Raw genomic sequence first — 248,829 nt, 5'->3', positions numbered from 1 at the left:
CATCCGAGCCCACTTTAGACAGCCATTGTTGGGGAAAATATCAACACAGCTGGTTCTCTTCCAGCACAGGGGAGGAGTTTTTATGGTGTGTACCCCTCCACTGATTCCTTCTCTTGTGGTCATTAAATAAAGTTTCCTTGTTTACCCTTTCAGGGCTCTTCACTGATCACCTCTCAATCAGTACTGACATGTTAGCTCTGGTAGCCAGTAGACCAATACTACAAGACTCCACCTCCCATGGGTTGTTCTTTTGAATAAGCATCATTTTTACCTTCTCTCGTGTTACTTTTCACACTCCTGATAAACATTGTCAAGCATTAATCGTTAAAAGACTCTGCTGCAAAACTAATCTTTTATAGGTGAGATCCTTGAACCTTAAGAGCTTGCAAGTATAATTTAACTTGTTCTCCTCATCTGACTATATTGAATTTATATTTTATTATTAATTTCTCTAGGACAGGGACTATCTTTCTGTTATTTGTCCAGGCCATGCTTAATGCCCAGCCTGGTCTCAGTTTATCATACAGCCCTCCTAGCACTAACATAATAAAAGTGACATTTACGATTCACTGAAACCCATCTCAAGGAATAATACAGCCTGGACTAACATTTGTAATATCAAAACATTTTGACAAGCCATTTCAATATTAAAAACTCTAACTGTAAATATAGGCAGTTCTCATATCAGACAACCTTCACCTTTAACAACAACAACAAAAAAAATGCTACCAAACCCAGCTGATCAATTTCTAAACTGAAAATAGAAGAAAATACATTGATCACTAAAAATGAAGACATAACCTTTTTCAGAGATCTATAGCCACATGGACTTCCAGCATGCCAGGAGTCATCTTCCTGGGAAAAGAGCTGTTTGTCATCCCTGTCAAATCGTACCACATCAAGTAAAACTGTTGAGTCTTGGACGGAAAAAAGCAATTTGCTCACAGGTCAGATGGACTGCAGCTTTCAGCAGCCAGCTCCTCACAGAGGTGCTTAAACCTCTGCACTAGCCTGTGACAGAGTTTCACAGGAGACCTGGTCACAGAGCAACAGGACCCACTTCACTACCCATGGGTCAAGGGCAGAGGGTGTCAAAGAAACTGCTCATCCATTGTCCCAGTGAGGTCTTGGTGCACTCCCAGCAGCAGGACAGGAACAAGTGACAAAAGCTGCACCAAGGTGGCAGGACCAGAATCATACTGGGGAAATGGGTGGAGTTAAATGGAGAACAGAGAAACATCTGATTGGAGACTAGGAGTTAAGAATCAGAAGAAAAGGTTGAGGGTAGAGAAGAAATATCCCTCCAGTGCCTCTGTCAGAATCTCCCTAATGCCAGAATGTGGGGACAAGCAGTAAGGTCACAGTGACCAAAGGAAAACATTGAGAGAGGAGGAGACAGGGACTGGCTGGACCTGGATGACCAGGGGACAACAATATGCATGTGAAATGGAAATTACTTTGACAATGAACTGGAACAGAGTTGGGACCTGATGGCAAGGAGGTCAGACCAAAGTGTAAAAAATGGGAAGAAATAGCAGATATCTCAGGATGGGACTTGGAATATCGTATTCCCTTAAAAAAAAACCCTGTCAAGACTGAAAACACTAAAAGTTATAGAAATTTGAGTTTACGAAATCCAAGGAAATATTTGACCTAAGACTGTCCCAGGAATTTCAGTGTGGTCTCCTTCAGGGTATGAGTTATAATATGGTCTTATGGTCTTATGACTAAGCTTTGAATTTCCAACATTGCAATTTATCCACTTCTGATTTAGCCTTTTGTCACCCTGCCTTATGTGGGAGAGGAACACACTTACATAAACCAAACAATACACTCAAGAAACTAAATCATCTATACTACATATTAAATAAAAACAATTGTATTGATAACACACATCCTGCCTTGAATTTTACGCAAAGAAATCTTTGAGACAACATGTAATTAAACTGAAAATTTATTTCAGTAAGGTTATATAGGGGGAAATGAATCAAATAATCATGTTTGATCATAACTGAAAAGATTAGAAGACATGGTAAAATAAGAGAAAATAGGAAGAATATTGTCATCGGCACAAATGTAGGAAGAAACATCCCCCATTCCTTGTAGCACAGTAGGACTCCTGACAAACAGGAGACACCACTTTTGGTCACTGGAAAGGAGCTGGCAAACCACTTTCATCACAGAAGAGCAGGGCAGGGCTTTGGGTCTGTTGGGAGGGCAGATGAAGAGAAAAACTGGAGTTTCAAAAGAAATCCATCTCTGTCAGCTCAAAGAACAGATGGAAACACACATCCCGGGACTGGACCATGCAAGAGCAGTTTGGCTTGGGTTTGTGCTTTCTTTTTTGTAAGGGCATTTTAAACTCTCATGCAAAACAAGCCCAACTGAATAAGACAGTTTATTTTAGTATTTTAGCTGGTTTTTCCTTTGAGTTTTTAGTAGTTGCTGTTCATTGCCAAGATTTTACTTCGAACATGACTCAGAGTAAAATCCTGGGTATCTTTCCCAGCCTGCTGGGCTCAATGAGGAACCTGTCCCCACTTTCCTCAGCCTCAAACCACAGAGAGCCCTTGCAACCAGTGTGTTTATCCTTGATGGAGAATGGCCATGGACCCATTTGGTCACAATTGCCATGTCCCATTTGAAATCTCCAGAGGACACTGCACCCCAAATACCCATCACAGTGACCAAGAGAAAATGTTAGCAAAGCTCATCCTTGAGTTTCAGCTTGGTCAGTAAGCACGGCTTGAACAGATCCCTCTGCCTCTCAAGCTCAATACATGGGCAGAAATGCATCTGTCCTGATTTTGTCTGGGATAGAGTCAGTTTTCTTCTCAGCAGCTGGCACAGCGCTGTGTTTAGCATTAAGAATAGTATTGATTTCAAATTGATTGCAGCCAGGGGACAGGCTGGGCATTGGTCAATGAGTTGTGAGCAACTTATTGTGCATCATTTGTTTCACTTGGGGTTTATTTCTCTCTCTCCCCCCTTCCCATTACTGTTATTATTATTCATATTGTTATATTTTACTTTGCTTCAATTATCAAACTGTTTTTGTCTCAACCCATGAGTTTTATCTTTTCTTTCCCGATTGTCCTCCCCCTCACACTGTCAGTAGAGTGTCAAGTTGCCTGCTGGGATTAAACTGCAACATCATCATACTATCTTGTGTGAATAGTAAGAGGGAAGAAGCCTGCTTTAGCAGTGCTCCTCAGCTTCTGACAGGAGAACTTTGTCCACGCAACCTACTTTGGCCATGCAATTTGCCACAAATTCAGTAAGCCTCTTGTGCTATGAAGCACTAGTCATGGGGAGTTATTAAATGACATGACACAGTATGAATTCAAATCTTCCTAGTTTTATGCATATATGTGGCTAGTTGCAGTGCATTCTACAGGAAAGCACATTAGGAAGAAAACATGAAGCAACTGCTGTAGAAAACCCTCTGCTGCCATCTTAGCCTTGTGCACTTCAGGTTTGTTCCAGCAAAATCTTCACTGTCTGCTAGTGATATTTTCTTTCAGGAGCCAAGGCTTATTTTCCATTATCACTCTAATGTACAGCTACAGCTGGAAGAGATGTTCTCCCCTGGGAAGTAATTCACACATAGAAAAGTTCACATTTGGTTTTCAGCTCCTGCACAACAAATCTCCAGGCACACATTAGGAATTAAACCAGCCGCCACCTTTTCCCACAGGAAGAGCTGGAATAAGTCTCACATCCATCACACAAGACTAACTCAATAGATAAACTTCAAGGTCTAAATGCTGAAAAAACTTTTCAAAGTGTCCCATTTTTGGTGTATGGATAAATCTATGTGCCACGTAGCTCTGGAATATCATGGAGTGAGAAATGCTTCTCAGCACTGGAAGAAGGATAAGTAGTGTCTTTGCACTAGAAAAAGGGCTAGTCCTGAACTGAGATAGTGACCCTCAGGCCTATCATTATACCATAATAAAGTTATTATAATTTTTTCAGAATCAAAGAAATTACATCTTACATTTATAACATAATAAGCAATAGTCTGTGTCTATTTTTTTTTCTGCTATGCTTTTTAGCTATTAAGCTTCTGATAAGAATATTTTTCATGTGACAAAAGTGCTCATGCACACTGTGGAAGTTGTTGGGGGTGATGAGGATTTACCCTGGACAAATCATGGCAAGAAAGATCAGCCTCCAATGATAATGTGAGAAGACATTCTGTAAGCTCAGATTTGAAAAAGATAAGCAAATTAAAAAAAAAAAGTCAAGACACTATATTTAACAAATTAAAAAGCAGCTAAGACATTTTCAAAACATGAGAAACCCAAGAAAAGTTAAAGATCAGGCTGCCTATTCTGCAAAGCTTTAGTCAGTCTCTTATGAATCACAAGAAGCACTGAGCCCCTGAGCGAGGCCTCTTGCCGGCATTGCTCCACTCTTATCTGCTGGTTGCATGCCAGCTCTCCAGCATGGATGCCAGTAATTCATAAGGCAAATCACCCACAGCCAGAACACTGAATGTCTCTGACATGGCAAGTGGTTGTCAGAGAATGGATGATGGTACATCTGATGGGGCTTAAGACCCTGCAAATATCCTTCTGTCTAAGGCATTATTGCAGATAAATAGTAATTTACTGAAATAACCAAAATTATTTGTGAGAAGGTGTTATGATGTCAGTTTTGTCTCCTTCCTTGCCTCAGACATTTGGGTGTGAAGGGCTGCAAAGCACCACTGGGTCAGCCAAATACAGTTTGCAGCTGTCAGAAAACTGTCAGCAAACTTTCTTCTTCCCATGGAGTGGGAGAAAAATGTTCTGCTTCATTTGGTAACAACTGCAGAGCTGTTAAATAAACCATCACTGTCAGGTTATCATGGAAATGGTTATCATTGCCCAGTTTAGAGAACAGAGAACTAATGATGGCAGAAGATTAATGCAGCAAACTGACTTGCAGGTGTGTGGAACATGGGGAACATACCGTTTCTCAACGGTATTAAAACCCCTACAGCCAGCCCTGGTATGCTCTTCATGACCGGATCATAAAGGAGGAAGAGAAACAAATTCAAGATAATGGGAAAATACTTAACAGAAGCAAATTCCAGAAAAGAAAAAGTATTACTTTTCTAAAAGGACTCCTAGGTGTGCAGACTACTGAGACTTCACACATCCTGAAGTTCAAGGCAATTCTCTGCTAAATTGTCACTGAAGATCAAGAGTAACATTCAAGTGCTCGGTGATGCATTAAAGACACTTTCCTTCACACATGGCCCTGTTCAAACCAAGACTTGTTTTCTTTCAAAGGCCAATTCACACACTTGGTAGTCCAAATTAGTGGTCTAACTAGCAATTGTACATCCAGTATCTCAGTTCCCTAAAACTGCAGTGCACCAGCTCTGGTGCCACCTTTACCTACTCAGCCCTTTGGTTTTCTGCAGCAGCTGTATTAGCAGTTCTCAGCTGCCCTTGAGGGCTGGCCTTCAGCAGCAAGATTGTGGTCAAAAGTATTCCAATTACAAGGGCACAAGGGTTTTTTCTGAGAGACAGTTTCAGTTCTCCCCCCTTCCATAGCCTTTTTTTTAAATCAGCAGATGGGACAGTTGGGGCTATAACTGCAGCCTTGTAGGCTGCTCCAAGCTCTGTGTGCAGACCTGGGTTTGCTCCTAAATGTGCCAGTAGCCAACCCAGAGGTGAACCCTACACCAAACAGTGTAGCCAAAAAAGTACTTTTGTTTAGAGGCTGCTGTGATCCACCCTGTACATAGCAGGATCACTGCCACCAATATGTGTCAGGTAACCACCAACATAGTGAGGCTTCCAAATTTCACAGGTGTCTTGATCTCTTGTGAAATCTCAAAATAAAATAGGTATATGATCACAGAATCATAGAATGTGATGAGTAGGAAGGGACCCATCAGGATCGTCAGGTCCAAATCTGACCTTGACCAGGATACCCCAAGAATCACAGCATGTGTGTGAGGGCATTGTCTGATATCAGATACTATAACAACAGGGATTAACAAGTGCTTCATCTAGACAATAAAAGGTAAATTACACCTGTTGTCTGTGGGTATATGGCACTTACTTTAAATGTGGAACACTTGCCCAAAATTTTCCCACGATACCTCCCTCGCTGGTTGTTGCATCCTCAGAGGTGGCTGCATCATTGTTGTTTTCCTCCCCATGTTCGAGATAAAGGTGTAGTTTTGTATTTGCTAGTAAAATATTATCTATAGAAGAATCATCCTATGTTTCACTGCGAGAGTAACCACTACTTGGAACAGCAGGACAAAAACCAGCTTTCTTAGACTTATTCATATTTCATCTTTCATGCTCTGGCAAAAGTCAAATATCCTACAAGTACACTGCACATTGTCCAAAGCATAAGAAGTCCTCTAAACAGCACTTGATGTCCCTGGGAAACTGCACAAAAGTACCACTGACTGATCACATTAAAAGGAGTAGTCCATGGAGAAAACATGTAAAGCAAGGGCACAGTTTCAGCAGAATAAAATTAGACGTGTGATGTTAGACATGCATTGTTCTTCCTGCCCCTGCTCTGCTTCACTTCCAGGCATTCTACACAACCCATCCTGTTTATTCGGATGAGGTGTGAAGGGTCTGGAAGAGTTATTTTGGGATACTGTCCCAGACTTCTGGCATACTGATGTGAAATACAACTCCCTTCATGCATTGGATTCTTTGTCTGCTTTTTAGTCAAATTCTAGCTACTCCGACTAATACTAGTGGAGTTATCCTGTGTCCTGATTTTAGTGAAACATTTCCGTTTTCAGTTCAATATGTCATTTTCTGATGCACTGGGCAATACTGTATCCACTCATGTTGTGGGAGGCTTATCTGAAGTCCCTGGTCACCAGTGGTAATCAGTAGATAATGGCATATGGTGTCCTCCAGAGGGGCCCCACTGCCTCTCTCCATGCACAGCCAGTATCCAGAGCAGGCTGGCCCGGAGCAGGAAAGCCCCTGCAGCTCTGTAGTAAGGGACTACTCTGAGGGCAGAGATCTGGGAGACAGGAGCCAACAGTACGAGACACATGTGATGGATCAGACAAGCCATCTTCCTGTTAGGAATCACCAGCAGTATCTTCCTAGACATCCAAAATAACTTTTCTTTTTCACGTGGACCAATAGGGAAGTCCCTTTATTTGTCCAAGGCTATTGCTATATGAAGTGATGCCTTCTGTACATCTTTCAGGAACAAACAAGACAGCAAGGCACACTCGGTTCTCTGAACTGAGACACACATTGTTCTGTGAACATTCTTCTGAGGTATGAGGAGAAAGACTGAACAGCTCTGATGCTATTAGTCCAAATTAGAGTAAGGGTAATAACACTTAATGAATATTAGTGCTAAACTCATTGCAAGGACAGCAAGACAGTTCAATGTTTGGGAAAAAATGTCATGGAAGGGCAAGTTAAATGTTTCATAACTTGACTGTGACAGGGGTGTTGGTAGCGGGCAAATGAGCTACTGCATCTGACATTGGGTTTACAACTGCATTTCCTTGTTGATAGAAGCTAAAGAATAAACAGCAAGAGTCAGAAAACCAGAGGATTTGCCCCCTCTTGTCAGTCTAGGCCCTGAGAGTGACAGCAGGAAATAGACTGTGGCAATAATTATTTACAGTCATGTGAACAGAGATCATCTCACAGCACAAGCCCATTAAGGAAGGTAAATGAAGGTAGGGCAGACAGTGGAGGCTGTTGCATTTGGTTGCATTCTGCCATTTGTCTTGTCATTTTTGTTTGCATTATTTTGCTATAAATAGTTTCTGTATATTTGTATACATATGGAACCAGGACTAAAATACCTTTTAGTGTTTAATAATCCATTTCTACTTCTACAGAAAAATGGGGAGAAGCTACCGTGCTCTGCAAGGCAAATATTTTCTAATTCATGAAAATATATCAGTTTACCATTTGCAATATTCTGGGGCATTAATTCTTCCTCTACATACACATTACAATAAATACCCTAAATTTCACTTTTCAGAAAATTTGTTTGTAGCGTCTGCTAACATAACTGACTGTAATTACTGTCTGACACTGAGTTATAAGAAGATAGATGGGTTTGATTAGAGTTGGTGAACTGTTTCTAGACAAACTTTTTATTTGAAAAATACGGCCACATTTTTTCCTTACCAAATATCTAGAGAATGAGCATGTGTTCATTTATGTGTTTTAAATGCTAATTGTTTGGAATTTTGCAGTAAATGGTATATATTGCAGCATACTGAAGAATGATTAACTCTTTAATCTTGCTGCTGGATGTTTCAGATGCTGATTTTCAGTGTGGACAGCCATCCAAGGCACCTACTTTGTTTTCTTTTCCATCAGTCAGGATACTTTCAGACCCATGAAGCAGAGTCTCCTTTGACAGGAGCATCCTCCCACAGGAGTACTCAAGTCACTTTGTTCAGACTGGCATGTGACAGAAGTGTTGGGGAGTGGGGAAGGAATATGGGAATACGGGAAAGAAGAAAAGATGGCTCTTTTGCTTTGCTGGATTAGTAGCAGCCCATAAAACTGCTCTGCCTCTGTGGTTCAGCTGGACAGTCCTGCTGGAACCTGTCCGGGTTTCTTCCACCAGACCTCTTTGAAGCAACTTCTGTATCTCCACTCAGTCTACATACATGGAAGTGAATTCAGAGTTTAAGCCTGTTTTTGCAGCAGCACTTACCAAGCTGGAAGAGAACAACAGACCAGCAAAAACAGTGGCAAGCTGCACACACAGTGCTGTGTTGTGTCCCAGAGGACATTTAGCATAGTTTTACCAGCAGCTGTTAACCTGAGCTATTGAAATATTGACAGATATTAGGGGCTTTTGTTGAGATGCATCTCTCCAGTCTCAAGGACAGGCCATGTTGCACGTTCTGCTTGCTGCTCTATGCAGCTTACAGTGCTGCCTGCCAAGTGTCTCTGAAAGACTAATGATATTTACAGTGCTTCATTCACGTTTGAACACAATATTTTCATGATAATCTCATCTAGAATTCAGACCACCCCATGAGATGGTCTTCTCTGAGTAAAAAAAAAAAAGAATATCTCCTAGTGAATATGATTGGTAAAGCAATATAGAGTTTCATGAATGCCTAATTTCCCTAAAGCTTTTAATATTGCAGTTGTAACTTACACAAGTTTACAATTGCAATTTATAACACATAGACAATTTTAAAAGCTATCACAGCATGTCTCTTGTGTTGCAGCCTAGACCATTGCTGCAGAACTCTGTGCAAGGAGCATTGACCCATAGCCACTTTTGACCTATGTGAATTGACAAGTTAGACATCCACTGTGTGCACTGCCACTGTGTGCATGCTCTTACTGGAAGTCTCTGTGAGCTGTATCGTGCCTCTCACTCCTGCCCAGTCCTCCCAAACACCAGCTCTGCCCACCCAGCATACCTTGTGTCACTGAATTAAAGGGTGCAGCAATGCTGACATGGCCTCCTTGTCTGATCCCAATCCTTCTGCACATCTTCACATCAATCACAGAACACACAGGCTGTCACTACAGCAACTCGGACAGCTTAGATTAGATGCTACCAGTAGGAGACATGACAATGACACAGGGCGAGCCAGGTCCCCAGCTATGCCCACACTGATAGAACCATGACCAGAACTGCCTATTTCAGCAGTGAAACCACCAAGAGATTATATAAATAGAGAATTTCATTAGAGAAAGAAAGAAAAATGAAGGGAAATTGCACTTAAAAAGCAAAGTAGGGGGAGCAGAAATGTGATTCAGGAGCAGCCAGATGAAGCTGGATCTCCCTGATTCATTCCAACCTTAAAATGCTTTGCTCACCTTGATGACCTGTATTAGAGGAAAACACTGGAACATCAGGCAGCTCCCAGTGTCACCTGCTTTGTTAGATGGTCCTTGTCTTAGAGGTCCTCTGGCCTGCTTGCTCACCCATCTCTCACTTGCATTGAAGGAGGATTGAAGGACAAGATAAAAAAGCTTTCCTGAAAGGTGAGTTAAAGCGCAGAGGCAGTTGCTGGCAATGGGTATAGCCATGTTGGGGAAGCACAACATCCATATTTTTCTTTAAGATTAGATGAAAACTCCTACTCCTCCTCTTCTCAGCTGTTGCAAATCCCTTTCTGATTACAATCTGTTTTGGGCTGATGTGATTGTCCTGAAGGACTTGACCTAGTAGTCAGGCAGTAGCAAGGCAGTAAACACCTGCATTCCATCTCTGTCCTCTGAAGAATATCCCTATTCCCCCTTTATCTCTCTCTCTGCTCCTTGAGAAACTTCTGGTATTATTACTTAGGCCCACAAATGGAGAACAGGTCTCTGTTAAAAGACAAAAATCAAAATTGAAAGCAGAAGCTTGTGATTCAAAGCAAGGTGCTATCTCACAACTACTCCCTGAACAACCCCTGCTCTTTTCAAAGGCATGATAGAGACCTACTTATCACATATGGTCAGTAAACAATCTCCTAAGACTTGTGAATTTTAGGAGATCCTCAGTACACCCATTTCTTTCCACCAATGCAGCGGTCAATGACATTGCTCTGTGCCAGTAAATTCTTGTGCCACATGGCGCTGAAATTCAAACAACTGGTGCAAGATGACTTGAATGGATGCCAGGTAACTGAGGATATTATTGCCTTCCCAGGGGTAAAGTGACAATGTTGTCACCTCCTCAGAAAAGAGGAACATGTGTCATTCATCAGCCACATTTGAGCTGCTTCAGGGACAACATCAGCATACCACAGTGGAAATCTTGTTTTTTACAGGAGATGTGCATCTAAGTCCTCAAGAAATGGGAGAGAGGGAAGCAGAAAGACTGGGTGCATGAGTGTACATGAGAGAGGAGCTGGGGAATTGAAAACTTCTGAAGATATATGCTTAGCTCACATGGTAACAGGTAACAGTTAATGTCCTTCCTGCAGAAACACAGTCAGAAATGCTGTTGCCAAGAAAGAGATGGGAAGGCCTCCAAAAAACTGAAGAAGTCTGAAGAAGCTCCTAAGGATGCTTATACAGAATTTTGTGGTAACCTAAATTGTTTTACATTACTTTTGCTGAGTGCATATTTTGTATGAAGCAAATCCTTTAAATTGTTTAGTTTAAATATCTTTAAGTATTTTCTCTCTGTTCACAGATAAAAGATGAAGAAAGAACACTGCCAAATGTAATGTTAGTAATCTCCTGAGATTTTAGCATCCTGCCTTATAAATATTCTGTAACCATAGGCAGATCGCTTCCAAGGAATGTGTACCTAGGGCTAAACCTCACATTATGAAATCACAGAATCGTTTATGTTGGAAGGGACCTCCTGAGATCACCTAGTTTAGGTTTCCAATCTGTCTTAGCTGAAGAAGACATGAATATGTGCCGCACCTAACCCAAGAGCTAGCAGGAAGAAGAGCCCTTTCCTTGGGCACTGAACACATGCCACTCTGAGTGGGCTCCTGACCTCCTGCACAGGTAGGAAACTCCTATCCTGTGGCTCCCAGCAGAATTTAGGTTCAAGTTAGCCACCAAAAAGTTAGGCTCTGCCAAGGGTTGTGTGACTCTGTGAGTTTGCTGACAAGAGTCACCAATTCCCATGGGAATTTTAGGAGCAGAAGTTTAAAGACTGGTATGATTAGCCAGCAAAGCAACATGAGTGACAGTGGTGAATATACATTGATACAATGAACCTAAAGGCCAAATTATCCCTGTGGATGGTCTGTTCTCTAGCCAATATCATTGCTTTAACCTCAGCTGTAAATACTGCATAGCCCATTCAAAGAAAACTGGTACAGACCTAAGGTGATGGTGAGCAGCTTGCTTAAGTCACTTAGCTGGAATGTGGTTTGCATCCTTGCTCAGCTCTGAAAGACCCTGGGGCAGAATGCCATGGCATTTTTAAAGTTCTCTTGGCAGAAACACAGGTTCCCCAGGCAACAGTGAGGTACCACAAAAACACTTCTAAAGCACTGCTGCCCATTAACTGCCTTCTCAAAGGGATGATCTCTTACAGACTCATTTCTAACTAAAGTCAGCGTCAGGTGTGAGCATGGAAAACTTGAAGGCTACAGAGGGAGTCTCCAACAGCACAGATCCTTTGTCTGCAAAAAGGCCAGTCTGGTTTATATCTCTGTGAGGACACAGAGAATTAATCATGTAACTTAGATGTTAGTGGAAGGATTCTTTCTGCCTTGTCCTTTTGTGTACTACATTTTTAATGCATATTACCTGTGTTGTTGCTTAGTTACTCTCAAAAAATCCAATCCAGTTTTTGGAAATACATTTATTGCCCTGACATCCGCTCTTTCCTCAAAAAGAGGCACTCAAGGAAGCAGTGCTTGGCAACACAGATCTGGATGCTGATAGTTTCTAACACTGTGCAGAACTCCCTGACCTGCTTCCCAAGCCTTTAGCTGCCATATTTCCTATGTAAGAACAGCAGAAGAGACTACTCTGTCCTGTCTGAACAGCCCCAGAATTATTCCAAAGCATGTCTGATGAGAAAAGACCTATTATGCTCTCAGAATTGCCAGTGTCTACACGGATGGAAAAATAAACTATGAAGCAGGAACTCTGGAATAAAACACCATGAAACATTATCAGAACACTAATGACTGCATTTCCCTTCCATTTTCACTGTTGCCAACAAGTCCTCCAAATGTAAATGGATATGCAAATACATGCAAAGGATTCTAAAATAATCAGTGCAGAACTGAGTGTGGTAGTCTATTTACCCAGTGGTTTTCTTATTCCACATTGTTCCCCGCTGCTTTCCCCTGCCCCTAGCCCTGGCCACTCTCTCGGGCTCTCCCTATCGGCTCCTGTACCCCAACTCTGCCCGTGTGCCGCCCCTGAGCAAACCCCCCTGCTCCCTGACCACGAGGTCTCTCTGCCTCTGGGGGTTGCTGGTACAAGATGTAACCATTAAAGTCCTCTGAAACTCTCATGGGGAGACCCTTCTTGCCTCCTTTGCCGTCACTGGGCTGTAGAGCTGAGAGCTACCGGAGCAAGAGTGCGGAGCCGTCCAAAATCGACTACGGGAGGGTGAAAATGGTCGCACTGCCCTAAGCAGCTCTGCTGAGCTCCCAGGGAAAGCTGCAGCTTGCTAAACTAAACCTAGCACTACAACACTCAGAACTGCAAGATCAACACTAAACATGAGTTTACATGGTGTGAAACAGCCTGTGGAAAGCACATCTCTGTAAGGAGGAGGATGGTGGTAGCTATTTGTCTGATTTTCATGTGAATCAAGTGTGCTCAGATGTTTCTGGACCAGCATCCAGACTGATTTTCACATCCACACAACACTGTATGGATTGCAAACCCTGAACTGAACACTGACCCAGTCTCTTTGATGGTTGGTAACTGAGGACTAGACACCCATTTAAAGAAATCTGGAAGCTTTTGCAGGTGGCTTGGAGGTTAAGGCACCATTTGGAGTTGGAAAAAAAGCTGTCGTGTACACACAGCCTTCACCTCTGTAGCTGAAGGGGAGTAAGAGAGATCTTGGACTGGTGAAGATGCTCATCTTTAACGCACTTACAAAGTGTGAGCTCAAAACCAAAGCACTGATTTTCTGTGAGAAACGTCTGAGAATAAAAAATTGAAGCTTAGACTTCTGTATCTTGTGCTTAGTCTTGTCTCAAGTGGGAGTGATCATGGAGGGCAGTAAACAGAAGTCTTACAGACAAAGAGCCAGGTGTCCTGGAAAGAAAAGATCCCTGAGGTCAAAAAAACCCCAACACAACAAAACCCAAATATAAAAGGGGCTGTAGCTAAAAAGGGGAATACAAAAGGATGAAAGCTACATCATTTTTCTATGCAGCCAGAGAATAATGTACATTTTTTGCTCAGAAGTTTTGAAGCCAGCCAGGCCCAGATCCCTGGTGACACAGAGAATTTTTTTCACTAGTGTGTTCTAGTTTGCATTCATTAAAGACAGTGACTGGATGAACAGAATTGCCTCATTTATAACTCATGGCATGTGGACACCCAAGACTCCTCTACCTTATATGCTTTGACAGTGTAAATCAAAATCATCTCCCCTCAAGAGCATAAGTTTAACACCTTGGCCAGTCAAATTCCTTCCTGCTGTGTGTGGACAAATAGCAACCACTAAACCTGCACATAAGCAGAGCTCTGGGGTGTTACAACTACCCTTTTTTCTAATGCTTTGCACCTCTGACTCTGTCAAGAAGGAACCAATTCCCTGCTCAGTCACAAATCTTGTCTACAGCTTTGGCAAGAGGGTAATCCTCAAAGCCAGCTGTCATCACTGCCTCCAGACCAGGCTGCTCACAGAGGGTTGCCTCCTGTCCTGCGCTCGAGAGTCTGGGCACAGACACTCTCCATGGACTCCTGTCACTGACACTTCGTGAAGGGTCTCCCTCATAGTGAACCTATGGCCCCAGGACAGGTCTGCAGACCTGAGAGTCCTCCAAGAATGTAGTAGAGGCAAGTGTGACTGAGAAGTGGTTTGTGTTGGGTACAGCTGCAGCAGGGTAGGACAAAGTGGAGAGAGCTACTGCTCTCCTCTGTGCCACAAGGGAGAACACAGGGCACCAGGTGACACAGGCTGTGTTCAGCAGGGACCAAAAGTTGCCATTGACCTACATCCCCTTCTGCCTAGCTCTCCCACAAAACCTCACCATCTCTCTCTTCCATTTGCCCAGTCCTTGATTGGAGACCAGACAGCCATGGCCTGCAGAGGCACAGCTCTCCCAGTCTCCATTAGCCTTCAGAAGCTGAGTGTCTTGCTCCAACTGACCAGACACATCACAGGGAGGGAGTCACAGTGGCTGCTCAGGGCCATACAACAAAGAATACCTAGAAGACACCATCCAAGATAATTGTGCAAGAATAAAAAATTTATTCTGTCTTGAAGAGCACAGCTAGAAATCCTTTACCAAAGAAGTTCCCGGACAGAGATGATGCCTAACTCCACCCATATGTGAGAGCATCTGTTCCTGGGTGCTGAGGAGCTGTGTTGCCAGGAGCTGGCTGCAGCCATGATCAACAGCTTTGAAGAGCAAGTGGCCATGCAGGGGCCTTGGCTGGCCCAGCATGGCAGATGAGGAGGCTCAGGTTGCTTTGGAGCGCAATCAAAAATATCAGAGCAGACTCTGTGAACAAACCTAAGAAAGCCAAGAAGTCTGACAACATTTCAAAGACCACTGTTATGGATATACAAGCTTTGGCTTCAGTGTTTCAAGAGTAAGGCAAACTCTGGTACACAAATAGGACAGTGTGAAGCAAAAACGGCATGAAGTATTTTGAAGTATTGCAATGCCTTGAATTTTCACTTCCTCTTCTTGCCAAAACTATAAATCACTCAGTGTAATAAGAAGAGCCATAATGGTATGAAAAGTGGGTTTCTTTAAAACATTATTTTATTTATTATAATAATAATAATACTTCAAAAGATTCATTTATTATTGAGCTTTATTATTATTTAGATTAATGAAAGCTGAGGCACAGAGGCATGAAGACCCAAATCAGACCCATTGCTATTATTGAGTGAAAGACTCTACCCTATGACTGATGTTTCAGAGCATCTTAAGAGGCTTGATGAGGGTGTGCACATGCACACACACACACAGGGAGGGAACCTGTCCAACAAGCTGTCTGAAATTTGGGAGGCACATGTGAACATCTGACATGTGCAGATCTGCAGCCCAGCTAGGCTTTTTTTCTTGGACTGGTTTTGTGACCAAGGAACAGTTGCTGAGCAGCCCCTCCTGGTAGAAATGAATTACTGCTTTTCCAGAGGAATTTGAATTCAAAGCATTTAATTCCAGCTACAGTCATTGCAACTAAGTTATTCTCTAACATGCTGTCAGTGAAAGTCTGAAGGGATTGAAAAATACACTCTAGAAAATCATCTGTTAAGCTGAATTCTGGTTAGGATCCAAAAGTGCCACTTAATAAAACAGGTATCTGAGAAGATGAATCATCCATTGCTTTAAACAGTTCACGACCTTCAATGTGTCACACACCACACACCGCTGTGAATTTCAGTAATTTGTACAGAAATTGAAACCCATTTTCAAGCAAACACTTAAGGACATTTTCCCTTATTACGAAAACCACTTATGTGCTTACATGTATTGCTAACTTCCATTGACTTCTGTTTAACTGTTCTGCTAACTCTAAACATCAGATAAGATTACTCACAGTCAAGCTTAATAGTTTAGGAGTTTAACCATGTAGAAATAATAATAGCACATAAAATGCACTTTCTAAGTCACCTGTGGTGTAGGTAAAGCAAGTTACATATTCTAATGTTATTGAGTGTTTACCAGTCTCCACACTACCCCTTGAGCTACTGGCAGAATCTGACATTTAGACCAATTAGACCACTATCACAATTGGCATAAAAACTGCATTGGTGTCATCTCACCGAGACAGCACAGCATTATTTATCCCAGCACAAATGGAGATGCAGGCAGAATAAAAAGCATTGTTGTGAGATGCTGAGTATCAAGACTTTTTCTACTAAACTATTGTAGCAGAAGAAATACAAAGAAAAGAGATCATATCATGCAAGATTTTTGTCAAGGCCAATTCATGTACTTTAACACGAATAAACACACGCATATCAGTGTTGACTTGTAAACACCACAATTAGAGAACAGCAAGATAATGAGAGGTCTTACATTTCATAAAAAGAGAAGAAAGGGAGGAAAAGAGATTTTGTAATTGTGCTTTGGTGAACAGAGAATTCACATCTGAGAATGAGTTTGATAAACAAATGTCAGACTGTACTATCAAAAGCAGTAGTAAGTCATATCCTTGTAACAACAGATCCAAGTGTCCATAGGCAGTCTGCTTACAAGTTGGTAAATTCTCTTTAATTTCTCCTAGAGAGCAAATTAATAGATAAAGGTAACTGATCTCTGCTGAAGCCACAGTTTCCCATATATTTTTTTCAAGGACTCTGTTGGTTTATCCTTCCCCAGATGAACTTTTTCTCCACTCATTTGTTCTTTCTCCTTTAGCTGAGTCAGGACAGAGGGATCTGTAGATGTGTGATGAACTGAATCAGGAAAGTGATCCAGATTAAAACCCATTAATTATCCAGTTCTAATGCACCATGTAAGCACAAAACCAGGTATCCTGGCACAGCTTAGGAGGCAAAGTAGGACATGGATGGAGTAGCTACTGGAAAGAGGGATGAAGGAGAGCTTAAGCCACGCTGTGTCCTAAATATAATGCATAAAAAAATACAGTACAATTTCACAGGAATTTCATAGGTATAACTTGCTCTTCTTCTCTGGTAAAATCATGGCTCCTGCCTCTTTCTTAGAGATGGTATTTTTCTGGAAATAACTGTTTTATCATCAATTCAAAGTATTTGTATACATCATTAAGATTATTAACATGTTTTTGCCAATTATAGATGTGGACAATAACATTTGTTTCTAGTAGAACAGCATCCCAACAAAAACATAATATTTATAAAACAACCCCCCATTTCTTCACTTGCTGGGTAAAAATGAACTGCAACATCTCTTCAAATTAAGAACTGAAAAGTATCCAGAGAAAGCACAAACTTGCTGTAATATTATCTTTTTGGGGTAGGAACTTCAGTGCAGGACTCAACTCTGACATAAAGGCCATAAAACAAGGTGGTTCTTTGACTAGACCAAAAGCTGGTGAGCAGGAGAAATATTTTTCTCATATTTCCTCATATTTCCCATTTTCACCATCTTCCTCTTTGACTCAGTGTCCTCTGATGAAAAATGAATTCACTAAGGGCAACCATCTCCTGAACTGTCCAAATCGCACACAAGCTTTTTAGCAGCATCACACCACATGAGTGGGACTCAGGCCACTAAACTGCATCATGATAATGTGTTCCATTATTGGACAGAGTAACATCTCCCAAAGTTTATGTGGCACTGCACCATCATGATTCAAGTTATTTGACTGTAATAGAATTTTCAGTTCTCAAATATTCTTAGTGCAGTTTTCAGTCTCTTCATCCTAAACAATGCATATAGCTATTTTTAACATTGCAATACAAAGCAATTATCACTGTTCTTTGAGAGGCCATTAAGATACATACATATTTTCTAAATAAGCATTTAGTCATTTTCTGTGTTGTAAGAGGAGCTAATTTACTGTCAGTAATTAATGCAGCGTTGGTTAAGATACATCACTTAGTTGTGAATGGTTTGGGAGACAGCACTACTTAATTTGCTGCGACTTTCCCTGGCTTCTGTGTATGACTATGACTAAGGCACTTAATTTTCTTCTGTAGCAGCCATTTCCTTGTTAGTATTTTTTGTCACTACGATCAGTTTCTTCTGAAGTCATAACCTCAGCATTTCAATATGAACAACTAAAAACTTCCCCTCTGAAAATGAGAAAATTTGGGGAAATTATTGATAAGCCTTATAAAACATTTCCTTTATCATTGCATGAAGAGCAATGTCTGTTGCTCTTTCACACATATCTTGACTTCCTAGAATATTATTGTCATAATCACAATTATAATCCAGGTAAGCATGTAAATTTTCTCAGCTAAAGGTACATATAATACTCCTAAAATTGACCTTAGCATCAACCATAGATCTCAGCAGTAATTATCCAGCACATTATGTCCTGAGTGACTAGAGCTCCTGCGTTGTCCTCTACACAAGTAGTTTCTGTCCCACAATAGATACATGGGATAAAGTTCGATTTATAAAAGACAACATTAATTGAAGATTTTTATGTAAACAAGAACTATTCTGAAAATACATTTCAAACAGGTTTTTTGCCCCATAGTGACAGCTGTTATTGATGGAAACACTCTGTAGACAAATTCAAGATTTTGAAATGTCTGAGGAATGTAAATTGGAACCTAACACAGTGGACTTGGTCTTAAACAGAAAAGTGATGTGAAGAAGGAAACAGCTTTCAGCAAAGCAGACTCAGTCATGTGGAAGTTCCCCTGGAGACTAACCAAACTCTGTCAAAAAGCTCCCAGTTCTTTGCCTTACTCTAAGCAGGTCCTTCAATTTTCAAACAGTAAAGAATTTGAAGCAGTCTTCTCTTTCAGTTCTCTTCAAGTTCTCACTTTAGCCTTGCTATAAATAGGCAGGGACACAGTTACAGTTTTTCAGTTCTGCTATGGGTATCTAAAAGATTTTTCAGCAACTGAGAACACAGGAGAAGGGAAGAGCAGCCTGACACCTGCCTCCATGGACAATGGTGAAATCAGAGTCCCAGCATCACCACATTTATTTACTTGTGCAATGCAAGATTGAAACAGATTTATATATATATATTTTAAACAAGAATGGGACAAAACCAATTTGGATTTTGCAGTAAAACCAAGGTGTACTGAGAAGCTGGTTTTGCTTAGCTTTCTCTGACAGTTTAGACTTTCCCTTACACACACCTCAAAGGGGCTGAAACAGAATCTCCTCGGAAAAGGGGGTGATAAGAAAGGAAGGAGGAATCCGCGTGCCTGTGACTCCCTGCACCTGATGGCCCTGCCCCAGGACCCGCTGCAGAGTCCTCAGGGTTGGTTCCCTAAAACACAGGTGAAGCTCAGAAAGGCTCTGTTTTCTCACCAACAGAGAAAGACACTGACGGCTTTTGAAACAAACATCTCTGACCTTCCTCAGGTTGGCTGGATGCTTACACCCAGCTTTCTCCTCAGCTTGCAGGCTCTGTTCAGGCAGGTGAACTCACTTCACTGTCCTTTCTCTACATTAATTTCACTGCAGAGATGAGTTTTGCAAAATCAACAAGTATCAAGAGCTGTAACTCAGCAACGCAAAGACGACACCAGTGAACCTATTTGTATAGCTACCCCTAAAATGTATAGTGAGAAAAAAACCAAACTCCAAACATTTTTTGGATATTCAATGTTACTCCGAAAAATCTATTGTCTCTTTATCCTGTCTGCATGGCAAGCTTAAATTCAAGTGATTGCCCCTGAAGTAGCCGGATTGATCAAGAAATTCCGACACAAGAGCATTTACCAGCAAATCTCAGGGGTGGCAGAAATAACAACACTGCTCAACTTTATTCATCAACCTTCCTAGCTTTTTCTGCATCTTTACAAATATCTCCTAAAACTATTCTTAGGGCTTCACGCTTAATAGGAAGCAGCATCAGTAAAAATTCAGGTCGAGGACAACAAGGCAAGATGGTTATGATGAAAATTGCATCTGAAAACCTTCTCTCTTAACGTCAGTGTGGGTCTTCGCATTAAATTATACGAGAGGCTTAGGGCAACAATGCAGAGACATTAATGGTTAATGTAGTGGGACACGCTCCCTTGTAATTACCTCCTGTCATTGCTGCAGTGCCTGTGAGATATTGTGAAGAGACAGAGCTCAGTTTACAATCCCACGTCAATGGATCTTCTCAAACTCAGAGGTAATTTTTCTTTTTGAATGAATTGTCAAACTCCATTGTATTAACAAATTTACCTGGAGGGGCATCACCTCTGGTTGGGAAAAGGAAAAAGGGCCTTCTTGCCAATAAGTTGCAGCTCTTAGAAAAGAACAGTAGCAAAACCAGAAAGCTGTGACCTGGGACAATACTTTTGGCTGCTGTAAACAGAATTCAGCTATCAAGTAAGAGGGCTTTCCTCTAATGGAATCAGTATAATTGCTCCCACTCATTTATATTTGTTGTGTTTGGTCTATCAGCTATTCTGAGGGAAATAAGCACTCAGAGACAGAAGGAACATGGAAAAGAAGAAACAGAGCAAACACTATTAAAAGAAAGTAATTGAAAGGCCAAGAGAAAATGGAACCTGAGCCAACAATGGAAACCTCATGTCTAAAAGAAATACTTTTAGCACTCTAAAAGACAGTTCTGGCACTGAGTACACAGAAACAGGCCCTAACGAAGGTGAAGCATTTTATTTTATTCAGTAATTCCAGGCAACGTTTCAGATCTGTTAAATATTACTGAAGAGATAAATGATACCGGGAATTGTATCTTAAAAACTTGTATTGGTATGAATAACCTGCTTATAAAACTGAGCACTACTTTTTCCATCCTCTCATGGCATACTTTGCTATTCTATCACTTTTCCATCCACAGTACCAAGGGTTGTGCACATGCCTCTATTGATCATTCCCAGGTCTCTGTGCTATCTGGCTTTCCATCGGCTGCAATGAATCCAGATCTGTACAATACTCAGCATAGCATAGCATATACCCATGCTGTGGTCTTATCAGCACTCTCAGAGTACCATTTAATTTTCTGTGGTTCAGCTCACTCTGCCTGCACCTCCCATTCAGCCAAGGACTGCCAGTGTTGTGATGACAGTGCAGAACTGTCAAACATCCTCAAACTCACAACCCTAAGTCTCCCTCAGACTGTGTTGTACACACAGTAGGAAGCATTTTCAAACTCATCCGGGAGAAGAAGGGAAAGAGAGAAAGTCATCCTGGGAGATTCATGAAGTTGTTGGGGCCACCAACGAATCCTCAGTACCTAACAACAACCAAGTGTTGAAGTCTAAAGGTGCAAGTTAAAGGTTTCTAATGGAAACAGCTCATATTTATTTTATCTTTGTGCTCATGAGCTACAGTGGACCAAGCTCCATCTTGTTGAGGTCTGTGCCATATCTCCAAAACTGAAGTAAGCTTCCTCCTGCTCTAATGGTTTCACATCTTTTTTCCTCCTTGGAGGCTTCCTTCCAGTCTTCAACCTACAAGAGCCAAATTTAACACCCATGCTCTTAATAAAGACAGAAATCAACAACAGAGCAAATAATTACACACACAAATAAAAGCCTGAAAACAGAATTGCACTACAGCTATCTCACAGATCCTCATGACAAACACCTAAGAAGCTCGAACTGCTTCCTTGCCTGTGGGGCCATGAATACTTCACTGTTGCCCTTCAGTAAGTTCTGCTTTCATATAATCACTCTGTTTCAGAACGAAACAGCTCTGAAACCTCAGTTATCTGTCACAAAAAGGCAGCTTTATTACTTTTATAATCTCTGATAATAGAGATGGTTTAAGATACTATTTCATAGAAATATGAATTGGCAGAAAATACCCCTCTATTTAATATCACATTTCAAAGGATGCTAATAAAAATTACTAACAGGGGGAAAAAAAAGGAACACTTGTGCCTGGGTCATCCTCAATTAGGGATAGACATTAACGATACCAGCTCATGTTGCTCTGGGTCGGTATGACTTACTGGTGACTTTCCATAAATTCTCAGTTAGCTGGAGTGTCATCAGTGGAGTGTTAGTCTCCTCTGCTCATCTGGGGACTAAACTGGACACATGAAGATTATCCCTGGTATGCCCTAGTATTGCAAAGAGATAAAGAACTTGGATACTTTCCTTTAATCCACTATGAGGTCTTGCAAAAAAAAAAAGAGGTTGGGGGAAGAGGAGCTACACAGGCTGGGAGTCAGCTTCCTTCTTAAATGAAGGGTTGCTGTTTGACAGAATATTTATCCAGCCTTACACAGTGACCACCCCTCATCCCCCAAATTATAACATCATTACAAAACACAGGAGAAAATTGTTTACACCTGTCACATTCTTCTGGGATCTGGCACTGGCACCAGCACTTAATATTGACCAGTACTCAGAATTCTAAGATCTCTTTTCAGATGCTTGTAACTAAACACATATGGGCATCAGAGAAGCATCCTGAAGGTAATTATTTTGCATTCTTCACAGGGTTGGGAAGCTAATAAAGCTTTAAAAGTCTCCGCTAAATGCAGAGATAAGAAATACATTCTTAGTAACTAAATGCAGCAACAGGCCTCTGGGGGACACAACATCTGATCATTCAGGTAGAGAGCTTTGCTGATGCACAACAGAAGTGGTTTCAGGTTATATCAGCCAGCTTAATTAATTTCCTACCTCTTGACCTCCATGCAATTTTAAAACTTTCTCTTTTTTAGTCAGTGTAATTTTTTTTGAGGTACAACTCTTAGCTTTAACAGTTAATTCTGATACTTTGGGAGACTGTTTTCTGTGTCGGTTATATTCACAGGTAGAGAAAACCAACTCAAGGAACAAATTAAGATATTTATTTTTGTATTGTTACAAATTTGTGGGGGGATTTTCCATTAAATGTATTTAACAGACAACCTATTTGCACTCAGGCCTTTCAGCATTTTAATACGGTAAAATATATACTTTTGGTGCCATACAAATTATCGTTAAAAATAATTCTCAAGGACATACTGAGGGGACAAGAACTTTAAGCAAAATAACTCAAGTTGAAATAGTCAATTCCCTTCAACAGTGGTTTCTATTTCATGACATTATATTCTTTACACTAGCAAACTATATACAAACAATACCACAAAACTACCGTAAGTGCAAAAATGTAAAAAATATACATAAACATATACACAAATTGCTGTGTGTCTGTCTGAGCTACCTTACAATTAAGAAATCCAGTACAAATGCATGGTTTGTATTTATGTATTTGACTTGTAAGTATCTAATATTTAATTGTAAACAAGATTCAGCATGTAGAGCAACTTAAAACAGTTGTCAGAAGCTTAAATCATGAGGCCTGGAGACTGAAGAACTGTACACACTAGGATCCAAACTGACATACATACCCACACATTTTCTGACTTATATTGCAGGGGCATTTCAGGTATTTAAAAGATTTAGAAGTATTTATCTACTCTAAACAAATTCTCGGATTTCATTGTTTTACAAAATGCATACATTTCAATATTTAAAGGAAAATCAGTATCACATTTGCAGGTGTATGGATCATGTTTGGTAAGTGTCTTGCTCATAACCATTGAACAGCTTTTTGGTTTATTAAGAAACCTTTCTTGGCAACTCAATTAAGGAACAGTAAATGAAAGCAAGCAATGGATGTTCACAATCAACCACTTAGTGAGCAAACAGAAGCAGTCACGTCCCTTAAGCACAGATGAACTCACGGGAGATTATCCAGTGAGTCACTGACAATGCTGACCATTAGGCAAGTACACACAGGGTACACTGCACTGCTAAAAAACTGCAGGATTTAGAAGAGACAGTGGGAAGAAAATGGAAGCTGCCTTTGCATGGATGTGTTGATTTGCTGCTCTCAGTCACTGCTAAGATTCTTAGCAAGAATGGTTTGTTTGTTTTACAAAAGATGGCTGACTTTTTTTCAGGTATTTCCGAGGCACTCATCAATGTATTATTTGAAACGCCTGGATATTTAAGAAAACCCAGGATGACAGTTCTATTAGGATGGTGTTGGGCTAAGTAACAGGAATAGCACTAGTACTGTTAGAGTATTTGGAGAGAATTAAACATAGTCGATGCCAGTTTACAGCCTCTACAAATATGAAAACTGCCCATATCTATAGCAACTAATTTCAGTGGAAAATTCAAGTACAACAGTATTTTTGCCAATCTCCTTGTGCTAATGGAGAATACAGTAATGTTATCCATAAGCTTACCTTTCCAGGAAATATGTCCAGAGTCAAATGTCATCTTGTGTATTTTTTTAAGTGCTTGAAAACCCTTACAGTATTGAGCAGAGCATTTGATGAATCCCTTCTCATACATGACACTTTTTGATTTAAAACACAAGCCATGCCCTACAAGACACATTCTGCAAACTGGTCTTAATGTAAACACTAGTTTGCTAAGTTTTGTGATTTTTTTTTGTTTTTTTTAAAACATTTCAAACACTGCAACAATGCAGAATATACACCCAAAAATTAAAAAACTATTTCCAAAATAAAATGTTGAAAAAAATTTAGAATCAGTTTCACTGAAAAGGCTCAATAAAGTGCAAGCAGTAAATGAGAGGGTTTACATAGTGAAAAGTGAAGTTTAATAAATTTGTACAATCTGTATTGCTGACAATGAGAGACACGCTATAAAAATGTTTTACCTTGACATCATGCCCTCATATAAAAATATATTCTAATTGCCTTGCTGTACAATCAGATCTTGACAGAATTGAAAAAGAAAAGAACACTGAAATGCCACCACTCCTTTTAAACAGTGTCTGAAAGGAAGAAAATATGTAGATTTATGCTACTGCAGTGTACTCTTAATTAAGTGGATGAACTGGATTAGCTATTTACTAGTACTAGCTAATTACTAGTATAGTAATTGCCAATGAAAAAGATGCATTGCTACTTACTTGCATTGATTCACCACCACTTCTTGAGAAGGCATTCAGGAGGTGCCACACTGCAAACATGAAACTCATTCCTGTGCAAAATGCTCATGCTTTGAGCTCTCACTAAAGCAGAGCTCTCTAATTACTGAACAGAAGTATGCACTACAGCAAGTACTTTTACATCAAAAAATATTTTATGTTATTAAATCTGCAGGTATTTTTGCTCTAAAAAGCATCTCCTCCTGCTTGCAGCAAGTCATTTAACTGAAATAACCAGGTCTTCAGAGTGTACCACGACTTCAACGATTCCAATGAATTGAAACAAAACTTTATAATATCACCTGTCACCCTATACAGCAATTTGTTTTCACCTGGAGCTTTGTTTTCTGAAAAATAATAAAGCAGACTGCAGAAGTCTTCCCAACAGAGAGGACATTTTCAAATCATTTACTGCTGAGCCAGATTCTTTGGTGTTCAGGAATAGCTATTGTAGTATCATGAACAAGCATGCAGTAGCATAACAAGCAGCGATTATTTTCCTTCATACACTCCTGTTTGTCCTGTAAGGCCCATCAGCAAAGTTTCTGCTAGTGGCAGGTACTAAACAAAGGGAGGGAAAATACTTCCTCATGACCCTTTGAGACTGGTATCTGATCAATAGTATCTGATGTCCCCCTTTCAGTGGGGATTTTCCACATGGCATATGGGCAGGATTTCCACTTATGACTAGCACAGAACTATGACAAACTTACTTACTGGCTAGTCATTCAAAGTTTAATCTACTGAAATTCAAAAGGAGTATTTTTCTATTCAAAAGAATCTTTACTTTTTATTCTCCAGTTTTTGCTAATACAAGACAAAAGAAGTTCATTATTGCACATCTATCGCCAAGACTTTTAACTGCCCCAAAATGGTGCAACGTCAGGTGCTTAATAAAGCTCTGTGGAGACCCTGGTCACCTACTAAACAGTAAATAATGTCAGTACCAACTTTGATTTTTGAAGTTTTGCTGTCCTTTTTTTAAAACCTCTCACCCATTCCCAGCTGCAACTAAAGGACCCCAAATACTCACTGTCAAATTATGATGACACACAACCTAAATTAAGAATACCTTGTGAGAGCAGCAACTTTGCAACAATATGAACTTTAAATAAAAGCAGATTACTGAAATAAAGTCTGTATAGCCTTTTAACTATGAAATTATGAAATAACGTTTTTACTTATGATTTTTCATTCTTACAAAGAACTGTTGGCAACAATTATAATTAATTGTTTTCCTGAAGAGTAGGCATTTTTAGCATTGTAATTAGTGTAACAGTAGACAAAAATGTTTTTACATATAATGAGTTTAAATAAATTTAAGACACTTTTCTGTAGGATCATCATCAAATGATGCTCTTTTCAATAATTTGTGTAAGATTTTAAACCACATAAAGGATAATGCACATTACATTTTATTCACACTATAAAAAAAGCACAATATACAGGCCATATCCTTTAAAGTGCAACACAACAGAACATTTCTGTAACATTCAGGTTCTTCAAAAACCCACAAAAGTAGGTATTTAATATTTAGGAACAAATTCTCTCTGTAGGTGTATTGACACTGAATCTAACCCCTGAATGGTTATCAAGCTTGTCCTTGCTGTAAGTGCCACGCTAAAAGCGATGCTTATGACCACTAAACAATATTACCTTATCTGCTTCCATATTAGACAGCCTCATGTCTCATGTCCACAATGAAAGCTTTTATCCTCTAGTCAGTGAAGAACATCTGCAGAGCCCTTTACTGAAGACAGTTCTTTGACTATGGTCAGAAAACCTCTTTTAAGTCCACTTAGCTTCACCGTACAGGCTACTGCTTCAGATGTCAAATCTAACCAAGAAAAATATGGTAAATGGAACAGAGCAAGCATGTCTCTGAGTTGGCAGCGCATGCTTCACTATGTTTGGCACTATCTACCAAATGTATTGGTAACACACAGTATAAGCACGTACCAATTTGCTTTTCACTTCATAAATCTTTTTTGGTTGGATGTTTTGCTAATAACAGTTGGAAAACCTCATTTGTTCCTGAGATGAACATGACAAAACAAAGTGAGCTCCATCTAAAGCTGCCAACAGGACATTCTTCTTCATTTCCAGCCTTGCTACCTGCCTGCTGAGCCAGATTTACAACCTCAATCCTCCCCAAGGCGCCATTTCTGAGACTCTTCTTGACGCACATCTGGCCTAATCTGGTTTCTCATTCCACCCAGAACGTTTGAGGTTGCCTCTGTTGCAACGATGAAAGGTTTCACCACAGTTGGTGGAATTTGGCGGAGGACTCCTCCTACTGCTCCAGTGACTCCTCTGTTCTCATGCTCACGAGCAGCAGTCTCATAGATGGTTTGGGCTGTGTCCGTAATCCCCTTTCAGAAAATAAAGGAAATCAGTTACACCGAAAAAGAAAAAGCATCCTCTTCTAGTTTTAGGGGAAATTTTAAACTGCACAGCATTTTTCTCCTTGGAGATTTGTATTATAACTGTACTAAATCAATACTGATATAAATATGATTTAGTTCTTCTAATGAGGCTTAAAATAACACTCCTATGAACTTACAGATGCAAATATTTCAGGCAACTTCTGGTGGCACATCTTGCACATAAGGGAAGAAGCTGCGGGGTACTGTGAACTATTGAAAAACTCAGTTGACACCTTACTTCATAGACACTACATAAGGTGCAACCAACAAAGTAAAACACAAAATACAATAAAATCAGGTCAGCATTCTAATTTAAAATACACTGTCATAGTAGAGGAAGGTTTCACTTCTCTTAAATCCTGCACTATGCTTAAAACACTACCTCCCTCAGAATTAACAGTAACTGCAAAGGTGGTCAAGCAGAAAGGGAAGGGAAGGATGGATGACAGAGCACAGGAAATCAAGTGGCTCAGAATAATTGCAAACCATCCCAATGGAAGAGCACTCAAGTCCTGTTCACACTCATCTGCGTGACATCTTAGCTTTTTTCTGCTTTATCCATTCCAGATTTCTGTTAGTTTATGATTATTGATGAAGTCTTGTTCAAAGCTGAAATCTCCTCCTCCGTTTGGCCAGCCTAAACTAACATCTGTTATTTTATTCGCTGTTTTAGGAAATAATTCTTAATTTTGGTTCCCAACAATTGCTTCTGCACTCACCTCTTTCACAACACTGTACGCTTTGGCTACACCCTCCCGCAGGTCGACCGGCTGATGAGCCAAGCGATGGCGAGGGAACCGTTTGATCTTTTTCGCTTCAGTAAAGGTAGGCCCTGGTGATACCATGTCATAAGCAGTTTCTGCAGCTGCCTGCACATGAGGAGCAAATGCAAAACACCTGTTATAGCACCCAACCACAAATTTAAGCTACTAATAGGGTGATGTCATTGAAATAAAGAATTCTTGTTCCACAAATAATATTCATTTGCATCAGATTAAGGTTTTGTCCAAGAACTTCTGGAATGTGCAGCTCTAACTATACATTAATTCCATAATGAAAGAATGAATGTTGTAGGTTTGGTTTTGTTGTCTCTTCAAAGGCATCCTCTAAACTGAATAAAATGCTCAAGAGAGAAACTGAACATTTGATCAATGGTATTTCTTACAAACACACAAGCACACATATAATCCCACCTGTGATTAATATCACTGTTTTTTTGACTATATATGTTCAAGCTTAGGCGCATATACTATTTTTGCAAGATTAGGTGGTAAAAGTGTATTTTCATTATATTTCCATATATTTTATATTAAGAAACATAAATTATTAACACTTTAATCCAAGATTACCTTAGGGTTAAATCCAGGAAGCTCTATAGACTTTGTGTAGATCTACAGAAAAAATACTTGCTTGGGTGTTTTAAAAAAAGGTAAGAATCTACTACTGGGTAATACACATGCACAAAGAACTCATCTTTCTCAATATCAGTGATTTTTTAGTGAGGCTGAACATTTTTGTATTAAATTGTACATTATAATATATTAAATATATTAAGAAACAAGCAGCACCTTGGGTCTTCAGAAGTATTTTAACACAATTTTCTAACCATTGTATTTGATGCCATAGTTCTCACCTCACAGACTGGTGCAAGCTCTACCCAGTCTCTGCTCTCCGATTTATACAGCTGTCCTTATTTTTTTTTTTTTTTATTACATGCTTCCAAACTTAAATCTACAGCATTAAGATACTAGCTTAACCTAGAGCACTTACTGGTCACACCTCTGATTTTACATCTAACTTCAGGAGTAATATGCTTTACCTGTATAGTCTGAACCATTCTGTTTGTTAGCTCCAGTGCTGCCATCGCAGTGGAAGTACCAAAGGAAGCTGCTCCTCTTTGAAAGCCTCTGACAATACGACCATCCTTGCGGTACTGCTCTATTGGCAACCACACCAGGTCTTTCAGACCTTGCACTGAAAATGAAGGCATAACACCAGAGTCAGAATGTTCTCTTAGATAAGCAGAATGCCTTGAAATGAAGTGAAAACAAGAGTCAACACGGTTTGTGGTGGTTTTTTGAGGGGGAGAGGTGTTGTTTGGTTTTTAAAGAAACACATTCATATGTAGCTGAATAGAAGCAAGAATTAACTTACCTAACTGCACAAGTGAATGCATAGGCCCTACTCCTCCCAAAATTCCCGGTAGCTGGTTTTTCTTTATATCGTTAAGCCATTCACTGATGGCATAGGAGAACAATTTATCCACACCTAATAAACTAAAGTAAATAGAATTATTAATTTTTTTAAAACAGACAATTCCTAATAAAATATATACATTTATTATTCATCAAAGTAAAAGATGCCATTTAAACAAAAGGAAAGCTTTTTCAAGTGTCATCTTTTGCTGCTGTTGGCTAAGCCAAACATTTCAAATGCATATGCTTCATAAAACAAACTCAAAACTGTATAATCACATCCAGTTCCATAGGAAGTGAATATAAAACTAAAATTAAGAGTTGATCACCAAGACTAGCACATACATTAAATTCTGTTCTGAATTAGAAGTTCTTCTTCAATTATATATGTATTTCAAAAAACCCTAGAATCAAGAAATATTTGTATGGTCAAAAAGCATTTTGGATTTTAGACGGGCATCTTAACAGAAAATTTGCTTTGCATTTGCAATGCTCAGTTATTCCCCATAAACTTGTTCAATTTGCAATAGCAATGTTGATCTACATTCTGATAAACTTACCCGTGTCTGTAACAAAGCCTCTTCAGCTTTAATTCTGAGCAGTTCAACTGAGCAAGCCCAATAAGAATCCCAGCTAGTGTTCCCTGTAAGTGAAATATTTTGTTATCACATAAATTTACTCAACCCATACAACCTGTGAGAAATAATTTCATCATCTCAACTCTTACTCACAGGTATTCTGTCTAAACATTCTCCCCCAGTCTCCCCAAATGCTATTTGTTACAATGCTATGAATCATGTCATACGGAAACTTGCAAAAAAGGAAACTTGGCTTAACCTGCCACTGCAAGAAAAACATCTGGATACGAGAGGGCTTCTTCAGAAATAATAAGCTGTAATAAATTATGTAAACATAGCTCTGGCTTTAGTGTGTTCCAGTCATTCTAAAGCTACCATATTTCATGTTTTGACTTCTGATAGCCAGGCAAATTCAAGAAGTTGCTGCTTTCACTTTCCCATATTTTCTTACTGATTTCCCATGACAAAGTACAACTCTTGTTGTGCAAACAGGATTTGTTGATGTCTGCTTCTAAACTCAGTGTGATAAAGAATGCATATCTTAACAAGAACCATGAACATTTTTTTCATCTGTAATAGATTCTGCCATTGCCACAGACGCCCATATGTTACTAGACTGCAAGGAAAGCAAACAAGGACAACAAACAACAATATTTTATTCTGGCATTAATGAAGAAAAAGTAAAATAAAATGCACGATTCTGGCATCAGACAGTGGTGTCATACTTTGAGGGGCACTGCAGCTCTATGCTATGATTTCAAGCCAACCACTGAGCTCATAAATGTGACAATCAAGTTCCAGCCTGAGTTAATCATATGTGGGGGATCCATGCCCAAATTTTCCAATTAAAAGTGAAGCAAAGCTTTACTGAAACTAAAGGGGAAAAAAAGTGTTCTAGATTTTATCATTATCACATCCTTAATGAGTAGTGACCATAAAAATATACCCCAAATAATGGGGAGCAGGGAGGGGAAAGCAAAACAAGCAACATCAAATTTTTGTTCTAGAGCACCAGCATTATACACACACCTGATCCATTGACACATGCTTGCCATGGTAATCGAGACGTATTGGAACTTCTGAGGTAAAGCGAAATTCTCTGGGACATACAAAGAAAATATTATAGTGAGAAACATGAAAAGGAAATAAAATTATTCTTCCAAAAAGAAACTCATGGCTCCCCATCCTCCTGGAATAAGATGTCACACCTTTTTTTGTAAACCATAAATTCTTTAGTTACTGTGTTAGTACTTCAGAATAAATTTACAAAATACAGTGGCAAATTCAGCTTTTCTTGGTTTATTCACATCTAGTTCAGATTAGCATTTCTAATAAATTTAACAGTCCTGCAAATGTGCTACTAATCCTGCAAGTGAGCATCTCTATGTTCAAACAAACACACACCCACAAAATGATGGTTCTGTGGGCAAAATTTAGTCCTGCAAGTGGAACTTGATAAAAAATTCTCTTGGTAATGTATGCGGTGAAATAGAACCACAGCCATGCTAATGCAATTTAGCTCTGCACTGCGTACCACAGCACACATCTATTGTTAGAGGCACTTATGATCTGAATGCACATGAAAAAACTTCTGTATAACAAGCTACAATTTTCATAGTCACTTCTCAGTCAGGGTCAGAGGAAGTCATTAGACTTCCTCTTGTGATATTTTAATTCCATACCTCTCTTCCATGACATCCTTATATGCTCTTCCTTTATATACTCGCATCTCTGATTATATTAGATCTAATTTATAGTTAGACATAAGAGTACAAACACTGCTCTTTTTATGCATTTGTAAAATATATCATTACTGGTTCTGTATGTGGTGAAGATTTAATTTTTATTTCCTTGTGCACAGTAGTGTGCAAAAGTTAATAAAAATCACTGGTGAACTTCCAGTGATAGAAACAAATATATATGCTGTCACAACCAGCCAATAAACAACAACAAAAAAATGCACCTTGCCCTAAGGTCTGATAGTTTATCACCACACTTTCTTAAAACATTCAGCAGAATAGCTATGTGTCACTTGAAATTTTGAAACAAAAGTTTACCTGAAAAATACTGGCTGATCATTGTATGACGTCGTTTCTTGTGAGAAATGATCATCATCTCCATTAACCACATCCATAGAATCAATGCTGCCATTTTCATTTGCTTGCTTGTGTGATGAAAAAGAAATGACTGGACTTGGTTCCTTAAGGCTGCTGACATGCCTAGGCAAACTACACGTAACTTCAGCACCAGGAGACTTTTTAACTAAGAAAAGAAGTTATACACAGCTAAGTGACTCATATTTTTCACAGTGATTTCAAAAAGATTGTATTTATACAATTACTGTGTCCTTAGTAAGTTCTAATGCTCATTAGTAGGAATTACTAGCAGGGCAATATTTAAATTCTCTTAGTTATTAATAAAAGCTATTACATGCAGCTTATGTTGAGGTTTGTGCATCAGCATAAATAATGCATCTGGATCTAATGGCAGTATTGCACAGGGCTTCATCACCTATGCATTTCAGCATGACATCTCAACAGAAATAGGCAAAGTATAGCTTCTAACAAATGCCCAAATATAGTTAATAGCGGAAATGTGCTTTCCAATATATACTGCTTTTGCATCAGATAGTATAATTGATTAGAAGTACTGCTTCAACTGCATACATACATCATTTAATACCTCTGGCATAAAACAGTATGTTTGTCTAACAGCTTGAAGTTGTCTAACAGAGTTCAAGTTTATAAACAAGCAGCACAATGTATTTGTTTTATCTATTAATAACTCCCAATAGCATATACACAGTCCTCAACTTTTTTAAAAGCTCTTATTAAATATGCTCCAATTTTGGTTAAACCTTCTATAGAATTAAGATTCCAGGTGTTGAAGACCTTTGTTCACATTTATAAAATAAAAAGCTTAAATACCTAAAGCTTCTGTGTTCTAAAGAACCAGTCATTAATGTTAGTGCTCAAACCCCCAAACAAGTTTTTATACACACAAGATTCACATGTGAATTTATAGACACATACAAAAATTAAAGGAGAAGGAAGTGGCACTATTATGTTAGGTTTTTTTTCAGAAATATACCTTCAGGATCTGGAGTAACTAAGAGTTCTACTTCTGTAGAAAGGCTAGTGAAAAAGTCCTTCAGGAAAAACAAGGCATCCTAATGGCAAAAATGAAAATACAATCAGGTTAAAATAAATACAAAGACACAACTCTCTAAAAACATTACCTACTATTCCAGCTCTATTTCTATGCAGATATGAAACAAAAATTTTTTTTTGTTTTTGAACCTTTAACATATGCACAAACCACACAGAAATGTAGGACAGAAACCAGGAAGACCCTCTTGGCCAATGCACCTTGCTCCATATAATAGGATTTCATGATCTGTCTAGCTCTGTCTTAAAAATTCAGGGTTATTTTTGTCATTTCTACTCTCATTTTGGAGACTGGTTCAGAACACAGGTGTTTTAATGGCTATAAACCTTTCTCTGATTTGCCGTAGAAGGTATTTAAGTATAGTTTATATTCTACTCTAATACCGTCAAGTCAATCAAATAATTACAAATCAAGTCTCATCACTGCTTCATTAAAAGTCATTAATATCTACGGTATTAATGTCTTAATGATGTCTTAAAGGTATTACATCCCAGTTTCTTTTTTGGACAGATGCATCGCACTGGTGCCTTATTCATCCTATCATTGATGATACCTGGACTTTTCTTTCCATTTTTACTTCCAGCTGGTAAGAATGACAGCTTAAGTAGTAATAACAAATATTTCTAATATGACTGCATGCAGCCCTGTGCTTCCAAAGAGCTGTGGTTAATTTCATAGAAGTTGTAAAGGTGAATTTTGTTTATGGTTTAAAGGATGAAAGACTTGAAAAAGTAACCAAGAGGGAACACATTTCCTTCCTAGATGGCAGTATTTCCAGGCTATTTTTTCCTAGATGAAATTATTGCAAACTAGATAGAGTTCAATTTTGCTAATAGCAAAAGGTAAACCTGGTCTCCAATGTGTGTTGAAAGAAAGAAAAAGTAGGTAATGGAAATCCTAATTATGTTCTTAAAAAACCTAAACCCCACGTATCTCTCTGCAGATGACAAATTAAGGAAGAAATGCCTCAACAGAGTAATAACTGCACTTTACATTTGCCTGCACAAACATATATAGCTCTTACTGGTTTAGAAAAAACCCAAATATTTCTTGAATATATCAAAAATACCTTGCACAAAGGCCTGCTAAAGAAAGTAAAACAATTTCTGTTCTTCCTGCCACTGCAGTTGATAGCAAGACAAAGCCTTCAAGTTATTAGAAGCATTTCCTGAGTGCCAAGCGCCCTTGACTAACATGTTGTGAACCACTTCTAGATTAATTATTAACCTTTTTCAATTAAAAACAATGAAGTCGCTTCATGAACAAGCAAAACCAGACCACTCAAGAATAAGTAGTTCTTTTTAAAAGCTGTGATTTCAAAACCTTGGAGATTATCAGAAGTTTCAGGAGGAAAACTTACTGAGAAAACAGCTTTGCCTAAAGATATTCTTAGTTTTTAAATAAAAAATCTAGTCTTTGTATTAGCTGGAGCAGAAAGGAAAGGAAAGGAAGTTCTAGCACGGATATAAATGGAACAACAGAGATTCAAAGATTAAATAAAAAAGGTATCACACCAAGAAAATGTAAAACATAAAATATGTATGATGGCTAGAAGTATCTGGGTTAAAAGAAACCCCAAGTATAATTAAATAAAGAAAAAAATTTGCTTTTTTTTGCACTGGCACAACCCACCTGGTCAATATTGAGGCGAAGTGGCATTAGTGAAACACGTAAACAACATTCCTGTGGGGATCTGCCAGACTCTGGACGGACATGCAATGCTTTAACTGTCAACTGAAAAAAACCCAACACAATTATTAAATCTCAGAACACCAGTCAAGAAAAGCTTTTACTGCAAAACCTCAGTACTAGTATGATTCCACTTAGCAATTACAGTATTGAATAAAAACTTACTCTGAATGTTATAAAAAAATAAAGTTAAAAGAAACTCCCCAAAAAATTAATAAATCCTTTTTAGAACCAGTAAGACTACTCTATACCATAAAAATACAAATCTGCATGTGTAGTGAAAAGTGAATGTCTGCTTGTATCATTACTGATACAAGCAGACATTTGCTCAAAACCAAATTGTGAAAGCTACCAAAATAGTCCTGACAGTCTCAAACCCATTAATACCTGACGTGCTAACATTCAAACTGACTTTTGAATTAGTTTTAATATCCACAAAGAGTCAAGCAAATAACTATCAACAAATTATATTGCTTCAGTGTTCCACGAACTCACGTTTCTGCTTCTGCAAGATTAAGTGTACATGGCCCCCAAAATGATAGTTCAACCACTGTAATTGTAATGAATTAACATATTTCATAGCTATACCATGTTTGAATGTGCTTTTCTGGGCATCTCCTTACTGCAGTAGAGATAGAGAAATTTATTCATCTGTGATGTCGCTAAGCGATCTCTGATCTCCAGGTCCTGAACAATAAAAACTTGTCGTGACACTGGCTGCTCCAACAGACAGGATTCACCTTCTGCACCACCTGGAGGATACACCTCATGCTGGAATTTCACCTTTTAAAATGGAAAGCCAGCATAATCAGTTTCATTGAAAAACAACATTTAACAGCAGAATACTTCTTTAAAAAATAAACAAAAAACCAGGAAAGCACACCACACATAAGAACTTTTAAAGCTGTCTACTGTTTTAAATTTACAGAAATGATATTAAGATTTCTGAAACTATTCAGGTTTTTACATATCTAGCACTAGAAATCTTCCAATTTCTAGTTGTGCAGATGTTCGTATTTTAGCGTGCAAATTCAAGCAAAACCAAAAAGTCTGTATAAGATAAGGAACTAATTTCACTTTTTTTTAACATTCACTCAGCTTTTTCTTCTCAATCCTGGTATCTTTCTCACCTCAAGGTGAAGCCTGTACCAGGCAATCTTGCAAGTCTTGAATCCTGCACCCTCTAACACTTAAGAAAAAAATGTTGCTTCCCTACCAACTGACTTCTCAAGTGGCTTCTTGTGGTCGTTTCCTTCTTTTTACTCACTTTACTCCATTAATATTCTAATTCAGTATTTTTCTTAAATTCTAAGTTATCTTCATCGGGTGACCCCTTGATGTAGCTCGCATTTCCAGCCGTGGTGACCTACAAACCATCCTCTGTCCCCCCCGCGCACGCCGCATCCCGGCCGGCAGTGGAACGCTGCTGAGCGCACACAGCGAGCGCGGCAGCGGCCTCTGCCGGCACGGCGCCGAGATCCACGGCAACACCGTTTGTGACCCCTTCTGTTCTCCTTCATTTCTTTAAACATTACTATTAAGCCTTGTACCAAGTATGAGGAAGTAGAGAAAAAAACCTTTATACCACTTCATGCTAACACCAACCCTCATTAAATATCTGCAAACTAAGAGATGGCTATAATTCTACACAGGAAGTTTTCCAGGTGGAATATTAAATGCTTCCCTTTTTCTTCTTTTTTACTGCAATGTCACGTTTTTTTCTAGAAAAGGCTACCTTAAGTATCACATTTCTGGCAAGCTTAAAGTGCTAATGGGATGAATTTTAAGTTTTGGAAATGCACATAGACTACAAAAGGCCTTTATTTTTATGTAGAGCCTTTCATTCTTATGAAAACATTTGAAAAAAATCTTATTTTAAAAAGATTCTGTTATCGGTCCATTTGACATGAAATATGTTTAACTCCTCACCAATACTATTCACAGCACCAGTAAAAGAGCATCTAGTTCCTATGTTAGAGCTAAGCACAGCTTTAAAAAAACCAGTAAGATACTTATGCCTGAAGGGTGATAAATATGTTAGGGGAAACAAAGGAACAATACTCTGATACAACTAGATGTTATTTCAAATCCAGTTACCAAACTGATACACTGAGTATTCTCAACAGATCTACATCTTGCTTATTTGGTGAGAATACGTAATTCCATAACAGGTTTATCTATTCAGAATGGAACTGAAGAGAGAAAAACAAAACAGCAGTTGTAAAACTTGTTTATAATGAACAAAAACTTTTAAGAATATTGCAATGGATATCCTTCATCTTTAGAAACAAGCTTATTCAGCAAGTAAGTATTATGCTAATGCTAACAGTTTTGTTAAACAAATTCTACCTTCATCACCATCAAAGTGATTGCTTAGATGTAGATACTGTTGAAAGATATAATACTGAATTCTAAGGAGTATAACACATAAAGACATCCACACACAGAGAGTCATGGCTGTTTCTGTCATTCACCTTGCTTAACTGTATTTCCATTAGGAAGTCTGGGTTTCTTCCTCTTCCTCCACATGCTGTATTCCGTCCATGCCTTGTTGGTGTATGAGAAGGAGAACTGTGGGGACTTCTGGGGAAATAAAAAGGAAAAATAGGCTTTTGCAGATCAAAGTTATCCCACTGTTAATATAAAATGAAATGCACTGGATGTAACTTATTACTATTTTAATGATATTCAAAAAAACATGGAAATTGTGTTACTGTTAACCAAATTTCTTTTTGTTCAAGTAATATATACCTAAGCAGAATGCTAGGTGTATGTATCCCACCAAATTAACATTCATAAAACATTTCCTTAATTTTGGCTGTGATAATTTTACTCTTTAGTTTACATGACATTCTGTAAATCTGACTCTTATGCTCCTTAAGCCCTGACCTCTTTAGGAAAATCTGACTTCTAATACTACCCTAAAACAAAATGCATCCTTCCATTCCCCCCAGAAAAATCAGCAAAATCAAACCCAGTTTGTCCAGGTTAAGACACGGGAGAAATACACCCTGATTTGTGAAGTTAAACTGAATAAGATTCTAGATGATCTTTAAAATCCCTTCCAACCCAAACCATTCTATGATTGATTCCTTGTGAGAAGGGAGCCAAGAAGCAAGCAAGGGAGACTTGAGACTGAACAATAAGATTACTCCAAATCAAAAGAAAATTAAGTATTTCTAAATCTTCAAATCCACATAATTAGATCAAACACTTACATGAAACTTTTAGCTGGAGAAGTTGGTGGTGCAGTTCCAAAATCCCTTCCACCATAAAGATGCCAAATAAGAGATATTTCCTTTACAACATAGCGTACAAGAGGAACAGGAAAATGAAGGGGAGCTTTGCTTGTATCCGTTTTTTTTATAGGTTGGCTGAAATGATTTTCCTTTATAACAATTGCATCATCAACCATTATTTTTATAACTGGCTCTTCCTCTTTTTCCTAATTTAAAAAAAAAAGCATATAGCACTGAGAAGGTGATAGCATTGAGAAGGTGGAATCTTTCTTTATTGAGATGTCTAAATCTTTCCTATGAAAAGGAAAACTTTACTGTCTTCTAAAGCTTATACAACACATGATTGGTTTAGAAGTGTTTTTTATAAAGACAAAAGCATATGAAAGAAAAGTAGAAGCTCCAAAGTAGTTAAAAACAACAATAAAAAAACCCAAACCAAAACAAAAAACTTCCCCACCCAAACTATAAACAAAACAAAGTTCTAGCTGAAAGCAAACAGAAAACCACAGAAGAGCCCAGGCTACCCTATTAGCACTTTTGGAAACAAACAAGCTCAACTATAACTGGCAAAGTACAGCCTCTAATCAGAGACCCAGGAACTGCTTCTGTCTATTAAGAAGAATACCACCAGAAAACATGAACCCAGTGCAGAGGACAGACAGTGGTGTAAAGTGACACACAAGCTTTTCTCTGAGGTTTGGCAAGGACCTTGGGTCCTTAGAAACATTGAGAGCTTGGATTAAGAGAGAAATGAACAAAAGACAAGAAGACGTGCAAAGCTGCTGTTTTGATAAATGCTGGTTTTTGCCTAACACACTTTTTTCCTAACTATTCCATTATTGTAAGTCAAAAATGACAATGACTAAACATGACTAAAACGTAGGAAAACTGCCAATACAGCTTAATGTAACATTCAGATCAGAGAACAATTACATAGTGCTGAGATACAGAAAAATCTTATCTATTTGAAAGTACTTGCACTCATTCCTAACAGTAACAACGCGTAAATTCCTTTCAATCAGAAAAACTTCACTAAGCAACCACGGAAATCTATAAAATCTAATTTGTCCAAGTTTTACATAGGCTTTTCTCTAATTCAGTTTATATATGGATTTTTTTTTTTAGTAATTTTCAAAGGAACTTACAGCAACAGCAACTTTAGGTGCGAAAAGAATGCAGAAATCATCACTTTCTGCTGGAACATCTCCCATGGCCTCACTTAACAGGTGATGAGTAAATGAAGCATAAGTGGGACTTGGCTCTTGTGAGACATTTCCACTTTCATCTGGAAACAGGAAGAGATCTGAGCAAGATGGTTCCTGAGTTTGAGATTTGTCATCCAAAACCCCTGGGAGTTGAAGGAGGGTTGAGAAAAAACATGTTTCAGTGGAAAAACCCTTACAAAATATGAAAATTAAGTAAGAGTTAATTAATGTTTGTTACTTCAATTATATCAAGGAAATTTGCTTATTATATCTTGAATCAATTCCTACTATGAATAAAATACAATTCTCAAGTTTCTCATTCTAGTAGTAAGACCACAGCATCAAAAACTTTCAGTACTACAGTGACTGCTCACCTTCCACCACAGAAAACACCACCAGACATTATGGAAATAGTAATGGAATAGAAATCTATTTGCAGTACAAGATCTTATTAAATTTAAACCTGAATTACACTCCAGCCATGATACAGAAGCCATAATCCTATGATAAAATCAACTCTCTTCTTCTATCTGCTAATTCAAAAAAATGTTCATAGCTTGAAGTTCTTCCTGTGACTCGGAACTGCACCATCTTTCTGGACTACCTTCATACACAGAAGAGAGGTCTTTGATTCGGTCACACTAACTTATACTCCTACAGAATTTGGGGTCTTGACAGAGTCCCAGAGTCAGATTTCTTCCTTGCCACTTTCAGTACCTCAGTAAAGTGTATTTGACTAGAATCTCAAAGTACTTCTGCATTATTATTATTATTAGAAGCAAGAATCCCTTCCAAAGTTTTGTGCTAGTTTGAAGACTTCAGACATCCTAAGTACATGCTCCCATTCTTATTGCAGCATCTCAACATACACAAAACTTTCAATCCCACTTTCTTTCCAGAGAAGCTGTACTTTAAATGTAGGTAGGCCTTCAGAGGATTCCTACCATTAGACTCTTGCTTCATGGCAGAAGCAGTCTGTTGAGTCTCAATTTCTTCCATTGCATCACTCATCAAATCCCGTAAAATCTGCTGCTCTGATTCAGCGAGGCCTGGTCCGTGGGAAGATGGCTGGCTAAAGGTCTCTACCTGTAGGAGAGGAACTATACATAGTTACATCTCAAAGACAACAAATGCCAAAAAAGATTTTGATAGAACAGCTTGATTCACAGCCCTTCAACTGTGAGAAAAAACACTAACTTGTTAAATAGTCAAGTGATCTGAAACACCAAGCTGGATGATTCATAAAGTAGGTTAGAACATTATGGTTCAGGCTACTTAGATCATCACAGTACATGGACACCTCGTATTTGTCCTGGAATTTTCTTCTTTAGATAAGAATAAAGTACAAGAGGTAAACAGCACAAAATATTTTACAATATTTAGTGACCAAAGTAGAAAAAAACTCCAAAACTTTATTTTAACTCTGAAATGTATTTTAAATTAGATACAATCTGTTCATTTCTTTGCAGGAAACCTCACATTATTTGTAAATAGAACGAGGATTAAAATTAAAATATATCACCAAGAAGCAGAAAGTTAAGTTGCTATCATTTTGCCATTCTATACCTTCATTTTTGGCTTGCTAACTCCACGTTTAACTTCTGTCTTAGTGGGTGGATGTAAATCACCATAACTTGCAATATATTGTATGAGATTCATTAGTGCAGCACACGAATCAGAGCAGGTACGAATATGGATTACATCACTGGAACAGTGCAGCTCAAAACGTGGCTTAGTCTAGACAGCAACAATGAAAAGACAAGAATACACTTCAAATTACCCTAAAGTTCCATAAAAATAGCACATACAGAGATGTTTTTAAATTATTTTACTTAACTAGTCAGAAAAGGAGTTTAAAAAAAAATACAAGTAAACTGAAAAACCTTCCTTGATTTTAAGTATAATAAAGTAATTTTCAAATCACAATCACTCATGAAGATTTTACATTTTATTTTGTTTGTGATTAAATACTTACTCTTTCTCCATCAGAATCAGATTTCACTGCTGTAATGGTTAGTTCCAGCAGTCCCATATCCATAACACGAACATAATCTGAAATATGATGATTTAAAAAATACTAAGACAATAACAAACACCATATACCTATCACTATAAAACCATTAAAAGCAGCATGAGCTGTAAAGGAATCTTTTTTATCAAAACCTTTTGTATCTCTGCATTTCCTTCTTTTATGAGAATTACTTTCAGATTTCAAGTTTCAGCTACTCAAATCAAGAACTTGAATCTTTTCAATCCAAAATATCACTCCCACTACCACCATCTGTGTGCAGTGTAATCTCTTAAGATATTTATCCTCATTCCATCTGTGGGAGTTAAGAGAAACCAAGGCACACAGAAGCTGAATGACTAAACATTCAATCAATTTTTTAGTTGAAGTGAGAGAGAACACATGTTCATATTGTACTAATCTTTCAGTGCCATGAATAACTTATTTGCCCTCTTTTGTTGTTTAAATAGAACAGGCATACCTTTACTCTGCCCCCTACTAGAGATCTTTTACCCTAAGCTAAATACATATGTTTGTGGGCACAAGGTTTTATTATTTCTCCAATTCATTTGTTAAATATTGATTCAAGTTCCTCAGTCCTTAAAGGCTCTTACTATTTGAATGAGAGCAACCCAGTTGGTATGATTCTTTTGAGAACCTAGAACTTTGTGCCATATAGCACCTTTCAAGTTCAACTATTTAGAACATATATCTCATGAGATCTCGTACCTACGAAAATTTCTTTCTGCAAAACTCCGGATTTTTAAAAATATGCTTTTTCAAATACCTGTTATTAAACTGTAACAAGATACTAGAGGAATTGCAAGATGCTTTTCTCTGACATACTTCTGGATCCACAAATCCAAATTCAAGCACTCAGATTTTTATCAACATTTCACTATTCTCTCATAGTCAACTTGCTGCTCCTTATCTCCTCAAACCTCTTCTTCAATAACCTTTATATATGCAGAATACACCTGTAATTTTGTCTCTTTAGGCTCTGCAATTGATTAGTCATATCTAAAGCCTCCTTACCTCTATGGAGGTTCACCATAACAGTGTTGCACTTGTCAGACAAATGCAAAGCAGCTTCATCTAAAATTATCCTAAGAGACAAAAACAAGATGAAATAAAAATGCTAGAGAAATGCTGTGTAATTAGTAAGTCAAAAGAAATTAGTATATAAAAAATATTTAAAAACACAAATATGCCTAACATATCTTAAATCCAAACTCTTCACTTTAACCTTTCATAATTTTCAAATCCACTGGCAATTAACCACTGTAAGATATTTTCCCCATTGTTAATTATATATTTCTTACATTTCAATTTCTATATTTGATCCTTCCTAGAATAAGAAATAATGGCTTAACCCTTAACACTTATTTCTATTTTTGTCTTTTTCTCTTCTTTGAAACATTTATTTCAAGGGTCACTTAAAAGGTTTTATTAATAAAAACAATCAACTTGGTAGATATTTCACTACAGAACAGGTATAACAGAATGAGTATTCAATGGAAGTTGCAAGGAAAATTATTAGAAGTTACAGATATCTTCATTAGTCACTAAACATTCAATTAATTAATATACTGTCTCTAAGTAACAAATTATAAGAAATCTTAAGGTTTTACTAATTCATAAAATAGACATAACTTCATTTCAGAACATTCCACTCTTATCAAAAATGCAGAATTGCTTGTTGTTAAAGGAAGCAATCCAACAAAAAAGTATAAATAAACAAAATTATTTAACCTAATAAAACAGAAGGACTACACATGAGCAAAGTCTCTTTCAAAAGATAGAAACCAGTGTGATCATTTACACAACATCAGTGCTTCTGAGGTGAAAAAAGCAGACAGGCACTACAAGTTTTACAGGAGCTTACATGATTCACAATCATTTAAATCATACCTGAGAGTAGAAGAGGATTTATCTACTGCAACACTGCTGGAAATGCTGAAAGTTTCAACAGTAAGTAGAGATCTGACTGGCAAAAACAAGGGCCTAATAACAAATAGGAAAAACAAATCAGTACTCTGTACCTATCTGGAAGTTCACTCAAAGCCTTATAGATTACCTAACTCCATCTTCCCAGACCTAGGCAAGTCATATCCTACTATAAATAGCTTCCAGTTCGAGGGATTTCTGTTAAGTACTTTTTCCAAGAGAGCCTAAATAAGTATTATTCACAGTATGTAAACTCAAACATTCCTGAAGAATAAGTATATAGCTGCAGTGCCAAGCAACACACTTGCAATTTTACTTACCTATAATCAAGAGCACAACTCCACAGATGTACATGAAAAGTTGTAATTGTAGCTGGAGGATTATATCCCAGAACAGGCTCATCAGAAATATTCAAAAAATATAAAATCTAAAAATCACAAACATATTAATACTTCAATATCTGTTAAATTAACAAACAACTACACATCACAAAAGAGAAAATCTGTAACAGGTATGACAATAAAATGCTAGATTAGTAGAAGGAAAAGGTGTGAACAGTCTCAGATATTTAAAGATGCTTACTCAGTATCTTTATAGAGAGAAGCATGGAATGTAAACAAGACAAAAAAACCCCATAAAAACTGCAGCTTCAAAGGTATGAAAAAGACCAGTCCACAGACACTCAAGTGGCTCCTTATACAAAGCCTCACAATGCATTTTTAAAACACTGCCCAAATACAGTCTTATTCATCCCTCTTTGTACCTGTTATTACAGTGTTTGCATTTTCTTTGCTCTCTCTCTGAAAAGTTAACTTTTCTTGTAACGCTCAAGTTATCTTCAAGTTATTGTTCAAGTTATCTTCAAGTCTTTCTTGGGGGGTGGGCATGGGAAATATGCTCAGAACCATGTGCACATTCATTGTATAAACAGCTTTTTGTTGTACTACCACATAAAACTAACTCCTATCCTCCTCTATAAGATCTGTCATAGCTCCCTCTCAAATATGTTACACTATAAAATTCTTCTTAAAATATTCCAAACTTGGGGCATACCATCACTGCTAGTCTTTAATTTTTTTCTTCTCTCTACCTCTTTGGACAATTTTTTATTTGATCCCTTCCCCTCCAAAAAAGATTGCCTGTGATGCACTTGGTAAAGCTACTTCAGAAAAACTTCATAGAGCAAAGAAGCAACATGGTGTAAAGCAGGCTGCACAAACCCACAGGAATATAATGCTGAGGAGAAAATAACTCCACAGCAGAGTCCAAAGCCCCCAGTTCAGCTCCACACAGTTATACAGTAACAATGCATGTGAAAATAAGCATATCATACAGACTGGAGGATAAACAGGAGAAGCTTGAGTGCCAAGAGTTACTATCTGTAATCCAGTATGGGGCAGGTACATGCAACTACACTGCTCCTGCGCTAATGGCATGTCTTGCCTCATGGCTTCACACACAGATCAAGGGGCTCCAGCCCTGCCTGCTATACTGTACCTCTGCATCCACACCTATGAGTACAACCCTTCTCATTCACAAGTGTTTCTGTAAACTGCTGCTCACTACCTCCCCGAAGTCCTCCAGTACTGCTATTTCAGCAATACCAAACAGGAAATGTACAAGTGAGAAATGAGACTTGAGGGATAAAGTGAGCAGAAGGGAAAAATATAGAAATGCTTTCAGTACCGCAAATAACACATTTGCTTGTTTTGAGGGTATTTTTAACTTAAGGATTATTTATGTATTTGAATAGTACTGCACTACTGACATTTTTCATCTGAATTTTAAACAAAACCCAACAGAACAGAGTAAACCTACCCCGAGCCTCCCTGACATGTTATGGGCAGAAAGTTAGGATGATGAGAGGAACAGTACTAAATTAATAGCCATGAAATAATTTAAAAGTAAGATTGTCATCTGTCAATGGTCTCAAAGAGAAACAAGAAAGAAAGAATAACACTTTCAATAGCAGAGTATGATAATAAGGAACAGCCTAACATCAAGATTTTCGATCAAGATTTAGTTTGACAGTTAAAGCAATGAGACAAATTGAAGATGTCACCAAGAACACTGTAGCAACCTGACCTGTTCATGCCAGCTTAAACCTGAAGGCAGCACTCGGTGCTGAAGGGTGGCTCCTCGTAGTCCAACAGCAACCAGAAATTCCTGCACAACAATGTTGGATGACTTGGCTTACATGAAACACATGTAACTATGTCACATCTAGATTATGAAACAGTGTCATCCTTCTGCTCCCAAAAATCTCCTGGTGTCTAGAAAAACCCTGCTTCCCAATACAGAAACCCTGGATAATACAGTATCATCCTTTTTGCAACAGGATAGTTTAGAAATGGCAGCTTTGTGGTGGCAGTAGGAAGGAAGGCTGCCTCTACATTCACTCTGGGATTCAGCATAAATTACCAGGAGTAGCAACCCAATGTAGTTCACATGTGAGACAGTTGAACCCCCATAACATTTTGCTGGTCTACAGAACCCTTCTTTAGACAACTCAACCAACCTGTTTGACACCACTATGCCAGCTAAGAGGTCATCCTTCAGCCACACTAATGAATGCTACTGTCATTTACCAGTGCCATTCCAAATAGGTAAGCAAGGGCTGCCTATTAGATGACACTGCTAGTTAACTGCAGTGTAACTCTATATTTGTTCTTGCCCATTTTGACACCAGAGAAAATCAACAAAAATAAAAAAGGTCAACTGTCCAAAAAATGCATTCAATAAAGAAACAGTGTGATTGGCAAAGTGAAGCATTGGAAGAATTAGTAAATTAAGCTGCTGCTTAATTTTTGTAATCCACCCAAAAGTTTCTAACAGAAAATTATAGTTTGAAAATGAATGTCTCAGAACTATATGGTTTCTTCATCTATAACCCTTCTAACTCCATGTCTAGATGCTTTCATACAAACTGAGATAACTATAATTTATAAAAGTACAAATAACACAAACCTTTGTATTGCTCTCTATTTTATCTGATTGGATTTTGACTGCAACAGTCAGCATACTTGGACTATCCACTCCTACACCATCTGAAGTAGTCCTACTAAGACCATCTTCTTCAGAAAAACAAATAGTAGGCTCTAACCAATGGGGACGTATTGTGCTGGGCAGTCGTACTTCAGAGGAAGGGACGACTCCATCTACTAAACCTGCAGAGAGATTTTGGAATGAATTACCAAAGCTGTTACTGATGAAGTGTTACAGAAAATAGTTTTTGTGCTTAATGCCTAAAAAGTTATTTTAATTACCAAAGTTAGTCACGCACGCTGACAACCAAAAACTGTGAAGGGAAGGTTATGGGTGATCCAATATTTAAAACCAGGGTTCTAGCTATAATCTTCAATGTCACTATTAGAGATTGCGGTTTTTTATGTGCACAAAAAAATGGCAAAGTTGAAATAACAGACAGAAATCTCCTACAGATTACATGGAGAGATAGGAACATGTATCTCCTCTTTGTTTTATGAGATAGTGCCAGGCTAACTTCTAAACACACAATAACTAAGCCTTGCACTGAAACATGACTACCACTGATCCAGAGGTATCTGAGGGGGAAACCTTAAAAGGTTTAACTACATGGGGGTTTCCAGACATACACAAACTACACAGTCACCTGTGGACTACAACTAACTACTCAGGAAAACACAGCAGCCACTGATAACCCACAGCTTTTTTAATTAAACAACCAATAACATGTAGGAAGTGTGTATTGTCATGGTAAAGAATAGACTGCACAGCTAATTTGCCAGAGGATCACAATATCTCTAAAGACCAGCAGTTGTCAAGCAAAGTTAGAGCTAAACTGTAACTAAATACAGTTATCATGAAGTTGCATTACTGTAGCATTTAGAAACATTAGCCATAAATTATATCTATCGTGCCAAATGATACACTATGAGAGAAAAGAGAAAAAAATACAGCCTTTTTCCTAAAAGGCTTCAAGCTTATTTCATTTCAAATTTAGTCCCAAAGACACCTAAATCTCACCCCTACCTTGATGATATAAGTTGAGGCTGCTAGAATGGAGACAGACATAGTGTCTGTCCTCAAAGCCTTCATATTTAGTCACACTGAAGAGGGAGCCACTGTTGAACTCAACCCAAAATTCGCCGTACTTTCCTTCAAGTGTATTTCCATCATCCTGCTGAAGGAAGAATAGAAATGATGAAATTATTGTTTGCTCACAGTTTGCAGCACTTAGACAGTCTAAACTAACACAACACTTGCTACCAATACATGTTTTCCTGCTTGCATTTCATTATTCTCATGTGAAGCAAAGCAAACAGAATTTGCAAAATACTGTGTTGCATTACTGCCTAGTTACAGTAGTATAAAGATTACAGAATTACTGTTAACAACACTAGCTCCTTCCAGATAAGTACATACAGCATGAAAGGGATCCATGGTCAAAACAAGAAAAAACTTGTTCCAGCCCCAGTGCCTCACCTTCACATCTGTGAATACTGACACTAATCCATGTGTCACATTTAGCAGAACAGACAGAAAGCTTTGTGAGTTCTTATTCTGTGAGTCAAGCTTTTTCCTTCTGCGTGAACGATAGTTTGGATCAACAGTGGAATAATATTGCAGTGTTTCTTCCTCAGATCCACTTTCATCATCTAATAGATAAAACGGAGAACAACTCATTCTCTAGCTAGTACACATATCATGCCAATAACTCACTGTTTCTCCATTGGTAATGCAATTCAATTTCACACTTATTTTACTCAATTAAACAGTAATCAACTTTTTTTTTGTCTTGGTTTAAGTTCTCATAAGTTTACAAAATCTTTCCACTAACAGCTTAATTACTTCAGCCAATTATGCCTCTAAAACACTATAGTTCTAGATGTTTTATTAAGTGTATTACCATAATGAACTGCAGATTTAAATTGACTAAAGCTGTCTTTACTGAAAGTGTTGATGAGCTGGCTGGCCACAGAGAGTCCAACACCATAAGAAAGGTTTTCAAATGTTTCTACAGGAGATGGAGCTGTGGGTTCCCACAACAATAAATCATTGCTGATCCTAGGAAGAAATACATTATCATTACACAAAATACGTGTCTGTATTCCCACTCTGTATTAAGTCACTCAAGCATAATTCCTTTGCAGACTTTATGTAACAGATTCCAGATTCCATAAACAAGATAGAGAAAATAAAGTTCAAGAGGACAAGAAACAATAATATATTCATGAGCAAAAGCAAAAAATAATGGAAGTAACTTTTATTCTGTAATTATGGTAGGCACATATCCAAGTCTAACACATGATAGTGGCACAAAATCCTCTATAACTAGGTATCTATTAGCTCAGTAGGTTGGAGGGGGAGTTGAGAAACCCCTATTTTGATCACATCAATTCTCAACTAAGTTGCAGGAAACATTCATTCTTTTGGTTTCAAGTGAGTGTGTCTGTCAGGGTAAAGACAGATGTGACATTCAGTACAGAAGTATTACAACAAAATATTCAGTGGAAGGTTCTGCCTTGCCACTTTGGAAGTGAAAATACTCTGGAAGTAAAGTAATACCTATCACAGACTAAAATAGATCAGCATCTCTCTTGCATATTGCATAGCATAGTACCAATCTAGTAGTATTTTGTTGGTTTTTGGACAGCAAACTAACAGAAATAAACAGTGAACACCCATCTGTAAGCTGGGTTCGCTTTCTCTACATTTTTATAAGCTTTTGCGAGGCTTACAAAACTGGGTTAGGGTTTTTTCTCTGACTGCCTTGCAAATTCTAGATTTTTAGATAGAAAGAATAAAATTGAGCACAACTGTTTTTGAAGTATAATAATCTGTTTAAAGAAGAGATCAGAAAGATTAGAGCAAAATGAAACATTGCACAGGGATCTGAACAAAGTATTCACCGAGAGCTAAAGACTACTTAGCTTCACCCTTTCTTCACAAAATCTGCCAAACACTTTTTAGCAGACAGCTGCCATGGCACGAATCAGATGCATGACACAATGGTGTCATATGAGCTTGGAAAAATATTTATATAGCACTTTATGGTTTTATATAAACTATACAAATGAGTTCCTGCTATACCTGCTTAGACAATTGTTTTTGTCAACAGTGAACACAGAACTGAATGTACAGGTCATGATAACCAAGCAAAACAATTATACTTGCCTGTTGTAAAGTTTTTCGTAAAAGCTTTTGTTTGGTAATGTTAAGTGAATGTTTGGTAACATGAGTTCCAGTACATAATGAGAATTGCTAATTGTTTTATCCTGAAACTCAGTCATTTCAACTACATCTCCTGGCATCACCATCTGAAAGAAAAAAGAAAAAAATTCTTAAGTGTAAAAAAAAAAAAAAAAAGAAAAAACCTCAAACCAAAACAAAACCAAAAGTGGAAACCAGAAGTTGCATGTAAAGTAGCGAGAATGTACTCTCACTATATTTTGTCTATCATAAGCACAAAGAAGTAACAAAACTTTATAGTACCTCTTCATTTTCAAACATGACCCTACGAGAAGAAAAAGGAGAAGGCTCTGGTCTTCTAATATCACAGACATCCTTCAAAGAATGAGACCCTCCTTCTTCTTCCTCTTGAAAGTTATTATCACCTTCTTCCTCCTCAGCTGCTATCCTTTCCAGAATAGAGTGCACAGCCAGAGGGTTTATTTTCAATACAATCCTGACATTGGAGAAGTTATGCAGAACAAGCCATTAGAGATTCTTATAATGTTTATATTTATGCTTTGTCACATGTCCCCTAGTTCTACTGGCTTGCCATTAAATACACCCAGACTAAATAGCTCAAAAGTCCAGGGACTTTTTTATCAGATAATAACATATTTTATTACCCAAAGCAATATTACTAAGAAAAAAAACTAACTTATACACACAAATGCACATGGAAAAGGTACCATCAGGTGAAAGAAAATGTTAAGCATCTGCTTTTTTCAACTCCATCATGTGACCATATAGGTAAGCTAAGAAAAACCCAGCACTCTCCCAAAATAATGCTTGTTTCACTAGACCATTAACAGCCATTACGAAATGCTGTACTGCATGGTGTAGCTTATTACAAATAAATACTGTTAGAGAAAAATTTATTTGTGCCATTATAAAAGAAAAAATGTCCATATAAACTTGCAGTCAGAAAGCCACTAAATTTTGTGGCAAAAAATGTACACAGCAAATTCTGTAGCAAATCTAAAATTGCCTCTTTAAACATATTATTACACAATTCAGCTGCCTGATCCTTCACTTCAGTAAGTCTACAGTACTGTATTGCCTTGCATATGATATAAGCTGCAATAATTCAGTCATAATACAATTATTCTTACTATTCTTATGGCTTATATTATTTTGAGGCAAAATTCAATTAGGATGGGTTGTTTGGTATTCAGCCATGAACGCAGGAGAAAAGGTAAAGTAAAACAAAAAAAAGAGAAAAAGTCTCAAGTCTCTAATCATTTACCAAACTTTCACTGAAATTTACTCAAGTCCATGCAGAAGCCATTATACATTAAAAACCATATTGCATTATTATAAGCATAGAATTTTCAGGGGGGTTTTTTTATAAATTCTTGGGGTCTTTTCAATAGTTACATGCTCTTTCTTTGCAAATTATTTTCAAGCATTTACCACACAGGCATTCTGGATTAAAATTAGAAAAACAGTGCTTCATAAAAATCTAATCAATCCACATTAAAAACTTGAAACTTTATTTTACCGAGGCCAGTCAAAATTGTCTGATGATGATGTTATATCTCCATCTGTGCCACCAGACACTTGAAAAAATTTTACTGGTGTTTCTGCATTATCTTCTTCAAACGAACCTGAATAGAACAGAGATTTTTTAGAAATTAACAGAGGAATGACAACTGCTAACTTCAGGTTAGCGTCTAACAAGACTAACTAGTCAATGCTACTTACTAAGCTACTTAGGCAAATTTTGTCGTCTTTTCTCCCAAAAAATTAATGTTAACTTTTAGAAACAAAAATTATTTCACATTATTTTCTAGTTAGAAAATCAGATGCTTCTAATGCATAGATATCTGCATTTACATTTATAGCATCACTATATTTTGCCACAGCCCTGAATAAGTACACAAAATGAGACAGCAGAGAAGATTGCAAATATAAACCAGTCTCATAGATTTATTACTTTGAAAGATACTAGAGGCACGAAATTATTAAAGATTTTCAACGATAGTTATTTAGGGAATCAATCTCGGCATCATGGCACTATTAGGGTTGGAAAGGACCTCTGGATATGATCCAGCCCAACCCTCTGCCAAGGCAGGATCACCTAGGGCAGGTTACACATCCAAGGTGGGTTCTGAATGTCTCCAGACAGGGAGACTCCATGACCTCCCTGGGCACCTGTTCCAGTCTCAGCCACCCTCAATGTATAGAAGTTCATCCTCATGTTAATGTGAAACGTCTTGTGTTTCAGTTTATGGCCACTGCTCCTCATGCTGTCACTGGGCACCACTGAAAAGAGCCTATCACCATCCTTTTGGTACATGTCTCTGAGATATATATACATTTATGAGATCCCCTCTCAGTCTTCTCATTTCCAGACTGAACAGGCCCAGCTCCCGCAGCCTCTCAACGTATGAGAGATGCTCCAGACTGCTCATTATCTTTGTGGACTCTGCTGGACCCACTCCAGTAGCTCCTTGTCTTTCTTGTACTGAGGAGCCCAGAACTGGACACAGCACTGTAGATGTGGCTTCACTAGCCCCAAGTAGAAGGGAAGGATCACCTCCCTTGATATCTATTCCAAAATTCAGGTGGAAAGATACTCCCTGAGTTACTTCATATGAGACGAGCTTTCTCTCAACTACGTAGTACATAGGAAAATAAAAAAGGACTTTTGAATATAATATTAACATTCTTACCCGTTAGCTCTTTAAAGGTAAGCTCTAATTTAACTTGTTCTGGAGTTGACCCTCCTATAAATTCAGTTTTAAATTCCAGATCTGTATATTCAAGATGAAGAATCTCCTTCTGAAGTGATTTCTTAAACCATGGTCCTCTTTCCTGATCTGACCGTAGATCAGGTATTGGGAAACGAACAGAGAGATTTAATGCTGGGGCAGTGACTTGAACTGAAATTCTACAGTTTGCAGGAGCATGTGAATCATCCAGAAAAACTTCAGTAAATGCTTTATGCTGAAAAAACACAAACAACAAAAGACAAAACACAAACCAGAGTGAATAAAAAAAATCTAAATTAGAGAAAATAGCATTGGAAGTGACTACGGAGAAAGCTTTTGATGATGTTAATATCTAAACATGAAAAAGATTATTTATATAATGCAGGAAAAACACATTAAGACCAACTGCTGTTGCTCTCAGGATATTTTTCTATTATTGGTGTTGTAGAGATTCTACTTAGAAGTCAAGTATTTCCAGAGATTAGCAATCTTGCAAAAAATCTGTTACTTTTACAATTTTTTTTCCTCTTAAATTGGAGAGTGAGAGTACTGAACAATACTCAGCTGCAATTAGGAAATACCGTGTCTCAGACACTTCTTTAAAAATTGCTGCTCTTGAAAAAGTAGGAATTACTATCGTGTATTTGTCCCTTTCAGGAAGCCATAGTGTCCAGCTCCTATCACTTTCATGTCCTTCAAATCCTCCCCTTTTTGTTGATCATTGAAAAGAATCAAATTCACAAGACAATTATAGAAATGATTGATGTCTTACAATTTTTTTAAATAAGGATTCTCCTAAATAATTTTGAAGGCTGATTTTTCTGTAATCAGTCAATGCAGCAATAAAATTACATGAAAGTTTCTGTTGCTGTGCAGAAAATCAATTAATTGCATTAATTATTCCTCAAGTATTTTAAGAAAAGTCATCATGCTTAATGCTATGGTAACAACCCAAACTAAGAAAAATAAGCTTCAACTTCTTCTTTCTGTTGGTCCCAAATCACTAGAATGCAATGCGTATGCTCCCCATTCTCTCTGTCACCTACCCCAAAAGCAGGTTATGCACAGCAGAGGCAACTGGGCTCATTTTGACAACTGAAGATTTCAACATAGAAGTGGAATTGTTAGCAACACTTTATATCAGCTGCTGGAGAGCATGATGGGACAGATTAGGGATGAGAAGTCAGTCAAGATTCCTGTTTTTTGCCCAGTTCTCCCCGCTTCAAGAAGCTGAGAACTTATGGAGTTTGTGAAGCATCTACCACTATCTTTAGGTCTGTTATCAAGTACACAATCACTGAATGTAAAATGAGACTGTGTCAGATGGCTACAGTTCTGTGTCAGAAGTTGGAAAAAAACCAAAAAAACCCCAGTCAACCAACCAACCAAAAAAACCTTTCACACTTAAAGAAACACCTCAGCCACCACAAATCAATCCGAAGTAGCAATCTCAGGCTTACTGCCGCCCTGCCTTCCTCCTGTAAAAAACCCCAGCAAGTTTATTAATCAATTTCATTTTGAACTTACCAGACTTACGTGCTTATTGTAAGAAGCATACATGTGAGATGCCATCATCTCCACTGTAGTCAGTTTCTGGGGTTGAAGTAAGGAATTTAATCTGTCTACAATACTAATATCCAGCTCACAAAACACTGGACTTAACTTTATTTGTAATTCTGCTTTCTGTGGAACAGAACTGAGTCTCCCTTGACTACCCTGAAAAGAAAGAGAAAAAGCACTAAAATCTTCAACACAACACAGTGAAACAAATTATAATAAGTTAGAGTTAAGAACTCTCTGTTGTACAGTTAGATTCCTATTCAAATAAACCAAATTAGACAAAGGTTATTATACAGAAACTTGGTCTTTTTAATCTCCCACCTTACCTGAGGTCCTCTATTATCTAAATGCTTATAATGCAGCTGAAGGCATGGCATAGAATGAGAATCATTTCTTTCTTCAGAATGAAATGTCAGCAGCTTCAGAAAAAAAAATTAAAAATACTCAGTAAATAAGAAGGAAAGAGTTGCCACAGGAAAATATACTTATGACATTTTTACCTAGGACAGACAGGTAACCCCACACTGAAGTCAGCAAACAGAGCCCCAGCTCAACCATTTACTCAATCCACATATTCAGCTCCCTTACTGGATGCTTCTGACCATTAAAACAGCTGGAAGAATAATCACCACCCCAAGAAACCTTTGCATTGCTCAACTCCATTGCTTAGTTCTGGAAAACATTTACTCTAATATCCAAACCCTGTTAAGCAAGGAAGACAAGTAATTAACAAAGTTTGGCTACTTGGTGCTGTTCCTGTCAGGTATGACAGAAGCTGGGTTCACTATTTGAGCTCAGAACTAAAATGTAAATTTTATCTTAAAACTGTAACATACTTAAAAACCAAAAAACTATTAAGAAACATTTAAATTACAACCATTTTAAAATCTGGCATTCTCAGTTATACAATTAACATTTCTTTTTTATGGACCTCCCTTTATTTTTTACATACCTCTGTATAGTGAGGCTGCATGGAATGAGAGTCAGTAGAAAAAAGGCATTCCAGGAACTCCATATTTCCAATGGATAAGTCAGTACTAAAACTTCGAGAGGCAGTCCTTTGTCTTTGTTCATAAGACACTTTGATGCCAGTACCTATAAACCTGAATTATTAAAATTATGAATTATTAGAAGTAGCATAAACAGTAACAATTATGAAAAGTCATGACTTAAGTATGTAAAAAAAGGATCACTACAATCCTTTTAAAATCATTTAAAGCTCTGTAATTTCTCCAAAACTATGAAAATATCTAATTATTACAGATTTATAGCAATAAAGACAATGGAGCTCATGTTACACATCAACAATGGTCAGCATAGAGAAATTTGTAAAGCACATTTTAGACATCTAACCTGAGGTGCAATTCACATAAAACTAGCATCCTTAGATTGACAAAGTCAAATGTCTCACAAAGTCTAAATTACATACATAGGGTAAAAAGAGGGATATACACCCTTAAATATTTTACTTCATACACTGTACTGGGATGGTAAAAACTTCTGCAAAGGAAAGACTGTTGCCTGACTTTATTATCTTGTTCACACTTAGCCTTTATCCCTACTGATACAATATTTTGCACTAAGTAAAACCCTAAGCTCCTTCAAGCAGTAATCACTATATTGGGATAAAAATAGTCCAGTAAATCACAGCTATTTCTAAAGAAATAATTTACTTAATGATTCTTGACTCTTTAGACTTCTGTCATAGAAACTGTACCTAATTTATCTATTAAAAAGCTAGGTGATTTTAATGTTTATTCTCTTTTCTTCTTCTGTTTTAATTTAAAAAAAAGAAAAGTCTTGGACAACGGATGTCAAAATTCAAGACTATTTTGAAATTAATAAAGAAGTCTAATGCAATTCAAATATTAAGTTACACAATTCCTACGGAAATAAACTTACTTTATTCAACTTTACTTAAAATATATTTCTGTTAATTATATTTATTAATAAGCAAAGTTATACCTAAGGTGATCATGAGAACAAGCTTCTGCAAATACTTCTCGGAAGGACAGAAAATCTTCTGTTGAAAACTTAACTGGCTCAATCTTTTCTATTCGGGCAAAGAAATCCCGAGCCATTGGTGTCAATGGGTTAAGGTTCAGTGAACTTTCAGGAGGGGGTAAAGGGTCAATATGAAGTACAGACACTGAGAAAGTTCCAACTGCCAGTCTAAAAAGTAGCTCAGGTCTGGATTCATCCACAGAAACAGATCTGGATGGAATAGCTGAAATACAAAATTAAGTTCATGTAATTTTTCAGCAATAATACATTTATAAAATCATCTTACTTTTGATTTTCATTTCTTTTTACCAAGTTGCTGCATAACAATTCATTTTCGTAATTACCTAGGGAGAACTACCTATCTGTTGTTACTTACATGTCCTTCTTAAGGAAGTCTGGTGAACCATATTGGCTGTTAGTGAAGAACCTCTTGGAGGCTGTAATTCTTGTTTGTTACGATCAAGAAAATCACCCCAAGTCGGTTGCAGCTGAAACAAAAATATATATGACCTTAAATTTGCAAAGAGTTGTTAGACATTAGATCAAACATGAATAATAAGGTAAATGAACAAAAAACTCCAACATGCATAAACCAACAATAAACAATCAACAATCAATTCATGGAGAATTAATGCTCAACTTATCAATGTAGACATGCTTTACTTTGGGGTACACTTTTTAATTCCATGAGCATCTATACCCACATATTTTTAAAGCTGAAATTGCACTCCCCATGAGCATATATTGTGTAGTTCCACAACTATTCTCCACGGTTTTCATTAAGGAAAACATTAGGTACACAACAGATTTGGGAAAGATGATCATTAACAACAGCGCAGTTTTTATGTTGTTTGAGGAAAAATTGAATACAACGATTTCATACAACATTGCCTGTGTAATCCATATTAAAAGAAAACCAGGTGGCAAACATGCAGTAATTAAAAAGAAAATAAATCATAATGCATCCTATATAAGCTTCAAGACATTTGAAAACACATTTCCTAGCTTAGTAGGCAAATAAATGAGAATAATTACAATACCATTTCCATAGCAGAAAAGGAATACTATCAGCTGTAAACATTTCAACTGTTCTAGAATTTTGCAACAGTTCCTGATGTTGTAAAGAATGCAGCAATTATGCAACAGTTCCTGACAGAAGTGTTAATTTCTAAAAGATTCCAAATGCCGTTAATACTATACCACTGTAGTGCTCAGTGGAGATCCTGCTGGCGTAGTTGTGTATGTACTAGTTAAAGACAAGTCTAGATCCATCGTTGGAGGGTCTCCAAGAGGTGGAAGAGAAGAAAGGCTGTGAGACATGTCCATTTCAGCCATTGAGAAGAAAACTTCTTCCTCTAATAAAAATCACAGATAGAAAAGAGTTATTTTCTAATTAAAAAAATAACTTTACTTCTAACAGAAATGAATTCCTAAGTCCAGAAATCTAACTGCTAGACAGAATAACCAGCTAAATACATCATTTACAGAAGTTCCAAGTTTTCTTGACATGAGACTAGTACTGTCTATGAAGAGATTTAAATAAAAATCAAAAGGCAAAAAACTCACTAATATTATATCAGTTAAATATCTCATTTTCATATTCAAGTTGGTATCATTTCTATAAATTCACACATTCTCATTTGATTTTGACAAATCAAAGTATTTCACATTAAAAATAGCTAGCAAAAAAGTATTCACATAAAATCAGACAAACACAAGTATTATTCTAAATGTAATTTCCTCAACCACGCATTTGAAAAGATGTTACACTGTGGTTTTTTTAGCATGTTGCACATTATCATTAACTGAACAGTTTTAATGAAATACTGAATCAAGTCTACCCTGATACCTAAACTAGTTGCTAATTTTTTACTGAACTTTACAATTAATGGCATATTGTTACATTATGTCAAAGTTATTTTAATACATAAATTGGTAAGATTAAAAGATGAACAATCAATTTAAACAATCTTAACAACAGGTTATTTGCTATTTTGCATCATCTTTTATACTTGCCACGACTAGAAGGCGTTCTGGCACTCTCTGTCTCATAGAAGCTTTGTTCAGATGATGCTCCTGCAGATAAAGACTCTTTTCTTAAATAACGTTTCAACTCCATCTGAATCCGATACTCATCCTCCTGTTGCATTGGCCGGTTCTTCCTATCTTTATTTGACAATTCTATCCTGCTTAGACTCTCTAGATTCAAAAAAAGGACAGAAATCCTACTGTAATTTCCTTAACAGTATCCCTAAAAAAATTCAAAAATTAATCTGAAAATGAATCCTTTTTGTATATATATCATCCGTATTTATATATACATCTGTTATATATCAGATGTGTATATTTGTGCATTTTGTTGGTTTGAAGGTTTTACTTGTTCAGAACAGATTATTTTCTCCCTAACTTCATTAACTTCACATCTAATGAAAATATTTCAAGGTTATATATGCAGTGTGTTGGCTTATATTATGCATACATTTCTCAGTCAGGATTAGGGACTAAGGCCTCTTAAAGGTTCTACTATTAAGGAATTATTAAAATTTCAGGTTTGAAGATGACACACATGGGAAACTGTATGTAATGCTCCTCCAATTGTCCAAAAACAATTAACATGTCCAATAAAACAAGTATATCAGTACTACAAGAATATTAAGCACCTACCCAGGATATGACAAATCTTTCAAAAAGATTAGCTACCCTAGCAAGTGTCGTTACATAAAATAGATGAGGGGAACAAACCAAAATACTCTCATACTTCTACTGCAGTAGTTGAAACACTGCTCTTAAATCTTCACAAATACAGACCAACAAACTCATCTACTGTCTGTTCTATATTTTCTGTGCCTGTCACTAAAACATAGGACAGAGAACCTAAGTTCCTCTTGTGAAACAGAAGCTACAAGAACCAGAATTGGTTTGGTCTCCTAATTTTCTTCACCTAGTGTGGATGCTAAAAAGCAGGAGCAGAGGAATTTTCCAGCTGCTGAAGCATTTGTGAAGTTTTTCCTTTCTCATGCTTTAGCTGAGAAACAGTGAAAGACCGTTCTGTAAACTAACTCTTTATCTTGCACCTGGCAAGGTCTTGTTTTATCTTAGAAAATATTTTGAAATAGGTGTTGTAGCTTTCAGCCAATCACTCTGGGAGGTGTAGGGTCAAGCACCCAATAATGTAATTTCTCTTTTGAGATCCATGCTATAAAAAGATGGGTTTTGGCATTAAAGGGTCGGCTTTGACCATATTTCTCTGACCTGGAGTCATGTCGTTTTTTGCCGTCCCTGTGCGCAACAGTGACAACCTACAATTTCCTCATTTCTTGTACTATTATACAGTCATGTGTCAAGCCTTATTTGTTGGGGTTTTTATTGCTAGATGTACAATTTGCCACTGAAGACAATAAATTGATCACAGTCCTAACTCACAGCAGCTACAGAACATTTTATTGATATCAGATAAAAACTCATAGTAATGTACCACCACAATTTTTTTTCAACTGAGGAAACTTGTTTATCTTGCAAAGATTATTTTTTTGTTTCTTTTAATACATATTTAACTTCTACAGAATGCTCACTTGCCTGGTCCAGCAATAGCTGCTACCATGTCCAATAGAAGATGAACCTGCCTTGGCGACAGAAACAGATGTATAGAATCTACTTGTCCATCTATATCCAACTAAAAAGAAAAGGAAAGAACACTGTCAAGAACACTCAAGGAACTTTTCTTTACATGACTTGAATCAATTATTTGGATGAATCAATTATTTGGATAATAGATTTTTATGCTGGAAAGAATACAGTCATTCCATCAGTATCTTCATCTTCTATAAAACAGCTAGAAACTTAATTTTCTGTTTCTTCCAACTGGTAGTTTGGCAGGATAGATGCAGATGTGTCATTGACTATTAGCTTAAAATAAATACACGATCTCATAATAGAAAAAATCAAGAATTCTATTAATCTGCTAATTGTTTTTTTTTTCCTTTAATAATTACCAAAGCAATAAAAAACATAGTTTTACTTACTAATTATGAGATATTCAAGTAAGCACCTTCTGAAATAGACCTTAAAACTATAAAGGTCTTCTGTTTAGTATATTTATACTTTTGAAATTGGCAGCATTTCTCTATTTCACACGAAGAAAAATATTATTTTACTTTTCAAGGACTCAACTGAATAAACAAGAACAGTTAAAGATTGACTAGAAATTGCTGGATGTAAAAAAAACCTCTTCTCTACTGCAGTAAAAACTTTATGCTTTCCATAAAATATGGTACACTATACAAGACAGGTCAACAGCCAATTTAAAAAGTGGAGAGAAAGGGAATATATTACACAACTTTACCTATATACTCACTTCTTTAGAAAAAATAGGGCTTTATTTTCAACTGCTTTGCTTCCTGTATCTTTATGTAAAAGTCAAATAAAATATTAATTTTACTAGTAGCATTTAAATATGGCATTTTTATTTGATTTACTATAGATTTCAACATAAAAATTTAGAAGTGGAAATGTTTGTGTTTTATAATGCTGCAGTCTAATCAATAATTTACAATTTACTTGTATTGTTGTAGAAAGTTATACCCTTTTAAAACCAAAGTGATTTTAAGCAACCACCAGTTAAACATTCCATACTTATGTGGGCAAATCAGTCATAGTTCTACAAGAAAAAAAAAAAAAAAAAAAAGAATAGTAGCAAGAGATTCATGAAAATAGAGTAACTTTCTCAGAAGTAATACCAATACATAAATTCACAGAACAGAATCAGAGAGTCATTAAGGTTGGAAAAGACTTCTAAGACCATCAAGACCAACCTTCAACTGAAAACCACCATGTCTACTAAACCATATCAAAGTGTCACATCTACTTGTTTTTTGAACACTTAAATTCAGTCTCTCTCTAACATACAGAAATTCTCATTTAACAGATTTCAGTGTGCCCTGACTCACCTGGCTACCGTGAAGATGTCTTTTTAGACATTCTTATTTGTTTAGAATGTAAAGAATCTACGTAATGACTAAAGTGATTCTGCTCCCTTGAGAATCCTACACCTTTTTCATATGTAATAGAAGAAAAAAATCCTACAGAACTACTCATTTAGTTAAAGACCAGGAAAGCATGACTAACCTTAGCTCCAGGAAGGACTTCATTTTGCTTTAATGTTAGGCTTAACTCCATTCTACCAATCAGCTTACAGATCTGTACAGGGTCAGAAGGAGTAATTTCTGGCAAGCTTCTTGTTAGTTGTGGATGGGGTTCATAAATGATTTTTGGATTCCAGCTAGGTGAAAGCTTTGGTTCAGTTGCCTTAAAAAGTTACAGATAAAGGAATAAGAATGAATCCCATTTCTTAAGAAAAAAAAGCAAAACACAAGCATTTCAAATAAGCCTATTACACAAATAATCATTTTACAAACTAAAAATTTGACAATGACATTAAAAACATGTATTGATAATTGTGAAGAAACAAAGCACATAGAACGAGAAGCATTAGGCTTTTGGAAAAAGAAGAGCAAGTTTCCACAGAACAGTGAATTGCAGGGTTCTTAAATTTCTAGTTCCTAAAGTTGCAACCAGTACAATACATCCTAACTCCTACTCAGTCCTAAAGTCCACTTCCTTGCCTCTCCTCAAAATCAACAGGAACTGATTATAAAACTTACCAAACACAGATTCAAGTACAAGTTCAACTCCTGTACCCTTCAGAATTAATCTTATATATTAGTGTAACAATATATTCTTTCATCAATTTACATCCTTATATAATGTATTTATTTTTACCAGCTGTGTAGCTGAACACACTGGGGAGGACTTTGCTGATGCAGGAAACTCATCCCAAAAGAAAGAGACACCTGAGAGCTGCAGTAATTTGTGAGCAAAAGCTGTGGGCTGATGTACATTAATTCCGGAGCACTCATCTGCAGTTTCATCACAGTACATAGTTCTGGGAGACAAAAGAAAGGAAATAAACACAGTGGGTGCATGCAAATTGTTACTTCTCTTGTGCCTTTTAGCCTTTAAGTTTGTACATGGTCTCTCTCTTCGTACTAGTTACAGTGCTGCTCACTGTCATGAAAGGAGAACCCACCACTCTGTGGGAATTGGTGGAAATCTTAACTTTTCTATGGGACACCACAGGAAAACATGCTACCTGTGTGAACATACTTCAGAGAATACAACAACCTGAAGCTCATAAATGTTTAAAACCAAATATATTTCATTAGCAATTCTCAGTAAGCATCAATTTTATTCTATACTGATCTCAATACTTTCCAAGAAAGTATGATTACAGTCTCCCACAGGTTGAGAATAATCTACATTAAGAACATGTACAGTATTCATGTTCAAAGTAATTACAGAATTCACACGGGCTCTTTTAAAAGTCCACTTAAGACCTAAAATCTTTCAGAGTTTTGTTGGGTTTTTTTTTTCCAGGACTGTACCTTTTTTTCTGAAAACATTTAAAGTGTATTACTCGAAAGGGTCAGGTCCCTTTTCTAAATTGAAGAGATGGCCTGATTGGCCAACAATATACACTGGGTGTTGAACATCTGAGAAATGCTATTCATTAACTGTAGAAGTTGATGAAAACATTTTTGTGGGAAAAACCACAACTCTTCCAATTTAATGCTTAAATATCTTTAGTATAAACATGTTAAGTGGAATCTGAGTGAGGAAGATGCTCACTGGCATTATAAAAGAGATGCTCAAGAGCTAGTGTCTAACTGTATACTAAGAACATGTGTGCATGAGTATAATGTACTTTACAGGAAGTGGCAAAAAGTGCCTTAGGAAAAAAAACCATCCACAGATTTTAAAAAAAATGTTTACCTTTCAACTCTGATTTCAAGCGCTGTTCCACTTTTAGAGTTTTCCGGCACATGTTCTATTCGCAACACAGTATCTAAAAAGGTAACTTTCACTCTTCTTAGAACTTCAAAGAGAAAACAAAAAAATACAGTGTAGGCAATTAAGTCAAGTTACTAAACAATTACTTTTGTAACCATATTAAAGAGTCTTTGATTTTGTTTAAGTTCTCAATATTTATTTCAGTGAAAAGAATCAATTGAGTTTAATAAGGTAACAAGGCTTCAAAAGACAATACAAACACCTGTTAAATGACCAGTATGTACATCCATAGCATACAACTGCTCTTTAAGGCTCAGATATTTGAGCAAGTGACAGCTCAAACCATGTTTTTCTGTAGCTCAGTGTGGATGATCCTCAAAGAAAGTAACACCTTCATTGTGCACCATGTCTGAACTATTAAACATTGCTGCAGCAGAACACTGCCTGGACTGAGTGATTCCATCTCGAGATGGGATTTTAAGTATTTCCCTCAGCTCAGACATTTCTGCACTAGGTTTTCCACCGCATAATGTGGTCATAAGCCCTTAGTTTCTTTCACTTAGAAAAACCACCTCCTACAAAAACCAGTTTTTGAAGTACTTCTATCAACATGGTGTGATTATGGAGATGCATAAAACATAACAGGTCAGCTTTGGATAAAAACAGCTGAAAAAACATTCTCCATTTCTCCTTCAACAGCATCACTATTAGCAATTGATTAATTACACTGCCATCTCCAAAACTAAGATATGTCATCAATCCTTCAGGCACAGATTTAGCTGGATTTATTTTGGTGGAAACAAACACCAACTTGCCCTGAAACAGAGTTCAATCTGTCCACTGAGGGAAGTATACAAATATTTCAGTAGGTAAATGGGGCTTTTTTCCCCACTTCAAAAGCAAAATCAACTGTCCTGCCTTCCTCTTTAGATTTTACAAGCAATGCTAACAAGTGAAAATTTGTCAGGTAAGCTATGGAAATTGAGATGTCATTTTGTAAAACTGAGACACAACATAAACCAATTAAATCTCAGACATTAATTCAGATCTCAATAATTGATTCATACCTGTTTCAATAGTTTCTGCAAACTTCTCAAGTCCTTCAAAAGGCTGGGACCCTTCTCCTTGTTCATCTGTCAATTTTTGGTTAAGACACTCTTTTGCAAGCTGCATACTACTGGTCATAAAACTTGACCAATACATGGGCTCAGAACCAGATGCTGTGGAGTAAAATAAGTCTTAATAAACTAAACTATGAACATTATGAAACTATAAAGACAAAACAGAGCAATACATTTGGCACACCCAGAAAAGAGTTTCAACAGCTTAGTAAGAAGTCATACTTAAAAACAAATTTAGTTACAATCTCTCATTATAGACTTTACTAATTTAAATTAATGTAATCTATTTAGACGGCATTGGTAAGATTTTGGTATTTGAAAACTCAGTATAAACAAGATGAAATCAGGTAATCAACAGTGTAATCAATTTTCAGCAGTGGTTTAAGTAATTTAAGCAATTAAATAATTTCTGGAGTTCTTTTACTATATTGGTATGTTTTTGAAGGCATAATTGGCAAAATGAAGTAAGTCCTATTTTTAAGAATTATTTCAAGGTTTCGTATTCCTCTTGAAACATATCCTACATGGAGAAACACTAAGCAAGGTTAAAGATGTTGTCTTAGCATATTAAAATGTGTTTTAAAAGCCTAACACAGACCTGACATAGTAAGTAAAATATAATAAAATCCAAGACCACAGCAGGTGCTAAGCTGAACAAGTTTTTCATCAGCCAGATTAACTTAATTGACAGTGCATTCCTATCAGTTAATGCCAAGGCCATTCTGAGCAAATACTATTAAACTATGGATTAGAAAAGTTAATCAAATGCAACTAGCATACTCTAGTATAGGCAGACAAAAATAAAACTACAAATACAAACGTGTTAAATAGGCAAAACATTTCAGTTAAGCATTCAGGTCTGGAAACATCCATGTGGCTATAGATGTGTGATAAAACCAGCACCGTGGGGTTTTTTCTACACTGTTTGCTCTATTATAAAGCACTGTGCGTCAAAGAGAACTAATTGGATGCAAGTGAAGCAATAATAGTTTCTTCCTAATACTACCATTCCTTCAAAAGCAATAATCTTACATCAGAAAGTAACATAGCTCAAAACTTAATTCCAGTTAAACAACTAAGGATGAAGTGTAGAGTACATGTAAGCAAATAAGTCATTTAAGGTAACTTGCAAAAGACAAGAAATAGGTTTTATGCATTTTTTTCTTCCTTATTTGTTTAAAAAAACATTTTCTTCTATTTTCTCTATGCTACAAGAAGGAAACCAAACTAAAATCCTTCAGACATTCAAACAATTTTCACAACTAAAAATGCACTATGTGTTAAACAGAATTTATGGAAGTTTGATGACCAGTAAAAGTTTATCACAAGAGCAATCTAAACTAGATCAGTAACAAACATCTGGATACAGACAAGCTAGAACAACTCAGACAATCCTCTCAGCATTACAATAGAAGGTAGTATTTCAGTCATTATTTCAGACTGTGATAGCAATTAAACTGCATTTGTTGTTCTCTAAATATACAAGAAGAGGTATCTTTTAGCCTAAAGTAGTCAAAGAAAGCCAGAAGCTCCATAACCCCCCTCCCAGTCCTACACTATGGTGTTGTCCTGCTGCCACCCAACAGCCAACTACCAACGCTGCCTCACAGCACTGCGCAAACAACACCCAAAAACACCAGCTGCAAAAACTCCTTCCCACACTTCCATATCTATAGTTCTTAAACAGCTTGGAAGACACACAACAGTAGGAACATTATAAGCATTTTAAGTTATTTAACAGAGCAACAACTAATTGAGTTGACAACCAACTGACGCACACCTGAGAGTTTCTTTATTAATTCTCAATCATTAAGGTATGGAAACTAAATGACATTTTAAATAAGGCTAAGAATGGACTAAAGCGAGGGTAGACTTTTGACTCTGAAAAACTGTAAAGAATCTTCTTTTTTAAAAAAAAAAAAATAAGCCTACCAAGCCTTGGCCTTGGCCTGAAGACCATCTCTAATCCTTTTACTTCTAATGCACAGTTATCCTGCAGCAATGACCCCCACGGGACAGATAAAGAAATTGATTGGATAAATCCATCTGTGACTTCCAGAGGTGCATCAGCAGACTCCAGGATCTCATTAAGACACTAGAAGACAATAAAATTAAAATTAAAAATCACAATGTTTTTTAAAATCACATTCATAATTTTGCATCTAACAAATAAAACTCTTTGAGGCTACTAGAAAATTAATTACACTCCAACAAAAAAAAAAATAAGACACTTTCAAGTATTTCAATTCCATTGCAGTGTAATGCCATCCAAAGCAAAAATAGCTTTCAGAATAACACAGATTGCTCTGTGGTAGCTGCATAATCTGTATTTCTGCATTATACAAAAAAAAAAGTCTGCTAACTTACTCTGATAAATACTACAGTACTAACAAAAGTTAATCTGTTCTTTCTTTGGCAGTACTTGAAGAAAACTGTAAGCAGGCTGACAGTAAAAGCACAAAAAGTACTTGGTTTCTGTGATAGGAGTATTTCATAGCATGTAATTTCAGTGTAATGATTTCTCTGTGACAGTGGAACAATGGACCCAAACAATCCTCTCTTGCTGTGTAATATATTTGCCTTTTCTAAATCATGTCTTTTATAGTGGCACTATTAACACTGCTACCATCAAGTTGCCCAAAGTATCAGACCAGTTCTAATGTAGTAACTTAGAATTTTCAAGTTTTCCACAATCCTTAGAAGACTCCCTTGTTTCTCTATATAGGTTTCATTACAACCATATGGATGAAACATATTCTTCACATTTATGCTAAAAAATGGGAGTTCCTGCCTGTGCTTTGATTTAAAAATGCAGTTAAAACTGAAGTTCTTAGACAAGAAGTACCCAGGCTTTAATAAAACAAATCCCAATCCTATTCACATACCGAATTCATTAAGTGCGACTTTCCAATATAAACAGGACCTTACTAAAGACTGGGGTTGTAATAATAGGACATAGGACAGAATCTTCAACTGGCAAGAAAAAGTGTGGTTTTGACCTTCCTGAGTTGAACAAGGCCATTGACTTTACCTGAGAAAATGCGTAAGTTCGACATCACAACTTTTGAAAAAAATAAGGATTTAAAAGTTGTTTTCCATTTTAATTGTATTTAAAATGTTGTTCCAATTATACAGAAAAAATTAAAGAAAATAAGTTTTCAGAAAATTACATTTTTAATTCTTATGTGTCCAGGACCAACTTTCCCATCGTATTAACTTGTTGCTCTCCTTATGCTCTTAATAACTTTGCTTTTAGCATTTTGTTTGCCTTGCACGTTCAGCTTTTCTAGTTTCTGTTCCAAAGTCCACTCAAGCAGCAGGAAAAGACATCAACTTTAAAGAAACAGAAACTGAACAGCCCTATTGGGAAATTAAAATTTTATAAAATAAATAATATAAAAGCTCAAACATATTTGAATTTATATTTAAGAATTATACATGTGGCAATAGCATAAGATAGGGCAAAAATAATTATTAGAGATGAAAACTGTATTTTAAAATACCACAGGTTCATTTAAATTACTTGAACAAATTTACAAAGTAATTTGCTATAGCAGAAAGTAAGCTAGCTACCATATTTTGAATAAATCTGACTCGGATGTCTTTTTGCTACCCATGTGCATGGTGATAAAAATAAGTGTATTTTAGTACACTGCTTATTATTTTGAAATAGAAATTTACTATCTAAAAGTAAAAAAATTGAAGTACTCTTGAGCTAAATTGCTTCATATGCCCATGCCAGCTGTTCCTAGAAGGAAGTAATTAGAGCACTCCAAGTGAAATTTTAAAACTGGAGCATAGCCTTCACATCAGGACTTATTTCCACATTATTGACCAACAGTCCATAAAAGTAGTATTTAATGTATACTAAAATTCAACTACAAACACCATGCATTACATTTTGATTCTTCTAAACAGCCCAGGCCCCAAAAGGCAAAGGCATTACATTAACAGCCCCAGGAATTCCTACATATCTCTACAATCTAGAAACACACAACGTTAGCTAAAATATCTACAGTGCTGAGATGAAGAGAAGTATCCACAAAAATGGATACCATGTACAAAATCCAGTCATCCTGGTGATTCACTGAGAACAAGGTTACAATGACTAGGGGGAAAAAAGAGCTGTAGTACTTCCTCGAAATCTGCTTTTGCAATCTGTCATACATGCGAGTCACGTGCAGAGAACCTCAAACGTGACATTGTTTACAAGAGGAACAGAAAAATGCTGATCCACAAACGGGGAGGATCACCGAAGCATTACTGCATATTCACTTAATCACTGTGCACACGTGATGAACACTTCATTTAGTACCGCCCCGTAAATGCTTTGTTACAAAGTATTTTACACTTTAAATAGCATCACTTCGACTCGCAGAGCGCTCGATACCCACTAGAGGGCATAGCAACTCCACTAAAGCGAGGCAGCCTCACTGCAAGCCTGCCACAGAAAACAAGCTGCAGACACAGCCAGAAAAGAAGGAAACAAACCAGCGAACAACAATCAAAGTCCACACTCAAACACTGATAACACTGATCATTTCCGCAAGCGTCCGTCCCCTACCACTTTCAAACATATTTTCACACAAACAACTGGAAAAGCATTACTTGAAAACATCACATATTGCCAAGTATTTTAAAATGTACCCTCTGTGGCCTAATACCAACCAGTACATACTCTAATAAAAATGTGTTTTGGAAAACAACAAAGCAAAGGACCTAGCTCATTATCTATGCTACGCTGGAAGTCAGTGACATATACTGCAGTGCTAAAGGCTCCTCATGACACACACTCGATTGACAGGTAGAATTCAGTGACATTGGCAATTAAACCAAGAACCTTTACAAAATATTACAAACACGGTAATCCAAAGGTCTGCCTTTACAGTAGGCTGGAAAGATACATATCTGCGTATAGACGCATACATGTAAAAAAACATACATGTGAGGACTGGAGCGTGACAGGCCACCTGCTAAGCAAACTCCAGCTAAAATCAGCTTTCTTTTTGTCAACAAGTACTTTCACCACTACAAGACTAGAGAACAGTCTTTAGAGATCTACACAGACTAAGGTCAGCATAATACTATCATTAAGAACCAAGATGTCTCCAAGACAAAGACAAAGCATAGGTACCACAGGGATTACTTTGTTTTCACCATCTCTAGTAGTCAGTAAAAATACTCCTCAGTAACTACAGGGATTTCTGGTAGTTTGGGCTACATTAGCTCATTTTCTCTGAAATATCAGCAGCTATTGCCTTCTTTCAGTTTTTGTTTCCTTTCTCATAATTAAAAATTATGCAATCGAAGCGTAGCTAGAAAAACGTATCTGTAACAAATGTCCAGATTTATTTTTTTTTTCCTTAAGTGCTGGCATATCAAACAACAGTTCCCTGGAATAAATGCTAATTATGGTTATAACTTTTTGCATAAAGGAGGCTGGGTATTGAAAATACAGTGGGTGGCAGCCGGAGGCAGAGAATCAGCTGGTCCCTTAGACGCAGCAGGAGCCGAGGGGGTGAAGCGCCAGCATCTCTTACCCACTTATCCAGAGGGACCTGCGTCAAGGAGCCAGTGCCCTGGTAGAGATCCAGGCTGAGTTGTTCCAGGCTGAGCTTCTCCTGCAAGAAGTGGCCCAGGTACCTCTGCAGCAGGTACCTGCAGGCTCTCTTCTTGATAGACTCCGAGAAAGGCCACGGCATGGCGGCTGCACGCCGGGGGCCGCGAGGCCGGGCGGCAGGATGGGGCTGGGGCCGGGCGGCGGGCGGAGAGCGGAGGCGCGAGGGAGCTGAGCGGGGGCCACCAGGCCAAGCCTCGCCCCTTGGCGCGGGCTACGGCGGGGGCTCCCCGCTGCCAGGCGACACCACCGCCGCCCCTCACGCCCCGGCGGGCGGCACTGCCCGCCCTAGGGCGAAGAGGCGCTGACAAGCAGCTCCATCCTCACTCGGACACCGCCGCCATCTTCCCGGCGGCCGCGGGCGCGGAGGGGCCGCCGCAGCCGCGCTGCGCGGGGAAGGGGCCGGGGTCCAGCGGGCGGGCAGCCCCTCCCCGTCAGCTCTGCGCCGCCGGCGAGGGCGGCCGGGCCGATCGCGACTGTTCGTCTCCTTCCTCCCGGCGCCCCCTCGCCGACCACCGGCACCGTGACGTGCGGGAAGTGGCGTCGCCAAGCGGAGGAGGCGGGGGCGGAAGCGGCCGCGGGAAGGGGCGGCGGGGCCGGAAGGCGTCGCGCGGCTGGTGGCGGCGGGGCCGCCTCTCCGGGGAGCGGCCCGGGAAGCAGCGGGGCGGGCGCTGTCCGCCGAGCGGTGCGGTGCGGTGCGGTGCGGTGCGGTGCGGTGCGGTGCGGTGCGGTGCGTGCGTCCGGAGCCGGGCGGGGTCGGGCGGCAGGGCCTCGGCCGCCTGCTGGCGCTGGTGGGTGCGCTCCGGGGCGCGGCGGGGGTGTGGTCCCTGGGAGCGGGAGGCTGCGCAGCGTGGTATCCAGCTCCGCTGTTGCCTTCAGCTTCTTCGAAATTTGTTTGTAGGTCCAAGGTGGGATTTGGCAGTAAGCCGTGGATCTCGTGGAGTGAATGTCCCGCATGTTGCGATCGGTGATTGGCAGCCCCCATTTCCTCCTGGCAGCAGTGCTCAGCTACCAGAGCTCTCGGGGCAGCGTCCCAAGGGGCATTCCCTGCTGTCTCAGCCTGGTTCCACGGGTGTCAGCTGAAGCCTCCTGGCGACGCTGGCATCCGCGGTGCCACTGCAGGAGCCGTGGCGGTAACCCCGCTGGGGCTGTCCCGTTTTGGTACCGGTTGCTCGCAAAGACCAGCAGACTGTGTCTCTGAAATGTATCGGCAGTTGTGCCTAAAAGATGAACAGGAGCTTTATTCTTTGGTGACTGTAACAAATAGCTGCTGTTAATGCTTAAAGTCTCTGATAATCCATTTAATCCACAGACTTTTCTAAGTCTTCCTTATATTCACCAACAGTAGGTTTTTGTTTTCTGCAGCTATTGATTTCAGTTTTTCCAGGCATGACTTGTCTTCCTCCTGCATGTGGATCAGCAAAGGGCAGAATTAATGACTGCTGAATCATAACAGAGTCTTATACAATAGAATGCGAGTTAATTTGCCTAAGAAAAACTAGCTTCGGTGATACTGGTACCACTTTTAAATGTTCGGGTAGTCTTCTTCAGGACTTGTTCTGAATATCTCGGGTTTGAGTTCTCTAGATTGTCATTTCATGACTTACGGAAGTCATTGGGTCTCATAGTTTCCTTTTCTTTTGGACAATATTAAATATGTCTGCTTAAAATATAACTTGTGTTTTATGGTGTTAATATCTATTGAGTGCAGTGTTATAATGAATCTAAAATAAATGTTTCTATGTGCAGAATGGAGACTGATTGCAATCCTATGGAGTTGCCCAATAATACAGGGTTTGAAGAGGATTCTGATTATAGAGACTTTGAAGGAACAGATGTGAAAGATATGAGACTAGAAGCTGAAGCTGTTGTAAATGATGTTTTGTTTGCCGTCAGCAACATGTTTGTGTCAAAAACCCTTCCCTGTGCAGAGGATGTGGCATATATCAATGTGGAAACCAGGGAAAGGAACAGATACTGTCTGGAGCTCACTGAAGCAGGACTCAGGGTAAACTAATTTGTTTATAATTTTTTAAACTTCTTTGTTTTGAACGATGAGCATATTCAAAAGGTGCCTAGTAAAATACTTCACTGACAACCACACCTACTCCTCTTGTACTTTCATGAAAGCCTGATCTACATGTTTTCTTCTAGAAAAGGGAACTTTAACTAGTTACTTCCAACAAAGCAAGAAGGGAAGTTAATAAAAAAATCAGGAATTTATATAAGGTACAAAATGACGAAGATAGAATCAGCAATTTGTTACAGGCATCAGTATTTGGGTTTCTCAGGTACGCAAAGAAGTCCGTAATACAGCATCTATACATTTGCACCATTTGTAATTTTTGTACAGACACATAGATGTGAGTCTTCTTTTCAAAGATGATAATGAGGTATTTTACTAATATTCTGAGTTTTCGACAAAAGGTATATGAAATTGTCTTAAATACTGTATGACCAGTTAGCTCCATTGTAGAAAGCAGAGACTGTGATTTAAATCCAGTATTTTTGGTTCTCACGTTCCGGTACTACCCTGATTGGCAAAGTTAAATGTTGTGCTACGTGTGCCAAGGTGATCCATCACCACAGAAATTTAACCACCCAATTCTTTGTTGCAGGTAGTAGCTTATGATTTTGATCAGACTGATGACAGACTGCAAACTCCATACCATGAAACTGTCTACTCCTTGTTGGACTCTCTCAGCCCTGCATATCGAGAGGTGTTTGGAAATGCACTACTACAAAGACTAGAAGCTTTGAAGAAAGAAAGTCAGTAACGATTTACCCAGATAATGAGGAAGATTTAGTGCCAGAAGGAATTCTTAGTGTGAAGCACTGAGCTCTTCCTTACAAACATCTTGAGCTTCATTTCTTGCATTAAAGTCTACTTCCTATTAGTACATTATTATATAATGTTTATATGTTATAACAAATATATTATACAACATTTTGCTACCATGGATTTGCATATATCACAATGTTATTAAAAGCCACTTTGATAAATAATGGAAAAAATTCTTGATTTTACTTTTTGTTGTAAATGAGCATGTAAGTTGCTCCATACAATGTTCAAAAACCTTGGTCTCCTTTCCAAGTCTTAGTATTCAAAACTAAAAGAGTAGAGACTGAATGTTATAGATATAAGTAGTAATTCTTTGTGCTTACTGATAATTTTCATGCCTTCTTTTTAAAATAGAAGGTAACTACTTGCTCTACCCAGTTACTGAAAAAATAACTGGAAAGCTTCTGCAGAGAATTTCTGCTTGAATTGCTATACATAAATCTGAAAGTTCTCAGCTTTGTAGCAGGAAAGATTGTTCTTCAGCAATTGAGCATTGCTTATATAGTGGCAGTATCTGAGTAAAAACAAGGCTCAGCGTTAATTGATCTGTTCTTGTCTATGGCAACCAACAAGCTCCAAATAATAAATGAGATGAACTGCTTATATATGAATGTATTGTCTGAACCACAAATGATTAAGCACAGAATTGATGGACTACACATTTCCTAAAAATTGTTATATATGTTGTATATATGTATGCTATACTGCAACTGTTTGAGAGGCTTGGGAGGCCTGTTTACTATTTTGAATGTGTGTTTACAGGATGTACAGGATATACGCAAGAGTATTTTTGCTTCAGCCTTTACTTTCTATAATACAGGACTTTGGTACTCCCAATTTTCACATTTTCTCCCTCAATTGTACAATGTCCTCTCCTAATCAATACTAAAGTAAGCACTGTAATGTTAATTGCATTGTATTGGTTTGAAACCAAAGGCTGTATGAAATTTGCTAAGACTAATACAAGCTGGAAGATATAACTTGTATTTTCTACTTAAAAATTGGTACAACTCTCTTTATAAATCTATTGTTCTGCTGTATCTTTTCAAGTATGTACTGAATGGTAGACTTTTTAAAAATTAGAGTTGGGTAGAAATGCTTGTACAGTTGAACTGACGTTCTGGGACATTCATACTTTTTGTATTCTTCTATTATTCTGTATTTGTGTATCTTTATTTAAACAATCCTGCCATTATTCTTCTATGCTTTTGTGACAAGTACATGTAGTAGCTCTTTTGGAGCCACATTTAGAGATTTATTGGTTCTCACGAATTCCAGTGACTTCAGTAGAGCTATGTTGACTTCTACCTGCTATGGCTTAGTCATATTGATCAGACAAGCCTAGTGAAGCTTTTGTAATGGCTTTGGGTTAGCAGTGTGCAACTATGACAAGACAACTGTCATTAGAGCTTCTGTTTTCGAGAGCTTAATTTCTTGGTTATTATCTTTTTGGGTTGAAACTTCTGAAACTACTCCTCTGCCCTAGGGTAGGCTTCCATGCTCCAAAAATTGTTCATAGGCTCTCTTTTGCACACAGGTCTGTGGCATGTGGTTAGTCCTCTGTGAGGAGAATGTACTTTAGCAAATTTATATTCGAATATTTTTCCTTACAACTGATTTACTTGTTCAATTTCAATGACTAAAGAACTAAATAAATGGACCGGTGCGTTGCAGTTTTCTTGTGGGGGGTGGAGCTACTGGTAAGTGGGGAGTGAACAACTGAAGTCATGCCCTTAGAAAAAATTTAAATAGCTGTCAAGTATTTGGAAAACTGACTGCAAACTTGTATCTGCTGAAACATTGTTTTTTCATGACAAAGTGACTGTAAAGAACTTGGGCTGTTAGAAATCGAAGTGGAAAAATGCCAAAGTAATGTTTCATTGCTAAATTGGGGGGGTTGTTTTTGGTTTTGTTGGGTTGGTTTTTTTGGTTTTTTGTTTGTTTGTTTGTTTTTGTCTTAGAGGTCTTTAAACCGTCATTTTGTGTGCTTATTATAAGCATACTTTTCAAAACACGTAATTTGTAGGTTAACAGAAGAAACTTGTGCTATTTCTTACAACTATATTGCAGCGTTAACCCAAAAGTGGGACAACAATGTCATTCCACCACTTCTGGGTCACTGAGGATGACCAAAATGCTCTCCCATGCCTGCACTGGGGCATTGCTGCCCCTATGGACGGGGCGTCTCTGCAGCACTGACGAGGGAGAATTTCAAGAGGTTCCTTCAGCTGCCAGTAGTTTCCACTGTCCGGAGCCCTGAGTAAGTGGTGCTGATGCAGCTGTAAATCTGTGAATCGCCTAAGCAGCTCCAGAGCCTGCCTGCTCTCGGAAAGGACGGCTGATAACCTAATTAAAGTCTATTTTTGTCTCGGCAGCGCCACACAAGTGTCCCGGACTGAGAGTGTCCCCGGCCGGGCCGGCTGCGCACAGCCCGTGCCGGGGCGGCGCTCCGCGCGGCGCGCCCCCAGCGGCGGCCGGGGGAAGTGCGCCCGCCGCCGGTCGCGCGGCAACGGGCCGCGTCCCGGGCTGCGGCCATGGCGGCCACGGAGGCGCCGCCGGGCCGCCGCGTCTTCCTCAACCACCTCGACTCTTACTGCGGCCGCAGCATCGGCCAGGTGACCGCGGGGCGGCCCGCAGCTGCTCCGGCCGTCGCTTCTTTCTGCCTCAGGCACCGCCCCCCGCTGGGGAGCCGCGGCTGGTCCCCGGGGAGCACGACCCGGCGGGCAGCAGCGTCAGCTGAAATAGCTGCTGAGGAGAGGGACCGGAGCAACTAAAGCGTTAAGACAATGGGCAGGGAAAATAAAGAGCTGGGAGCAGGAGGTGTGGATAAAGCGGGTCGGGCGAGTTCAGGCAGCAGCTGATCGCTGTGGAGGGCGATAACCAACATCCCTGTGAGGTAACCCCTGCCCGAGAGGAGCCAGGTGCGGAGCGGAGATCCAGGGACTCGCCAGCACCTTCGGCTCTGAGGCACAGGGCACAAGACAAAACATTCCAGCTGCGGCTGAGCAGTCCCTAAGGTTTTCCCTTCAATGGGAAGCTGTTTCTGAGTCGCATTACCAACAACAGGAGCAGGGCTGGTCATACGGTGCTGGTGTCTTCTCGGGATCACGAGAAGCTGTGTAGGGCTCAATAGGTATTTGCATACAAATTGCGTGTCTTGTATATTGCAGTATATATCCAGCTGTGTTGTTGGTGCGACCCTTGGAAGCCCAGAAGAAGAGGAAGAAGATGAAAATGGTTCAGATGTTGAGGTTCCCACTACCTCAAATGAGGAAATCTATGAAATAGTGGGTACTCTTTCTAAACCAGGGAGTACTAATCCACGTTTTGCAAAGGAAACTTATGTAGTAAGTATGAGTCTTATTTCAGATTGCCATTAAGCAACATTAGGGATATCGCAAATCATGTAAAATGACCTGCACTAATAAAATGGTGTTTTGTTCCTGCTGGAAGCTGTATATATCTGTTTTATTCCTTCTGCTTCCTGTGTACGCTCTGGCTTCTTCTCTTCTAGGTCTGACACAGCAAATAGTACAAGGAAGGAACTCAGACAGAAAACAGATTATGTCCTCTTCATAACTTTTTAAAAAAATCTATCTTGATGATCCACAGGTCTGCTTTCTTTTTCTCTCAAAGCTTACACCTCAAGTATTTCTCATCTTCTTTTTGTCTTTTATCACAATTTTGAAGGTAGTGGTGCTGGAATCAAAGTTAGTGTCCCCTCTGACTGTTCACTGAAATCACAGCTTTCACTAGCAGCTAATTGTTCTGAATACCTACATCTTTGTATAAAGATGTGTATGTCCAGAGTTGAATTAACTAAAGGAGGCTTGCTCTTATGAATGTGATTGCTTATTGCTTGTTTTAGTTTTCTGAAACTAGAATTGCCTCTGTCTCAAAGTGCTTATTATAAACTGATTATTATTCTTCTTACTGAAGAAACTTGTCAAATATTTGAAAATTTTTATTCAGGTGTCTATACAGCTGAACTGTTCAATCAGGAAATTATGGATGGCAGTATTTAGTTTTAACCACTGCTTTTGCCCAAAGTGTTTCCTGGATTTGCTCAAATTGATGTCTGATTGATACAGACAATCTGCAGACTTAATAAAAATTACAGGATGCTATCTTGCAAGGAAATGGACATTTTTTTAATGTCTTCTCCATTCTGCCAACTGATAGTTGTTTAAAATACCTGGACAAGTAACAGATACTTTTGAGACTCAAAAATGCACCAAAAATATGGATCCTAAAATACCATTAAGAGTCCATATTTTTGATCTCTGTTAATGGGTACTCTAAATTAGAATCTTCAGCATTTAATTTACATTTCATCAGCTTCCTTGTATCTGACAGATAAAAGTTTGATAACTATTTTATGAATAATTCCAACATCCTAGTGTTAGAAGACCACATTCTATCCAGAAGTTAAACTTGAAAAGGATCTTTTTTTTTTTTTTTTTTTCTAATGACAGAATCTAACTGTTTTTCCCTTAGGTCTCTTCTCGAGAAGCACTCTTAAGTCACTTGCTTGAGTGTGAAATTGTTGTATATAATATCACCGAGGATGTACACCAAATTGAGGAAGCAATGTGGGCTGCTTCTGGTTAGTATAGCTATACCTGAACAGAAATTTGGTTTCTATTCAGCCATCAAAATTTGACATAAATGTATAATGAAATGATCAGGGATTCATAGTTCACTTTAATATGGGTTCCTTGATGGAGAAATGCTGTACAAATTGTTTGGTTAAATAGCAAGGAACTGTGGAATGCACTGTCACATTCGGAAGGGAGAGAAGCTGACATGGAATGGTGCAACTCTTTAAATGACACATCTGTGTAGGCAGTAATTTCCCTAAATAACTGTCATGCATCTATTGCATCAGGAGGTGGGTAGAAAATTTGCTCCTGTGATATTCAAAGAATGTTTCAATATTTTATATAATTATTTTAAGATTATTTTTCTTAAAAGTCCAATAAAAAAATATTTGGAAACTTTCTCCTTATTGTTACTTCCAAATTCTAATAGGCAGCTGGAATCCTCTTATGGTGAGAGTGCAATATCATTCTTTATATGATAGCTAAACTAAATTATGCTTTCCTCTTTATAGTATGAACACTCAGACAAGAGAATAATTTGCATAACAAAAAATTCATTATTTTGCTTGATATTAAAATAAAATTTGTTTACATTCAGTAGCTTTTTTTTCCCTATCATGAAAAACCGACACTTTTTCACTTTCTTTCAGTATTTCAGCAGTCAATAAAGATTAATCATTTCCTAGTATAGATTGTTTTGTTGGGCATTTTTTTCCCCATGATATATAGCCCTGTGGAGATTATGTAAATTCCCAATAATTTGATTCTTTATTACCATTATTTCTCTATTTGTTATCTTTCCTGATTTATTATCTTTATTTGATATTAACTCAAAGAGTATTTGCTTAAAAAGATATATCACATAGAATATTGATATAAATGTCTATACAGGACCTTTATATAAAAGCAAAAATACAGTTTGAATAATACAGTTTAAAACAAAATTCTTGCTTTCATTTAACAGCCCTACATAAGAAAATAGAGACTTTTGCAAAACAAAAGTTATTCATCCTCGTTTCAACAATAATGACCTGGGGAAATACCAAACCCCCTGACCCTGTAAGTAGTATCAAAACTTTTTTTTTTAACAAATGTTGCCATTTAATGGAAAATATTCATTACATTCAAATACACAATGTATTTCAGGTGTGTGCTTCAATGATAGCTAATAAAGTGAGGCGCTTTTTAGGATTCTTTCACCCTTATTCACTACTTAGTGCCAAAATTGCTAAGTATAATTCACTGACAGAAAAGTTTAGGCATTGGGCTGTAATGATACAGAAAGACATAAGGAGATGCTTGGTCAAGAGGCAAGACAAATGCTAACCACAGGATGCACTGTCTTTCAGTCATTAAAAAAATCCCACATTAACTGCGTATCTAATGAAATATGTGATTAAAATAGATGCATCTTTATCTTGATATATGTAAAGTGTTTTCAGGAGCCATGTTGGGCACTTTGTAGTACACTATTGCAATTCTCAAATTCAGTGTTACAGAAATGGGGTTTTTCAACCTTGTGTAATGATATAGATAATAAAAACTAATGTTTTTTAAAATATAAAAAGTAGTTTAAAATCTTTTACTGTGAAATTTGAAATTGAACTAATGACATTTTTGAAAATGTTGAACCTCAAGTATCAAATTCAGAACCTTGAAGAGTTTCAATTGAACACAAAAGAGATTTTAAAGCACTTTTAAAGAACTTACTTTAACCATCTAGACCTTTAAAGATTGTTCTGTTTTAAGAAATATATAACAGTCACAGTTTTTTCTTTGTAGGAAAATCCTGAGACTCCTTTAAATGATGAAGATTTTCGCAAAAGAAAATCTCATCCTAGCTTTATGGATTACATAAATGCTGAAAAACACATTGCGAAACTTGGGAAAACTGTATGTAGAGAACTTTTTTATAAAAATAAGTTGTTTTGTTTTCTTATTTAGAGCTTTATCTTTGTAATGGAAATTATTGACCATGCGAATAAGTTTTAAGGGTATGTTCTTGTCTTTTTAAATATCAATGATATAAATTATTAATAAAGTGTAGTAGTACAGAGAATACTATAATGTCTTTTGAAACCCAAGTGTATGCATAATATAAATCCCAAATTCTGTCCTTTTTTTGTCTTAGGTAGGTAGCAAGTCATGCTTATCTTAAAAAAATACAGTTTCTTTGGTTTTACCAGGGGGAATCAAAGCTGAGGTCTGTGTGTGGAAAGATTTGAGGAAGAAAGCTTGTAGAGGAATGGGATATTAGTACAGGTCTAAAGAAAACCAGCATCTTTAAGTATTACCAAGCTGTGTTTGTATTATGTCTCATTTAAGTACTAAGATGTTCTGGCCACACCTAGCATGTCCCTGGATAGTTTGTGCTCTTGGAGCAGAGGCCTTCTTGACTTTTATTCCACCCTATAATTCACTTTAAAATCACAGCCATAGAGCTGACACAGAATAGCTAAAATATGTTATCACTTTTTATGTGTTTTAAAATCCCCTCCTTCAGCTTTGCTTGCTTTGATCTGATTAGACTATTAATCTTACTAGAGAACAGACTATGCCTCTATTGGTATTTAAGAACTATTATTAAATAAATACCAACAGTGGCCCAGCTTGCAATTCAGGAAAATGTGAGCTGTTGTCATTAGTGGTGGAGTAGTGAGGAGGTTAGGAAGACAACAAAATACATCGGATGATGAAGGTGTCATTTGGTCATTCTTTTTCTGTGTTAGGAGTCTCCCATAATCAATATAATTCAATGTCCATTGCAGAAATTTATCCGGCTAATAACAGGATGAAAAGAAACTTTTCTCTGACTCGAGCATGCATGTGCCATCTTATGCCCTGCTGAGAAAATAGCACTAGAAATTATATTCTGTTCTACCATAGGTCTAACAGTACAGAATACAAGTAAAAATTTGGTTTACAGCTTGAAAAATTGGTGGTAAATTGGTTTTTCTAACCAATTTCTGTGCTAACATGGATTTATAAGACCATGGGATTAGTTTCACACTTGCGATGTTAAAAACATGAAAATTTTAAACAGCATCCATCAAAGCCTGTGTTAACTTCTGCCACCGCCTAATATCCAGATGAACTACTGACTATTTTTCTGACTAGTCCAAAGCACTGAGTCACTGCATACCAAAAGTATTTATATAATTAGCTTCTAAGTGTTTGTCAGGCTGAACGTCTGTTGAGAAGACAGAGAAGCAGTACATGATAAAGCGACTTGAGTGTTTTCAATACCTACCTGCTGTAACCGTTTCAAATGGAGCCCTTTTCCTCCAGATCTCCAGTGACAGCATCAATGGGTATCACTGCCCCTGGGTAGTTTCTGTCAGCACTTTGGAATAGGAAGGCTCCAAAGCATCTGTTCTTCCCATGAAATCAGCTTTGGCTTCCTGTGACTGCTGGAGACTTCTGGATTACAGTCCTTACTTATTTCTAAATTCAGTGATATCTAGGGAACGTGCCATCAGTGGAAGAAATTACAGTGTTATCATTCCCTGCAAAGAACTCACACTAGGATTCATCAGTCTTGTCAGCCAGGTAGAGAAGCTCTTGCACCAAGAATAGAAGGTTTTGTAAGCCTTGTCTGTTCAGAGTGCAATTTAATAGAAGTTGTTTCTTATAACAAGATTTCACCTCTCTGTATTAGTGTACCTCTCACCTATTTTTTGATTTAAATTTATTGAGAGTTGAGTTCAAGAGTCTTTGCTTTTTATCCCTAGCAATTTTTTGCTTTTACCTTTGTGGCATTCAGGGCACTCAGGCTGCGTTGCTTTTCTCAGAAGTTGGAATCTCCAGAGTTCTGCCAAATTCAGAATCCTTGAAGAAGTATCTGCCTACCAGAGGCAGATAAACGCTTAATCCCCCAGCTCTGTTCTCAGTGACATCACAGTTCCAGAATCCTTTTAGACCTCTTTCTCGCTTCAAGCAATGTATTAGAACAAAGCAAGCAAACAAGCGTAAAACAACCACAGCTGGAACTGATGATCCCAGCTAGAAAGTGACACCTAGTGGCTTTAATGAACTATACACGGGAACGTGACATTCCTTATCCGGGACTAAACATGCCAAGTGGAACAGCAACATGCCTAAGAACTGCCTTATTTTTTAAATTACCTATAGCCAAGTAACTTCAAGTAGTACCTTCTCATATGGGTAGCTTGCGACACTAAGTAAGTATTGTTAGAGGAATTGAACCTGTTTTAGAGGTTTGTATTTCAGTGAAATACAGCGCTCTGTGCCAAACTAGGGTTTGTCTTCACACAAGGCAGGAGTCAGCACAAGGTACATGGAAGAAAATCCTGTGTTACATTCTTTTTAAGGGAAATGAGAAATAGCACCTCCTGTGCATCAGAAGAGGCAGGTTTTTCCTGCTAGGAGGTGGAAATTACTACGTGTCTTCTGGGACATGTTTGCAGTCTGTCCAGAGCAACCCTGGAAGCTGCTGCTCTTAGGTACAAATAGTATCTGTCATGGTATTACCCAAGCAAACTCTGTGTGTTAAGACCAGAGTAGTGAGAGATGCCTCTGCCCAAATTAAGATGCAAATGAGACCATATGCTGAAGTCAATGATACAGATTTTATTTAACAATGAATGTGAGGTAGAGAGATAGAAAGAAAGAGAAAACAGAGGAGAGAGATCAAGCAGAAGACAGTCAACACCCAGGGATCCAGTGGCATCGTGTTCGTCCTTCTTCATACTGGGCTTCTCAGTGATGGGGGTCCCAAGGTAGTTCAAAACTTTTCATATTTATACATTTTAGTAAACAAAGGAATTAATGTTCATTGGCTATATAGTTCTCCTAATCTGTTGGTTAAATTATTCCCACACTTCTAATGCTAATTAGTCCCATGCTCAGTCTTTTTCTTCTTTTGAGTTGATGGGTTTCTTGGGTCAGTGGGCCATGAGTTGATGGTCACAATCTGCCACAATTACCTTTTACCCAGTGAGAGCTGATCTCAGCACACTTGCTGAGCTGGCTTTCCTTGTGGCCTGTATATTCTGCATTCTTTGTGGTCACTATCAGCAAAACATTCTTCTCCCCAAGCTTTGATAAAGTCCCCCTGGGATAACAGCCAGACAGTAGTACCACCTTTATCTTATCTCAACTTGCCGCCCATGGTGGCTTATTTTACAGTCCAAGTTCCAGGTATCCATGGAGGCATATTCAGGGGGGCTGCAGTGATTCAGTGGTGGTTACCATCTGACCCATAACTAGGGGTAATCTTTGAGCACTGATATGCCTATGAGCAGCTGCTTCATTACACTGTTTGCCACAGCAGGAATTTTTGTCCTGGTGCATTAACCAGGATGTACCAACCAGATCTCGCCCCTGCCATGCCTGGAGTTAGTGTTATCCTGTAGCTCCCTTCTGTGTTTAGCTCATGGCAAAGTCCTTCTGTGGCCTTAACAGTGTTTGTAACAGGCAGCTGTCTTTACTGTATGAAAGCTCTTCTGCTATCTGTAATGTCTTCTAATCTTAGTGTTTCTCGTAATTAATAACAAGCTGTTGAATTCAAGTGAGTTGAAGTAGTTTTTATAACAAAGTTTCACTTTGTAAGTCTATAGATAAAAATGCATAGATACAACACACTGACTTTGCAACTTGTCATAGTGTTATATGAAGCTTTGCTTATATTATCAAAAATTGGCTAAGACCTGCCTTATTTTTCTGTTTTTGAAATATGATATAGATGATAACAAAAGGTTCATTTCCCCCCTGTTCCCCTCCCCCCCCCCCCCCCCCAAGAGAAGTAGATCCCAAATCTGCACATGTATTCCTGCTGCTGATAAAAGCAGGTTCTTTTACATTGTATGATGGACATATATAATGCCTAGGATCTTTACAGCATGAGAATTATTTAATAATTTTGTGTCATCTTAAAAATTTCAAAGTGACTAATTCAAAAGACTTCCTTGAAAGTTTATTTCCTTTCAGATGATTTAAAAATCTTTTTTTTTTTTTTTTCTGTATAGACATCCTCACTATTGATACAAACAGTAATATCTATGTCCAAGCAGACAGGCAAATTTATGACATTACACAATAATGATCAGAGAAAAATATGTGGGTTAATCACGATGTGTGGTTAGGGAAACATTTAAATAATCCAAAGATTTTTTTTTTTTTCTTTTTTAAATTGTGCATTAAAATGAAAGTTAAGAAATTGTGAAATCATTAATCTAGTATTTTCTACTCCTTTAGGCAGCCAAATGCAAATATAATACAATTGAAAAAATAGCTGCAATGAATTTCAGAGTTATTTTTTCTTGAAAATAGAAAGTAGAAGCATGAGTTATCCTGTTCACTTAATTGATTTACTTAGCTTCCTACTTTTTTAACTCTTAATTTTATTTAAATTTTATAATTTTTGTTCAAATGTAGACAGATCTCTTTTTTGAAGACAGCTGTAGACAGACAGCTTTTTTTGAAGGAAGTAATAACAATATGACTCAGGAAGCTACAGGATATGCAACAATTGATCTAGTTACAATTTGGAAATGATACACATTTGTATATTTTGTATATTTAGTGCATATGTATTCAAGAGTCAATGTAAGCCTGTATCCCAATTGCAGTACCAGATTTCAATAAAAACTTTCTTGCTGATTTCACTTTATAGAACAAAGAAAAGTTTTCAACTTATGTTGTTGCCTCAGGACATCAATATGGAGCTGAGGAAGGACTCTTTCACTACTTTTTTAAGGTAGACATCCAACTATGTTTGAAGGATCATTTAATTTCTAGGGCCAAACTGCACTGGAATTGAATCCATTTTTAGCAGCCTTGGTATCATAAGCTTAACGCTTTCATGAGCAGAACTGTTTATTTGATCCTTTTGAAATATTTTAGCCACAGTGGAAGTGTTTTTCTCTTTTTTGACACTATTTTTTCTTAGATATTTCTGTGGTTTTTGAACAGTATCTCCATATGTACTTTGCAGTGAAAACATGTCTGTCATATCAATGGAATCCAGGGAAATGTCTTTCTTCTCAAAATTACAGTCTCTTTTTTTTTTTTTTCCCCCAAGCATTTGTTTTTTGGGTGGTTCAAAGCAATATTTGTCAAGACTAAAGAATAGTCTTTAAAAAAAAATCTTGTTTTTTAGGCTGCCTATCAATATTTCTCAAGAGTGGTCTCCTTTACTGCAGTTCCAGTAATTATTCAATAAACTGAACTTTAAATCTTGAATATACAGATTTGCATGGTAATCAAATGTTCCTTTTTTAGCTATAGTTGAAAGTAACCTTTTTTCTCACTTTATTCTCTGTATTTTCAGATGTGTTGGCTTGGTGAGACTCCTGCAATACCTGTGTTTGGAGATGGAAACAATATTATTCCAACCATTCATATTTGTGATTTAGCAGCGTAAGTGGAAAAAAAAATTCTCTGAGCAATAATTGATGCCTAGCTAGATAACAAATCCAAATTCACTAGAGAGTACTGAGACTTTTAAATGGGGTGGGTTGGTTTCAGGTCACTCTTGGGCCCTTTTAAGTGAGTCAAAGAGAGCCTTCAGTTTCTTTAGAGGTATATATGCCTTCTGGAAACCTTATCTAACTGTTGCACTGGTGTTTTGCTTTTAATAAACAACATGCCATGCTCAGTCTAGAGTGTGATACCAGTTAACTGGCAGAAAACTGGAAATGGATTTTGGACTCTGCAGCAGAGTAAGATAGTATCTTCTGCAGACATAGCTTTTTATTCTTCTTTCCAAATAAAATGTGTATCTGTGCTTCTTTAGTAAGTAAAATATTTATGAAAATGTCATGCTCTGAAATGTTCTGCAAGAATTTGCAGACTCTTGGTGCTGTTTCTGGAATGCATTTAACAAGGAAAGCCCGGGATGCTTCTCCACGTACCAGCCCGGGCTGTACTTGCTATGTTTCAGAGTGTTGCAAAATGTAGCAGACCACAGGCCAGAGTTTCAGTATATACTTGCAGTAGATACATCAATGCACACGCTTGAAGAATTAGTAAAGGTAAGAGAGTTGATAAGAGATTTGAGTTTCTTTTTTGTTTTTTAAGATATCTATATGTAAAGTTTTAAAACTATACATTTTACTGAAGTAGAAGTTCTTAGGTCTTCCTGAATTATCTTGAGTTGTAAATTACATGGAAGATTATTTTGAAATCCTCTAAGACTTCTGTCCTTTGAAAAAAATACATTATTTGATCTTGCAAAATTAATTTTTGCAGTATTATCATTAACTTAAATAGAATTTTTACCCAAGAAAGTTATGGAGAATTATTATGGGATTCACAGTACTGTGATTAGATACTCAGTCTTTATCATGTGTTTCCCTTCATTTTGTGGTAGGTATCTTGTTTTTCCAAGAGTTTTGAAATTAAGTCTAGAAGTAGTTTGGATGACACTGGTGAGCTATACACTGTGACAGTGAGAGTCAACTCATAGGGCACTTGCTCATGTAGATTGAGCAAATGTTACATAAGGACCAAATATGAGAGCCCATTCTTTTTGGTTGTATCAAAGAGAGTTTAATGAAACAGTGTGTTAGGGAGCTCACTAGAAGATGAAACCTGTGCTTTGGTTCAGGTAGGCACCCCAAGGAGAGTGGTTGGTGTCCTTTCAGGAGTATGTGGCTGTTTAGAAATGGGAAATAGAGGACAGGAATAAGTGGACAGTTTTCGTGGACAGGAAATTGCCACTGGAAAGGGTGCTACAGAGAGCTGTCTTGGCAGGGAGCTGTACCAGCCCAGGGGAAGACTGGAAAGGTGCGTGGGAGAGAAACACCTTGAGAGTTACAGTTGAAAATAGTTGAAGATGAGTGTTTGGAAGGAGTGTCACATAGGCCTTTTCCATGCTTCAATCCATCGTCAAAGCCAGAATGCTGGATTATTTGATCTGATGGTCTAGATAAATGTTTATGATTTTATGGATATAGCGGGGTTTAAATCTATTTTAAAAGGCAGTAGATAGAAGCTAACAGTTTCTATCTAATGATGAAATGCAAATGATATATGGAGAGTTTTCAGTGGCATTGATCTGAAAACCCTTCCCAATTGTTAATGGAATTAAATACCTCAGGAACCTGAAGTGAAAGCGCTGGGAAATAATAAAAGTCTCCAAACAGATCTTAAGCACTAGGAATTTGTACATATATTTAAGAGCTTTATAAAACTTTTCTGTGGTTTTGGGTTGTTTCTTTGGTTTTTTTGGTTTTTTTTTTATTGCAGGTACTAGGCAAGAAGTGTTACTTAGCAACCAAAAGCTATTTAATACTAACATTAAAGTTAATATGTTGTTCTTAGATCTATTTCAAATCAGTATCCTGATTTTCCAGGTACAGTGTCACATAAAATTTAAAGCACATATTTTATCCACAGAAATCCTGTTCAATTTTTTTCCAAGAATCTGATTTGTGAAGTGGTTTTGGTGTGGGTTTTTTGTTTATTTGTTTGTTTGTTTTTCTGATAGTGTATCAGTAAAAATGTTGGACCAGGAAAAATTGAGAAGGTTCCTAAAGAAAATGCATTCCTGAGCAAAGAGCTAACAGTCAGTACTTTTCTTTCTTTTATTACTTCAAGAAAGTATTATACTTAAAAGTATAATATTATACTTAAAAGTATAACATAATTAAATATATAATTTCTTTTTTCTTTATTTCACCAGAAAAATTTAACCCTGAAATATGCCTAAAAATATTTAAAGTGAGTTTAAATTTGGAAAATAAACAAAGTCAAATCTAGCCACCACAGCATAGAGAATTTTGAAGAGTTACAGCCTGATTTAAAAAAAATAAAACACTGAAGCTCTGATGTCACTGTTCCCCTTAGCATACTGGTGCACTCTAACAAAACCTACACAAAATGATAAAAATAGCAAAAAAAGCCTTAATAATGCAGTGCTGCATAAATTATGTTGTATTCATCTATTTGTCTGGAATAAATTATTCGTTGGAAAAATAAAAAAAAATACAGCCCAGGTAGTTTTAAGATGGTACTTGATAAATTTATGAAAGAGGTGATTGCTTGCAATAACATGAAAACTTTGCATTGTACAGAATAAGTTCAGTGTTGCATATTCTAATAGATCCTGAGAACACTCAAATACAAATATGCATTGAAAATTAGTATTTTTAAAAATCTTAAAATATCTGTTTTCTTTGTATGCAAACCTTCTTTCCCAATGCTTTAATTCTTTCTATTCTCCCCATCCATTCCAGTCTCTTGTTCCAGCTGTTCTTTTAACACACATAGCTCAAGTCTGTAAATAAACGTAGCTTTGTTCCCTCAGCAAATGCAATTGGATATGTTGTTTGTGAACCTGCGAATGGAACCTACTTATCTGAAAGAGAATTTCAACATTATGTGGGTTGCTGAGGCAGGACTAGTAGAGAACATTGCGCAAGTTGTCATGGAATACAAGCAAACTCGAGGATTACTGGTAATGCTTTGGTATATATTACTTTAAATTGCCTTTCTCTCTTTTCCCTCAATAGAAATGGTTACATAAACTCTAGTCTTAAATTAATTAAGTAAAAATACATAGAAGATGGATATAGATGCAAAATAAGTGAATATAAAAGCTTAAATTGAAGAAGTTAAATAAGAGACAATGTAAATTTAAAAAATAATGACTGTGTTTTATTTCCTTTATGCCTAAAACTGATATTCTATAAATGCCAATTAGCTTCGTGATGGAAAGCTGCTGTTTTGAAGCTAGTTTCTTTCTGCAGTATATGGCGCTCTTGTTATATTTTGCCTCAGAAATACAATAAGTGTATCTTTTATTTAAGCTTTTTTTGTAATAGTCAATACTTAGGTGAGTGTTTTGCGTCCTTTATATATTTAGTGAGTGTGGATATTCAAGTGCAATATAGCCTTCATTTTACCCTGCTCTGTTATGTAATTTACTGGGCAACTAACTTCACTATTTCCTATGTTAGCTTGATATTTATAACCTCTGAATTCAAATGTATAGGTTACTGAAAGGTGCAGAAAAATGCTTGTTTACATTCAAGTATTGATGGGTACAATAAAGGTGTTTAGCATGTCTATATCTGGTTCAAACCTTGAATAAGATTTCAGGACATATAAAACCAGATGAAGCTACTATTGTTAAAAGTTATTTATTGAAAGTCCCTTCATAGCTCTCAAAGGATTATCAGGTCTGTATTTGAGTTAAACTTAGATGCAACTAAGTACATATGCATCTAACTAAAAAAATCTGTACATACTAGGTTGCAAGGAGAAGGAAGGCTAGCTAGACTGTCTCTGTCACTACTCTATTGCAGATTCTGTACTGTCAGATTTACTGAATTAAGATAGGCACTTAATTATGTATGATTTTGAGTTTACTGTATAACATATTAAATAAGTGTATACTGGAATCCTCATTACACTTACTCATCCTCAGGTTAGGTAGGCTGAAATGAGACATCACTTAAGATTGTGATGGATCTGTAATTTTTGAGGTAAAAATAATCATTTTGATGACAGCAACTCTACCTCAAGTGGGAAGTAGAACTATTGCATGTCTATGGTAGAATATCTGCTATGACATTCCAAAATTCACTGCATCCTATCTGTGAGATTGTGTTTCATGTCTTTGGATTATTCAAATATTACTAGCCACAACAAATTGGTCTGTAAGTCTACTCAATAGAAGCATGCTCTTTCTCCAGCAGTAAATTTCTACATTTAAGTAACTATGTTACTCGAGACCTGTAGGTGATAGAGAAGATATTCAGCAAGAAATAAATATATGAATAAAACAAAAATGTATTTTTAGTTTTAAGTACAATTGCTGTTTCATATTATCCATATTTAAAAGATTGTTGTTTTTACATAAAAGCATCTATGCTGTTTGAATAACATTATAGCTTTATCCTTTTTTCCAGCCTCTCAAAGTTTGCATTCATGGTCCTCCCGGGTCTGGCAAATCTACCATTGCTGAGGAGCTCTGCAAACACTACAAGTTACATTATGTTAGGATAAATGAAGTGATTTCTGAAAAAATTGCAGATCTGGTGTGTTGCTGTTTTCTAATATTCCTATTTTAATTTCTGTGATTTAAAAATGTTTGGCAGCATTTAAAAATTACCTATAATCCCATTATTTTAGAATGGAAATATCTTTCAACATACTGATCATCTCTGGGGATTGCACTGAAATATTTTTAGAGAATGAAAGTTTCTCAGTATCTCACTGTTCATGGGCATACATGAAAGGAATTTTTTATTTTTTTCTTTTATTACATCTGTGTATAAAATAAATTTGGTTGTGGAATTTCTGAGCCAATTCATATTTCTGTTCTTGTCATCAGGAGAAAATTGTGGCTAAAGAACCTGACGATGTGAGAGAAGACGGAGAAGGAGAAGATGATGTAGAGGAGGAGGATGAAAATATAGAAGAAGCAAAGGAGTTATTAGATGGAATAAAAGAAAACATGAAGCAGAATAAAGGTAGGAAATATGATGTACTAAGATGAGATTCAGGTAACTAGTGCAACCCTATGCAAATGGAAACCAGGAAATAAATTTGTGCTCTAGGCTTTAACTTCCTATTAAAAGCAAGAATCAACTGGACGAGGGAGAGGAAATATAATGAAAGGTTTACGAGTTGAGATAAGGACAGGGAGAGATCACAAACCGAGTACTGTCATAGGCAAAACAGACCTGACTTGGGGAAATTCCTTAAATGTATTACCAATCAAAATCAGAGCACCCATCTCTCCCTTCTCTCCTGAATTTAACTTTATTCATCATTCTTTACCTCCCACTAGCAGCACAGGGAGATGGAGAATAGGGCTTATGGTCAGTTCATCACATGTTGTTTCTGCTGCTGCTTCCTCCTCAGGGAGGGGAGTCTTTTCCCTGCTCCAATGTGGGGTCCCTCACACAGGAGACAGTCCTCCACAAACTTCTCCAATGTGAGTCCTTCCCATGGACTACAGTTCTCCATGAACTGCTCCAGTGTGGGTCCCTTCCATAGGATGCAGTCCTTCAGGCACAGGCTGCTTCACCATGGGTCCCCCACGGGGTCACAAGTCCAGCCAGCAAACCTGCTCTAGAGTGGGCTTCTCTCTTCATGGGTCTACAGGTCCTGCCAGGAGCCTGCTCCAGGGTGGGCTTCCCATGGGGTCACAACCTTCTTTTGGACATCCACCTCCTCCATGGGCTGTGGGTGGATCTCAGCTCTCTCCTGGACCCCCATGGGCTGCATGGTGACAGCCTGCTCACCGTGATCTGCACCATGGGCTGCAGGTGGATCTTTGCTTTGGCACATGAAGCACCTCCTCCCCCTGCTTCTTTGCTGACCTGAGCGTCTGCAGAGATGTTCATCTCACAGATTCTCACTTCTCTCTTCTCTGGCCACATTTACTTCTGCGCAATGACTTTTTCCCTACCTAGACGTTTTGTCACAGTCGCATTACTATCATCACAGATTGGCTTAAATTTGATCAGCAGCAGATCCATCTTGGAGCCATCTGGCATTGGCTCTGTCAGACATGGGGGAAGCTTCTACCAGCTTCTCAGAGAAGCCACTTCTGTAGGTCCCCTGGCTAACAAAACCTGTCCACACAAACCCAATGCAACTATATACCTTGTATATTAAAAGTGATATATTTTTAAAAATATTTTGGTGCTTCTTTAATTGTAGCACTTTCATCTTTCTACTTCAGATTTTTTTAGTTAATGTCATGTTTTCTTCTCAGAGCAGAGAGCATAATTTATATAATATAAAGTAAAAAGCTGGTAAAATATATCTTTATCAAACTTGCAAAAATAAAAGTATTCTAGTAAGAAAAAATGCTCATATGAAATTGTGGGGGTTATTTAAGAACCTCATACATCATTAAAAAGTAAATACTGTTTAGGGAAGCCTGGAAAGAATTTTAAAGTCTGCAGATTGAAAAAAAGTCCCTTGCTGAAGAGTTATCATCTATATGGGAATAATGCCATGTAGTTTTGGTCTTAGTGCTTAACATTTTCCAAGCGGTATAAAGTGATCCCCCTTAAAAATGCATTCTGCATTGCTAAAGGTTTACCTGATTTGGATCTTGTGTATCTGCAAAGAAATGAACTTCTTACACACCTGGAAGCTTCAGTAATGAGATCTATGGCAAACCTCACTTTTTCCTCCTACATATTTTCTCTACAATGTAGGACAAGTTAAGAAACAAATTCGTATCTCAACCTTTCTGAAAATGAAACTTGTAGACCCTATCTCACATCTTTTTTGCCAGACAATCTTTAAGCCTTACTGTAAAATGAAAACAGAAAATTGCTTTCCCATGATTTTTTCTATAAATATTTCTTTACTGCTTCAGATATCTGATTGTATTATTCGAAATAAAACTAATATAATGTTTAGATGATTAAACTACTAATATTTATATCCTTGTAAACACAAATGTAATTTTATTTTGTATCTACACCTTAACATTCCATAGATCACTGACACTGAATAATATACAAATAATAACTCAAAATATTTAACTTTTTATGGTCTAAGTAGAAGAAAAATGTATTAAAATGTATTAAAATGTTAGTAAAATAATTTCAGATCTCTTGTTTCTATAAACTAGGTACCTATTAACCTTCTTTGTCTTAGGTCGTCTAGGTGATGAGTATCTTATTAAAGTTATGACAGATAAGCTCATGTCTATGCCATGTAGGAATCAGGGATATGTGTTAGATGGGTTCCCAGAGACCTATGCACAGGCAATGGAACTTTTTAAAGGTATGTGCTGCTGGGCTTGGTTTTGTTGCTGCTTTTGTTTTTCTGGCTGCTGATATTGTCATTATCATTACTGTTCTCAGTGCCATACTACTTGAAGTGCCTCAGCACTGTAATGACTGCAGTGGAAAACAAAGTTGATTCCATGTGGTTATTAGAATGTAAGGACTGTAATGGCCCTTATTTAATTTATACACAAGTTAATTTTCAGACTATCTTTCCTGGTAAAGTAAAAAGTAAGTGCACAAACATGGAGGATGCTTTCTTGTTCAGTGGTGGTCTACTCCACTTAAGCAAGCTCTAAGCAGAATTTCTTCATAATATTTAAGGGCTACTGATTGAGAGGATCCAGCCAGTGCACCAATATGTATTTTGTGAGCCAAATTAGAGTGGATTTATTAGATGAGCTGCAGTAGATATGACTTCAGAGAAGCTCTGCAACACACATTTCAAATTGTGAGCAAGCACTGTCCATACATTAAGACCAAGAATCATCTTCATGTTTAAATTACAACATGAGGTTTAAAGGTACAGAAAAAACAGTCTTGTTCAGCTTAGTATGCTGTTCTGCAAATAGTCACGCTCAGCTGATGCTCTACAGGCAGTTTTACTGACTAGTCATAACAGCAGACTCTTAGTGGCAAAAAATATTTTAACCATAGAGTTGTAAAACATTTCTACTCACTGTTCTGAGGCTTGTCTCTGTTTTTTCCAGAATAATTTATTTGGCAGGAGGAGAGGCCAAAGATAAGACAGCAGTTTTTAAATACTACATATTTAAAAACTGTGTGTGCATGTACATTCATTTATAGTCTTGGCAAACAACTATTAGTGTCCCAAGGTAGAATTCTGTGGTGGCTGGCAACATGAATTACTGAATTCTCTAAACTGGTGTCAAGGTTAGATTAATTTCCAATTATTAGTATAATTTGGATACAGGCAAACGTGTGTTTGTACTGGGCACATTTTTAGAAAATATAGTGATATTGTTGCTTCAAATGAAAATGTTAATAATTTCTTACTTTTGTTTTAGTGGAAGATGATGAAGAAGAAGAAGAAGAAACAAAAGGCAAAATGCCTAAATTTAAAAAAATAATCATACCTGGTAAGTTTGATAGATTTCTTTTTAAATAAACTAAGGAGTTTTATTTTCTTATTAAATGAACTGAGGAAATATTGCTGCCACCAACGAGAAGTCTAAAATATCACTCCATCTGTTCCTACTTAATTTAACAAAAAAAAAAATCTATTTCATGTCACACTGCTGCCTTCATATTTAAAAGTGAACAATTAGTCACAGAATCATTTAGGTTGGAAAGGACCACTAAGAGCATCAAGTCAAACCAGTAACCCAGCACTTCCAAGTCCACCATTAAATCATGTCCTTAAGTGGCACATTTCCATATCTCTTAAATACCTCCAGGCATGGTGACTCAATCACTTCTCCAGACAGCCTGTTCCAATGCTTGATCACCTTTTTGTTGAAGAAGTTTTTCTTAATTAAAACGAAGGGTTTGGTTCAGTTTCTGGGTTGTTTGTTTGTTTGTGCTTTTTTGTGAAAATGCCATCAACTGTTGGCTGATATCAACAGTAGGCTGTCTTTGTTGTGATTACAGCTGCTATTAATGGAATAAAAATGTAATTCATCGGTTATGCTGGGAATTAAAATAGAATGTTTTTCATCTATGTAGAAATTGCTTTATCCTGATGTTTTTGCTTGATTCCTTCGGAAATTTTGTATTTATTCAAACAATATGTTCTTCTTCACAGAATTTATTTTTTCTTTGACTGCATCTGATGAATTCCTTATAAACAGAATAATAAATCTGCCAGAGAGCGTCGTTGCTGGAACTCGTTATACTGAGGACCAGTTCCTGCAAAGTCTGAAACTCTTCCGCAAATTAAATACCGATGATACAACAGTTCTCAACTATTTTGATGAACTTGAAATACATCCTCAGTTTATTGGTATGGAATAATAAAATTAGTAGACATAAAAACATTTTGTTCTTACAAATTTAACACTTGCAAAAAATCAAATAGTAAGTGTCCATATATAAATAATATTTTTATTAACATTGCAGAATACATATACAACAAGCATTTAATTATATACCTGCAAAAATTGTTCTTTTACAGTTAACCTGTTTCTAAAAATTGGGGGTTTAGTTGTCCATTTTCGTAGGGTTAATTATTAAAATAATTTTATGACTTAGGTTACAGATCTCTGCACTGGCATCCTTTCCAATAGGTATGAGTACATTTTCATGGACTTAAATATTATGGTTCCTTATATTTTTTTCTTTAGTCTTATCCTCAGATGCTACTGTTGTCCACAAAATTCAGGTTCGTTACTTGGTGGGCAACAAGCTAATAATTACACTCTGAAGAGAGGCACTGATTATTTATTTCAGAATTGTGCAAGCCTCTGTGCTTGGTGGTACTCCACAAATGAAAGAAACACCACTACTATCAAAACTTTTCACTATTCTAGCAAGCAAAGGAATTAGTGTTTATTGGCTAAAAGTTACATAGTTCTCTTATTAATTAGTATTCTACCTTCTATTAGATAATGACTCTCTTGCTTCCCATGCTCAGTCTTTCTTTTCTTTTGGGTCTGTGGGTTTCTTGAGTCAGTGGTCCTTGCATCTGTGGTTGTGATTTCCTCACTGCTGGCAGTACCTTTTACCCAGTTGGAGCTGATTTCAGCGCAATTTCTGAGTTGGCTTTATTAGTGTCTTCCTTATCTTGGGCATTCTGCCAAATGTCCTTATGACCTGTAAATTCTGCACTCCTTGTGTCCACTATCAGTGGTACATCCTTCTTCCTGAGCTTTGTTAATGGCCCATTGGTCTGAGATCATTGAATCTTGTCCAGCCCTAAACCTTAACAAGGTAATTCTACCAAGAAGTAATTTGTTTCTCTAACACCTGGACATCATTTAGAGCTTGCTGTCTGTTTCATGGTTTAAATCTGCCTTCTTGTTGATCAACCTTGAAAGTATATGAAGATGAAACATAAAAGAACATAATTTCTTAAGAAAATTTTTACATTTTCCACATTTTGCAACACCAGGACAACATGTGGGTAATCTGTAAATAAAGAAGCATTTAAGAAAATTATTAGAAATTAAAGGTGGATGTCTGGGACTAAATCTGTTTTGCACTATACCTGTATGCGAGAAAATTTGTCTTCCCTACATACTCTCTAGAAAATTGTGATCACTGGGAAATCTTGAGAAGATTACTATAATCTGATTATTGAAAGCCAGTGAGATCAGAGTGACAGCATTCTAAAGAAAAGGTGGGGGTTTGGGGGGATGGGAGAGGAAAGAAAGAAGAAGGGCGAAAACCCTGCAACTAAAATCAAACTGCTGATATTTGGAATGTCTATTTGAGATGAATTAGTTAATTATATGAAAAGTTAATTGTTCAATCCCCTTAGTCATAACTGATTTTCTAAGTTTTTTATTTATTGTCAGTCACAGAGATTATTTTGAAAATAATAAGATATATGCGTTGTTAGGAAGTGTAGCAGTGGGAAAAAATAGTGAATTAGTACAAATATTTTAGAATTGAGGAAATTCTACTATGGAAAGTAAATGTATGAAATTGTAAATATTAAGGTCTGATGCCATCAATTGGTCGTATTCTTAGCTTATACACTTCTAGATATGCAACTAGTGGCACTGTCAAAGACTGAGTTTTATTTTGGCGGGTACTATAAAATGTATACTCTGTGATAAAATATCGCAGTGTTTTCTGCTAAGAATTATGCCTAAAGGTTAAACTGTAGCCCATTCCAAATACAGAAATTAATTTGCCTACTGATTTTAATTATTGCAGTATCACAGCTGTGATGTTCCAGATGATTTTCACATTGAGTGTATAGCATTGATTCTCATGTGCAAATGAGCATCATCTTTAGGTCCTGTTTGTCTCAGAACTGTCTATACCTATATTCACATTCCTGGTTGTTACCCACTGAAGTATGTAGATGTGTTGCTTCTGCTCTAAAATTGTAGGAAGAGATTACAGAGGTAACCACTGAGGATCCTTCAGCTCAGCCAATACTCCTCCATTCTAGTCAATGTTCCAACTGGATTTTCAGATGCATAGAATTAAGTAGCTTTGGATTTAGTCAGAGACCCAACTGCTTTCTCAGTCATATTCTGAAGAAAGGGTTAAAAATTATGCTTGATTTGTTTAATATTATTTCAAAATAATAAAAGTTTTCTTCCACTTTAAATTTAGAAAAGCATAACAATATGGTTTTATGTATCATTTTAATTATTTTTTTTTCTGAGTCTGAAATATGATTAGTACAACAGAGTGGGCTTCAAGATTCTGGAAACTCAATTTTGCTATGACGAGTCACTTTATGAAGGCTGAAAGTCGGTTATCTTGTGTCTTGTTTTTCTCATTTGCAAATTGGGGATGGTGACACAGGCATGTTAGATCGTATACAAAGAGGCATGTTACACTTATAACAGCAATTTCCTTTGAAGACCTTAATTTTTGAACTCCTTTTCCAGTGATTTTTCCTCTCAATTAGCATCAGTGATAGCTTCCTTTTTCATTTAAAAGGCATTCATTTCTAAGGATAAGTGTAGTTAATTATGATTGCTGTAATATGTACATTGTACTCTTCTGTGGCCATCTAAGAAAAAAATGTAGTCTTTAAGACCTCAAATTCAATGTTGATAGCATTCTTAGCAATACTTTAAATGACTAGAAAAGTGTTTTTCATTGTAATTTGTATATCCAGGTGCAGCTAAATTTGTAGAAATGATGAACCACTTGCCATAGAAAATGTATTCCTTTAATTCAGAATACTTCAGGAATATAATTCCTGAGTTTTTGAAAGAAGAAGCTGTAAAGTAAGTTTTATCATGTAGAATTATGTTCCCTCCTCAGTTAATGATCAGAGTTTGGACTTGAGGTCCAAATCACAAACACTTAAAATCTTGGGAAAATGGTGTTAAGTGTTTGAGAGTCTGATTCTGCCTGAACAGTGAACAGCAAGAATTGGGAAGAATGCTTTGCTGATGACTTTCAAAATAACTTCTTAAAGAACTGTGAAGTATGGGCTACTGGATTCTCATCTAAATTCTGTATTCTAATTCTTTTTCCCTTCATCTGCTTGCTCTCCTTAACCATTTCTGTGCTTTTACATCTTCCATTTCTTGTCCCTGAATAAGCCCTTTACCTCTGTATTCTCTACCTCAAATGCCCACTTTTCCTCTTTTCCATGTACATTCCTGTACTGTTTTTGCCTCCCCACACTGAATGCATACAGAAACTACAGAGCCCTGGAGAAAGTCTTCATTATTCTGTACTTTTTCTTCTTTCTTGTCAAGTTTAATGCGCAAGCAACCTCCAGCAATTAAAAGATAGAAGGAATAAGATGAAAGAAAAGGTCTTGTTCAGTCTTTATGTTCCTACATGAAGCTACAAATTTGTTTCATAAATATAATACAGTAAGAGATCGACTAGAGAGAGGTCTGTGCATTTGTAAATCTGTATGAGTGAAAATATTGGAGTTTGTGCCAAATCCCAACAACCTATTGTGTAGCATTCAGGGGGGAGAGAAGGACAAAACTGATGGTTTTATGCATCTGGATGAGTTGACATAAGGTTGATGTCAGTAACATCTCTGATAGTTGGTATGTGGGTTTCAAAACCTGGGCAAGCTGCAATTGATAAACAAGAGTTGTAAAAATTATTTTAAAATGTTTCTTCCTTACATCATCTTAAAAAGGCAAATTATTTTAGCTTAAACTGGTAAAGAAAATTAGATTTAGAAAACTTCATTCTGTGTAATAAAAATTTGACATTTATAAGCAATTGAAAACGAAGTAAAAAAATTCAGCCAAATTAATTTTAATAAAGAAATAGATTATATTCCGTGGCCGAAAGATCGGTCACACAGAAAGCCACGATCGGAAAAAGGTCAGCACCGAGCCCGGGATCGGTGCTGGGTGAACACAGATCCGACCTCTATCAGGTCAGATCCCCAAGTTCACCAGTGCTGCTTCGGCTGGTTCCTTTTTATACAGTTCTTGGGCAGAGTCCGAATTAATTCTATTCTTCTCGCAATCTAGCATATTCATGATGTTTTCTTGTCCCGAAGTTGGACTGCACAAAGCATTTCCTGGGTCTGATGAATTTTCCGTCTTGGATGATGAATTGTCCATCTCTGATTCCTGGAACAGTTATTCTTAGTTCTCGGAATGGGATACTCCTTTAACGACTCTGAGATGTTGATCAGTTTCATCAGGTGTGGTGTTAATAGCTCCAGATAAGGTCTACCTCCACCCTGAGACAGACTTTTTCGTATGCTGATTAGTTCCTGGCCTATTGTCTTCTCTGTTGCTGCCAAGGCTTGTGAAATTTTCTCCATCCCCTGGCCTGGGGTTTAGGCTTAAGCATTTTTATTTGTACAATTAATATATATATCTATGTACACAAGCATGAATTACCAATTTCATTTATAACAAAACCAACATCTTTTACTTGAAAATTCAAACAATATGAATACCATGTATTTTTAGGTCTTGCATAATAATTGACAATTGATAGTTGACAAAAGCCTTGAAAGAGTCCTCTCTTGTATTTTTTAAAAGATGTAGCTGTATATGAAGATTCTGAGAACAGACTTACTGTAACAAAGATCATCCAAGAAATTGGAGAACCTCGGAATTATGGTTTGACAGATGAAGAAAAGGAGGTTTTGGAGCGCCAAGCAGCTGAGGAACGCCTTGTCAAAGAAGCTCAAGAAAAAGCTGAACAAGAGCGTAAAGAAGCTGAGGAAAGGGCTGAAAGAATGGCAAGATGGGAAGAGTGGGTAGGTTAATACATATGTTTGGGAAAACATTATTATTTATGTGTTTTAGATGGCTTCAAGTAGTCTGTTATGTAAACAGATTGTTATGTAAATTTACGCACACTTGGGAAGTGTGGTGTAAATTCTCTTACTCCTTATATCATAATTTAGATCTTGGTTAGGCTATCTTCACAGTGTGATTGAAGTCCATCCTACAGAAGAGAGTGTCTTTTTTATTACACACATAGCATTTTTTTGCATTTTGGTATCAGCATGTCTTTAAAATACTTTTATGGTACTCTTGTTGTCGTGCTGTAGCTCTTCTATTTTACCATTTATAAGTATCTACTACAGTCAATGGTTATTTTCCTTACCAAGTCTTCTAGGACTTTTGTATTTTGCTCATTTTACTTCTAAGCACCTGACCAAGTCTTAATTATCAAACTAGATTTTTAACTCAACACTGACCAATCTTCCAGCCTGCATCGCAAAAAGGTTTCTGAGCCTGCAAGAACATGTGAGAGAGCTGAGTACTCGGTTCAGTAAGGACTACCTCCTGCAGTCTGAATGATGGTTTTTGTTTGCTAATAATCTAATAAGTACTTGGTATTTGGGCTACCTGACCCCAGAAGATTCGCATGTGATTCTTTTTCCTTATTTACTTTGCCACACCTAAGGACATTTTAGTTAAATGACCTGAAATGCATTCGGTAAATATGTTCCTTCACACCCAACATCAGGCCTTTTCACCAGAAGGCAAGTCTATTGTCCTCTTTTAGAGCTATTTAAAAACAAACTGATCCTTCCACAGAGAAGCCCTTTTGTTATATTTGAATGCCCATACACATATATGGGGTTATAATATGATGAAATTACTGACTTTTTAAGAAGCATTTACATTCCTCTGATGTTGGCTTGTAACTAAGGGGTTTTTTTTTATCTCTGATTATTTACAGCTTCATTCAACAGCATTAAACAGCATTTTGTGCCCTGTAAAATTTGTAAGGATAGTTAACACATTTTAGCTAGATTCAATCCAAGCCATCTATCTTTAAAAGAGCAAACTGTGCATTAATCAAAGCTAAAGTAGGTGTTTAAGTAAAATGTGTGCTTAAGGCTATCCTTTTAAATAGGCAGATGCTCAGGAGATCTAAGCAACTGTTCATTTGCCCTTGACACTGTAGATTAGCTGCTATCTCTGACTAGTGACCAAAGACCACTTGCAAGATTTATTCAATAGCACTCCTGGATTGAGTGAATAAGGTAAAAATTGGTGTATCTGTTTTATCTGAACATTGCTTTTGTGTTATGCTTTGAGTATAGCAAAGCAGCCTTCAGAGTATCATCTGTTTTCTGTATCTGTATGTGACTCAGGCTACTGATGAATAAAATTAGTGAAGAGAGGACAATGAAAATGAATTGGAGTAATCCTCTGGCTAAAGCTACTGCAAGTATGCATGCTACTAAGTGTTACTGAATGGAAGGGAGAAAAGCTTGCAGCAGTTTTATTTCCTCATCCCTCTTACTTTTTGAGTGTAAAAATTGCATTTGGTTTTACCTGAATTTGGAAATAAATTTAGCTGGTGTAAACAGATGTAATTCACTGCGGTTTCAGTGTATTTGACTCTCAAGCCCCTCAAAAACATCAATGAAATAAGAATAAAACAAACCAAGGAAACCAAAGAGAAACAAACCCAACACAATTAACAAATTAAACATTTAGAAAGCCAGAGCTCTCTGCTGAGTAAAAATACTCTCCTTTCCCTCCAGTTCAAAGAAGCCTCAAGAAACCGTCTGCATTTGCAATAGCACTAATTTTTGAAGTGCTACAGTGTATTTCAACCATTTTGCCAAATACCTTATGTAAACCGGACCACTGGAAGACTTGAAAATAAACCTCCTTTTAGGTGTTAGAGAAGAAAAATAAAATCAGTTTAGTAAGGGATTATGTCAGTCCTTATCCTTTTCAATTCTTTGTCCTCAGTGTGTTGAGTGCTCTAAATTTAATAAGCAACTAATAATTTTTCCTGTCAACCTGTTTTTTAAAGTTCTGTCCACAGCTTCTAACACTTTTTTTTCCTCTAGGCCAGGGCTGTTATTTAGCCAAATGTGATTTGATAGATGTTATAAACATAATTATTTATTATTTAATCTTTTTTTCTTTATTACTTGTAGAATAAACAGCTGGAGGAAGTGAAAAGACAAGAACAAGAGTTAGTAGAGGCCCAGTCTATTCCACTACGAAACTATTTAATGAAGAATGTCATGCCAACACTTATGCAAGGGATAAATGAATGCTGTAGGATCAGGCCAGATGATCCAGTCAATTTTCTGGTAAGGTGATTATGTTTTGTTTCTTAAATATGTTTGAATACTCATGTAGACCCAAAGAATCTCTGTTAACAAAAGGACTTAAATTTCCTCCCCACTTTCAGGATAGCAAGAAATTAATGATTAGAATCTGTAATTCTGGTGAACAGCAATTACAGTGAAAATTAAAAACCACCAATTACTCTTTATGGGATCATTTGATACTGTGTATCAAGGGCAGTATCCAGTGTAGTTAAACAGTAATAGGACAAGAATCACTACCAGAACTTTTTTCCCCTTGGTATGTGCACTCTGCACATTTTACATACCCTGACAATTCTGCTGTGCCATAGAGGACTACAAGTTAAACAACTTTTTGACATTAGGCTTTCATTTCCATTAGACTGATGTGTGCCAATGAACCTATTACAATATCTAGTAGCTGGAGTTAGGTTCCCCAAAAGAGGGTATACAAAGAAATCCGTGGGCAATTACGCCCTTACAATCTAAACTCCCCAGCCCTCATAGGACATCCCTCACAGGACCAGGAGCTGTTTGAGGGTCTGAGATCTGGTTGCCTGTCATTGGTTTGCTGTCTATGACAGAGGGGTTGCTAAAGGGTCACCTCCACACTCTCTTAGGTCAGTTTCAGTGGAGGTTTTGGTTGGTTCTGGTTGTTACAATAATGCGGTTGTTACGGTTCATATACCATGATCTATGGGCTGTCCACACCAGCTATTAATTTTTAAGTAATGTTTAAGCTGCAGCTTTGTCTATTCTAACCATTATTAATGTTCAGATTGTTAGTGCCAGGTTTCACTGTAATCCATCTTTGACTTGAAAATATAACAATATGGTTCAGATAAAGTTCAACTTGCAGCCTAAAAATTCTAGCTACTTATGACTACTTTCAAATGACATAAAATTTTTAACCCTTCAGAAAGGGGGACATCACTCTCCACCCCTCTAGACACAACTGAACACGTTGTAATGATAAATGCCAGCTCTTTGGTAATTCCCTTCACAATACACACATAAATAACGGAGAAAGTCCGATAGGACATTCATATACTAATTCTAGTTGCAGAAGATCTCAGGATGTTATCCAGCAAAACTTTCGGTTGAAAGCAGGGTCAGCATTGCATTCAGACAGGAATCCAGGTGCTGTAACATTATTGCTGTGCTGCTGTTCTGCCTGCATATCCTAACCAAGCTGTTCGCAAGTTGAAACAGAGCATTTTATTAATCAAGCAAAAGCTTAAAATTAAAGCAATGGTGTTGCAATCCCACTTCAGGCACTAAGGAATGTTTTCTTGGTTTAACATTTTTGCTTACTGGTGAGTGACAACTGCCTGTAGCTGTAGAAGTATGACATCTTTCCCAATACCTGCATAGCTTTTAAACTTCAGTATCAGTGGGTCCAGAAATCAGGCCCTAGGCTACTCACTAGACTTCCATGGAGTGACAAATACTGTTATAAATGGCTCACTTCCTTCTCTTGCCCATGATAGAAACAGGGTGACCACTATAAGGAGGGAGTGTGAGGTTGATGGTATTTTGGACAGTATTTGGGGAAAAGAGATTGCTCTGACGTAGGGACATTTTCTGCCATAAGTTACATTTTAGGGCCATTTAATACGTTCTGCAGTTTTGTTTAAAGCAATGTTATCCACTATATCTTTGTTATTTTACATACATTTCAAAGTTGGAGCTATGAAAATAATTGTAATTTTGAAACTCTTCTGTTTATAGGCAGAATATCTCTTCAAGAACAGTCCTGATATCAACTGGAATAAACGTTAAATCCTAGCAGCAATAGGAATTGTGAAACCAAAAGGGAGAAAATTCCTAATATACTTTAGATAAAAATACTTAGTTTCTGATGTAATTTTTGTTTAAGCTTATTATGTAATCTTCATTTTTTATTTCTCACACTTTATTACTATTTTTGTACTGGGTTTTTAATATTCTTCTCCAACATTTCCATTTGCTGTATGTATTGTTTGATACATTTACACATCTGTATTTCAGATGTCTATTGGAAACTCCGAACCATAAGAATTCTGTTCTCTCTGCAAAATCTTCTTCCTGGATTTATTTTTAGCTACACATTCTATTTAAACAATATATTATTTTCCTTATCCTTAGTGAATGTAGGCAGCTAGCCTGAGAAAAACTTTTATCAAAAAAGAAACATGTTTTTACTGAAAAAGGAAATAACTAGGAGCAGCAAGCTCCCTTAGTTCCCTTCCAGGCTACCAAGAGGCAAAAAGTCACATAATACAGGCTTCTTGTGCTGCACTGAGCACTTGACTGGTAAACAGTTTCCCAGCATAGGTATGTCATAAAACCTGTGTTTTACTTTGGTACCAAACACATGGCTGTAGATCTCATTTAATAATCTTCAGCATTCAAAACTAGATAGATATTTTTTAGAGATTCTTGAAGAATCTAGACTTTCCAGCACATGGCTATCCTTCTCAATTTTATTGACTTCATCTAGCTCTCACAGGAACTGTATCTATGCTGACTGAGCTGAAACTGATGACATACTGGGTGTAAAACAAATAGAGGATTTTGTCAAAACAGAAGGCAAGGACCCTTTGTGCAAAAGGTGCAGGAAAAAAAGAGGAAGAGCTGAAAGAATAGTGATACAGAAACATTTTACAGTTATTTTGTCTGTAACTTTGAGTATCAGAATTTGAGACGTGTTAATGCCCAATGCTTTTATTCAGATATATTAGTATTTTTACAGAGTATCTTAAGTCATCTGTTTTCATAGAGTCACACAGACAAGTTAGGAACACAGTCCAGAACCATCATCTCCTCTTCTAAAGATAAACATATATTTTTGTGATCTATATGTTCTATATGCTGTCAGCCCAAGCTACCATTTATCCTGTGAGGCAGTTGAAGATTAAATAATCGGTAGCTTTAGACAATTTTTTAAAGTACTACTTTTCAGAGGAAAGATGAAAACTGGACACTTAAAAAGAGAGGATAAATTAGGATTTCTCTAGAGTTATTGTAATGCATTTACTTTTCTAAGAATAAAGTTTTGATCTGATCTATAACGAGCGTGACTTTTTTTTTTAAATATTCTGCAAGTTTATGCAGACCACTCCAGGCAGGTGTTTCAAAAACAACTCTTAGAAAAGGATCTGTTTGCTTTGTGCAGGGCACGAATGCATAGTGAGCCCGACGCGGGTAGCCAAAGCCCCGCACGGCGCTGCGTTCGAGACAGGTCCTTCCACGCCGGCAGCGCTCCGAGCCCCCAGCGCCGGGGCGCCCCTGCAGGGGCTCTCTGAGCGCCGGGGCAGCCCTGTCAGCGAGCCCGGCCCCGCCCGGCCCGGCCCGCCCGGCCCCGCCCCCGGCCCCGCGCACGCGCCGCCCCGCGGCCGTTGGCGCTTTGTTTTCAAACCCCGGCCGGCGCCTCTGCCGTCGCCGCCGCGACTACATTTCCCAGCGTGCCCCGCGGCCCCGAGGCCGTCTGCGCACTCGCGGCCGGGTGAGCGTGCGCGCCGTGCGGGGGTGTCCGCCGCGCTGCGTCAGGCCCCCCCCGCCCCGAGACGTTGCTGTGGTAGCGTCCGGGCGCCATGTTAGAAGGCCGGAGGGGAAGAGGCGAGTGAAGCGGCGGCGGCGGCCGGGCCCGGCACAGCCGCTCCCTCCGCTCCCGGGGCCTGGCCCCGGCCCGTGCCATGGTCGCGGCTCTCGCCGCTCCGCGGGACGAGTGACCGGTCCGTAGGCGGCAGCGGTGGGGGAGCAGGAAGAAGAGGAGGAAGGGGACGACGCGGCGGCGGTGGTGGCGGCGGCGGCGGCGGCGGAGGAGGAGGAGGAGGGGCCGGAGAGACGATGCCGTTGTAAGTCCGGGAGCTCGCGGGGCGCGCTCGGCGTCCGGGTTGTGTCGGCCTCGGCTCGGCGCTCCCCGCATGCCCAGGCCCTTCCTGCCGGGGCTCGGGCCCTTCCCCCCTCGCGGTCCCCTCGGCCCGGGCGCTTCCGCTGCCGCAGTGTGCGGCCCTGGCGCCGCTGCCCGCGCCGCCGGGAGCTCCGCGCTGTCCTTCTCACCCCCCATCGCCGTGAGCCCCGGAGGAGACGGTGATGTGGCTTTTGGGTTGTTGTCGCCGTCTCTGCGACCTCGCAGCGGCAACGTGCCGGGAAGGGGCGGACGCGTGCGGCGGCCTCCGCTCCCCGCTGTTGGGTCAGGGCGCACGAAGGGGCGAGACCCGCGTGTTTGTCCCTTCCTCGCTCTGGGCGCCAAGGGTGAAGCGCTTTTTCCGCCAAGGGCCCCCGTGAAGTCTCTCCCTCAGTGACCACGCGGACAGTTTTTCCCCGTTCTGGGGGCAGGAGACCCTGGGCCGGTGGTGCCAGTGGGCGCCCTGAGCCCAGCGCGCTGCCCTTGGAACCCGCCACTCCCGGTGGCTCCGGGCAGCGCCCTCGGCCGGCAGAACGGGCTGCGGGCCCGTGTGTCCCCCCAGCCCGCCGCCGGGAATCCGGGGCGCCTGTGCTTTGAACGTGCCGTGCCGTGACCCTGCTGGCAGTCAGGAATAACGAAGTGTGACTTTATTCATCCCGGTTTGTTCGCTGATATCTCTCACCCCACCCCTGGCATTTTTTTCTTCGCTTATTTTTTTTTTTTTCCCTATCGCTGACGTTTTTATGATTCCTGATTGAGACGACAGAATTTACATTTCCTCAGTTCTGTAGTTCACAATCTTAATATTTTATTACGTTATACAAATCAGTGAATTAGTGTATAGTGTATATACTGAAACAGTGATGTGTAGGTGGTCAAATGACTTTTCAGAATAAGACATGTTTATATATTTTCGATTAGTCTGTTTGTTTCGGTTTTTTGTTGTTTTTTTTTTTAATTGAAGGAAAAATATAAAGAATTTTTGATTATTCACTGTTTTCTTCACTGTTATAATTTGGGATTATTCACTGTAATTTTAAATATGTCAGTTTTTAAGTGGAGAGTAGCCAAGGTTGTCTCTTGTGGCTGTTTAGTTCAGTCTAAAGTACTGCAGAGTTAGTCCTGGGGTAGATAACATAGTAGAAAGTTACCTGAAAGGGTTTTTGGCAGGGAAAGGACCAATAGGCGAATGCAGGAAGGAAAACGGCTATGCTAAGTAGGTTCTAATGCTTGTATAATGAAGTGCCAATGTCCTTATAGGTAAGTTTTGCACATGCTCATTATGGCAATGAAAAATTACCAAAAGTCAGCTTTGAAGTTGGCTAGGCTTTTCAGCCTCAGGAAAATGGGAGGGTGTTTATTCTGCTTGCTTTCATTCTTAGTTTATTTTGTTGTGACTACATAAATTCCAAATGCTTAGTAACAACATTTAAAAGTTTGGGCTATTTTTATGAGTTGTAATAATAGCGACCTTCAACTTTGAAAAGTTTGGAATGATTGATAATTTCTCTTGATGTAGGTGTCTACACTAGACACCTACTAGACACTCTTAAATAACAATACATAGTTACAATTGCATCAATATATTGCTATTTTCAGTATAAGCATTACTTGGCAACTTACTTAGTACTGGAGGTTTATTGTAGTTACCAAAAATGAAGCCTTCTCAGTTTATGCATTTGTTCTGTCATTTGTATGTATGGCATTGTTGACTTGGTATCATTCAGTCAAGACTTAAAAGTGAGTATTATAGTGCCAGTAAGTAGAAATGCTGGTAGTGCTAATTCTTGTGTTTGTGAAGTGATACCTCTGCCTTTAGAGGAAAGAGGCAGCTTGGGAAGATTTTTTTTCCTCTATAATTCTTTCCAGTTGATTCTGTCTTCTGGACAATAATCTTTTGGAGTGAAAGTGGAACAACCCTATGTTATGCCAAACTTTCATGGTGACAAAATGTTCCTTTCAATATGTCATTTAAACTTCATTTTGAACCCTGGTGTTTACAGTTGACAGGCCTTGTCAAAACTGATCTTCCATACAAAGGAGATTGTCATTCTTGATTTGGAAGTTTCAGGTTCTCCAGAGCTGTACATCAGTGTTCATATTGGGCTGTGTTGTGTGCTTATTAACAGTATGATACAGAATATAAAGCCAAGCCAATTCTTTCTGTACATGGTACATCAGTAGTAAGACTACTGATGCTGACATCTGGAATTTGCAGACACCTTTAGTATTTTTATATACATTAAAATTTATCTTAGAAACTTATGTGACTTCTTGTCAAAATTCTCATATGGGAAGCACTAGCGGCTGTATAAGGAAGAAGTCTTTAACAAAAAAGCTGATTAGAAACAAAGATGACTACTTCCCCTGTCATAAACATATATTTTAGTGCATGATTAGGTACAGAATGTTCCTGTGCATTATCTGAAACGTAAGATGCCAGGGAAGAATGAAGCTCACTGAGCTGTTTGTGTTTTGGTTGGGTGTGGGGCTTATACAGAAAGGCTACTGACTCAGTGAAGCTGGAATTATGTTTATGTGAGTGATGATGTAGTCTTTTCATGTAACCTGGGGCTTTCTAACCCTCCAACTAGAGAAAACATGAATCTGTTTCTTGGTAAGCTACTGAACGTCTGTGTCTGCTGAATTCATGGCAAAACACTTTTGATATGATGTGGTTTTTTTCTGTAACCAGAAGTGGAAAAGTGCATTGAGTCATATATATGAACATTTAAAAGTGCCGGAAAATCTATAAATTTTAAGTACTGTTAGTATTGGTAAGTTCTGTATTAGAGTTTTGGAATGTCATTAAGAATTACTCTTTCCAGTGGACACTCAAGCTGATTTTCACTTCTGAAGTAAGACTTCATTTTTTCTTTCACTGAACTTTGCTATAGACATATGCAAAGTCATTGTTTTCTTCACTTTTAATTAGAGACTGTCAACTTACATGCCAGAAGTAGAGCGCTGTATTTAAAATGGCTTGTGCTGATTTGGAATGGGTAAGCAGTGTGTTTCTGAACAGAGTTGAGAATTTTATAGGCTGTTAGGAAAGGAATTAAATTATTCTTAACTTTGCAAAGCATTGGACTGACTTTAGAAGAATAGTTGGCATAACATAAAGTGATAGCTTTTTTAATTGAGAAGCAATTAATATAAAAATCTGTATTGAGGATTAATTTGTTAGATGGCAAGGATATGTAGTTTTGCAATAGCTTTCAGTCTTCCAGTATTGCTCTAAAAAAGGACTGAGTTTATACCTGTTAATATAGAGGTATTGCACATAACTTGGAAACCCAGTTATTTTGGGCTGAGCAGATTTCACTACTGAGACAAATTAATCTCAACAGTGAAATGCATTGTGGGATTCCTAGTTCTTGGTTTATACTCCCTGTTATCTTTTGATTCAGCCTTACTGAATTTCTTAATTGCTCTTGACTGTTTTGTCTCCAGCATAGCAATAAAAATAATTTTTGGTTTAACTGCTGCCTGTGCAGTTCATTAGCACTTTCCTTTTTTTTAAACTTGAGGAACTTCTCCTTCAACTGTGTCCGTAAGAGTATTGTGGATGGGTTTACATTTGCACATGCTGCCTTCCCTGTTCTGCTGTGCAAACAGGAGAGCCAGAGAGCTCAGGAGAGAGTCCAAGGTTAGCAGAATTTGTATGAATGATCTTCCTTTTGCCATAGGTTAGTCTCTTCTATAGCCCTGTTGCTCGCTGCTGCTCCAATACCTGTGTTCAAATCAGTTTTGTGTATCTTGAACATCTCATGGTGACAATTGAAGACTTAATTCATGGTCTGAATGGTCCAGTGATGTTCTGCTAGGTATTGGAACTTTCATTCAGGAGGGACAGCTGTATTGTCTTAGCTATTTAAAACATGTTCCTCAGTAACTGATTTACACGGACTTCACTGATGTTTCCTGCCTAGAGTTATGAAACTTCGTCTGGAGTGATGGCGTTAGCATTAAGCTAGAAACTTCAGTCTAATTTGCCAGTCACCCATTGTTGAAGGAAACTTCAAAAGAAGCAAAACCCCTCAACAGAGTTTCTCTTCATCTGGACACAGTGGAGCTTGAGCTCCATGAATTTATCTCCAGCTGGTTAACCTGATGGTGTGATGACCTAATATTGTTTCAGGAATCTGAATTGGATGTCTTACAATACCAAATAAGAAGGAATAAATTTTGCTGAGGTAATCAGTAGAGGCAAATAGAGAAGTGAGGATAATCACTGAGAATCCTTGAGTTGAGTATTTTGTCTTAGTATCTGGATGAGTCTGAAACTTACGGGGATTTAAATTGTTACGATTTGTTTAATATCATGCTATGTATTTTTAAGATTTCAGTTGTTTGTACTGTCTTTTATTTTTGTGAAGTTTCCCAAATTTCGGTAGCATGATGTTTAGATAGTATGGTACTGATGGCAGCTGTATTTTGTTTGTGTTAAGAAATGTAAAATCTTAACACAAATAGCACTAAAAATAGTACTATTAGAATGGACATGGAATACTGTGAGAGAAGAGGAACCAGTGCTTAGACAGGAGTTGGGTTAAATACAAAGCACATCTGAAAAATAAGTTCATGGCAGGATTGTTGGCTTTTCTGATGATGGAGAAAGGTTCTGGTCTTGTAAAAGCAAACAATAGTACAGAACGTGGAATTAGTATCCAACTCTTAGTTATGGATGGGATGGTGTTACACAGGTATAGTTGTATCTGCTCTATGTTCACTTTACATGGATGTGTTCAGGCTATCATGTGATCTTCAAAAGATGTATTGTAACCCTTCCTCTGCCTTAGAACAACAGATAGTCACTTCCATTTAAAGGAGTTTAGAGTTGTGTGCTCTGGAAACTATAAAGCTTCTTACAAGCTTTAGTTGGGGTTTTTTTCTTCCACTTCTGCACCCTGTTTAAAATCGGTTTAGCAGTGACCCTATAGCCAAGGCCTGTTCTTTTAGTTTGGTAGTTACTGGTAACAGTATAAAAAGATACTGCCTACCAAAACTTCGGGTTCTGAGGAAAAAGTTGTTTGGCTGCACTGCTTTCAGCTTAGCACAGACTAGAGCTTTATGTCTGTGTTTTTATATGGGGAAAAAGGACATGCATTTCTTACTGATGAAATTAATATTTGAATATAAAATACTGAATCATAACACTTTAGAATTAATCCACTGTAGCTGTTACCCAATTTGCACATAGTGAATTGTCAGTATATATTTTTCAAAAATTCAGGTTAAACCAGAGCTACAACAATAGCATGTTAAATTTAACTCTGTGTTATTTTCTGTAACTTTATTTTATATTTGTGCAACTGACAGATAGCTCTTGGTCATCTCAGAGTGATAAGATGATCTTCATGTTTATATGTGGTTGACAAGTAATGAACCCAAAAGCCCCAAACTGTATCTTAATTTTCTTTGTGATCTTAAAAAGAAAAGCTTAAGGTTTTTTCTTCTGTTGTTTGGTTTGTTTGTTTTGGTATTTTGTTTGTTTTTTTTCTTTTTTTAGAAAAAAAGCCAAACAACAACAAGCCCTAAACATGCTTTCAGTTGTGTTAGACCCTGATATGGTCTGCCAAATGTGTCTCTGCTGTTGTCAAGAGTGAGTAGCTGAGATGGAACTTCCAGTTGCTGTTTAATACTCTGCTTTTTGTTAATGTTTAACTTCAGTGAGTACCAGATGTGACATACCATCAAGGTATTGAGTCCCCAACAAGGCCTTAACATTTCTAATCCTCTTGGGTAGAAGGTTAGCACTGATACTTCCCTGGCTTTTGACCTTTGTCTTTCAATAAATTTGGTAGTTTAAACTCTTCTCTGGACATATCACAAGTCAAAGCTAGAATGTCCATATGTGACTAAGAGGGAAGATATTGGAGTATGAGTATGATCTTCATGGTTTCAGAAAAAAAGCAGAAGTGTAGGAGCATTTATCATTAGCATATTCTGGCTAAAATGTAACATGTAAATACAGCATTAAAGTTGGGCTGATGAGCACCTAAAGTTTATTTCTCAGAGATAATTTACTTTTACTTTAAAAAGCAGGTAGCAAATGCTTTATCTGGAGTTTCTTGGTTTTATGGGAGGTAGGAGGCAGGGAGAGGATATGCCTTTTCTTGTTTGTTTATAGTAACTTTCATGCTGCCTTTTAAATGAATAGATGACCTAGGATAAGTCGCTTTATTCTGTCCTTCACTAAGTTTAATGAACTTTCTTGCAATACAATTTATTTCTGTAATTTTCCAGAGGAAATTTTTCATATCCTTTGTTGTGCTGCAGAAGGCTAGAGTTAACTTAGCAGGTGTAAACGTCAGAGCTTCAGTTTAAACATTTTTATCTGGAAATAACCTATAGTCTCTTCAGTGTTAATATATGGTAAAATGTAAGCTTCATCCTGTCTTCTGCAGCTGTAAAATCTTGAAGGCAGCTGTGCTGAGAATTGTTACTCACTAACCCAGTGAAAGGGTACTTACTCCTCAGCCTCCAAAAAGAGCTGAAACACTTGTGTCGGGGAGGTCCTGTGCTGTTGAAAACATCGATATTTCTTTATTATAAAAGTAAATGTAAGAACTGTGGCTGGTTTTATGTAACAATTCCCAGAGATGTATATCTGGTGATCAATTTAATTGGTTATTTGAAGCCATTGTTTTAGTGAAGAGTTTCAAAGCTCAATTGTGCCCTGTGGCCATGCTCTGGTGGTCCTGTAGGAGCTGGAGGAACACTGGTTTGAGTCATGGCAGTATGGTGTTTTGAAGGCAGAGCTGCACATTGCACTGCCAGGGTTGTGTGTAAACCAGACTAGGGAAGAAATCTGATGTTTGACTGGGGTTTATGTACTGTAATTTTATAGACAAGGTAAAGGATTATGTTTAAGTTGTTAGTTCTTCAATTGGTGAATCATGCCCCTTACAAGTAGGGGGAATACAGAGGCCTCTGTCAGCATTGCTGACTTCAGGAATTAGCTTTTCAGAATCTGGTTTTCAGTGACATTGAGTCTTTTTTGAAATCTAGTAACAGCATCTGCCAGGCTGTATTTTGCCAGCCCTTTTAATGAAGTCTAGTATCTGTTGAATTGGATTCAGGTTCTTGCTGTGAATGGGTGAAAATTACAGTTAGACCATCAGGAAATTGTTACACAAAGCTAAAATATTGATTGTTCTGTATTACTGCTTTAAAAAGCCTGTAAAAGAAAACAGAAAAATCTTAAAAAGCATATTTATTTTTTCCAATTAATGGTTGGGAAAGGGGGGGAAAATGTAGTTCAAACAACTTGCTTTGGGGTATAAGTTAAAATATTAAAAATATCCAAAGGATGTTTGTATATTGACCCTTTTTGTTTTCTGGCTGCTTTTTTTAGTGGCAGTTAAGTGGCTGAAGCTACTGTTTGTGTTGGCATTCCTAAAGTTTTTTCTAAGAGAAAAAAAAAAGTTTTAGGGGATTCCTTTGTCCTTAATTTGAATTACCGTTTTATGTAATTCATCTGAACAGCTTTTTTTAAACAAAGTTTTCATTGACACCTAAAGTCCTAAGATCTATATGATTTGTTCAGGTGCTACCAGATTCTTCATTAGTTGATTAAAACCTCATAGCTAAAGGAAGCAGTATAAAACATTTTTCCCAGACATTGCCCCAGTCCCCATGGTTACTTGAAGGTTAACTTTTTTTAATGTACACTTTTAACATATTTTTTTCCTGATGTGCCTTTTTTTTTTTTTCTGGTGAGCAAAGGGACAGATGTGCTCAAACTTGCATTGTGACTTAATTCTTGATTACAAACAAATTATAGTACTTAGAATTGTTATAAAATGGGTTTAACTTGTGGAATATTATGTCATGTTTTGTGGATTCTGATCAATTTTCAGTTTAGATGTTCTTTTTTAAATACTTAGTCATTATGGAAATGAGGAGTGAAATCTTGAGGAGATGATGATGAGAAATAATGGCAGTAAAATTGAAGTTTGAAGAACTGTAGTTTTTCTACATGTAATAAATAGGTAGTTAGCCTTGTGAAAATATTTCTCATTTTGTATGATAGAAATAGTATATAAGAGATATAAACATGCATGACTGATACTACAGCAATATACCAAGGAATGCTATGCCTGCCAAGAGTGTAGGTTTTTTTCACTTCTGCTGTCAGCTTGACTTTTTGACATGGAGGGTTCTCTTTACTTTGGGCTTTATGAGAGTGAAGGAGCCCAAACTGATGATGATACAGCTTTTGCCCTAGTAGAATGAAAAAAATAATTAAGGGGAAATAATGCTAATGGATATTAAAAGTTGGTGATAGGTAGTTTACTGGTGTCCTTAATAGGACAGATTTAACACAGTAATTTGGGATGTGAATGCTAACACTAGGCTTAACTTTTTATTTCTTAGTATGTATCTCTTGTCTGCTACTCTGATGAGAAAAAATAAATAATTTTGTTTTGTTTTCTTTCTGTCATTAACTTTATCTAATTGCCTTTATTAGTCCCGTTACAACCCAGGGATCACAAACACAGCAGCTACAGAAGCATTATGGCATTACCTCACCAATCAGTTTAGCTGCCCCCAAGGAGTTTGACTGCATGCTTACCCAGAAATTAATCGAAACCCTTAAACCTTATGGCGTATTTGAAGAGGAAGAAGAGCTGCAACGCAGGTGAGTGAACGCTGGTTTTTGTCCTGTCATGAGGTTCATGTATGACTATTGAACCCCAAGTGTTTGTGTTCTTTCAAATGCTTTCTTAAAAGCCTAGTGAAATTATCAGCTTAATTTTTCTCAGTTAAGAGGAATACCTCAAAACAGAGAGGAATTAAAATGATCTTTAAATTTCAGAGGCTGGATTGCATTTTTTCCCCTTCATCAGTACTTTATTGTAATGGACCTTATACTTTTTTTTTCCTTACTAAGCTTTCTAGAGTTGTTTTTTTTTCCTCTCAGTACTGCTTATCACTGTTCTTCTAGGTGCATGTGCTGTATGAATTAAAGTTTTAGTTTGAAAATGAGTAGAATTCATGTGCGTATGCCTTGCATGCTTGCATTTTTTTTTGAACTTAAATCTCTTGAATGTCTCTAAGCGGAGAAAAATAGTGGGAATGTTGTAAGAGTAACTTTCTTTCAGTAGATATATATATAAACAAGATCTCTAATTAGATCTGTAATGTTACTCCAGTTGACTTACTGTGTAATGATGATCACAGTCTTTAAAAAATTCTGCTAGTTTTGTCTTAGTTTGTAACCCATCATTCTGCTGTTTCATTAATAGGATTCTAATTTTGGGAAAATTAAATAACTTGGTAAAGGAATGGATCCGGGAAATCAGTGAAAGCAAGGTATGGATGTATTTTACGTGGAGTTGCCAATACTGTGATTCTAAGACTGCTGTAGGAAGATATTCCGTAATAGGTTCCTGTACTAAATGGGATGAACCTTAGATTCGGGGATCAAAACAAATACCATCCTCATATAGTTTCTTTTGTTTACAAGCAGCATTGCCCCTTGGTAGAACCTTGTCAAAGAAAGAAATTCATAAATATTACTTGACTTTTTCTCAAAAGTCATGCATATAGTACTGTATTAATTACGTGCTTAGATTATTTGCCTTTGTAAAGCAGTAGTAGATCTTAAAATGTGCATCCTGCATCTTTGTGGTCTGTGGTCTTTAATATCAATCCTGCAATGTTACTTTTGTAACATTAATGCTGATAGTGTTTTTGCCAGCTTATAGTAATCTCTGTCCCCACACATCTTTTTTGAATGATTATAGACTTGCACGATTATAGATTTTTTTTTTTTTTTAGAGTAAACCCCTAATTTTTAAGCTATTTTTTCTTTGTATTTGGGATTGTATTTTTTCTTTACACTTTCCTTATGCAATGAAAATTATATATGAAAAAAATTATGGACAGGGACAGCCCTGCTAGGTGTGTCTTGATCCTTGAAAACAAAATAGTGAGAGTATCATGACCGGTATAAAATTGAAAGCTACTTAAGTTAATCTAATATACATTGCAAAATAGAAGTTTGGATTTATTTTATCTTCTGCTGTGTAAACATTCATGTAGGGTTTCAGATTGTAGCATTGCATCCTATTGTGAAAGGATAGCCTTCTTTGCCCACAGTAATGTGGATTCAACAGTTTTTTTAAAGACTAGGAACTTTAGTAGATGTACCTAAACAATTTCAACATAAATATATAAAATAAATACCTTTCCCAAACCCAAATTTTTATTTAAAGGCTATTGAAAGTAGTAGATACAGTAGACTGTGTTTTGTGTTGCTCTAAATTGGAATCCATCATCAATTTCTGTGTCACTCTAAAAGGCCTGAGTGGTAAGCAAAATGTGTTTGATCTCTGTAGTATTATAAAGCTGTTGCCCCTGAAGTGTAGAATTGGTGCAACAATTACCAGGTTTGAGGCAGTAATATGTCAGGTGGTTGAAATGTTACAAATGGTCCAAGTGGCAAACATATCTCAGTCTTTTCTATAAATACTGAGATTATTTCAGTCGTTCAACAGCATAAATTTTGTGCAATATTTTTCCTCTTGCTTGAAAATAAATTCTGTTGTTATAACTTTTTAAGGTAAAATAACCTTTTTTTTTTTTTCTCCATTTAGAATCTTCCTCAATCTGTAATAGAAAACGTTGGAGGAAAAATTTTTACGTTTGGATCCTATAGATTAGGGGTTCATACAAAAGGTAACATTTCCGTTTGTGATAGAAGTCCATGTGTTTGAGCTAATGATTGATCTTGCTGTATTTTGAGGTGATGTTAGATTTCTTAATTTTTTTAGTTAACCATCTCTAGTCTTCATTCTAAATAAAATAAATATATTCCTATATTATGTTTTCATCATGGATTGAGAAACAGACAAAAACGTTGAAAATTATTTAAAGATAGAGGAAGTTGTATACTTATATTTTCATGTTTTGTTCTTTGAAAATTACAAGTGTTCTAGAATTGAAGCAAGAGTGTATGTATGTGTTCTCTATGTTTAATGGCCGTGAATTTTTTTTCATTTGGTTTGACTTAGTATTTCAAAAAACACCATTCCACATGATGAGAAACTAAATTTTCCTGCTTAATTATTAATTAAAATTTTTCTGTTCCTGGCATTCTGTGCATGTGAAGTATTTAGCAATTTACTTCTGCTAATTAACAATTTCAGGTGCTGATATTGATGCCCTGTGTGTTGCACCAAGACATGTTGAAAGAAGTGATTTTTTCACATCATTTTATGAAAAATTAAAACAACAAGAAGAAGTGAAAGATCTGAGGGTATGTGAAACTCCTGATACAGCTTGCTGACCTGAGGATTAGGAAAATTAAATAGTGAAAGATGATGCATTAAATAAGTAAATATAACTTTACTGTTAAGGCTTGCAAAGGATTTTTTGTTAACCTGTGGCAAAGCCTATCATAAGGCTTGAAATAAATAGAGATTCTTCCAAATTTTCTCTGCTCACTCTTAATAGATACACTCACTTAAAATTTTGGATGGCAGAATGATCTCCTAGCACGTGTATTACTATGGCAAAATTTCTTCTTACTCACTAGAAGCAGGCAAATGTAGATGTTAGCTTGACAGGGTTCAGGACCAAACTTGTGTGCTTTTAATGAAGGCTTTATGCTGCTTTTTTATAACTTCGTGCTGATATAAATAGTTATGGTGGCTGATACTAACTAAACTTTTTGTATTGGCTGTCCACTGTGCATTTGAAAAGGGAAGCTGTATTTTTAGTTTGTTTCATTACTGGATGCTTGTGCAAGATTTTTAGCTTGTAAAGATGAAGATTTCCCTTGTAGTAGTGGAAGACCCGTAGTAATGCACTATTTTGTTTCTGATATACCTCACTGACAAGCCTCCCTGAGTCAACTGGTGGGAACTTTAATCTTGATATTGGCTCAGAGTAAATTTTCTCTGCTCCTATTTTTTTTTTTTTTTTTAGATGAAGATAGTTGCTGGCAAGTCTTTGTTTGATTTAGTCCTGCTCTCATAAAATAAATGAAACTGTCTCTGCAGCATTCTTCCACTCTATGCATCCTGTAGTTGGTAACCAGGGTAGTGCAAACATCTGGTGGTAACACTGTATGCACTGAAACAACTGTTTTGAATGCTTTATTATCTGAACACCTTTAGTAATCTTTAAATTGACGTGCTCTATTTGAGAGGATTCAGATTTTCAGATTTCTATTTGACTTTGCTGTAAACTCTTAACTCCAGGTAATGTAGTTGATTTAACAGCAAGGTATGTATGCTCTTCAGTGTTGTTCAGTGATGCAAGTAACTGTTATGTCAGGGTGTCTTAGCACTTAAATTGTTCCCGCTAGTATTAGGAGTTTGTACATCTCCATCTTTATGGAAACATAGACTTTCTTAGTGGTTGCTCTAGTGAGTGAGTATGAGACACTTGTGAACTTGGTATTTTGTGTAGGATCCATCCTGCCAACCAGCAATGTTAAGGTAACCTTAACTGAAGTTTTAGCACAGACAAATGTTGTCTCCACCTTTTGTTAAGAACTGAAACACTCTTGAAACAGTTTATCCTCCAACAGTTCAGAGTATTTCTTATTTGGAAGTAGGCAGTGTTCTTTGCTTTTACAAAAGCAATGTGCTACAGATCTGCATTTAGTTAGATGATCAGTTCAGGAAAATAGAATTCATAGCTGATTCCAGAGTAGATTCATTGTGATATTGTTTGACAAAACACCGTATTATTGACGACATTTTAAAAACATGCTTGACCTCTGGAGACTGGTGACTTGAAATTGCTTTAGGTGAAGTCAGGCTGCATAGTTACACAGTTTTCTCTTTTCTTATACTAACTGTAGAAACAGAAATAAGAGGCCTTTTAGAGCAAGAATCCCCGTAGCTTGGACTTGAAATACTTAGAAGTATTTGTGAGGAGTAAAAGATGCTTGATCATGTCTTGAGTTTAGGGAGAAAGAGGGTTGGACCTTGAAGTAACATCATCAGAGCTGGTTGGTATGAGTTTGGATTATAATTAACATTTAGACAGCTGCAGCACATAGTAGGTCAGTGCTTACTGCATAAAGTCTCAATAGTGGAGAGAGACATTGCTGATAAAAATCAACCTGAAAACAGAAAAATATTGGTATAAATAGCATTTCATTATGATTGTCTAGACCTGGTAGTTATTGTTTGTAAATGTTCTCTGTACTGAAAATAAAATACAACTTTTTTTCCCCCAGGCTGTTGAAGAAGCTTTTGTCCCAGTTATTAAACTTTGTTTTGATGGAATAGAGGTAAAGATCATATTTTAATTTGTTTTGGTAGAATATGGTTAAAACAAGTTTTTTAGATCTTAACTCATTATTCACTCATATGAATGCTGTTAAAGTGACTCTCTGAAGTTCATACCTAAGATTTTGACAACAGTCTTCAGTTGTATAATTTGAAGTGGAGATTTAAGACTGAAACAAGTTTTTCTTGATGGACTTGAAGCTTTGTGCATAATATCTCCCTGTTCTTTTTTTTTGGCACTGCTACCCAGTTGTACTGATTAGTTTGCTGATCTGTAGAATACCAGTATTGGCATTATTTAGACTTAACATTTAATAAAACTTATATTTGTAAATAATATGGCTTCAGAATTTTTTTTGACTGCTAATGATTAGCTATCCAAACATGAAAGATTTGCCTCATTATCCTACATTGTAGAAAGTTGTGGTCTTTAACTAGTTCTCAAAAATATACCGCTGAAGGCAAGCTGGGTATTCCTTTTGTCCTGATCTCTTAACATATCTGTAAACCCATGACCAAAACAATGGTTTTGGTGGGTGTAGCCTAATGGATCAGCTGTCGTGGAGCACTGAACTTGCTTAACTTGATTTTTGCTAAGGAAACAGGAATGGTGATTTCAAGAGATACTCTGTTAATTCTTCTCAAACTGTTATAGTCAAACTTTCATCTTTTGGTGACAAGACAAAAACATATGAACTCTTTATACACACAGTTCATGAGACATATAGTTGGATTATGTCAACGTTGTCAAGTAGCTGGTGGGTCCAAGAAGGTTGGTTTACGGAGGGGAAAGAATTCCCATGCTAATCTTCAGCAAATGACATGGTGTAGTACTATTGTACACAAGATGAGCAATTCCTTGTCTCCCAGTCTGTGATTTTTGTATCTGTTAGCCATTTTATTACTGTCCATATACAGTTGGGTGTTAGGAACATTTTTCTGGAGAATCTGTTTTCTGTTTACATAGCTTAGGTGTTCATTCTAGATACCAAAACTTGCCATAGCTGTCTTCTGGTCAGTTTGGTTTTTATATGCTGTTTTTGTTTTTTTTTTTTTTTTTTTTTTCTCCAGTCATATACATTCAAGCCAGAGTTGTGTCTCCTTTTTAAAAAATGAAATTTGAAATACAAGACCAAATAGGGGAAAAAAAGGACTGTTTGTTCTAGAAGAAGTAGCATCTTGTTCCAATATAGTAATTTATGATGGGCTTTGATGGGCTTAGGTTTATTACTGAGACTTAACCCATGTTGCTGACAGTGCATGAGAGTTTTTTCTTCTATCATAAGCACCCTCTTTGTATATACCAGTGTTGTTGGACCTCAGTTTCTGATAGTTGTGTTTGTGCCGAACTATATCAGTATGAAAAGATTTTAATTTAATTTGCCTTTTGCTAACCCAGGCAAAACATGCCAGAAGTTAGAACTGAGGAAAAGGACTTTAGTTTTATGGTGATCCTGTTATTAAAGCTTAGGAAATTTCTGACAATAAGTTTTTACATGCACATTTTATGTTCTTGTTTAGAATAAATAACTTCATTTTTTTGTTCTTCCTGTAGAGTACTTTGTATTTGATTGCCAGCTACTTCTCCCCAAGTTACATAGGACAGACTGTTAATTTCTTTATTTGAAAAGAAATGTCAATGAGCTTTGAATCTTTAGAGGTGCTAGACGTTCTAGATAAGAGAGCAGAACTTTAAGCTGAAGTTAAGTTTGAACTTGAAGTTGTTTTACACTGAGAAGTAGTACTTCTGACTGAAGTAGGAACTTCTGTATGTAATGTAGATGGTTGATAAGACCAGCTATTAAAGACTTTGAAATACAAAATGCCCTGAATACTTTGGAAATACTTTTCTGTGGAGAAGTGCTTCATAGTTTAAAACGGATGGATGCAAAGTTTTAAGTACCTACAAAAAGTCTTTAAGATGTCTTCAGCTTCACTTTATCTGAAATAATTTTAATGTAACTAAACCAGTTTTGTTCTTGGTGCAATAGTACTAGGTATTTCATTGTCTTGTAGGTCAAGTGATAACCACTTTGATTAAAAGCTTCGTTTGGTGAAGTACCTTTGTAGCCTTGCAGAAAGGCTACTGATATGCTGATAAGTGGCTGAGTATCAAGGCTGCTTGATATTCTCATCAACTAACTGACTGACTGAAGGGCAAACTGACTTCTCTACTCTGTGGTGTCCTTGTGTGCAGGGCAATGTAAAACTCTAGCTCTGTGCTGAATAGTATTTTAGATGTTCTTGGCCTAGAAAAACTAAGTATTGCAGAAGTAATAGCAAAGAAATTACACATAGTTTCTAAATGTATACACTTGCTCAGCAGTTTGCTGAATTTTCAGAATCTTTTCTGTAATCAGATACCTAGACTCTTCATAGACACTGGTCTTTATATAGAGTCAGCTAGTTACATATGTGATTTACAGGGCTAGATGGGGGAAGGTATCCTACTCTTTCTCTAATTCCATGGTAATTTTCATGGAATCATAGAATATGCTGGGTTGGGAGGGACCCATCAGGATCATCGAAGTCCAACTCCCAGCCCTGTGTAGGACATCCTAAGAGTCACACCACGAGCCTCAGAGTGTTCTCCAAATGCTTCTTGAACTCTTATCAGGCTTGGGGCTGATACCACTGGCCTGGGGAGCCTGTTGCGGTGCCCAGCCACCCTCTGGGTAAAAAAAAGCTTTCCCTGATGTGTGATCTAAGCCTACCCTGGCTCAGCTTCATGCTGTTTCCTTGAGTCCTGTCACTGGTTGTGAGAGCGAAGAGATCAGTGCCTGTTTGTGGTCTTCAACATCCTCATGAGGGAAAGCAATAAGGACTCCCCTCAGTCTTTTGGATATTTGAGAATATTTAGGTTAAAACCAGGATTCATGTTTTCATAGCTTGTTCTGATGTTGGTAGGAGTTTGTATTCTGGACCTAGCAGTGATGCTTGTTCCCAAATGATTTTTATTTACATTGACAGCATAGTTTTTGTGTGTGTGCTGGTTCTATATTAATCTAAATGTGTATTTTATCCTCTTGGAAAAGGAGCCATAAGATAGATGAAGCATCTGAAAATGTTTCTTTTAGTGTCTGTGAAGGATCTTAGTATATATATTTTTAAAGGGATTCTTTGTGCTAGGAAGACTACTGTTAGTAAACTTGATGAAAATTACTTACAGAAATCTACAGAAGAAAGAACAGTTTTCTAATGTCTTACTTCTTTTTTTTGTTCTTAAGATTGATATTTTGTTTGCAAGATTAGCACTGCAAACTATTCCTGAGGACTTAGATCTACGAGACGACAGCCTACTTAAAAATTTAGACATTAGATGCATACGAAGTCTTAATGGTATGTATGTCCTGTTTTGTAAATCAACTTGTCTAATCTTGAAATAATTATCCTAGGTTCTTTGATACAGTAATTGTGGATTTGACTGAAAATACAGCAACTTCACATTTAGAAATAAAGTTATAGCCAGTTTTATATATCTTTCTGGAGAGAAGGGTTGTGTCTTGTTGGCCAGACTGCTTATGATTTTTTCTCTTGGTATATGGTTCTAGAAATGAATGGGACTTGCAAGACTTTTGGAGCATTATGCATTTCTGTAAATAAAGATGTGTGGTTTTTTTTTTAATTTGTGTTTGCATAAACATACATGAAATTGCTTCAGTTATAATTTGGAGATATCAAAATGGTGTCAGTTTGAGGTCAGGTCTTTAGTAGTTTACTAGCTTGTGTAACCCTTAACTTCTCTCTAATACCTTAGCTTAAAAAATTGTTATTTATGTACGGGATGATAGGGGCTTTAGCCTGGCTGCAGCTTGATGGGGAAGAGGAGCATGTTTGCATGAGGAGCACTGATTGTTGTTATAAGCTAAAACGTTGATAATTGAGATTATCACAGCCACTTAAACTGTTTTGTGAAATTCCCATCTGTGCAATCTCTAGAATTCAGTTGCCTCTTACTTACTTTGAAAGTAGTCTTAGGTAATACTATTTTCTTGTGAGCAGCTCTCTGCAACTACTGAGTAACAATGAAGTACTCGTTATTCTTTATTATAAATGCCCTAAAATCAAGCAGTTAATACTGCTATCTATAATGTTAACAGTCTGAAAATATCCCATCAAAGTAGCAGTCCATTAGTTGTAGTATGTTTAAAAACTATTCTTTTTAGCCTGTTCTTAAAAATTCAAAGCTTTGACCTATGACTGGCAGGTTTTCTGTAGGTTCATGAAGACTTACACTTTATTCAGTTGGATTGTGCATTCCATGATATACTGCATGTATTCATGTAACAGCAGAACTTGTTTGTTTCTTCAACAGCTTACATAGTTCATTAATAACAAAAATCAAGTAGCAGTCCAAAACTGTAGTCATGTGCTCATGAATTGACTGAGTCTGCTATAAAACACTAAAAATGAAAAAAAGACACATGAAAATATGTTAAGCTTTCTAATTGAAAACAAAAGTGATCAGAATATGAAACGAATTTCCAGCATGCTCATCTAAAAAGTTTGGTAGTTTTGAAGGTGAGGGAGGATAAGCAAGCTAAAAACTTTGGAGGCAGCAACTGTAATTGATTCTTTCTTTTGCAGGTTGCCGCGTAACCGATGAAATTCTGCATCTAGTACCAAACATTGACAACTTCAGGTTAACACTGAGAGCTATCAAATTGTGGGCAAAACGTAAGCAGTTTTATTCCAAAATTTGTGAAGTTTTCACTACGTCTTCTGGTTACTGATATCTCTCTCCTTTTGTCTCTTCTCAATCCACAGGCCACAACATCTATTCCAATATACTAGGTTTCCTTGGTGGTGTTTCCTGGGCTATGCTAGTAGCAAGAACTTGCCAGCTTTATCCAAATGCAATAGCATCAACTCTTGTACATAAATTTTTCTTGGTATTTTCTAAATGGTATGTTTTTTTTTTGTTGTTTTTTTGGTTTGTTTTTAATTTAGATTAAACTAAAATAAAATTGTTTGTAGACACTAAATTTTAGTCCTGTTTTTATGGTACCATTTTCAGCTGTTACCAGATTAAGTTAAATTAGAAGCATTGTTCTTGCCACCAGAAAGTTGTCAGCTTAGTTTTTCAATAAGTCATCCAACATGTCATGTTTTTAAAGTATCTGAAGCAAAACCACCCAGTTCTTAATTAAAATTTTCTCAAGTATTTTTTGTAACTCAACAATACTCTTCAGATAAAATACTTTGATAGTAGAAAATAATAGCAGATAGCCCAAAATTTAAAGTTTTAATATTCAGATACTGGGATAATGGATAAAGGAGGTATGCCAGTATCTGGTTTAGGCACATAGCTTAAATGCAATTTAAGAGAGCCAGTGGCAAAAATATGGGTTTTAATCTTGTCAGTGTGGAGTGGTAGGTGTTTCAGAATTACATGCTATTTCGTGCTCTTGAGCTAGTTAGCTCAGAAAGATGGTTTGAATAACTCTGATGGGGACATTCCAAGTAAATTTAGAACAAATGGGACAAAAGTGAACTTTGCAGATTACAAATGAATACTGTTTTTCTTGAAAGACCGTGTCTGGATACCTTTATTCTTCATGAGACACTGACAGATTTTAAGCATCATTTACCAAGGTGTTGCTTTACTTCAAGTATAGTGTCTTTTCTTCTTAATGTGAAGATAATTTGCACACTTTCACTGCCTTGCGTTCATAGGCTTTCTAGCCTCCTTGAGGTATGTAGTGTTTAGTAATATTTTGCCACACTAAGCTAATAGAGGGGAATTGATTGCAATCTCTGTTTAATGTGTTTCTTGGACTTCTCTCCATCTTGTACATGCATAGCGTAGGAGCATTAATGTACAAATTCCAACAGATTAACCAACTTCTGCTCGTTATAGGAAGATAACTTTTATTCGGGGGGGGTAAGATGACTTGAAGAACAAGAGTTACATTTTAGTGTTTCATTCAGCAAGGTTTCTTTCTCTCTTGATTATAATTTTCTTTTAATACATATGGTTTGTAATGATGCTATATGGTGTAATTGTGCTAGCTATTTGTTCTGTAGTTTGTCCATGAAACAGCTAGCTTGAAGATGGACCCAATGTCAGTCTTCACAGAGAAATTTCTCTTTGATTGATATATTTCAGGAATAATTTAGAGGGGTTTAAATTAATTACCTGAACCAGTGATTATAAACCTCCAAGACTACAGAAAATTCCTTGTTCTGATGCCCTGGAGAAGCTAATTGGAGTTATATTGTAGTTCAGCAATACACCTTATTTAAACAACCCCAGTTAAACCAGCCTAGTCTTGAGGAAATGGTGCTTTACCTTGAGAGCAGAGTTAAGAAGGATTGCATTCAAAAGTATTGTTTGTTGAACGTACATGGTTGTATCCAACAGTCTTATTCAGTGCTACAATCTTTTTGAACAGGGAATGGCCAAATCCAGTGCTATTGAAACAGCCAGAAGAATGCAATCTTAATTTGCCTGTATGGGACCCAAGGGTTAGTGTGTTATTTTTTCCCCTCTAAGTCACACTGTACAATAAATCTGGTTGCTTAAAAATTCCTAGGTGAACTTCATTTTGGGTTTATTGAACTTAATGTTGTGGTGTTGTAGCTTCATAAGTAACTTCTAATCTCCTGAGAATAGAACAAAGTTACCCTAATTTTTTGAATTGATGGCTTGAAGCACACTTGCTGAACAATGTACTTTTTCTCCCAATTTTTGCAGTAAGTGATCTTAATAAAAATTCGGTGTGAATAGTTACATGTCTAAAGCAATGCATTTTTTGAAAATTGCTAATCTTAAAATGGTTTGCTTATGATTTAAAGCCTATTACTTTTGCAAGTATCTTGAATTCACTTCAGTGCAAGTCACAGCTGGGTAGGCTTGGTTCCATATAGTTGTAGTAAAGTGTCTTTTCATCTTGCACCAAAGAAGATCATAACTTGAAGTCTTTTAGTTGTTTTGTATATTGTTTATAATGTTTAATCTCCGTCTTTGTAGCACTTACATTAAGGACACTGGACATTAATGTCCTTCGGGGAGTCAGTGAAACATCTTGCAGCAGATGCATGGCTCCCATTGTGTGCTTTCAGTAGGGCATAATATGAGTGTGCTCAATGCTATTTTGTCAATCATAGAACAGTTGATATTCAACTAATCTTTATTTTGATGAATAGCATAAGCTTCAGAGGTTGAGTTGTATTTCCTTTTGTACTTCAAATCTGTTTTTTCTGATTGACAAAAGTTCACATTTAAATATGTGAAACAGTTGAAAACGTGTTCTTGAGTCTGTTATTCCTGAGACAGGAGGTTTGAGGTCAGTGTGTGACGGGAACTGTCTGTTTTGTAGCAGCTAATCAAAGTGGGTTAAGGTAAAGGCAGGGGTTTATCTTTTATTTACCTTCTACAAGATTGTTACCCTAATAATATTTTAATGTATTTTGCGTGTGTACGTTGTGTCCCTTCTTTTTTGTTACCCTGTCTGCTGTTAAATAAAAGTACGTTAATGCAAGTGATGCTTCTGTCAGGTTGCATAGAGCCTCTTTTCTTAAAATGGCTCTTAGTTTTCAGTAGTGTTACAGAAATAAAGTATAAAATACCTTTCGCAAAGTCTGAAGACAGTCATTCTGCAGAAGGTGCTTATATGGTGATGAGGTGGCCTTGGTTTCATGTGATCACAAACTAATTTCTATTAAAGAGGGAAATTGTTCTGTTTGGTTGGCATTTCTGGATTTAGAAATGCCTGCAGCTTCATCTTGATGTGCTGACAGGTTACAGCCCTCCCACATCACTGTCATTCAGAAAGATGTTCTTTGTTCTGTTTTCTAAACTTTTTCTGAACTCGGTCTACAAACTAAGGTCTCTTAGAACTTAAGACTTGGTTGTAGTAAAAGGAGAAATCCAGATCTGTTAACTGATGTGTGTGCTTGAAGAAAACTGATTGGCTGTTGTTATATGTAGGTAAACCCCAGTGATAGGTACCATCTTATGCCTATAATTACACCAGCATACCCACAGCAGAACTCTACGTACAATGTGTCCGTTTCCACACGGATGGTCATGGTTGAGGAATTTAAGCAAGGTAAGTATTATCTTATGCTCTCTATATAAATGTTTTCAAACAGATTTAAAATAGTTTCATTGCAGGTATGCTGTGAAGGGGGAGGTGGGTGGATGTTAAAAAGCTTGTTGAGGCAAGACTTCTGAGGGAGGTAGAACTTGGCCTGTTACACTTAATGTTGCTTAACACTGCGAATTTAGTAGATACTTCTGCAGGTCTGTCCTTCACTCTTAGAAACTGAGGGTAGTGAAATAGAATGCCTTGTGCTCTGAAAATTAGAACTAATGCTATAATTTTATTTTAGTGGCTTAGATTGTGTCATGATAAATGAAAGATTAGCAATAGTAGTTCCACTTGATGCCTGTTTCTAGGCCTAGTCAAGGCAGTGTACTCTCTTGAAGATGAGTCCTCTGGATTTATCCAAATAATGTACTTGAATAATTATAGCAGATAAGAGAAGTTGTTATCAAAGCAAGAAATAGACTTGATGCAGGGAGCAACTACAAGTAGCTTTCTCAGATAGAGCAGTACCTTGTTGTCTCACTGTTTCTTTTCCTTGTAAAATGCCTTGCACAAGAGGTGATTCCAACTGAATGGTTACTGTGGCATATGCAAAAAACTAAGTGGAGCTATGTTACAACACAGAGTAAAAATTTGTGCAATAATCTGATAAATTAACATACATTTCTACACAGATGTAGGTTTTTTAAAAATTACTATTTGTTTAATGAAGGACCAATTAAAGTATGACTGAATTATAAATCTTGTTTATAAATTGCTGTGGATTTGAAGGGAGGAAATAATTTGTAGTAGTCTTTGCTAAGTTAATAAACTGTCTTTACTCTGGATACTAAACTGTATTTTTAAAAAAAAAGTTTAAATTTTTTTTTTTTTTTATAATTTAGGTCTTGCTATCACAGATGAAATTTTGCTGAGTAAGGCAGAGTGGTCCAAACTTTTTGAAGCTCCAAACTTCTTTCAGAAGTACAAGTATGTATTTTATGGCATGGCAGAATATTTTAAGTTTATCAGTTGAACTACCTAATAATGCTCTGTAGCACAGGATCATAAATATACATACATTAGATGTCCAAAAAATGTTTTGTTAGGATTTTTCTATAGAGTGGGAGAGTGAATGCACTACTGTCCTTTCTCTTAGAAAGTGAATAATCTCCTCAGGTACTTTGTTGTGTCTTAAACCTGTATTTCAGGTACCTTTTAGTCCCTGAGCAGATATTTAGAATGTCACCAGTTAACTCTGAACTGGTATGCTACCAGTAACATTGAAGACGTGTCATCTGGTTTGACTAATAGAAATGATCTTTAGTGCTGTCAGTAAGCATTCTAAAAATGGGTCTTCCCAGGAAAAAAGATGTTGAAAGAACTTATTCTGAAGGTCAATATTTAAAATGAATAAGTACTTGAAACTGTATGTTTTCTTCTGTCAATACAGTCAACAGTTTACTCTGATAATAAAACATACTTTTGCAATTGTGTTGGCTAACTACCAGCTGTACCAGTTATTACTAGATTTTTTTCATTAAAGCTTAAGGCTCTTGGATCTTTATTAACTTATACCTAGCTTTTCTAATTTTGTAATGTCTCTGAGGGAAGTACTGAAATTCACACTTCACACTTTTAGGGTTTCTAGTAATATGCTTGTGGGGCAGAAGCTTGTTAAATGTATACGGACTTGCTGAAAGTTGTATTTTTACAATAAATATGGATTATTAAAATATGGACTACATCTTCTTTGCCCTCAGTTGAAATTGGAGACCCATTTTTCTTGAATCAAGATCAAATATATATTACACATGTTTGTGTTGGGTGGTTGGTTGGTTTTGTACTAATCTAAACAAGATTGAAATATACAGTTCCCCCATTAAAAGAGACTGATGACCTTCATAATGTGTCTGTGTTTTGTTTCTATACTTTTTGCATGATAAAAGCTTTAAAACATTTGGACGGCTTTTGTTGTTCCTTGGAGCTTAAGATTGAAAACATTTAAAAGAACATTATTAAATTATATTATTATTTGAAGTAAAATTGGGCTGCAGACAAATCAGTTCTGTTGAAGAGGTTTCTAGTACATTTTCTTTGTTTCTTTCAAAAATAGGAAGCATTTAATGTCATTTGAAATAATCTCCATTTTAATGTAGGTTTTTTTGTGTACCAGCTTTAGCCATTTTACCAGTTGCTGAGCAAGAGAAGCTTTCATTGCTACATTATATACCCAGGTTTTCTGTTTTGCACATGATGTCTTTGCTCTAATTTTATTTTTTTAACTGTGGAATGGTATTATGGAGCCTGCTTTAATTTAAATTACCCAGGATTTCCTCTGTTTTCCCTTAGTAGATTAATTTTAAAATTTTGGTTAGTAGCCTTTACAAAGTAAATAATTGTATGCAGTCATCTGTATGCAGTAAACGTGGCTCTCTTGGTCAGATCTCCATCTGAAAGCTAGATGTATTGAAGTTTTTTTTCCCTCTTCACTTTCTTCTCCTGTATAAATTGTAGATGCCTTGGCATGTTCTGCTGAATTCATAGCAGTGTGTAATGCTGTTATTCTCAGATAAGAGAATGTCTGATCCTTGCTCTGAGACAAACATTTCTTTTTATCTGAAAATTTAGCTTCAGTAATCTATCACTCTCAATGGCAATTAGTTGCTAAATATCTACTGTTCATAAGCACTTTTGACTTGCTGTCTATGTTTAAAATAAACCTTAATGATGTGTGACTAACGAAATCTAGAGGCTACTGCATACCTGCGTGGTAGGAGCAGATTAGAAATTAAGAAAATTAGGAAATCTGCTTTTAGTTACTTATTTTTTTTCTTACTTTGTAAATGTCAGCAATTACTTGGAGATAGGGAGTTACAACATGTATTATCTGCCCTTCGTGTAGATTTACATTTTTCAAAAGGGGAGGGAAGCAGTGACAAGGAACATACAGGTACGGTGTTTTACAGGGAAGTGACAAGAATTTCAAGTGGATATGAGTCTGAAGTGTTGCATGAGAAATGAAATGGTTGTAGCTTAAGACCAAGAGAGCAGTGTTTTGAGAGAAATAGCACTCATTTAATAAGCTCTAGCATATTCTATGTCATTAGAAGAGAAAATTCTGCTAAATAAGTAGAATATAAATACACCTTTTTAAAAGGTCTCTTGGCTTCATAAGACTTTAAAGTACTGGATATAAGTATACTTCCTGGACATACAATAAAGAAAAATCAAAATTAACATGTTCAGGTGTTCTCAGTTGGTTTTGGGGTGTCTTTTTTTTTTTAATTTTTGGTGTGTTTTGGTTTTTTTTGTTTGGTTGGGTTTTGTTAGTTTCTTTGGTGGGGGGTTTTTTGTTGTTGTTTTTTTGTTTTGTTTTCCCCAGAAAGTAATATGACTCTAATTTGGGTGGGTTTTTTTAGAAATACTTGTGTTAATGATGTATTACAATTCCATACTATCTACATTAGGTTATTTTTGTGAAAAGAATGCTGAAAGGCAGACAGTGAGAAAACTTTCAAGCCCCCAAACAGAACTCCAAACCAATATACTTCAGAATAATACCGAGTCTAAAAGTCACCATTGAGATGTAGAAGCTTAAGCTAGGACCGTTTTTTCTTTATAATGAAGTGATAGATACTTCTGAGTTACACATGTGCTTTGTGATAAAATTATGACTGAGGCACTGATAACACATCTTGTCTTCGCAAAATTTAGCAGTGAGACCTTGGACTTTTAAAATATCTTAATTTTTAACGCTATTTAATTTTATTGAAAATTGTAGTAGGAAGTTTCTAGTGAATAATTCCCTCTCAGTGCTAACAGCTGGTGAGTGGGGAGAAATTGGATCCTTTACTTTTTTCTTTTTCAGCAAACACTACCTGAGCAAAAATAGTTAATCATTACTTTTTTTTGCATAAATTAGGCTTAGGGTTTTTTCCTAGGTGTTTACCAGCTACTTGAGGCTTTTAGACATAAACAAATTACTTTTTTTTTTTTTTTAAATGATTCTTAAGAAGTCTGTTTCAAAGAGCTGCTTTTAATAAGTAATTGGAAAATTGATTTTTTCAAATATTTGCACGTTGAGATTTGTCTTTTTCGATTCGGACATGGTTAAAAATAACAAAAAGCTTAAGCATTGTAGTTTCTTCTGAATGAAACATTCTGCAAGTGTGCGATGTGTGTGGTGTAGGAATCTTACTGAAAGTGTAGTACTCCTTAGAATAAACCAACATTAGTAATGTCTCATACAGAGTTAAAGGACCCTTTTTATCTTTTTCCATAAGATTTTTCTGTGAAGCAGTCAATACTGCCAAGATGCAGAATGAATAGGTTATTTAATCTCTTTTTATTCAGAACAAGGGAGAAGTTTCTCCAAATGTCTCCGTTGCAGTTCTCTTGTTTCATTGACATTCTCTGACTGAAATCAGAGGACTGTAGTATTTTCGTTCTTGCCACCTAGAGATAAGTACAGAAACATGTAGCTGCTAATTTGATCTGTTGATTTGTATTTGCTGTTGCAATTTGAAGGCCTGTGGCACCAGAGGACTGCACCAGGGTTTTCCAGCATCATTGACCTTGCTTTCCTTTCTATGAGGTATATGCTAGGGTATCTCGTGTTAGTACTGTTCTTTAAATCCTGCTCTGAAGGTACCTAAACATGCCATATCAGTATAGAGTAGTGTGGCTTTGGATGACTTAGGATGTTAAAGACGTCCCAGCTAAGATTCTGAAAAACCTGTCTGTAAGCATGTGAGATTGCCTCAGCTCCCTCATTCGGAACTCAAGTTAAAACTAATCTTTTCCCATTCTGCTGTCCTTGGGCTTTTTTGTTTAAAATACCATTCTTGTTTTGTATACTGTCTCTTTGAAATCTGCTTATAGTGGGTATACACTGAATATCCTTGAAATATAATTGAGAGGTTAAGAACTATCATCAGAGGAAACATTCGTTATGAAATTTCAGATAAGTGTCTTCAGAGAATTCCAAAATTGAGATACAAATTTTTTTAACTGTATTTCATAGTGTTATTTTGGATTTTGAACAAATGCATGTGTGCTAACCACTCTTCTCACTATTCAGAAATAATGTTGCAACTAAGACAGATGACATGTAAAGGTAGTAGTGAACAACTGTTTTTTCTTGATTCATAGTCAGTTAAATCCCTGATCTCATCAGGTATTGAAATATTTCAACCAATGCTACATTCCTAACCTTTTATTAAGGTTATTGGTATTACAGTGGAGTTGCAAATGGCCCTAAACTCCAAAATGTTTTGAAGTCTGTTAGTCACACACTTGGGACATAGCCCCTATTTCTACGTAACAAAACTTAATTTAACGTAGGATATATACTTAAGCTAATAATCTGTATTTTACAATGTAGAATTTACTGCAAAGTTTTAATATTAAGGTTTGAATGTCTAGTTTTAGAAATATATATAGAATAGCATATTGTCTTTATCTCCAAAGGCATTATATTGTACTTCTAGCAAGTGCACCGACAGAAAAACAGCGACTAGAATGGTGAGTAATCCTTGATAATCCAAGAACCAAATCAAAACAAAAAAACCTCCCCACCAAACATCAAAAACAACAACCTCCCTTCCCTCCCCGCCACCAACCTTGGACACGAGGGAGTATCTAGTGTATCAGGTGTCTTCTTAATGAAAGAAAGTGGAGCTTCAGTGTTTCAAAATTAAATGGAAAAAGATCGTAGAGTTTTGAAAAAAAAAGATGAAAAACTAGAGAGTAAAGGCTGTTGCTTGAATTTTTCCTTAACAGCACTGTCAGGTTTACTTTACAAATGCCTTGTGCACTTTTTTTAATAAGCAGTGTGAGGAGGTATGTTTTCAGTCACTTGAAATGCTGTTTCTCAAAACAAAAATTCCCCTTTCCCATGTTTCTGATCTCTCTTATTAGTGAAATTTTAAGGTTGGCAGGTATTGGGAATTTCTTCACCTCTAAAATTCATCATCTGAGGCCAAAAGAATATTGGATAAATATGTGGTGGCTCCTTCTGACTGCCTTTTACTTGGTGTGTAATGTCTTGTATTTAATTCCATTTGTAAAATCAGGCCACAGAGAGAGCTGCAGGGCATTCTTAAGCTTCCCTTGTGTCAGTTTTTGTAACGCCTTAACTGAAATAATTGATCTGAATTAATCTGGCGTGCACTAATTCATTTGTAGTCTCAAGTATTAATATAAGGAGAATGTTGAGGATTTTATCCTGATATATGATGTTAGATACTTCTATTATTTCCTGTTAATGAGATCTTGTTAATAAATGACATTTATGCAGGGTGGGCTTGGTGGAATCAAAAATCCGTATTCTAGTTGGAAACCTGGAGAAGAATGAATTCATTACACTGGCTCATGTGAATCCACAGTCATTCCCAGCACCCAAGGAGAATCCTGACAAGTAAGCAAACCCATTTTCTTCATTAAATAGGGAGAAGCTAACTAAAATACAATTTCATTAATAAATAAATGGACATTTTTGTAGAATCTTAAAAGGATTAATTTTTAATGACAGCACCTAAAGGCAAACAAACAATGTTCAGCTCTTCTTAAGTACTATTTGTGAAATTAGGTACTCTTTAATTCTTTATAAAAATGTTTCTGAATCAGAAAATAAGGGGAAGTGTATTTTTGTTAGTAACGGTATTAATTGCATGATTTCTTGCCAACCTGTATAAGTTACTGCTACTTAGTTGATGCTGGCTTAATTGTGAGGAGGCACTGAGAATCTGGGAGAACATCAGGCACTGTAGAATGGAGCTCTTGAGTAACCAAGTTAATTTAATTTTACAGAATTTAGCAGTTGGGATGAATATCACTGAAATCATAATAACTGTTAGAATTTGTCAGGTTTTGGAAACAGTGGAGAGAATATAAAGTACTTCAGATTGCTGAGGATTTTAAATGTTTTTTGTCTCCTTCCTCTGCTACTCCTTTCTCCCCCACTCAAAACAGTGATTGCAGGTGTGTGGGGGCTGAAAACTCTTTTAAGACTTTATTTTGAGATAGCATTGTAATTAATTTGTAAGGAATCGTATTTTTGTGTGAAGTGTGAGAATGGGGGAGAAATTCGTCTTTACTGGGATATGTGAAAAGCCCTGTTATCCTTGCACAGAGCCTTTTCCACACATTAACTGCTTTAGGTACAGTATGGTGCTACTTTTTTTTTTTTAGAGGTTATGTAATTGTTGTATGCATGTTCTGAGTAAAATTGGAAGGAAGCAGGCAGTAGCACTTTAGCATCATTTTAGCAGGTGGATACAGCTACAACTGCCTGCATAATCAGAGGCTTCAATTAGCTCTTATTTCAGAGGACTTGATGCAGGCAACGCTTGCAGGAAAGTTTGTCTTCCCAGTGTATACAAAGGACATTCTTTCACCTTCCCATGTGAAGGGGAGCTGTCAAAGGGAGGTTTTTAACTGAAACCTGCAGTTTGTGTTCAGTTACAGCTAAGAAGTTTGAGTGTTGAAGACACATTTAGGTTGCGAAATGGAAGTTGCTTAGTTGGAGAATAGATTCTAATTACTTTCGGTGCCTTTATAGTTGCTATGGCTAGTTGAGAGCTGGTTACTCTCATGCTAGTAGCTACATGAGAGGATCTGTATGGGAGCACAATTGGATGGAGTAATCTACTGATGATCTTAGTTCATTTGCTGGAGGTAGATGTGTAGTGTTTAATGACTTTTATATTATGAATGAAAAGGGAATGTTGTTAGTCAGCTTTGGTTTTTGCTTTTGTATGTCTAGTTTCCCATTGCTACAGGAGTGAAAATGTATAACTGTTGTTACTGCAGCAAATAACTTATTAAGTTAGTTAATACTGTCAGTATTACATGACTGTTTTATACAACATTTTCCAGGGAAGAATACCGTACGATGTGGGTGATTGGGTTGGTGTTTAAGAAAACAGAAAACTCTGAAAATTTAAGTGTTGATCTTACCTACGACATTCAGTCTTTTACAGACACAGGTGAGTTTTGCTTTCTAGGTGTTCTGGTATTAATAAACTTTTTCTAGGTGTTCTGGTATTAATAAACTTGTTGAAGCTTTTGTCTTTGCTCAAAATATAGTCTTTATTCATAATGCTCATATTAGTAGTAGAATTGTATCTACACAGGGGGATTCAGCCAAGGAGTTCGGGGTTTTATTTAATGAAACACATTTTCAATGAGTTTTAATGCTTCTAAACACTTCAGACTAATGACTTTCAGGTTGTTCTCATTAAAAGTGATAAAAATTATACACACATCTTGCAGATCTCACTAAAAGTGTGGTACATTATTTTGTAATCTTTATTAAACAGATGAATTAGTTATCATATGCAAACTAGCAAGCATAACCTCAAAAATTTACAGTACAGTTTAAATATTTTTGTTACTTGGGGAAGCTAAATTTATCAGTGGATGACAAAATGTCTTTTATTCCATGGTGTTTCATGCTAGATAATTGATGCAGTAACTTTTACTTTCATGTCCAACACTCAGTGTAAGAGAGCTTTTTGGCTTTCTGATGCTTACTTTTTGATTCACAAAAATAACTTAGTACACACATAAGAAATTTTATAAGCAAAGAATTGGTAACAGCTGAGGAGTGTGACTCCAGAGTGTCAGGAACAGTAGCTTTGACAGATTTATCTAATACATTTGCTTTAATTTTTTTTTTTAAACAACAGTTGAGACTCAAGTATTCTGTGTTTACAGAGTTGAAGGATTAGGTTCAAGTGTTACCTAATGCAGCCCTGATCTCTGAATTTCTAAGACTCAGTAAGTTTGAGGAAGCAAGGGAATTGGACACCTTGACACCCCTCTGCCTCACACCTTTGAATGCAATAAATATATAGGTATATTTATAAATCATGCCAAGGTTTCAAAGTGCTTTCTTGCTGTATATATCTGCAGAGGGGCATTTCTTTCTTGAGAGGTGAAATATTTCTTGTAATTATTAGTGGTGAAGGAGAAACTATAGCAACTATAGGAACATCATTCTAATTTTTGAGAATTTAGAAAAGACAGTACCTTGGCTGCTGCTTTGAAGGAGTGCAGGAATTCAGAAGTTAGAGTTTCTCAGGTCTTTTATTGTTTATAAACAGATATTTCAGTAGTATACTTGTCAGACATTTTTGTATGAAAACACTAAAACTTGCACTTACAATTTTGAATGTGATTTATTTGCACTATATTCCTGAAGTTTGTCTAAATAGATGCACTTATAAGTGGAGTAGCGTTTCATCAAGATCCTTATAAACTGTGGTGCAGAGTTTTTGATTTGTGAATACACTTCCAGAAGTAACCATCTAGTAAGCAATTTCTCTTTGTGTGTTATGGGTTTTTTGGTAATCTGAAATTAATATAGGTCTGTCTTCATTGTTTTTAATCCATCCTAAAGACTTCTTTGCCCTGTCTTTTGGAATAGACCCTAAGATTTTATCAAAAGTAACTAAGCATTTTTCAGGATGAAATTAAAGAATAGCTTCCTTTTTTAGCAGGAGCAAGGGGAGGAAGAGAGACATGAAGAGTGATCTAGGTTTTCCTAGTTTCTTGGAAACTTTGATAAGACCTAATGTCAGGAATGATTTAACCATGTCTGGTTTCGCTGAGCATGCTTCTACCTTAGCTGTCACCTGTATAATTTTTTACAAAGAGGCTTTATGAGCTTCTTCCATACCAAGAAGTAGAGCAGTATTCTCTTTAATACTCAGTATTCATTGAACTCTTTGTGTGCCTCACTCTTAACACCTTTTTAATTGCATGTTCACAGCCTATTCAGTGAGATTCCTTAATGTTGTTCGGTAGACAGTGAATAAGGGAGCTACCTCTTGAGTTTTTGTACTTAAGATCTACAGAACCATTTTTTATTCATACATCTGCCCCAGCTTTTGTTTAATGTTGTAGAGACAGTCAGTGTGAATTAGCAGGCTTTTCATTTTTACCTGGCTTTACTTGAACTCAGAATCCTGGGTTCCAGTGCAGTTCTTGTACGAGCGCTTACCATGTTGACTTACCAGAAGCAGATGTTCTGAGGTGAAGAGAAATAACTCGTTATAGTACACAAAATTAAAAGAAACAAAAACCAACCAAACAAACCCACCAAAACAACTGTACAAAATTTTTTAAAAAACCGAAAACATACCGAAGCAAGAAAAAAGCCCAACAAAACAGAAAAAACCCAAACATAAATTACTTTTATATAAAAATGTAATGGTGCATGAGTTGTCACGGTAATTTTACTGCATTAGGTGGCACATGAGCACTTAGCTCCTGATTTAAAACCCATTTGTTGCAGGAGCTGTGTAAATAAAATCACCTGTGAAGAAAATAATTTGATGTAAATACTGTAATTCTTTGTGAGAAAATTTTATTTCTGTCTTTAGTCCCTTTGAGAAAAAAACGAACAAGTTGCTTCAGAGCTCTTACAGTTAAAACTTGTTAAAAATAAACTTGTTAAAAACTGTGTGCTTGCAAGACATTTTTCTTGAAAAACAGGTCACCTGTTTCCAAACCAATGTTTGTGTTTGTACTATCAGTGCTAGTGTGGTAGGCAGTTCCCCTTCTTCCTCCAGTGCAAGGAAACATTATTCTTGTTCTTGAGGGTAATAAGTGCTCTGAAATGCAAATTGTCTCTGCCTGGGCAAGTAAGTGGACTTTGCAAAATGCTTCAGTATGTCTTAATGTTACTCTAATTGTGTAGTTTATAGGCAAGCAATAAACAGCAAGATGTTTGAGATGGATATGAAGATTGCTGCAAGGCATGTGAAACGTAAGCAACTTCACCAACTACTACCTAATCACGTGCTTCAGAAAAAGAAAAAGGTAAACTTCACTAATATTTGAGAGCAATGAAAATGCAGTTGCTCTCAAATTTTTGATTTTTAGGTTTACTAATCAAAGAATTAAAATCACATTTTGAGATCTTAATTTTACCTGCAATATGATCTCATTTGAGTGTAGCAGTATTATTAGGTGCACTAGATATAATACTAGATTTTTGAGAACATCAACAATGTGGATAGTATCTTCTTGTCTGGCTGAATAGTTTACCTGTGTGGCCTATGGTATGGCCTGTGTGGAGAATGGTAGCATTAGTTTTTAATTAAGATGCTTCATTGGATTGTTTAATTTTAGTGGAGTCAGGAAGAAGGGGTGGAACTTTGAATTGAACAATTCAGTCTGTTTCAAAATCCCTGCTGCTTTGTATTACCTTAATTTGAGAGCAATACGGGTTTGCTTGGGTTTTTTAATAGCTAAACCACTGTTACATATTCTGTTTTAACTGTAGCTGAATAACATGCTTTATTTCTATAGCTGTTTTATATTGAATGCTGTTTTCAGGACTAGAAAGTCTTTATTGACACCAAGTGTAGATCTGCTTCAGAGAGCAATGTAAATATTAAGTAATACATCTCTCTAAGTAGTAGTACTATGTCAGAAAAGGGTCTTTCTTCTCCATGGACTGAGTTCAAATCCTCTTTAAATTCTTTTTATGTACATCAGTTGCTTTAAAGTTAATGAAAGTATTTATAAGCCCACCAAACCAAAGAAATTTGAAATAAAGCTGAAAATATAATCATTAAATACATTAACAGTTTGGTTTTGAACGTGATTGGTTCAGACAAATCTGTAGCAGAGTTGTGAACATGAAAATGTAAATGCTTGTAGTGGGAGGATAGTGGATTATTTACATGTAAAAGGATTTGAAAATTGTCCATTAAAGTTTGCATTTTGAAATAACTTTAATTTCTGTTGATTTTTAGACCTTTAATTAGACTAACAGAGTTTTCCTTTGCCTTGTGGCTTGCAGCACTCAACAGAAGGGATCAGGTTGACTGCTCTGAATGACAGCAGCCTAGACTTGTCTATGGACAGTGATAACAGCACGTCTGTGCCTTCGCCTACCAGTGCTATGAAGACGAGTCCGTTGAACAGTTCCGGAAGTTCTCAGGGGTAATGAAGACTTTCAGTCTTGTTGCTGCTCTCTCTTCCTGAATTACTTGTGTTAAATACATGGCAAATACTGCATGCATGAGATAGCTACTGTTACCAAGGTGGGAATGTTCCAAATTGGATGGAGATTGTAGGCACTCTTATTTCCAGTTTGAGCACTAGAGTGAAATTTCGGGAATAGGGAGCATGGGACTGAACTTGAGATGAGGAGTTCTAAAGTTGGATAAAAATGCTTAGAAGAACACTATACGAAAACCTGGGTCCTGCAGTAAGGAGGGTGTGATAGGTAGTGAGCAAGTAGTTGTGAGGGTGAGTAAGTAATTTTTTGAGTTTTGGATCCAAGTGTGAGACAGTAGAGAGGTTTAGATTTTCTGTCTGGGAAATCAGTAGTGCTACTGCTGTTACTGATGATACCTATGCAAATTAAGCTTAGGAACATAATTTCCCCTCTTAGTTTCAAAGTGTACATAGTAGAGTTTTCTTAATACTAACTTTCTGTATTAAGTCTTTTCCTACCTTGACTCCAGTTTGCCCCAGTAAATGAGTTTAGTCCTTTCTTTGAAGAGTCTCATGTTCATCTCTTTGATACATATAGAAGTTATCATCAATCTCCTATAGTTCAGCAGTATTACACATATATTATAGGGCATTGTATAGGACTAAATACTTGACTTAGTCCTTTTGACAAGTGTTCTTTTAGTTATTCTACCTTGGTAAATGATTAACAGTAGTGGATACCACTATCTGTGCTATTGAAATGAGTCTGTGATACCTAGGATATCACAGGTGAAGTGGAAATTGATATTAGACACATACTGCTTCCCAACTTCCTGAAGATTAAAAGAGGATCATTTTTGTGGTTGGTCACTTGAAGCCCCAGACCTTTGCTTGGGATGATTGGTTTTGTTTCATCCTTCAGTAAATAGTTGCTATATTTTCCCCTGCACATTATTTGGGTGGACACTGCCTTAATTTTTGCCTGTCTTTTAAGCACAAATGAGATAAAAATAAAATGAGACCTTTTCCTGGTCTCAAAAACTGTCATTGAGTGATTTAAATTTAATATTTGATATAGCTTCCATTGCTTGAGTTTGATAGCAGATTGCCAGTGCTCATTTTTACCTTTTTACTGACATAAGTTCTGCTCTGTAATGTAGGTAAAATACCAGCTGTGGTTAGTGGTCACACATACGATGTGATGAAAGGCAGATCATGTAGCACCATAGCTTTACTAATGTTTTCAGTGGTCCAAAATTTTTCTCTTTTTAGCAGAAGCAGTCCTGCGCCAGCTGTAACAGCAGCATCTGTGACCAACACACAGGCTTCTGAAGTCACTGTGCCACAAATAAATTCCAGTGAAAGCTCAGGGGGTAAGGAAAATGGCATAGCATATTGTTTCTGTTGAATTTTTTAATGTTTATAAGGCAGTTTTTCTTCCAGTTTGAGTCTTCTAGTCTTTACTTAACACATGCTGTAATGTATTCTCCTTGATATGCATAGTTCAATAATTTCTTTAGGATTCAGAAAATCATAGAGGAATATTTGTGCTGTGATGTTTATTTCTTTTAGGGATTTATATTTGCCATTCACAATAGCAGTAGTGTTCCAATGACCTAATGCAGGTCTATAGTTTGTTTGGCTAAATGAGGAAAAAACTATCTGAAGCTGGAAGAACAATATTTATATTTCTTTTTAATTCATTATGTAGTTAAACTCAAGGTGGTTCTGTACTGTCTGTATGTAGTCTGTGCTCCCATGTTCCCGCTCCTTGTGCTTCATGAAATTGATTCTAGGAATGAAAAAGACTCAGATGTAAGCAGAAACACGTTCCTTACTGCTGTCTGTTCAGATGTGTCCCACCATGTGTGCTAACTTTATCCTCCATTTTTCTGCAAGAAAAAGTACACTTTACTTAAAAGTAATTAAAAAATTTGACTCTCTAGTCAAAGAATAAAAGCATCTGGTGAAAATGTTCTCTTAGAGTCAGCTACTCTTCTTTTTTGATGGAGCTTTAGCTGTGTGCAAGGAGCAAATCAGAAATAGATGGAAAAGGGGAGTGACTGGTTAGCCTTTCAAAATGAAATCTCTCATTTCACTCTTGACGTGTGGCATGGTTTAGTCTTACTTCTCTCTGATTTTTATCGTGTCACAGGTGCATCAGTGTGAGTAAGTTTGTCCATGAGCACTTAATGGAGCTTAAATGGCATGACTGGTTTTTGGATTTGGAAGCATATCAGAAGTTGTTCATTCTTATATTTTGGTTAATCAAAATGTTAATCATCTGATAGTTGTTAATGAAAAATTTCCTCAATGTATTTTTTCTCATCTTGGAGCATCTCCCTATGTGCGCTTATTGGTTTGAGGTAGGCAATTGATGAGATAGAGCTTTGTCATATGCAGCATTTTTCAAAAGGATGTATATAATATCAATTCTTTATTTGATGCTCTGTGACGACTTCGTATTTGTCACTGCATAATCTAAGCCTGAGAAGTGATAAACTTCATTTTTGAGTGAAAAAGGGAATATCAGATTGCTCTTGGATTTAAGGCAGTCTTGGCAATGCATACATATGGCTGAGTACGGAAGCAGTAGAACTTCAGGTACCACAAATAATACAGCTGTATTAGTAGAGAGCTCTGCCTGGGCTCATGTAGCCTGCCTCAAGCAGGGTTAATCAGGCTAAGCAGAGTGTCATTGCCATGGCTACCCTGTGTCTGGTACAGGACTTCTTTCTCAGAATCATAGAACGTTAAGGGCTTGGAATGGACCTAAAAGGTCATCTAATCTCAACCCCTCCTGTCGTGGGCAGGGACACCTCCCACTAGACCAGTTTGTTCAAGGCCTTAGCTAACCTGGCCTTGAACACTGTCAGGGTTGAGGCATCCAGAACTTCCCTGGACAACCTGTTCCAGTGTCTCACCACCCTCTCGGTAAAGAATTTCTTCCTAATACCTAATCTAGACATCCCCTCTTTTAGTTTGTACCCATTACTCTTGGTCCTATCACTACAGTTCCTGACAAAGAACCCCTCTTTGGCTTCCCTGTAGGTCCCCTTCAGATACTGGAAGGTTGCTGTGAGTTCTCCATGCAGCCTTCTCTTCTCCAGACTGACCAGCCCAAACTTTCTCAGCCTGTCTCTGTAGGGGAGGTGCTCCAGTCCTCATATCAACTTCGTGACCTCCTCTGGACTTGCTCCAACAGTTTTGTGTCCTTCTTAGATTGGGGACACCAGAACTGTACGCAGCACTCCAGGTGGGGTCTCACAAGAGCAGAGTAGAGGGAAAAATCCCCTCCCTCAACCTGCTACCCACACTCCTTTGGATGCAACCCAGGCCATGGTTGGGTTGGCTTTTGGTGCTGCATGAGCACATTGCCAGCTCACATTGGGTTTTTCATCAACTACCACCCCCAAGTCTTTCTCCTCAGGGCTGCTCTCAGTCACTTCTCTGCCCAGCCTGTGGGTGTGCCTGGGATTGCCTCAACCCAGGCATAGGACTTTGCACTCTCTTTATTGAATTTCATGAGGTTTGCACTGACCCACCTGCTCAGCCTGTCCAGGTTCCTCTGGATGGCATCCCATCCCTCCAGTGTGTCAAGTGCACCACACAGCCTGGTGTCATCAGTGAACTTGCTGAGGGTGTACCCAAGTTCAAGAATGAGCTTGAAAATAAACTGCAGTGTATGCACACCTGCTGTTCCAAATATGATGCTTACACCATTAACTGTACCACTTCCTTGATGCCTGCTTGATGTCAGGGGTTTTGATTAGAGACCAAAAATACCAGTGATTGAACTGAAATGATTGTGTCGACTCCTCTTGTTGAAGGTCTTTAAATTATTTGTCCATAGGTACTTCAAATGAAAGCATTCCTCAAACTGCCACACAACCAGCCATTTCTCCACCACCAAAGCCTACCATCTCTAGAATTGTTCCCTCAGCGTATCTATTAAATCCATCACCAAGAAGTTCAGGAAATGTTGCAACAAAAATGCCTAGCCCTGTCGCAGCAGTGAAAAGGACATCTTCTCCCCATAAAGAAGAGTCTCCTAAGAAAATTAAAATTGAAGAGGTATTTGAGATTTTGAGATCATACCATAGCAATGTTCAAAACTTTGAATATTCATTTCACCCAGAGTGCTGATTCTCATATTCCAAGTTTCAGATATTTCCTAATCTGATTGCATTGCTGCTTGATGTTTTCAGCTTGCCAAGTGTCTTTTATTTTGTTGATACTCATCACATGACACACAAATGCTTAGAATCTAAATTCTTGTCTTAAAAGTAATTATTTTGGTAAGCCTATATTATGCTAGGTCTTACAGCTAATTCTGTCCTTATAAACACTTCGACCTTATTTTCTTGTTGATTTTTTAAAAATATGTTTTATGATTTGTGATAGTTTCTGTGTTTGCTTTTCAGCAGGATGAAATAAGTGAAGATACTAGCTGTATAGATTTGAATGAACATGAAAAAATGGAAACTAAGGTATCTATGCCTAGACTATGTGTATATTAATTGGGACTCTTCCTTGTGAAAATTACTGTGTTTCTCTCTAGGAATGACTAAGAGTGTGTCTAGATATAGACTCTCCAGTAAAGATATCAAAATGATATGTTATTTTTTTAATGTTTATATCAGTATTATTGATGAATTGCAGTCCATTGCCTGCTGCCATGCTAAGTTGAGCCTGGATCCAAAGTCACATAGGACTGTCATTTCTTTGCTGGTCATTCATGGTGAAAAAATTAGTCGTCATATTTATATTTCAGGTTGTTAAATTAGATCAGGGATGTGTTAATATGCAGTGTTTTGCCTGATCCCAAACCTTATGTATGTTAATAAGGGAAAGAACAATTGTCCTATGTATTCTACTGGGAGTTTGCATGTTGGGCGGAGAATCCTAAAGCCAGCTACCTTGTTAGCTTTTTAGATAAAAAAATTTCAAGTGATGGTAAGTAAATCTTCTCTGGCAGTGAAATTACTGTGTGAAGTTGCAGCATACTCTTTGAGGACTTTGGAGATTCAATGTGGTCCTCCACTATCTTGTAATTTAGCAGACAATTTTTCTGCTTAGTGGTGAACAGAAAGGTGACAGACTCTTTTTAGCCATATGATAGCAGCTCTCCACTTGGGATTTTGCAGTTTTTATGGGCACATTCTGTTGTCTCTGGAATACTCTGGAAATTACGCTTATGCTTAAAAGTAAGTTCATTGGTTTATAGCTTCAATGCCCTGTAGAGAGGAATTGTATCTTATTGGGCAGTCGCCTTGAAATATCTCTGAACTTAAGATAGGTGAGGGCAGAAATACATGTAAGCACTTAATCCTTGCTTCAAAAATAGATCCACTGGATATAGATCATTATAAAAGACATAGATAATCCTGTTAGTTTTTATTGGCAGTCTCCTCTAAGTCTTTGTCCTTAATATTTATGGAAAGAAATGGTGGAATTAAATTTCTTAAATTAACAAAAACATAGGTTTTCTTCCACTGAAATGCATGGCTTTTTTTAGGGTATGGTTACTAAATGGTACAATTTGAACTAGCAGACTGTTTTTATTAAAATGAGAATGTGCCATTGTCCTGCTTTAGTCCTGTAGTCCCACTGTTGTACCTGAAAATTAGTCTCTGACACTCATCTATTCATTTAAAAAGCTGATTCAACCCATTAAAGCAGCAGGAAACCTTTTGTGGCAGAATGGCAAAAGCTGTGGAAAAGCAGTTAAATTTTTAAACAAATTCTGTAGCTTTTCACATGGTCTTCCTTGATAATACACTCTTTGTCTTTAGTGAGTTGAATGATATGTAATGTGTTGCTATAGGATTCTGTATAAAAGGTGTTAATCGGTTAAACAAGTGACAACTGAGAAGTGATGTAGCTTGTGTTGATGTCAAATCCCTAATAAGTGAAACATTCTCCAGTGTGGTGGTTCCTCCAATATAAAAGGAAGGGTGTCAATGCAGCAAGCACCAATGCTTGCGTTTTTCTTTTGCTGTTTTCTTTTGCACAATATAAAGCATTCTGGAGTTCTAGGAGTTCTATATAAGTAGCTCATTGGAAGTGGGTGTAACTGTGGTGATGTTTTTGGTTTTTTCAGGAGCAAATTGAGACAGAAGTGAATGTTAATTCTCAAACAGAAACTCTTCAGACAACTTCTCTGCAAGCTCCTCAGGTACTGTTTTTAAAAGCAATACTGCCGTGCATGTGTGTATATGCTAATCTGTGGTGAAAGCATTGAAACTGAAATGAGTCCAGACGTTAAAAATAAATGTATAATTTTAAATATAAATCCATTGTATGGAAAACTACTTGTTGTTACTGTCACAATTTTTGTGTTTTAGATGGTCATTGATCTTATTGAATGTGCATTGTAGCTAAACATGTATGGCTTGCCATACAAACTGACCGAAGCTGGATTCGCTCTTCTGAATTGTGCCTTCAAAGTAAGGGGTTCAGTTTATTCCTTTGTGCTTTGCACATCACAGAATAATCCTTTCTAACAAGGAAACAAATGCTTTAAATAGCTGCTGCTCAAAGATATCCACGTAGAGGTTGAGGATGTAAACTGAAATGTAACTTCAGATTCTAATATTTGGTACAAGAGAGAAGTTGCAAGCTTGTCGCTCCTTAGCCAGCTTGTTTTAGCAGTGTAAAGTCCTTTGGAAAACAGTAAGAATTCTATGCCATTCACTTAAATTTTTGTTTTTAATATTTTAACAACTTTTAGAGAGCACATCTGTGTCTTACTAGCATTTTTAAGCTTCTCCTAGTGCTCTGTTGATTCAAGTATCATCATCAAAAAGTATTTTATGCACACTTGAATCATTAAAGTATGTGTAGTAAATGTGTTGGTTGAAAATGGAGATTGTTGCAGTAGTGATAATGGTATTTCTTACTGGAGATTTTGAACTGTATGAGCAGTACTGAATAAAGATAACAAAATTGTTTGGCAAAAACTGTAGATGCTACATGGACTTCCTAAACTGCTTCAGGGAGGTTTTTAGATCATTTAGTAAGTACACCAATTTTATTTCATCTGTTGTTGAGGGGGGATTATATAAAGCTTTGTAGCTTTTTTACAGATTATGTAGTTGTTACTTTAGCAAAAGTAGTCTGGAAACTACAAAAGGATGGTGAGCCTCTTCTGTCATTTTTTGGTGTTCTTGTTGGCTTTGTTTAAAACACTGCCCATGTTGCAGAAAATAGAAACATGTCAAACAGCAGATCGGCACCAACCAGGGGGTTACTCGGGGCAGGGGTGATGCGAGGTTCAGAGCTATTTTGTCCTGGGTTCTTGCTGCTTTGTGCTTTGCTACTGCATCAGTCAGTGTTTACTTGATTGATTTATTTTTAATAAAGCAGCAATTAAGAGCAATAATTTTAATGCAGTTTTCCACCTGTATCAAATGTACCTTGTATAAATTTTTAATATTTATAACGTAAGAAAAAATTTTATGATAAATGATGTGAAGTACTGCATAATAACTGGCTTATTGGGATGGCAAATCATGTGCCATAGTGGAAGTGCTTAAAAAAAAAAAAGCCAACCCACCCCAATCTTAGAGGCTTATAAGTCAAGTGAGATATTAATGAATCTCACTGAATCTTGAATGTGTTTCTTTTCTGTGTTTTCCTTTTGTTTGCTTTAGATGTCATTTTGCTGAATGGTATTTAAGTCTTTTAAGTGAGAAAAAAGTGTTCAGGTTCTTGTCAAGGTGGAATTCTTAACACATTCATACAGTACCTTTTTAGAGTTTGTTATACCTTTTTCATGCAAATCTGAACCAATATGAAAAATTGGAAATTTGACTGTAAAGAGTTTTTCAGCAGTCTGGAATGTGAATGTATGAAGGCACACACTTCGCATTGGGAGCTGTTTTCATCACTCATCTGTAAGGGCAGAGACTTAACACTGAATTGTTAAAAGGCATTTTTTAGTACTAAACATGTAGATCAGATAGTAGATGTCACTGATCAAGCACCCTTATTATGTAGATGTTTAACTATAATACAGGTTATTAGTAGTCCCAGCTTTATCTGCAGCACTTGCTAATTTCTTGCAGTTGTCAAAAAGGGAAAAGCACACAAAGATTCTTGTACTAATTTTCTTTAGTAAAGACTGTGTAAGCAAAGGAAATGCCTGCTTCTCTGTTTATAATCTGTAATTATCTTCATATATTCCTAAAAAGTCTTCTAAAAATCTTTGTTTTAGAAGTTAATGCCAGTTACTACAATATTTTTATATTTGCGGAGTTAAAATACAACCAAACTTCTTTTCTTTTCAGAAAACACCCAGTACAGACCTTTCAGATATCCCTGCTCTTCCTGCAAATCCTATTCCTGTTATCAAGAATTCAATAAAATTGAGATTGAACCGGTAAAAAACCACCTCAGGGGTCCATAAACAGTATCTGCCAACTCAACTTGTTGTCTTCTAATGGTAGAAAAAAAAGGAGAACGGAGGGTGCAAGACTAGAACATAATCGCAAACGGATTTAGGTATATTTTGTGCACTTCCCTTTCTGGACTAAAGTCGCCGCTTGATTGGAAGTCCAGGTTAGTATGTGAAGCCAGGAGTACAATTAATGTGTTAGCAACAGTTACATTAAATATTTCGAAGGATTACTGCCTTTAAAAACATGAACACTATTTGTAGCCATATTTAACATTGATTGAATTTGTTTGATGCATTGTTTCAAAATTGAGATAAAACTGGCATAAGAATCCCTTAAATGCACTTTTATGTACTTTTTTATTGGAGTATGACTAATTTTAGATCTTTAGCTGATAAACTTCCATTTTATTGAAGAATCTCTTCAACAGTAGTAATCTGCAAATTGGATGAAATTCTGTGATATACTATACATTGAAAACAAAGTGTATAGTATATTTAGTTCAACTGCCATCAAGCAGCAGTAAGTCTTTAAAATGTAATGTCAAATCTTGGGGTCAGAAGACGTAAGTTGAGAAAGTAATTGGGAAGTTTTGGTATAGATGGGACATGATTAAGACGTGGTCTACTTTTATTTATAGTATTGTTTTAAGGTGCATACAAATCAGCAATCAAACAGTAAATAAACTTTCTTTTGAGCTAATTGAACTCCTTATTCCCTTTTTTAATCCCTTTATTTCTTGGGAAAAGCTTTTGCATTTAATGTTGGGGGTTGTTTTGTGTTTGTTGTTTTTTTTTTTTTTTTTTTTAATTATTTTTTCAGCTAGTATGCACCATATAGGACAATAGTTATTTATACAGAATAAAAACAAGCCATGTACTCATTTGGGTTCCCTCCTGCCCCTTACCTAGTTGTAATACCTTGTGGCCTCTAGGCACAAATTCAAAATTTGTCCCATGACTGAAGTATTTAGGTAAATATTGTGTGCCTGTGAAATACACCACCTGTCTTGATGGCCTTTGAATCACTAAATATGATTTTTGTACACTCCATAAAGGTCCCATATGCATTAAAAAGCTTAAAATTTTAAATAAAGGCAAAAAGATTTTTCCCGAAGAATTTTAACTTTTTTGTTTTTAGATAGTTCATCACAAATAGTTTTACATACTGAACAACACCAAATTTTTAAAAATCATATTTCTAGTAAGCACTTGACATCTAGTAAGCTCTCTTAACCCTATTTTTTGTTCTTGTAGTTCTATCAAAAAAGTAACAACTTTTTCTTTTGAAAGAACTGAAGCTCTCACAGCAAAGAACAGCAGTATTTGAGGAACATGAGGGATACCAACAGTAATACCAGATGTAGATAACAAACTTCATGTTACTATTACTTAAGTCTGAAATATGTGGGATGTCAAATCATACTTCCCATACTTTGATTAGCATGTTTTACGAACTCCCTTCTCCCATTGTGCTCCATCCTATTACACATGCATCTTTCATGTTACAAGTTAAATTACTTACACTCTTCCCCTTATCCTTCTAAATTAATTCTCCAAAGTCAGAGTGTAGCTTATCTTCTACTTAGGCTGTGCAGTAACTGAAGGGGTTTTTTTTTTGCCATTTGTCTAAGATGTCTAGTATACAATATTTCTCTTTTCCTTGCCCTGTGCAGCCTGCTGTCGTCCACCCCCCAAAGAAGGTTATATCTTAACAGTTGAAGTGTACAAGCTGTCTGTGTATTTTGTGTAGCTATGGAGTTTAGATTGAAATTGCCAGGCACAAATTTAGTCTTGTCATTTTGTTTACACATCGGAAAATCTTTTTCATTTTATTAAACGTTTCATGTAACTGCACCCAAGTTTTGCCAAGCTGGAAACTTGGAAACTTTCTGTATAGTGACTTTTTAATTCTAGTTTTCATAACCTGGAGATCAGACTGTTGCTTTCGCATGATGTACGTAGTGTCTCATGACTGGAGTTTGCTTTGTTTTATAGTATCTGTACTCCTTGTATTTTTCAAGAGCTATTTTGTAAACAGATGATGTATTTCTCCATTGAAAACACAATAAAAAACAGCACAATCCCACGGTTGTCTGATTTTTCTGAATGGACTAAATTGGTTTTACTTTCTTAATTCTTGCTTATCTGTTAAATTTTCTGCTAAGGCAAAATACAGTATGGCCTAAAGGAAATATAGTAGATAATGCTTATTTAGTGAACCTTCATATATGTTTCCTATAGGAAGTGGAAGTAACACTCAGAAGGATGTTGGGTTCTAGCTATTAAGGGCAAGTTTGCGGATTGTGCAGTGTCTTGGTGGGGGCAGAGTTGCCAAAAACACACCAAACATTTTAAGGGCATCCATTCCGTCTCTACGTCCTAAAGTCTTGAAAGTGGACAAAACTAGAAGAAACATGTGCCTAAACAGTTTGGGGGTGCACTATTTTCTGCAGAAGTTTGAACTTTATTTTTTAAAAGCATTGCCTTTAAGAGTTTTGTTAAGCTTTTCTTGCAAGTGCCTATTCTTTATGTCAGCAGATGGCACTATTTCTCTTCTTGTCAAGTAGTTTGAGCGTGTCCTGAAATAAAAGTAAAAATTACAAGTAGCTGTGCATCACTTGATTGATCTTTGTATCAGCATGAGCCCAATCCTCTAAATGCTTGATATGAGTAACTTTAATAAGTAGTCTCCTTTTGACTAAAATTTCTTTAACTGCTAAAACCACTAGTGATTATGGTCTTCATACTATAATTGCCCTGCCTAAAACGATAAACCTTTCTGTTGTGTATATTTTTCACAGCATGCAATTGCTTGTCTTGTTTAAAACAGATTCATCATCGTTATATCCTGCCCACCACATCTCTCTTTTATCACAGCTGATGATGTTATTTATGGCTTTAATATGTCTTTTCTTTACTCTGACCAATAAAAATCTGCTAGCAGATACACAAATTTCTGTTTAATATTTTTCAGTTTGCTGGCAATAGGTTTCAATAGCTTTTCTCAGTTGCCCATCATCAACCTCCTGAATTAAGTTCACTGACTCATAAGGATCTGCAAACAAGAAGCTGAAAATTACTGTTGTAGCCAAAATAATTAACATTAATAAGCCATGGTTTAACAGATGGCTTTAGACATACTGATTGGAATCAGACATTTGAGTTGATGAGTTCTAGCTAAAGTTGTGCTTCCTTTCTGTAGGTAGTATGTGTGCATGCTGCTTCTTATTAAATGCACTTCTTAGTGCGTTTCTTAATTTTAGGGGTTTTTTTTGGTTTGGGTTTTTATTAAACCACAGATTTTTTTAAACTTGTAGCTACAAGTATGTGATAACTGCATAGTAATGAATATCAATTGTTAGTAAATGTATCTTAATGGGAGAATGAATTTTATTGACAGTAAAAGATGAAACAGTTCTTCAGCATCTAGAATAACCAAAAGTAATTCAGAATTACAAGAACACACACAATATTGATTCTGAGCCAGAACCTATACTTAAATGCATGAAAAACTACTGTGATAGTTACTGAGGAAGCAAAATATGTTTATCCTTATAAGAGATGTTGTTTGGAAGTTGTGTGCATTTCTACAAAAGGTATTTTGCATATTGTAGTGATGCTGGCATAATTTATGTAAGTTTATGAACACACTGGTGAAGTACCTTTGCTATGATTCATCGCTCTTTGCCATCATTGTGGCTGAACAATACTTACCAAATTTCATCACTTATTATGCAGGTCTCGATGATACAGTCAGAAATGCCTGAATGCACATACATTAGCTGAATACTTGGTAGGTTCACTTTTTTTATAGATCCAGTATTCATATTGGAAAAATGTCAGTAATAAACTGATTCTAGTTTACTTTAATAATCATAGTAGAATTAAGTGTCTGTTCAATAGAAACAAACCATCTTGGTTTTGTAGGTAGAGGCAGATGCAGTTGGATATGTCTACAAACTAATCATTTGAAATATCTACAAACATCTAATACTGTCACCAAAAGAATGCAAACTTTAATGTGATACTTCAGAGGACATGTTTTATTATGAGAGAGATAATATGGTGAACCACTGCTGGACTGTCCACCTGTGTTTTGGATATTTAAACTAAGGTGTGTTTTTTTTTTAAATAAAGTTTAGGTATATTTTTATTGTTCTAACCAAATTTGGGAATGCTGTCTTTAGGTAACTTTTTTTTCTGCCTTCCATACTTAACGAATTAAGCAGATCACAGATTCTATGGAGCAAGTCTGGATATCTTAATTACCTCAGTATTTTTATGCTCTCTGTTCTAGTGCAATGTTTAAAATAAACTAAGAATGACAAATGTCTTACATACTGTATTAAATTTTTACCTCATAGAGTACTGAATTTTTAAAAAATCAAATTTAAGGGTATAGTAATGGTTGGGAAAAAATACTGTATGGTGTATGTAGATATTATTAAGCTTTGGTTTTGCAATAAATTACTGCCTCTAAATAAGAGCCAGGAAAGTAATAGGAAAGGATAAAGAGGAAAATTTCTGTTGATAGAAGGTGATAAAAGCCCCAGCCTATTAGGTAGGAAAAGCTGCATTTATTTATTTAACTTAAAAATTAACCAATGCATTTAAACTGCCCCATGATCACTGTGGCCCACACAGATACTGGACAGCATACAAGTGAAAATGCCATTTTTGCTCTCCTATTTGTGATCTAGGGTTCCTCTTTTCTGTTTGTATTTTTAGAAGTAAATTGCCTGAATAAGGTCACTGAAGTAAATTTTTACATGCCTAAAGTCTACACATCATATGTGTTCAGTTCATCTAAGGTTATTTCTGTAGCACTCACTTCAGTTAGGGTAAAACACTAACCTAAAGCAGATAAAATTATTAAAGTTGAATGGAACGTTGGGTCAAGTACCCTTTATTGACTGGGCACTTCAAATGGCATAAAGGTAACGCTGGAGGCAAGGTGGGCAATCCTTGATCTTTGAAAAACAGCTTGCCTTTCTCCCCATCTCTCCCCAAACAGAAATTTGATTCTAAGTAAACACAGTAAATACAATATTTCTTAAAACACCGTGGAAGAGTTGCACTGTGTCTTCTGCTCCAGCATTCTCCACCCTGTGCCCTGAGCGGTGTTTGGTGCCGTGTGCTTCCAGAAATCTGGCATGCGCGCTGTCCTTGTTTGCGTTCTCAGTCTGCAGCGGAGCTGTTAATAAAGAGATTGATGATAAAGTTGTCAAAAAGAGACAGTTGGACAGGACTGCTCACCATGAGTGACAGAGGGCACGCTCTGCCTTCACAGCCGAGAATGCTGCCCCCAGCAGAGAGCCGGCCATGCCTAGACGCTGTGCCAAGCCTGTTCAGCGCATGGGGAGAGGAGCTGCAGCTTGTACCAAGGATTTCAATTAGATTTTGAGCTTGTGCTCTTAAAGTGGGATTTCTCTTATTTATGATCAGCATGCAATTTTATAAAAACTTGATGTCCTCTTGAGAATAAACATGGTTTCATCAGTGATATAAAGGCTGAAATTTTTGAGAATGACCTCCTAGGCCTTTTAAAATATTTCATTGTGGTCTGGTTTAGTGAAGTGCAATGGAGATTCTTAAAATTAGCATTTTTTGCTTTTGTGGGGAATAAATGAATTATACATGTACTCAATCTAGATATTAGCTTCCATAGGAATCTCCTGCCAAGATATCATAAACTTGATTCAACTCAGTCACTTGGTTGGAATAAGAGAAGCACAGGATGATGGATGGAAGCATTCATTGTCTCAGCCACAGTTTATCATCTAAGTTTTATCCCTCTACAGTGTAAAAAACAGTGAGACTGATAAAACATTTGATAGTTTAGGCCATCTGCTCACACAGTATATTAGAGTTATTAGTGATTATTCCTACTGTTTCTTAGCATCACCCAGAACAGTGTGTGGACTGTCTATTCACTAGTGATCACTCTGATCACTAAATGCAGTATCTCAACTGGGAGTATTTTTTTTCTTGTAGTATCTAGTCCTTGTAGGTAGTGAGATAAAAAGATCCTTACAAACTGAGTCAAGAAAAATGCCTTAAAAAGCTGTTTCAATGTTTTGCTTTTGAATGTATTTATGGGAAGATGATCAATCTTTTTGGTCTGATTGCATTTTAAGAGGTGGTAGATCATTTTCTGTAGACAAATTGTACAAATATTAGTATAGACTTTTTCTAGGATATTTCCCACAGGACATCATTTCACTTTTTTTTTTTTTAGTAGTTTGCTGTTGAATTAATAAATTCATTCTTTATGTGTTCTTTCTCAAACAACAAAACACTAAGAAAAGAGCTGCTTCTGTTCAATGAGCCTTTGACTTCAATAGGGATGAAATAATTTATAGTAATTGCTGTAAATAAAAAGTGTTTAATTAATTTAGTAGCATTTTTCTAGTAGTTTGTGTTGGCACAAGGAATTTTTTCCCTCTTTTTAAATTTTTCATCTTGACTTAGGCTACTTAAAAAAAAGGGGCAAAGTTTGTTCCATGAAAATGCAGGCTTAATTTTGGAGAATCTCAAGTCTGTAAATTAATTGACCTAAGAAGACTTTTTTGGTTGTTTTTTTTTTTGTTTGTTGGTTTGGTTTTGGTTTTTTTTTAACGTAGGGATATAAGCAAACTCACACTTGCATTTGTGTTTGTTCTGAAGGTGTAGGAATTGGTTGATAACCTCAGCCATGGTTGTTTTAATAGGAGTTGTCTAGCCAGAAGCACACCAGATGTTCTGTCTTTGCAGATAAAGTCAAAATGCAAGTTTGATCTAGCACCATTAGGATTTTTTTTTTTTTAATGCTTAAAGAATGCTTTTATGTTTGATTAACTATTAGCTGTATTTTTAAAAATGCATGGAAGTCACACTTTGAGTTGTAATCACTGTGGTGTGTTGACTTTTCCTTTCTGGCCTGTTAGATTTTCAAGGGTAATCTGAGCATTCATTAGGGAAGTAGGCTTCTAGGTTTGTTTAAAATAGAGACGTCTTTAGCTTTTATTATTTTTTAGTGTTCCAGTATCACTAACTTTTACTGTCAGCACCCACTGTTATGTGTCAAACTGAATGAAACATGCCTTACCTGGCAACATCAAAAACTTCCAAAGAATTGTGAGAATGAATTGTCCATTCTTGTGCATTCCATCAATGTCACATGTCATCACCGTGTTCTTCAGCTATTAAAACCTCATTTTGATGCTTCCTGTTATGAAATTATTCTAGTGGTTTATTTCCTTCAAAATTAAAAGGAAGGTGTGCATATTATTTTAAAGGTGAAGCAATTTTTACGTGTCTCTATAAGAAGTATATAATGTGTCAGCAAACACACAAATCCCAATAATAACTCATCACTACGGTAGTTCAAAGCAGATTGTTTGAAAGGCTGGCTCACAGCAAAGACAAAACTACATTCTGATCCTGACTTGGGTATGTGTGACCTTGGTAGGGCTAGTGACTCCTTGCTTCAACTTCCTTATATAAGAAATGAGATTAGTCATTATCAGATGTTTCACAAAGACTGACTGTTAGCATTTGAGAATGTCTGGGAATTTTCATATAGTAGATACTTTGTTCCATTGGGTTCTCCTGTAGGCATGAATCACATACCACTTGAAACTCATATGCTAGTTTTCCAGTCTTTGTTTTGTAACAGATATATCATCTTTATGTCTTGCTGTAAATTAGTTCTAAGGAACATGAAGGAGGAAAGGTTCCTGTGCATGCTATTAGAACAGTCTTCCTACAGAGGAAAACAACAAAATTGGGTGACTGGGTGCTGTTCTTATATGAAGACACACTGCATCCTATTTTGCCTTTTTAAAAAAAAGTATTTTAATATAAACACACAGACCCACATTTGGTGGTTTCCCCCCCAGGAAAAATGGAGGTTTAGATCCTAAAAGCTTTATGTCTGTTTGCCATTCTGATCATCAGCTATTTTAATCCTATCCTCTTCTTTCTGTTTGCTTGTATATGGTTTGCAGGCTTTCTAGCTCCCTGATACCTTGCTGGGATGCATATTGAGTGTAACTTACCTGAAAATAAATTTTAGCTACTCCTTTTTTCAGCTTCTGACAATACGAACTAAAGATGTTGCTATGATTTGATGTTAAAGTCCTCTGTGCAAATTAAGGTGCAAATGAGACCAAGTATTGGCTTGACAATACTGACTTTATTTGTAACAATACGCATGTAGGGAAAAGGGAAAGTGAGAGAGAGCAAGCAGGAAATGGTCACCTCTGTGGATCCCGCAGTGTCCCGTTAGTCCTTCAGTGCCTGGGTCCCCTTTGTGGTGGCAGGTCCACCCTGGTTCACTCCCTGAGTCACTTTTCTATGCTCCCTCATTCGCACAAGGTGAAGGTAGGGCGGGGTCTCGTCGTTGCACATGTTCTGGTCTTGGTTTGGTGGTTGTCGGGGGTCTGCTCTGGGGGTCATACAAGGCAAATACCCCCAAAGTCAAGTTTGTGACCCTGCTTGTGCAGTTTTCCACTTGTCCTATGACACAACACACTAGAAGGTTGCTGCAAAAAGTATCAGGTTAGGTCCTGCCTCTGCAAGGCCAAAACTGAAACTTTGCTTCTTTGTTTCTGCAACAAGTTTCTCCACAAAGGTCAATGTTTTCTGCAACAACTTTCACCACCGAGCAATTGTTTAAGGCACATACCCTAAAAGTTATTAATCCTTTCCTTACAGATGTAGATCTGTGGTCTATTTCATCTTGTAAACCAAACCAGTGAAGGTGTTGAGGATGTCTTTGGAAGACTGGCTTCTCGTGTTCAACTCTACAAATTTTTCTAGATGTCCAAGCTCTAGCTGCTTTCATATGGAGGCATATGTCTGAAAATTGGAGAAAAGATTATTGTGTGAGTCTGTTCATGGTTTGCATTTAGGTTCTTCACAAGGGTAATTGCAAAGCGTTTTTTTTTTTTTAAGGCCAACTTGATTTTGAAGTGCAGTTTACATAGAAAATACAAAAAGAACCTACCATTTCTATTTTTCTGTTGATTAAAAAGAAGAAAAAAACCCCCCAAACCCAGTTGTTTTCTACTGTATGTCAGAGCAGGAGGAGGCATTGCTTTGCTCCACCACGATGCACTACCTTGTTTTATACAGACTTTAGCCTAAGCAAAGAGTGAAAGTTCAAATTCACCACCTTTTGAGGGTCAGCCTGGGCAACACCACGGAAGAAAATCCAGAAGTAACACAGGGACTCCTCTGTCATTTTGACAGCTAGTTGTAGAGTGGCTGACTTAATCCAGAAACAAGTGTCCGTACTCTTACACTAGCAGGTAGGATGTGCCCTGTGGTGATCCTATTTTCCCTCAGATCTTCTGAACACTTTCGAATTTTTTGTTTTTGCTTCCAGCACTCTTCTAAGTAGTCCTGGTATTTTGAAATAACTCCTCCTATTTTGTTCTACATGGGGGACTGAACTGAGGCCGCAAAATCGAAACCTAGTGGGGAATTATGTTAATGTGTGCTGTGCTGAACAATTGATAATAATGCTTTGCTTGCTATGCACATCTTTTATCTCATTATCCTAGCCTGTCTCTGTAAGAGTCACCACAAAGTATCCAAAGCTTGGCCTCTTTATTTGTATATTTATATGTCTGTTTTTGTGGGAGGTGTTAACTTGCCCTTCCCACACGAGCATGTTTAAAACCTTTGTTTCTGAGAGACAGGTTGCAATAAAAACCTGTGAATACAAAAGGTGGGCTTGGCTTTGGGTGGGAGGGGATATGCCATGAATTGAGCAAGTCCATCTTCAGCTGGCCTGGTCCTGCCTGGAATAGGAGAGTGTTGCAGTATCTTAGATCTCTTCTGTGAGCAATTCTAAGGTAAAACTACTTATCACCAGATTAGGAGAAAAATTATGAGAACAGTGTCGTCTGATGGGGATGCAGTCAGCTGAGGAATAGAGTTTACTTGGGAACTTGGATTTATTTCTAAATCCTTAGGGAAGAGGTTAATAGCAGTGACCTAGATGCTATAGCATTAGGATCCTTGGGGAAAGGGGAGTTTCTTATTTATTTAAGCACTGGTTATATGCCTGCAGATATTAAATTCAAGCTCTTCTTCATAAAACAGTCAAGGGAAGATGCTTCTCAGTGTCCATTGATCAAAAAATTACAGTATATAAAAATACTAAACTCTATGTATGTGCTGCTAACTGCCACTGGGAGTTTTTCTGTAGAGTATAGAAACACTCTGGAGAAAGGACTTCTTTTGTGTTGGAGTTGAAATATAATATATGTCTTCCCAAGCGATCTTTTACAGCTTTCTAACTGTTTTCAGATCTACGAACTGTGGTGGCTGGTTCTGTACACAGTGGAACATGCGTGAGACTTTATTTAAACAGCCGTGTATATTCCTCTGATAAACTAGAAATTGAAATATGGACAATACCGATAGGAGAAGCTGTTTGTCCAATTGACTCTCTTGGCACCTATCCATTTTTTTTCTCATTGACTTTAAAATATTTCGGACCTTTCATCTGGTGATCTCAAAGCTTTTTGCAAATATTAATTAAGCCTGTTGATGCCCCTGTGAGCTAAATAAATACAATAGGTGGGGTTTAGATGGGTAAATGAAGATACAGAGTAGTTGTTTTGTGCAAGGTCGCCTGCTAATTCAGCAGTGGAGCTAAGGGGTGGAAGACTGGCTAAGGGGGAAGACTCCCCTTTGCAATTGCTAGGGTTAAATCAGATTCTCCCAGATAAATGCAAGCAACAACCAGACTTTCACACGGGGAAAGGCTGATACAGCACCCTAATTGCAGTTTGTATTCTGACAATGACTAGAGCTTTTCTACAATACTAAATTGTTCCTAGTCTTTGCAGAAACAATTATCTGTCTTGTGCAACTAGCCCAGTGAAAGAATTAAATAGTAATAAAAAAAAAGTCACGACGCGACACTGTAGTTCTCTGTGTTTAATATTTCCTGTTTTTACCTAATATCTCTTAAGGCATGTAAAACATGTCTCTTCATGACTTGCTTATCTGTATCCAAGAAGATGCTATTCAATCCTTGGAAAACATTATGTATCAAGAATGGGACTAGCAGGAATATTAAAGAGAGATGAGGAAATAAACAAAAATGGAGATAGGTCTCAGAGGACCTTAAGCTTAGTACTTGCAATGAGTTTGTTTCTCGTAAGAACTTTATTGGAACTACCTTGTCACCTGAACACAGAAAGCACATACATACTTTTGCTGCTAGTTTGAAAAATGCAGAAATCTGACTTGCAGTTCACAGTATGTGGAAAGAGTGTATGTACAAAATGGTATATCACTGGTCTTGCCTTGAGCAGGGTGACTTTATTTCTCATAGTTCTTTTAGTGCATGAAATGTCCTTTTGGGAGGTGTCAGACTTGTAGGCTCTGGTTTGAATCTTCTTGCTAGTAGAAGAATAGTTAATGCTGCTAGTTAATTCAGTGATAACTTAATTCATCAATAAATTTTTGCTTTCTGCATCAATAAGAACAAGTGAACAGCGTCCCAACTCTGCTGCTGTGTTTCTGAAGAGATTGTTGCAGATGCTGTGCTGCTAAACTCACACCTTGCAGTGCAGACTGCAGAGGGAGATCTCCAAGCAGTTACAAATTAGCTTCTGCAGGAAGATTCATACTTTATATGCAGTGTACTGGTCCAGGAATAAACACCTCCAGTTGTTCTGATACTTGCTGAAAATGGCAAAGCATTTGGTGACAAGCATTTTGTAGGCTGCTGTGGGGCCTTGGGAGACAAAGGTAAATGTGTGAACAAGTTTTGTTCTCCAGTCAATGATTCTTTTGCTTTTTGGTTCTGCCTATTCCTGATGCAGAAATAGGGACATAGCTTAAATCTGGAGTTGGGAAGTGGAAGAAGATAGACTATTACTGCTTGAAGAACTGATCACAGATACAGTTCTATCTTCATATAATTTTCTTGAAGGTTTGGTTAGGGAACTTGATGTAATATTATACACAGGCTTGTTTTATTATAACTGCATTGTGTTTGTTGTTACTTTTCAGTTTCTTTTTACACTTGGCAAAATACATTGGTTGATACCCTGTGGAACACAGCCATTTCTGGTCTGGCAATCAAACAGTATGTCAAGTGCAGTGCAGTAATGATGGAAAGCTATTAGGTCAATAACATCCTGTGCAAACTCAGACTGATTTGACCTTAGATATCTTGCTTAACTCAGAAGAGCACACCAAAATTATTGTGATGGCCTTTGTTTAGTCAGGAAAAAGAATTAATCCAAATCAGACCCAGAAAGCACATGGTAGGAATAATCTTGCAGAGTATAGTGAAAGGAATAAAGATTTTAATATCTTTTTGACCAACTCCAGTTTGTAAGCTAGAACTGAATATCTAACTTTTTTTTTAATGACCATATAATGAGTATACATCAGTCTAATTTTCAAAATTCTGATTTGAAGTTCTAATTATCTGCACAAATGTCTATGAATTTATCTAATGTTTGTTGTCTACATCTCATTCTTAAACACTTTTTTTCTGAAGTACATGTTTAATCAACTGTACATTAAAGAAAAATCTCTATCAAGCTGTCTCATGTATGTTTTTCTGATTTGGGGGGAAAAATCCTGAGAGATGAGTTTTGCATCATGATCTGAAGTTCAAAGCACACAGATCCTGTCAGATTTGGATGGCAGACAAAGCAACTTCTTAAGATGAGGAGTAGTTTCGGTAGGCTTCCTTCTAAACCACTGAGACACGATACATCTATTGGAAAAGAAAGAAATGCCTACACCTACTACTGGCCAGGGTACCTTTTATTAGTTTGCTGAATTCTCTGGCACCTATTGAGCCTGAGCCTTGAGAACACCAGAATGGGAAGGTGTTTGGCTACTGTGTCTGCAGCAATGCTGCAAGGGCTGGATGATGCAGCTAAGATACTGGACTTACACTGTGGAGAGGACCACGATGCAGTACATCTGAGAGCTCCTAGACTTGTTTGTGAAGCTCCCTGCAGTCAGTGCTGCCGTGAGCTCCCTCCTTCAGTCCGTTGCATCTCATTAGCAGTCCTTTTCCGTGGAGTGTAAGAAACCCCTTTTGACCGGGGCATGTTGTTTACTTCGAAACCTGTGTACAGCTGGCATAAATCCCTCCAGGCTGTGGTCAGAGCTGGAAGCTGGCCATTAATACAGGCTGCTTCTTTGTCATGATATAGACTTAAAGAAAAGAAAGCAGGTGCCCTCCTGGCATTTTATAAAGAGTCATTCATGAATATAAGATAGTGCATTTTGCATATTAGTGTGAGTGCCAATATAAACCCAGCTGTGTGCAAAATAAAGTGAAATATGTATTTCCAAAACTAGGCCACAGCTTTTCTATGGCGCAATCTGAAAGCATTTGAATCAACTTTGCATATGCATAGCCTTTTCTTTTAAAATTATATTTTTCCTTGGTTTTTTCCCCCTAGTTTTTTCCCCCCTCTCTTTTCTTTCTTGCTTGCTTTCTTTTTTTTTTCCCTTTTTTAAAATGTGGTGATTTTATAACACTTCTCCCAAGGTAATAAGACAATAACATGAACAAAAGCAGAGGAAAACATAGGCAGATGCCACAAAATGCATCTTGAATGTGCACCTCTGTGACAACTTTCCATCCATTTCTCTGGTTCCAAACCAGAACTCTTCTCTTGTACTGATGTGGGATTCTGTTCTTCCAGGTGCAACTTTTTCTGAGAAGATAGTCAACCATTTTGCTTAGCATTTTGTTATACTTTAGACCAAAGTCTGCAAACCTAAAAGTTCTTGTGCTCCTTTTCTGTCCCAAAGGTTGAAAAAAAAATGAATTTTTAAGATCCCTTGTATGCAGCTGGTACTGGGCGCTCTCCATGGTGAAGGAAGGAGAAATAAGAGGAGATAAGGGAGTGCAGGGAAAGTAGAAGAGAACCCTCTGGACTGTGGTGGAGTTATCCACCATAGCACATAAATATCCAATAGGTAGAAAACATCAGGAGTCATCTCTTTTGTGGGTCTGAGTGTAACTTGTCCCTTCATGTTTACTGTCTATTTTCTTGCTTTTGTTGCTTTCACAAATAGTGAACTATTTTAAGAAACCCTTGTGTGGAATAAAATAGATGTGTCCGGGTTTTTTGGGGTCAGGAAATTATAAAATTAGGGGTGTTGGGGACATCAGAAGTATAAATGGGCATTCTTCCCTTTTGTCCCAAGCATCCCCTGCCTTTCCCTCTGCACAAGTCCAGGGCAGGAGGGGTTATTGCTGGGGAGTTGATGGGTCAGGCTGTAGTGTCTGGCTGTGAATGAAGGTGAAAATGCTGGAGTTTCATCAATGAAGGTATCCAGGTGCTGTATCAGCCTGTGTCCCTGGGTCACAGAGGGAATTGGTAATGCAGCAGGAACCACAGGCTGTAATCCAGGTGCTGTAATCCAACCAGCAGATGCCACCTTTTTTTTTTTTTGTGCACTTCTCTTAAATCCCATAATGGATCCATCTGCATTCATATGCAGTTTAAAAGTCTGATCTGATGACAACTCATTTCTCTGCAGCAATTGTGACTGACAGAGTGTGGTGCTAACAAAATGAGAGGCATTTAAAACTGGGTGTATGCACTTGTGAAATGAAGATGTGGGGGTTCAAGATGCCCTGATAGGAGAAATTAATCTGTGTCTGATTGATTTTGATCTATGGTTAGCCATGTTTTGCTTCAGGAGGATTCTTTGGTTTTTTGCTAACAGGCACTTGGCTTTAACAATATTCTTTCACTCTGGTTCTGGTAGATTTAATAGCATAGTTGCTAAATTGAGTTTAGATAGCTTATCCTGTATATATTTAGAGATAGGAAGTTCATTTAGGGATTAGGGAATGCTTCTTGTATATGCACCATTAAGCATAGCACATCTGGTACTGAACTAGCAATCAGCAGAATATTGACAAAAGTTATAAAGAAATCTTTTTTTTCAAGTGAACACATGTTTATATCTGAGGTCTAAAAGCTTACATGACACAAGAAGTATCTCCAAGAGTTGTAAATTAAAACCAAATTCGTACTGTGCTTGTATGAAATACCAGAACTGATCTTGGTTAGAAACTGTTGTAGAGGGTCAAAAGATTTGGTGATACAGAAAATCATCTTACAGCAAAGAAGACATTATAGTTGTAGTTTCTGCTTTTAAGAGAGAAAGAGGAGCTTGTTTTCTAGTATATTGAAGAAGCTGAAAAAGCAGTAAATTGTGAGAATAGTGAAAAGGGAAAAATGAAATACAGACCTTTACATATTATTTGTTATAACTGGAGAGTCAGGCCTCTAAAAGTAGCCTTCAGTGCAGCAATTAAAGTACAGCATTTTTTCTCTTAAAGCAAACGAGCAAACAGAACAAAACAAAGTGCTTTAAATAATGGTGAAACCGTGAAAACTCCTGGATTGTCTGAAGAGAGACAGAATGACCACATTACAGCTGCTCACCAGCTGGTAACCAAAACCAAGGAGGGAGCAGTGATGGCAAAGGGGATTCATCCAAATCGCCAGGTTATCTGGTCTTTATTCATAGCAAATGTAATGCTTTATATTGCAATTAGTGGAAAAGTGATTAAATCTTTGAAACACGGAGATGAGCCTTTCAGACATGCAGGTGGTTCTTCTGAAACGCCTGTTTATGGAGGAGAGATCTGTGTGTGTATATGCATGGGCAGCTCTACTCCCACCAAGCAGCTCAAGGAAGATTTTGTGGACTATTTATATACTTTATTGCAGGCTGCTTGCTTTCGAAGTGGAAAAGCTGATTCATGCTGGTGTGGAAGCTGATTGTGCTGTCAGTGGGAGACGCAAATTTGAGGTACACGAGGATAATTAAGCAGGAGATGTGTACAGTTCAAAACCAGGGCTCTGTTTCTCTAAGGGAGATGTTTGTGTCAGTGTGTGGGGCTCAACTGCAGGTGTCACTGTTAGATCTCAAATAATGGGCTGCTCGGCGGCTGCGGCTGCAGTCACAATAGGCTCTTTTTTCTTACCAAAGTCACACTTGTGATAGTAATGTAAAATCTAGCAAATGTGTAGTGAAGTGTGATCGGCTCCGGCTCTGTGTGAGTGTCTGTGTGTGCACGTGTGCTGCCGTATGCACTGAGGGGTACCTGCACACCTACGGTGGGAGGGCATCTCTGCCCCCGGACACCCCACCAGGAGCTGCCTCAACAGCAACGAGCTCAAACGCCTCTGCAAATTAGACTTGCAACTTTTATTCGGAATGTTTTGAAATCCTTCCGTGCTTTAGGATGGATATTTAACTTCTCTGACCCTTAGCAAAGTGATGATGAAATCTTTAATGTAGGCAGCAGCTGAAATTGTTTACTGTGATTTGTAGTAACTCAGTAATTCCGTTCTCTGCAAATGAATTTGCTTGGATTTATTTGTGATTTTTTGTTTGTTTATTCCTTTTTATTTTTTGTTTTTGAGTGAGCAGGCCTGATTCTTCCATCATTTTAATTCAGATAATGAATAAAGTGCTGCAAGTTTACTCTCTCTTTTTTTATTATTTTTCCTTCTTTTTCCCTAGCTCTTTGACGAAAAAAAGAGGGAGTGAGAAAGAACTGAAGAAAGGGAGTTAAAAACTCTTAACAAACTCTTCTTTGTGTCTAATTTGAAACTACTATATTGTTTAGAAAGCAGCAAAAAACCCATAACAATTCCGGGTGTATTTTGGAGTAGCTCCTCGATAGCTTTTTAAACGAAATTTTGAGAGAAATGCAATATTTTCATTAGGTACCAATCTCCACAGCCTGTTCTTCCCCACCTGGATACCATGCCTTCGACACTGGTAGCCTGGTACATGACTCTGATTGCTGCCTGTATTAACATTTATGATGCTTTGTTGTTTCTTTCTCGGCGGTAGCTTTCCTGAAGTATTTATGCAATTTATGAAATATATCCCTTGTCTAGATCACTTTATTTCTATTACCTTATTCCCAATTTTCACTTTTAAAAATGTTGTGTTACACACCTATGTGGGATTTTTTTTTGTTTCTTCTCGAATCCTGCCAAAATCTTTGGATTTTAAAGCAAACAGGATCTTAAAGCAAATGTATTTGTGAGACTGAAAATTACTCCTTCCTCAAAGCAGACAATGGAGTTTTTCACTTGCAAAAATAAATGTATATATCACTGAGTAAGCTCACTCTAATTGAATCCTGACCATTCTGGAGGGATTTAGCCCTCCTTTTTTAATTTTTCTCTAAACAAAACCCAGAAATGAGAAAATATTTTGAGGTGGGCAGGAAAGGGAGGGGGAATAGAAAAATAAAGCAAATAAATTTTTGAATAAGAATGACCCATGTACTGTGACCAGAGGGCAAATGCAAATGTCTGTTTTCAAACACAGACTCGTGCATTCTTATTAGGGGTTCGTGACTGTGCCTCCAAGCACATCATTACATATTCATAAGTGTGAGGAAAATAGACTCCTTCCACATTCAGGTGTGTTCAACTAAATGCTACCCCTTTAATCTTAAAGAACAGCTCATTTGGTCTATTTTCCTCAGTTCACAAAGTGTTAAGGGAATATGAGATAAAAGATGCACACACACAAAAAGAAAAAGAAGCAGCAATATTCCACAAAGATCTTTTTAGTGTCAACTTAAATGCACACAAATAGCAGATGATGATCTCTTTTATTGGACTAACATTTATCCACTAATATCCACACACTTTTAAAACCATTGAGACCTCCTCTTCAGGTGTTCATTTGAATAGAAATAGCTGAATGAGTGTTTTTATAATTGATCCCCTGAGTACTGAATGTCTAGTGCTGCATAACCAACATTTTCCCATTGCTGATTTTTTTTTCCAAATTGCTACTCTGCAAAATTAGGATTTTGTATAGTTTTGATAAGAAAATTAACCTTCCAAATGCCAGATCCCCTTAAGTTACTTAGGAACTGGTGCTAAGGTACAGTTGGAATGCTTGTTCTCAAATGGATTTTTTATGTATGTGAAGAAAAAAAAAATAGCTTTTTTTCATGACATTACAGAGGAACTAGAGGTCTCCCCCCTATAAGTAGTTTGAAAGTTGTTTGTTTGGGTTTGGTTTCTTATCACTGTCCCCTAGATAAATAGTTGTCATCTTTACACCATGCTTAATGAAATGCCTTTGCTTTCAACAGCAATGCAGAAAGTTCGTAGTACTTCATTGCTACTGTTTCACTTTTACACTGAATGGAAAGTCTGATATATTTTTAACTTTTTATTTTTTAAAGTCACTTTAGATTTTTCTTGCAACATATATTGAGTGTCCTAAGAACTAAATTTTCCAGAGACAGTGTAATTTTTTTCTTTTTTTTTTAATGTGAAAAGTACTCCTCTAATGCTTGCAATTTTGAACATGGATTTTAAAAATACTGATCTTATTGTAAAGAAAGAGAGCAGCTGAAGTCTAACAGCATGCATTACAGGTGGCTGTTCCTTCAGTAGCCCCTTGAAGGAAATAGAATTCCTAATTGATATGAAGTCATTTTGTAGCAGCAACACCTGAAGAGTAGAGAGAAAGGGAAGAAGATATGATAATGACTGTGTGATAAAACCGGTTAGCATTTGTGTGCTATAGTAAACACTCATGAGTATAAAGAAAGTACTAGCTAGCCACTAGAGATATCCACTTATGTTCATGATACAACCACTACAAACTCACGTTCTATCAAACTAGCATCAAGCACAAGATCCATCTTTAATTAATTTAATCCTATAGAGCTGTGACTCATTTTATTTGTGACTGTACAGAGAGAAATTACTTTCCATACTTGCCTTGAACTTCAACCTTATCCTTCTCTATCAGTCATATTGAATAACACAAAAGCACATGCTCTGAAATTCATGTCCTGGTTTGGTTTTTTTTCCCCTCCAAAGATTATTCAGATCTTTCTACATGTGGCTTACTCAATAAAAAGCACAGAAAATTCCTGCCCCCACTCTTCCTTCTTTAGGAGAAAGAGCGATTTCTGATGCAGGGCAAAAAAGCTTATTAAATGAAAAGTCTTTTTCATCATGAGTAAGAAACATGGAAATTCTAGACTAAGGCAGAAAGATTTCTTTCCCATGCTTGGTTCAGAAATGAACAAACCATGTCCCACAGAGGGCCAGTGCACACAGGGTAGTGTATTTTCCCTTTTTTCCCCCCCCTTTAAAAGTGTGCTTTGTGGATATTACAGATTCTGCGAGTGTTGCTACTGTGCAGCTCCTTGCTGTAGCAGTAACCTATTCCAGCTGCTCTGCAGGTGTCATGGCACAGCAAGGATACAACTGTGCACACTGCTGGGATCAGAACTGCAGTGAGGGTGCCACGGTGTTCCTCATGATGGATTCACTTCCAAAGTTCGGTTCTTGCAAGGAAAAATGCAAACGTTCTTTTAAGCATTTTTTATCTTTCAAAGAAACAAGGTCAGAACAATAACCCCCCCCGGGAGAGGCAGACAGTGGTGGGAGTACCATGAACCTTTAAAACAGCAAATTTGAAGGGCAGGAGTGCTGCTTCTCACCCTGGGTGACCAAGCTTGGTGTGAAGTTGTGGTACTGCTGCATAAGTCACGTGTCAGGGTTTGTAACATCTCTGACATAGCCATGAAAACACATGGATTGAAAAAACACTGTGGGCATCTTGGTGGCACCTTTAAGGTGCAAAAGGCTCCAGCATTCATGGGGGCCTCTAATTGTCAGCTCCAACTGTGATTCTTCTCATGCACGGGGAGGAAGGGGAGGAAGTTCCTCCGGTTCTGCTTCAAAACAAAACATCTCACTTTGTCCTTCAAAAAAATTAGAAAAAGCTAAAGGAGTGCCAGAGCTAAATTCTAAGATCTAAAGGAAAAAACCTCTGGGGTTCTCTTTACCAGCAGGCTGCTGCAAGGCTATATGTACCTTTGGTCCAAGTCAGGCCTTCTGCTTTGGGATGCATCCCAGGGAAAGGTTTGCTTTCTTAAAATTCTTAGGTGAACCCTGTGTGCATGAAGTAGAGTGACAAGAAATAAGTTTTGCTTGTCAATTAAATATGCATAAGATTTTCTCTGGAGAAAAAAAATACATTTTTTTTTAAACACATTATCAAAAAAACAAATGTAAGGCTTCAGCTAGGTTTAAAATGAGAAACGTGTAAAAAGGACCTGGAAAAATCCAATCCTGATGCCTATGTGAAGGAGAATCTGTAGTCTCCCAGGTCTCTCCACCCCTAACTATCTCCATAGGTAATTGTGGAATTCCTCATCACAGCCACACTGTTTTCCTGCTTTGGTGGAAAATCTTAAGGAATCACAGAGTTTGTTTTGACCTGCAGACTAAACACAGCCAAGCTTTCTAGAGAGGTGCTATTATCTCGTTAGATTTCCTCTTATCCTTGTGGTCATTTGTCAGTCTTTAAGCTCTCTGGTTTGTTTATAACAGAAATCTTGGCCTCAGCAAATATGCATTTGTAAGTTTGAGAATCTCTGTGTTTTAAAATAATATGACTGCTAAGTTGTAGGCACACAAGAACACATCAAGTTAAACTTCAAGTTAGATTTGGATCTATATCCAGGTTACTGACAGGAAAGTGCAGCGAAATAATAGGGACAAATGCCTTCAAATTGGCCAAACAATTTTGTGATTTTTTTTCTTTTTTTTTTAACTGCCAAAATTGGGCAGATCTCAGGCAAAATTTCTATGCATTGCACATTTTTGTTACTTCTGACTGAATCTGTGCATGCTCTGACTTCTAAAATACAAGGCCTCCAGTGCAAGACACAAAAATCAAGACAAATCTCAAACAGTTTCATCTAGGGCTCTTCCAATCTTGCCCACACAAGCTCCTACCTTCTTTGTGAGATTACTATTATGCCTGCTTCCTATTTTTTTCCCTTCAATATTTCTGTTTTCTCTCACACAGAATAGGAGAGAATAAGAGAATTAAGTGTCAAGAATTATCTCATTTTAATATATGGGATTTCTGTAATCGGAGCCTGCTGCCAGACTGCCATTCAGCATAGCCAAGTTCCTGTGTTTTATCACTAGCTTTATCAACAAGGCCTTTGCTAATTCTTCAGCGTCTACAAACACAGTCCTTGTTATTATTTTTCCTACTCAAATTCAGTCCAATAGCTCAGTTCCAGCATGAAATAGCACTGCTTTGGCAGTAGATTTCAAGGTTTCAGAGTCTTGTTGCCCTTTGCCAGTCTTGGCTTGCATTAACTCATTCTGCCACCTTTTGACTCACCTTATTCTCCTTTTACGAATTTTACTTCACTGATTGAGTTCCTGCCTCACCTTTTGTGCCTTTTACTCTGGTGTGGAATAAAGGATGGATCTCCTATATGAATATTTCTTGTGCCAGGCCACCTTCCTCTGGTAATGGAATTGCCCCTTGCTGCGACTAAACAAGGGAATTATTTTCCACCCTCCTCTCCCTCACAAAGTCACTTCTAGCTCTTAATTCCACCTTCCTCTGCTTCTGTTGTGGATTTATCTTTCTTATGGTCTAATAATAATAATACTTACCTGCCTCTCACGGGTGTTGTGAAGATTAATTAGTTAATGAGCTCTAAAGATGAAAAGTGCTGCATCATTGCTAAATATTATTGTTGTTCTTATCCTGTACAGATTGAACTCATCAATATCGGTATTTCAATTATAAATCTCACCCTACCATTTTTCAATTAGTTTGACTAGATCATGTTATCCATCACTCACTCTACCCTCTTGTTCCTCTGGCTTATTTCTACCTTCCTGCTTTTGAGAATAAACACATAAACACCATATATATTCCTGTAAATAAATGATTTACTTTTTATTTTAGAATGCTTCCATCTTTTTTAATATTAAAATTTAGAGCCCACAGCAGTCACTGAGCAAGGCAGTAGTTCCTGCTCCTTTACCTGAAGTAAAATCTTCTTTAAAGTCTGTGGCATTAGCTACTGCACACAGCAGAACCTCAGCAGAAATCACCTGACCACCTGGCCTCCAATACCTCTCTCCTGTTGGATCACCATCATGAACCATATTTTTTGCCTTCTTTTAGCAGTTATCTTTGAATCCATGAAACTTCCCTTTGCTTCTATGGATAGCAGTGGATTTGCTGAGTGAAACAAGAACTAGGAATTCCCCAGAACTTTTCAGCTCATGTAGAAACTTCCTGCAGTGCTGCTATCATGCAAGTCAGAAAGTACCATGCCTTGTTATTCCTTCCAACTGAATAGAAGATGTGCCTGACTGTACTCTTTGAGCAGAGTCTCCAGTCAGCCCCACTGCTTTTATTCTTGTTTATCTTTTCCCCTTTCAGCCATGGTTCTCATTCTGGTTTTGGATGCTTCTCAGTCTCATATTCTCTAAAATGTTCTGGGAACATATCTTGGGAATGTAGATTTTTCTGTGACTCTGTGTCACCTACTCCATCTTTTCATCTGTTCCTGTCTCTTAAGCTACACTATCCTGTTGCAGAAAACATGATGGCTCTTGAATAAAAAATGATTCTTAATCCTAGCTCCTAGAAGTTCCCTGGGTACATGTAGTAGAACCCTTAAAGCGAGGGCTGCTGTGCCATAAGCATGACAGGGAGGCCAGCGATGCTCTGGTTTGGGCTCAGGGTTTCCCTTTGCTGTGGTGTGTAGTTTCTGGTGCAGCAAGCAAGGATTGCTTGGGAGCAACTCCAAGACTTTAATTTCTGTGATGAGGCGAGTCTGCAACTCCCTTGAAAAAGCAAAACTATCCCCCTTACCCTGAACACACATGTGGGAGGGGACAAAAACTTGTAACAGCGGCAAACTGCCTATTTACATCCCAGGCAAGTGCCCTCAGCCCCAGACTAGAGTCAGGCTCAGCTGCCCTCTCTTGCTCTCCTCGGAGCTGTTCCACTTTGTACAAATAATTAAATAGTCATTGGGCCTGGGAGAGGCCCAATGGGAGGCATCTACAACATCACTTGCCTCCCAAAGGGAGGCATCTACAACATCACTTGCAGGAAGGGAAGGACACGATTAACCCAAACTGCTGGCAAAAGAGCTTCAAACTCATCAAACTCTGTCAGATATCTTAACTCTCCCATCTCATGGCTAGACCTTGGGAAGCATAATCTTACTTTGGAGGGGCATTGTCAGATGAAGTAGAAATAATGCTGGCTGAGTTTAAACAACAACCATATTTGATATTTTCTGCTGATTGAGCTGTCCAGTTGACTGGAAAGGGCTGACAGCAGAGAGAGCCCTGGTCTGAGCAGAGCAGCTCCCAGGCCAGCTGGTGAGGGAATGGGTCTGCGCCAGGTAATTATTGCCTAGTGCAGAGGTCGAAAGCCTCAGAGAGGCTGATGTACTAATGAAACACAAATGGGACATCTGTGTTCAGGAGTTCAGCAAAGCACAGAAAACAGAGCTTTGCCAGGGATATCTGTACTACTGAAAGCAAACTCACTTTCCAGAGCTAAGGGAAACCCACTGAAGAGTGAAGGCATAAGAAAGCCTTTTGCATTGGACCTTTTTTTGTTTGCTCAACAGATCAAAGGTTTCTAATGATTGCTCTGGACACTACAACATTGCAGAGGGGAAGTGGAGGCACTGAATAGTGTGATTCCAGATCACATGTGGATATGAAGGAGGGATGAGAGGAGTAATAAAATAAAAGTTGAGGTAAATGAAGTTACTGGGAGCCTTTGGTGACAGGAAAGAACATCAGGGTATTGTGTGTGTGTATGTTGTTTATTCTAACTGGCTGTAGTTACAGATACAAATGTCAGCATATGAATTCAGGGTCTGTCTTTTGAGGCTTGCATAGCCATGTCATTAGAGCTGAGTTTCAAAAGTTTCTCTTTTTAACACTGGGAAAAAGTGGATGTATTAGATAGTATGCACACACATATATCTTTTTAAAAGTATGAGAGTATTTTCTTCAAAATAACCACCAGAAGGCTCAGGGCAGTGGCATTACTGAAACAACACTGTCACAGTCATGTTTAAGTGGAGATTTAGGGCATGTATCGGTAAAAGGATTTTGACGTAAAGCCTGCACATCAAGAACAGCCTCTCAGACTGGCCAGGACTAATTTGAGCAGTTCCTTAGGGCCTCCCTTTCAACTTAATTGGGGATGTTTGTTGCCCATTCTGGAGGTGCAGAACAATTGAATGAAGCAGGAGAGACTGTGAGGTATGGAGCTGAAATGCACCTTTTTTGACTGAGAAGCAAAGTGTAATTAGGATATCCTTCATGTTTCTGCAAGCTCCACCAAAGCTGGGCATGGCGAAAGGAGGTGTGCTGAGGTCTGTCCAGGCACATCTGTAGCCTTGGTGCAGCCAAAGGCATGCAGAGACTTATCCTGCTACTCCCAGCAGTGCACAGACTGGGTGGGAAGCACCAGGGCCAAGGGCAGGTCTGTGCTGGACTCATGAAACTTGAGAGACAAAAAGCCCCAGGTGCTGCTCAGCTTTCAGGGAAAGGAACCAGCTGGGCATCAGAACTAGTCCCCATATGAGCAGCTGATCAGCAGGGAGGGACAGCCAGGCTTGTCCTTGCCCTTTCCCTTTGTTGTTCTGTTCCACTATGTCAGCAGTACGAAGGCAAAAGCTTAGCTTAGCTTAGCTGGAGCTGCTACACCTGGGTCTCTCCTAGCCACAGAGGGCCTTGCTGTGTCCCCTTCCCAAAGTTATTGAGGTGGTCTCAGAGCAGCAGGACTTGGAGTCCGGTGTCCTTCTCGGCAGAGAAAAACACAGTGTTTCAGATTTTTGAGAGAGGCTCAGTAAACCCTCAGGTTGTCCCTGTGAAGGTGAGTGCAGCACTTTACCAAAATTTCACTGCAGTGCCAGTGCTGGGTCTGATACAAGACGACTCCTGGCTCGGAGGTGAGCGTGTGAATGCTGGCGCAGAAGTCCTGACTATGAAATATCATGAATGAACTTTGCTTAAAAGTGATCTCCAGAAATAACTAACATCTAGAGTAGGATAGGGGTTTCTTTTACACTTTCTGTGTTACTGGCTCTAACATTTTTATTTTGGCCATAAACTATTTGATGACTCATTTTAGAATTAATGCCTCCAAATATGAAGAATATATGCATATTTCTACCATTATATAAAGATGATAATCAACAATGGCAGGGTTAAAGCATTTGTGGCACAGGAAATCTGAGCTGGAACTGGTTGGTGCTGTGACAGCTCAAGTTGTGACCTGATCAAATCCCTGTGGCTAGACAAAAGGAGGCTCCCAGGGCAATATACACTGGCTTTGATGCTTAACAAGGGCACTCTTCCCATTCAGAAGCTTCTAATTCTTCCTCATGGCAGAAGGGACTCAGTGTCTGGTGTCTATGTGAGGCACAGCCAGGGTCTTTGGCACTGACAGCTTGTGGCATTACTTGTAAGAACAGGGACTTTTGCTGCATCCTCCTCTTGGCCACTGATTCAGGTAACCATGTTGAGCATATATAAAACACACTCCTGTTTTCCTACCTGCATGCAGTATTCCTTGAGTTCTGAGGCATGTTGCTGTATCATGTTGCTTCGCTTTGTTTGGACATTGATCTTCATTGGCACTAACGACTTCATTTCAGTGGTGGATGAATCACAAGTGTTTAAAACTGAACTTCAGTTTACTGAACATGGTTTGGCTAAAGACACAATTTTTATGTCATCTGTTATTGTAAGAAAATCTACCGACCTACACTTGAACAATGTAATGGGGCACATAACACAGCACTGTGTTGTTTTGCCACCACTTTTAAGCCCTGCTTGGATTCTTTTCCCACAATTTTCATATTAGTAGTTGTTACTCAAGACTTCAGCATATGATCACTTACACTTAGATCAGCTGCCCTAGCCTGCTTCTTGCACACTGTGAGTGCTGGCCGCTACAGCGAGCTCTTGGCTACTACATTTGTGATTGTTTGCAGACAGGTCTGACTTGTTTGGAGAGGCAGCTGGGTAGCAATGAGTCAGCGGCTACCGGATATACTGGGATTATCCTAGTGAACACTGCATTAATTGCTAAACCTGAGGAAAAAAGCATGTGGGGAGGTGAAAACTCATTTTTGTTGAAGAGAAGCAGCAGCTTTTTGTTGCTTCTGGCTCTACAATGAACTTGCAGGAGTAAATGCATGAAATATACTTGGCTATTGCTGTGATTAAATCTAGTTTGAACTACCTGTGTAGAAAAGCAGCAGTCTCTTTTTAGACTTGTCCTAGTTTTGACAAAGCATGCCTGTCCTTTAAGATAGCAGGAAAGAGAAATTTAGGGGAGCCCTGAGTGATAAATCCCCAGGAAGAGGGAGGAGCAAGTGTGCAGCATTATGCAGTAGAGCTCTGGAACCAGACATCACTGGAAATAAAACCAAATTAATCTAGATAAACAAAATAGTCAGCATAGCTAGGAAAGAAGACCACATGGTCTTTTGTTTCCCTGCTTAATTAACAGAACAAAAGGTGGGAAGCTGGAAATGAACTGGGTTCACCTTCCTTAAAATATGTAGAAGTGCTATCCTGTAGCATGAGGAATGATACTGGATCATTTTGTTCATTCAGATAATGTTCCTCATGTCCTGCCTTCTCACTGATGAAGTTGGCTTCTGGTTACTCAGCTTTAAACCAAATTCCAGACCGAGCCAGTGCAGTCTGTGCCACCACACACACAAGCAGCTAGTGTCTAGGTATTAATTGCTCCCTATTAAGATATCTGTGGCTTAGTGGACACAAATGAAAGGAGGGCAAGGTGTGCTCTGTAGTGAGGGACTGTGCTGGTCATTTGTCCAACACAGAGACTGGTTGGACGCAGCCAGGTGAATTAGCCAGGTGGCACTGGGAGTATGGGGTCAGCTCCAAGAATAAAGCTACGGCAAACAGATGTATAGACCTGGGATGCATACTGCAGCCCTGGAAAAGGTGATTGCAGCCAGCACACAGGTGTAATGAGAGACCTGCTGCTCAGAGATTTCTTGTGAGGTTTTTTCACACTGCTTTTGGCCATTACAAATGTGGGAATTTGAAGTCTGCTACTTACCAAGCACTGTGGAATGTATTGCCCTCTTAGCCAAGGTTTATGCTGCTAACTCTTCTCTCAGCTAAGTCTACATATAGTGTGGAGACCAGTAGGCAGATGCTGAAATAGCAATTTTACCTGCCCTATCTGTTGCCCTTCTTCCTGTGTACTATATCTAGAATTGTCGCTTTCTTAACATTTTCTTTTTAACACTCTTTTTTCTTTATACCTGAAAAGAAAAGGAAACTTCCCATACAGCCCTTGGGAGTCAGAATTATCTTAATTCAGTTAGTCCAGATCTCAGTCCAAGTCCTTTTGTATTATTTTTTCAGAAGAAATGGTTAGCCTGAAAAATCTGGAGTACTGCACCATATCTCCAGCCGAGTGGCTTTGTTTAATCTACTCATTGACTCTATAATACACAAATAAGCTCATTTAATATGAGGAAATGTAGAGGAAGCTGGAATCATTTGTCCTAACAGCTTTGGGGGAGATTATCAAAAAGAAGTAGAACTGGAGCATAGAGGGAAGAGAATGAAAATCTGTCCAAGTTCTCCAGGCTATCACTGTCAGTGGAAATTACTGAAAATGGTAACCTGATAGGAGGTTTCCCTTTAGAAAAAAATGGGTGTGGAAGTGGTGTTCCTTCTTTGGACAAATTCTCTAAGTGCAGTTTCTGCTGTGCCAGAAAAATGAAGATATATTCAAGATGAAAATTTATTGCCTGGACAGAAAAAGATGCCTCTAATACCACATGAAAAGGGCAGTTTGGAAGAGTAAGAGGTCAGCTTGTGGGAGGGGGTGACCTTCCACAGGCTTTCAGACAGCAGTTGCCCATGGGGTGAGGAGGATTGAGTCTATGCTTGTCCTGTCCTCATGACCCAACTCTTAAGTGTCCCTCTGTGCTGTTCCGCAGAAAATCCCAATCTGCATTCCTTAGAAATGAAGGAACGCAGCTGAGTTTTCAAAGCCATCAAAACCTACTTGTGCTCATGTCCTTAAAACCATTCTTGAAATAGCTTCTGGCTTGGCCTTGCAGTCAGTTTGTCAAAGGCTTCCCTTTGTTTTCATTGTGCTATGTGGAAGCTCCATCCACACCTCAGAAGACAACATGCAGAGGACAACCATGTTTTAAGGTCAGATGTAAATTTTCAGAATGGTTTTCCAGTGGGCCTCTCCATTATCTCCACATGTCTGTTGGATAAGTAATTGCCCAGCTGTCTCTGCAAAGAGGCAGATCCTCACTAGCAAGATGTGCTTGCCCTCCTTTGGTGACCATTTAGCTCCCCTGTGTTTGCTTCTCTGAGCTTCTTCAGTCTTCCACCACTCACTAGCTCCACAATCTGACTGGGGTCTGTGGTGCATGGTCTGAGCAGCACCAAATGAAACACTGTGCTGTTTTGGCTGGAGTAATTTTCTTCCCAGTGGCTGGTATAGGGCTGTGTTTTGGATTTGTGCTGGAGACAGTGTTGATACTAAAGAGATGTTCTTGTTATTGCTGAGCAGGGCTTACACAGAGCCAAGGCCTTTTCTGCTTTTTGTACTGCCATGCTAGGGAGGAGACTGGGGCTGCATGGGAGACTGGTGGGATACACAGCCAGGACAGGTGACCCAAACTGACCAAAGGGATAGTCCAGACCATGTGGCATCATACTCAGTATATAAAATAGGGGAAAGAAGGAGGAAGGGAGGGACATTAGGAGTGATGGTGTTTGTTTTCACCATTACATGTGATGGGGCCCTGCTCTCCTGGAGGTGGCTGAACACCTGCCTAATTCCTTGGTTTGCTTTGACTGTGTGCACGGCTCTTGCTTTCCCTATTAAGTTGTCTTTATCTCAGGTCATGAGTTTTCTACCTTTTACCCTTCTGATTCTCTCCCCAGACCCACTGGTGAGGGAATGAGCGAGCAGCTGTGTGGGGCTTGGCTGCTGTTTGGGGTTAAACCACAACAAATAGCTGCATTTTTAACATCTTTGAGGGCATATGGACACCCCTACTTCCCACCCTTGCCTGCAGGACTGTGGTTCCTGCTCTTGAGGACATTCATCACTTGGGCAGGGACTGCCCCGTTCAGGCTCCATGAGACTTTGGGTACCTGTGCAATGAAAGAACAGGGCCAGTGGAAGTACCAAAAATGTTAACAACCACAGACCTTTTTTATATATGCCTTCAGATTTAGGCAGAATTGGATTATTCAAATTGTTCCATTAGCCTTGAGTCATCAAGGGAAAGGTCTCATTTTGGCACTGCAGATGGGAGATGCTGCACTCCTTTGAAACTCTGGCTGCAAATGTGGCTGTGGGAAGAGCAGGACTTCTGGTGCTCTGAAGAAACCTAAGCCTGAATTGTATGAATAGGACATGACTGCTGCTGGGAGAAAGTCTGATGTGGCATTGGGTGCTGAGAAGTAGAAAATGTGACTCAGAGCTGTACTTCAGCCATGGCTCAGAGCTGTGAAAATTGGTATCAAAGGACACTGTTGTGTCTGAGCTGTCTTTCACACGCTCATCACACTGGCACAAGTGATCACTTAATATGGAGCGCAGCGGAGAGGTGGGTGATACCACGTGAAGGCAGCCAGGGGCCAGGTTGAGTGCTGACAGAGATATTGAGAGTGCCGAGGATAAAGGGAACGCTGCCTGAGCTCAGTTTTGTGCTCTGAGCAGATAATAATATACAGAAAAGGCAAAAAAATTATGCTCGAGTCTTCTAATAAATTTTATACTTTTACTTAAAAGCAGAAAAACCAACCAACCAAACAAAAATCCCCAAATAGGCTTTTAATCTTCATAAGTACAGATGATCTGTACATTTCACAAAAAAGAGCTGTAGAAAACACACACACACCTTTTAACTAGTGAGCAATTTAAAGACTAATAGGATTCATCCATAATTACATAGTTAAGTAAAATTTATGTATGAAGGAATTAACTGATTTCCCTGAGGGCAATATAAACCATAGAGACAGTGCTCTCATTTAAAAGTACCATCTCAATGTTAAAATACTTTGTCATTCTTCTGTAGCGATGGTTAGGTGCTGTGAGAGCCACATGGAAGTTTATTTACTGATCCACAGACAACTGATAACAGATCTCTGCTTTGTTTGGAATAGAAAACTTGAACAGCTTGTCTGCACCTCTCCACTCGGACATTAAATCAACATGGCTCTATTAGTGGCCCTAGGATGCCAGCTGAGCCATCTCTAAGCCTGTCACCGTGATGTCTTCATCTGTAACCAGAGCAGACGTGAGCTCCTGGCAGCTTCGGGAGGTGACAACAAATCCAATTAGCTCCTCTCCATGGCGCCACAATACTACTGTGAAACGGCCTGACAGGGAGGGTGGCTGCAATACCCTGCACAGTGGGCCATATCCTTCGTATTTAAAAAAAAAATCTACCAGCACTTAATTGCTGGAGTGACTTTCCAGGCGGTTGCTGGAACCTTGTGCACAATCTGGTCAGAAATGTGAGCTGTCCTGGAGGGCTGGATCATGCACAGCTTGGGGAGGGCTTTGCAAAAGGATAAAATGCTCCAAGAGGATAACTGTGTGCCAGCACTCTCATCCCCCTTCCTCACAAGGAAATTTTGGAAAAATCATGAAAAGCCAACCCCTTTCTGCTCCAGTCCCATGTTGCATAGAAATGGGGACTTTTGGTGCCTGGAGGTGGTGTGTGCTCCATACTGTCTCTTTTGGCTATGGTGTAAGCCAAAAGATGGAAGCAAACTCCCCACTCCAGACTTTGTCTGCTGGAAGGAAAGTGGGGGCTGTTTGGAGGACGTAGGATTTGGAAGCAGACAATTTAGCAAAACTCCTTGATCATTGACTGGGAGGGGTTGGTAACGCTGCTCAGAAGTTAAGGCTGGGCAGGCTGAACTTGGTTGTATTTAAATCCAGCTTCCTTCCTCCCAAACTAGTTAGCAAGTGCAAAGAAATATCTCACATGCTGATTAAAAGTTGCTGATGTCTCATGAGGCATAATACATGAAATAATTTAATTCTTTTAGGTTCTCACTAATGCAGTAGTTTTGCTTTTTCTGACCAATACTTCCATCTAAAAGTGCAAGGTGAAGTAGGCTGGGGAGAAATAGACACTGAATTTAGTGTTCCCTTGAGTGAAAAACAATCTAGTTTCCTCTATTTTGTTCTCAAGGTCATAGAGGCGATGAGTAAAGCCTGTGCATCCCTGCTGCTGAAACATAGTGCTCTTGAGATGCAAGAATGCTACCCAGAGTTTGCGTTCTTCTGTTCTTCAACCTCTTTCATGTAGGTAGATTCTGTCTGTTTCAATGCTGAAGGTTATTAGGAATCACTGTAACCATAAGCTCCTTTTGGAGAAATAACTCAAGGTAGTAACTAGCTTGGATTTCTCTTCTTCCAGTCAAGTGGTGAGCTTGCAGTTACATCAGGGTATCTGTGCTACCCACAGCCTAATGACTGTGGTCACTGGGCTAAATCAGACATCTCTAACACCATTAATTCCATGTTCCAAGTTAGAGAGGATGTGCCTGTTTGCACGTCTTGAGTCTGCGTGGAAGTGTAATGTTAACTTACAGGTGACTGAACTTATGGGTGGGAAGCATCCAGCAAAGCAACAGTAACAGCATTTGCACATCTCTGCAAACTTCTTTGAATGGAGAATCTTAATTCTTTCAAGGAGAGAATGTTTTAAATCCAAGCAGGAGACAGCGTTCCCCCAGACCCTGGATCTGCCTTGTCTGTGCAGTTTCTGGTGATGGGGGGTTCAATGCAGAGAAAACCAACTCAAGACCTGCAGAAATAGTGTTGGGAGGAAGCGCAGTATTACTGTTTCCAGCAACTTAAATGCATACTTTTTATCTGATTCTTCTGGTGCTCAACTTCCATGCTTTAAAAGCGTAGTGAAATCTCTGAATATTTCAGCAAAAGTCATGATTTTTGAGGGTGGATTTCTCCAGGGAGAGCATATTGCAGCAGCGTTTGCCTCCCAGAGCCAAGCACACACTCCAGTCAATGGGTAGCAGTTGGCAAGCCACCTCTCCCTTGTCAAGAAGCCAGTTGTTCTGTTGTCTCCTGCCACATCCCTGAGGAATACCTGTGGGCACTGGCAGCCACACAGCTGAGAGAAAGGGAAAAAGGTGTAACTGGGATAAAACAAAGGATTTTTTTTTAACAGAAGCAGCTTGTTGCAAATACACATTGTTAAATCAAATTCATTCCAGATGAATTGGGCACAATATCTAGGCATGTGGCTGGTTTACAGAGCAACCAAACACTCAGTGAGCTTTGGAACTAATGGACTGGTTTTGGAAAACAATTAAGTGCTGCCAGGCCCAATTATTTTCAGCAACATCTTTCTGTTACCAAAATGTGTCAGTGTGGACTTTGGCCTGCTTGGTAAGAGATACACTGTGAGCTCACTGACGAGCACAATCCAGACTGCAGACCTTGAAACAGCATGGAGAACAGGATACTCGCTCTGGTCATCAGCACAAGGCTGTGTCTTAACCAGCAATTAGCAGTGGTAGTGGTTAAGGCTAAGTTTTATTTTAAGCAAATTCCACATATGCTGCGTGTAACTGCAGTAAGCAATTGAAGGAAAGCCTTGTGTTCTTCAGGATGGGACTACAAACAGGTGATGGGATTTAAGGTCTTACTTATCCCAGCTTCGGATGCACATGAACTTCCACTAATACAGCAAAGAGAAAATTTCATGGAGAAACAGTTCTGGAGATCTAGAGAAGGTTGTGAGTCCATAGAGCTGATTTGTTGGGGAAATACTCCCAGCACAGTTCACATCACAGGATGCTCAGATGGTCTTACTTGACCACAAACATCACAGTCAGGCCAGCTCTGCCAAGACAGTGGTGGCTGATGTAGATACTTTGCAGTGAGTCTGATTGATACAGTTTGTGAGTCAGCTGAGAATTTACACCATTGTTTTAAGGCAAGAATTTGTGTGGCTTTGATGGTGGCAGCTGAGTTTTGCTTTGCCAGTTTAGGGAGACTGAAAGGATGGCTATAAAGTGAAGCTTGATGATTGCTACTTCTGCACTGGGCACCACAGAAGCTTTTAATGAGCTTCTGTCCCCTACCCCTCTCAAAGTTACACACTCATAATGTGCTTACAAAAAACAGTACCTCAAGAATGATGACCTGATGCACAGCACGAAAGGAGAGCTTGCTGTGGCACCTTGGCAATGGGAAATAGAACATGCTTTTCTGTCTATTTTATAGTCTCCAAAAGTCCAGCTTTTATGAAGACTGCAAAAAAAAAAAAAAAAAAAAAAAAAAAAAAAGGCTAGGAATAAAATACTGAGTCTCACAAAGCATCTGGACACTGAAAATGAACACTGAGATTGCAGAGACTTGAAATAGAGAAACAAGAGAAAGTCCAGATATATTCTATCTGGGAAATCAGAGGGAAGAAGAGAAGATATTGGTAGAGTGACAGCAGAAAGATCTAAAGAGCAGGAAAGAAGTGGAGAAGTTATTTAAGTGGGCTGCAAACGGAGGTGATATCTCATTTGATAGCTGGAGGTGATAAAAGCGTGAGAAGGACAGGAAGGAGGAAGCATGAGACCATGAGCTTCTAAGGCAGGTGCATCAGAGAAGCACAAAGGTGCTTTTTTAAAAAAAAAAAGATATTTATTTTATTATTGGATGGGGCCCTGAGCAACCTGGTCTAGTGGAAGATGTCCTTGCCTATGGCAGTAAGATTGGAACTAGATGGTCTTTCAAGTCCCTTTCAACCCAAACCATTCTGTGATTCTGTGATTCTGCTTCCTGGAGTCTTTGCACCAGCAAATAGCATTGGCTATACAGAACCCTCTGACCTATGACTCTAGCAGACCAATACAAACTGAATGCACATACTAAAAACTCTAACTTTCAGCTGTTCTCTAGTTAACAGTAAATATTGGCTGTAATTATGTTTCTTGAGAAATCTTTTAATTCGATAGAACTTGTATCAAAGCAAAACACATGGCTTCAGTTACTGAGAAATCTGGGAAAATTAGCTGCCTGGATTATCAGAGGAGCTGACAAATAATTCTTAAGACATCTTTAGAAGGAAATTTGAATAAGAAATTATGCCCTTTGAGGACTGAAGGTCTTCTCTCCTCTAGAGGTCTCTGAGCTACTGCTTTACAGGGATGTGACAGCAAAACTGTAGGTTTTTCTTGGAAAACCCTCATCAGCTCTCATCTATCCAAGACAATATTTACTCTGTCCTGAAGGAGGAGTTCCTAAATACAATCATATTCTTCTTCTTTGTGGGCTATGGCCAGCTGTGACTGGGACTTTCTTACTGAAATCACTGAGGCACACACTGTGGATGATGGCGTTTGCACAAGCAGTTGTAATTTCAAAGCTACTAATCAGAATAGTGTGTCTCTGAGCATTCCCAACCCATTTAAAGGTTGGAGAGGCATCTCACAAGAGCTGGCATTAGTCAAGCAGCTCCCTCCCCTCAGTAGACAGAGGGTCTGTTCTGACAGCCTCAGGGAGCCTACAGTGTAAATCAAACTGATTTTGTTGATTCATTTTCTTTGCATGAAGTTTCTAAATATGTCAGAGGTATCTGCCTCTGTTGGAAGCAGGGGGCGGTTTACACAGTTGTGTCACCAGACCTACATCCTGCTCTGTGATTTCCCCTCTTTAACTTGAAGAGAAGTCAACAGTTTTAGAAGCTATAGTTTTATAGTCTCCTGGGCTCCCTTGCAGCTTTGGCTCCTGGTAACAGTGGAATTCAAGCTTTTAAAAAAACCTGTTCTGAAATGGGAGTTTTGGAAAAGTATAGTGTTGTTATGGAGCAAATAGTTAGCAAAGATGGTGGCACATCCAAGACAATTTCCCCTTGGTTTTTGGCCAAACCCTCTGGTACTTATGTAGATGCCATCTGCATTTTTTCTCTATGGTATTCCAACTCCTCGTAGGCTTTAGGCTCTTTTAGGCAAAGAAACATAATTGCACAAAAATCATTACTTGAATCACAGCCCTAAATTTCATTCAGGACAACAACTTCAAGGAATACTCATTTTTCCTGTTCTCTTCTTCCCAGGCTTGCTCCCATCTGCCTAAACACCACCTTCCCCTGGCTTGTAACATTGGTGCGCTGAGCACTGTGTGGCTCTAGTGCCCAGGAGTCCCGTTCATATTGACTTAACTGCTTTAGGGGACCAGAACAATAACACTTGTTTTATCTGGTCAGGTAGCAAACAGAATGAGGAGAATATTGTCCAGTAATCCCTTTTCTAGCTGGACTCAATGATCTTGGGGGTCTTTTACAACCTTAATGGTTCTATGACTCTGTAAGTCTTGCTGAAACTAATGTTCAAGTGTCCCTTGTTCTGAAAATCATTTGCCTTATTTGCAAGGTGATGGAGTTAGGATATTCATGTAAGATTATTTAAAATGCATGAGTGGAGCAGTGGGCAGAATTTCATTTCCTCTTGAGCCCTTTGGCACAGATTTAGGTGGTTCGTTCTTTCTTCCTCCCTAGCCTCGGTTCAAAAAAACCTGATCCATGGCACAACTTCTTCAGAAGAGGGGGAAGTGCCCCTGCCTGGTGCCCAATTGCTCTGTTGTGTTTCCCAAAGGAATTTACTGATGAAACATGGTGCAAATATCCCTCCAAGAGGCCAGGTGCCATAAGGCACTGCAGTTCAGTGCTATGTGGTGATACCAGCTCCCAGCGCCCGAGCAAAAAGCATCACGTTCATGTTGCAGCATTTCATGCAAGGAAACAAGCCCTGTACCTTTTCCAGAGTTATGGGACCTTCTGCGTCTTCCAAAAACATGGGGTATTCACAGTGATTGCTGGGGGTGAGGTGCTTGTCTTGCCTTTACACGTTTCCAGGAAGAAGCTGAGTATCAAAACTCTGTTACTTGGGTTTGGAGAGCCTTTCTTCCCACTCTGGAGGCTTCATAGCTTCTGGCAGCTTTGGAAACAAGCTCAATCAGGATTCAGTCTCAGACCTCTCACCTGGGGCTATGCAACATTACTTCCAGACCACTGAGCAATTTTGTAGGTGACTTCTAAACATGCAAAGAAAATTAAACGATTCCTTCGAATATCCTTAGCCAGAAGAATGGCTCAGAGGGTTATTGAATTTTTTTCTTTTTGAAAGCACAGTTCTTGTTTATTTAAATGCTGCATCAAAGCTGAGAGAAAAGGCCATTGTGCCTTTGATTGGATTGGAATTTTCTGCACCAGCATTGGCCAAAGGCGGTCCGTCCTCTCGCAGGCTCTTGCACATGACGCAATGGGGAATGGGGGAGGGGGAAAGCCTGACAGACAAGCAGACAGATCAAACACAACACTTCAAAGAGAAGAAAAAATGCAAGAATGAAGCAATCCGGCACTACGGTCCCTCAATGCTATGAAACAAAGCAGACAACCCTCTACACATGGCCATTCCTGCCATCCAGAGACTGAGGCTGTATACATGAGATCTTACCAAAAGCACTAGGGAGTGGTCTCCAGTGACTACATGACCAGTTATTGCACTATCCGTGCTCAGACACTCTGAGGGGCTAATTAGTGCTTTTAATATGTAAATCAGAGCCTGAACAGATTAAATCTAGGGAAAAAATAACCCAGCTGCTGAATATGTTGTTTTAATTATTGCTCTAAAGAAAATATGGACATGGCTGAAGATGATGACAGAGAAGAACCTCTAATACTGCCTTATAGATGTAGTCCCTGAACACTGAAAACTAGTTGGAGAAGCTTGGTGCTGAGCTGGAGCAGAGGAAGAGCAGTAGGAGCACATCCAGGGCTAGCAGAGCCCTGCTGACTGCGCGCTCTGTCACAACCTTGGGTCTACCAATCCAGCCAATGGAATTTTCAAAATACACCCAAAGACTCTGCTGGGATTTCAGCTTGCTGGGTGTTGTTGAAACATGGGGAAAGAGCTATTCCCTCTCTCCAAAGAGAGATTTAGGGGGAGGGGACAGAAGGATTAATACCACATGTTACACTGCAGAGATGAAAGTCTGTAGTCTGTTCACCTCCAGATGTGCTTGCATCCTTCATGTTACAAGGGGACAGGTCTTGGAAAGGAATAAATATTTAATTTTCTCAGGCTGAGCTTGTCTGAATGCAGAGTAGAGAAGGAGAATTTAGCTAGGATGGCCAGGGAACAGAGATTAAGAAGAATGGAAGGAGAGAAGGGGCAGATTGGGTGATTACTTGTGTTTGATAGAAAAAGCTCTAAGCAGTAAAGAGCCATTAACTTTTGTTGAGCTGTGTCCACTGACACTGGAAGGAAATAACGTGCACAGCAAGTCTGGACTGCAATCCTCTCTGCCAAGAGTGAGTTGAGAGGAGGAAGTTTGCTTTCCAAGAAAAACTTTTCAGAAAGGAGGGCATCTGTATGCCTCAAAGGCCTCTTGCGTTATTCAAGTCAGAGCTGCCTTCCAACCTGCCTGAAGGAATTCAGAACAACTTTCCTCTGTGTCAGTTGCTAAGGCTCTTTTGCAGCCTCTAGTGAAGTGAACATTTTTCTATGGATCAATTTTTAGCTTCTGTCAGTATTGAAACTCTGAACTTTTTTCCAGAGAGCAAGGGAATAGCAGGTAATTATGTTTCCTTTGAACATACATGCCCTTTTATCTGTGCCCTTCTGCCTACTCGTCTGCCTGTCTCCTTATTTACCTGTGTATTGCAATTAAAGATTGGGAGTTGAGGGAGAGAAAAATTTCTTTTCCCATTCTATTCTTCTCTTCCTCTTCATTTTGCTAGTGTCTGATACAGATGCATTGCTTGAAACAGATGGTTAAAAATGTCTTTTATTATTCTCTCAATATACATATAGAGATACATGCACACATATATCTCTATATATTTAGAATAAGATTGTACATAATCAGATCTGTTAAATCATATAATAGACAATCAAGTGCTCCTGATCAGCTATATAAACTAAGTTGACTGCTCTAGGTTGCCTGGAATATAGATATGCCTTTCTGATAATTTTTGTAATGTTGTTTAAGCAGAGCACAATTTACCCTTCTCTTAGTTCAGCCTTTCCTCCTGTTCTTTCTATCCTCTGCCCCCTTTATGCCGCACTGTGGATGCCCTAGAAGGCAAATGCGCATCTCCAAAACCATTTTTGCTTTAACCCATATAATGCAGTGATTGTGGGATGTGATTTTTTTCGGTGTCAACTCCTCTTTTGTAAATCAAAAATGTCTTCAGTGGAGCAAATCTACCCACACATCACCACACATTAACCTGTTCACTTAAATTCTTTAACTCCTTGAAGGGACAGAGAATTAAATGCAGGATGAGAATTTGTGAAATCTGTGTTTCCCATCCTGGATTTGTCACTTTTCTCCTCCATGACCTTTGATTAATCCTTTGAGTCAGGTTGGCACTGCACAGTGGCACATGGGGCTGATCTCCAGGCATTCTCCTGTATCCACACTGTGAAGTGCAGCACCTTGCAAAGGTTCCAGCTCTATTAGCACTGTGCCACTGACAGCTAATTAGTTCAGGTGCTGGTGCCATTGAAGTTGGTCTTATGATCACTGAGTGACCAAGAGTCAAAACTGGTGGAAGCACGTCTACAGTGTTAGTGTTGTCACTGTAAATATACCTTTGGTTTCTGTGTGATATCTGTGGCTAAAAAGCCAGTCACTTTTGTTGGTTTTAAGACCTGATGTCTTACTACACAGACACTTCCAGTTACTGTGAACAATTTTCCTCTTCTAGGAAAAAATAGTGATACTAGAAATTTCAATACTGTGTTACTCTGATAGTGTTGTTCCTCTCCTTTTAGCCCTGATAGAGAGCTCTTCATGTGTGCCCAGTATATCCTAGAGAGACCAAAGACAACCTGACTATCCCAAGCAGCTTTTGCTCCAGGTGTCATACAGCTGACAAACTTAGTGACAAAGCACCAGTAAAGCCAGTGACATGAAACAAAGGAGACTCCTTGTTTCTTCAATGAGCTTGTCACATTTTTTTGCATTATAAACATTTACTTTGCTGTAAATACAGGTGCACCACTGTGGGAGGAGGACCACAGAATGGATATATCAGCCTTGAAAGAGGATTTTCTTTCTGAGGCAGAAAGAGTGAATGCCAAGGAATTTGTCTTGAGCCGAATGTTACCAAGGGAACTCAATGCCCATCTACGTGTTTCACCAGCACTGAAGCGTTATCCACAAAACCCATCCTTGTCTCTGACGAGAGCTAGAAATACTGGTCAAAATGTCTCCTTGTGTGGGGCTGAACTTGTTGGGACTTTGGGGTGAGATCTGCCAGGCCATGAGGTTAAGATGTAACTTTTGGGAGATCACTCATTATAACTTCTCTGGCCAAAGCTGCAGCCTTGTAAATCACATCTCTTTGGTGCTGCTATTAGTATAGTGATTGATTATCTCCATATGAGCCTACTTTGAACTTTGGATAGTGTGTTCCTTCCAGAAAAGTCAACATCTCTATTTGATCATGCTGTTTTTCTTCCTAGGTCTTGCAGACTAGGACAGTTCCTAATTTTTCTAACTATTAAGTAAGACAGATTCCCCATGAACTTGTTATGTTCCTGAAATGGCAGACCAGACCCGAATGCTGCAGAAGCATCCATTGCAGTTGATTTTTGTCAGGTTTCTCATGGACTCCAAGTGGAGAATTACTGACTAATTCTGCAGGATATTGTCCTGAGATTCACAATGCCATGAAAGAAATCTCAATTGTTTTTGTCAATTTTTTGCATTCTTGTAATTAATAAACAGATACAAGCTGCTGAAGCAGCCAGTCCTCTATCATTTACCTGTAGCTAAAAATAATTGCTAGAAATGATATTTTGCTGATATTTCAAATCCACAGATGCAAACGAATTAATTTGCACTAGACATTTTCCATTTTAGTGTCTGTACACACATATATAAAATATAACCACATCCATATTTATAAGTATGAAAATGAATATATTTTGTACCTAGAAATATTCCCACGTACCTTTTGACTTGTCATTGAGAAATACACACAGCACTCAGCAGTAAGTAGTAAAAGCAGCAGAGGTGATATCTTAGGGTTTGCTGTCCCCACAGATTCGTTATGTGGTGGAGAGAACCCCTGACAGGGTGAATGTCCTTGAATGTGTGTCCTGAACCTGCAGCTCAGGGGTTTTGGCTATGCTGAAGGGTAATCCTCCTACATCTCCTGAACAAATTCCCGCCTGAGCACATGAGAATGATCCTATCCCAAATGACAGAGGTGACCCATACCTGTGACCAGGCTGAGGGATTGGATCAGCTGTTCAGTTCTCAGGATCTGATCCCATAAAAATAATTAAGCACATGCTTAACTTTAAGCATGTAAGTCCTACTGTCTCAAACTCATATTGTCCAGTGTCTGACCGAGCAGTCTGTGCATGCTTGTCCCCTCAGCTCTTTACAGTGTCCATCCTTTTCTCCTTTAGGGGAAAGGTCAGCTTCTCTGCTTGCCAGTCAGAATTATGCCCCAAATAATTAAGAGTAAAAAAGTGTAGTCTGCTGAAGCTTAAAGTATGACAAATAATACTATCATGGAAAAATTGTGTCTAAGCACTTGCTTTCTTACTCAAAATATTTTCTCTACAAAGCTAGTAATTTCATTATATATAAGCATAAATTTAATGAATGAGCAAATGCATTCAGCTGTCTGGGGCAGTGTGATGTGTATCTAAATGTTAGGGTAAATCTATGCACACACACACTCACTGGTAACGTGTCTTTTCTCTTACACTGAGGGATGTATAATACTTCCTGGGAACTGGTTTTTTTCCCCCTGTATTACAAAACTATAAAAAGCGTTACTGTATCTCTAACTGAGAACTATGTCATGCTTTAGCATGGCCTGGTGTCTGCAGGCAGAGATAAGCTATGATTTCCCATTTTCCTCTACAAAATTAGTGATCTAAAAGCACAATAAAACCATCACCTAGTGTCACCAGCAGGGAAAGTGGAAAGAACTAAGTTAAAAAAAAATTAATATAACAAGTGTTAATGGGGAAAAAATTGAATAATACATGTGTGTGTGTTCTCCACAGTTTGTGGTTTTTTTTTTTTTAACTTGAAAATAGTTTTGAGAGAAAGATAAATTTCTGAGCTTGTGGAGAAGGATTTGCAGGAAATTAATTCAGTGAAAAAAGAGATGGCCAGTAGCCAGCAAGAATTTGAAGCTTTTATTTGCAATAAAACAAGAAAAAAAAGTAGTATAGGGGAATCTTTCTGATCCTTTTCATTTCGTATTTTTAGATTGCTCTTTACTGTCTGGAAAATGCCCTTGGTAACACATCTCACAGGTAACAATTTACAAGGGTTATCTTGACGCTATGCTCCTGTTAAACTGTTTTTAAGGCAAAACATACCCAGTTAAACAGTTGTAGGGTTGGGGTTTTTTTTTGGATTTTTTTTTTTGTCAAATTTTAATACCTGTTTTTTAAAGCTCAGAACCAAACTGGTTTTCTCCCCTGCTGGTGAGTTTTGCAGAGTAAGTAGGGGAAAAAAAAGTACCCTCCACCAACACAGAACATTGGCTCTTAAGGGGTAAATGTGGGGCTCTCCCCACTTCAGAGCTTTTTAGAGGCTCTGTATGCTCCTAACTTTGCACAAAGCCTGGCCTGAGGAACAAAGCCTGCGGACCACCACCGGGAAGTGGTATTAGTCCTCTCTGCAGCCTTCCCACTGTGGATGCATGCTCAATTCCCGGATAAATGCACCTTTTAAACTATATTAATGTAAAAGTTTTATTTGAAAGATGCCAGCTGTGGTCCTAGCCCAGGTTTATTCATGTGGGACATTTACTGGGTCAACTTAATACTTGACTACTGCTTATTATCCCATCAGTCTTCGGGGACAACCCATGATCTAATTGCCCAGCATTTATGTTGCCCTGGCAACTATAAATACAGAGTAATAATCCTTAAAGGGCCAGTGTAGAATTTCATGCCCCTGCAGTGAACTACACTTCATTTCCCAGAGCACCCTGTGTTTTTTAATTCAGTGAATAAAAATGTGTAATGAATAATTAATTATGTGCTTGGAGGCACAATAGCTGCCTACTTTTGAATATTCATCAGTGACATTATTAATTCACTAGAAATCCCAAGGAGCAGCGGGATAGGCTTTTAGCCTAGCTGGAGGACTTACAGATAATACTCTGCAACATGAACAAACTTTTTCAAGCAGACTTTTCTTTCTCAGAGTTTTTTAGATTTAATTTACATCTTAATAAAATAATAATAAAAAAGTAGTGTACTGGATGTAACCAAGCAGCAGTGAGTAACAGTCAACTGCAGTTAAAAATCCAGCAGTCCAGAGCTCTTTCCCCCCTGACCCATTGCCATGCCTGACCTCTTCTTTAGGTCCTGGTGTGCACCAATGCAGAGAAGACAAACCTTGGGAGCATTATGAGTGAGACTGAAGAGAAAAAGCAGATTGCCAATCATAATTTCTAATAACGTGTCAGGTTCTCTGATGAAAAACCATCTTATTTGCTTGTCAAGAAAGTAAACATCGAGAAACCTTCCTACAGAAAATAACTTGTTTTCAGCCTACAAAGAGGATTATTCTACTGTTGAATAAAACTGCAAGTCTTTTCTGGAGATAAAAGTGCAACTTTTCACGTCATCATGTTAGCTTAATGACGCCATTCCATTTAAAGCAGGGATTTATGCCTGGTGAAAGCTGATGCTGACGTGCAGAGACAAACCAAATCTTTTTATTTTTTTTGCAGAGAAGAAATGGAATAATTAGAAAGAAGTCTAAGGACTTTCTGTGAATTTTCCTTTTTCCCCATCTGATTTGCAATGCCAATGCAATTGCAATGCAGTCTCTTTTCACCGCTTATACCTAAGGCCAGATTCCGTGCTGACACAATTTCCTTGACTTGAGAGAGAATTTGATCTTCAGCGCTTTGGGCCAAACCTTGCAGAACCCTCTTCTCACAAATAGTCCACCTTAGGCTCTTGTTGGGAATTTTTCTTCTGAGGAACTTTTAGATGAAAATGTTGTTTCTGAGAAGATCAAAATTCACGGTTATAGTCACCCAAACTCCTGTAAAGCAATGAACTATCAGAACAAAATGTAGTTTAATTCTTCAGCCAGTCCAACAAACCTAGAATATCTGTAAAAAAATCTTTCTTTTCCTCTAGGGTTTGTTACTCAACTGTAATTCCTGTTGGAATATTTACAGGTCTGATTCTTCATTTGTAAAGGCATAAAACTTAAATCCTTCAAAAAGCAATTGGATTGCTAAATCACATATACATTTTTAAAAATGAGACCTGTAATCCACTGAGGATCTTAATGGAAAGAAATCGTTATACCTAATTAAAGTAGCAGGAAAACGGAACTTACTTGGGAGCACATACTTGTAATAATTTATACCTGTACTGTTATAGAATCTTCTCTATACAGGAGTGAAGCCCAACATTTGTTTGGTTTTGGAGTCTCATTCTCCCTTTGCTTGACTTTGTCTTTGACCTTCTCCTGGAATGCGATGAGCTGCGCCTGCTCTGCTGCCCTGACCTTCACTGACTGCCTCATCTCTCTGTCCTTTATCCCCACAGAAACCTCCAGCACCAGCAGCCAGAATGGTGCACCCACGTTCGGTCAGTTTTGATTCTCTGCTGCAGAACTTCTTAACCACAGAGTGATGGAAAACAACAATTGCATACATCAGCTAATGCAATAGAAAACTGATGAGCGATTTACCTTTTTTTAACCAGAAAGCCTCTTTAGCAACAGCTTTAGATATCTGAAATATTTGGGTTTATTCCCTGTACAGTCATGGTGTGTACACCTTTAACAACAGAACTGATACCATCCAGCTTGGTCACAGGTTAAACAACAGTCATTTTGCTCAGCAATTCAAACTTTCATTACAATTTGTAATGCAGCAGAACACTTGGGCTATGTAGTCATTTATTGCAGTGATTTGCATTAAAGAGTGTCATTGTATTACCTCTTAGCTTTGGTTGAGATTAGAAGTAATATCTACATTTATCTTTCACTCCTAGGAGTATAAAATTGTGCTAATAATAACAATAATAAAGCTAGCTCCTAAAAGCAAGTGAACTCTACACAGCTCTTTTCCACTCTTTTTTTTTTTTTTTTCTCTTTTTTTTTTTATCTATTCAAGTAGGGGAGTAGAAGAATCATGAATAATAAATATGGAGATAAGAGAACTGAAACTGGGAAATCAATTTACTGCAAAATATTTGCATATTTTATTAAAAGAAACTGTGCATAAACCCCACAACAGGGTGGAATGATTTATATTTTGATTTGATTTGTATACATTATACCTCTGGGATAACTAATGCAACTTAGTCATCCCTGCTGGACTTTTTTTGGGTAGGGTTTTGTTGTTGTTGATGTTGTTGTTTTGTTACGAATATCCTAGACGTGGGAGAAGTAGGTCCCCAATGGAAATTTTAAGTCAGTTTGATGCTATGTGATATTTTTGGAATCTCACACAGTCAAATGTCCAGGACTGTTCTAAGCAAACACCCAAGTGCTCTGAGGGTCTACCTGTATCCAAACTAACTCCAAAACTGTGTTTCAGGTCAGAAGGTTTTCAGTTTGAGTTTTGTTAAAAAGCTACGTCAATACACCCAGGCAGTACTTACTGTCTGTTATTAGAAATGCAAACCATGAACATAAGGGAGAGTGTTTATACTCTCCTCTATATATTAGGAAATATATCCTGTACATGTATTAGATAAATCCTGTCTAATATCACAGCATCTAACCTCTGAGCACATGTGCAAGGTTTCCTGGTAAGAGTGTGTTGGGTGAAAAAGGAAGTTATGGATATCAGAGCAGCTGTGCAGCTTGGGGTGCTGTGGCTTCTGCTGTGCAGGAGGACAGGTGTCCTATCAATGACTTTGGGACCTAAAGTTGGCAAGCTCACAAGTCATGAACAATTATAGTCTTTTTTACAACAACGTAATTTTTTAACAATTTTGTTGGAGTTCACGAAAGGGATTTGTGAAATTTAGGCTGCTTTTTGTGATGGTTTTGGCTGAGGTAGAGTTAATTTTCTTCTCAGTAGCTGGCATGGGGCTGTGCTATGGATTTCTGCTGGAAACTGTTGATAATACAGGGATGTTTCAGCTCTCACTGAGCAGAGCTTCCACAGAGCCAAGGACTTTTCTCCCTCTCATTCCTCCCCACCAGCAAGTGGGCTGGAAATGCACAAGGATTTGGGAGGGACACAGCTGGGACAGCTGACCCCAACTGACCAAAAGAATGTCCCATACCAAATGATGCCATGCTCAGCAACAAAACTAGGGGGAATGTTGGCTGGGGGCTACTGCTTGGGATCTGTCTGGGCATCAGCCTCTTGGTGATGACCAATTGTTTTCATTTGCATCACTTGTCTTTCTTGGGTTTTATTTCTCTCTGTGCTATTTTCCTTTTCATTACTATTATTTTATTATTCATTATATTATTATTTTATTATATTGTATAATTCATTTGTTATTATTATTAATATCGTTATTATTGCTATTATAATTATTTATTTCTATTCTTTAACTGCTCTTATTTCAATCCCTGAGTTTTCTCACTTTTACTCTTCCTCCCAAGCAGGATGGGGGTAGGTGAGCAAGCAGCTGTGTGATGGATTTTTTTGCCAGCTGGGGTTAAACCACAAGACTTTTCTAGCAAGAAAGTATTGCCCAAATTCTTTTACATGTCATGCACATGCTTGATACACAACAGTGCCCATCTGGTTATTTGGATCTTGAGGTCTTAAACTTTTGGAATTAGACAACACAAAACTTTGCCACTAACATGGAAATCCTGTTACAGCTGTCTTTCCAATAATACTGTCAGCACAACACACTTTCAGGGTTGAAATTTGACCTGAGGAGTAGCAAAGAATAGGGATGGCTGCTGTTCCCCATTTTCTGCCCAGGGAAAACACCTGTATAATATCTTGGAAATGCCACATCCTGGCATAAACTGATATATTTTATGTGGACATTTCACAATTTGATAAAGGAGAGAGAAAAGTCTCACCATGCTGAACTTCGCCAAAAAGCAAATTTTTCCATTACTAATTGAGATACATACCTGTGTGTACATGCATACGTGTATGTATTGTTTTTCAGATGTGCCTCATGTTTAGAAATTTTAAATCCAGCTTAAACACACGTGACTAAATTCCATTGCTGCCTGTGAAGTCAGGGGGTTCACATCAGGAAATCAGTAGTAATATTTCAAGAGCAGCTTGAGGTCTTCTCATATTTCAGTACTACCAGTGATAATATTTCTAGCAGCTTCCAGGGGGTCAGAATTCAGACCAGTGAGAACATGAAAATAATTCCAGGCTAATTTTTACTCTTTATTGCTCAGGCTTTGCTTTTTATGGGGCTGCCTAAAGTTTGTAGATATGCTCTTTCAAGTTTCTTAACTGCTTATTGGATGGTTCACTCTCAGAGATCAGAGCAGTTTCCGTGTGCTTATTGTATCAGTGAAAAGTGATGCATTCATTGTGAAATATCAAAAAATGCTTTGTCAGGCACCCTATGGGTGTGTGAGCAGTGAAATTCAGAAGAGCTCCATAACCAATCCTTGCCATATACCCAGTTTGTTTAGCTTACTTCAGCTGGCTCCTAAATGTGGCTTGTACCATTTGAAGGCTGTGAGGCACCTCTGCAAACAGGCACGGATGATTTGGTGAGGGACATTTCATAAGTGCATAATGCAATCATCACCATCTGTGATTGAAAAATAAGTTACGTGTGTGTATGTTTGCTAAACTGTTAATTCATAGCTTTCCAAAACTATGGTGCATTCTGTAGGACTCCATGTTTCTGCAGGACTTTTAAAGGTTAATAAATCCCTTTCTGCTGCTTTGTAACAGGATCTGTACTTTCAGATCTTGCTGTCTTTACCTGTATACCATGTTACCATGTATAAATTACAGGGAAGTACCCAGAGCCCTGGATAGTTGCAATGGGCTGGTTAAATGAGATAAGCCCACCTAACCTGAGAATTGAGTGAATTAGAGATTCCCACGTGGCACCACAGCATAACCCAAACCAGCGAGGGGAACCCACACACTCATGGCAGTAGAAAGTATGTGTCCTTTGGTGGGAGGAGCATCCTATTATGTCCTATTGGAATATGCATGAGGCTGGACTGCAACCAGTGGGCGAATGAGCAAGGAATAAGGCCAGAGAAGTATTGAAACTAATCAAGCTTGCGATAAGTTTAGTGTGGGTTTTTTTGCTGTTGTTTTTAGTGTTTGCAGAGTTGCCAGTGAAGCATGACACAAAAGGATTTGTGCAGGGTATGACTGTGTGGTGTTCAAAGGAAGGTATCATTTGCAGGTACTTATTTTTTATTGTGATTTCATAAATTAATAGTCTTTCCACTATCTCTTCCCACATCTAGAAACAACTCTTCCATCTCCCTTACACTCTATAAGCAATGTCAAAATCCTTAAATTTCATCACAGAAGTTGGTTGCCATATCTTGTGCCATTTTAAAAATTTTGTTTTCTCTGTGCTTTCCTCAGTGTGTTTCAGTTTTTTCAAAGGTACAACATAGCCCTGTTCCATGATAAGTCCAGAATCTATTTTTGCTTGGGTTTTCTTCTATCACCTGAGGTATTTGGACCTTTAACTGAAATCTGGAAAAATGAGGAAACCCAGAAAATTCCCACAATTTCTTTGTATGCCTGTGTAGCTTTACAGAATGTTGAACCTCATCAATTGCCAGTCATCCCAAGCTAATAATATATACACTTTTATAGAAGCTTCTCCAGCATTAACATCTAATGTCTGACTGATTTGGATTTGGTCAAGTCTAATGATGCCAGTGGGATCAGTTCGCATCCTTTCTGATAGAAGGGCACTAATTTGAGTGTTGTTCCTCCATCTGATCAACAACTTCCACAGAACTCATTGAGAGTTAGTATAGTTGATAGGATCTTTTAAGTAATTCTGCTTGAAACTGACCACTAAGTTCCCATTTCATAAAGAAGAATGAGCCTACAAACACAAATTTGGAGAACACCTTAACTCTAATTTCCTTGGCAAATCAGACTGAGATAAAACCTGCAATGCCGTGACCCCAAAGCTGATGCTAACCTGGGACTCTGTATACCACAGAACTTAGTGCAACAACAAAATAATTAAATAAATGTAGCCTTATCAGGCTCTGACTGAGATTTCTAGTACTTCCTACCCAAAGACTGGAGGCAGTCTTATGAGTTCCTTAAATTGCACTAGCATTTGTACATCTATTCTGAAAGCAAACAGCAATGAAAGTCAGTAGGAATTAAAAGTAAAGTACTGAACATGCTTTTTTTTTTCTGGGTTGATTCATTTAAGAGCATCTGAAGATGGGAAGGCAAAATTCCTTAATCCTGTTACCTCTGTTTTCAATGTAATAGAGGAAAGGAAGCAGCACAGAAGACAATTCATAACCTTAAATGAAGTAGGATCCATGTCTACATAGACAAGATTTACTTTACATTCTCAGCTGTATGAATGGAAAAAAAATGAGGTTCAGATACCAATGGGTCAGTTGAGGTTAAATTTTCTTCCTATTAGGACAAAGGTTTCATGGGACCATGGATATTTGGAACACTCTTAGAGCCTTAAGATGGGAATGGTGGTTTCAGTCCTCACTACCCACAGACATTTAATGCAAAATTGCTTTTCCTTTGTGCCTATGCAGCTACTCTCTCCTGCAGAGAGTGTCAGGCCCTGCTCTGCTGGCTAAAGAACATTTTGCTGCCTCTGCTATTTGCTCCTTTCAGCAGCTATTGTGGACTGAACTCTCAGCTCCTTTCACAGAGAAGTCATGCTGCCAGCATACATGGTTCCCAGGGTGGCATGGATGAGAGCAGCAGGTTTCTTTCTTATGGCCTGAGTTTGGCTAACATGCCCTTATTACAGTAACAGTTATTTTTGATGCATCTAGCACAATGCAGAAAGTGAGTAACATGAGAAATGATAGTGAAATTGAGAGAAATGAGAATCAGGAAAATGATCCTGAAAAATCAGGATAATGATCCTGAAAAATCAGGATAATTCTGTTGCCAAAAGAGACTTGAACCCTAGCTGTACCCATTAACTCCTTAATCTGCCCCAAAGACCAACAACTTTGGGTATAAGGGGTCTGAGTTTCAACTTTAAGAATGAAGTTAGAGAATTGGTAACAGCAGCTTGAAAATATTCTAACGTATAGAATTTTTTCTTGAAATCACAGAAACAAGTTCCATATTTTTTCTTCTGATTTGGCGCCTTGCAGCAGCACATCCATTTTCTGCTATTAATGAGTTGATGGTTGGAGAACTCTCAGTTGCAGTACAGCCTTTGATTTCACAAAACTTCTCCAAATGCCTCCAGCTAATTGTGTTTTCAATAATAAATTGTTGAAGAAATCTTGGCTTAGCTGAATTTACTTCAATATGATTTAATTAATGTGTTTAAAAAACACTATCCTGAACAGCTTGGACTACTGGATTGCTTATGTTATTTGCAGGACTCTACAGAGAGCAGTGACCCAGAATTTACAGCCTTCTTTCACACCATCTATTACATTGCAATGCCATCATTTAAAATAATGGCATCTTCTCGCCTTCATACAAAATAATTTTTTGCAGCTGTGGAGACTCTGACTAATAGGGACTTTTTTATCATATAGAAAGCAGAACTGAACATCAGTGGCATGTTTGCAAGCTTGACTGATGTACAGAGACCAGCCTCTATTACAGATAGGTGAATTACAAATCTTCAGAGCCAACTCCCCTTTTCCAGTTACAGGAATTTTGAGGGGATTTGTACCAATATTACTTATTCATTCTATTCACATATTCGGCTTTGACTCGTGTTTAGACTCCTGGAATTTACCCACTCTCCCTTTTATTACTGGAAAACTGGATGCCATCACAGTCAATCTCTTCTGCATTTCCCAACCTATTTACCCACCCCTTCCACACCAAAAAATTCTGGTAAGATCTAAAATAGCAGTTCAGTTTTTACGAACAGTGGTGTTTGCTCTGCAATTCTCCACCAGAGCTGCAAGTCACAGAGATGTCATAACGTGGAATTCACAGATTTGCATTACTCGATAATGGATGTGATCTGCTGGACAACATGACATCACACTTTAGGGACAGGAATTTTCTTGCTAGGAGTAAAAAAGCCTTTGGTCCAGGGTATGGAGCTGTTATTAATAGCTTATTTTAAGCAGGGAAACACTGTTGTCAGTTTTCTGAATTACCAAGAGTTGCAGAAGTCTTAGCAAAACAGTTTTTCTAAGACTACACAGATGTTAGATATTAAACAAACATCTGTTTTGAATAGAAGTTATTTCACTCCCCTCTACACCTCCTTTTTAGCATACCAGAGAATGCCTGGAAAGAACTGTCAGAGCTATAGTTTTATTTAGTTCTCTGAACACTGCTGTCCATAGTGTCAAAAACACAACAAAAATAACCCTTGGAAAGGTTAATAGTGGCCTTTCTAGTGTCATATTCTGCACTTTATGCATTGCAGTAATTATTATCATTATAGCTGTAAGGATGTCTAGTTATCTTTCTTAATCACATACTATAAAAAGTGCTTCTGAACACATATCTATTATTTAATCAAAATTTCACAGTTATTGGCATTTGTGGTCTGGAAGGGCTGTGTTTATTTTCTGTTTGCAAAGGGGAACAGTGCCTCCCAGAAGAAAGGGAGACCTCCACCCATGCCCACTTTAATCACTGTCATATCATGTGACAATCTGTACTATTAATATCAGAGACTGCTAATACATGTTATTATGTCCTCTTGCCTTGTACTTCTTGCGCTCTAGGAAAGCACTTTCATTAACAGACTGAAAAAAAATATAGTATGGGAACTGAGCTGTCTTCCCAAGGCAGAGCCAAGTACAAGAGTTCTCCTGCCTGGAACAAGCTGAGATGGTTTCAGGAGTGCCTGTCAGGGCAGGGCCAGCCATACACCTCAGATGGCATTTATTCTCCCATCACTGCATTTTTATATTTGTTTTAGAGCCCTGTGTAGTAGAGCACTGAGCCAGTTCTCTAGTCCTTGTGTCAGGCCCCAACACCAAGTCTGTTCAGAGAACTCAGCTGCTGCTGCTGCTGCCTCCATACCTCTCTGTTATATGAGTCCCAGTGATGCCCTTTGGCAAGACCATCCACAGTTTGGCCTGTACAAAAAAGATCTGGAAGGCCACCATTCTCCTACATGATTCACTCTACCCCAAACTTGATCTCAGGTTTCAGAGCACTGTGTCCTCTTACACCCATTGTGCATTAATGGGGCATGGCTTCACGTGATGCTCCCCTACAGGAGATTCCTGGTCTTCAGCCTGATTTCATGGGTCACCTTGAACACTCCTTGCTCTCCCTTGTCACCCTCCATGATCTTGGCACTCATGTCAGCCATGATAGATGTGTGTACACAAGGCTTCTGTTTTCTGCAATGTCTCTGTTCCTTGAGAAACTCTGACATTCCCCTTCCACCACTATATGACACTGACATCCACAGGCCAGACAAATTGCCAGCAGAGCTTACCTTTTTGCTGAATCAAAGAAAGATAGCTCCAAGCTCAACAAGTAGGAAACACGTACAGAAGGTCCTGAGAGGAGTGTTCCTACAGGTTTTAGAGGTCCCATGAACAGCACTAATATAGATATCACACTATATCCTCCCCCCCTCCAAAAAGACCCATCCCACAACCCACTAATTTGCTGCTGATTTCCTGTTGTCACTTGCAAGCAGCAAGGGAGAGAGGTTGCTGTCAGAGAGTGGACTCTGAAGTCTCGTCCACACTTCCTCAAAGAACCACTGCCTTACAACAAAACTGAAAAACAAGGAATCTGATGTGTAGACATCAACAGTTATTTGCATCCCTTCAGACACAGATCTGGCACACATCACAAAGTCATTGATTATTAAGCCCACCAAGAAACCTCCTGCCTATTCATGTGAAAATGTATCTGGGAATTCTCCTAGGATAGTTCCTTGGGCTAGCTACTTGAAGGGACCAGAAAGGGCATGTTCTTGTCTGGCCACCAAGGCAATTTACACATCGAGGCGAGGCTGTTAAATGCATGGATCATGGGACTCAGGTCCAGAGACCTGCCTTTCCAGGGCTCCACTGGGTGGGGTAAGACCATATGCCTGTGCAGTGGGCTCAACACATCCAGCTGAGGGACCACTTTGCACTGGCCTTTGGATACAGCTGTTGTGAGCCATGCTTAGGAGAGTGCTGGCATGTGAGTCACACTATCCAATTCCTGGACGTGAGAGGCTTGGAAAGCTCAGAGAAAGATGCTGTGCATAACCTAGGGGGTTGCTGGAATGGGACAAGACACACTGATGTGGCTATTCTTCATAAGCACTTTTAAGTTTTTAAGCACAATCTGATGAGAAACACATCTTCATTCAGTGTGTTACACTTCCATGGTAAACATTAGTCATTATTAACAGCAAACAATTGAGAGGATTGCTTTATTCTTTAGCCTTTAATCTGAACAACTTCAATTAAGCCCTCAATTATTAAAGTGAACTTGCACATTTGTGCCTATGGTAGAATATGTTAGTCACAATACATGTTTGTCTGTCAGGAATAGCATGAAATTCCTGATTTTCTTATTCAGTTGTGTACTTTTTATTTGCAAACACCCAAAGTCAAGAATGACTGGGGGAGATTTTATCATTTATTGGGACACATAGAAATGAATATGCTTGCGAGCCAATTTAGTGTGTTTAAAAAAACCTCAACCAACAGCAAAGAAATATACTTTCTAATGCAAAACCCAATAGCAGTGTATGTGACACATCAGTGCTAGTATCAATTCCATTTTGCTTAATATATCTCACCATGTGATTATTCTTAATTTGAAAATAGCCATCCAGTACATTTTTCTGTAATGAAAGTTCACTTGCACCTTGTAGATATGCTAATAAATTTAACACAGAGGTGCAACCATTGATTATTCAACAACAAGATGAGTACATATGCTGTAAAATATATTTTAAAGGTAATCTCTAATAGCCGTTTCATAGCAGCTAGGCTTTGCACTAATAGGCTTGTCTAATGTCCCATTTAGCTTCTTATATCCCAAATTAGTGATAAATCAAGGGTGGAAATTTATATTTTATAATCCTAAAGCATCAAAATAAAGTGTGACTTCAGCTGTGTGAATGACTACAAATGACTAGTGGTGGTTACAGGAAACACTTGTGCAGATATCTCAGGGGAGGGTCTGTCCTTTGTCATAAATGTTTAGCTGAAGTGCCCAGTTTTTATGGGAGTTGGTAAAAGAATGTCACCACTGTTTTGCTCAAGCCAAGCCAAAAGTATGCTCAAAACTAGTTTACATTAATGGGCTAGGGTCAGCTCTGAGCAAGGCTGGAATAGTGCTGAAGCTTTCCCGAAGGCACGCTGACACTGATGCACTTAGAGAGCTTTGCCTCTACTGTGAGCTGGGGACAGGGCACGGGACTCTGATATCTGCACCTGAAACAGCTGTTCTTGACAATAGGGCACTTCATCCTCTGATACAGAAGGTGATGCTACATCAGGAGACTTCAAGGAAGACATTTTTTTAACATATTTTGAGAACTAGGTATTTCATTATAGCCAGTACAGTTGTGGAGCCTGGGATCTTTTAACCTGTTGATGCTGCTGTCCCTTGTCATGTGGAAAGTTTTAGGGGTAGGTGAGGTGAGAGCTTCCTACTCACCAGGATAGACAGATACTTGGAACACAGATGGAAAAAAATGATGCAGAAATAAAAAAAAAAAAGGAAGAATTAAGGTACGTTCTATATGACATGCCCTGGGAAACTATGAGAGCTATTCATACTTCATCAGAAACTGTGTTTGAAACTTAGATATTCCTTCACATTCAGGTTTCTCAAGTAACTTAAGAATGAAAACATGAAACTTTCCTGCTTCCCTTGACCTCCTTCAGGATTTTCCTGGACAAACACTCAAGTTCCAGCATACTTTTCCAAAGCCGGTCTGCTACTAACAGCAATTGAGCTCTACAGAAAAAAAAGCCAGGAGGGACTGGGTAGCATGAGGGTCTGAACAGTGTAACAGCAGGTCCTCATTCGGCTCCTCTGACTCTCATCTTGGCATTCCCCTATTTTCACCACAAAACCACTGGGAAAAGCAGTGTTTCAGAAGGAGGGATCAAACAGGAATATGTCTGGAAAGAAATCACTAACACTTTGTATCTGCTCACTTGTAGTTTAGGTGGAATGTACTTCTAAAAGCTGAGTTGCCTGTGTGAATTAGTGGCTGAAGAGAGATTTGATGGAGAGATGGCATATTATAAATCACAGTGGGACATTCCTGACGCTTACTAGCCCACATTATGCTGTGGTAAAGGGAATGGTGTAAATGCCCTGGCTAATGGAGAGTTTAATGCATTAGTGATCAGAATCAACACAGCAACACCAGGGCAAACAAACTGTCTCAGAATAACCAATTCTGAGAAACAACACCATGTCCAGAGAAACCAGGCGTGGCTCCCCAGCCAGCCACACACGTACTTCCAGCTTGTCGAAAATGTAAAATGAGCTCATCAGTTTGAAATGGACATGTTGACTTTCTTTTTTTTTTCTAGAAAAAGAGAGGACTAAGAAAGATGGAAAACAGCTTCTTCCCCCTCTGTTTCAATGATCCATGAAGAAAACAGAAAAGACGCTTGATATATCCATGCCACTGGTTTCCTCCATTGTTTCCCATGTAGGCTTGGCACAACAGAATGCACTTGTGCCCCTTATTGCTTTGTACACTTCTGTCAAACCTGCCTCTTTCCTGCTCTTCTCCCAGTGTTTCAAGCTATGCTTCCCAACTGTCAACATTTAAAATTCTTAATGATGCAACCTGAGGTTACTATGGCAACTAATGTCATTGCCTAGGTGGTAGTGATCATATAATGTGCATTGCCATTGAAATTTGAAATTATTTTCCATAGACCTATGAAGGCCATGCAGAGGGTTGGATTCTACCTCGTTCAATCCCCTGAAAAAACCCACCACCCCAGCATGTATTACAGGGGAAGTCATCACAGTCTTTTGGAACAGAGATTTGTACCTCATTAATGTATAGAATTAAACTTTTGGCTCTGAAAAGGCAATATTTTAGATATTTGTTTAGTGTGACCAATATACCTCTGAGCAGCATAATTTTTTTCTGTCTGCTGTGACCACAGACTCCAGCTATTTTCAGTGCATCTCAGGCATATATACTTTTGAAAGCAAATGATCCTCTATTGACATAAAAATAAAGTTTTTTTCTCTACATTAATCAATAGGAGAGATACCAAATTCTAATGATGTCACTCCGGTTTTCCTCAGACAAACATCCTAATAAACTGCTGGCATCTTTTGGAGTGACAAGTCAAAGTCAGCATTTTTGATGATGATTTCTAGCTTGCAACTCAGTTACCAAAATGTGAAGATACCCCTGTGATGGGCACAGCATTTAAAGGTGGATACACAGGGATTAAATTAGTTATGCTTCTTAAACTTCAATCCAATACATAATCTAAGAAATCAACACATTTCAATAAAGAATATTCTAGGAGCAGCTTTTGCCAGAGAGACAGTAAGTAAAACAGAAGTAAAAGCAGAGTGGCCTTTTTCCTAAGGGGACTTCTTTCTGGCTCACATCTCAGCAACAACAAAAATTCTGCAACTGCTGCTTGATAAAGGAAAGCAGATCTCAACCAGCCAACTTTTCAAGCCCTGGGTTGGCTCTGCTATCTGAGAAGAAACAAACCTACTTGCAAATTAGGATACAGCACCAGAAGGGACCCTTCAGGTCATCAGCAGGCCCCCAGTTACAAGCAGTGAAGCTGTATAATCCTGTTCTTGTATGTATCAAGCTTCATTAGAAAACTAATTGCCTGGAGGTTTTGTACATGATTCTTATACTGGAAAGTTATTCTAGAGCTGGCAGCTAGAAGTCACTATAAGCAACTTCTTTCATATTCTCTATATATCCATTTGGGTATTTTAATCACTGCCAGTTGTAAATGAAGCCTTTTCTTGATGTAGCGGGGAGGATGGCTTTATATATAAAGCCAGAATGGGTATTTCTCTTACATTTAATGCTGTTGCTATTTTCAGTCTTTTTCTCTCAACATCTGGTTTATATGGAAGCTAAAACATGGGGATGGTTATGACAGAAACTCAGCCATTACTAGGAAGAGATAGCTACAAAGGCTGGTGAAAGAAACAGGTTCAAGGATTTTGTGTCATGCTGTATAAATATCTGATTTTTCAATACCTGGAAAGTGATTCCATTATAATGTACAGATTATTATAGAATACCTTGTAAAAACTTTCTGGTTGATGGAAATAATGTAAACTCTCTTTCTAGGGATTTTATAATGTCATTGTTCTCCCCATATATCTGTCTCATTTGCAAACAGCGTGCAGTACAATAAAGGCTCTTACAGGCTTCATCAAGTCTCTGGCTGCAGTTGTGTGAAGAGATGCAAGTTTCAATGCTAGGAATAGTCTCTTTCACCAAGAAAAGTTTTCAGATCTTTGTGGAAGGTGATGTGGCTATGTATTTTTCCATTCTTTATTTTGTTCCCTAGTTAGACACTCATGGTTATAAGCATTCTTTCTTCTGCTGCCACAGACTTTGTTTAGAGCTAAAGGCACTCTATTCACAGATTAAAATTTGGTATTTAATGTATCTTGCAGTTTGATCCACTATTGTGTCATTTATGTGGTATGACTTCTTTTTGTTTGTCTCTCTGCTCTGGTACTGGACACCAAAATACTAAATTACAGTTATATTTCAAATTCTTTTTGCAGACTGCCTTGCCCAGCTCAAGACAGCAATTACCAAAAATCATATGAGAGTTTAGTACAAGATTAGTGATCAGAGGGTTTCCTCCACGAGAGTGGATAATTAAACATCCACCCTGTACCTAAGAAGCTTTTCAAGTTCAGCCACTGCTACCTCCATAATGCTTTCCCTCTCCTTCTTTTACAGAAGGAGTGGTGAAGAAAAATAAGCTCTGAAAGTCTCAGTTTATGGGCATTTTTTTCTCCTTTCCCTTTCAGCTTTTTCAGTCCCAAAGCCCAAGATGATGTATCAAACATTCCTTGAGGTAGTGAATCAGCTTAAATAAAATGTATATCCATTCATTTTGAGTGTGAGCTCTCCAGTTCTTTCATATTAGGCTTCCATAATGCCTGCAGACAATAAACACAATTGCAGGAGTCTATGTAGTATCAAAGCAAAGTTATTTACAGCATGTCAAGGTCTTTCTGTGATAGTGTAAGAACACTTCGATAATAATAATATAGCACTTAGAAGTAATGATGTACTTATAAGCATAGATGAAGCACCTTTAATTTATTTGATAAAGTGAAAACTGAAGAGGGCAGTTTCATAGAAACATACACCTTTGGTCCTCACTTGCACTGAGTGTTTACACTGAGAGTGTGTGAGCCCCTGATAAAGCTTTTACATTAACAAAAGAACTGTATAAATTCAGAAAATACTGAGATAGAAAAGTTTTTTTTCCAAATAGGGAAAACCTGTTCATGGGCAAATACAATAAGGATGTTATTTGTAGATGAAGTTTCTAGCATCCAAAGGTCAACTTTCACCTTCTGGCACAAAGGGTGAATCTTGTCTTAGAAAAATGTCTCATCAATTTCTTTTCTTTAAGAGACAACCAGGATATCATAAAATCATATATAGAATAGACTCATAGAATCTTTTAGATTGGAAAAGAACTTTTTAGGACCATCAAGTGCAACCACTAATCCAGTACTGCCACGTCCAACACTAAACCATGTCCCTAAGTGCGTTGCCCTTAAGATCCATGCATCTTTCATATACCTCCAGGGATGATGATTCCACCATTTCCGTGGGCAGCCTGTTCCAATGCATTTCATGACAACCCTTTCAGTGAAGAATTTTTCCTAATATCCAATCTAAACCTCCCCTGGTGCAATCTGAAGCCATTTCCTCTTGCCCTATTTCTTGTTTCTTGGGAGAAGAGACCGATCCCCACCTCGCTACAGCCTCCTTTCAGGTGGTTGTAGAGAGTGATAAGGTCTCCCCTCAGCCTCCTCTTCTCCAGGAGAAACACCCCCAGCTCCCTCAGCTGCCCCTCATGAGGAACTTCAGACCCTTCACCAGCTCCAATGCCCTTCTCTGGACTTGCTCCACTGAACACAGGATTTGAGATGTGGCCTCACCAGTGCTGAGTACAGGTGAGGGACCCTGCCCTGGTCCTGCTGGCCACACTATTGCTGACCCAGGCCAGGATGCCATTGGCCATCTTGGCCACCTGGACACATGCTGGCTCATGTTTAGCTGCTGTTGATCAGCACCCCCAGCCTTAAATCAGACTCAAATGACTTGTTATGTTTCTGTCATGCCAAATTCTATTTGGTTTGCATTGATAAGGTTTTAGTAGTAGGCAGACTACAGGGGTGGCTTCTGTGCCAGACAAGATGGACCTGCCATTGGCCAAAGCTGAGCCCCTCAGTGACACTGGCAGTGTCTCTGGGATAATTTATTTAAAAAGGGGGGAAAAACATTGCATAACTGCAGTAGAAGAGAGGAGTGAGAATCTGTGAGAGAAACATGCACTCTTCAGGTCAGTGGAGAAGGAGGAGGAGGAGATGTTCGAGGCACCTGAGCTGAGATTCCCCTGCAGTGCATGGTGTAGCCCATGGTGAGGCAGCTGTGCCCCTGCAACCCACGGAGGTCCACAGGATGCAGAGATCCACCTGCAGCCCATGCAGGACCTCACACCAGAGCAGGTGAATGTCTGAAGGAGGCTGTGACCCCATGGGAAGCCCACACTTGAGCAGGGTCCTGGCAGGACCTGTGGCCCCTTAGAGAGAGGAGCCCATGTGGCCTCTTAGAGAGAGGAGCCCATGCTGGAGCAGGTTTGCTGGCTGGACTTCTGATCCTGTGGGGGACCCAGGCCAGTTTGTGGAGGATTGTCTCCTGTAGGAGAGGTCCCATGCTGGAGCAGGATTGTCCCTTCTAGGAGGAAGGAGCAGCACACACAGCATGTGATGAACTGACCACAGCCCCCAGTCCTGGTTCCCCTGAGCCACTGGTGTGGAGGAAGTTGATTTGGGAGCGAAGTTGAGCATAGGAAGAAGGGAGGGGTAGGAATAAGCTGTTTTTAAGATTTGGTTTTCTCATTACCTTATCCAGATTTGATTGTTGATAAATTAGACTGATTTCCCTGGGTTGAGTCTGCTTTGGCTGTGACAGTAAGAAGTGAAGGATCTCTCCCTGTTCTTATCTTGACCATCGTAATTTCCGTATATTTTGTCTTCCCTATTCAATTGAGGAAGGAGCTTTCCAGCTGACAGAGTTGCTTTGGTGGGCATCTGGCATGCAGCCAGGGTCAACACCACAGAAATACACAAGGGCAGATGTGGTGGAAGGCACCTGTGTTGAAAGGCTCCTGTTAATAGAAAGAGACCACATGTATTTTCAGAGACAATGAAGATATATCCAAGAATAATGATATTGAAAGTGGGATGAGAGAGAATAAAACCCTCTGGTGAATTGAAAACCCTGTTGAGCTCTGTAGAGGATGGGAATTGGCAAGGTCTGAGCTCTCAGCCATATGCTAAACCAGTTCATTTAGTCCTGGAGGCCCCTGTTTATAGTTCCTGGTGTATCTGTCTATGAATCAGCCATTGCAACAGAAAAATTGTAAAATGAATGCAATTGTTTGGCCACTCAACACAAAGGGAAAGATTCTAGATGAGGATGGAAGCCAGGGAATGTCTGGAAAGACCACAGGATGTATAAAAGTCCGAAGTACATGTATGTAGTAATAATCCATTTTATACAAGGATGCAGAATAGGGAAGGGTATGAATGGTACAGAATACTAGGACAGCTTTAAATGTGCTGTTTTACATTCAGAGAATAAAAACAATAGCCTGAGCCTCTGACAGCCCAATTTAGAATTTAGAGTTGCAGATATCAAATGCTTCCTCACAGCAATGATCTCAGTGAAGCAAAATCAAGATTGAAATACATTTGTAAAAAAGGGAAGCTTAACAAAAAATAGTATGAAGAGAAATGTCCTTCTATGGGTCACTAATCCACAAAACTAAAGGATACATCTAATCAAGAATGATTTACTCAGAAAGAACACTTAGTTCAGTTCCAACTTGTGCATTGTACAGTGTTTATTCAAAGGGAGACCATTTAAAGACGCAACTTGCTCTTTCCAGAGTGATTATTCCAAACCAATCGAATCTGCTGCGCATGAGTCAACCTTACAAAAGAGGCAAACTGCAGAGAAATCTGTAAATCACAATTTTTTTCATGCACCTAACTTATTCAGACCAAATCAAAGCATGCAATCTGCTGATAACTGTATTCCACTAGCTGCACTTCCTTAGAAGCCTAGTAAGTTTCACAGTGTTTCTCTTTTCCTTACCAAAAAAAAAAAAAAAAAGAAGAAACATCTAATGCTAGTAGCTGCAATGAAACCTTACAAACAGAACTCAGGACACACCTCTCTATCTCTCTTTGTTTTCACATGTCCCAGCCAAACTAAGAACTGAGTCTAAGTGCAGCTAACAATAGTCTAAATTTGGTGAAAGGTACATTTCTCCCTTCCCTGAATAATTTTTCTATTTAATCCAAATTTGTTCCCTTTAAACTCATGCTGATAAAGCCATACTGATGTTTTCCTTCCCTTTCCCGCAAATCCCACATCTTTCCCTACACATCCTCTCTGAACGGGGAGACAGGCATGTATGTACTGTGCATGCTTCTACAGACAATTTTCTCAAGGCAAGGAGGAAATTTTAGGAAGACAGGTGCAATTAAAATTTTTCTTTTCTGGCTAACACTGCCCTATGCAATGCTGCAGGATTTCAGTCCTCACTCCCAGTGTGCATAGGCACAGCAGGATTTGGCATTATCTTGCTCATGAAAGTGAGGAAGTGGGCTGCTAACAAAGGCAGGTGGAGGACAGGTCTCAGTGTGGCAGCACTCGGTAGAGCTGGATTGCCCAGCTCTCTGCATGCCTCCAGCTATGGCCCAGCCCTCCGATTCACCACAGCTGTGGCTGCAGAGGAGCAAAGCTGATGAAAGCTTGCAGCTATTACTGTGCTCCCTCCTCCTGTCTTCTGCCCTCTCTCCCATAACATCCAATATGCCTGTATGGGATGGTGGGTGAGCACCACTCTGCCAGTACTACAAGGTCTGGCCATGCCAACCCACACTTATTTTGGGACACTTGGGAAGTGTTATTTCCATCTTTTTTTTCCCCAATACAATGCAGGTTTGTTGCAGTGCACTGGGCAGTGGGTTTCTCTAGACTATAGGGGACAGATGAATGTCTGGTTCACAGAACAGGGTAAACTCCCTTCTTTGCTTCTCTCTGTGCCTCCTGCTAAGGTCAGACTTACACAGCACTTTAATAGAAGGACTGAGAGAGACAGGGACAAAATCAGAATGCTAAGAAGGCAGGATAAGAATATCCCAAAACCAATAGTCTCCTGCTGCTCTGTTTCACCATGTTTTCAAACTGATGGAGGGTTTTTCCTATACCATGTGCTTGCTCATTGTCTTTTGTTAATACCACATATCCTCTTGACAGTCCCAGCATCCCAGATGTCCCCCTACTTCTTTTTTATGCTGTTAATTGGCATGGAGAAAAGGTATCCATTGTCCCATATTTTCTGCTAAAGTTTAAGGCAACTGAAGAACCTAATCCTTGGTAAAAAATTTCACACATTGAGCCATACTAAAATTATGAGTTCTAACCAGTTTTCTCTAGGACAAATATGCATATTTTTAAAATTGGAAATACTCAACAGCATTCATGCTTATTCTACAATTCTCTCTTGAATCCCTCTTTCACATCCTGATTCTGCATTTATTTCCTTCCTTTTCCAGCCCAATGTGCCCAAGATTTTTGTAGACACTTTTAATAACCCTTGAAATCCCAAAGTTTTTAGTACCATTTTATTTCAAATTCTTTAATTGAGTCAACTAGGTCAGTACAAGTCATGCAGACCATCACCCACATGTAAAAGAACTGTGTAAAAGAGGCATGTAGAAGAAAGTGCTGAGTCAATGACAGAAGGTTTCACCTCACAACATGACTCCATTGTTATTTTAATTTTCTCGTTCCACAAGTGCTCACCCACAATTTCCCTCCCACTGCAAGAAGCTTTGCTACAAAATGAGCACAACTAACAGTGACCAGGGCTGCTAGAGAAAGGAAAAGAAAAGCTGGGGGAAATTGCTACAACCTCTCATGTCTGAGGCAACTTTATTATGCCACTTGACACAGCTTGAAGAAAAAAACTAGAGATGTCACAGAAGGCAACATTTAAAAATAACTTCCTTTTGTCAGTTAAATCTAGTATTTTAAATTAAATAAAATTTTAAATTTAAATATGTGTTTTAAAATCCTCAGCACTGACACGGTTTATTTTTCTTCCCCTCTTCCTTAAAGGGAACACTGAACAACATGCTTTCTTCTAAGTCATGTACATTTCATGTGGTCTACTACAGAAACATAAACCAGAAAATTACTTTGTCCAACTGTGTCCAAAACTGCCTGATTACTCTGAAAAGCAGACAGCTGCAGCAGTATAAAACACTTCTGAGTGGGGAAATCTGAGGGACTAGAATAGGACTGGATATAATTCCAGAAGTTCCTTCTATCTGAGTAACTCTAATGCAAATGACACCCTACCAAATAACTCTCCTTGGTTTGACTTTCTGTACCTTTGCCTGTGCTCCTTCCAAGCTGACATAGCTCTGCTCAGCCAAATGTCTCCTAAGCTGAACTTGTTAATCATTCAAGCCTCTTCAAAAGCAGTGCCCTGAACAAGCACAACAGTATTAAACCTGCAAATATAAAGACTGAACTCCAGGGATTGCCTAATCCTGAACCAGCAAGATTTTTTTCCACTTACTCCAAATAACCCTCATCCAGATCACAGAACCAGATTCTTCCCTGCTTCACCTCACGGAAGGGCCACAAAAAATTGTTCATATTTTAGTTGCTGTCGTGACTTAAACTGCTACTAATAATTCACTTTTTATCCTTCAGAATGGCAGTGCATGCAGATACAGTGTGCACAGATATCTGAGCAGGTAATTTGGAAACATGAAGCCTTTGAACTCAAGATCCAGAATGGTTTAGAAAGCCCAATGAACACATATAGAAGGGAAGAGGATAGAAAGCTCCAGGTCACTACAGGATTCCAAAGGGTTCCTTTCTAGAAGAAGAGACTCAGGACCTGTGGGTCCCAAATAAGCTTGCTCATAAATGGTATTTCCATTTCTTTTCTAAAGAAAGTTATAAAGTCCTTCTCCAAATACGTTGGAAGAGGATTTGCTAACAAAATGGCTTTCCATGCCCCCAGCAGTTCAAGACATCCTCCTGGTGGGACTGTAGGAATATCAGGTAACACAAAACAAGCAGGCAGTTACAAGGAATCAAGTTCATGCGTGATTGTGATACTCTGGATTTGCAAAGTCAAGGTATGGCCTCTGTCTACAGTGAGCTAAAAGGCTGGTGGAGATCAGTGCCAGGTAGGAAGGGATACTCATTGATTGCAGAACCTAAAGAATGAACTCCCTGACTTTCAAATATTAAAAATTTGAATTGGGCTTTAACAGGGAACTTCCATGTATGCCAATGTTTTTAGAACCAGATCTGGGTTAGCTCTTTAGTTTAATTGTGATGTATGCATGAACTTAACTTTGTTTTAACAAACCTTTTTTTCTCAGGATGTAAGATCATTATTGCTCCATTACATACCATGTAAATTATCTGATATGTTTATTGGTGTATGTCATTCAGCATATTCAAAACCCCCAAATTTTTATGGCACTCTTCAGGCTTGAATAAAAATAGATTTTTCATCTCTTTTTGCAATAGAACACTTTCAGAGCACTTTTTGTGCAATATATTATTCCCTTTAAATTCCCAGAATTGTTAGTTTATACAAAGCTTTACTATAGTGATGACCTTTTCTGACCCTCTGTGAAAGTTAAGCATTCACTAGCAACCAATACAGATGATAGCTAAAAATAAACATCTGCATACAGAGAATTTTAACCCTAGGTACACATTTGGGTAAAAAAAAAAAGGCATTTTCAATCGACATTTCATGACAGCCCAAGAGGAATCCACTACAGAGATTTGTGTTGCTGTAATGCTCAATTCATTGTATACAATAAATGGGTTATTCATCACAAATGGCAATGAGGTCATTGGCTTTATTTGAGAAGGTGGGAATTTTAGCATCAGAAAGACTTGAATTGTTGTTTCCAGCTCTGCTGCTGGCCTTGAGGGTGAATTGGGACAAGTCATCTTGCCCTGTGATGCCTTTGTTTCACCATCTAAAAAGCTGTGAAGCAGATACTGCTCCTTTGGAAAGCATTCAGAGATCTGATGTCCTACAGCCAGGTAGTATTGCTAATATTGAAAGGATTTAAATTTGTGTATGCAAGTGGTGCCTGTGTTTAGCTGTAGGATTATTGTGGTGTGTCTGCTAATTGGGTCGTTGGGGAAGAGGCTTAGTCTGTCATTTCAAACTGCTTGATTACCTGGAAAAACATGATGACTGCTGCTAGAAACATGCATGTGCTAAGGCCTCCATATCTACATCAAAGATTTTTTGGGAACAAAACGTGTCCATGCCCCATCATTCGGTTCAGTGTTTCTGAGAGGTGTTCCCTTTAAATAAATCCAGTCTATAAATAAATCCAGTCTATAAATCACTTTTTTAGTGAGCACACAACACCTATGCCTCTGGCCAGCCCATGGGAATTCTTGGATAGGTGGAAAAATATTCCTCAAACTCAAGATAATCTCCCACATATCTGAAAATCCATACTGACAAAGATGAAGAATTTGGGGTTCATTTTTCCTGTGCCTTGCATAGGAATGGAGTGACTGCATCACTGGACAAAGGAAGGACTACTGATGTCATCTAACTGGACTTCTGCAGGGCCTTTGATATGGTCCCCCATATTCTTGCCTCTAAAATGCAGAGATAAAGATTTGATGAATGAGTACGTGGATAAGGAATTGGCTGAATGGTCAAATCCAAAATGTTACAGTCAAAAGCTTAATGTCCAAATAGAAAACAGTAATGAGTGGTATCCCTCAGTGGTTTGTCCTGAGACAAATAATATTTAATGTTTCATCAGTGACATAGACAGTGGGATTGAGTGCACCCTCAGCAAATTTGTGGATGACACCAAGCTTTGTGGTGCAGCTGATTTGCTTGAGGGATGGGCTGCCATCCAAAGGAACCTTGAGAGGCTTGAGAAGTGGGCCCATGTGAATGAACCTCATGGATATCAACAAGGACAAGTTCAAGGTGCTGCATGTGGGTCAGGGCAATCCCCAATATCAACACAGTCTGGGGGATGAACAGATTGACAGCAACCCTGTGGAGAAGGATTTGGGGATGGAGAGATGACCCAGCAATGTTCACTCACAGCTCAGAAAGTCAGCTGAAAGTCAGAAAGTCCTGGGCTGCATCAAAAGCAGTGCGGCAAACTGGAAAAGGAAGGGGACTCCACCCCTCTGCTCCAGTCCTACAGTTGTGGAAGACCCCACCTGGAGTACTGCAGACACCTCTGGGGTCCGCAGGAAAAGACATAGACCTGTTAGAGCCAGTCCAAAGGAGGGCCATCAAAACCTTCAGAAGGCTGGAACACCTTGTCTGTGAAGAAAAGGCTGAGAGAGCTGAAGTCGGTGCGCCTGGTGAAAAGAAGACTCTATGGAGCACTTTCTGTGACCTTTCAAGGCTTAAAGAAGCTTACAGGATTGATGGAAAGGAGTTTTATACCAGTGACTGCAGGGCACAAGGGACAATAGTTTTAAACTGAGAGTATATTTAGACTGGATTTAAGGAAGAAATTTTTTACAATGAGGATGGTGAGACACTGAAACAGGCTGCCCAGGGAATCTGTGGATGTCCCATAGCTGGAAGTGTTCAAGATCAGATTGGATGGGACTTTGAGCAACATGATTATGTTGCTCAAACATGAAAGGTGATGAACATGATCAACATGAAAGGTGTCCCAGCACATACCAGGGGGGTTGGACTAGATGACCTTTGAAGGTTCCTTCCAGACCAAACCACTCAATGACTCATTACAAAGATTTCTCCTGGGAACAGAGCCCACATGTTGAATGCTTGTCACTGTGTCTCCGTAACCCAGCAAACCCCCTCCTGCACTAGCATGACCAATTTAGGTGTGTTTGACTCCAGCTGCTTTCTCCCACCTCAGTGAACCATCTCCCCAGCTCTGTGTGATTGAAAAATGAGTGTTTTCAACTCAAATCAGTTCATTGAGTTGCTGAAGGTGATAGATGGTGCAAACTCCAATGCTATCACCTAGGAGGAAGGAGATGTGGGCCTGTACCATTGGATGTCTGAGTCAAAATATAAGAATATCAGTAAGAGTAAAAAGCCTCTTTCTATCTCCATGTAAGCTATCCAGATCAGGATGTAAAGGAAACTTTTTGGAGGTGCCTGCAAAACTTTGATTGGAAGAAAAAGTGTTTTGGGAAATGTATGTGTTTTCTGGGTATGTGGTGTTACTTTCAACAAAGTTTTGCACCTACACTAATGTCTTCAATTTTATTTCCTCTCATAGGACTTAGTGTTATGGAAAAAAAACCCCACAAAAATGTATTGTCACTTTGTTAAGTCATAGTTGTTCCTTGCTAATTCTGATACAATATTAAAAATATTCTGTCACTTTATTTTATATTATATTTTGCTCTATTTTATTTTTTAAATAATTTAGGGCAACATAAATTACATAATACCTACATAAATATTTCTTTCCTACATCAAATTTTGTGTTGAAATAAAAGTTTTACATTTATTAACTCTTGCTGAAAATGCCAAACCATTTAACTTCAATGTAAACAGAATGCATTCAAAACAAAATATAAGCAAATTGTCAGGCAATGTCATTGCCATCCAATGACGGCACATCTTCATCTGCAAATGACAGCATTTCAAAATGTACTATGCAGTAGTTAGACTTAATTATTCTTACAGTAAGCTAAAACCAATAAACCATAAAATAAACTATGTTAACATTTTAACAATTGTATCATGTCATGACAGAATACAGCGTAACAGCTTTGACTGTATAAATCATATTATGTACTTCTACTTCTGTCATGTCCTTAAGTAATGCAAAAATAATCTTAAAATTAAATAAAATATTACAGTAGTCTAAGCAGGTATGTTTCAGACCTTTTGTCAACATAAATGAAATCAAAATACTTATTTACAAAACAAGAACAAGTTAAAAACACTGGAAAAGGAAAATGAAGGCTTCAACTAGTTTGCAACTGATCCCACTTTTCACCTGCACATGGTGGGGATGGGAAAAGTAAAAAAAAGTAAAAAAAGCGTGAGGTCTGCTTCCCACCATGCAGGGCAGCACAGATGAGGCTTCCAGAAAGCCACTGCAGTTTGCTGTTAGCAAATGTCAGCAGCACACGGCATCCTCCTTCCTTCTGCCGGGATCCACAACGAGAGAGGAGCCACGGGAGCGCCCCATGTGCCCGGTGGGCAGCCGGATCTCAAAGGCATGAGCAGGGAAAAGGGATGAGAATGAAGAATTTGGCACTTAAATAGAATGTACCCCATCAAGATTTATGTTGACTGGGAGGTGTCTCAGGTAACTCATTTATGCTAATGACAGTGAATGGTGATGACTGCTGTTTATTAGTGTAAATTTGGCTTAATGGGGAGGCATTCAGTAGGTGCCAAATAACTGCATGGTCAGTTGATTCTGCCAGGTCAAATTAGACTCAAATTATAGGTTTCATTTAAAAAAAGTGTTTTTCTGGTGTAAAGGCCAGCAGAAAACACTTTTTTTAAAAAACCAAAACCAAATAAACATAGAAACAATAAGCTCAAAACAGCCTTTGCAATCACAACATTGGCTTTGCTAAGACTAAGGTAATTTTGGTTAACACTTGAAAAGGTCAACAGAGTGGTGAGAATGCTCTTGCCACACAATACCATGGCACAAATGCATTTCCCATAATGCCTACAGATAATGTGATATCACAACTTTCGCTGCTGTCCCAGCTGCCATGAATGGGTCCAGAAGGGACTGAAAGTCAAGCACCAGGCAAACAAATTACACTCTCTGGTCTTTGTTGTTTTAGATCAGCTGCAAACTATGAAGATAGAGCAGCCCAACAATGCTGAGCAGTCCGAGCTCTTGCAGTGGTCTTTATGAGCAAGCAGCAAGAGTGGCACAAGCAATCATGTCCCCACTTCAACCCTGGGGCTGGCTTCCTTCCAGTCTGTGCTTTACTCCAGTGCACATGCAAGAGCGGAATGAGAAATGGCTCTTCTGCCTATGAAAATCAGGTTTGACCATGTTCCAGATGCTGCAGCTCTGGGCCCACCTGAGTACTGCTTGGATATGAGAAGGTCAGTATATATCCTCAGATGGTCATGTTTATTGCCAGGCACTTTCAAATCAAAGAAGAAGCTATTTAATAGCTCAGGTAAGTAGATAACTCAATTTTCCTTTCAAGATTTTTTTTTTTTTTGGTAGCTGAAGAGCACTCAGTATTTTGCAATAGCTATTCCTTCATTGCAGACACACTGTTTGGAAGACACAGAACTTTTCCCCTAACCAGTTCAAACAAAGAGAGTCTCTTCATGCTCGTGTGAAATTGCTGACCCTTCCCAAACGACTCCAAGGCAGGTGTGGTACAACCCAAGGCTTGCAGCAGCACCATCATCACTGGTGATATTTCAGCAGCAAGGTAGGTACTGACAGAGCACAAGAGGGTCTCTGGCTTTAATAACTCAGCAATTAGAACTGAAGTAGATTACAGCTGAGAGAATCCCTTGTCAAGGGTTTGGATGTTATCCTTGACCAGTATTGCAAACATGTAAGCTATTTCTGCTTATAGATGATAATCTAAAAAATGTGAAGCTAATAGAGTGTGTGTGTGTAAACAAGGGCAGGTGTGAATTTAAAAGGAAGAAAAGGAAAGATGAAGGAACAGAGGAAGAAAGTGAAACACAGAAAGGACAAATACTTTTTAATCTATTAGTTTTGTGTAAGAAAATGAGCCTTTCCAGCCACAGCATAGTTTTAACACTTATTTGCCAAAGTATACTTCATCAAGGACTAGAGGAACTTCAATTTAATCTCTAAAGTGAAACACTTATTAGTAAAGGTACCAACATAAATAGCTATTTTAAAGTAGTTCTAAAATCTTTGGATCATATTTTATGCTTACCTACCCTACATAGATTGAGTCCACCTGCTGGGATAAATTCTTCATGAAAAGATACTTGAAGGATAATAAATCCTCTTTCTTCTTCAGTGATACATTAGGTGTGAGATGACTATAATTTCTTTTTGTAAGGGTTCTTGCTCAAAGAATTCCTTCTTCCAGAGGAGTATAAACAAAACTGTAAGAAAAATTAGACCAAGGCATGAAAAAAAGATGTAATCACAATGACATTGTATATTTTTCTATTATTCTGATTGTTCTTGGGAGAGAGAGTTAGAGAGCAAAAGAGAAGAAAACACAACTCCTAGCCTCCAAAACTTACAGGAAATTAATAACAGCATCTGTGGGGTTTTTCTATAATAGTGAAATTTTCCCTGCTGTTCTGAAAATAAGAAGAGCATAAAGCAACAGAACATCAGTTGGTGTAAATCATCATAGCTCCAATAAAAGGCTGCTTTTTCCCCAATAATTTTAATACGGAAAAATAGACTTACATTGATCCAGTGCTGGACAATATTTGGAATGTATGTGCAATACACAGTTTTATTTTTTAACTTTTGTTTTTAATTTTCATTTTTAATATGATTTTTGCAGCATCAACCACTGGAATCTTTGAGGGGCTCAGAAATCTTGTCTCCTTCCCTTTCTGACACAAATCTGGCAGAAATGGGAGCAAAATTGGTGATGATGAAAAGAGCTAGAGAGCAAAGGGCTGGGAAAACAGAATCTAATGGGCACTGAGATTTGGGCAGATATCTGGGGTACTGGGATGAAGCTGAAGGTGCCACATGCATCCTGGATACTGTCATGCTGTACACAGCAAGACCTCTGGCAAAACATCCCAAGAAAGTGGCCTAAACTCCTGGTGGGGCCTTCAAGCTCCCAGATCAGGGCAGGATGTTGTGCAGGAATGCAGAGCCCTGCCCAACCCAGGCACCAGCCCGCAGGTCTCCAGCCAGGCAGGGAGGCAGAGGGGACACATCCAGGCCTGTCAGAGCAGTACTTGCTGCTTGCTGCCCCTCTGAGCCACAGGAATTCCTCCTGCTGATGACTGCCAGGGCTCCTGCCAGAAAGAAAACACTGCAGAGAAACAGATTTGGCACAAATATATCTGCAAGAACTAATTTTTCTACCTGCCTTGTACAAAGGACAGGGCAAGAAAGTAGCACTCTGTCTCACTTTTCATTATTGAGATGATTGCCACTCATGGTAGTGGGGACACCCCCACCTCTGACATGCTGAGCTGCTTTATCCAGCTCTCCTCTCACACAGCAAATGCTTCCACCCACTGCCTTTGCACCTGGCTTTCCAGCCTGTGGTCTTACAAGAGGCTGTCTAGCGTTGCCCCAGTTTTTAATTTCCCCAGCCTTTTTCTGCCGTTGAGATAAATCCAGATGCAAAGAAAGGAGTAACCATTGCTAAAGGCTTGTTAGAAAGATCATAGCTAGAAAGGCCATAAATTCCATATTTACAATGCCAGCTATTCACAGCATGGCTCTATTGAACCACTGCATGTGTGCTTTTAAAGTCCACAGACTTCCGGAAGGACGCTGTTTGCATGAATCACAGGTTTCAGTGTGAGCTGGTTGGTACCTCTTGTTCCTTTGTAATTGTTTTCACAGTATAGGGGGGAGAATTGCTGGAAATATCATCAGCAAACCTTCAATTGTCCACCTGACCTAAAGAAAGCAGAGGTGTGCTTTTGGAGGGCTTTCTTTTTTTAGTGCTGAGATAAGGGAGGGAGAGTATGTCCAATTACAGCTGTCGGACAGGAACTTCATGCTAGGGATGAAGCCAGGATGGTGCTGGACTGGAGTGACTATGGATGTAAATTTGCTGAGAAGTGAGATGGAAAATAAGGGGCCTTTTGTGGGAATGCAAGGACCTTCAGAGAGAGGTGAGCCAAAGGAAAATGATCCTACCTTTCTGATTCCATATCAGCTGTTTGGGTGTGAGTGGATTATTTTCGTGGATAAGAACTTTTGTGCAATGTTCCTGAATTGAAAGGTTTCTTAAGAAAAGGAGGTGAAAAAGGTAGATGTGCTCCTTGAAGTAGCTGTTCTTGTCAGTGTGCTGCATTTAAAAAAATATTTGGATGCATATTTTTGCATTTGCAGGGACATATGTAAACCTCTGAATTTAACTCTATAATTTCTTACTTCTTGACTCTCTCCTTGAATCCCTGCCCTGTTTTATGATCTTTGTTTTACGAGTGGTATTGTTATTTTATTGTGTATTCAAAATATTTTTGAGAGTGTATATAGAAGGATTTAAAAAAAAATCATAATTTTCCTGAATTCATTGTATGAGTGTGTGTGTGTGTGTGTGTAATTTAAACATGTAAGAGCTTGAGAAGGTGTTATCTATCTGATAACATACATCCAGGAAATTTTGAAGCACAGAGGGGGAATAAGGCTTGCTGGGCTTCACAGTGGCCCCAGTCTTAAAAACAGCAGTGCACAGGAAAATTCTTCATTCGAAAAGAGGTCTTCAGTGAGCTTTCATGAAGATTAAGGAGCCTGCCTAAGTGGTTGCAGGATTGTGGTTGCAACTTGGAAGAAGGGTGACCTGGCGTAAGTCACTAAAGACACTGCACCAAATGGTTCCCTCAGCCACTGCTCTAAGTGAATTCAATAGGATCTGAATCTGTGGCTCACAGCTTTTAGTCAAGGAAATCAGTATTTCAAACATTATTGAGAAAGATGATTTTCAGCACAACACAAAATTATTTTCTTCTCAGACTGCAGCTCCAAAAATTGAAGTAAAATAACCTCCATTTACTTACAGTAATACATGAAGAGATTAAGAAGGTTTTATTAGATTTTTAAAGACTTCATTGTTTATTTGTCCAGAATAGCTCAAGTTATTTCAAATTTATTCAGAGTTAGAAACAAATAGAGAAGTTCTGCTAAGAAAGAAGAAGCAACAGAAAGTGTACAAGACCAGGAATTATACTGAGCAGAGTGAGCTGTCGCTGAGGGCAATGAATCAAGAGTGATAATGTTCCATGAGGGGAGGAAATGCTGAGCAGAGAGATAAAACCTGAAAATGGTGTCAGAGGGTCAGGGTTATGCAACAAAATCAGAAAGCTTCTGTATGCCATAATAACACAAATGCATAAATATTTCTCCATATTCAAGCAGTTATAAACTTCCTGGAACTGTAACTCAAGTGCCCAGTAAATTATTATTTATTGTTATTATTATAAATTATTATACTTTGATTGCCCAAATGAAAATTCTGGCAATACAGTGACAAAACAGTTCAAGTAAATCTCATTTGCATACATTAACCTTCTTCCCTAAGGCACAAAGCCTTGAGTTGGTCCCTAAATTTACACATTTCTGAGTTACAGGAAGAGCCTAATTGCCCAAGGAACCCTAAGTAACCAAGTAGAAACAGACACACAATTTTAGAGAGGGTCTGAGATCTCAAGGGATGAATTACATTTGGGAGGGTCTCTCCTCTCCCTTGACAGCTCAGAGTGAGCCAGGAGTAGGCTCTAGTAGCCTTATCTTAGTCTCCTCTGTAAAAGCTTCAACATGTCTCACAATGCCTAATCCTTCCTGGAATCTCTCTTTCAGAATAGCAAAAGCCACAATGCACATGGTTGGTCTACACAGCACCTCAGAGAGAGTTGGAAGCCTTAACAGGGTCTCACCTGAGAAGAAACTTTTTCGACAGATAGAAAAACATACATATTAAAAATAAACTGCATTTTGTATTTTTTCCAATCTTGGATTAATGCCTACTCAGGAAAACAATAGCTATTTAAGATGGAGGTTACAGAGAGTGGTCAGAATTGCATAATTCTCATTCAGATAGTAATTTCTTAAATTTATATAATTTTCTATCCCTGTATTCTGACCTTATCAACACTGTCATTAGCCTAATTGGGAAAGGGCGCTGGTGCTGCTGCTGAGTCCAAATCAGCATCAGCTGCTCCTTTGTCTCATGCTATGACTTCATGGTATTCTCCCAATGAGAACTGAGACTTTAGCTGGTCCTGAATATTGCTGTATTATTTTTAAAGTTTCTAAGACTTGCATACTGTAGGACAAGTATTCTTGCATACTGTAAGGTTTTTGTGGAGGCCTATACTCGAGACAGGAGACAAGTCTAATCCTGAAATATTCATATTTGTCTGTGCTGCCTTGGCTAAACTGTAAGCAGTAAACAGTCTACAGGAGACGAAGTCACAAATTCAGATGTCCACCACAGATGAAACCTTTGCCTGTAGAAGACTAAGAAACAGTCCTCTTACAAAGAGCAGTCACCATCTGGACTATTAGTGGGAAAACAAGAAACTGGTTGCAATGTATGAAGAAAATGTTACTGAATGTTTTTGGTAAATGGTGCCACAAATCTCATATTTCTCAGTTCTCAGATGGACAGGACAGAAATGCAGAGCTTTTACCAAACAAATTCTTTTAGAAATGAGTGAACAGAGGCAAATATCTGACTTCTCCCACAATGTCCAAGGGGTGGCATGGACAGGGCTAAATTAATTTCAGAGAGGCAGTGCCATTGCTTTTTTAAGGGAACGCTGATGAGCCAAAGGCTTAGTTTCATCTCCTGACCTCGTTGCATTACTCTGTTCAGCAGTCTCTAATCCCTTAATGATTTATCTCCTTATCCCAGTCCTACAGAATTTTGCTTTTAAATTTGCAATAATTAAATGTTTGTTCTTTTCTAACTCAGTGAATAATGTGCTGCAACTTAATACTTTTGCCTAGAAGACAGTCCCATAGTGTCTGGTGTTTATACTATCAAATCCAGCCATGCAACTGGCAGGTGGAGTTTTGAGTGGATTTCTCTGGGGATTGTACTTCTCAGGCCACAGATGCAGATACATTCCCATGCCTTGTGAAAGAATTCCAGGACCACATTTATAGGTAAAGCAACTTGTCATTCCCCTAAAGAACAGAAGGCTGTGAAACCTCATGAGAGAGTTGAATGAAATTTAATTGTTCTAAACCAAGGATTATTGCTATGTGGTTTTCTGTGTTTTGTGGAAAACATTAAGTAGACTACCATAAATGTGTTTTACTGAGTAATAGGGTCCAGCAGAAGACTAACTTGCTAAGAGACCTCTTTCACTGTCAGTACACTTAGTAAAACTGCTAAAATCCACTTTGTTCCTGGCAAAAGATTTTCTCCTTGGCACAACACAGAAGATACGGATGGTCATCCAGGCTCTGGATGGCAATTTTAGGGGTTACTAGAAAGCTGTTGGAAGTGAGAAAGGTCCTACTTTAATCAGAAAGCTGATTACAGGTGTTGGTTTGGGGCTTTGCCTGTTGCATTTATTTCTGCAGTGGAGTCAGCATCCATGTGGATTGAAAATCACAGACACTGTACTGCCTGCCTTGGAAGCACGGTCCATGGTTGCAAAGGACATCTCAATCCTGGGTAAACATATTCTTTGGAATGATGTCCAGTTTAATGTAGACCCTGAATTAAATAAGCTCTCAAGACAAGTCATCACAACTCTAGTTACATATGTTGTGACCTCAGTATTCCCTGGTTTCCATTTTACTGGATTTGTCAGAGGTTTGTATCTGGAATGTTAGCATGAATATTCATTGCCTTTTTTTTTTCTTCTTCCCAACTAATAATGTGTTCCACAGCAAGAGCTTATAATTGGGCATGATAACCAGAGAGCTTCATATTGAAAATAAATGAATTACCCATATAGAAAAGCATTCTGCCTAACCATATATAGACCTTATGTTCTCTATTTTGTGGTTTTGGTGTTAAATCTTATTTGAGGATTGAAGCCAATTTTTTTATAAAATATGTCTTTAGGTTTGTGCTATTTAAGCCCTGAGTGATTGCTCCTAACTGACTCTCTCCCTTCCCCCTCCTTTTTCCTTTATACAACAAAAACAAGGTCTTTGCATTAAGAATAAGATTGACCACAGGCTATTTTAACATGCCTCAGCAGCCACTGTCTCTCCCCTTTACTTCCTGTCACGTATCCATTTCTACTCATGTGAATCAATCACATCTCTCATTTATAAAATATGGCAGCAATATATATGAAATTAATATAATAATTAAAGGAAATATTATTGAAACGTCTAAAGAAAAACAATTCTTAAAAATCAAATGTTCAGTCCAGTTAAAAATTTGACATCAAGCATTGTGCATGTTCCTTGGAGAGGGTCTTCAGTACTATGTATCTCATGGGTGTCATTGGATGTAATTGTTGCCATGCTAAATATTCATGTATGAATAGTCTGGAATAAATTCTCTTGTAAATTGACAGAGGGCAAGTTAGAACTGTCCTTGAATCTCTCATCTGCATCCTCATTTTTGAAAAACTGTCTCGTTTGCATGTGTGTGTGTGTGTACTTGGTTAAATTAAACAGGGAAAGCTTCTTTCTTTCTGAAACACTCTGCTGCTTCTATCACTTGTTACTAGCACTGGTTATTTATATCAACTCAGTTGTGTGGGGTAGAAGCTGGTTTAAAACAATTTATGACTGGCAATAGTTCTTTGAGTTGTCGTGCTTGCTGATAGCAGCGTGGGCTCTGCCAGGACTGTAAACACATGCAGCAAGGCAACCTCTGTGGTGTGGTACCCACCATCTGAGTCAAAGAGATGGTGAACAGAGAGAGAACGTGGCCAGGCTTGTACAGGAAGGTTACAGGAGATGCTGAAACTGAACCCATATCTCCTACCCAGGGGTTTCATCACAAGTCATCCAGTCCTCTTTCCACCTAATACTCTGACACAAATATTTTGGATACAAATTCTGGTAGTCATGGAAGAGTATTATCTTTTCTGGTGTCTCATGCTCTCCACCAGGTGTTGTCAGTCTTTTTTTATGGGTTATGGGGTCTGGGTTCATATCATTCACTGTTTTGGTGCCACATGACCTGGAACTTGCCTCACCCCATCTTCATTTTTTCTTTCTCCTAAAGACCTGCATAATTAAGTTTGGTTTGGTTTTCTTTTCCTTCTGTATGAGTATTGCTAACTTTGATATTTTCCTGAACAGAGAGAAAAAAATGAGGGGGTTCACACTCCTCTGTGTGCTGAACACTGGCACATTTAAGGCTTCTTCATTTCAGTCTTTCCCAGGTCTCATTACTTGCCCACAGTTCTTCCTCAGACTTGAACTGTGCTCTGAGCACCTCAGCTGCCTCCTCCAACCCCTGCTCCCTGTGTCTGCATGCACAGGGTCTCTGCTTGATGTCTTTACTGGGGCAAGGTGGCCCCCAGTGAATTGCCTGGGTGCAAGGACCTGTGTCAGGCTGCCTGATCCTGATGCTGCCTTAACCTGTGTCAGTTTGGTGTTTTTAGTATTGCATCGGTGTGATTGGACCCTGTCTGGAGGCCAGCTGCCCAGCAAAGCTGCACTACCACTCCCCTCCTCAACAGGAGAGGGGAGAGAAAATATCATGAATGGTTCATGAGCTGAGATAAAGACAGGGAGAAATCACTCACTGATTACCACCACGGACAAAACAGACTCGACTTAATTGAATTTATTACCAATCAGATCAGAGAAGGATAATGAGAAGTAAAACAATTATTAAAAACACCTTCCCCCTGTCCCTCCCTCCTTCCCAGACATAACTTTATTCCAAATTCTTTACCTCCTCCCCTCCCAATGGCGCAGGGGAATGGAAGCTATGGTCAGTTCATCACATGCTTTTTCTGCAGCGGCTTCCTCCTCAGGAGTCTTTCCCCTGCTCCAGTGTGGGCTTCCTCACACAGGAGACAGTCCTCCATAAACTTCTCCAGTGTGAGTCTGTCCCACGGGCTACAGCTCTTCATGGTCTCTTTTTTTCCCCCCTCCATGCAGTCCTTCAGGAACAGGCTGCTCTGGCATGGGTTCCCCTGGCGGTCACAGCCTTCTTTTGGGCATCCACCTGCTCTGGGGTGGGGCTCCTCCAGGGGCTGTGGGTAGATCTCCGTGGATTGCCCTCCAGGGGCTGCAGGCATTCCCGTGGACCTTCATGAGCTGCAGGGGCACAACTGCTTCACCGTGGTCTTCATCATGGATTGCAGGGGAAGCATACTCCAGCACCTGGAGCCCTTCCTCCCTCTTTTTCACTGACCTGAGTGCCTGTGGAGCTGTTCCTCTCATATATTCTTACTCCTCTCTTCTCTGGCCACAATTACTTCTAATAACTTCTCTTTTCCTCCCCCATATGTTGTCACAGAGCCTCACAATGCTTCCAGCTGCCCTCAGCAGCATTAAGACTCTGTCCTCTGCAGACATTGAATTACTGGTGCCATTTCAGCCAAAACCAACATGTGCTTGTGCTGCTGCAGAGAACCACAATCAAACAATCCCCAACATTTATCTTCCTGTCCAGTGGGCAAGCTGGTTTAAGGGCAGGACCTCTACCAGCCAAGGAACTGATAGAGACCCTTTGTGGTGACAGAGAGGCATTTTGCACACCCAGTACTGAAACCAAAGGGTTTCTTTGCAGATGCCATGTGGTTTGGCTGGCATCCATGAAGAGGAAGATAGAAAGTAATAGTGTGCTATGCTTTCTTATACATATGTATTTGGATAGGTCATAGTTTAGCTTGAAAATTTGAACCAGGCAGAAAGTACTTAATCAAATCCATAACCACAGTTGTGCAGCAAGGCTGTGATATCTGAAGGGATATGGCTGTAAATTTCTGAAAGTGAACTTCCAGGCCGTTTGGAGGAGTGACAAGCTCCTCATCACGAGCCGGCAGGAGAATCAGCAGTGCTGCAGGACACTCAGGCTAGGACGGGGCAGCCAGACTGGATGTAGGACATGCTGATCACCCTGTCAGGAGAGAGAAATTGCCTCTTCTGTTCAATCCCTCCTGTTGCCCAGTGGGCTGCTTGTACTGGCAGGAACCTGCTTGGTTGGTGAGGGAAACTGCCTCTGCTGCTACTCAAGTGAAATCCTGCATGGGGCTGAGGCTGGAGCAGAAAGGCAGCCCTTGTGCTCATGGGGCTCCATCCTTGGAAATGAAGGGGACATGCCAGACAGCCATGCATTAGGTCTAAAAATCTGAAAACTCTAAAATTCTAAAAACCTTCCCTCTGGTCCCAGAGAGGAAGAGCAAAATGGTGCTGCATTTCTCAGGGTGAGGTGAGGGCTGTGGCTGGGACTGGCAAGGCTTTTGGGGCCAGGAGCAGAGGGACTGGCAGGTGATGCGGGACCGGTGCCGGCTGGAACGTGCAGTTAGGAGCACACTTGGCTCTGGAGCTGAGGTGGTAAGATATATTTTTTTAATTATTGAGCTGTGCACACATTATGAAACCATTATAGAACCAAAGTATATAAAATTCCAAGTTGCAAATACCAGCTTATACAAAGGGGTAATAAAATAAATAATACATTAACTAGCTCCAGTACTCTGCATTCATAGACAGTAATGGAACCATATACATCAGAGGCCATAAAAATGCATACATTAAACAGGGTGCACAGTGGTAACTGAGGGTTCATCTTGATGCTTCCTGACTGCACGAGGGTCTATTAGTGCTGGGGGATGGGAACTCTATTTGCTACTTAAGCAATTATTGATTGAGAGAGGGAAATACAAACCTCACAGACCAGGCCGGTAGGAAAAAGGGTGAGAACTTAGCTTGACATAACACATTAACACTGTAAACAAAGTGGACTTTGAAGGTTATTATGCATGACTACTATGTCCTGTAGTGCAGGATGTGTCTTGGTGTGGGACACCAACAGGGAGGACTGCACTGTGTGTGTACAGCAGCGCACCTTGCATGTGCAAGAAGGACATGTCCTCATCAATGGTCATTCTGCAGATTTGGAGAGGGGAAAATTTTTCCTCTAGAAATAAACATCCTCTGGTTCAGGAAAAATATGGAGCAAGACTCTTCTCTGGCTCCTGTACAGTGTGGCAGCACTGGTGTAGCTCAGGTAGCCTTTGGCAGAGAGGGCTGTGTGATACCTTTTTATGTGCCAGAGTCGGGTCTGGCTGGGTTTAGACTGGAGTGCTCTTCTCCCGTGGCTGTGGATGTATTTATTCATGTCACTGCATTGTAATAGATTTTCCTGGAACCTGCATGATGCAGAGAACATCTAAATTTCTGCATCTACAAAGGAGAACAGAACACTTGGCCAAGGACCTAAGATCCAACCCCACCTCATTTCAGGCAAGAATCCTTTCCACTTCCTCTTGTTCTGTCTGCTGAAGCCCCTTCATTTTTATTTCTGTGCATATGGTGTTGCGCATATGAAAAATAACAGCGTGCAAGTGCTCTGCAGCAGAGCCCTTGCTCTTTGAATAGTCCCCTCAATGGGAGAGTTTGGCATGCTAGGGTCTGTGCATCAAATGGCTTACAGGAGTGGCCTACTTGGAAAATTTGGGGAATCTTATGAATGGAAAGGAACTAAAATAAAAATCAGACTGTCTAGAAGGGTAAAAAAGCATGTATATCTATATAAAATATTATTATGATAGACATCTGATAACATCAGATTAATTCAGATAAAAGTAAAGTTTATTCCTTGACAGGGTTCTGTTGCTTCTTTACTCCCAGTGTGGCAGACAGAATCATGCCCAGAAATGTTTTCACTGGGTTTAGGAACCATTCTAAAGCTGGATTTTTTTGTCTGTTTGACTTGAGTGACATGAATGTCATTATCCACTTGCTGGCACTGAAAATTCATTGTGGTCCTCCATTAAGTCTCCTTTCATTTTAAAATTTCTAATATATTGAGGAAGGAAAAAGGAAATGGAAAGAGAAGTGGAAGGGGAAGAGAGGTTTGGAGACTTCCCTATACTATTTCTGCTCTCTCTTTGGCAAGTTTTTCATTTGATGCAAGTAAACATTATTCCATTGATTTTACTGACTTCTAATGAGATAAGGACAGAGCACTGTAATGATTTAATGCCATATGAGGCACAGCTTAGATCCTCATTTTTGTTCTGTCTACAGACAAAAGGTATGTTTGATTCTTGAACACCACTAACTGAACCTGTACTTCTGTGCCTTGCTCTCTTTCTGGGTCAGGCTCTGATCTCTGTTTCCCTGATACACAGCTAGCAGGTTTATGTTGGTGTGGAAACTGTGCTCTATTTATACTGGTAGCAGAGGCTAGGGCTCTTGGCTCCCTCTTCTTCACTTGCAAAACCCCAAATGGAATCCATACAGGAATCCATTAAATTTTAATAATTAATTTCATGGGGGTAATTAAAAATTAGGAACAATTTGTTTTGAAATATATGTACTGAACAGATGCCATGCCATCTCAGGTACACTGAGATGACACGCATTCTGTTTTAAAATGCTGTATGATTTCAACTATCAGAAGGGTTTGGAAAGTGTTATACCCTTGACAATGACCTGTATTACAATTAAAACTCATGATTATTTGCCCAAGAAGACAACAAGATTTGCTATGCAATTTGAGAAGCATTTATAATGCTGCTACCCATGTTGTAAGCTGATTATAAATAAAGTTCAGCAGAATTGCTTCCATCAGAAAATCAGAATTCACAGTCAAATAAAGTGTACAACCCTGATGTGTAGTTGCTTCTAACTGCTACTGTACATAAATCAGATTCTGCTTAGCAACTGCTGCATATCATGTTTATTAAACACCTTCTGCTTATTACAGCAGAGGGTACTAAAAATTCTTCATGAAAATTTCTCAAATATCTTTTCACATCTTGGATATTTTTTAAAGGTCTCATTTCAGTGAACAGAATCCTTCTGCGGAAATGGTACTTGGGGGCTCTCAACATGTGCTTCCTGTTCCAGTCAGTCACATGGAAAATGTTCTCAGTTTACAAACCAGACAAATTGTTTTGTGTTGTTGCTTTAGTCCTAAGGCTCAACCCAGCATAAGGAGAATCAGGCTTCCTGCTTTCAATATCATTGAGCATTTTGTTAAAAGTAATGCTCTTTATGAGTTCTGGGAAGTATTTGAAAAAAGGCTATTTCATGAGGAGGCAAACTTGCCTCTGTGCCCCAAAAGGATGCTGGAGCAAGTGACAGTTCAACAAAGAAAACAGCCCTTTACTCATCAGCAATTCTTTGGCATAAGCCTCTGCTACGAAATAATTTCTCAGGGCTAGTCCACCATTTCGTAAGTGACACGCATTCATCACAGTGTCCCACATTTACAGACTACAATGGGCCTTTTAAACTAGTCACAGATGCTACAGGGGTCTGATAGATGGAAAATAGTCAGCTGCATACTCTGACAGCCATTACTGTCACTGTGTATTCTAAAACGTCAGGTTCCATTTATATCTCACAAAAATAAAACAGCACTAGAAATATCAGCTTTGAAATAACTTTCAGTCCATCTCTTGCAGCTCCTTCTCTACTCTGCTCTTGTCCCAAGCTTTTCTTGACTGTTGCATGTTTGTCACTTCTTGATCTCTGTCTTCTAGTTGTAATATAAATGTCAAATCTCAGACATTTGTACTACATTGTTCCATCTCTGCAACTTCTGCCAAGCTGGCCACAAAGTGTTGCTGATCTGTTTATGCATCTAGCTGGGGTGGAAGAACTCTGTGAGGGTTAATCAGACCCTCCACGCAGGGTGTCAGGCCAAATGCTTCTGTGGACTCTGGTGATTACAGCTCTAAACTATTCCTAGTGTATACAGACAGATAGATAGATAGATAGATACTGTACTGCATTCTTTGCTGGACTCCCTTAGCTCATGTGCAGGACTGCAGGACTGTGCTGCTGTGAGTGCCCACAGGGCAGCAGCACTAGCATACGTGTCAAACAGATATACCCAAAACGTTGCCAAAAGGCTGCACCTCTTCCACCATGCATGAGCATACATCCACTGAAACTAGTCTATCAAATCTGAGGTGGATTATTTTGATCCATGGTATGCAAAGACAAACAAAATAGCAACACAGAGATTATGGCACTGCAGCATACAGTGGCCTGGGTCTCCACCAGGACAAGCGTGGAACATGTAGCAGGGCTCTGTGCTACCACTCTTTCCCCTAGGACTGTGGTTGGCATCAGCTCAGGCTCTGGCTTTGATCTGTAAACCCTGAACTGACTAATGCTCCTCTATATGAAGAAGTACCTCTTGAGGAGTGAGAACCATGCACCTCTTCAATCATACAGACAACTGCTCCCTGGATGAATGGTGTGTGAAACGGACATAACCATTCTGGGTTACGATGAAGAACCTCTATCCTGGGACAGAACAATCTTCCTCAGCAGAAAGTGTCACTCTGATCATATTGCAGCCTGCCTTGTGGCTTTATTACAGATCAATTATTGCTTGATTAACTATAGGTAGCTGGAAACTGGGAGAAACACTGGGAGGTTTTGTGACACAGTAAATTTTAGAAGCTCTTTATCATAATTTATAAACTTTTTTTTCCTACTAATTGTGCATATTTCTTAGCTGCAGAGCTCCTGTCTGCAATACAAGCAGTGAAAAATGTTACCTGGATAAGAATATATTTACATAATCATGAGCTAATTACTGTTTGTCATAAGTAAAATCAAGGAATTATTACCATGCACAACTTGTTTAGTTGTACATAGGTACAGCTGAACTGCTGCCTTGTTCTACCCTAGAACTGGTTGCGTTTGCAAACTGTGTGCAAAAAATCACTCACCTAACAGCCAGATGCACTTTCTGTTTCAAGATGTGCTACTCCTTCTCTTCACTGTGCTTTTTTTTTGGTGGCATTCCTCCTGATTTAATCTAGTGTTCCTGTGGGTGGAATCTGGCACAAAAAATATGTAAAGAGCTTTATACCCATCTGCATCAAAGGTGCTGTATAGATACCAATTAGTAATAATGACATTCAGGCACTTCAGGTGTATTTGAAAACAGTTGGCAGTGCTTGATGCTAGAAATACAGAAAGACTATGTCCTCAGGTAAACTGGGATAGCCCTGTTAATTCCAGCTGAGCCTTACCAGTCTGTCTCAGTTGAGGATCTTGACCCCTAAACTCAAGTCTCTCCCCAGCAGTAACTCAGAACCCAGCCAAATGCACACTGTAGCTCCTTGTTTTAATTAAAGAAGTGGAAATTATTTTCTATTTTGGAAAGTTGTTGGGAATGATGTATGGATAACAGCTTGAGAATTCAAATTATGCTACAGATCAGCATGACCTGCAAGAAGCAAAAATGTTTTGACTACTACTCTAAGCAAAATCAGGATGGATGTCATAGATTATCTTTGCATGCACAAATCCATAGCTGCATGTTTTATGCTGTTTATAAGTAGCTTTATTAACTAAAGTTGACTGCTAAATTTCAGTGCTTGTTTGGGAAAACTTCAAAAGTAAACAGTGGCAAAGAGCACTGTGCTATTTTTCCAGTTATAATTTTGCACATTTTTGTGCATTTCAGAATTTTTTTTGTACCTATGACCAAGGTAAAAGAACAAATCTAAAAGAATTACAGTTAGTCTTTGATTTTTGGAAGCATTGTGTTATGTACAATGCACCGAAGCATCAATCATGCTGATATGATAAGAACAAGACATATAAAAGGATGATGTTCTCTGAGATTTTCTTAAATCACAGTGCTCCTAACTTCACTACATGCTTCATGCACATTATGAAAAGTCCCTATCAGCTGTATCCAAGTAACTGATATGTGTTAACACAGTTCTCGTCTTCTTTTCTTCATTTTCTCTTCTTCCTTTCCCCCTTTCCTTATTAAAGGCAATTTCTTTCCAGCCATCTCCAGTTTGTTATTAGAATCTTACCTTCTTTAGAAGATTATGATCGCTAGAATCTGATGAGTTTTGATGGTCTTGGTTGTTTTCATGTAATGTCAGTATCGTTTGAAATTAAAAATATTGAGACTGCTTCATAGTTACCTCGACTGCTCTAAATGGACAAATTGGCAGTGCTTTACTTATGCTAGTGTAGATATAAGGAAAGAGAGCTCCACAAATTCAAGAATTGCACTAATACAGTTGAAGATCTGATTATGCAGCTGACACATCTAGAGGGAAAAATACTTCATTGCTGTTATTTCTCCCAGTGTTTTGTGTGTGGTAGAACTAAAGAGAATTTTTTATACTTGTCAAGCAACCAAAACCGCAAGCTCTGTTTAAAATTCTCTAATGCAGTTGATATGTTATTGGAAATATAATCAAAGCTACTTTACTGAATATGGTTGGAAGGCTTTTTAATCTAGAAAGGAAAAGGGATTCAGGTCAGGAGGCTGAGGAAACAGATACTTTCCATTATGTTGCAAATTTTGTTCCTAAATCTTCTTATGTTTTCTTCTGCCATGTAGGACACAAATATTTCTCATGTATATATTGGTCACAGTTATCAGTATTTTTTAATAGTGGTTCAGGAGAAAGCACAATACACAACTTCTTTTAAGAGCTAGTCCTTCTGCTGAAAGCCTTCCAGTGTTCAGGTTGTATACCTGCTTTTTTCTTAACAAGAAAAATTATTTCTCAAGCTGAGTATATATATTTTTTTTCTGTGACATTATACAAGTAAAAGTATTCTTTTGTACTTGTACAACAATTATGGGAACAAAAGCCTTACTAAGCACAACCCTCTTCAGAGTGAATTTGCTGTAGCACACAAAAGGAAATCAAAATAAAAGAAGATATTTATGTAATCAGTGGTAATATGTGATCAGCTCTGTGCCTCTGTGTTTTTAGGCTCCTATTTGACACTTTCTTATGAAACAGTAGGATCACTTGTAATAACATCTTTGCCTAGCCATATTTGTATTGATATGTATAGAACAGCATGCTGAAACTCCCCTCTAAGAAGATCCTTCAGGTCACATAAATAAACAAACAAATAAACAGGCAGACTTTTCTTCCTTAAGCTTATCTTGTTGTGATCATGGAAGGTGGGACATCCTTCTCCTGTATGATTATCCTAGACTATTAAAATCAAAAGCCTGATATGTTAAGTACACATGTTCGTTTAAAAAAGTGGGGGTTTTCCTCGTAAGCAAGACACTTTTGGAAAATTATCCTTTTACTGAATATGTTTTCATTTCCTTGGAAAATATATTGGGGTGAGAAACGGGGGGGGGGGGGGGGGGGGGGGGGGACGGGGAGGGAGAGAGAGAGAGAGAGAGAGCCTTTTTTGTTAATCCTCTGCAGGAAACAACAACAATCAATCCCCCTTCGGCAGCTGTTTTGTTCTTCAAATATCCTATCACTTTTTAAACTGATGGTGAAGGAAAGAATGCATTAATTTTCAACCAGATTGGGCTTCAGGAAAAAAGCAAGTTCTAATGCTGAAGAACAACATGGCATGATGTTGTTTTTCAAAACACCCCCAGATTTGTCTTTCTTTTTAATGTTCTTCACTTTGCTTCTTAGAAAAGGGGTTAAAATTAGTAGGCACATTTCATATTAGCGTATTTCATGCAATAAAGCATAAATTATTTAAAATAACACGACCTTTTATCTTGCACCTTTTGAAGGAAGCAAATTAAAAATGTAAATTGGGAGCTAATTAATATGCAAATGTATTCATTCGCAGTTAACAATTAGCAATTAAACCTGCAGTGTCTACAAAGAGCACGGACAAAATTAGTAACTTAATTTATCATTAAAAAATGAAAACGTACACAAAATTTTAATTGACTTTCAAAATATTTCCCCTGCTTTTTCCCTTTATTTTTAATACAGAAAATCATATTGAACCTCAGATATATAGATGAAACTTGCTACCTACAGCTTTCTGGTAAAGTTCATTACAAAAGTCTGAAAGGGAATCATGTTAGGAAAAGTTTGGCTTTTACACGAGATGAATTAAAACGACTGCTGATTTGTGTTAGTCACTCTCCAAAATGTAGGTATTTCAGGACATAAAGCACATACCCTTAGTGTCTAACTAAGCACACATCAAGTGTGTGTGTGTGTGTATGTATTTATTAAACATGCAGAGGCAGTTTGAAGGTTTGTGCTTTGGTGTTTGATGCTTCAATAGAAGAACAGGAACACAGGATATTAACAGACAATAAATAGCTGAAAAATCTAAATAAGATACTGTGGACAGATAGTCACGCATGTTTAATGCTTGGTTTATTCCCCTTTTACCAGTTTTTCATTCCTTTTACTTTTAGAGGAGTTAAAAAAACCCTCTGCATATATTACTGCATTTTATGTCCATTTTCTGTGTTGTCTCATAATTAGCGCTGCTCTTTCTGCAGATGTGAGCCTGTATTTTTAAATATTCTCTTTCTAATGTCATGCAGTGTATTATAAACAAGATGTGGTTAGTTTTGCAGAAATACTCACAAACATTTGTTTGTGTAAGAGCCACAAGACTAGGATCACTCACATTTTTGCCCTCTTCTGTACATTTTTCACAAATACTTTCTCACCAAAATTTTGTTTGAAAATGTTGCTCGGAAATGAATATAGTGCGATGTTTCTAGATGTGCATACATGGAAATCTTCAGCTCCAGCAAGTCAAAGTGCATAGATCTTTGTGTGGCCATTTTGGGAGTTCTTTGTGGTGGAGAACGTTATCCAACTGAGGGGCAGGAATAGCAGCATATGGCCTAGGTGGCCAAGAATGCAGTGTGGCAGCACAGCTTCTAAGCCAGGCATGATTTGCCAGCACCTTGGTTCAGGCTCTTTGTGAAGTACAACCAGCACATAATCAAATCAGCAATTGTAATAACTAGTTTGCAAGCAAGTCAAGAGCTAAAATATGTACGTACAAATTAATCATCATATCATTTTAAATTTCAATCAAAACACAACTTTGAGTTTGTCAATCTGTATATGACAAAGAGGTAAAATAATCAAATAAATTAACTGAGAATGTGTAACTTTTCGTTTCCTCTTAATCCCTACAAGATCTGTATTTGTTCCTTGTTTGCAGCCTTTTTACAATGTTATTTAAATAGCATCTGCTATATTCCACTTGCAATTACTCTGTTTTAATCACTTTAGAGTTAACTTTTTTGGTTAAACTTTTTTTGTTCCCTTCCTCTTGTTCTGTTGTTTCTTTTTAAAATATTCAGATTACAAGTGTTTGCGCTTGTGTTTGAAATAGCCTCTTGTTTGATGAAGCCAGGTTTTGCTGCCAAAAGGACACCTTTGTGTGCCAGTGTAAAGCTGAGAAGGAATTGTTGTTACTGGCATTTGTTCTGAGGCTGCTTGGTAACTTCTGGCTCCAGAGCTGGGAAGTGGGGAAGGCAGCAAGTGGGTGAGCTTTGCAAGAGCTGCCTGTGAGAAGCATGAGGCAATAGACTCCCTTTTCTTCCTGTGCCCTGTCCTCGAAAATACTGCTTATGCAAGGTAATAACAAACCAGTTAATTTGGTTCGATGGGCAAAGGGATGTCTAATTCCGTGTAGATTTCAGCAGTTCAATGTGCTGAATATTGTCACAGCTGACTTGAATTCCGAGATTGTTATTTTAACCCTTTACTAATTTCTGTGCTGAGATTTTGTATATAAGAAGTTAATCTAAGAGAAATGGTTGCATCTTGTCTAGATATTTGTGTGTGTATATATATTTGTATTATCCATATTTGTATTTGTGGAAAAAAAAAGACCATACAGGATGTGTGTGGAACAACTTTTTGCAGAAGATCTGTTTAATAGATTCCAGTCCTTTCACATTAAAAAGAACAAAACAATGAGTTTTGTAGAACTAGAAAAATTATTTCTATTAAAAAAAATATTTCAAGAACAACTCTTTCTAGCTCGTCCTGATAATTATCTTTTTTTTATTTGTAAAAAATATTTATAGAGATATCTAAGTTGGAACATTATTAAAATGAGAAACTGAAATTTTGGAATTAAATGAGATGCTTTATACACACATGCAGCAATAGTTCAGGCATACTGCAAGATTCTATGATTATAGACACTTCAGAGATACATATGTGCACACACTCACCTGCTCATTAGAAATATTACATTTATATTTCATGTGATTTCTACTGTCTTCTGAAACATTTATATTTATATGCTAGAAAAATACGAACAGAATGGCATACAGCACTATTTAAAAAATATTTAAATATGCCAATGGACCTCTCTTGGGTATTCACAGCTTCTCTAACTGGTAAATTAACAGGGATTTTTTCAGGATGCACTTGTAGGATTTGAACATATTTCTCTACTGGAAAAGTTATTTCATGGAAATAAAAATCTGAAGATAGCTGCACCTTTTTATCCAGTGCTGGGCTTTAAAGAACTTAATAGCCTCTCAGTATTTTTAATGCCTGTGATATTACACAGCTAACAAATAATTTCAGAATTCAGTTACCACAATTAGGAATTTGAAGCAGGTGGCTCAATAATGGGGCTTTTTCATTTCATTTATTAGAAGGGGGAGGAAAAAGCCCAGCAACGCAGAGCTTCATTTATTTTCATCAGCTCCACAGTAAGAGCATGGCAATTTGCAACACCAGAATCATTTCAAGTACAGCTTTGCATACATCATTCATTTCTTTAGTTTTAAAAGCTTCTTATCGTTCAACCAAAATTTGAAAAGATAATTTCCTGTCTAAAGTCCAATCTGGTCTGAGCATCCTGGCTGCTTTTTAACACTATGTTGGCTTTCTTGGTAAGCAGATGGAGTGTCGGTGTTGCTGCTGCCTGACCCCCAGGTGAGTGTGACTTTGCCTGTGTGTGCCTGTGCGTAACACATCCGCAAGCAAGAGCTGTGCATGACATCCAATTTCCAGCTCGAAGTTTGCCTCACCTTCCCGTTCGCTAAGAAGAGAGTTTAATTTAATTTCGCCTCAGTCCCAAGGCTGGCAGCAGAAGCAGCACGCTCCCAGCAGGAGGATGGAGTGTTTGCAGAGATGCAGCCGCGGGTTGCCGCCCGGCCGCACGGAGGGCAGCACTCGGCAAGGCTCCGGCAGGGTCGGGGTGCGCACCATCCTCTTCATCCCATTGCTTCTTACGTGTGGATTCGGGTGTGTGTGTGTGGATGTGGGGGGTTTGCACCTCGCAGAGAGCCCCCCTGCCTTCTCAGGGAACGCAGCTCCGGATGCACTGTCGGCCCTGGAGTCACTTTGCTGGCTTCTCCACTAACATGATGTGTTTATGCTGCTTTGAGAACAACAAAGCTCTGTTCTTGTGCCAAAATAAAGGCGTTTTACACTGTGTGAAGGTGCCTCGATTTCTGCATGTATAGTGAAGGGTCTGGGCAATGGCTAAGGAAGACATGGAGGAAATGTGGTAGTAGTCTGGGGCCAGGTGACAGGTCTTACTGTGCAGTAGCAGGTTGCCCAGGTTTAAGTAAAACAGAGGCCTTAAAGTGGCCCCAGGTGCTGCCAGTGGCAGGATTTGCACCCCCAGAGCGTCTCACAATTTAGAGATCGATTCAATGCTGCAACCACAACTGCTATCACTGAGCATGAGTGGGCTAATGCTGTCCATTGTCCATTTGAGAACATGTAGCCCCTTCTATCCACATGAATTCCCATCAGAAACCTCCCTCTGGTTCAGAATATAGGCAGAAACTTTGTTTGGAAGCAATCTCTCTGAAGACTTTGAAGCCCCCCTGCACTGTACCATGGGCCCTGCGAAGCTGAACCAGCTTGTGTTTGCTACTGGGCTAAGTGCCCAACAAAGAGCCCCTAACCATGGCAGAGAGAATCTGTTACACACGATACCATATTAAGCAATTAACAGGGTTGTGGGGCTGAGCCTACTGCCTATTCTCTGCAGTTTAATCATTTCTCTGTTTGCAAGGTTTCTAGCAAATAAGACATACATGTTCCTTGCCTTAGCACATCAACAGTGTCTATGGGAAAGGCAGAGACACAATGTGCACTGCTGATCTGCTCAGGAACAGGGTCATATTGGGCACCACTAATCAGAGGAGGCGCAGCTTCTCAGCTGACTGCTCCTGTTCTGATTGCACAGTCAGCTGCCTGCAGACAGGATGCCTCCCTGGTAAGACCTTGCCCAAACATGTACAGGTCCATGTGGAAATTTTGCAATTCTTTGTATGAATATGTACTTGACAGTAAGCATTACTGAAAAGATTCTCCTTTTGCCCAGGTGTTACTGCTTGCAAACCAGATAGGGAATATTGGTGATAATTTAAGATTTAAAAATTTTTAAAAAGCATATGATTCCTAGCCCTTAGAAGCTCTCTTCTGCAGGCATGGGAGGGCTACTCAGCTGCACACTCACAGCTTTCAGGGCTGTTTGTACCAGCAGCCTCAACACAGCTCCACCAGCCCTTCCAGCAGGAGGGTGCCTCGGCCCCAGTCTCAGATTCTGCAGCCCCAGGGAACAGTTGCCCACCCTTGGATCTCCTCCATGCAGCCACTCCTCCCACTGCTGGCACAGCTATCTGCTCTTCGACACGAGCTCAACAACCTTGTGTAAAATTGTCCTTTCCCGTGCTGGAGGGAACATGAACCCCTTGATGTTTCCTTTTAGATTGACACAGTCCACAGTTAACATCACCCCAGGATACCGTATGCTACTTCAGTGTAGCTCACTGCAATACTTGGGGCCATGGTAGGATCACACTGAAATGTGAACAGTGCAACCATGAAACTTGGAGACTGGATCAGTCCATTTACATTAAGGTATCTAAGAATACCTTATATGCTGAATAGCCAGAATAAAGTGAATTAACATGAAGAGAGCAAACTCTCTTCGTAAACTGACCCACTCTGTGTGCAGCCCACACACAGAGGTAAATAGGGAGCCTCAGACAGGGAAAGATGTTGTAGAGGATGAAGGAAGACTGTCCAATGAGTGGAGCACTATTGCAAAAGCCATGGACACTACAGACTTGAGCCCCAGTCTGAAGGAAACATGGCAGCACCCCAGGCCTTTCATTCCCCATGTGTAAATGGAGATGATTTTATCAGTCATCTAATGAAATGATTTCTGAGTATTATTGAAATAGGGAGGTATGTGTCTAAGATAGATGAATGGACAGATGGTTTACAGTCTCATCCTGCCCACCTGCTGCAGAACACAGCTAAGCCTACTACAACTGTGTTGAATTATTTGTGAAGCATAGGAACTGCTGGTCCAATAAATCCCCAGTGAAAAATGCAATGACAGCAGTAATGAAGGCAGCTCCCACATTTGCACAACAGTTCGTATTGCCGAGTAGCTAACAATTACTTCAAAAAGATGTAGCTATGTTTATTTTCTGGCAGACAAAAACTTGAAATCTTGATGTGATCTATGCTACTGGTCTCTTCCAAACACTGGTAGCCTCAGTAAGAAAACAGACATCAAGATTCTACATTGTGACATGGAGTACACCTGCTCCATCATCTGGACATTGAACTGACTTGCTGCAGTTACTTTGGAAAGGGAAACATTGACTAGTGCTTAGTTTGTTTCCAGAATAGAACACTTTTCATTCTTTTTGACATCCTAAAGTAGCTATACCCAGATTCTGCAATGATCTATTTGACAGTAGGGAGTCCCATGAAGTCTACAATAGTTCTTACTGACTTATATGTAATAAATTTTACTAGAATGATAGAAGACTCACATTGCTTTTGTGATCAATGAAGCATTTCCTTATTAACCAGGGACACCAGTCCTGTCCTTTCTGAAGTTAGTGAGAAATAACATTGCTTCTTACACTTTTTTTTATAAGGCCTTACTACTGCTTCCAGTGCATCAGTAATGAGTTAAATATTGGCATTAATATTTTTTACTTTTGTTGGATCGTTTGTTGGTTGCTAGAACCCAGGATGTCATTTCTGGTTATTCTGTTGTTATTCTTTCCCCCCAAAATTTAGAAAGAGTAATGTTACAGCCTTAAATTTATCACTAAAAGCTGATCCATGTTGGTGCAATGGAAAGAGGCTGGTTTTATTTAGGCATTCAGAAATTGATATCTAATTAAATTTTGAAATGAAATGTTAAAAGCAGTAGGTGACAGACTGTCTGTAGGCGTGTCCCCTGAGGTGCTCCTTATTTTATTTGTTAATGATCTTTCTTCTTTGCCCACACTAAGCCAAGCTCTACCAACTACTGCTATAGCACCACTAGTCACCATTTAATTTCTCACAATCTTAAAAAAAATAAAAATAATAAAAAATTCACACTATATTTAATTAGTTGCTCATTTAATCCCTCAATGGTTGGGTCTCTGCTTCTGTGTACAGATACTTATCTCTATCTATTTCAAATACTAAAGTATTGTTTTGCAATCACAAGACTGGCATTGACAAAAGTGAGGTGATCTGGGGTAAATTAATGAACTCAAATTGTCATTACAAGAATTTGCTGGTGACCAAAGACTGAGATCTGATTTTGGCTATTCTACCTGGAAAAGCATAGATATGTAAAGAAGTGACTTGAGGGCAGATATGCAGCCTAAACCTGGAATTTTAAACTTCTACGGTTTGGAATTTTTCATTGTTACTTCCTTTTTTCCCTATCTCCCTTTTCTATTAAATCAGTGTCAAGAGATTACTTCTGTCTGACCTTAAATGAATAGAAATGCTCACTGCCTTTAGGTCTTTGCAGTTATCACTAAACAGACATTTTCTTGGTGCCTTTTTTTATGTTTTTTACTTGTTTTTTTTTTTTTGGGGGGGGGCATTGCTTTGTTTTGGGTTTGGTTTTTTTTTTTTTTTTTTTGGTAATCACTGATACATCTCTGATGTAAAGAAAGGCACAGGAGAAATGCATTAACAAGTATATGTAGTAGTCTTTTCAGCCTGTGCCACTGGATGGCTCAATGTGTCACAAAAGAAATCTCTGTTAGCAGTATAAGTTAAATTCAGTAATTCAGTTTGTGAAGAAGCTACTTCTCAAGGAGGATCTGAACATATTTTGCTAAAGGTATGAAGATCAAAGCAGCCACGATGGTCATGTTATTGTGAACTGTGGCGTTCCTTCATCTAAAATTCTGTAATACCATTTTCAAAGCCTCCCATAAAAGATGAATATAAATTCTTCTCCATGGAGAGCAAAAATGGCTTTGGGCAGCTGAATTTGCTTTTCAATACTAAGGAATCAAAACCAGTAGATAAACAATAACTTAGTAGCTCAAAATTTGCTTGCTCATGGACTTGGTGAGAAACATGTTGTGTGGCTGCTCCTTACCCATGGCTTAAACAGGGACCAAGTTAGGTGTATGTTTGACCATGTGTCTGTGTGTGAAATTAAACCAAAAAGTAGAGAGACACTTCGGAATAGTTCCCCATTGAGACAAACTCTAACAGTTTGCTGCTCTTCAGTCTGCAATAATGACTTCAAAACAGATAGATAGGGTTGGTTTTTGTTATTTGTACCCTGTTTTTCTCTAAGAACTGTACTGAAACAACCAAACTATTTGCAGTTGCCTACCTAGGCTGGCAATCATTGGTTATTTACCAGTCTTGATACAGGTCACTAGCTCAAATCCAGCCCAAGATTAGAAAGTAAAACTAACCATGCTTCATGTCCCTGAGCTGTCCAGTCCTATGTGTTTTGGTTAGTAATGATGGCAGGAAAAAGAAACCAAACTCACCCTTTCCTGTCCTCTGCCATGGATTTTGAAAGACATGATACAGCTTGTTAATAATGCAACTCTTTATTTAAGATATAGTTTGCTGTACCAGCCTGAAATTTCAGCTGTTCTTTGAATGATGATGTATCAAATTTTCTGCATTATAAACACGCTTTTGGAGCTGCTCTGTTTTTTGTGATAACTGTGTTGGATTCTGAGTCATTAAGGTTATAAAACAGATAAAATAGACTATATTCTGCCACAGAGGTGGCATAGTTCAGCATGACTGAGTCACCGCTCTGAAGAGAGACAGCACTGATTTTTATGCAGGGTATTGCAAGTCAAGCCTGAAGTGCATTGGCAGAGCTGCATTGTAGCAGGCAAAAAGCTGCTCCTTAATACATATCTAATTTTACTTGTACAATTCACATTTTTCCAGATACTCATCATATCATATAAACTACATTTTGATGCAAGTGACTCAGGATCATTTCAAGCAATGAAAAGGGAAAGAGTAAAATTCTGAACCATTATAAATGGTCAACTCGGCAGGTGCCAAGAGTAGCATGTGTGACCATGCTAAACAAACTTGGCTGGGAAACTTGAAGTTGGCAAGTATCTTCTACCTGCTGCCTTGTCTGCTTCAGTTGCCCTCTTTCCTCAGCTGGAAAAATCTTACTTACTAGAGTAGTGGATATCTTTGCAACAGTCATGTCTACTTTATCCTCCTCTTGCCTCTGCCTGTCCTTTGCTTTACAATCTGTGCTGATTTGCAAAGGTTTTCCAGTTGGCCACGTCTTCTCCCCAGTAACTCCAGTTTTTTTCTCCTTGCCCTCTTCTGTCTGGACTCTCTGCCCTCTTTGTGCTTTATCTCTTTCCCAACAACTTTTGTGCCCAGAACACCAGGTGCAATTCTCTTCTCCTTGCCACCAGACCAAACTCCTCAGCTGCCCACTCCTACCTGCTGTCATCTCTGTCACTCATCTGTTAAATCCCCAGGCTTCTTTTATTCCTAGGCAAATGTCCCTTCTGGTTCTTTCCTGGAACATCTCCTATGGGTTTTCTGAATGTTTCTGTGTGTATATTTCTCGTAATGGTTTTGACTTTTTTCTTTGGTGTTATTTCCTCTGTCAGTATGCAGTAGGACACAAGACTATTTTAATGCTCTATTTTGTTTATTAGTACCCTGGAAGGTTTTGCAGCTCATTATTGATGTGAAATATAAATTCACAATGCATCAAAGGTGAATAAAACACCATTAGACCACACCTTTAATGATTCATGTTCAATCCAGGCTCATATTGCCCTGGTAAAAATGACCACATAAGGGCAGACACGTTGATTTGCATTATGCTATGCTGTTCATTTAAAAAAAACCCCTTAATCTAAAAATGGTGTTTCAGGAGGAACTTTTCAGATGCTTTATAATAATCTGCATCCCTTACCTTATGCTTAGCTTTCCATTGGGGGAAAAATAAACCAACAACCTTGAGGCTGTGAGTTAAATATGTCATTTGATGAAGAAAAAATTATCCATATGTCCTTTCAGTCTTTTATGCTTTCAATTTTTTGAGTGTTTGGTAACTAAAGATTATTATACATAATAAATTAGAACCTTAATCAGTAATAAAATTTCAAATGCCTCTACCCAGTATATGTGTTATGTGAATTAGTTGTTCACAACTGGCTTGTTCTAAAGACCAGGTACAAATGTTTTTCAGGATATCCCTAGGAAGGTACACACCTACACATGCATATCTCTTCCTTCTATTCACCCTTGGGATTCTAGGATGATAGATTTATTTTCCAGCAGATGCTCTGGAAATTCAAGAGAGGTGACAAACAACATTTGCAGGAAAAGGTTATGTATCCTATCTGACCAATTGCATGCAGAAATGGCAAACTTCCATGCATATGATTTCCCCTTTCAATTTCTTTTTATATGAGAAAATTTTCTTGCACCTCATTCTGAGCATTCCCAAGCATAGACTTTCTCTCTTTCATATGACACAAAAATTGGTCACTAAGCAATTACATTTTGAGCTTAATCTAAACAACAGAACAAAGATATCAGTGCTGCTGAAGTGGCAGCAAGTGTATCTTTAGCTGGTTATATAGGACAATATTGTTTCTGGTTACATAGGTTATATTGTTTGGCTTTTTTTTTTTTAATTTCTGGAACAGTTGTGTTTGTTTTTTGATGCTTGGGGTGTAAGTGCTGGTCCTCTGTGCTGTGTGCCATACCATGGGGTCTTGATTAAGAGTGAGAGGCAATGTAGCATCTATTTTGAATAGGTACTCCATGATAGCTGACTACAGGAAGGGAGCTTTTCATCCCCAAACAAGTGCTTGAATAACATTCTACATGAGCAGGATAGAGAGAGACAGCATGTGCACTTTGGGATAATTCAGCTCTATCTGCATTCAGGGTCCAGCAAACAGCACCAATGATTTCATGCCTGAGCCAGGCAGAACTGTCCCTCTGCTTAGAAGGCTGTCTCATGCACAAACAATACAAAGCCACATAAACAGCAAGCACTCAGGAAACATTTTCAACTTTAAATAAAGAACTTAATAAAAAGGGTAAAACACCTGATCAGGCAATCTACTCTTTTTAAAAGTAGTTGTGCCCTCTCAAGTTTTCACAACTAGAAATGCAGGCAAAGCAGGCTCTATTTTGTGGCTATGCAGATAAATTGTGTATTAAAAATATGCTTCTACTTTAATGATCATTCTCAAAAGACTCTTTGAAAATGAAGGAAAGGCCAAGTTTACTTTGGTCAAGGAGATGGGACACAATTCTAAGAAATATTCAAGAATAAGTTATATAAAATTCATGAAGCTGGAATATTTATTCTTTTACCCATCAATTTTGACCCAGCTCTGTTACTTTCATCAGGAGAGATGGAATGCTTTATACTTATAGCTTTTCTAGCAGTCAATATAGTATTGACTGTATTGCAGCCAATGTAGCCAGTGTGGTGATGAGATACCGTAGTTTTCACAAGCTTTCATTAGGTTTGCTGTGAAATGCCATGTTCTCATATTAGTCATCCCCTCTGCTTTATATCTTAGAAGATGCATTTCAAACTGTTTTTAAAGTACATTATTATTCATCTGTTCACCAAAATAGACCAATATACATTATAATATGTTTACGAGGTGGCAGTCTTACAATTCAACAATTTAAAACTTACATTCCATCTGACATAGCTACAAAATTGTTTCAGATGGCTGTGCTTACTTTTTGGAGCAAGTAGTTCTAAATGAAAAGGTTGATGGCTTCAATTTGATTATTAGCAAGTAAAAGAACACTGATAGAAATATTGCAGTCAGTATGTTGATATTCTAGGGAGAATGAAAAATGTTTAGTGGACAGTTTAGAATACTATTAGTATACAGTGTCGTAAAAAACCGCTGAACTCACTTCTTTATTTATATCTTTGATGTAAGTTTAATACCATTTAAATATCTTCAAAGCCACATCATTACTGAAAAAATTAGCTGTTTCAACAATAGATGGTAAACACTTTCTTCCTAGTATGCTTCAAGTGAATATGAGCTATAGGGAGCTGGAAAGGGACAAAGCTTAGGATCTTGTGTCAAAAAGCAGCCAGTCTGCACGGAATGCAGAACTGCTCACCTCCACCATGAGATATGCAAGGTCATCTTTCGTACGTGTGGATGGAGTCAGGTTCCGGTATGTGAATGGAAAGGAGGAGGTGGAAAAATGGAAGGGAAAGGCTGAAATTTAACCTATTGCCCCAATAACAAATCATAAAACAGAGAGCCCATTGGATTCTACACAATTTTTCTCTGCCCTGGTAATTTCACTGTGGCAGAGGACAAAACTGATTATCATGTTTTCCTAGTTGCTACTACTGTATTAATTAATTCAATGCTTTCAGCAGATGTCTGCATGAAAATACGGCAACTCAACTTGAAAAAACAGATCTTAAAAACAGAGGTCTTAGGAGGTGAGATAATACTCAAGTTAAACAGTAGTTCTCTGAATAACAGGGCCAGTGCCAGTGATATGGAAAATAAGCAAATGAGACCCTGAGGACAGAAAGAAGATGGAGAGAAGGAGCAGAGTTACAGTGTGTCTCCTGAAGTCGAGGTTGGAAAAGTGCTGAGATTGTGTGTGAAGCTACATGTGTGTTTCTGAAGCTTCTTAAAAGCCTTGCATAACTTTCCAGTGAAAAATGCATTTGCAATTTCCCCTACCTGCCATCGGAAAGAAAGCAATTATTAATTTATTATCAGACAAGAGGTTGTCCTAAGTTATCCAAGCACATTTGCATCAAGTCATTCTAGTGGAATACCTGTCTACAAATATCGAAACAAGTGGCTTTTAAAGCAAAGAGCACTGGTCACACAGAAGATCCCTGCTCTAATGGTACTGTACACTGAAAATGCAGCACAGTCGGTGGGACTGCAAACATCCGCCATCCTCACCTGCCTCTGTGTAGCCAGGAGGATCCTCTCCTGTCTCCCATTCATCCTAGCCTGTGCTGCTGCCAGCACGTGCGAAAACTATTGCCAATTGTGACAGTTGTTTTTGTGAAGGGGGACATCTGTCTACATAAAATCAGGCTGGGGTCTGCAAACTCATTCACAGAGGCCATGAAAGAGTCATCAGATGGTAAAAATTACCTTCTTGGTTAAAATACAAACTGCTGTCCCAAAAGTGAGAGAGACTCTGTCTGACTAATATTCACCTGAGCCAGGCTGAAGTTTGCAACATATGTGTTCAGGGGAACCCTTGTAATTGCTGACAGATGGATCTCCATCTAAAGAGCATTCCACCTCTACTTGCATCTCTTATGTTTTGAAATGCTAACAAGAAATATTACCTTCTCCACCATACATCAAAAAGCAGGAACATGAAATTCTTGAAAAAAATATCAATATATACTATGGATGTCTTAGCAATGAGCTGTTTGCAAATGCCAGTGAAACGGCCCACTGGCTTTGTGGCTTTTCATACACGGGGCTGTCTCAGAGGAATATCAACATCAGCCCAAGTCTCTCCTTGGCATCCCCTCTCTCCTCTGATTGTTTCTCTAAATCTTTTGCTGTAAGCCTAAAAGCAAAACAGTTCTCCATACAGTTGGTTCCAATTAAGAAAATTAAAGCTATATATTTTTAAACAAAAATAAAAATGACACAGACAATATTTAAGCATTTAAAGCACAAGAACAGTGAATGGGCAGGCAGTCATATTAACTCTTGATAACCTACCTGATGCAACACATTTCCAGGGTAAATGCATTAGCAGTTCAGTGTTTCTTTAATTTTTGCACAGAAGCATCAATTTTTTTTTTTGTCAGATCACATTTTGTAACACAATATCAATCTTGCCATACCCATGTTCTAGACGGGCTGTAGGGATTCTGCTGTAATTATGTCAAAAATTGAAATATTTCAAAATCTGATTGACAGCTTGATTACAATAATGCATGTGATTAAATTCAGGGTGTGCTAGTGTAATGAAGGAGGGAATGTCAGTGGTAATTAACCGTATTTTTGCTAAATTTTGTTGAGCATTTCTTGCTCTTAGGTTGGAGTACATTGAAACCAATGAGACACCTAGTGGTAGCACTTTTTTAAGAGTTTCTTAGTGCCATTTGAGATTGGGGAAAACCGGTTCTTATGCAAATCATATATTTTGTTACATGTCATGTAAATTTTATGTAGATTAGCATGGTCATGAGCACCAAAACCATGCAGTACAGCAGCATGAAAGGAAGGATTCCATGGTATGCTCAAGTATAGAACAGAAGTTCTGTAAGTACTTTTTCTTCTCCAGACAGCCACTTCTGTATAATAAAGCTTGCCAGAAGACAGAAAAGTACGAATTGTAATGAATTGCAATGAATTGCAGCGGTTTATTTTTAATTTTCATTGTATTACATCTCCTTCCAGGAGACAGTCTGACTTCTGCCCCTTTTACTTTCTCAAAGAAAGTTTGTATGAGACAATTAATTCACCAAAAACCTATTTATATTAATATAGATTAACTTTTGATATTAAAAAAGGATGAAATATGCTAATTTTCATTAGCTTTTCATTATTTTTTTTTCTCTGAACAACATGCTCCTCAGATGAAAACTGCTGTCTCCAATCTTGTAAAAGATCTTAGGTATTTTAGCATGTTGTTTAGAAATAAAAATATTATCTAAATGATAAATTTTTAGTGCTTTCTCTCATGAAACTGACGGATAAATGCAGAGATGAGAAATCATTATTTCCTAGATTCAAATAATTCAAGGTGCCACACAGTATAATAGACTCAAAACTGTGTTCCTTCATGGGTCTGCTGATATCTGCTAGCCTTGATATTTTGCCTGCACATCTCTTGTACAAGTTTGACTGTCCTTTCAAATGTATCCCTTACAACAGCAAAATCCATTCCAGGCCAATATTCTTCCCTCGACCGAGATTTTATTCCCTTTCAACAGCCTGCAAACACTGACTTGTCAGAAACCAGGTTACCTATATTTGTTCTATTTTGGGGAGTGAGGAGACAGGGTAGAACAACTAACAAGGCTTTCGAATTTATTTGGTATTTACTGACTGTAATATCTTTGAACAAGTGTTATGTTTTCCTCTGTATCTGGGTAACATTCAGTAAACTTTGCTTCTTGGCAAGGTATAGATGGTAAAAATATACAAATAACATGCAATGTAATATAGTAAAGTGAAAGATAAATATATGAAGCTGGCACACTCATTTATTTTCTGTGAAAAGAAATGAAGAGATGGCTAGAGAAAGTAACAAGTACATGGTGATTCTTTATTTTTTCCCAACATACAAATACATTTTCCAAAAGTGTGCAGAAAGATGCTATTTTTTCTATCTTCAAGTAAAAGAGTTAACACTCCATTGTTTAAAAATCCACTGTAGAAAACATATGACAGCTTGCTGACCTTGGAAGTGATAGTGATGTCTTTAAGCAGTGGGAAATATGAAACTGTAGATAGGGAGTACAAGGCACAGAGCTCTCCCTGTTTGCATCAAAGAGGGTTTTAAAAAATATAACCTCATTCTTTTGTGCATTTTGCTGAAGACTAATCACCTTAAGAAATCACTATTTGATCAGTAAATCCACAGCTAAGTATAAGCTCACCTCATTCAAGAGATCTTTATCCCCTGAGCTACAAAGAATAGCAAATAATAAGTTTATAGAATTCTGGTTTCTTATTTAAATAGCATGTAGTGACAACACTACTATTTAGCAGAGAAGTGTTTGGAGGTATGCTAATGACCACAAGAAAATTTCAAACCTCCATAATGTGCTTTAATCACCAGCTGGAGATCAAAAGCCACCATGTGATTTTATACAGCATGGGCAGCTTCCAGAACTGCCTTACATGGAAAGAGATCAATGGTAAAATTGGTAGATACAGCAAAGCTTTGCAATAAAAGCATTTTATGTATCTTGTTCAAAGTATTTAAGTGCCTTTTAGATCACTGATTGAACCATAGACATTATAAAGTGGAACCTTTTAATACCAAAATAAATTTGCAGAGTAAAATTCCATTACAGGAAAAAGCATTGCACTGCAACAGGACAGATAATAATTCTTTCACATGTAATGGAATATATGAAATGTTTGATGATAAACAGAAGTTCTTTGCATCGTTACAGTTGGATCCTATGCACTGCTGTTTGTGTGCATGTGAGTGAATCTAAAGTGTAGGATATACAGTGCCCCCAGATAAAATGGATTTCTACCTATAAATATCACTCTAACTGGGATGGGCAAACACACTTCACAGTCAAGACAATTTAGTCATTTAAGTAGAGAAAAACCGCCCATGCATATGAGTTTGGACCTTGACCAAAGGAAACAGAAATGCTTTAGAAACTCATGAAAGTCCTTTAATTTGGATTAATTTAATGCACTTCAAACAAGTCCTAGTCTTAGAAGCTTCAACTTATTTAAAATTATTTCCTTTAACAGCTTCAAATCATGTGTCTGTTAGCATCACAAAACCGCCAGAAAAAAAAGTGAGACTTCCAATGCATCTCACTGAGTAGCTTTTCTTCCACAGCATTTTCATCAATTCTTCTAATACTTCATCCGCCTTCCATTGAATTATTGGGTACTCTGTAGACACTGGATCTCTTCTACCCCATATTCCATTCCTCTCTTTAACAATTTAGCTACTTGGGGAATGAATACAGAGGATATTTTAAAAGAGCTGCAAGATTTAAAAAGATTTTTCCTGTCTCAGCATCTAATTTTTAATTTAAAATCTTTTGAAAAGCACAATTAATAATGTCTTTTTAATTCATAATATAGAATTAAGAGTCAAGAAAGCCAGGTCTTACCTGGAGATTTGTTACAAATTTCCTTTATCACTTCAAGCTAAACAAACTTTACACAGCATCTCTGTGTCTGATTCTTCATTTGTAATAAGGGGTAAATATTTATTTGCTGAAGTGATTCTTTATTAAGTTATTTAGGAACTTGACCCTAACAAAAAACAATATTGTACATTCCTTTGGTGAGGAAAACTTAGATGACTGCGTTATCTCATGGGGAACTTTATAGACAGACATGTAGTAACTGCATTGAGCAAATAAATTGTCTCATCAAATGGAGTAAGTATTCAAAATAATAGTTTCTTATTCCCTGCATTCTGGAGGAATTAATAAACAAAAACTTAAATTTATTCCCAAAAAATAAAAAAAATTAGTCTAACTTGTAAAGACACCTGGAAAGACTGGAAAAACCAGTTTTATTCCTATCTACCTTTTAACAGCACTCAGACA

The 248,829-nt window shown here is 38.3% G+C and overlaps 4 protein-coding genes and 1 long non-coding RNA gene across 17 annotated transcripts; 3 read left to right on the top strand and 2 right to left on the bottom strand.

Moving 5' to 3' along the window:
• Positions 1–22,960: 22,960 nt before the first annotated feature.
• On the bottom strand, positions 22,961–69,904 carry ATG2B (autophagy related 2B). 2 transcript variants are annotated; one of them, XM_048305701.1, is made up of 42 exons: positions 69,535–69,904; positions 65,927–66,089; positions 63,941–64,093; positions 62,856–62,958; positions 61,806–61,968; positions 61,152–61,331; positions 59,604–59,700; positions 58,044–58,226; positions 57,228–57,382; positions 56,404–56,515; positions 55,989–56,250; positions 54,976–55,126; positions 54,350–54,442; positions 53,991–54,179; positions 52,425–52,698; positions 51,251–51,356; positions 50,014–50,206; positions 49,696–49,838; positions 48,428–48,585; positions 48,004–48,176; positions 47,551–47,698; positions 46,507–46,706; positions 45,625–45,705; positions 43,860–43,966; positions 43,504–43,596; positions 42,628–42,698; positions 41,560–41,636; positions 41,151–41,321; positions 40,529–40,670; positions 39,525–39,727; positions 38,359–38,585; positions 37,615–37,723; positions 35,729–35,923; positions 35,084–35,185; positions 33,374–33,452; positions 32,341–32,545; positions 31,313–31,382; positions 30,266–30,348; positions 29,665–29,786; positions 29,330–29,484; positions 28,230–28,379; positions 22,961–27,456 (listed from the first exon to the last, which is right to left on the bottom strand). In XM_048305701.1, exons 1-42 carry the CDS (start codon positions 69,694–69,696, stop codon positions 27,226–27,228), a joined length of 6,234 nt encoding a protein of 2,077 aa, XP_048161658.1. In that variant the 5' UTR covers positions 69,697–69,904; the 3' UTR covers positions 22,961–27,225. The 2 variants fall into 2 exon arrangements, with proteins under 2 accessions (XP_048161658.1, XP_048161657.1); XM_048305700.1 differs by having other exon boundaries at positions 47,551–47,701; positions 69,535–69,903.
• Positions 69,545–74,113, top strand: LOC125326964 (GSK3B interacting protein). Of its 6 annotated transcripts, none has more exons than XM_048305707.1 (3): positions 69,545–69,633; positions 71,361–71,619; positions 72,230–74,113. In XM_048305707.1, the coding sequence occupies exons 2-3, from the start codon at positions 71,362–71,364 to the stop codon at positions 72,386–72,388; spliced, it is 417 nt and encodes a 138-aa protein (XP_048161664.1). In that variant the 5' UTR covers positions 69,545–69,633; position 71,361; the 3' UTR covers positions 72,389–74,113. The 6 variants fall into 6 exon arrangements, with proteins under 6 accessions (XP_048161664.1, XP_048161661.1, XP_048161663.1 ...); XM_048305704.1 differs by having other exon boundaries at positions 69,556–69,648; XM_048305706.1 differs by lacking the exon at positions 69,545–69,633 and adding an exon at positions 70,214–70,296.
• Positions 74,114–74,963: 850 nt separating this feature from the next.
• On the top strand, positions 74,964–103,978 carry AK7 (adenylate kinase 7). Its single transcript, XM_048308328.1, has 18 exons — positions 74,964–75,068; positions 75,624–75,800; positions 76,951–77,059; positions 78,019–78,113; positions 78,837–78,947; positions 83,689–83,772; positions 84,346–84,434; positions 84,958–85,048; positions 86,506–86,583; positions 87,325–87,474; positions 88,931–89,059; positions 89,356–89,494; positions 91,647–91,775; positions 92,806–92,877; positions 93,543–93,740; positions 98,398–98,618; positions 100,773–100,931; positions 102,660–103,978. Exons 1-18 carry the CDS (start codon positions 74,988–74,990, stop codon positions 102,708–102,710), a joined length of 2,163 nt encoding a protein of 720 aa, XP_048164285.1. The 5' UTR covers positions 74,964–74,987; the 3' UTR covers positions 102,711–103,978.
• Positions 103,979–104,483: 505 nt separating this feature from the next.
• Positions 104,484–148,554, top strand: PAPOLA (poly(A) polymerase alpha). 6 transcript variants are annotated; one of them, XM_048305643.1, is made up of 22 exons: positions 104,484–104,767; positions 113,297–113,467; positions 114,075–114,141; positions 115,428–115,509; positions 115,980–116,089; positions 118,025–118,078; positions 121,304–121,415; positions 122,664–122,753; positions 122,844–122,982; positions 124,472–124,544; positions 126,010–126,130; positions 127,015–127,099; positions 131,582–131,635; positions 132,411–132,530; positions 133,991–134,100; positions 136,818–136,939; positions 137,928–138,070; positions 139,343–139,440; positions 141,921–142,141; positions 142,495–142,557; positions 144,171–144,245; positions 146,359–148,554. In XM_048305643.1, exons 1-22 carry the CDS (start codon positions 104,760–104,762, stop codon positions 146,452–146,454), a joined length of 2,214 nt encoding a protein of 737 aa, XP_048161600.1. In that variant the 5' UTR covers positions 104,484–104,759; the 3' UTR covers positions 146,455–148,554. The 6 variants fall into 6 exon arrangements, with proteins under 6 accessions (XP_048161600.1, XP_048161599.1, XP_048161598.1 ...); XM_048305642.1 differs by having other exon boundaries at positions 142,492–142,557; XM_048305641.1 differs by having other exon boundaries at positions 104,485–104,767; positions 139,340–139,440.
• A 5,776-nt stretch (positions 148,555–154,330) lies between these two features.
• Positions 154,331–186,486, bottom strand: LOC125326944. Of its 2 annotated transcripts, none has more exons than XR_007204079.1 (3): positions 186,358–186,486; positions 166,346–166,423; positions 154,331–155,309 (listed from the first exon to the last, which is right to left on the bottom strand). It is a non-coding gene; the product is annotated as an uncharacterized LOC125326944 (long non-coding RNA). The 2 variants fall into 2 exon arrangements; XR_007204080.1 differs by lacking the exon at positions 154,331–155,309 and adding an exon at positions 164,173–164,965.
• Between the last annotated feature and the right edge of the window lie 62,343 nt (positions 186,487–248,829).

Source organism: Corvus hawaiiensis, chromosome 6, assembly GCF_020740725.1.
Source record: "Corvus hawaiiensis isolate bCorHaw1 chromosome 6, bCorHaw1.pri.cur, whole genome shotgun sequence".
NCBI lineage: Eukaryota > Metazoa > Chordata > Aves > Passeriformes > Corvidae > Corvus > Corvus hawaiiensis.
Note: the sequence above shows the minus strand (reverse complement) of the source record. Positions and strands in the feature narration are given on the sequence as shown.

Coding starts and splice junctions, on each gene's coding strand:
- ATG2B (XM_048305700.1), bottom strand. CDS start 69,696: ATGCCGTGGCCTTTCTCGGAGTCTATCAAGAAGAGAGCCTGCAGGTAC. Junction 40,671..41,150: donor TTAGCAAGCCAAAAATGAAG/GTATAGAATGGC, acceptor CCTCTCCTACAG/GTAGAGACCTTTAGCCAGCC. Junction 35,924..37,614: donor TGGAAATACAGTTAAGCAAG/GTGAATGACAGA, acceptor CCATTTTAAAAG/GTGAAATTCCAGCATGAGGT.
- PAPOLA (XM_048305637.1), top strand. CDS start 106,058: ATGAAGTGCCAATGTCCTTATAG. Junction 124,545..126,009: donor TGCCTGTATGGGACCCAAGG/GTTAGTGTGTTA, acceptor TGTTATATGTAG/GTAAACCCCAGTGATAGGTA. Junction 126,131..127,014: donor GGTTGAGGAATTTAAGCAAG/GTAAGTATTATC, acceptor TTTATAATTTAG/GTCTTGCTATCACAGATGAA.
- AK7 (XM_048308328.1), top strand. CDS start 74,988: ATGGCGGCCACGGAGGCGCCGCCGGGCCGCCGCGTCTTCCTCAACCAC. Junction 78,948..83,688: donor TTGCGAAACTTGGGAAAACT/GTATGTAGAGAA, acceptor TTCACTTTATAG/AACAAAGAAAAGTTTTCAAC. Junction 84,435..84,957: donor CATATTTGTGATTTAGCAGC/GTAAGTGGAAAA, acceptor GCTATGTTTCAG/AGTGTTGCAAAATGTAGCAG.
- LOC125326964 (XM_048305703.1), top strand. CDS start 71,353: ATGTGCAGAATGGAGACTGATTGCAATCCTATGGAGTTGCCCAATAAT. Junction 71,620..72,229: donor TCACTGAAGCAGGACTCAGG/GTAAACTAATTT, acceptor TCTTTGTTGCAG/GTAGTAGCTTATGATTTTGA.